This window comes from Anas acuta, chromosome 14, assembly GCF_963932015.1.
Source record: "Anas acuta chromosome 14, bAnaAcu1.1, whole genome shotgun sequence".
Classification (NCBI taxonomy): Eukaryota; Metazoa; Chordata; class Aves; order Anseriformes; family Anatidae; genus Anas; species Anas acuta.
In genome coordinates, this window is record NC_088992.1 from 38,007 (window position 1) to 315,016 (window position 277,010).

At 49.1% G+C, this 277,010-nt stretch overlaps 6 protein-coding genes and 2 long non-coding RNA genes across 17 annotated transcripts; 1 reads left to right on the forward strand and 7 right to left on the reverse strand.

Moving 5' to 3' along the window:
• Positions 1–11,432: 11,432 nt before the first annotated feature.
• On the reverse strand, positions 11,433–13,118 carry LOC137864392 (uncharacterized). Its single transcript, XR_011101480.1, has 3 exons — positions 12,836–13,118; positions 12,365–12,458; positions 11,433–11,787 (listed from the first exon to the last, which is right to left on the reverse strand). It is a non-coding gene; the product is annotated as an uncharacterized lncRNA (long non-coding RNA).
• A 78,375-nt stretch (positions 13,119–91,493) lies between these two features.
• LOC137864224 (uncharacterized) lies at positions 91,494–96,650 on the reverse strand. Its single transcript, XR_011101383.1, has 4 exons — positions 95,795–96,650; positions 95,289–95,349; positions 95,070–95,128; positions 91,494–94,947 (listed from the first exon to the last, which is right to left on the reverse strand). It is a non-coding gene; the product is annotated as an uncharacterized lncRNA (long non-coding RNA).
• A 3,711-nt stretch (positions 96,651–100,361) lies between these two features.
• Positions 100,362–112,712, reverse strand: LOC137864222 (integrator complex subunit 6-like). Its single transcript, XM_068698132.1, is given in 9 exon segments — positions 100,362–100,833; positions 101,241–101,334; positions 102,132–102,336; positions 102,339–102,529; positions 103,219–103,311; positions 103,314–103,476; positions 103,598–103,740; positions 104,166–106,826; positions 108,303–112,712. Coding segments are annotated over 7 exon segments (933 nt in total). The 5' UTR covers positions 103,685–103,740; positions 104,166–106,826; positions 108,303–112,712; the 3' UTR covers positions 100,362–100,733.
• An 8,425-nt stretch (positions 112,713–121,137) lies between these two features.
• On the reverse strand, positions 121,138–124,153 carry EGR1 (early growth response 1). Its single transcript, XM_068698131.1, has 2 exons — positions 123,751–124,153; positions 121,138–123,425 (listed from the first exon to the last, which is right to left on the reverse strand). Exons 1-2 carry the CDS (start codon positions 123,983–123,985, stop codon positions 122,128–122,130), a joined length of 1,533 nt encoding a protein of 510 aa, XP_068554232.1. The 5' UTR covers positions 123,986–124,153; the 3' UTR covers positions 121,138–122,127.
• A 3,467-nt stretch (positions 124,154–127,620) lies between these two features.
• On the reverse strand, positions 127,621–171,385 carry REEP2 (receptor accessory protein 2). Of its 7 annotated transcripts, none has more exons than XM_068698134.1 (9): positions 171,218–171,385; positions 170,834–170,906; positions 164,683–164,759; positions 163,261–163,329; positions 162,926–163,046; positions 162,260–162,373; positions 161,709–161,856; positions 161,259–161,416; positions 127,621–127,774 (listed from the first exon to the last, which is right to left on the reverse strand). In XM_068698134.1, the coding sequence occupies exons 1-9, from the start codon at positions 171,247–171,249 to the stop codon at positions 127,730–127,732; spliced, it is 837 nt and encodes a 278-aa protein (XP_068554235.1). In that variant the 5' UTR covers positions 171,250–171,385; the 3' UTR covers positions 127,621–127,729. The 7 variants fall into 7 exon arrangements, with proteins under 7 accessions (XP_068554235.1, XP_068554234.1, XP_068554237.1 ...); XM_068698133.1 differs by lacking the exon at positions 127,621–127,774 and adding an exon at positions 151,373–158,292; XM_068698136.1 differs by lacking the exons at positions 127,621–127,774; positions 163,261–163,329 and adding an exon at positions 151,373–158,292.
• A 5,237-nt stretch (positions 171,386–176,622) lies between these two features.
• Positions 176,623–229,923, reverse strand: KDM3B (lysine demethylase 3B). Of its 4 annotated transcripts, XM_068698451.1 has the most exons (25): positions 229,624–229,763; positions 222,979–223,113; positions 218,419–218,586; positions 216,928–217,041; positions 216,364–216,469; positions 214,704–214,828; positions 213,311–213,379; positions 211,789–212,367; positions 206,778–208,023; positions 205,916–206,117; positions 204,370–204,584; positions 203,168–203,320; positions 201,032–201,139; positions 200,816–200,943; positions 199,420–199,699; positions 198,203–198,459; positions 196,594–196,860; positions 187,994–188,165; positions 185,120–185,210; positions 184,904–185,034; positions 181,868–181,987; positions 181,248–181,387; positions 180,718–180,894; positions 180,071–180,205; positions 176,623–177,969 (listed from the first exon to the last, which is right to left on the reverse strand). In XM_068698451.1, the coding sequence occupies exons 3-25, from the start codon at positions 218,461–218,463 to the stop codon at positions 177,889–177,891; spliced, it is 4,941 nt and encodes a 1,646-aa protein (XP_068554552.1). In that variant the 5' UTR covers positions 218,464–218,586; positions 222,979–223,113; positions 229,624–229,763; the 3' UTR covers positions 176,623–177,888. The 4 variants fall into 4 exon arrangements, 3 of the variants coding, with proteins under 3 accessions (XP_068554552.1, XP_068554550.1, XP_068554551.1); XM_068698449.1 differs by lacking the exon at positions 222,979–223,113 and having other exon boundaries at positions 229,624–229,921; XM_068698450.1 differs by lacking the exons at positions 196,594–196,860; positions 222,979–223,113 and having other exon boundaries at positions 229,624–229,922.
• A 2,798-nt stretch (positions 229,924–232,721) lies between these two features.
• Positions 232,722–243,465, reverse strand: LOC137864376 (C-terminal-binding protein 2). Its single transcript, XM_068698452.1, has 9 exons — positions 243,274–243,465; positions 242,566–242,720; positions 242,330–242,474; positions 239,922–240,128; positions 239,077–239,291; positions 238,173–238,303; positions 237,915–238,042; positions 237,205–237,325; positions 232,722–236,218 (listed from the first exon to the last, which is right to left on the reverse strand). The coding sequence occupies exons 1-9, from the start codon at positions 243,320–243,322 to the stop codon at positions 236,047–236,049; spliced, it is 1,323 nt and encodes a 440-aa protein (XP_068554553.1). The 5' UTR covers positions 243,323–243,465; the 3' UTR covers positions 232,722–236,046.
• A 13,460-nt stretch (positions 243,466–256,925) lies between these two features.
• Positions 256,926–268,386, forward strand: LOC137864377 (GDNF family receptor alpha-4-like). Its single transcript, XM_068698453.1, has 8 exons — positions 256,926–257,082; positions 260,711–260,986; positions 261,685–261,777; positions 262,196–262,541; positions 262,620–262,729; positions 263,837–263,971; positions 264,767–264,897; positions 265,205–268,386. Exons 1-8 carry the CDS (start codon positions 257,040–257,042, stop codon positions 265,337–265,339), a joined length of 1,269 nt encoding a protein of 422 aa, XP_068554554.1. The 5' UTR covers positions 256,926–257,039; the 3' UTR covers positions 265,340–268,386.
• The last annotated feature ends 8,624 nt before the right edge of the window (positions 268,387–277,010 follow it).

A 277,010-nucleotide genomic window follows, 5' to 3' on the forward strand; every position in this document is an offset into this window, starting at 1 on the left:
ACACAGGCAAATGCTCCAGAAATGTAACAACCTGTCCCTAAACTTGAAACAGACTACCCCTTACATTCCCACTGCTGCCATTTTCAGATACACGCTCACACAGGGAGCTTCCATGATACACTTCTCCTAAACCCTGCTCCATCACTTTAACAGCAAGGTTGTAACTTTGATAATATTTGACATACAGGCAAAGACTCACAAAAAGCCGCGTAATTCTGCAAAAATCAGAAGGGACCCAGAACCACAAAGCAAACACACAAAGTAACATCACCATACCATCCGTAAAACTGCCATAACAACTACTCACCTGAGGAAAAGCTGCGTGCAATACAGGCACATACTACTACTAGATTGCTTTACAGTGACAGATCCTACTAGTTGCCACCTCAAGAATATACGCGTACCGGTTTCTACTGGAAAACGCATCAGTCCATAGACTCTGACCCACCTAAAGAACCCTGAAACTGACTGAGTGAAAAACAAAGCACTTACCCCAAGGAGCAGCCCAGGCAGAAGGAGCTCTCTGATAGCATGCCTGGGGCTCATATACCATTTGGCCCCGCCCAGCACCCAAACCCAATCACCTGGAAAAGGGGAGGGGCAAAGCACAAGGAAGTAGAAAGAAAGCAGGAGCAGCAGCAGCTGTTTTTTATTATTTTCTTTGGTTTTTTTTAAGATCTGCTTTACTAGAAAAACATGCAGAGAGCAGACAGGTGACCTGTGGTGTTTCTAGAAGCAACGATCCCCATGCTTTTGCTGCAGCTTTTAACATTGAAAGGACAACACGACCAGGCCAGTAACTGGAACTCTTTCAAATGGAATTACGTCCAACAGGTTCATCATCACTTGCAAAAACAGAGAACCAGCATTCACTAGCACGCCAGCCCTGACACCCACCTCCTCCGCAACGCTGACTACTACTGATGCAACATGCTACTGTGCAATACCTCTCTGTTCCCAGCTCCTTTCCCTCATCTGCTCACTACATTTACCTGAGAAGTGTGCCCAAGCAGCGCCGCAATGGGCCCGGGCGGACTTATTCTGCACAGAAGAAGGTGGTGAGCCTGCTCACTCTCTAGGCACTACTGCACTTAAGCGGTCAAGAGACATTACCCCACTGTTTCCCAAAAACAATGTACCTGGCAACCCCTCATAAACATACTTGTAATAAGTCACTTCAAGCACATCAAGACTAGAAGGCTGCAAGGTCTAAACACTCGACAGACAGAAAACCCACAGGCAAAAGCTCCAGAAATACAACAAACTGTCCCTAAACCTGAAACAGACTACCCCTTACGTGCCCACTGCTGCCATTTTCAGACACATGCTCACACAGGGAGCTTCCATCATACATTTCTCCTAAACCCTGCTCCATCACTTTGACAGAAAGGTTATGACTTTGATAATATTTGACATACAGGCAAAGACTCACAAAAAGCCCCGTAATTCTGCAAAAATCAGAAGGGAACCAGAACCACAGAGCAAACACACAAAGTAACATCACCATACTATCCGTAAAACTGCCATTATAACTACTCACCTGAGGAAGAGCTGTGTGCAATACAGGCACCTACTACTAGATTGCTTTACAGTGACAGATCCTACCAGTTACCAACTCAAAAAGATAGGAGTAGCAGTTTCTACTTCAAAATGCATCAGTCCATAGACTCTGACCCACCTAAAGAACCCTCCAAACAACTGAAGGAAAAACAAAGCACTTACCCAAAAGTGCAGCCCAGGCAGAAGGAGCTCTCTGATGGCACACCTGCAACTCAGTTACCACTAGGTCTCACCTGGACCCTGAAGCCAACCACCTGGGAAAGTGCTTGGGGAAAGCAGAAAAAAAAAAACAAAAAGAGGAGGAGCAGCAGCTGTGGTTTATTTACTTCTTTATAAGGCTTAGCTCAACAGCATACAGAGTGCAGACAGGAGAGCTAGGGTGTTTCTAGAAACAAAAATCCCCATGCTTTTGCTGGAGCTTTGAATATTAAAAGGACAATACAACTAAGTAAGCAATTGATTTCTTTTTCCATCTGGAATTACCTCGATCATTCATTTACATAGAAAGAACAATCTAGGAGCAGAACAGATTGCACACCAGAAAATAATTCTGTTCCATTCCACTCACAGGAAAAAATAACTTCAGTAGGCTACCTGAGAACCAAAAGGCTATGCTGATGGGTCAAAACACACTACAGGACACTGGGGCCAGGCCCTCTGCTGCACCCACTTAAAACCCATCCCTACACTCATCAAGGTGCAACCCCAACACAAAAAAAACCAGACACAGCATTTCAGCACCTGCTTTGTTCCGATTCTAAAGACTAACACCACAGCCCACATTGCCTGGGACACCTGATAAACAGAAGAGAAAGCAGCCATACCATTTTCAAGCCATCCCTGCACGTGTCGCTCCTTGATCATCTGCAACCTCTTCTCAAATCCTCAACCGCTTCTGTGGAGAGCCTGCCATGGCACCTGCAAAGCAAGATGGATCCCTTCGCACTCACCTCGTGCTACTTGGCTGTTCTGCTCCAATCCAGCTCACAACCAGCCCGCCCTTCTCGTGCTGCTCTTCAGAGTGCAGCTTGGCCCCACTCAGCCTGTATGAGACAAATGTGAAACAAAAAGAAAAGCACAGGCTGAAGCAACATCCAAAGACACAGCACAGCTGGGACAGTTACTCTCATCTGCTCCCTTACCTCGGCCCCCTCACCCGCCCTCGAAGCAGACGCTTCCACCTGCTCTCTTAGGCCAGTTACAACACCCCTGAAATATAAACAGGATTTTTACTGTATTTTGTGCAGTTAACTAACTGCAGTGACAACTGCACCCCTAAAGTACCTGCTACATCTGTTCATCGCTCACCTTGCCAAAAGCAGCTATGGTCAAGTCCCGTGTTGTACACTGTGTTTCAGCTTTAACAAATTAAACAGAAGTTGCCTACCAAGTGCTGGACAGTTCCAGAAGGAGCTCTTTCCTGTGACAGGTTCCTCCTAGGGTTTACACTCTAATGGGGACAGGAAAGAAATAAAACAAAAAAAAAAGCAAAATCCCATATCTGTAAGCTTTCAAGATTCAACAGACCTCCTCAAGCACACCATTCAAGAACTATACAAACAGCTGCTCGCAAGGAGATATACTCTCCCACCCCCACATCTGACAAACACCACAGAGATGACTGTGCCAGCTGCCCTTCAGTACATGCCCAGAGGCAGACCGGATGTCTTCACCAACACAGTCCCATCAATGTATTAGTACACCCATGCACTGCCACGTTAGCTGTCATCACTAACTGCCAGGCAGGACAGATCCAGACCAAACACGTACACACACAGGCACGCCACAAACACTACAAACAAAACACAACACATGGCGCAAGAAAAAGTGACCCCCAAAAAGAAAGCCCTACGGCAACAGCAAGTCAGATACAGGTGCTCTGCACCAGACCCTACCAGAGACTCAAATGTCACGACACGCGACTGGAAGCAACTGCCAGAACTGGGATGATGGAGGCCTAAAAAGCCTGCCTTCAAGACAAGAGACCAGAAGGATGGGGAGTGAAAACCCCCTAAGAACACACTTAGGAATTCGATTCCCAAGCAAGAGCTCCTGATGTGGCCCAGATGACTTCTGCAAGAGTGAGGATGGAAACAGACGCGATCTCAAACCGAATATGATGCACAAGACCTGAAACAGATCTGCAGTTCAAGCAGCGACTGCAAGACAAGAAGTGCTCGAATCAGAATCACGATGACAAAACAAGCATTGAGGCCCTTCAGCACCACTACCAAGTCGCCTGTCTGGTCAGTCTGGTGTAAAAAGCCATGAGGATATCAAGACCCGAGAAGCACAGAACAGACACTGCAGAAGCAACACTACAAGACAGATGAACAGAAGGAAACTGTCCTGCCTGGCGCACGCACTCAAGCTACAAAATAATCCCGCTGCTTCTATTAGCCTGGTGACCCAGCCACAAGCAGCCTGAACGTGACCCAGCCTCAACCACCCTCACAGTGGCACCAAGTCTATTCAGCCAGCAGGCACCACGCTGCTCTGGCTCCCAGCTCCCATTAGCCATCCCAGATATGCAAATACCAGGTGCCCCCCAACTTAGCTCTCAGGTTGCTGCATGGTAAAGTCCCTCTGCCTCAAGAAATACACAGGCACTGATTGTCATCTTAGTCAATTGCCAGGCTCATCATCAGCTGCAAAAACAGAGTAACAGCATTCACTAGGACACCAGCCCCATTGCTCACCTTCTCCACAATGCTGACTACTACTGATGCAACATACGATTGTGCTCACCTGTTCCTCTCCGAGTCCAAGCTCCAACAGTGCAGCCAGTATCATCCACACCACCTGGGAAAATAAAGGGATTAAATGATCGTTGCATTCAGAACAAGTCAGCCAATGGTGTTTTTTGTTGTTGGAGGTGGTTTTTGTGTGTTTCCTTTATTTCTTTTTTTTAAACTCTGCCTTAGCTCAACAGCATGCAGAGCACAAACAAGAGAACTGGGGTGTTTCTAGAAGCAACAATCCCCATGCTTTTGCTGCAGCTTATAACATTGAAAGGACAACATGACCCTGCAATTAACTGGAACTTTCTTAACTGGAATTAGCTCAAACCTCTATTTACATTGAAAGAAAAATCCAGGAGGAGAACAGATTATACACCAACAAAATTAATTCCATTCCAGCCCCGGGAAAAAAATCACATACTCTCATCCCCTCCTGTACCTCAGCCGCTTGCCTGCCCCTCGTGGCAGATGCTTCCATCTGTTCTCTTCACCCACTTACAGCACCTCTAAAAGGAAAACTGGAATTTTACTCTATTGGATGTAGGAAAATAACTGCAGTGACAACCACACCCCAAAAACAACAGTTACCTCTGCTCATCACGCACCAGAGTCACTGCAGAGGCAGCTCGGGTCGAGAGGTCCTGCACTGCGAACTGCACACTGCATTTCACCCTGAACAAAGGAAAGACACAGGCAGAAGATAAACGTTCAGCTGCCAGCAGTAGCACCCGTTCCTCAACAACGTAAGCAACCCCAGCTTTACTTTTATCCTTTCAAAACAGCAGGCCACTTGCCTCTGGACCTGCAAATTAGGTCCAAGCTTGAAAGGAGCGGCCAGCATCACCCACGCCACCTGGGAACATAAAAGGACAAAATGACCACTGTGCTTGCAAGCACCCACCTGCCACACTGCTCCTCTATCCCAAACAGTCTCACCCCGGACCCTCTGAGGGAAACACCTGAGCGTCTTCCCTTCGCTTCAGATAAGGGATGACCAGGCTGACACCACTCACCTTCCCTCAGAGCTTCGTGACATGAGGATTTCCCTTCCCTCTCCACAACTGCACAAAGCACCTGCAGAGGCAAGAGAAAAGCACACTCTGAAGCACCTCACAGCCACAGCGTACCTGCTGCAATGCCTCTCTCTTCCCAGCTCCGGTACTTCAGCTGCTCATCAGCTCTAACTGAGATTCTTCGCTCACAGCACCACTGCAAACTTTGCCCAGGCCACACAACACACACTACACAAGCTACATTGCCTAAGACACACAAGCTGGAACATTCCCACCCAACAACCAGTCGCATCGCACAGGAAGGCTGCCGCACACTCCTAGAAACCAAACCTACCAGTCCTGAGCAGCTCCCCACCTCCTCCTGCCAACCACGCTCAGCACACACACTATTTACTGCTCAGAAAAACAGAAAGTTAAAACATACAAAAAACAACTGAGCACCACAAATGCCAAAAAGACATGCACACACAGCAGCCCTGGCAGGGGTAGTCACAGACTTACCCTTTGCAGATAAAAAAGGTGACTCTGATACAACCCTGCTCAGTCTCTTGGCAATGCTGCATCTACACTGTCAAGCCACATGTAGCATGTAATCAAGCTGCTGAAACTCTCCAGGAGACTAAAACAAGTGTTTTTATACATGTAGAGATTAAAATACAGCTCAAAAACACGAGCATATGTGACCATCCCAAAAACAGTGAGACAGCAGCCTCTACTAAATATCCCTCTATTTCAAGCACTTAGAAATCTAGAATTCCAAGCACTTAGAAATCTAGAACTCCATGAACTCCAGCCTGCCTAGAGAACCTTGCAACTGACTGAAGGAAACACAAAGCACTGACCCCAAAGAGCAGCCCAGGCAGAAGGAGCTCTCTGATGCCGTGCCTGGGGCTCATATACCTTTTGTCCCCGCCCAGCACCCAAACCCAATCACCTGGGAAAGGGGAGGGGCAAAGCACAAGAGAGTAGGAAGAGAGCAAGAAAAGCAGATGTTTTTTTTTTTCTTTCTTTTTTAAAATCAGCTTTATCTCAAAAGCATACAGAGAGCAGACAAGGTATCTGCGGTGATTCTAGAAGCAAAAATTCCCTTTTGCTTTCTCTGCAGGTTTTAATATTGAATTGAAAATATCACCAAGCTAGTAACTGAAACTTTTTGAACTGGAATTAAACAGACTCACCCCCATCTGTAAACACAGAGAACCAGCATTCAACAGCATGCCAGGCCTAATACCCACCTCCTGCAGAACGTTCACTACTACTAAGGCAACATATCATTGTGCAATACCTCTCTGTTCCCACCTCCTTTACCTCACCTGCTCAGTAGCTCCACATGAGAAATGTGCCCAGGTGGCACCACGCTGAAGTGTGCCCAAACAGACTTACTTTCTAGAGATGAAGGAGGAGACCCTGCTCACTCTCTAGGCACTACTGCACTTATGTGGTCAAGGAACCCTACCCCACGATTTCCCAAAAACAACGTACCTTTTCTTTTTCTTCGTATCTTTTATTTACATAGAAAGAAAAGTCTAGGAGCAAAACTGATTACACACCAAAAAAAGAAAAAAATCAATTGCATTCCACTCACAGGAAAAATCACTTACTTCAGTAGGCTATATGAGAACCAAAAGGCTGTGCTGATGGGTCAAACACACTATAGGACACTGGGGCTAGGCCCTCCGCTTCACTGAATTAAAACCCATCCCGACACTCCCCAAGGTGCAACCCCAACACAAACACAGACACAGCATTTCAGCTTCAACACAGTTTTGGGAACTGCTGGAAAGCAAGCTTCATACTCAGCGAGGCGTGCTCAGGCTACACAGGACGGGGCTTCGGACACCTCTTTGCCTACCAAAGAAGACGTCCATCAGCACCTGCTTTGTTCCGATACTAAACACTAACATCACAGCCCACGTTGCCTGGGACACCTGATAAACAGAAGAGAAAGCAGCCATACCCTTTTCAAGCCATCCCTGCACGTGTCGCTCCTTGATCATCTGCAACCTCTTCTCAAATCCTCAACCGCTTCTGTGGAGAGCCTGCCATGGCACCTGCAAAGCAAGATGGATCCCTTCGCACTCACCTCGTGCTACTTGGCAGTTCTGCTCCAATCCAGCTCACAAACAGCCCGCCCTTCTCGTGCTGCTCTTCAGAGTGCAGCTTGGCCCCACTCAGCCTGTGCAACACACCTGCAAAAGAGAAACAAAAGCATAGGCTGAAACAGCATCCAAAGCCACAGCACAGCTGGGACAGTTACTCTCAGCTGCTCCCTTACCTCGGCCCCCTCACCTCCCCTCAAGGCAGATGCTTCCATCTGCTCTCTTTGGCCAGCTACAACACCCCTGAAATATAAACAGGATTTGTACTGTACTTTGTGTAGTTAAGTAACTGCAGTGACAACTGCACCCCTAAAGTACCTGCTGCATCTGTCCATCGCTCACCTTGCCAAAAGCAGCTATGGTCAAGTCCCGTGTTGTACACTGTGTTTCACCTTAAACAAATTAAACAAAAGTTGCCTACTGAGTGCTGAACAGTTCCAGAAGGAGCTCTTTCCCGTGACAGGTTCCTCCTAGGGTTTACACTCTAATGGGGACAGGAAAGAAATAAAAATAAACATTTCAAAACCCCATATCTGTAAGCTTTCAAGATTCAACAGACCTCCTCAAGCACACCGTTCAAGCACTATGCGAGCAGCTGCTCACAAGCAGATATACTCTCCCAAATCCCCATCTGCCAACCACCAGAGATGACTGTGCCAGCTGCCCTTCAGTACGTGCCCAGAGGCAGACCAGATGTCTTCGCCAACACAGTCTGGACAATGTATTAGCACACCCATGCAGTGCCACGTTAGCTGTCATCACTAACTGCCAGGCAGGACAAGTCCAGACCAAACACATACACACACAGGCACACCACAAACACTACAAACAAAACACACAACACATGGCGCAAGAAAAAGTGACCCCCAGAGGGAAGCCCTAGGGCAACAGCAAGTCAGAACAGGTGCTCTGCACCAGACCCTACCAGAGACTCAAATGTCACGACACGCGACTGGAAGCAACTGCCAGAACTGGGATGATGGAGGCCTAAAAAGCCTGCCTTCAAGACAAGAGACCAGAAGGATGGGGACTGAAAACCCCCTAGGACAACGCTCAGGAAATCAATTCCCAAGCAAGAGCTCCTGATGTGGCCCAGATGACTTCTGCAAGAGTGAGAATGGAAACAGATGTGATCTCAAACCAAATATGATGCACAAGACATGAAACAGATCTGCACTTTCGAGCACTTCTTGTCTTGCAGTCGCTGCTTGATCAGAGCCATGATGACAAAACAAGCATTGAGGCCCTTCAGCACCGCTACCAAGTCGCCTGTCTGGTCAGTCTGGTGTAAAAAGCCAGGAGGATATCAAGACCCGAGAAGCACAGAACAGACACTGCAGAAGCAACACTACAAGACAGATGAACAGAAGGAAACTGTCCTGCCTGGCGCACGCACTCAAGCTACAAAATAATCCCTCTGCTTCTATTAGCCTGGTGACCCAGCCACAAGCAGCCTGAACGTGACCCAGCCTCAACCACCCTCACAGTGGCACCAAGTCTATTCAGCCAGCTGGCTCCATCCTGCTCTGGCTCCCAGCTCCCATTAGCCACCCCAGATATGCAAATACCAGGTGCCCCCCAACTTAGCTCTCAGGTTGCTGGATGGTAAAGTCCCTCTGCCTCAAGAAATGCACAGGCACCGATTGTCATCTTAGTCAACTGAAGGCTCACCATCAGCTGCAAAAACAGAGTAACAGCATTCACTAACACGCCGGCCACGATGCCCACCTGCTCCACAATGCTGACTACTGCTGATGCAACATATGGTTCTGCTCACCTCTTCCTCTCCGAATCCAAGCTCTAACAGTGCAGCCAGTATCATCCACACCACCTAGGAAAACAAAGCGATTAAATGATCATTGCCTTCACAACACATCACCCAATGGTAGAATTTTATTGTTGTTTGTTTTTTGAAATCTGCTTTAGCTCAACAGAATGCAAACTGCAAACAAGAGAACTGGGGTGTTTCTAGAAGGAACAATCCCCATGCTTTTGCTGCAACTTTGAATATTAAATAGACAATACGACCCAGCAATTACCTGGAACTTTCTTAACTGCAAATAGCTCAACCATTTTTTTTTTTTTTTACTTCTTTTTTTTGTACATAGAAAGAAAGATCTAGGAACAAAAGATATCATATGCCAAAACAAGCACCAAACAACCTTTCCTTCGCTTCAGATAAGGGATGACCAGGCTGACACCACTCACCTTCCCTCAGTGCTTCATGACATGAGGATTTCCCTTCCCTCTCCACAACTGCACAAAGCACCTGCAGAGGCAAGAGAAACGCACACTCTGAGGCACCTCACAGCCACAGCGTACCTGCTGCAAGACCTCCCTCTTCCCAGCTCTGGCACTTCAGCTGCTCACCAGCTCTAACTCAGATTCTTCGTTCACAGCACCACAGCAAGCTCCAATGGGGCCACACAACACACACTACACAAGCTACATTACCCAACACACACCAGCTGGAACATTCCCGCCCAACAATCAGTCGCATCGCACAGGAAGGCTGCCGCACACTCCTAGAAACCAAACCTACCAGTCCTGAGCAGCTCCCCGCTTCCTCCTGCCAACCACGCTCAGCACACACACTATTCACCCCTCAAAAAAAAAAAACAAAAACCTTAGAACATACACACACACAAAAAAAACAACCGAGCTCCACAAATGCCAAAAAGACATGCACACACAGCAGCCTCGGCAGAGGTAATCACAGACGTACCCTGTGCAGATGAAAGAGGTGACTCTGATACAACCCTGCTCAGGCTCTTGGTAATGCTGCATCTACGCTACCAAGCCACAGGTACCATGCAATCAAGCTGGTTTTAGTCCTCTGGAGAATTACACAAGTGGGTTTATACATCTAGAGATTAAAATACAGCTCAAAACAGAAGAGTATCCCACCATCCCAAAAAAACAGTGAGCCAGAAACCTCTATTAAACATCCCTCTATTAAGTGAATTCCAAGCACTTAAAAATTATAGAAATCTATAAACTCCAGCCTGCCTAAAGAACCCTGCAACCGACTGAAGATAAAACAAAGCACTTACCCCAAGGAGCAGCCCAGGCAGAAGGAGCTCTCTGATAGCATGCCTGGGGCTCATATACCATTTGGCCCCGCCCAGCACCCAAACCCAATCACCTGGAAAAGGGGAGGGGCAAAGCACAAGGAAGTAGAAAGAAAGCAGGAGCAGCAGCAGCTGTTTTTTATTATTTTCTTTGGTTTTTTTTTTTTTTTTTTTTTTTTTAAGATCTGCTTTACTTGAAAAACATGCAGAGAGCAGACAGGAGACCTAGGGTGTTTCTAGAAGCAACGATCCCCATGCTTTTGCTGCAGCTTTTAACATTGAAAGGACAACACAACCCAGCAAGTAACAGGAACTTTTGCAAATGGAATTACGTCAAACATGTTCATCATCACTTGCAAAAACAGAGAACCAGCATTCACTAGCACGCCAGCACTGACACCCACCTCCTCCGCAACGCTGACTACTACTGATGCAACATGCTACTGTGCAATACCTCTCTGTTCCCAGCTCCTTTCCCTCATCTGCTCACTACATTTACCTGAGAAGTGTGCCCGAACAGACTTATTCTGCAGAGATGAAGAAGGTGGCCCTGCTCACTCTCTTGGCACTACTGCACTTATGCACTCAAGGAACCATACCCCACAGTTTCCCAAGAACAACGTACCTGGCAACCCCTCATAAACGTACTTCTACTATGTAAATTCAAGGACATAAAGCCTAGAAGGCTTTATGGTCTAAAGACTCGACAGACAGAAAACACACAGGCAAATGCTCCAGAAATGTAACAACCTGTCCCTAAACTTGAAACAGACTACCCCTTACATTCCCACTGCTGCCATTTTCAGATACACGCTCACACAGGGAGCTTCCATGATACACTTCTCCTAAACCCTGCTCCATCACTTTAACAGCAAGGTTGTAACTTTGATAATATTTGACATACAGGCAAAGACTCACAAAAAGCCGCGTAATTCTGCAAAAATCAGAAGGGACCCAGAACCACAAAGCAAACACACAAAGTAACATCACCATACCATCCGTAAAACTGCCATAACAACTACTCACCTGAGGAAAAGCTGCGTGCAATACAGGCACATACTACTACTAGATTGCTTTACAGTGACAGATCCTACCAGTTACCAACTCAAAAAGATACGCGTACCGGTTTCTACTGGAAAACGCATCAGTCCATAGACTCTGACCCACCTAAAGAACCCTGAAACTGACTGAGTGAAAAACAAAGCACTTACCACAAAAAGCAGCCCAGGCAGAAGGAGCTCTGTCATGGAATACCTGCAACTCAGTTACCACTAGGTCCCACATGGAACCTGAAGCCAATCACCTGGGAAAGTGCAAGGGGGAAAGCACAAAAAAAAAAAAACCAGAAAGGAGCAGTAGCTGTGGTTTATTTACTTATTTATATGGCTTAGCTCAACAGCATGCAGAGTGCAGACAGGAGAGCTAGGGTGTTTCTAGAAACAAAAATCCCCATGCTTTTGCTGCAGCTTCAAATATTAAAAGGACAAAATGATCAAGAAAGTAACTGATTTTTTTTTTCCATCTGGAATTAGCTCGATCTTTTATTTACATAAAAAGAAAAATCAAGGAGCAGAACAGATTTCACGGCAAAAAAAAAAAAAAAACAATTCCATACCACTCGCAGGAAAAATCACTTACTTTAGTAGGCTACCTGAGAACCAAAAGGCTATGCTGATGGGTCAAAACACACTACAGGACACTGGGGCCAGGCCCTCTGCTGCACCCACTTAAAACCCATCCCTACACTCACCAAGGTGCAACCCCAACACAAAAAAAACAGACACAGCATTTCAGCACCTGCTTTGTTCCGATTCTGAAGACTAACATCACAGCCCACGTTGCCTGGGACACCTGATAAACAGAAGAGAAAGCAGCCATACCCTTTTCAAGCCATCCCTGCACGTGTCGCTCCTTGATCATCTGCAACCTCTTCTCAAATCCTCAACCGCTTCTGTGGAGAGCCTGCCATGGCACCTGCAAAGCAAGATGGATACCCTTCGCACTCACCTCGTGCTACTTGGCTGTTCTGCTCCAATCCAGCTCACAAACAGCCCGCCCTTCTCGTGCTGCTCTTCAGAGTGCAGCTTGGCCCCACTCAGCCTGTGTGAGACACCTGCAAAAGAGAAACAAAAGCATAGGCTGAAGCAGCATCCAAAGACACAGCACAGCTGGGACAGTTACTCTCAGCTGCGCCCTCACCTCCCCTCAAGGCAGATGCTTCCATCTGCTCTCTTAAGCCAGCTAGAACACCCCTGAAATATAAACAGGATTTTTACTGTACTTGGTGTAGTTAAGTGACTGCAGTGAAAACTGCACCACTAAATTACCTTCTATAGCTGTTCATTACTCACCTTGCCAAAAGCAGCTCTGGTCGTCAAGTCCCGTGTCGTACACTGTGTTTCAGCTTTAACAAATGAAAACAGTCACAAGAGAATCAATCATTCAGCTGCTAGCATTAGCACCCATCGCTCAACAACACAAAGGGACCCCATTTACAATATTATCGTTTCAAAACAGCAGCCCCCTTGCCTCAGCACCTCAGAAGTAGATCAAGACAGGCACCGAGCTGCCTACCGAGTGCTGAACGGTTCCAGAAGGAGCTCTTTCCTGTGACAGGTTCCTCCAAAGGTTTACGCTCTACTGGGGACAGCATAGAAATAAAAATAAAAGTTTCAAAACCCCATATCTGTAAGCTTTCAAGATTCGACAGACCTCCTCAAGCACACCGTTCCAGTGCTATGCGAGCAGCTGCTCGCAAGCAGCTCAAATCTCCCACGCCCAACATCTGCCAAACACCACAGAGATGACTGTGCCAGCTGCCCTTCAGTACGTGCCCAGAGGCAGACCGGATGTCTTCGCCAAAACAGTCCAGACAATGTATTAGTACACCCATGCAATGCCATGTTAGCTGTCATCACTAACTGCCAGGCAGGACAGCTCCAGACCAAACACATACACACACAGGCACACCACAAACACTACAAACAAAACACACAACACATGGCGCAAGAAAAAGTGACCCCCAAAAGGAAAGCCCTATGGCAACAGCAAGTCAGATACAGGTGCTCTGCACCAGACCCTACCAGAGACTCAAATGTCACGACACGCGACTGGAAGCAGCTTCCAGAACTGGGATGATGGAGGCCTAAAAAGCCTGCCTTCAAGACAAGAGACCGGAAGGATGGGGAGTGAAAACCCCCTAAGAACACACTTAGGAATTCGATTCCCAAGCCAAGAGCTCCTGATGTGGCCCAGATGACTTCTGCAAGAGTGAGGATGGAAACAGACACGATCTCAAACCGAATATGATGCACAAGACCTGAAACAGATCTGCAGTTCAAGCAGCGACTGCAAGACAAGAAGTGCTCGAATCAGAATCACCATGACAAAACAAGCATTGAGGCCCTTCAGCACCGCTACCAAGTCCCCTGTCTAGTCAGTCCGGTGTAAAAAGTTAGGAGGATATCAAGACCTGAGAAGCACAGAACAGACGTTGTAGAAGCAACACTACAAGACAGACGAACAGAAGGAAACTGTCCTGCCTGGCGCACGCACTCACACTACAAAATAATCCTGCCTCTTCTATTAGCCTGGTGACCCAGCCACAAGCAGCCTGAACGTGACCCAGCCTCAACCACCCTCACAGTGGCACCAAGTCTATTCAGCCAGCTGGCTCCATCCTGCTCTGGCTCCCAGCTCCCATTAGCCACCCCAGATATGCAAATACCAGGCGCCCCCCAACTTAGCTCTCAGGCTGCTGCATGGTAAAGTTCCTCCGCCTCAAGAAATGCACAGGCACCGTTTGTCATCTTAGTCAACTGAAGGCTCATCATCAGCTGCAAAAACAGAGAAACAGCATTCACTAGCACGCCAGCCCCATTGCTCACCTTCTCCACAACGCTGACTACTGCTGATGCAACGTACGATTGTGCTCACGTGTTCCTCTCCGAGTCCAAGCTCCAACAGTGCAGCCAGTATCATCCACACCACCTGGGACAACAAAGGGATTAAATGATAGTTGCATTCAGAACAAATAACCCAATCGTGGTTTCTTGTTGTTGTTGTTTGTGTGTGTGTTTCTTGTATTTTTTTTTTTTTTTTTAAATCTGCTTTAGCTCAACAGCATGCAGAATGCAAACGAGAACTGGGGAGTACCTAGAAGAAACAATCCCCATGCTTTTGCGGCAGCTTTGAATATTAAAAGGACAATACGACCCAGCAAGTAACTGGAACTTTCTTAACTGGAATTAGCTCATACTTTTATTTGCATTGAAAGAAAAATCTAGGAGCAGAACAGATTATACACCAAAATTAATTCCATTCCATCCCCAGAAAAAAATCACATACTCTCATCCCCTCCTGTACCTCAGCCGCTTGCCTGCCCCACGTGGCACATGCTTCCATCTCTTCTCCTTACCCACTTATAGCACCTCTAAAAGGCAAACTGGAGTTTTACTCTATTGGATGTAGGAAAATAACTGCAGTGACAACCACACCCCAAAAACAACAGTTACCTCTGCTCATCACGCACCAGAGTCACTGCAGAGGCAGCTCGGGTCGAGACGTCCTGCACTGCGCACTGCATTTCACCCTGAACAAAGGAAAGACACAGGCAGAAGATAAACATTCAGCTGCCAGTAGTAGTAGCACCCATCCCTCAACAACATAAGCGACCCCAGCTTTACTTTTACCCTTTCAAAACAGCACTCCACTTGCCTCTGGACCTGCAAATTAGGTCCAAGCTTGAAAGGAGCGGCCACCATCATCCACAACACCTGGGAACACAAAAGGACAAAACGACACTGTGCTTGCAAGCACCCACCTGCCACGCTGCTCCTCTATCCCAAACAGTCTCACCTCAGACCCTCACAGGGAAACACCTGAGCGTCTTCACTTCGCTTCGGATAAGGCATGACCAGGCTGGCAACACTCACCTTCCCTCAGAGCTCCATCACACGAGGATATCCCTTCCCTGTCCACGACTGCACACAAAGCACCTGCAGAGACAAGGGAAACACACACTCTGAGGCACCTCACAGCCACAGCGTACCTGCTGCAAGACCTCTCTCTTCCCAGCTCCGGTACTTCAGCTGCTCACCACCTCTAACTCAGATTCTTCACTCACAGCACCACAGCAAAATCTGCCCAGGCCACACAACACACACTACACAGGCTACATTGCCTAAGACACACAAGCTGGAACGTTCCCACCCAACAATCAGTCGCATCACACAGGAAGGCTGCCGTACTCTCCGAGAAACCAAACCTACCAGTCCTGAGGAGCTCCCCACCTCCTCCTGCCAACCACACTCAGCAAACACACTATCTACTGCTCAGAAAAACAGAAAGTTAAAACATACACACACAAAAAACAACTGAGCTCCACAAATGCCAAAAAGACATGCACACACAGCAGCCTCGGCAGGGGTAATCAAACTTACCCTTTGCAGATGAAAGAGGTGACTCTGATACAACCCTGCTCAGTCTCTTGGCAATGCTGCATCTACCCTGCCAAGCCACATGTAGCATGAAATGCAGCTGGTTTTAGTCCTCTGGAAAATTACAGAAGTAGGTCTATGCATCTAGAGAATAAATTTAGCTCAAAAACAGAAGAGCAACCCACCACCCCAAAAAACAGTGAGCCAGAAACCTCTATTAAACATCCCTCTCCTAAGTGAATTCCAAGCACTTAAAAATTCTAGAAATCTATAAACTCCAGCCTGCCTAGAGAACCCTGCAACTGACTAAAGGAAAACCAAAGCACTTACCCCAAGGAGCAGCCCAGGCAGAAGGAGCTCTCTGATAGCATGCCTGGGGCTCATATACCATTCGGCCCCGCCCAGCACCCAAACCCAATCACCTGGAAAAGGGGAGGGGCAAAGCACAAGGAAGTAGAAAGAAAGGAGCAGCAGCAGCAGCTGTTTTTTTTTTTTTTCATTACTATTTTATTTTATTTTAAGATCTGCTTTACTTGAAAAACATGCAGAGAGCAGACAGGTGACCTGTGGTGTTTCTAGAAGCAACAATCCCCATGCTTTTGCTGCAGTTTTTAACATTGAAAGGACGACACGACCAGGCCAGTAACTGGAACTTTTTCTAATAGAATTAAGTCAAACAGGTTCATCATCACTTGCAAAAACAGAGAACCAGCATTCACTAGCACGCCAGCCCTGACACCCACCTCTTGGGCAACGCTCACTACTACTGATGCAACATGCTACTGTGCAATACCTCTCTGTTCAAAACTCCTTTACCTCAGCTGCCCAGTAGCTCCACAGGACAAATGGGCCCGGGCGGCGCCGCGCCGAAAGGGGCCCGGGCGGCGCCGCGCCGAAAGGGGCCCGGGCGGCGCCGCGCCGAAAGGGGCCCGGGCGGACTTATTCTGCAGAGAGGAAGAAGGTGAGCCTGCTCACTCTCCAGGCACTACTGCACTTAAGCGGTCAAGAGACATTACCCCACTGTTTCCCAAAAACAACTACCTGGAAACACCTAATAAACATACTTCTAATATGTCAATTCAAGGACATCAAGACTAAAAGGCTGCAAGGTCTAAACACTCGACAGACAGAAAACACACAGGCAAAAGCTCCAGAAATATAACAAACTGTCCCTAAACTTGAAACAGACTACCCCTTACGTGCCCACTGCTGCCATTTTCAGATACACGCTCACACAGGCAGCCTCCATCATACATTTCTCCTAAACCCTGCTGCATCACTTTGACAGAAAGGTTATGACTTTGATAAGATTTGACATAGATTTAAAGGCTCACAGAAAGCCCCGTAATTCTGCAAAAATCAGAAGGGACCCAGAACCACAGAGCAAACACACAAAGTAACATCACCATACTATCCGTAAAACTGCCATAACAACTACTCACCTGAGGAAGAGCTGCGTGCAATACAGGCGCCTACTACTAGATTCCTTTACTATGACAGATCCTACCAGTTTTCACCTCAAAAAGATAGGAGTACCGGTTTCGACTTCAAAATGCATCAGTCCATAGAATCTGACCCACCTAAAGAACCCTCCAAAAGACTGAAGGAAAAACAAAGCACTTATCCAAAAGTGCAGCCCAGGCAGAAGGAGCTCTCTGATGGCATACCTTCAACTCAGTTACCATTAGGTCCCACCTGGAACCTGAAGCCAATCACCTGGGAAAGTGCAGGGGGAAAGCATAAAAAAGCAGAAAGAGGAGCAGCAGCAGCTGTGGTTTTATTAACTTCCTTATAAGGCTTAGCTCAACAGCATGCAGAGTGCAGACAGGAGAACTGGGGTGTTTCTAGAAACAAAAATCCCCATGCTTTTGCTGCAGCTTTGAATACTGAAAGGACAATACTACCACGCAAGTAAATGAAGCTTTTTCAGCCGGATTTAGCGCAGACTTGTATTTACGCAGGAAGAAAACTCTAGGAGCAGAACAGATTATGCGCCAAAGAAGAATTCAATTCCATTCCACTCACAGGAAAAATCACTTACTTCAGTAGGCTATCTGAAAACCAAAAGGCTATGCTCACGGGTCAAAACACACTACAGGACACTGGGGCCAGGCCCTCCACTGCACCAAATTAAAACCCATCCCTACACTCGCCAAGGTACAAGCCCAACCCAAACACAGAAACAGCATTTCAGCCTCAACACAGTTTTCAGAACTGCTGGAAATCAAGCTTCATACTCAGCGAGGCGTGCTCAGGCTACACAAGACAGGGCTTTGGGCACCTCCTTGCCTACCAAAGAAGACAGCCATCAGCACCCGCTTTGTTCCGATTCTGAAGACTAACATCACAGCCCACGTTGCCTGGGACACCTGATAAACAGAAGAGAAAGCGGCCATGCCCTTTTCAAGCCATCCCTGCACGTGTCGCTCCTTGATCATCCGCAACCTCTTCTCAAATCCTCAACCGCTTCTGTGGAGAGCCTGCCATGGCACCTGCAAAGCAAGACCCTTCGCACTCACCTCATGCTACTTGGCAGTTCTGCTCCAATCCAGCTCACAACCAGCCCGCCCTTCTCGTGCTGCTCTTCAGAGTGCAGCTTGGCCCCACTCAGCCTGTGCGAGACACCTGCAAAAGAGAAAGAAAACCACAGGCTGAAGCAGCATCCAAAGCCACAGCACAGCTGGGACAGTTACTCTCATCTGCTCCCTTACCTCGGCCCCCTCACCTGCCCTCGAGGAAGATGCTTCCATCTGCTCTCTTAGGCCAGCTACAACACCCCTGAAATAAAAACAGGATTTTTACTGTATTTTGTTCAGTTAACTAACTGCAATAACAGCTGCACCCCTGAAGTACCTGCTGCATCTGTCCATCGCTCACCTTGCCAAAAGCAGCTCCGGTCAAGTCCCGTGTTGTACACTGTGTTTCACCTTAAACAAATGAAAACAGTCACAAGATAATCATTCAGCTGCCAGCATTAGCACCCATCGCTCAACAACACAAAGGGACCCCATTTACAATATTATCGTTTCAAAACAGAAGCCCCCATACCTCAGCACCTCAGAAGTAGATCAAGACAGGCACCGAGCTGCCTACCGAGTGCTGAACGGTTCCAGAAGGAGCTCTTTCCTGTGACAGGTTCCTCCAAAGGTTTACACTCTACTGGGGACAGCATAGAAATAAAAATAAAAGTTTCAAAACCCCATATCTGTAAGCTTTCAAGATTCGACAGACCTCCTCAAGCACACCGTTCCCAGTGCTATGCGAGCAGCTGCTCGCAAGCAGCTCAAATCTCCCACGCCCAACATCTGCCAAACACCACAGAGATGACTGTGCCAGCTGCCCTTCAGTACGTGCCCAGAGGCAGACCGGATGTCTTCGCCAAAACAGTCCAGACAATGTATTAGTACACCCATGCAATGCCATGTTAGCTGTCATCACTAACTGCCAGGCAGGACAGCTCCAGACCAAACACATACACACACAGGCACACCACAAACACTACAAACAAAACACACAACACATGGCGCAAGAAAAAGTGACCCCCAAAAGGAAAGCCCTATGGCAACAGCAAGTCAGATACAGGTGCTCTGCACCAGACCCTACCAGAGACTCAAATGTCACGACATGCGACTGGAAGCAGCTTCCAGAACTGGGATGATGGAGGCCTAAAAAGCCTGCCTTCAAGACAAGAGACCGGAAGGATGGGGAGTGAAAACCCCCTAAGAACACACTTAGGAATTCGATTCCCAAGCCAAGAGCTCCTGATGTGGCCCAGATGACTTCTGCAAGAGTGAGGATGGAAACAGACACGATCTCAAACCGAATATGATGCACAAGACCTGAAACAGATCTGCAGTTCAAGCAGCGACTGCAAGACAAGAAGTGCTCGAATCAGAATCACCATGACAAAACAAGCATTGAGGCCCTTCAGCACCGCTACCAAGTCCCCTGTCTAGTCAGTCCGGTGTAAAAAGTTAGGAGGATATCAAGACCTGAGAAGCACAGAACAGACGTTGTAGAAGCAACACTACAAGACAGACGAACAGAAGGAAACTGTCCTGCCTGGCGCACGCACTCACACTACAAAATAATCCTGCCTCTTCTATTAGCCTGGTGACCCAGCCACAAGCACCCTGAACGTGACCCAGCCTCAACCACCCTCACAGTGGCACCAAGTATATTCAGCCAGCAGGCACCACGCTGCTCTGGCTCCCAGCTCCCATTAGCCACCCCAGATATGCAAATACCAGGCGCCCCCCAACTTAGCTCTCAGGCTGCTGCATGGTAAAGTTCCTCCGCCTCAAGAAATGCACAGGCACCGATTGTCATCTTAGTCAACTGAAGGCTCATCATCAGCTGCAAAAACAGAGAAACAGCATTCACTAGCACGCCAGCCCCATTGCTCACCTTCTCCACAATGCTGACTACTGCTGATGCAACATACAGTTCTGCTCACCTCTTCCTCTCCGAGTCCAAGCTCCAACAGTGCAGCCAGTATCATCCACACCACCTGGGAAAACAAAGGGATTAAATGTTCGTTGCATTCAGAACAAGTCTACCAATGGTGGTTTATTTTGTTCTTCATTTGTGTGTGTGTGTTTGTTTTTTTTTTTTTGTTTACCTGTTTCTTTTTTTTGGGGGGGATCTGCTTTAGCTCAACAGAATGCAGAGTGCAGATGAGACCTGAGGTGTTTCTAAAAGCAACAATCCCCATGCTTTCGCTGAAGCTTTGAATATTAAAACGACAATACAACCCAGCAAGTAACTGAAACTTTCTTAACTGGAATTAGCTCAAATTTTATTATTTTTTTTAAACTTAGAAAGAAAAATCCAAGAGCAGAACAGATTATACACCAACAAAATCAATTCCATTCCATCCCCAGAAAAAAATCACATACTCTCATCCCCTCCTGTACCTCAGCCGCTTGCCTGCCCCACGTGGCACATGCTTCCATCTCTTCTCCTTACCCACTTATAGCACCTCTAAAAGGCAAACTGGAGTTTTACTCTATTGGATGTAGGAAAATAACTGCAGTGACAACCACACCCCAAAAACAACAGTTACCTCTGCTCATCACACACCAGAGTCACTGCAGAGGCAGCTTGGGTTGAGACGTCCTGCACTGCGCACTGCACGCTGCATTTCAGCCTGAACAAGGGAAAGACATAGGCAGAAGATAAACATTCAGCTGCCAGCAGTAGCACCCATCCCTCAACAACATAAGCAACCCCAGCTTTACTTTTATCCTTTCAAAACAGCAGGCCACTTGCCTCTGGACCTGCAAATTAGGTCCAAGCTTGAAAGGAGCGGCCAGCATCACCCACGCCACCTGGGAACACAAAAGGATACAATGACCGCGGTGCTTGCAAGCACCCACCTGCCACACTGCTCCTCTATCCCAATCAGCCTCACCTCGGACCCTCACAGGGAAACACCTGAGCGTCTTCCCTTCGCTTAGGATAAGGCATGACCAGGCTGACACCACTCACCTTCCCTCAGAGCTTCGTGACATGAGGATTTCCCTTCCCTCTCCACAACTGCACAAAGCACCTGCAGAGGCAAGAGAAACGCACACTCTGAAGCGCCTCACAGCCACAGCGTACCTGCTGCAAGACCTCTCTCTTCCCAGCTCCGGTACTTCAGCTGCTCACCAGCTCTGAGATTGTTCACTCACAACACCACAGCAAGCTGCACCCGGGCCACACAACACACACTACACAAGCTACATTGCTTAAGACATATGAGCTGGAACGTTCCAGCCCAACAATCAGTCGCATCACGCAGGAAGGATGCCGCACACTCCTAGAAACCAAACCTACCAGTCCTGAGCAGCTCCCCACCTCCTCCTGCCAACCACGCTCAGCACACACACTATTTAATGCTCAGAAAAACAGAAAGTTAAAACATACACACAAAAAAAAACAACCGAGCTCCACAAATGCCAAAAAGACATGCACACACAGCAGCCTCGGCAGGGGTAGTCGCAGATTTACCCTTTGCAGATGAAAGAGGTGACTCTGATACAACTCTGCTCAGTGTCTTGGTAACGCCGCATCTACGCTGCCAAGCCATATGTAGCATTCAATCAAGCTGGTTTTAGTCCTCTGGAGAGTTACACAAGTGGGTTTATACATCTAGAGATTAAAACATAGCTCAAAAACAGAAGAGTATCCCACCATCCCAAAAAAAACAGTGAGCCAGCAGCCCCTACTAAACATCCCGCTACTGAGTGAATTCCAAGCACTTAAAATCCAGAAATCCATAGGCTCCAGTCTGCCTAGAGAACCCTGCAACTGACTGAAGGAAAACCAAAGCACTTACCCCAAAGAGCAGCCCAAGCAGAAGGAGCTCTCTGATAGCATGCCTGGGGCTCATATAGCATTCAGCCCCGCCCAGCACCCAAACCCAATCACCTGGGAAAGGGGAGGGGCAAAGCACAAGAAAGTAGGAAGAGAGCAAAAGAAGCAGCTGTGTTTTTTTTTTTTTTCCTTTGTTTTTTAAAATCTGGTTTATCTCAAAAACATTCCAAGAGCAGACAAGAGACCTGTGGTGTTTCTAGAAGCAAAACTCCCCTTTTGCTTTTGCTGCAGCTTTTAATGTTGAACTGATAATGTCACCAAGCAAGTAACTGAAACTTCTTCAACTGGAATTAGTTTACACACGCTCACCGTCATCTGCAAACACAGAGAACCAGCATTCACTAGCCCTAACCCTAACCCCAACCCTCACCCTAAGCTCTAACCCTAGCCCCAGCCCTAGTCCCCGAGAACTGCATTTCCCGGTGTGCTCTGGGCACCCAACATGGCCTCCCGGAAGTCCGGAGTCCCAGAACTACATTTCCCGGTATGCTCTGGGCACCCAACATGGCCTCCCGGAAGTCCGGAGTCCCAGAACTACATTTCCCGGCACGCTCTGGGCACTCAACGCAGCCTACTGGAAGCCTTGTGCCAGAAAACTACACCTACCAGCATTCCCTGGGCAGCCGGCACGGCCAATCAGAGGCCGAGTTGTCGAGAACTCCATTTAACAGCACTCCCTGTAACCCTAGCCCTTACCGCCCTTACACAAAAAAGCCGCAAGCCCTAACCCTAAAAATCCTCGAAACCCCTACAGACCTAACCCAAACTATCCACCACACTAAACCCCTGAAGTCCTATGCCTAAAAGCCCTAACCCAAACACTTAAGACGCTCAAATCCCACACCCACAAAATTAAGATGCTCAAATCCCAAACCCCAAAAAATAGGACGCTCAAATCCCAAACCCCCTTCCGAAAAAGAAAATAAGAAAAATAAATCAAACAAAACAAAAACAACAAAAGGGGTAGACCTGGTGGCATCTGCCCTATAACCCTGCAAAAATCATGAAGGACATAGAACAACAAAGCAAACACACAAAATAACATTGACATCCTATCCATAAAAGTGCTATAACAATTAATCACCTCCAAAGAGCTTCATGCAATAAATGCACATACTACTAGATTGGTTTCCTCTAAAATATCGTACAAGACTCTGACCCACGAAAAGAACCCTGCATGTAGCTAACAGAAGAATAAACAAAGCACCGACCCCAAAGAGCAGCCCACGCAGAAGGAGCTCTCTGATAGAACGCCTAGGGCTCGTATAACATTTGGCCCCGCCCAGCACCCAAACCCAATCACCTGGGAAAGAGGAGGGGGCAAAGCACAAGAAAGAGAGCAGGAGCAGCAGCTGTGTTCTTTTATTTATTTTTTTATTTGTTTGTCACCTATCCCTAGTTTACAGCATGCGGAGTGCAGACAAAAGAACTGCGGTGTTTCTAGAAGCAAAATTTACCGTATTTTTGACTCAGCCTTGAACATAGAAAGGACAATACAACCAAGAAAATAAATGAAATATTTTCAACGGGAATTAGCACGAACCTTTCATTTACATATGAAGAAAAATCTAGGAGCGTAGGAAATTACACATCAAAAAAAAAAAAAGACGTAATAAGCAACGCGCGTGCACGGCCCCTGGCCGCCTGCAGTACTCGTTTTCCACCAGCAGGTGGCGGCAGAGGGGCGCCCTCGGGCGTCACCGGGCATGAGCTCCCCTCGGCCGCCTGCAGTACCCCTTTTCCACCAGCAGGTGGCGGCAGAGGGGCGCCTTCGGGCGTCACCGGGCATGAGCTCCCCTCGGCCGACTGCAGTACCCCTTTTCCACCAGCAGGTGGCGGCAGAGGGGCGCCCTCGGGCGTCACCGGGCATGAGCTCCCCTCGGCCGCCTGCAGTACCCCTTTTCCACCAGCAGGTGGCGGCAGAGGGGCGCCCTCGGGCGTCACCGGGCATGAGCTCCCCTCGGCCGCCTGCAGTACCCCTTTTCCACCAGCAGGTGGCGGCAGAGGGGCGCCCTCGGGCGGCACCGGGCATGAGCTCCCCTCGGCCGCCTGCAGTACCCCTTTTCCACCAGCAGGTGGCGGCAGAGGGGCGCCCTCGGGCATCACCGGGCATGAGCTCCCCTCGGCCGCCTGCAGTACTCGTTTTCCACCAGCAGGGGGCGGCAGAGGGGCGCCCTCGGGCGTCACCGGGCATGAGCTCCCCCCGGCCGCCTGCAGTACCCCTTTTCCACCAGCAGGGGGCGGCCTAACCCTAACCCTAACCTAACCCGAACCCCAACTCCAACCCCAACCCTAAACCTAATGGCGTCCCCCCGGCAACCGCACCCCGCACACTTGGTTCCCCCCTCATTTTAGTTCCCCCGGTGCGCCCCGCAAAAGAGTCCCCCCAGAACCCACACCCCGCACACTTGGTTCCCCCCTCCTTTTGGTTCCCCCTGGTGCGCCCCGCAAATTTGTCCCCCCGGAACCCGAACCCCGCACACTTGGTTCCCCCCTCATTTTGGTTCCCCCCCCGGTGCGCCCCGCAAATGTGTCCCCCCGGAACCCGAACCCCGCACACTTGGTTCCCCCCTCAATTTGGTTCCCCCCCCCCGGTGCGCCTGGCAAGTGTGTCCCCCCGGAACCCGCACCCCGCACACTTGGTTCCCCCCTCATTTTGGTTCACCCCCCCCTTGGGGTCCCCCCAAGCCCCATGGACCCCCCCCCCTTGGTGCCCCACCCCCCGTCCTACCCGTGCCCGCAGCAGCCGCTCGCGCTCCGCCAGCGCCTCCCGCACCCGACGCTGCATCTCGGCCAGGTGGAGGCAGGCGCTGGGGGGGGGGAATAAATTGGGGGGGGTCTGGGGGCGCATTTAGGGGGCGGAGGGGTCTGGTTCTCACCTGTAGAACTCGGCGTCGAGCCCCCCCGGGGGCAGCTGCAGGGCCAGGATGCCTGGGGGGGTGCGGGGTGGACATGTTAACACCGGGCATGAGCTCCCCCCGGCCGCCTGCAGTACCCCTTTTCCACCAGCAGGGGGCGGCCTAACCCTAACCCTAACCTAACCCGAACCCCAACTCCAACCCCAACCCTAACCCTAATGGCGTCCCCCCGGCAACCGCACCCCGCACACTTGGTTCCCCCCTCATTTTAGTTCCCCCGGTGCGCCCCGCAAAAGTGTCCCCCCAGAACCCACACCCCGCACACTTGGTTCCCCCCTCCTTTTGGTTCCCCCTGGTGCGCCCCGCAAATTTGTCCCCCCGGAACCCGAACCCCGCACACTTGGTTCCCCCCTCATTTTGGTCCCCCCCCCCGGTGCGCCCCGCAAATGTGTCCCCCCGGAACCCGAACCCCGCACACTTGGTTCCCCCCTCACTTTGGTTCCCCCCCCCCGGTGCGCCTGGCAAGTGTGTCCGCCCGGAACCCGCACCCCGCACACTTGGTTCCCCCCTCATTTTGGTTCCCCCCCCTCTTGGGGTCCCCCCAAGCCCCATGGACCCCCCCCCCTTGGTGCCCCACCCCCCGTCCTACCCGTGCCCGCAGCAGCCGCTCGCGCTCCGCCAGCGCCTCCCGCACCCGACGCTGCATCTCGGCCAGGTGGAGGCAGGCGCTGGGGGGGGGGAATAAATTGGGGGGGGTCTGGGGGCGCATTTAGGGGGCGGAGGGGACTGGTTCTCACCTGTAGAACTCGGCATCGAGCCCCCCCGGGGGCAGCTGCAGGGCCAGGATGCCTGGGGGGGTGCGGGGTGGACATGTTAACACCGGGCATGAGCTCCCCTCGGCCACCTGCAGTACCCCTTTTCCACCAGCAGGTGGCGGCAGAGGGGCGCCCTCGGGCGTCACCGGGCATGAGCTCCCCTCGGCCGCCTGCAGTACCCCTTTTCCACCAGCAGGTGGCGGCAGAGGGGCGCCCTCGGGCGTCACCGGGCATGAGCTCCCCTCGGCCGCCTGCAGTACCCCTTTTCCACCAGCAGGTGGCGGCAGAGGGGCGTCCTGGGGCGTCACCGGGCATGAGCTCCCCTCGGCCGTCTGCAGTACCCCTTTTCCACCAGCAGGTGGCGGCAGAGGGGCGCCCTGGGGCGTCACCGGGCATGAGCTCCCCTCGGCCGTCTGCAGTACCCCTTTTCCACCAGCAGGTGGCGGCAGAGGGGCGCCCTCGGGCGGCACCGGGCATGAGCTCCCCTCGGCCGCCTGCAGTACTCGTTTTCCACCAGCAGGGGGCGGCAGAGGGGCGCCCTCGGGCGTCACCGGGCATGAGCTCCCCCCGGCCGCCTGCAGTACCCCTTTTCCACCAGCAGGGGGCGGCCTAACCCTAACCCTAACCTAACCCGAACCCCAACTCCAACCCCAACCCTAACCCTAATGGCGTCCCCCCGGCAACCGCACCCCGCACACTTGGTTCCCCCCTCATTTTAGTTCCCCCGGTGCGCCCCGCAAAAGTGTCCCCCCAGAACCCACACCCCGCACACTTGGTTCCCCCCTCCTTTTGGTTCCCCCTGGTGCGCCCCGCAAATTTGTCCCCCCGGAACCCGAACCCCGCACACTTGGTTCCCCCCTCATTTTGGTTCCCCCCCCGGTGCGCCCCGCAAATGTGTCCCCCCGGAACCCGAACCCCGCACACTTGGTTCCCCCCTCACTTTGGTTCCCCCCCCCGGTGCGCCTGGCAAGTGTGTCCCCCCGGAACCCGCACCCCGCACACTTGGTTCCCCCCTCATTTTGGTTCCCCCCCCCCTTGGGGTCCCCCCAAGCCCCATGGACCCCCCCCCCTTGGTGCCCCACCCCCCGTCCTACCCGTGCCCGCAGCAGCCGCTCGCGCTCCGCCAGCGCCTCCCGCACCCGACGCTGCATCTCGGCCAGGTGGAGGCAGGCGCTGGGGGGGGGGAATAAATTGGGGGGGGTCTGGGGGCGCATTTAGGGGGCGGAGGGGACTGGTTCTCACCTGTAGAACTCGGCGTCGAGCCCCCCCGGGGGCAGCTGCAGGGCCAGGATGCCTGGGGGGGTGCGGGGTGGACATGTTAACACCAGGAATGAGCTCCCCTCGGCCGCCTGCAGTACCCCTTTTCCACCAGCAGGTGGCGGCAGAGGGGCGCCCTCGGGCGTCACCGGGCATGAGCTCCCCTCGGCCGCCTGCAGTACCCCTTTTCCACCAGCAGGTGGCGGCAGAGGGGCGCCCTCGGGCGTCACCGGGCATGAGCTCCCCTCGGCCGCCTGCAGTACCCCTTTTCCACCAGCAGGTGGCGGCAGAGGGGCGCCCTCGGGTGGCACCGGGCATGAGCTCCCCTCGGCCGCCTGCAGTACCCCTATTCCACCAGCAGGTGGCGGCAGAGGGGCGCCTTCGGGCGTCACCGGGCATGAGCTCCCCTCGGCCGCCTGCAGTACCCCTTTTCCACCAGCAGGTGGCCGCAGAGGGGCGCCTTCGGGCGTCACCGGGCATGAGCTCCCCTCGGCCGCCTGCAGTACCCCTTTTCCACCAGCAGGTGGCGGCAGGGGGGCGCCCTCGGGCGTCACCGGGCATGAGCTCCCCTCGGCCGCCTGCAGTACCCGTTTTCCACCAGCAGGTGGCGGCAGAGGGGCGCCCTCGGGCGTCACAGGGCATGAGCTCCCCTCGGCCGCCTGCAGTACCACTTTTCCACCAGCAGGTGGCGGCAGAGGGGCGCCTTCGGGCGTCACCGGGCATGAGCTCCCCTCGGCCGCCTGCAGTACCCCTTTTCCACCAGCAGGTGGCGGCAGGGGGGCGCCCTCGGGCGTCACCGGGCATGAGCTCCCCTCGGCCGCCTGCAGTACCCGTTTTCCACCAACAGGTGGCGGCAGAGGGGCGCCCTCGGGCGTCACAGGGCATGAGCTCCCCTCGGCCGCCTGCAGTACCACTTTTCCACCAGCAGGTGGCGGCAGAGGGGCGCCCTCGGGCGTCACCGGGCATGAGCTCCCCTCGGCCGTCTGCAGTACCCCTTTTCCACCAGCAGGTGGCGGCAGAGGGGCGCCTTCGGGAGTCACCGGGCATGAGCTCCCCTCGGCCGCCTGCAGTACTCGTTTTCCACCAGCAGGTGTTGGCAGAGGGGCGCCCTTGGGCGGCACCGGGCATGAGCTCCCCTCGGCCGTCTGCAGTACCCCTTTTCCACCAGCAGGTGGCGGCAGAGGGGCGCCCTCGGGCGTCACCGGGCATGAGCTCCCCTCGGCCGCCTGCAGTACCCCTTTTCCACCAGCAGGTGGCGGCAGAGGGGCGCCCTCGGGCGTCACCGGGCATGAGCTCCCCTCGGCCGCCTGCAGTACCTCTTTTCCACCAGCAGGTGGCGGCAGAGGGGCGCCCTCGGGCGTCACCGGGCATGAGCTCCCCCCGGCCGCCTGCAGTACCCCTTTTCCACCAGCAGGGGGCGGCCTAACCCTAACCCTAACCTAACCCGAACCCCAACTCCAACCCCAACCCTAACCCTAATGGCGTCCCCCCGGCAACCGCACCCCGCACACTTGGTTCCCCCCTCATTTTAGTTCCCCCGGTGCGCCCCGCAAAAGTGTCCCCCCAGAACCCACACCCCGCACACTTGGTTCCCCCCTCACTTTGGTTCCCCCCCCCCGGTGCGCCTGGCAAGTGTGTCCCCCCGGAACCCGCACCCCGCACACTTGGTTCCCCCCTCATTTTGGTTCCCCCCCCCCTTGGGGTCCCCCCAAGCCCCATGGACCCCCCCCCCTTGGTGCCCCACCCCCCGTCCTACCCGTGCCCGCAGCAGCCGCTCGCGCTCCGCCAGCGCCTCCCGCACCCGACGCTGCATCTCGGCCAGATGGAGGCAGGCGCTGGGGGGGGGGAATAAATTGGGGGGGGGTTTTGGGGGCGCTTTTAGGGGGCGGAGGGGACTGGTTCTCACCTGTAGAACTCGGCGTCGAGCCCCCCCGGGGGCAGCTGTAGGGCCAGGATGCCTGGGGGAGTGCGGGGGGGACATGTTAGCACCGGGCATGAGCTCCCCTCGGCCGCCTGCAGTACCCCTTTTCCACCAGCAGGTGGCGGCAGAGGGGCGCCCTCGGGCGTCACCGGGCATGAGCTCCCCTCGGCCGTCTGCAGTACCCCTTTTCCACCAGCAGGTGGCGGCAGAGGGGCGCCCTCGGGCGTCACGGGGCATGAGCTCCCCTCGGCCGCCTGCAGTACCCCTTTTCCACCAGCAGGTGGCGGCAGAAGGGCGCCCTCGGGCGTCACCGGGCATGAGCTCCCCTCGGCCGCCTGCAGTACCCCTTTTCCACCAGCAGGTGGCGGCAGAGGGGCGCCCTCTGGCGTCACCAGGCATCAGCTCACCTCGGCCGCCTGCAGTACTCGTTTTCCACCAGCAGGTGGCGGCAGAGGGGCGCCATCGGGCGTCACCGGGCATGAGCTCCCCTCGGCCGCCTGCAGTACCCCTTTTCCACCAGCAGGTGGCGGCAGAGGGGCGCCCTCGGGCGTCACCGGGCATGAGCTCCCCTCGGCCGCCTGCAATACCCCTTTTCCACCAGCAGGTGGCGGCAGAGGGGCGCCCTCGGGCGTCACCGGGCATGAGCTCCCCTCGGCCGCCTGCAGTACCCCTTTTCCACCAGCAGGTGGCGGCAGAGGGGCGCCCTCGGGCGTCACCGGGCATGACCCCCCCTCGGCCGCCTGCAGTACCCCTTTTCCACCAGCAGGTGGCGGCAGAGGGGCGCCCTCGGGCGTCACCGGGCATGAGCTCCCCTCGGCCGCCTGCAGTACCCCTTTTCCACCAGCAGGTGGCGGCAGAGAGGCGCCTTTGGGCGTCACCGGGCATGAGCTCCCCTCGGCCGCCTGCAGTACCCCTTTTCCACCAGCAGGTGGCGGCAGAGGGGCGCCCTCGGGCGTCACCGGGCATGGGCTCCCCTCGGCCACCTGCAGTACTCGTTTTCAACCAGCAGGTGGCGGCAGAGGGGCGCCTTTGGGCGTCACCGGGCATGAGCTCCCCTCGGCCGCCTGCAGTACCCCTTTTCCACCAGCAGGTGGCGGCAGAGGAGCGCCCTCGGGCGGCACCGGGCATGAGCTCCCCTCGGCCGCCTGCATTACTCGTTTTCCACCAGCAGGTGGCGGCAGAGGGGCGCCCTCGGGCGTCACCGGGCATGAGCTCCCCTCGGCCGCCTGCAGTACTCGTTTTCCACAAGCAGGTGGCGGCAGAGGGGCGCCCTCGGGCGTCACCGGGCATGGGCTCCCCTCGGCCACCTGCAGTACTCGTTTTCCACCAGCAGGTGGCGGCAGAGGGGCGCCTTCGGGCGTCACCGGGCATGAGCTCCCCTCGGCCGCCTGCAGTACCCCTTTTCCACCAGCAGGTGGCGGCAGAGGGGCGCCCTCGGGCGTCACCGGGCATGAGCTCCCCTCGGCCGCCTGCAGTACCCCTTTTCCACCAGAAGGTGGCGGCAGAGGGGCGCCCTCGGGCGTCACCGGGCATGAGCTCCCCTCGGCCGCCTGCAGTACCCCTTTTCCACCAGCAGGTGGCGGCAGAGGGGCGCCCTCGGGCGGCACCGGGCATGAGCTCCCCTCGGCCGCCTGCATTACTCGTTTTCCACCAGCAGGTGGCGGCAGAGGGGCGCCCTCGGGCGTCACCGGGCATGAGCTCCCCTCGGCCGCCTGCAGTACTCCTTTTCCACAAGCAGGTGGCGGCAGAGGGGCGCCCTCGGGCGTCACCGGGCATGGGCTCCCCTCGGCCGCCTGCATTACTCGTTTTCCACCAGCAGGTGGCGGCAGAGGGGCGCCCTCGGGCGTCACCGGGCATGAGCACCCCTCGGCCGCCTGCAGTACCCCTTTTCCACCAGCAGGTGGCGGCAGAGGGGCGCCCTGGGGCGGCACCGGGCGTGAGCTCCCCTCGGCCGCCTGCAGTACTAGTTTTCCACCAGCAGGGGGCGGCAGAGGGGCGCCCTCGGGCGTCACCGGGCATGAGCTCCCCCCGGCCGCCTGCAGTACCCCTTTTCCACCAGCAGGGGGCGGCCTAACCCTAACCCTAACCTAACCCGAACCCCAACTCCAACCCCAACCCTAACCCTAATGGCGTCCCCCCGGCAACCGCACCCCGCACACTTGGTTCCCCCCTCATTTTAGTTCCCCCGGTGCGCCCCGCAAAAGTGTCCCCCCAGAACCCACACCCCGCACACTTGGTTCCCCCCTCACTTTGGTTCCCCCCCCCCGGTGCGCCTGGCAAGTGTGTCCCCCCGGAACCCGCACCCCGCACACTTGGTTCCCCCCTCATTTTGGTTCACCCCCCCCTTGGGGTCCCCCCAAGCCCCATGGACCCCCCCCCCTTGGTGCCCCACCCCCCGTCCTACCCGTGCCCGCAGCAGCCGCTCGCGCTCCGCCAGCGCCTCCCGCACCCGACGCTGCATCTCGGCCAGATGGAGGCAGGCGCTGGGGGGGGGGAATAAATTGGGGGGGGGTTTTGGGGGCGCTTTTAGGGGGCGGAGGGGACTGGTTCTCACCTGTAGAACTCGGCGTCGAGCCCCCCCGGGGGCAGCTGTAGGGCCAGGATGCCTGGGGGAGTGCGGGGGGGACATGTTAGCACCGGGCATGAGCTCCCCTCGGCCGTCTGCAGTACCCCTTTTCCACCAGCAGGTGGCGGCAGAGGGGCGCCCTCGGGCGTCACCGGGCATGAGCTCCCCTCGGCCGTCTGCAGTACCCCTTTTCCACCAGCAGGTGGCGGCAGAGGGGCGCCCTCGGGCGTCACGGGGCATGAGCTCCCCTCGGCCGCCTGCAGTACCCCTTTTCCACCAGCAGGTGGCGGCAGAAGGGCGCCCTCGGGCGTCACCGGGCATGAGCTCCCCTCGGCCGCCTGCAGTACCCCTTTTCCACCAGCAGGTGGCGGCAGAGGGGCGCCCTCTGGCGTCACCAGGCATCAGCTCACCTCGGCCGCCTGCAGTACTCGTTTTCCACCAGCAGGTGGCGGCAGAGGGGCGCCATCGGGCGTCACCGGGCATGAGCTCCCCTCGGCCGCCTGCAGTACCCCTTTTCCACCAGCAGGTGGCGGCAGAGGGGCGCCCTCGGGCGTCACCGGGCATGAGCTCCCCTCGGCCGCCTGCAATACCCCTTTTCCACCAGCAGGTGGCGGCAGAGGGGCGCCCTCGGGCGTCACCGGGCATGAGCTCCCCCCGGCCGCCTGCAGTACCCCTTTTCCACCAGCAGGTGGCGGCAGAGGGGCGCCCTCGGGCGTCACCGGGCATGACCCCCCCTCGGCCGCCTGCAGTACCCCTTTTCCACCAGCAGGTGGCGGCAGAGGGGCGCCCTCGGGCGTCACCGGGCATGAGCTCCCCTCGGCCGCCTGCAGTACCCCTTTTCCACCAGCAGGTGGCGGCAGAGAGGCGCCTTTGGGCGTCACCGGGCATGAGCTCCCCTCGGCCGCCTGCAGTACCCCTTTTCCACCAGCAGGTGGCGGCAGAGGGGCGCCCTCGGGCGTCACCGGGCATGGGCTCCCCTCGGCCACCTGCAGTACTCGTTTTCAACCAGCAGGTGGCGGCAGAGGGGCGCCTTTGGGCGTCACCGGGCATGAGCTCCCCTCGGCCGCCTGCAGTACCCCTTTTCCACCAGCAGGTGGCGGCAGAGGAGCGCCCTCGGGCGGCACCGGGCATGAGCTCCCCTCGGCCGCCTGCATTACTCGTTTTCCACCAGCAGGTGGCGGCAGAGGGGCGCCCTCGGGCGTCACCGGGCATGAGCTCCCCTCGGCCGCCTGCAGTACTCGTTTTCCACAAGCAGGTGGCGGCAGAGGGGCGCCCTCGGGCGTCACCGGGCATGGGCTCCCCTCGGCCACCTGCAGTACTCGTTTTCCACCAGCAGGTGGCGGCAGAGGGGCGCCTTTGGGCGTCACCGGGCATGAGCTCCCCTCGGCCGCCTGCAGTACCCCTTTTCCACCAGCAGGTGGCGGCAGAGGGGCGCCCTCGGGCGTCACCGGGCATGAGCTCCCCTCGGCCGCCTGCAGTACCCCTTTTCCACCAGAAGGTGGCGGCAGAGGGGCGCCCTCGGGCGTCACCGGGCATGAGCTCCCCTCGGCCGCCTGCAGTACCCCTTTTCCACCAGCAGGTGGCGGCAGAGGGGCGCCCTCGGGCGGCACCGGGCATGAGCTCCCCTCGGCCGCCTGCATTACTCGTTTTCCACCAGCAGGTGGCGGCAGAGGGGCGCCCTCGGGCGTCACCGGGCATGAGCTCCCCTCGGCCGCCTGCAGTACTCCTTTTCCACAAGCAGGTGGCGGCAGAGGGGCGCCCTCGGGCGTCACCGGGCATGGGCTCCCCTCGGCCGCCTGCAGTACTCGTTTTCCACCAGCAGGTGGCGGCAGAGGGGCGCCTTTGGGCGTCACCGGGCATGAGCTCCCCTCGGCCGCCTACAGTACCCCTTTTCCACCAGCAGGTGGCGGCAGAGGGGCGCCCTCGGGCGTCACCGGGCATGAGCTCCCCTCGGCCGCCTGCAGTACCCCTTTTCCACCAGCAGGTGGCGGCAGAGGGGCGCCTTCGGGCGTCACCAGGCATGAGCTCCCCTCGGCCGCCTGCAGTACTCGTTTTCCACCAGCAGGTGGCGGCAGAGGGGGGCCCTCGGGCGTCACCGGGCATGAGCTCCCCCCGGCCGCCTGCAGTACCCCTTTTCCACCAGCAGGGGGCGGCCTAACCCTAACCCTAACCTAACCCGAACCCCAACTCCAACCCCAACCCTAACCCTAATGGCGTCCCCCCGGCAACCGCACCCCGCACACTTGGTTCCCCCCTCATTTTAGTTCTCCCCGGTGCGCCCCGCAAATGTGTCCCCCCGGAACCCGAACCCCGCACACTTGGTTCCCCCCTCACTTTGGTTCCCCCCCCCGGTGCGCCTGGCAAGTGTGTCCCCCCGGAACCCGCACCCCGCACACTTGGTTCCCCCCTCATTTTGGTTCCCCCCCCCTTGGGGTCCCCCCAAGCCCCATGGACCCCCCCCCCTTGGTGCCCCACCCCCCGTCCTACCCGTGCCCGCAGCAGCCGCTCGCGCTCCGCCAGCGCCTCCCGCACCCGACGCTGCATCTCGGCCAGGTGGAGGCAGGCGCTGGGGGGGGGGAATAAATTGGGGGGGGGTTTTGGGGGCGCTTTTAGGGGGCGGAGGGGACTGGTTCTCACCTGTAGAACTCGGCGTCGAGCCCCCCCGGGGGCAGCTGCAGGGCCAGGATGCCTGGGGGAGTGCGGGGGGGACATGTTAGCACCGGGCATGAGCTCCCCTCGGCCGCCTGCAGTACCCCTTTTCCACCAGCAGGTGGCGGCAGAGGGGCGCCCTCGGGCGTCCCCGGGCATGAGCTCCCCTCGGCCGTCTGCAGTACCCCTTTTCCACCAGCAGGTGGCGGCAGAGGGGCGCCCTCGGGCGTCACCGGGCATGAGCTCCCCTCGGCCGCCTGCAGTACCCCTTTTCCACCAGCAGGTGGCGGCAGAAGGGCGCCCTCGGGCGTCACCGGGCATGAGCTCCCCTCGGCCGCCTGCAGTACCCCTTTTCCACCAGCAGGTGGCGGCAGAGGGGCGCCCTCTGGCGTCACCAGGCATGAGCTCCCCTCGGCCGCCTGCAGTACTCGTTTTCCACCAGCAGGTGGCGGCAGAGGGGCGCCCTCGGGCGTCACCGGGCATGAGCTCCCCTCGGCCGCCTGCAGTACCCCTTTTCCACCAGCAGGTGGCGGCAGAGGGGCGCCCTCGGGCGTCACTGGGCATGAGCTCCCCTCGGCCGCCTGCAATACCCCTTTTCCACCAGCAGGTGGCGGCAGAGGGGCGCCCTCGGGCGTCACCGGGCATGACCCCCCCTCGGCTGCCTGCAGTACCCCTTTTCCACCAGCAGGTGGCGGCAGAGGGGCGCCCTCGGGCGTCACCGGGCATGAGCTCCCCTCGGCCGCCTGCAGTACCCCTTTTCCACCAGCAGGTGGCGGCAGAGAGGCGCCTTTGGGCGTCACCGGGCATGAGCTCCCCTCGGCCGCCTGCAGTACCCCTTTTCCACCAGCACGTGGCGGCGGAGGGGCGCCCTCGGGCGTCACCGGGCATGAGCTCCCCTCGGCCTCCTGCAGTACCTCTTTTCCACCAGCAGGTGGCGGCAGAGGGGCGCCCTCGGGCGTCACCGGGCATGAGCTCCCCTCGGCCGCCTGCAGTACCCCTTTTCCACCAGCAGGTGGCGGCAGAGGAGCGCCCTGGGGCGGCACCGGGCATGAGCTCCCCTCGGCCGCCTGCAGTACCCCTTTTCCACCAGCAGGTGGCGGCAGAGGGGCGCCCTCGGGCGGCACCGGGCATGAGCTCCCCTCGGCCGCCTGCAGTACTCGTTTTCCACCAGCAGGTGGCGGCAGAGGGGCGCCCTCGGGCGTCACCGGGCATGAGCTCCCCTCGGCCGCCTGCAGTACCCCTTTTCCACCAGCAGGTGGCAGCAGAGGGGCGCCCTCGGGCGTCACTGGGCATGAGCTCCCCTCGACCACCTGCAGTACCCCTTTTCCACCAGCAGGTGGCGGCAGAGGGGCGCCTTCGGGCGTCACTGGGCATGAGCTCCCCTCGGCCGCCTGCAGTACCCCTTTTCCACCAGCAGGTGGCGGCAGAGGGGCGCCCTCGGGCGTCACCGGGCATGAGCTCCCCTCGGCCGCCTGCAGTACCCCTTTTCCACCAGCAGGTGGCGGCAGAGGGGCGCCCTCGGGCGGCACCGGGCATGAGCTCCCCTCGGCCGCCTGCAGTACCCCTTTTCCACCAGCAGGTGGCGGCAGAGGGGCGCCTTCGGGCGTCACCGGGCATGAGCTCCCCTCGGCCGCCTGCAGTACCCCTTTTCCACCAGCAGGTGGCGGCAGAGGGGCGCCCTCGGGCGTCACCGGGCATGAGCTCCCCTCGGCCGTCTGCAGTACCCCTTTTCCACCAGCAGGTGGCGGCAGAGGGGCGCCCTCGGGCGTCACCGGGCATGAGCTCCCCTCGGCCGCCTGCAGTACCCCTTTTCCACCAGCAGGTGGCGGCAGAAGGGCGCCCTCGGGCGTCACCGGGCATGAGCTCCCCTCGGCCGCCTGCAGTACCCCTTTTCCACCAGCAGGTGGCGGCAGAGGGGCGCCCTCGGGCGTCACCGGGCATGAGCTCCCCTCGGCCGTCTGCAGTACCAATTTTCCACCAGCAGGTCGCGGTAGAGGGGCGCCTTCGGGCGTCACCGGGCATGAGCTCCCCTCGGCCGCCTGCAGTACCCCTTTTCCACCAGCAAGTGGCGGCAGAGGGGCGCCCTCAGGCGTCACCGGGCATGAGCTCCCCTCGGCCGCCTGCAGTACCCCTTTTCCACCAGCAGGTGGCGGCAGAGGGGCGCCCTCGGGCGTCACCGGGCATGAGCTCCCCTCGGCCGCCTGCAGTACCCCTTTTCCACCAGCAGGTGGCGGCAGAGGGGCGCCCTCGGGCGTCACCGGGCATGAGCTCCCCTCGGCCGCCTGCAGTACCCCTTTTCCACCAGCAGGTGGCGGCAGAGGGGCGACCTCGGGCGTCACCGGGCATGAGCTCCCCTCGGCCGCCTGCAGTACCCCTTTTCCACCAGCAGGTGGCGGCAGAGGGTAGCCCTTCGGCGTCACCGGGCATGAGCTCCCCTCGGCCGCCTGCAGTACCCCTTTTCCACCAGCAGGTGGCGGCAGAGGGGCGCCTTCGGGCGTCACCGGGCATGAGCTCCCCTCGGCCGCCTGTACTACCCCTTTTCCACCAGCAAGTGGCGGCAGAGGGGCGCCTTCGGGCGTCACCGGGCATGAGCTCCCCTCGGCCGCCTGCAGTACCCCTTTTCCACCAGCAGGGGGCGGCCTAACCCTAACCCTAACCTAACCCGAACCCCAACTCCAACCCCAACCCTAACCCTAATGGCGTCCCCCCGGCAACCGCACCCCGCACACTTGGTTCCCCCCTCATTTTAGTTCTCCCCGGTGCGCCCCGCAAATGTGTCCCCCCGGAACCCGAACCCCGCACACTTGGTTCCCCCCTCACTTTGGTTCCCCTCCCCCGGTGCGCCTGGCAAGTGTGTCCCCCCGGAACCCGCACCCCGCACACTTGGTTCCCCCCTCATTTTGGTTCCCCCCCCCTTGGGGTCCCCCCAAGCCCCATGGACCCCCCCCCCTTGGTGCCCCACCCCCCGTCCTACCCGTGCCCGCAGCAGACGCTCGCGCTCCGCCAGCGCCTCCCGCACCCGACGCTGCATCTCGGCCAGGTGGAGGCAGGCGCTGGGGGGGGGGAATAAATTGGGGGGGGGTTTTGGGGGCGCTTTTAGGGGGCGGAGGGGACTGGTTCTCACCTGTAGAACTCGGCGTCGAGCCCCCCCGGGGGCAGCTGTAGGGCCAGGATGCCTGGGGGAGTGCGGGGGGGACATGTTAGCACCGGGCATGAGCTCCCCTCGGCCGCCTGCAGTACCCCTTTTCCACCAGCAGGTGGCGGCAGAGGGGCGCCCTCGGGCGTCACCGGGCATGAGCTCCCCTCGGCCGTCTGCAGTACCCCTTTTCCACCAGCAGGTGGCGGCAGAGGGGCGCCCTCGGGCGTCACCGGGCATGAGCTCCCCTCGGCCGCCTGCAGTACCCCTTTTCCACCAGCAGGTGGCGGCAGAAGGGCGCCCTCGGGCGTCACCGGGCATGAGCTCCCCTCGGCCGCCTGCAGTACCCCTTTTCCACCAGCAGGTGGCGGCAGAGGGGCGCCCTCTGGCGTCACCAGGCATCAGCTCACCTCGGCCGCCTGCAGTACTCGTTTTCCACCAGCAGGTGGCGGCAGAGGGGCGCCCTCGGGCGTCACCGGGCATGAGCTCCCCTCGGCCGCCTGCAGTACCCCTTTTCCACCAGCAGGTGGCGGCAGAGGGGCGCCCTCGGGCGTCACCGGGCATGAGCTCCCCTCGGCCGCCTGCAATACCCCTTTTCCACCAGCAGGTGGCGGCAGAGGGGCGCCCTCGGGCGTCACCGGGCATGAGCTCCCCTCGGCCGCCTGCAGTACCCCTTTTCCACCAGCAGGTGGCGGCAGAGGGGCGCCCTCGGGCGTCACCGGGCATGACCCCCCCTCGGCCGCCTGCAGTACCCCTTTTCCACCAGCAGGTGGCGGCAGAGGGGCGCCCTCGGGCGTCACCGGGCATGAGCTCCCCTCGGCCGCCTGCAGTACCCCTTTTCCACCAGCAGGTGGCGGCAGAGAGGCGCCTTTGGGCGTCACCGGGCATGAGCTCCCCTCGGCCGCCTGCAGTACCCCTTTTCCACCAGCAGGTGGCGGCGGAGGGGCGCCCTCGGGCGTCACCGGGCATGAGCTCCCCTCGGCCTCCTGCAGTACCTCTTTTCCACCAGCAGGTGGCGGCAGAGGGGCGCCCTCGGGCGTCACCGGGCATGAGCTCCCCTCGGCCGCCTGCAGTACCCCTTTTCCACCAGCAGGTGGCGGCAGAGGAGCGCCCTGGGGCGGCACCGGGCATGAGCTCCCCTCGGCCGCCTGCAGTACCCCTTTTCCACCAGCAGGTGGCGGCAGAGGGGCGACCTCGGGCGTCACCGGGCATGAGCTCCCCTCGGCCGCCTGCAGTACTCGTTTTCCACCAGCAGGTGGCGGCAGAGGGGCGCCCTCGGGCGTCACCGGGCATGAGCTCCCCTCGGCCGCCTGCAGTACCCCTTTTCCACCAGCAGGTGGCAGCAGAGGGGCGCCCTCGGGCGTCACCGGGCATGAGCTCCCCTCGGCCGCCTGCAGTACCCCTTTTCCACCAGCAGGTGGCGGCAGAGGGGCGCCCTCGGGCGTCACCGGGCATGAGCTCCCCTCGGCCGCCTGCAGTACCCCTTTTCCACCAGCAGGTGGCGGCAGAGGGGCGCCCTCGGGCGGCACCGGGCATGAGCTCCCCTCGGCCGCCTGCAGTACCCCTTTTCCACCAGCAGGTGGCGGCAGCGGGGCGCCCTCGGGCGGCACCGGGCATGAGCTCCCCTCGGCCGCCTGCATTACTCGTTTTCCACCAGCAGGTGGCGGCAGAGGGGCGCCCTCGGGCGTCACCGGGCATGAGCTCCCCTCGGCCGCCTGCAGTACTCGTTTTCCACAAGCAGGTGGCGGCAGAGGGGCGCCCTCGGGCGTCACCGGGCATGGGCTCCCCTCGGCCACCTGCAGTACTCGTTTTCCACCAGCAGGTGGCGGCAGAGGGGCGCCTTTGGGCGTCACCGGGCATGAGCTCCCCTCGGCCGCCTGCAGTACCCCTTTTCCACCAGCAGGTGGCGGCAGCGGGGCGCCCTCGGGCGTCACCGGGCATGAGCTCCCCTCGGCCGCCTGCAGTACCCCTTTTCCACCAGCAGGTGGCGGCAGAGGGGCGCCTTCGGGCGTCACCAGGCATGAGCTCCCCTCGGCCGCCTGCAGTACTCGTTTTCCACCAGCAGGTGGCGGCAGAGGGGGGCCCTCGGGCGTCACCGGGCATGAGCTCCCCCCGGCCGCCTGCAGTACCCCTTTTCCACCAGCAGGGGGCGGCCTAACCCTAACCCTAACCTAACCCGAACCCCAACTCCAACCCCAACCCTAACCCTAATGGCGTCCCCCCGGCAACCGCACCCCGCACACTTGGTTCCCCCCTCATTTTAGTTCTCTTCGGTGCGCCCCGCAAATGTGTCCCCCCGGAACCCGAACCCCGCACACTTGGTTCCCCCCTCACTTTGGTTCCCCCCCCCGGTGCGCCTGGCAAGTGTGTCCCCCCGGAACCCGCACCCCGCACACTTGGTTCCCCCCTCATTTTGGTTCCCCCCCCCTTGGGGTCCCCCCAAGCCCCATGGACCCCCCCCCCTTGGTGCCCCACCCCCCGTCCTACCCGTGCCCGCAGCAGCCGCTCGCGCTCCGCCAGCGCCTCCCGCACCCGACGCTGCATCTCGGCCAGGTGGAGGCAGGCGCTGGGGGGGGGGAATAGATTGGGGGGGGGTTTTGGGGGCGCTTTTAGGGGGCGGAGGGGACTGGTTCTCACCTGTAGAACTCGGCGTCGAGCCCCCCCGGGGGCAGCTGCAGGGCCAGGATGCCTGGGGGAGTGCGGGGGGGACATGTTAGCACCGGGCATGAGCTCCCCTCGGCCGCCTGCAGTACCCCTTTTCCACCAGCAGGTGGCGGCAGAGGGGCGCCCTCGGGCGTCACCGGGCATGAGCTCCCCTCGGCCGCCTGCAGTACCCCTTTTCCACCAGCAGGTGGCGGCAGAGGGGCGCCCTCTGGCGTCACCAGGCATGAGCTCCCCTCGGCCGCCTGCAGTACTCGTTTTCCACCAGCAGGTGGCGGCAGAGGGGCGCCCTCGGGCGTCACCGGGCATGAGCTCCCCTCGGCCGCCTGCAGTACCCCTTTTCCACCAGCAGGTGGCGGCAGAGGGGCGCCCTCGGGCGTCACCGGGCATGAGCTCCCCTCGGCCGCCTGCAATACCCCTTTTCCACCAGCAGGTGGCGGCAGAGGGGCGTCCTCGGGCGTCACCGGGCATGAGCTCCCCTCGGCCGCCTGCAGAACCCCTTTTCCACCAGCAGGTGGCGGCAGAGGGGCGCCCTCGGGCGTCACCGGGCATGACCCCCCCTCGGCCGCCTGCAGTACCCCTTTTCCACCAGCAGGTGGCGGCAGAGGGGCGCCCTCGGGCGTCACCGGACATGCGCTCCCCTCGGCCGACTGCAGTACCACTTTTCCACCAGCAGGTGGCGGCAGAGAGGCGCCTTTGGGCGTCACCGGGCATGAGCTCCCCTCGGCCGCCTGCAGTACCCCTTTTCCACCAGCAGGTGGCGGCGGAGGGGCGCCCTCGGGCGTCACCGGGCATGAGCTCCCCTCGGCCTCCTGCAGTACCCCTTTTCCACCAGCAGGTGGCGGCAGAGGGGCGCCCTCGGGCGTCACCGGGCATGAGCTCCCCTCGTCCGCCTGCAGTACCCCTTTTCCACCAGCAGGTGGCGGCAGAGGAGCGCCCTGGGGCGGCACCGGGCATGAGCTCCCCTCGGCCGCCTGCAGTACCCCTTTTCCACCAGCAGGTGGGGGCAGAGGGGCGCCCTCGGGCGTCACCGGGCATGAGCTCCCCTCGGCCGCCTGCAGTACTCGTTTTCCACCAGCAGGTGGCGGCAGAGGGGCGCCCTCGGGCGTCACCGGGCATGAGCTCCCCTCGGCCGCCTGCAGTACCCCTTTTCCACCAGCAGGTGGCAGCAGAGGGGCGCCCTCGGGCGTCACTGGGCATGAGCTCCCCTCGACCACCTGCAGTACCCCTTTTCCACCAGCAGGTGGCGGCAGAGGGGTGCCTTCGGGCGTCACTGGGCATGAGCTCCCCTCGGCCGCCTGCAGTACCCCTTTTCCACCAGCAGGTGGCGGCAGCGGGGCGCCCTCGGGCGTCACCGGGCATGAGCTCCCCTCGGCCGCCTGCAGTACCCCTTTTCCACCAGCAGATGGCTGCAGAGGGGCGCCTTCGGGCGTCACCGGGCATGAGCTCCCCTCGGCCGGCTGCAGTACTCGTTTTCCACCAGCAGGTGGCGGCAGAGGGGCGCCCTCGGGCGTCACCGGGCATGAGGTCCCTTCGGCCGACTGCAGTACCCCTTTTCCACCAGCAGGTGGCGGCAGAGGGGCGCCCTCGGGCGTCACCGGGCATGAGCTCCCCTCGGCCGCTTGCAGTACCCCATTTCCACCAGCAGGTGGCGGCAGAGGGGCGCCCTCGGGCGTCACCGGGCATGAGCTCCCCTCGGCCGCCTGCAGTACCTCTTTTCCACCAGCAGGTGGCGGCAGAGGGGCGCCTTCGGGCGTCACCGGGCATGAGCTCCCCTCGGCCGCCTGCAGTACTCGTTTTCCACCAGCAGGTGGCGGCAGAGGGGCGCCCTCGGGCGTCACCGGGCATGAGCTCCCCTCGGCCGCCTGCAGTACCCCTTTTCCACCAGCAGGTGGCGGCAGAGGGGCGCCCTCGGGCGGCACCGGGCATGAGCTCCCCTCGGCCTCCTGCAGTACCTCTTTTCCACCAGAAGGTGGCGGCAGAGGGGCGCCCTCGGGCGTCACCGGGCATGAGCTCCCCTCGGCCGCCTGCAGTACCCCTTTTCCACCATCAGGTGGCGTCAGAGGGGCGCCCTCGGGCGGCACCGGGCATGAGCTCTCCTCGGCCGCCTGCAGTACTCGTTTTCCACCAGCAGGTGGCGGCAGAGGGGCGCCCTCGGGCGTCACCGGGCATGAGCTCCCCTCGGCCGCCTGCAGTACCCCTTTTCCACCAGCAGGTGGCGGCAGAGGGGCGCCCTCGGGCGTCACCAGGCATGAGCTCCCCTCGGCCGCCTGCAGTACCCGTTTTCCACCAACAGGTGGCGGCAGAGGGGCGCCCTCGGGCGTCACCGGGCATGAGCTCCCCTCGGCCGCCTGCAGTACCCCTTTTCCACCAGCAGGTGGCGGCAGAGGGGCGCCCTGGGGCGGCACCGGGCATGAGCTCCCCTCGGCCGCCTGCAGTACCCCTTTTCCACCAGCAGGTGGCGGCAGAGGGGCGCCCTCGGGCGTCACCGGGCATGAGCTCCCCTCGGCCGTCTGCAGTACCCCTTTTCCACCAGCAGGTGGCGGCAGAGGGGCGCCCTCGGGCGTCACCGGGCATGAGCTCCCCTCGGCCGCCTGCAGTACCCCTTTTCCACCAGCAGGTGGCGGCAGAGGGGCGCCCTCGGGCGTCACCGGGCATGAGCTCCCCTCGGCCGCCTGCAGTACCCCTTTTCCACCAGCAGGTGGCGGCAGAGGGGCGCCCTCTGGCGTCACCAGGCATCAGCTCACCTCGGCCGCCTGCAGTACTCGTTTTCCACCAGCAGGTGGCGGCAGAGGGGCGCCCTCGGGCGTCACCGGGCATGAGCTCCCCTCGGCCGCCTGCAGTACCCCTTTTCCACCAGCAGGTGGCGGCAGAGGGGCGCCCTCGGGCGTCACCGGGCATGAGCTCCCCTCGGCCGCCTGCAATACCCCTTTTCCACCAGCAGGTGGCGGCAGAGGGGCGCCCTCGGGCGTCACCGGGCATGAGCTCCCCTCGGCCGCCTGCAGTACCCCTTTTCCACCAGCAGGTGGCGGCAGAGGGGCGCCCTCGGGCGTCACCGGGCATGACCCCCCCTCGGCCGCCTGCAGTACCCCTTTTCCACCAGCAGGTGGCGGCAGAGGGGCGCCCTCGGGCGTCACCGGGCATGAGCTCCCCTCGGCCGCCTGCAGTACCCCTTTTCCACCAGCAGGTGGCGGCAGAGAGGCGCCTTTGGGCGTCACCGGGCATGAGCTCCCCTCGGCCGCCTGCAGTACCCCTTTTCCACCAGCAGGTGGCGGCGGAGGGGCGCCCTCGGGCGTCACCGGGCATGAGCTCCCCTCGGCCTCCTTCAGTACCTCTTTTCCACCAGCAGGTGGCGGCAGAGGGGCGCCCTCGGGCGTCACCGGGCATGAGCTCCCCTCGGCCGCCTGCAGTACCCCTTTTCCACCAGCAGGTGGCGGCAGAGGAGCGCCCTGGGGCGGCACCGGGCATGAGCTCCCCTCGGCCGCCTGCAGTACCCCTTTTCCACCAGCAGGTGGCGGCAGAGGGGCGACCTCGGGCGTCACCGGGCATGAGCTCCCCTCGGCCGCCTGCAGTACTCGTTTTCCACCAGCAGGTGGCGGCAGAGGGGCGCCCTCGGGCGTCACCGGGCATGAGCTCCCCTCGGCCGCCTGCAGTACCCCTTTTCCACCAGCAGGTGGCAGCAGAGGGGCGCCCTCGGGCGTCACCGGGCATGAGCTCCCCTCGGCCGCCTGCAGTACCCCTTTTCCACCAGCAGGTGGCGGCAGAGGGGCGCCCTCGGGCGTCACCGGGCATGAGCTCCCCTCGGCCGCCTGCAGTACCCCTTTTCCACCAGCAGGTGGCGGCAGAGGGGCGCCCTCGGGCGGCACCGGGCATGAGCTCCCCTCGGCCGCCTGCAGTACCCCTTTTCCACCAGCAGGTGGCGGCAGAGGGGCGCCCTCGGGCGGCACCGGGCATGAGCTCCCCTCGGCCGCCTGCATTACTCGTTTTCCACCAGCAGGTGGCGGCAGAGGGGCGCCCTCGGGCGTCACCGGGCATGAGCTCCCCTCGGCCGCCTGCAGTACTCGTTTTCCACCAGCAGGTGGCGGCAGAGGGGGGCCCTCGGGCGTCACCGGGCATGAGCTCCCCCCGGCCGCCTGCAGTACCCCTTTTCCACCAGCAGGGGGCGGCCTAACCCTAACCCTAACCTAACCCGAACCCCAACTCCAACCCCAACCCTAACCCTAATGGCGTCCCCCCGGCAACCGCACCCCGCACACTTGGTTCCCCCCTCATTTTAGTTCTCCCCGGTGCGCCCCGCAAATGTGTCCCCCCGGAACCCGAACCCCGCACACTTGGTTCCCCCCTCACTTTGGTTCCCCCCCCCGGTGCGCCTGGCAAGTGTGTCCCCCCGGAACCCGAACCCCGCACACTTGGTTCCCCCCTCATTTTGTTTCCCCCCCCCTTGGGGTCCCCCCAAGCCCCATGGACCCCCCCCCCCTTGGTGCCCCACCCCCCGTCCTACCCGTGCCCGCAGCAGCCGCTCGCGCTCCGCCAGCGCCTCCCGCACCCGACGCTGCATCTCGGCCAGGTGGAGGCAGGCGCTGGGGGGGGGGAATAGATTGGGGGGGGGTTTTGGGGGCGCTTTTAGGGGGCGGAGGGGACTGGTTCTCACCTGTAGAACTCGGCGTCGAGCCCCCCCGGGGGCAGCTGCAGGGCCAGGATGCCTGGGGGAGTGCGGGGGGGACATGTTAGCACCGGGCATGAGCTCCCCTCGGCCGCCTGCAGTACCCCTTTTCCACCAGCAGGTGGCGGCAGAGGGGCGCCCTCGGGCGTCACCGGGCATGAGCTCCCCTCGGCCGTCTGCAGTACCCCTTTTCCACCAGCAGGTGGCGGCAGAGGGGCGCCCTCGGGCGTCACCGGGCATGAGCTCCCCTCGGCCGCCTGCAGTACCCCTTTTCCACCAGCAGGTGGCGGCAGAAGGGCGCCCTCGGGCGTCACCGGGCATGAGCTCCCCTCGGCCGCCTGCAGTACCCCTTTTCCACCAGCAGGTGGCGGCAGAGGGGCGCCCTCTGGCGTCACCAGGCATGAGCTCCCCTCGGCCGCCTGCAGTACTCGTTTTCCACCAGCAGGTGGCGGCAGAGGGGCGCCCTCGGGCGTCACCGGGCATGAGCTCCCCTCGGCCGCCTGCAGTACCCCTTTTCCACCAGCAGGTGGCGGCAGAGGGGCGCCCTCGGGCGTCACCGGGCATGAGCTCCCGTCGGCCGCCTGCAATACCCCTTTTCCACCAGCAGGTGGCGGCAGAGGGGCGCCCTCGGGCGTCACCGGGCATGACCCCCCCTCGGCCGCCTGCAGTACCCCTTTTCCACCAGCAGGTGGCGGCAGAGGGGCGCCCTCGGGCGTCACCGGGCATGAGCTCCCCTCGGCCGCCTGCAGTACCCCTTTTCCACCAGCAGGTGGCGGCAGAGAGGCGCCTTTGGGCGTCACCGGGCATGAGCTCCCCTCGGCCGCCTGCAGTACCCCTTTTCCACCAGCACGTGGCGGCGGAGGGGCGCCCTCGGGCGTCACCGGGCATGAGCTCCCCTCGGCCTCCTGCAGTACCTCTTTTCCACCAGCAGGTGGCGGCAGAGGGGCGCCCTCGGGCGTCACCGGGCATGAGCTCCCCTCGGCCGCCTGCAGTACCCCTTTTCCACCAGCAGGTGGCGGCAGAGGAGCGCCCTGGGGCGGCACCGGGCATGAGCTCCCCTCGGCCGCCTGCAGTACCCCTTTTCCACCAGCAGGTGGCGGCAGAGGGGCGACCTCGGGCGTCACCGGGCATGAGCTCCCCTCGGCCGCCTGCAGTACTCGTTTTCCACCAGCAGGTGGCGGCAGAGGGGCGCCCTCGGGCGTCACCGGGCATGAGCTCCCCTCGGCCGCCTGCAGTACCCCTTTTCCACCAGCAGGTGGCAGCAGAGGGGCGCCCTCGGGCGTCACTGGGCATGAGCTCCCCTCGACCACCTGCAGTACCCCTTTTCCACCAGCAGGTGGCGGCAGAGGGGCGCCTTCGGGCGTCACTGGGCATGAGCTCCCCTCGGCCGCCTGCAGTACCCCTTTTCCACCAGCAGGTGGCGGCAGAGGGGCGCCCTCGGGCGTCACCGGGCATGAGCTCCCCTCGGCCGCCTGCAGTACCCCTTTTCCACCAGCAGATGGCTGCAGAGGGGCGCCTTCGGGCGTCACCGGGCATGAGCTCCCCTCGGCCGGCTGCAGTACTCGTTTTCCACCAGCAGGTGGCGGCAGAGGGGCGCCCTCGGGCGTCACCGGGCATGAGGTCCCCTCGGCCGACTGCAGTACCCCTTTTCCACCAGCAGGTGGCGGCAGAGGGGCGCCCTCGGGCGTCACCGGGCATGAGCTCCCCTCGGCCGCTTGCAGTACCCCATTTCCACCAGCTGGTGGCGGCAGAGGGGCGCCCTCGGGCGTCACCGGGCATGAGCTCCCCTCGGCCGCCTGCAGTACCTCTTTTCCACCAGCAGGTGGCGGCAGAGGGGCGCCTTCGGGCGTCACCGGGCATGAGCTCCCCTCGGCCGCCTGCAGTACCCCTTTTCCACCAGCAGGTGGCGGCAGCGGGGCGCCCTCGGGCGGCACCGGGCATGAGCTCCCCTCGGCCGCCTGCATTACTCGTTTTCCACCAGCAGGTGGCGGCAGAGGGGCGCCCTCGGGCGTCACCGGGCATGAGCTCCCCTCGGCCGCCTGCAGTACTCGTTTTCCACAAGCAGGTGGCCGCAGAGGGGCGCCTTCGGGCGTCACCGGGCATGGGCTCCCCTCGGCCACCTGCAGTACTCGTTTTCCACCAGCAGGTGGCGGCAGAGGGGCGCCTTTGGGCGTCACCGGGCATGAGCTCCCCTCGGCCGCCTGCAGTACCCCTTTTCCACCAGCAGGTGGCGGCAGAGGGGCGCCCTCGGGCGTCACCGGGCATGAGCTCCCCTCGGCCGCCTGCAGTACCCCTTTTCCACCAGCAGATGGCTGCAGAGGGGCGCCTTCGGGCGTCACCGGGCATGAGCTCCCCTCGGCCGGCTGCAGTACTCGTTTTCCACCAGCAGGTGGCGGCAGAGGGGCGCCCTCGGGCGTCACCGGGCATGAGGTCCCCTCGGCCGACTGCAGTACCCCTTTTCCACCAGCAGGTGGCGGCAGAGGGGCGCCCTCGGGCGTCACCGGGCATGAGCTCCCCTCGGCCGCTTGCAGTACCCCATTTCCACCAGCAGGTGGCGGCAGCGGGGCGCCCTCGGGCGGCACCGGGCATGAGCTCCCCTCGGCCGCCTGCATTACTCGTTTTCCACAAGCAGGTGGCGGCAGAGGGGCGCCCTCGGGCGTCACCGGGCATGAGCTCCCCTCGGCCGCCTGCAGTACTCGTTTTCCACAAGCAGGTGGCGGCAGAGGGGCGCCCTCGGGCGTCACCGGGCATGGGCTCCCCTCGGCCACCTGCAGTACTCGTTTTCCACCAGCAGGTGGCGGCAGAGGGGCGCCTTTGGGCGTCACCGGGCATGAGCTCCCCTCGGCCGCCTGCAGTACCCCTTTTCCACCAGCAGGTGGCGGCAGCGGGGCGCCCTCGGGCGTCACCGGGCATGAGCTCCCCTCGGCCGCCTGCAGTACCCCTTTTCCACCAGCAGGTGGCGGCAGAGGGGCGCCTTCGGGCGTCACCAGGCATGAGCTCCCCTCGGCCGCCTGCAGTACTCGTTTTCCACCAGCAGGTGGCGGCAGAGGGGGGCCCTCGGGCGTCACCGGGTATGAGCTCCCCCCGGCCGCCTGCAGTACCCCTTTTCCACCAGCAGGGGGCGGCCTAACCCTAACCCTAACCTAACCCGAACCCCAACTCCAACCCCAACCCTAACCCTAATGGCGTCCCCCCGGCAACCGCACCCCGCACACTTGGTTCCCCCCTCATTTTAGTTCTCCCCGGTGCGCCCCGCAAATGTGTCCCCCCGGAACCCGAACCCCGCACACTTGGTTCCCCCCTCACTTTGGTTCCCCCCCCCGGTGCGCCTGGCAAGTGTGTCCCCCCGGAACCCGCACCCCGCACACTTGGTTCCCCCCTCATTTTGGTTCCCCCCCCCTTGGGGTCCCCCCAAGCCCCATGGACCCCCCCCCCTTGGTGCCCCACCCCCCGTCCTACCCGTGCCCGCAGCAGCCGCTCGCGCTCCGCCAGCGCCTCCCGCACCCGACGCTGCATCTCGGCCAGGTGGAGGCAGGCGCTGGGGGGGGGGAATAGATTGGGGGGGGGTTTTGGGGGCGCTTTTAGGGGGCGGAGGGGACTGGTTCTCACCTGTAGAACTCGGCGTCGAGCCCCCCCGGGGGCAGCTGCAGGGCCAGGATGCCTGGGGGAGTGCGGGGGGGACATGTTAGCACCGGGCATGAGCTCCCCTCGGCCGCCTGCAGTACCCCTTTTCCACCAGCAGGTGGCGGCAGAGGGGCGCCCTCGGGCGTCACCGGGCATGAGCTCCCCTCGGCCGTCTGCAGTACCCCTTTTCCACCAGCAGGTGGCGGCAGAGGGGCGCCCTCGGGCGTCACCGGGCATGAGCTCCCCTCGGCCGCCTGCAGTACCCCTTTTCCACCAGCAGGTGGCGGCAGAAGGGCGCCCTCGGGCGTCACCGGGCATGAGCTCCCCTCGGCCGCCTGCAGTACCCCTTTTCCACCAGCAGGTGGCGGCAGAGGGGCGCCCTCTGGCGTCACCAGGCATGAGCTCCCCTCGGCCGCCTGCAGTACTCGTTTTCCACCAGCAGGTGGCGGCAGAGGGGAGCCCTCGGGCGTCACCGGGCATGAGCTCCCCTCGGCCGCCTGCAGTACCCCTTTTCCACCAGCAGGTGGCGGCAGAGGGGCGCCCTCGGGCGTCACCGGGCATGAGCTCCCCTCGGCCGCCTGCAGTACCCCTTTTCCACCAGCAGGTGGCGGCAGAGGGGCGCCCTCGGGCGTCACCGGGCATGACCCCCCCTCGGCCGCCTGCAGTACCCCTTTTCCACCAGCAGGTGGCGGCAGAGGGGCGCCCTCGGGCGTCACCGGGCATGAGCTCCCCTCGGCCGCCTGCAGTACCCCTTTTCCACCAGCAGGTGGCGGCAGAGAGGCGCCTTTGGGCGTCACCGGGCATGAGCTCCCCTCGGCCGCCTGCAGTACCCCTTTTCCACCAGCACGTGGCGGCGGAGGGGCGCCCTCGGGCGTCACCGAGCATGAGCTCCCCTCGTCCTCCTGCAGTACCTCTTTTCCACCAGCAGGTGGCGGCAGAGGGGCGCCCTCGGGCGTCACCGGGCATGAGCTCCCCTCGGCCGCCTGCAGTACCCCTTTTCCACCAGCAGGTGGCGGCAGAGGAGCGCCCTGGGGCGGCACCGGGCATGAGCTCCCCTCGGCCGCCTGCAGTACCCCTTTTCCACCAGCAGGTGGCGGCAGAGGGGCGACCTCGGGCGTCACCGGGCATGAGCTCCCCTCGGCCGCCTGCAGTACTCGTTTTCCACCAGCAGGTGGCGGCAGAGGGGCGCCCTCGGGCGTCACCGGGAATGAGCTCCCCTCGGCCGCCTGCAGTACCCCTTTTCCACCAGCAGGTGGCGGCAGAGGGGCGCCCTCGGGCGTCACCGGGCATGAGCTCCCCTCGGCCGGCTGCAGTACTCGTTTTCCACCAGCAGGTGGCGGCAGAGGGGCGCCCTCGGGCGTCACCGGGCATGAGCTCCCCTCGGCCGACTGCAGTACCCCTTTTCCACCAGCAGGTGGCGGCAGAGGGGCGCCCTCGGGCGTCACCGGGCATGAGCTCCCCTCGGCCGCTTGCAGTACCCCATTTCCACCAGCTGGTGGCGGCAGAGGGGCGCCCTCGGGCGTCACCGGGCATGAGCTCCCCTCGGCCGCCTGCAGTACCTCTTTTCCACCAGCAGGTGGCGGCAGAGGGGCGCCTTCGGGCGTCACCGGGCATGAGCTCCCCTCGGCCGCCTGCAGTACTCGTTTTCCACCAGCAGGTGGCGGCAGAGGGGCGCCCTCGGGCGTCACCGGGCATGAGCTCCCCTCGGCCGCCTGCAGTACCCCTTTTCCACCAGCAGGTGGTGGCAGAGGGGCGCCCTCGGGCGGCACCGGGCATGAGCTCCCCTCGGCCTCCTGCAGTACCTCTTTTCCACCAGAAGGTGGCGGCAGAGGGGCGCCCTCGGGCGTCACCGGGCATGAGCTCCCCTCGGCCGGCTGCAGTACTCGTTTTCCACCAGCAGGTGGCGGCAGAGGGGCGCCCTCGGGCGGCACCGGGCATGAGCTCCCCTCGGCCTCCTGCAGTACCTCTTTTCCACCAGAAGGTGGCGGCAGAGGGGCGCCCTCGGGCGTCACCGGGCATGAGCTCCCCTCGGCCGGCTCCAGTACTCGTTTTCCACCAGCAGGTGGCGGCAGAGGGGCGCCCTCGGGCGTCACCGGGCATGAGCTCCCCTCGGCCGCCTGCAGTACTCGTTTTCCACCAGCAGGTGGCGGCAGAGGGGCGCCCTGGGGCGGCACCGGGCATGAGCTCCCCTCGGCCGCCTGCAGTACTCGTTTTCCACCAGCAGGTGGCGGCAGAGGGGCGCCCTCGGGCGTCACCGGGCATGAACTCCCCCCGGCCGCCTGCAGTACCCCTTTTCCACCAGCAGGGGGCGGCCTAACCCTAACCCTAACCTAACCCGAACCCCAACTCCAACCCCAACCCTAACCCTAATGGCGTCCCCCCGGCAACCGCACCCCGCACACTTGGTTCCCCCCTCATTTTAGTTCTCCCCGGTGCGCCCCGCAAATGTGTCCCCCCGGAACCCGAACCCCGCACACTTGGTTCCCCCCTCACTTTGGTTCCCCCCCCCGGTGCGCCTGGCAAGTGTGTCCCCCCGGAACCCGCACCCCGCACACTTGGTTCCCCCCTCATTTTGGTTCCCCCCCCCTTGGGGTCCCCCCAAGCCCCATGGACCCCCCCCCCTTGGTGCACCACCCCCCGTCCTACCCGTGCCCGCAGCAGCCGCTCGCGCTCCGCCAGCGCCTCCCGCACCCGACGCTGCATCTCGGCCAGGTGGAGGCAGGCGCTGGGGGGGGGGAATAGATTGGGGGGGGGTTTTGGGGGCGCTTTTAGGGGGCGGAGGGGACTGGTTCTCACCTGTAGAACTCGGCGTCGAGCCCCCCCGGGGGCAGCTGCAGGGCCAGGATGCCTGGGGGAGTGCGGGGGGGACATGTTAGCACCGGGCATGAGCTCCCCTCGGCCGCCTGCAGTACCCCTTTTCCACCAGCAGGTGGCGGCAGAGGGGCGCCCTCGGGCGTCACCGGGCATGAGCTCCCCTCGGCCGTCTGCAGTACCCCTTTTCCACCAGCAGGTGGCGGCAGAGGGGCGCCCTCGGGCGTCACCGGGCATGAGCTCCCCTCGGCCGCCTGCAGTACCCCTTTTCCACCAGCAGGTGGCGGCAGAAGGGCGCCCTCGGGCGTCACCGGGCATGAGCTCCCCTCGGCCGCCTGCAGTACCCCTTTTCCACCAGCAGGTGGCGGCAGAGGGGCGCCCTCTGGCGTCACCAGGCATGAGCTCCCCTCGGCCGCCTGCAGTACTCGTTTTCCACCAGCAGGTGGCGGCAGAGGGGCGCCCTCGGGCGTCACCGGGCATGAGCTCCCCTCGGCCGCCTGCAGTACCCCTTTTCCACCAGCAGGTGGCGGCAGAGGGGCGCCCTCGGGCGTCACCGGGCATGAGCTCCCGTCGGCCGCCTGCAATACCCCTTTTCCACCAGCAGGTGGCGGCAGAGGGGCGCCCTCGGGCGTCACCGGGCATGACCCCCCCTCGGCCGCCTGCAGTACCCCTTTTCCACCAGCAGGTGGCGGCAGAGGGGCGCCCTCGGGCGTCACCGGGCATGAGCTCCCCTCGGCCGCCTGCAGTACCCCTTTTCCACCAGCAGGTGGCGGCAGAGAGGCGCCTTTGGGCGTCACCGGGCATGAGCTCCCCTCGGCCGCCTGCAGTACCCCTTTTCCACCAGCACGTGGCGGCGGAGGGGCGCCCTCGGGCGTCACCGGGCATGAGCTCCCCTCGGCCTCCTGCAGTACCTCTTTTCCACCAGCAGGTGGCGGCAGAGGGGCGCCCTCGGGCGTCACCGGGCATGAGCTCCCCTCGGCCGCCTGCAGTACCCCTTTTCCACCAGCAGGTGGCGGCAGAGGAGCGCCCTGGGGCGGCACCGGGCATGAGCTCCCCTCGGCCGCCTGCAGTACCCCTTTTCCACCAGCAGGTGGCGGCAGAGGGGCGACCTCGGGCGTCACCGGGCATGAGCTCCCCTCGGCCGCCTGCAGTACTCGTTTTCCACCAGCAGGTGGCGGCAGAGGGGCGCCCTCGGGCGTCACCGGGCATGAGCTCCCCTCGGCCGCCTGCAGTACCCCTTTTCCACCAGCAGGTGGCAGCAGAGGGGCGCCCTCGGGCGTCACTGGGCATGAGCTCCCCTCGACCACCTGCAGTACCCCTTTTCCACCAGCAGGTGGCGGCAGAGGGGCGCCTTCGGGCGTCACTGGGCATGAGCTCCCCTCGGCCGCCTGCAGTACCCCTTTTCCACCAGCAGGTGGCGGCAGAGGGGCGCCCTCGGGCGTCACCGGGCATGAGCTCCCCTCGGCCGCCTGCAGTACCCCTTTTCCACCAGCAGATGGCTGCAGAGGGGCGCCTTCGGGCGTCACCGGGCATGAGCTCCCCTCGGCCGGCTGCAGTACTCGTTTTCCACCAGCAGGTGGCGGCAGAGGGGCGCCCTCGGGCGTCACCGGGCATGAGGTCCCCTCGGCCGACTGCAGTACCCCTTTTCCACCAGCAGGTGGCGGCAGAGGGGCGCCCTCGGGCGTCACCGGGCATGAGCTCCCCTCGGCCGCTTGCAGTACCCCATTTCCACCAGCTGGTGGCGGCAGAGGGGCGCCCTCGGGCGTCACCGGGCATGAGCTCCCCTCGGCCGCCTGCAGTACCTCTTTTCCACCAGCAGGTGGCGGCAGAGGGGCGCCTTCGGGCGTCACCGGGCATGAGCTCCCCTCGGCCGCCTGCAGTACCCCTTTTCCACCAGCAGGTGGCGGCAGCGGGGCGCCCTCGGGCGGCACCGGGCATGAGCTCCCCTCGGCCGCCTGCATTACTCGTTTTCCACCAGCAGGTGGCGGCAGAGGGGCGCCCTCGGGCGTCACCGGGCATGAGCTCCCCTCGGCCGCCTGCAGTACTCGTTTTCCACAAGCAGGTGGCCGCAGAGGGGCGCCTTCGGGCGTCACCGGGCACGGGCTCCCCTCGGCCACCTGCAGTACTCGTTTTCCACCAGCAGGTGGCGGCAGAGGGGCGCCTTTGGGCGTCACCGGGCATGAGCTCCCCTCGGCCGCCTGCAGTACCCCTTTTCCACCAGCAGGTGGCGGCAGAGGGGCGCCCTCGGGCGTCACCGGGCATGAGCTCCCCTCGGCCGCCTGCAGTACCCCTTTTCCACCAGCAGATGGCTGCAGAGGGGCGCCTTCGGGCGTCACCGGGCATGAGCTCCCCTCGGCCGGCTGCAGTACTCGTTTTCCACCAGCAGGTGGCGGCAGAGGGGCGCCCTCGGGCGTCACCGGGCATGAGGTCCCCTCGGCCGACTGCAGTACCCCTTTTCCACCAGCAGGTGGCGGCAGAGGGGCGCCCTCGGGCGTCACCGGGCATGAGCTCCCCTCGGCCGCTTGCAGTACCCCATTTCCACCAGCAGGTGGCGGCAGCGGGGCGCCCTCGGGCGGCACCGGGCATGAGCTCCCCTCGGCCGCCTGCATTACTCGTTTTCCACAAGCAGGTGGCGGCAGAGGGGCGCCCTCGGGCGTCACCGGGCATGAGCTCCCCTCGGCCGCCTGCAGTACTCGTTTTCCACAAGCAGGTGGCGGCAGAGGGGCGCCCTCGGGCGTCACCGGGCATGGGCTCCCCTCGGCCACCTGCAGTACTCGTTTTCCACCAGCAGGTGGCGGCAGAGGGGCGCCTTTGGGCGTCACCGGGCATGAGCTCCCCTCGGCCGCCTGCAGTACCCCTTTTCCACCAGCAGGTGGCGGCAGCGGGGCGCCCTCGGGCGTCACCGGGCATGAGCTCCCCTCGGCCGCCTGCAGTACTCGTTTTCCACCAGCAGGTGGCGGCAGAGGGGCGCCCTGGGGCGGCACCGGGCATGAGCTCCCCTCGGCCGCCTGCAGTACTCGTTTTCCACCAGCAGGTGGCGGCAGAGGGGCGCCCTCGGGCGTCACCGGGCATGAACTCCCCCCGGCCGCCTGCAGTACCCCTTTTCCACCAGCAGGGGGCGGCCTAACCCTAACCCTAACCTAACCCGAACCCCAACTCCAACCCCAACCCTAACCCTAATGGCGTCCCCCCGGCAACCGCACCCCGCACACTTGGTTCCCCCCTCATTTTAGTTCTCCCCGGTGCGCCCCGCAAATGTGTCCCCCCGGAACCCGAACCCCGCACACTTGGTTCCCCCCTCACTTTGGTTCCCCCCCCCGGTGCGCCTGGCAAGTGTGTCCCCCCGGAACCCGCACCCCGCACACTTGGTTCCCCCCTCATTTTGGTTCCCCCCCCCTTGGGGTCCCCCCAAGCCCCATGGACCCCCCCCCCTTGGTGCCCCACCCCCCGTCCTACCCGTGCCCGCAGCAGCCGCTCGCGCTCCGCCAGCGCCTCCCGCACCCGACGCTGCATCTCGGCCAGGTGGAGGCAGGCGCTGGGGGGGGGGAATAGATTGGGGGGGGGTTTTGGGGGCGCTTTTAGGGGGCGGAGGGGACTGGTTCTCACCTGTAGAACTCGGCGTCGAGCCCCCCCGGGGGCAGCTGCAGGGCCAGGATGCCTGGGGGAGTGCGGGGGGGACATGTTAGCACCGGGCATGAGCTCCCCTCGGCCGCCTGCAGTACCCCTTTTCCACCAGCAGGTGGCGGCAGAGGGGCGCCCTCGGGCGTCACCGGGCATGAGCTCCCCTCGGCCGTCTGCAGTACCCCTTTTCCACCAGCAGGTGGCGGCAGAGGGGCGCCCTCGGGCGTCACCGGGCATGAGCTCCCCTCGGCCGCCTGCAGTACCCCTTTTCCACCAGCAGGTGGCGGCAGAAGGGCGCCCTCGGGCGTCACCGGGCATGAGCTCCCCTCGGCCGCCTGCAGTACCCCTTTTCCACCAGCAGGTGGCGGCAGAGGGGCGCCCTCTGGCGTCACCAGGCATGAGCTCCCCTCGGCCGCCTGCAGTACTCGTTTTCCACCAGCAGGTGGCGGCAGAGGGGAGCCCTCGGGCGTCACCGGGCATGAGCTCCCCTCGGCCGCCTGCAGTACCCCTTTTCCACCAGCAGGTGGCGGCAGAGGGGCGCCCTCGGGCGTCACCGGGCATGAGCTCCCCTCGGCCGCCTGCAGTACCCCTTTTCCACCAGCAGGTGGCGGCAGAGGGGCGCCCTCGGGCGTCACCGGGCATGACCCCCCCTCGGCCGCCTGCAGTACCCCTTTTCCACCAGCAGGTGGCGGCAGAGGGGCGCCCTCGGGCGTCACCGGGCATGAGCTCCCCTCGGCCGCCTGCAGTACCCCTTTTCCACCAGCAGGTGGCGGCAGAGAGGCGCCTTTGGGCGTCACCGGGCATGAGCTCCCCTCGGCCGCCTGCAGTACCCCTTTTCCACCAGCACGTGGCGGCGGAGGGGCGCCCTCGGGCGTCACCGAGCATGAGCTCCCCTCGTCCTCCTGCAGTACCTCTTTTCCACCAGCAGGTGGCGGCAGAGGGGCGCCCTCGGGCGTCACCGGGCATGAGCTCCCCTCGGCCGCCTGCAGTACCCCTTTTCCACCAGCAGGTGGCGGCAGAGGAGCGCCCTGGGGCGGCACCGGGCATGAGCTCCCCTCGGCCGCCTGCAGTACCCCTTTTCCACCAGCAGGTGGCGGCAGAGGGGCGACCTCGGGCGTCACCGGGCATGAGCTCCCCTCGGCCGCCTGCAGTACTCGTTTTCCACCAGCAGGTGGCGGCAGAGGGGCGCCCTCGGGCGTCACCGGGAATGAGCTCCCCTCGGCCGCCTGCAGTACCCCTTTTCCACCAGCAGGTGGCGGCAGAGGGGCGCCCTCGGGCGTCACCGGGCATGAGCTCCCCTCGGCCGGCTGCAGTACTCGTTTTCCACCAGCAGGTGGCGGCAGAGGGGCGCCCTCGGGCGTCACCGGGCATGAGCTCCCCTCGGCCGACTGCAGTACCCCTTTTCCACCAGCAGGTGGCGGCAGAGGGGCGCCCTCGGGCGTCACCGGGCATGAGCTCCCCTCGGCCGCTTGCAGTACCCCATTTCCACCAGCTGGTGGCGGCAGAGGGGCGCCCTCGGGCGTCACCGGGCATGAGCTCCCCTCGGCCGCCTGCAGTACCTCTTTTCCACCAGCAGGTGGCGGCAGAGGGGCGCCTTCGGGCGTCACCGGGCATGAGCTCCCCTCGGCCGCCTGCAGTACTCGTTTTCCACCAGCAGGTGGCGGCAGAGGGGCGCCCTCGGGCGTCACCGGGCATGAGCTCCCCTCGGCCGCCTGCAGTACCCCTTTTCCACCAGCAGGTGGCGGCAGAGGGGCGCCCTCGGGCGGCACCGGGCATGAGCTCCCCTCGGCCTCCTGCAGTACCTCTTTTCCACCAGAAGGTGGCGGCAGAGGGGCGCCCTCGGGCGTCACCGGGCATGAGCTCCCCTCGGCCGGCTGCAGTACTCGTTTTCCACCAGCAGGTGGCGGCAGAGGGGCGCCCTCGGGCGGCACCGGGCATGAGCTCCCCTCGGCCTCCTGCAGTACCTCTTTTCCACCAGAAGGTGGCGTCAGAGGGGCGCCCTCGGGCGTCACCGGGCATGAGCTCCCCTCGGCCGGCTCCAGTACTCGTTTTCCACCAGCAGGTGGCGGCAGAGGGGCGCCCTCGGGCGTCACCGGGCATGAGCTCCCCTCGGCCGCCTGCAGTACTCGTTTTCCACCAGCAGGTGGCGGCAGAGGGGCGCCCTGGGGCGGCACCGGGCATGAGCTCCCCTCGGCCGCCTGCAGTACTCGTTTTCCACCAGCAGGTGGCGGCAGAGGGGCGCCCTCGGGCGTCACCGGGCATGAACTCCCCCCGGCCGCCTGCAGTACCCCTTTTCCACCAGCAGGGGGCGGCCTAACCCTAACCCTAACCTAACCCGAACCCCAACTCCAACCCCAACCCTAACCCTAATGGCGTCCCCCCGGCAACCGCACCCCGCACACTTGGTTCCCCCCTCATTTTAGTTCTCCCCGGTGCGCCCCGCAAATGTGTCCCCCCGGAACCCGAACCCCGCACACTTGGTTCCCCCCTCACTTTGGTTCCCCCCCCCGGTGCGCCTGGCAAGTGTGTCCCCCCGGAACCCGCACCCCGCACACTTGGTTCCCCCCTCATTTTGGTTCCCCCCCCCTTGGGGTCCCCCCAAGCCCCATGGACCCCCCCCCCTTGGTGCCCCACCCCCCGTCCTACCCGTGCCCGCAGCAGCCGCTCGCGCTCCGCCAGCGCCTCCCGCACCCGACGCTGCATCTCGGCCAGGTGGAGGCAGGCGCTGGGGGGGGGGAATAAATTGGGGGGGGGTTTTGGGGGCGCTTTTAGGGGGCGGAGGGGACTGGTTCTCACCTGTAGAACTCGGCGTCGAGCCCCCCCGGGGGCAGCTGCAGGGCCAGGATGCCTGGGGGAGTGCGGGGGGGACATGTTAGCACCGGGCATGAGCTCCCCTCGGCCGCCTGCAGTACCCCTTTTCCACCAGCAGGTGGCGGCAGAGGGGCGCCCTCGGGTGGCACCGGGCATGAGCTCCCCTCGGCCGTCTGCAGTACCACTTTTCCACCAGCAGGTGGCGGCAGAGGGGCGCCCTCGGGCGTCACCGGGCATGAGCTCCACTCGGCCGCCTGCAGTACCCCTTTTCCACCAGCAGGTGGCGGCAGAAGGGCGCCCTCGGGCGTCACCGGGCATGAGCTCCCCTCGGCCGCCTGCAGTACCCCTTTTCCACCAGCAGGTGGCGGCAGAGGGGCGCCCTCTGGCGTCACCAGGCATGAGCTCCCCTCGGCCGCCTGCAGTACTCGTTTTCCACCATCAGGTGGCGGCAGAGGGGCGCCCTCGGGCGTCACCGGGCATGAGCTCCCCTCGGCCGCCTGCAGTACCCCTTTTCCACCAGCAGGTGGCGGCAGAGGGGCGCCCTCGGGCGTCACCGGGCATGAGCTCCCCTCGGCCGCCTGCAATACCCCTTTTCCACCAGCAGGTGGCGGCAGAGGGGCGCCCTCGGGCGTCACCGGGCATGAGCTCCCCTCGGCCGCCTGCAGAACCCCTTTTCCACCAGCAGGTGGCGGCAGAGGGGCGCCCTCGGGCGTCACCGGGCATGACCCCCCCTCGGCCGCCTGCAGTACCCCTTTTCCACCAGCAGGTGGCGGCAGAGGGGCGCCCTCGGGCGTCACCGGGCATGAGCTCCCCTCGGCCGCCTGCAGTACCACTTTTCCACCAGCAGATGGCGGCAGAGAGGCGCCTTTGGGCGTCACCGGGCATGAGCTCCCCTCGGCCGCCTGCAGTACCCCTTTTCCACCAGCAGGTGGCGGCGGAGGGGCGCCCTCGGGCGTCACCGGGCATGAGCTCCCCTCGGCCTCCTGCAGTACCCCTTTTCCACCAGCGGGTGGCGGCAGAGGGGCGCCCTCGGGCGTCACCGGGCATGAGCTCCCCTCGTCCGCCTGCAGTACCCCTTTTCCACCAGCAGGTGGCGGCAGAGGAGCGCCCTGGGGCGGCACCGGGAATGAGCTCCCCTCGGCCGCCTGCAGTACCCCTTTTCCACCAGCAGGTGGCGGCAGAGGGGCGCCCTCGGGCGTCACCGGGCATGAGCTCCCCTCGGCCGGCTGCAGTACTCGTTTTCCACCAGCAGGTGGCGGCAGAGGGGCGCCCTCGGGCGTCACCGGGCATGAGCTCCCCTCGGCCGACTGCAGTACCCCTTTTCCACCAGCAGGTGGCGGCAGAGGGGCGCCCTCGGGCGTCACCGGGCATGAGCTCCCCTCGGCCGCTTGCAGTACCCCATTTCCACCAGCTGGTGGCGGCAGAGGGGCGCCCTCGGGCGTCACCGGGCATGAGCTCCCCTCGGCCGCCTGCAGTACCTCTTTTCCACCAGCAGGTGGCGGCAGAGGGGCGCCTTCGGGCGTCACCGGGCATGAGCTCCCCTCGGCCGCCTGCAGTACTCGTTTTCCACCAGCAGGTGGCGGCAGAGGGGCGCCCTCGGGCGTCACCGGGCATGAGCTCCCCTCGGCCGCCTGCAGTACCCCTTTTCCACCAGCAGGTGGCGGCAGAGGGGCGCCCTCGGGCGGCACCGGGCATGAGCTCCCCTCGGCCTCCTGCAGTACCTCTTTTCCACCAGAAGGTGGCGGCAGAGGGGCGCCCTCGGGCGTCACCGGGCATGAGCTCCCCTCGGCCGGCTGCAGTACTCGTTTTCCACCAGCAGGTGGCGGCAGAGGGGCGCCCTCGGGCGGCACCGGGCATGAGCTCCCCTCGGCCTCCTGCAGTACCTCTTTTCCACCAGAAGGTGGCGGCAGAGGGGCGCCCTCGGGCGTCACCGGGCATGAGCTCCCCTCGGCCGGCTCCAGTACTCGTTTTCCACCAGCAGGTGGCGGCAGAGGGGCGCCCTCGGGCGTCACCGGGCATGAGCTCCCCTCGGCCGCCTGCAGTACTCGTTTTCCACCAGCAGGTGGCGGCAGAGGGGCGCCCTGGGGCGGCACCGGGCATGAGCTCCCCTCGGCCGCCTGCAGTACTCGTTTTCCACCAGCAGGTGGCGGCAGAGGGGCGCCCTCGGGCGTCACCGGGCATGAACTCCCCCCGGCCGCCTGCAGTACCCCTTTTCCACCAGCAGGGGGCGGCCTAACCCTAACCCTAACCTAACCCGAACCCCAACTCCAACCCCAACCCTAACCCTAATGGCGTCCCCCCGGCAACCGCACCCCGCACACTTGGTTCCCCCCTCATTTTAGTTCTCCCCGGTGCGCCCCGCAAATGTGTCCCCCCGGAACCCGAACCCCGCACACTTGGTTCCCCCCTCACTTTGGTTCCCCCCCCCGGTGCGCCTGGCAAGTGTGTCCCCCCGGAACCCGCACCCCGCACACTTGGTTCCCCCCTCATTTTGGTTCCCCCCCCCTTGGGGTCCCCCCAAGCCCCATGGACCCCCCCCCCTTGGTGCCCCACCCCCCGTCCTACCCGTGCCCGCAGCAGCCGCTCGCGCTCCGCCAGCGCCTCCCGCACCCGACGCTGCATCTCGGCCAGGTGGAGGCAGGCGCTGGGGGGGGGGAATAAATTGGGGGGGGGTTTTGGGGGCGCTTTTAGGGGGCGGAGGGGACTGGTTCTCACCTGTAGAACTCGGCGTCGAGCCCCCCCGGGGGCAGCTGCAGGGCCAGGATGCCTGGGGGAGTGCGGGGGGGACATGTTAGCACCGGGCATGAGCTCCCCTCGGCCGCCTGCAGTACCCCTTTTCCACCAGCAGGTGGCGGCAGAGGGGCGCCCTCGGGTGGCACCGGGCATGAGCTCCCCTCGGCCGTCTGCAGTACCACTTTTCCACCAGCAGGTGGCGGCAGAGGGGCGCCCTCGGGCGTCACCGGGCATGAGCTCCACTCGGCCGCCTGCAGTACCCCTTTTCCACCAGCAGGTGGCGGCAGAAGGGCGCCCTCGGGCGTCACCGGGCATGAGCTCCCCTCGGCCGCCTGCAGTACCCCTTTTCCACCAGCAGGTGGCGGCAGAGGGGCGCCCTCTGGCGTCACCAGGCATGAGCTCCCCTCGGCCGCCTGCAGTACTCGTTTTCCACCATCAGGTGGCGGCAGAGGGGCGCCCTCGGGCGTCACCGGGCATGAGCTCCCCTCGGCCGCCTGCAGTACCCCTTTTCCACCAGCAGGTGGCGGCAGAGGGGCGCCCTCGGGCGTCACCGGGCATGAGCTCCCCTCGGCCGCCTGCAATACCCCTTTTCCACCAGCAGGTGGCGGCAGAGGGGCGCCCTCGGGCGTCACCGGGCATGAGCTCCCCTCGGCCGCCTGCAGAACCCCTTTTCCACCAGCAGGTGGCGGCAGAGGGGCGCCCTCGGGCGTCACCGGGCATGACCCCCCCTCGGCCGCCTGCAGTACCCCTTTTCCACCAGCAGGTGGCGGCAGAGGGGCGCCCTCGGGCGTCACCGGGCATGAGCTCCCCTCGGCCGCCTGCAGTACCACTTTTCCACCAGCAGATGGCGGCAGAGAGGCGCCTTTGGGCGTCACCGGGCATGAGCTCCCCTCGGCCGCCTGCAGTACCCCTTTTCCACCAGCAGGTGGCGGCGGAGGGGCGCCCTCGGGCGTCACCGGGCATGAGCTCCCCTCGGCCTCCTGCAGTACCCCTTTTCCACCAGCGGGTGGCGGCAGAGGGGCGCCCTCGGGCGTCACCGGGCATGAGCTCCCCTCGTCCGCCTGCAGTACCCCTTTTCCACCAGCAGGTGGCGGCAGAGGAGCGCCCTGGGGCGGCACCGGGCATGAGCTCCCCTCGGCCGCCTGCAGTACCCCTTTTCCACCAGCAGGTGGCGGCAGAGGGGCGCCCTCGGGCGTCACCGGGCATGAGCTCCCCTCGGCCGCCTGCAGTACTCGTTTTCCACCAGCAGGTGGCGGCAGAGGGGCGCCCTCGGGCGTCACCGGGCATGAGCTCCCCTCGGCCGCCTGCAGTACCCCTTTTCCACCAGCAGGTGGCAGCAGAGGGGCGCCCTCGGGCGTCACTGGGCATGAGCTCCCCTCGACCACCTGCAGTACCACTTTTCCACCAGCAGGTGGCGGCAGAGGGGCGCCTTCGGGCGTCACTGGGCATGAGCTCCCCTCGGCCGCCTGCAGTACCCCTTTTCCACCAGCAGGTGGCGGCAGAGGGGCGCCCTCGGGCGTCACCGGGCATGAGCTCCCCTCGGCCGCCTGCAGTACCCCTTTTCCACCAGCAGATGGCGGCAGAGGGGCGCCTTCGGGCGTCACCGGGCATGAGCTCCCCTCGGCCGGCTGCAGTACTCGTTTTCCACCAGCAGGTGGCGGCAGAGGGGCGCCCTCGGGCGTCACAGGGCATGAGGTCCCTTCGGCCGCCTGCAGTACCCCTTTTCCACCAGCAGGTGGCGGCAGAGGGGCGCCCTCGGGCGTCACCGGGCATGAGCTCCCCTCGGCCGCTTGCAGTACCCCATTTCCACCAGCTGGTGGCGGCAGAGGGGCGCCCTCGGGCGTCACCGGGCATGAGCTCCCCTCGGCCGCCTGCAGTACCTCTTTTCCACCAGCAGGTGGCGGCAGAGGGGCGCCTTCGGGCGTCACCGGGCATGAGCTCCCCTCGGCCGCCTGCAGTACTCGTTTTCCACCAGCAGGTGGCGGCAGAGGGGCGCCCTCGGGCGTCACCGGGCATGAGCTCCCCTCGGCCGCCTGCAGTACCCCTTTTCCACCAGCAGGTGGCGGCAGAGGGGCGCCCTCGGGCGGCACCGGGCATGAGCTCCCCTCGGCCTCCTACAGTACCTCTTTTCCACCAGAAGGTGGCGGCAGAGGGGCGCCCTCGGGCGTCACCGGGCATGAGCTCCCCTCGGCCGCCTGCAGTACCCCTTTTCCACCAGCAGGTGGCGTCAGAGGGGCGCCCTCGGGCGGCACCGGGCATGAGCTCTCCTCGGCCGCCTGCAGTACTCGTTTTCCACCAGCAGGTGGCGGCACAGGGGCGCCCTCGGGCGTCACCGGGCATGAGCTCCCCTCGGCCGCCTGCAGTACCCCTTTTCCACCAGCAGGTGGCGGCAGAGGGGCGCCCTCGGGCGTCACCAGGCATGAGCTCCCCTCGGCCGCCTGCAGTACCCCTTTTCCACCAGCAGGTGGCGGCAGAGGGGCGCCCTCGGGTGTCACCGGGCATGAGCTCCCCTCGGCCGCCTGCAGTACCCCTTTTCCACCAGCAGGTGGCGGCAGAGGGGCGCCCTGGGGCGGCACCGGGCATGAGCTCCCCTCGGCCGCCTGCAGTACCCCTTTTCCACCAGCAGGTGGCGGCAGAGGGGCGCCCTCGGGCGTCACCGGGCATGAGCTCCCCTCGGCCGTCTGCAGTACCCCTTTTCCACCAGCAGGTGGCGGCAGAGGGGCGCCCTCGGGCGTCACCGGGCATGAGCTCCCCTCGGCCGCCTGCAGTACCCCTTTTCCACCAGCAGGTGGCGGCAGAAGGGCGCCCTCGGGCGTCACCGGGCATGAGCTCCCCTCGGCCGCCTGCAGTACCCCTTTTCCACCAGCAGGTGGCGGCAGAGGGGCGCCCTCGGGCGTCACCGGGCATGACCCCCCCTCGGCCGCCTGCAGTACCCCTTTTCCACCAGCAGGTGGCGGCAGAGGGGCGCCCTCGGGCGTCACCGGGCATGAGCTCCCCTCGGCCGCCTGCAGTACCCCTTTTCCACCAGCAGGTGGCGGCAGAGAGGCGCCTTTGGGCGTCACCGGGCATGAGCTCCCCTCGGCCGCCTGCAGTACCCCTTTTCCACCAGCAGGTGGCGGCGGAGGGGCGCCCTCGGGCGTCACCGGGCATGAGCTCCCCTCGGCCTCCTTCAGTACCTCTTTTCCACCAGCAGGTGGCGGCAGAGGGGCGCCCTCGGGCGTCACCGGGCATGAGCTCCCCTCGGCCGCCTGCAGTACCCCTTTTCCACCAGCAGGTGGCGGCAGAGGAGCGCCCTGGGGCGGCAACGGGCATGAGCTCCCCTCGGCCGCCTGCAGTACCCCTTTTCCACCAGCAGGTGGCGGCAGAGGGGCGACCTCGGGCGTCACCGGGCATGAGCTCCCCTCGGCCGCCTGCAGTACTCGTTTTCCACCAGCAGGTGGCGGCAGAGGGGCGCCCTCGGGCGTCACCGGGCATGAGCTCCCCTCGGCCGCCTGCAGTACCCCTTTTCCACCAGCAGGTGGCAGCAGAGGGGCGCCCTCGGGCGTCACCGGGCATGAGCTCCCCTCGGCCGCCTGCAGTACCCCTTTTCCACCAGCAGGTGGCGGCAGAGGGGCGCCCTCGGGCGTCACCGGGCATGAGCTCCCCTCGGCCGCCTGCAGTACCCCTTTTCCACCAGCAGGTGGCGGCAGAGGGGCGCCCTCGGGCGGCACCGGGCATGAGCTCCCCTCGGCCGCCTGCAGTACCCCTTTTCCACCAGCAGGTGGCGGCAGAGGGGCGCCCTCGGGCGTCACCGGGCATGAGCTCCCCTCGGCCGCCTGCAGTACTCGTTTTCCACAAGCAGGTGGCGGCAGAGGGGCGCCCTCGGGCGTCACCGGGCATGGGCTCCCCTCGGCCACCTGCAGTACTCGTTTTCCACCAGCAGGTGGCGGCAGAGGGGCGCCTTTGGGCGTCACCGGGCATGAGCTCCCCTCGGCCGCCTGCAGTACCCCTTTTCCACCAGCAGGTGGCGGCAGAGGGGGGCCCTCGGGCGTCACCGGGCATGAGCTCCCCCCGGCCGCCTGCAGTACCCCTTTTCCACCAGCAGGGGGCGGCCTAACCCTAACCCTAACCTAACCCGAACCCCAACTCCAACCCCAACCCTAACCCTAATGGCGTCCCCCCGGCAACCGCACCCCGCACACTTGGTTCCCCCCTCATTTTAGTTCTCCCCGGTGCGCCCCGCAAATGTGTCCCCCCGGAACCCGAACCCCGCACACTTGGTTCCCCCCTCACTTTGGTTCCCCCCCCCGGTGCGCCTGGCAAGTGTGTCCCCCCGGAACCCGCACCCCGCACACTTGGTTCCCCCCTCATTTTGGTTCCCCCCCCCTTGGGGTCCCCCCAAGCCCCATGGACCCCCCCCCCTTGGTGCACCACCCCCCGTCCTACCCGTGCCCGCAGCAGCCGCTCGCGCTCCGCCAGCGCCTCCCGCACCCGACGCTGCATCTCGGCCAGGTGGAGGCAGGCGCTGCGGGGGGGGAATAGATTGGGGGGGGGTTTTGGGGGCGCTTTTAGGGGGCGGAGGGGACTGGTTCTCACCTGTAGAACTCGGCGTCGAGCCCCCCCGGGGGCAGCTGCAGGGCCAGGATGCGTGGGGGAGTGCGGGGGGGACATGTTAGCACCGGGCATGAGCTCCCCTCGGCCGCCTGCAGTACCCCTTTTCCACCAGCAGGTGGCGGCAGAGGGGCGCCCTCGGGCGGCACCGGGCATGAGCTCCCCTCGGCCGTCTGCAGTACCCCTTTTCCACCAGCAGGTGGCGGCAGAGGGGCGCCCTCGGGCGTCACCGGGCATGAGCTCCCCTCGGCCGCCTGCAGTACCCCTTTTCCACCAGCAGATGGCTGCAGAGGGGCGCCTTCGGGCGTCACCGGGCATGAGCTCCCCTCGGCCGGCTGCAGTACTCGTTTTCCACCAGCAGGTGGCGGCAGAGGGGCGCCCTCGGGCGTCACCGGGCATGAGGTCCCCTCGGCCGACTGCAGTACCCCATTTCCACCAGCTGGTGGCGGCAGAGGGGCGCCCTCGGGCGTCACCGGGCATGAGCTCCCCTCGGCCGCCTGCAGTACCTCTTTTCCACCAGCAGGTGGCGGCAGAGGGGCGCCTTCGGGCGTCACCGGGCATGAGCTCCCCTCGGCCGCCTGCAGTACTCGTTTTCCACCAGCAGGTGGCGGCAGAGGGGCGCCCTCGGGCGTCACCGGGCATGAGCTCCCCTCGGCCGCCTGCAGTACCTCTTTTCCACCAGCAGGTGGCGGCAGAGGGGCGCCCTCGGGCGGCACCGGGCATGAGCTCCCCTCGGCCTCCTGCAGTACCTCTTTTCCACCAGAAGGTGGCGGCAGAGGGGCGCCCTCGGGCGTCACCGGGCATGAGCTCCCCTCGGCCGGCTGCAGTACTCGTTTTCCACCAGCAGGTGGCGGCAGAGGGGCGCCCTCGGGCGGCACCGGGCATGAGCTCCCCTCGGCCTCCTGCAGTACCTCTTTTCCACCAGAAGGTGGCGGCAGAGGGGCGCCCTCGGGCGTCACCGGGCATGAGCTCCCCTCGGCCGCCTGCAGTACCACTTTTCCACCAGCAGGTGGCCGCAGAGGGGCGCCCTCGGGCGTCACCGGGCATGAGCTCCCCTCGGCCGCCTGCAGTACTCGTTTTCAACCAGCAGGTGGCGGCAGAGGGGCGCCCTGGGGCGGCACCGGGCATGAGCTCCCCTCGGCCGCCTGCAGTACTCGTTTTCCACCAGCAGGTGGCGGCAGAGGGGCGCCCTCGGGCGTCACCGGGCATGAGCTCCCCTCGGCCGCCTGCAGTACTCGTTTTCCACCAGCAGGTGGCGGCAGAGGGGCGCCCTGGGGCGGCACCGGGCATGAGCTCCCCTCGGCCGCCTGCAGTACTCGTTTTACACCAGCAGGTGGCGGCAGAGGGGCGCCCTCGGGCGTCACCGGGCATGAACTCCCCCCGGCCGCCTGCAGTACCCCTTTTCCACCAGCAGGGGGCGGCCTAACCCTAACCCTAACCTAACCCGAACCCCAACTCCAACCCCAACCCTAACCCTAATGGCGTCCCCCCGGCAACCGCACCCCGCACACTTGGTTCCCCCCTCATTTTAGTTCTCCCCGGTGCGCCCCGCAAATGTGTCCCCCCGGAACCCGAACCCCGCACACTTGGTTCCCCCCTCACTTTGGTTCCCCCCCCCGGTGCGCCTGGCAAGTGTGTCCCCCCGGAACCCGCACCCCGCACACTTGGTTCCCCCCTCATTTTGGTTCCCCCCCCCTTGGGGTCCCCCCAAGCCCCATGGACCCCCCCCCCTTGGTGCCCCACCCCCCGTCCTACCCGTGCCCGCAGCAGCCGCTCGCGCTCCGCCAGCGCCTCCCGCACCCGACGCTGCATCTCGGCCAGGTGGAGGCAGGCGCTGGGGGGGGGGAATAAATTGGGGGGGGGTTTTGGGGGCGCTTTTAGGGGGCGGAGGGGACTGGTTCTCACCTGTAGAACTCGGCGTCGAGCCCCCCCGGGGGCACCTGCAGGGCCAGGATGCCTGGGGGAGTGCGGGGGGGACATGTTAGCACCGGGCATGAGCTCCCCTCGGCCGCCTGCAGTACCCCTTTTCCACCAGCAGGTGGCGGCAGAGGGGCGCCCTCGGGCGTCACCGGGCATGAGCTCCCCTCGGCCGTCTGCAGTACCCCTTTTCCACCAGCAGGTGGCGGCAGAGGGGCGCCCTCGGGCGTCACCGGGCATGAGCTCCCCTCGGCCGCCTGCAGTACCCCTTTTCCACCAGCAGGTGGCGGCAGAAGGGCGCCCTCGGGCGTCACCGGGCATGAGCTCCCCTCGGCCGCCTGCAGTACCCCTTTTCCACCAGCAGGTGGCGGCAGAGGGGCGCCCTCGGGCGTCACCGGGCATGACCCCCCCTCGGCCGCCTGCAGTACCCCTTTTCCACCAGCAGGTGGCGGCAGAGGGGCGCCCTCGGGCGTCACCGGGCATGAGCTCCCCTCGGCCGCCTGCAGTACCCCTTTTCCACCAGCAGGTGGCGGCAGAGAGGCGCCTTTGGGCGTCACCGGGCATGAGCTCCCCTCGGCCGCCTGCAGTACCCCTTTTCCACCAGCAGGTGGCGGCGGAGGGGCGCCCTCGGGCGTCACCGGGCATGAGCTCCCCTCGGCCTCCTTCAGTACCTCTTTTCCACCAGCAGGTGGCGGCAGAGGGGCGCCCTCGGGCGTCACCGGGCATGAGCTCCCCTCGGCCGCCTGCAGTACCCCTTTTCCACCAGCAGGTGGCGGCAGAGGAGCGCCCTGGGGCGGCACCGGGCATGAGCTCCCCTCGGCCGCCTGCAGTACCCCTTTTCCACCAGCAGGTGGCGGCAGAGGGGCGACCTCGGGCGTCACCGGGCATGAGCTCCCCTCGGCCGCCTGCAGTACTCGTTTTCCACCAGCAGGTGGCGGCAGAGGGGCGCCCTCGGGCGTCACCGGGCATGAGCTCCCCTCGGCCGCCTGCAGTACCCCTTTTCCACCAGCAGGTGGCGGCAGAGGGGCGCCCTCGGGCGTCACCGGGCATGAGCTCCCCTCGGCCGCCTGCAGTACCCCTTTTCCACCAGCAGGTGGCGGCAGAGGGGCGCCCTCGGGCGTCACCGGGCATGAGCTCCCCTCGGCCGCCTGCAGTACCCCTTTTCCACCAGCAGGTGGCGGCAGAGGGGCGCCCTCGGGCGGCACCGGGCATGAGCTCCCCTCGGCCGCCTGCAGTACCCCTTTTCCACCAGCAGGTGGCGGCAGAGGGGCGCCCTCGGGCGGCACCGGGCATGAGCTCCCCTCGGCCGCCTGCATTACTCGTTTTCCACCAGCAGGTGGCGGCAGAGGGGCGCCCTCGGGCGTCACCGGGCATGAGCTCCCCTCGGCCGCCTGCAGTACTCGTTTTCCACAAGCAGGTGGCGGCAGAGGGGCGCCCTCGGGCGTCACCGGGCATGGGCTCCCCTCGGCCACCTGCAGTACTCGTTTTCCACCAGCAGGTGGCGGCAGAGGGGCGCCTTTGGGCGTCACCGGGCATGAGCTCCCCTCGGCCGCCTGCAGTACCCCTTTTCCACCAGCAGGTGGCGGCAGAGGGGCGCCCTCGGGCGGCACCGGGCATGAGCTCCCCTCGGCCGCCTGCAGTACCCCTTTTCCACCAGCAGGTGGCGGCAGAGGGGCGCCTTCGGGCGTCACCAGGCATGAGCTCCCCTCGGCCGCCTGCAGTACTCGTTTTCCACCAGCAGGTGGCGGCAGAGGGGGGCCCTCGGGCGTCACCGGGCATGAGCTCCCCCCGGCCGCCTGCAGTACCCCTTTTCCACCAGCAGGGGGCGGCCTAACCCTAACCCTAACCTAACCCGAACCCCAACTCCAACCCCAACCCTAACCCTAATGGCGTCCCCCCGGCAACCGCACCCCGCACACTTGGTTCCCCCCTCATTTTAGTTCTCCCCGGTGCGCCCCGCAAATGTGTCCCCCCGGAACCCGAACCCCGCACACTTGGTTCCCCCCTCACTTTGGTTCCCCCCCCCGGTGCGCCTGGCAAGTGTGTCCCCCCGGAACCCGCACCCCGCACACTTGGTTCCCCCCTCATTTTGGTTCCCCCCCCCTTGGGGTCCCCCCAAGCCCCATGGACCCCCCCCCCTTGGTGCCCCACCCCCCGTCCTACCCGTGCCCGCAGCAGCCGCTCGCGCTCCGCCAGCGCCTCCCGCACCCGACGCTGCATCTCGGCCAGGTGGAGGCAGGCGCTGGGGGGGGGGAATAGATTGGGGGGGGGTTTTGGGGGCGCTTTTAGGGGGCGGAGGGGACTGGTTCTCACCTGTAGAACTCGGCGTCGAGCCCCCCCGGGGGCAGCTGCAGGGCCAGGATGCGTGGGGGAGTGCGGGGGGGACATGTTAGCACCGGGCATGAGCTCCCCTCGGCCGCCTGCAGTACCCCTTTTCCACCAGCAGGTGGCGGCAGAGGGGCGCCCTCGGGCGGCACCGGGCATGAGCTCCCCTCGGCCGCCTGCAGTACCCCTTTTCCACCAGCAGGGGGCGGCCTAACCCTAACCCTAACCTAACCCGAACCCCAACTCCAACCCCAACCCTAACCCTAATGGCGTCCCCCCGGCAACCGCACCCCGCACACTTGGTTCCCCCCTCATTTTAGTTCTCCCCGGTGCGCCCCGCAAATGTGTCCCCCCGGAACCCGAACCCCGCACACTTGGTTCCCCCCTCACTTTGGTTCCCCCCCCCGGTGCGCCTGGCAAGTGTGTCCCCCCGGAACCCGCACCCCGCACACTTGGTTCCCCCCTCATTTTGGTTCCCCCCCCCTTGGGGTCCCCCCAAGCCCCATGGACCCCCCCCCCTTGGTGCCCCACCCCCCGTCCTACCCGTGCCCGCAGCAGCCGCTCGCGCTCCGCCAGCGCCTCCCGCACCCGACGCTGCATCTCGGCCAGGTGGAGGCAGGCGCTGGGGGGGGGGAATAGATTGGGGGGGGGTTTTGGGGGCGCTTTTAGGGGGCGGAGGGGACTGGTTCTCACCTGTAGAACTCGGCGTCGAGCCCCCCCGGGGGCAGCTGCAGGGCCAGGATGCGTGGGGGAGTGCGGGGGGGACATGTTAGCACCGGGCATGAGCTCCCCTCGGCCGCCTGCAGTACCCCTTTTCCACCAGCAGGTGGCGGCAGAGGGGCGCCCTCGGGCGTCACCGGGCATGAGCTCCACTCGGCCGTCTGCAGTACCCCTTTTCCACCAGCAGGTGGCGGCAGAGGGGCGCCCTCGGGCGTCACCGGGCATGAGCTCCCCTCGGCCGCCTGCAGTACCCCTTTTCCACCAGCAGATGGCTGCAGAGGGGCGCCTTCGGGCGTCACCGGGCATGAGCTCCCCTCGGCCGGCTGCAGTACTCGTTTTCCACCAGCAGGTGGCGGCAGAGGGGCGCCCTCGGGCGTCACCGGGCATGAGGTCCCCTCGGCCGACTGCAGTACCCCTTTTCCACCAGCAGGTGGCGGCAGAGGGGCGCCCTCGGCCGTCACCGGGCATGAGCTCCACTCGGCCGCTTGCAGTACCCCATTTCCACCAGCTGGTGGCGGCAGAGGGGCGCCCTCGGGCGTCACCGGGCATGAGCTCCCCTCGGCCGCCTGCAGTACCTCTTTTCCACCAGCAGGTGGCGGCAGAGGGGCGCCTTCGGGCGTCACCGGGCATGAGCTCCCCTCGGCCGCCTGCAGTACTCGTTTTCCACCAGCAGGTGGCGGCAGAGGGGCGCCCTCGGGCGTCACCGGGCATGAGCTCCCCTCGGCCGCCTGCAGTACCCCTTTTCCACCAGCAGGTGGCGGCAGAGGGGCGCCCTCGGGCGGCACCGGGCATGAGCTCCCCTCGGCCTCCTGCAGTACCTCTTTTCCACCAGAAGGTGGCGGCAGAGGGGCGCCCTCGGGCGTCACCGGGCATGAGCTCCCCTCGGCCGGCTGCAGTACTCGTTTTCCACCAGCAGGTGGCGGCAGAGGGGCGCCCTCGGGCGGCACCGGGCATGAGCTCCCCTCGGCCTCCTGCAGTACCTCTTTTCCACCAGAAGGTGGCGGCAGAGGGGCGCCCTCGGGCGTCACCGGGCATGAGCTCCCCTCGGCCGCCTGCAGTACCACTTTTCCACCAGCAGGTGGCCGCAGAGGGGCGCCCTCGGGCGTCACCGGGCATGAGCTCCCCTCGGCCGCCTGCAGTACTCGTTTTCAACCAGCAGGTGGCGGCAGAGGGGCGCCCTGGGGCGGCACCGGGCATGAGCTCCCCTCGGCCGCCTGCAGTACTCGTTTTCCACCAGCAGGTGGCGGCAGAGGGGCGCCCTCGGGCGTCACCGGGCATGAGCTCCCCTCGGCCGCCTGCAGTACTCGTTTTCCACCAGCAGGTGGCGGCAGAGGGGCGCCCTGGGGCGGCACCGGGCATGAGCTCCCCTCGGCCGCCTGCAGTACTCGTTTTACACCAGCAGGTGGCGGCAGAGGGGCGCCCTCGGGCGTCACCGGGCATGAACTCCCCCCGGCCGCCTGCAGTACCCCTTTTCCACCAGCAGGGGGCGGCCTAACCCTAACCCTAACCTAACCCGAACCCCAACTCCAACCCCAACCCTAACCCTAATGGCGTCCCCCCGGCAACCGCACCCCGCACACTTGGTTCCCCCCTCATTTTAGTTCTCCCCGGTGCGCCCCGCAAATGTGTCCCCCCGGAACCCGAACCCCGCACACTTGGTTCCCCCCTCACTTTGGTTCCCCCCCCCGGTGCGCCTGGCAAGTGTGTCCCCCCGGAACCCGCACCCCGCACACTTGGTTCCCCCCTCATTTTGGTTCCCCCCCCCTTGGGGTCCCCCCAAGCCCCATGGACCCCCCCCCCTTGGTGCCCCACCCCCCGTCCTACCCGTGCCCGCAGCAGCCGCTCGCGCTCCGCCAGCGCCTCCCGCACCCGACGCTGCATCTCGGCCAGGTGGAGGCAGGCGCTGGGGGGGGGGAATAAATTGGGGGGGGGTTTTGGGGGCGCTTTTAGGGGGCGGAGGGGACTGGTTCTCACCTGTAGAACTCGGCGTCGAGCCCCCCCGGGGGCAGCTGCAGGGCCAGGATGCCTGGGGGAGTGCGGGGGGGACATGTTAGCACCGGGCATGAGCTCCCCTCGGCCGCCTGCAGTACCCCTTTTCCACCAGCAGGTGGCGGCAGAGGGGCGCCCTCGGGCGTCACCGGGCATGAGCTCCCCTCGGCCGTCTGCAGTACCCCTTTTCCACCAGCAGGTGGCGGCAGAGGGGCGCCCTCGGGCGTCACCGGGCATGAGCTCCCCTCGGCCGCCTGCAGTACCCCTTTTCCACCAGCAGGTGGCGGCAGAAGGGCGCCCTCGGGCGTCACCGGGCATGAGCTCCCCTCGGCCGCCTGCAGTACCCCTTTTCCACCAGCAGGTGGCGGCAGAGGGGCGCCCTCTGGCGTCACCAGGCATGAGCTCCCCTCGGCCGCCTGCAGTACCCCTTTTCCACCAGCAGGTGGCGGCAGAGGGGCGCCCTCGGGCGTCACCGGGCATGAGCTCCCCTTGGCCGCCTGCAGTACCACTTTTCCACCAGCAGGTGGCGGCAGAGAGGCGCCTTTGGGCGTCACCGGGCATGAGCTCCCCTCGGCCGCCTGCAGTACCCCTTTTCCACCAGCAGGTGGCGGCGGAGGGGCGCCCTCGGGCGTCACCGGGCATGAGCTCCCCTCGGCCTCCTGCAGTACCTCTTTTCCACCAGAAGGTGGCGGCAGAGGGGCGCCCTCGGGCGTCACCGGGCATGAGCTCCCCTCGGCCGGCTGCAGTACTCGTTTTCCACCAGCAGGTGGCGGCAGAGGGGCGCCCTCGGGCGGCACCGGGCATGAGCTCCCCTCGGCCTCCTGCAGTACCTCTTTTCCACCAGCAGGTGGCGGCAGAGGGGCGCCCTCGGGCGTCACCGGGCATGAGCTCCCCTCGGCCGGCTGCAGTACTCGTTTTCCACCAGCAGGTGGCGGCAGAGGGGCGCCCTCGGGCGTCACCGGGCATGAGCTCCCCTCGGCCGCCTGCAGTACCACTTTTCCACCAGCAGGTGGCCGCAGAGGGGCGCCCTCGGGCGTCACCGGGCATGAGCTCCCCTCGGCCGCCTGCAGTACTCGTTTTCAACCAGCAGGTGGCGGCAGAGGGGCGCCCTGGGGCGGCACCGGGCATGAGCTCCCCTCGGCCGCATGCAGTACTCGTTTTCCACCAGCAGGTGGCGGCAGAGGGGCGCCCTCGGGCGTCACCGGGCATGAGCTCCCCTCGGCCGCCTGCAGTACTCGTTTTCCACCAGCAGGTGGCGGCAGAGGGGCGCCCTGGGGCGGCACCGGGCATGAGCTCCCCTCGGCCGCCTGCAGTACTCGTTTTACACCAGCAGGTGGCGGCAGAGGGGCGCCCTCGGGCGTCACCGGGCATGAACTCCCCCCGGCCGCCTGCAGTACCCCTTTTCCACCAGCAGGGGGCGGCCTAACCCTAACCCTAACCTAACCCGAACCCCAACTCCAACCCCAACCCTAACCCTAATGGCGTCCCCCCGGCAACCGCACCCCGCACACTTGGTTCCCCCCTCATTTTAGTTCTCCCCGGTGCGCCCCGCAAATGTGTCCCCCCGGAACCCGAACCCCGCACACTTGGTTCCCCCCTCACTTTGGTTCCCCCCCCCGGTGCGCCTGGCAAGTGTGTCCCCCCGGAACCCGCACCCCGCACACTTGGTTCCCCCCTCATTTTGGTTCCCCCCCCCTTGGGGTCCCCCCAAGCCCCATGGACCCCCCCCCCTTGGTGCCCCACCCCCCGTCCTACCCGTGCCCGCAGCAGCCGCTCGCGCTCCGCCAGCGCCTCCCGCACCCGACGCTGCATCTCGGCCAGGTGGAGGCAGGCGCTGGGGGGGGGGAATAAATTGGGGGGGGGTTTTGGGGGCGCTTTTAGGGGGCGGAGGGGACTGGTTCTCACCTGTAGAACTCGGCGTCGAGCCCCCCCGGGGGCAGCTGCAGGGCCAGGATGCCTGGGGGAGTGCGGGGGGGACATGTTAGCACCGGGCATGAGCTCCCCTCGGCCGCCTGCAGTACCCCTTTTCCACCAGCAGGTGGCGGCAGAGGGGCGCCCTCGGGCGTCACCGGGCATGAGCTCCCCTCGGCCGTCTGCAGTACCCCTTTTCCACCAGCAGGTGGCGGCAGAGGGGCGCCCTCGGGCGTCACCGGGCATGAGCTCCCCTCGGCCGCCTGCAGTACCCCTTTTCCACCAGCAGGTGGCGGCAGAAGGGCGCCCTCGGGCGTCACCGGGCATGAGCTCCCCTCGGCCGCCTGCAGTACCCCTTTTCCACCAGCAGGTGGCGGCAGAGGGGCGCCCTCTGGCGTCACCAGGCATGAGCTCCCCTCGGCCGCCTGCAGTACTCGTTTTCCACCAGCAGGTGGCGGCAGAGGGGCGCCCTCGGGCGTCACCGGGCATGAGCTCCCCTCGGCCGCCTGCAGTACCCCTTTTCCACCAGCAGGTGGCGGCAGAGGGGCGCCCTCGGGCGTCACCGGGCATGAGCTCCCCTCGGCCGCCTGCAATACCCCTTTTCCACCAGCAGGTGGCGGCAGAGGAGCGCCCTCGGGCGTCACCGGGCATGAGCTCCCCTCGGCCGCCTGCAGAACCCCTTTTCCACCAGCAGGTGGTGGCAGAGGGGCGCCCTCGGGCGTCACCGGGCATGACCCCCCCTCGGCCGCCTGCAGTACCCCTTTTCCACCAGCAGGTGGCGGCAGAGGGGCGCCCTCGGGCGTCACCGGGCATGAGCTCCCCTCGGCCGCCTGCAGTACCACTTTTCCACCAGCAGGTGGCGGCAGAGAGGCGCCTTTGGGCGTCACCGGGCATGAGCTCCCCTCGGCCGCCTGCAGTACCCCTTTTCCACCAGCAGGTGGCGGCGGAGGGGCGCCCTCGGGCGTCACCGGGCATGAGCTCCCCTCGGCCGCCTGCAGTACCCCTTTTCCACCAGCAGGTGGCGGCAGAGGGGCGCCCTCGGGCGTCACCGGGCATGAGCTCCCCTCGTCCGCCTGCAGTACCCCTTTTCCACCAGCAGGTGGCGGCAGAGGAGCGCCCTGGGGCGGCACCGGGCATGAGCTCCCCTCGGCCGCCTGCAGTACCCCTTTTCCACCAGCAGGTGGCGGCAGAGGGGCGACCTCGGGCGTCACCGGTCATGAGCTCCCCTCGGCCGCCTGCAGTACTCGTTTTCCACCAGCAGGTGGCGGCAGAGGGGCGCCCTCGGGCGTCACCGGGCATGAGCTCCCCTCGGCCGCCTGCAGTACCCCTTTTCCACCAGCAGGTGGCAGCAGAGGGGCGCCCTCGGGCGTCACTGGGCATGAGCTCCCCTCGACCACCTGCAGTACCCCTTTTCCACCAGCAGGTGGCGGCAGAGGGGCGCCTTCGGGCGTCACTGGGCATGAGCTCCCCTCGGCCGCCTGCAGTACCCCTTTTCCACCAGCAGGTGGCGGCAGAGGGGCGCCCTCGGGCGTCACCGGGCATGAGCTCCCCTCGGCCGCCTGCAGTACCCCTTTTCCACCAGCAGATGGCTGCAGAGGGGCGCCTTCGGGCGTCACCGGGCATGAGCTCCCCTCGGCCGGCTGCAGTACTCGTTTTCCACCAGCAGGTAACGGCAGAGGGGCGCCCTCGGGCGTCACCGGGCATGAGGTCCCCTCGGCCGCCTGCAGTACCCCTTTTCCACCAGCAGGTGGCGGCAGAGGGGCGCCCTCGGGCGTCACCGGGCATGAGCTCCCCTCGGCCGCTTGCAGTACCCCATTTCCACCAGCTGGTGGCGGCAGAGGGGCGCCCTCGGGCGTCACCGGGCATGAGCTCCCCTCGGCCGCCTGCAGTACCTCTTTTCCACCAGCAGGTGGCGGCAGAGGGGCGCCTTCGGGCGTCACCGGGCATGAGCTCCCCTCGGCCGCCTGCAGTACCCCTTTTCCACCAGCAGGTGGCGGCAGAGGGGCGCCCTCGGGCGTCACCGGGCATGAGCTCCCCTCGGCCGCCTGCAGTACCCCTTTTCCACCAGCAGGTGGCGGCAGAGGGGCGCCCTCGGGCGGCACCGGGCATGAGCTCCCCTCGGCCTCCTGCAGTACCTCTTTTCCACCAGAAGGTGGCGGCAGAGGGGCGCCCTCGGGCGTCACCGGGCATGAGCTCCCCTCGGCCGCCTGCAGTACCCCTTTTCCACCAGCAGGTGGCGTCAGAGGGGCGCCCTCAGGGCGGCACCGGGCATGAGCTCTCCTCGGCCGCCTGCAGTACTCGTTTTCCACCAGCAGGTGGCGGCAGAGGGGCGCCCTCGGGCGTCACCGGGCATGAGCTCCCCTCGGCCGCCTGCAGTACCCCTTTTCCACCAGCAGGTGGCGGCAGAGGGGCGCCCTCGGGCGTCACCAGGCATGAGCTCCCCTCGGCCGCCTGCAGTACCCCTTTTCCACCAGCAGGTGGCGGCAGAGGGGCGCCCTCGGGCGTCACCGGGCATGAGCTCCCCTCGGCCGCCTGCAGTACCCCTTTTCCACCAGCAGGTGGCGGCAGAGGGGCGCCCTGGGGCGGCACCGGGCATGAGCTCCCCTCGGCCGCCTGCAGTACCCGTTTTCCACCAGCAGGTGGCGGCAGAGGGGCGCCCTCGGGCGGCACCGGGCATGAGCTCCCCTCGGCCGCCTGCAGTACCCCTTTTCCACCAGCAGGTGGCGGCAGAGGGGTGCCCTCGGGCGTCACCGGGCATGAGCTCCCCTCGGCCGCCTGCAGTACCCCTTTTCCACCAGCAGGTGGCGGCAGAGGGGAGCCCTCGGGCGGCACCGGGCATGAGCTCCCCTCGGCCGCCTGCAGTACCCCTTTTCCACCAGCAGGTGGCGGCAGAGGGGCGCCTTCGGGCGTCACTGGGCATGAGCTCCCCTCGGCAGCCTGCAGTACTCGTTTTCCACCAGCAGGTGGCGGCAGAGGGGAGCCCTCGGGCGTCACCGGGCATGAGCTCCCCTCGGCCACCTGCAGTACCCCTTTTCCACCAGCAGGAGGCGGCAGAGGGGCGCCCTCGGGCGTCACCGGGCATGAGCTCCCCTCGGCCGCCTGCAGTACCCCTTTTCCACCAGCAGGTGGCGGCAGAGGGTAGCCCTCGGGCGTCACCGGGCAGGAGCTCCCCTCGGCCGCCTGCAGTACCCCTTTTCCACCAGCAGGTGGCGGCAGAGGGGCGCCCTCGGGCGTCACCGGGCATGAGCTCCCCTCGGCCGCCTGCAGTACCCATTTTCCACCAGCAGGTGGCGGCAGAGGGGCGCCTTCGGGCGTCACCGGGCATGAGCTCCCCTCGGCCGCCTGCAGTACCAATTTTCCACCAGCAGGTGGCGGCAGAGGGGCGCCCTCGGGCGTCACCGGGCATTAGCTCCCCTCGGCCGCCTGCAGTACTCGTTTTCAACCAGCAGGTGGCGGCAGAGGGGCGCCCTCGGGCGTCACCGGGCATGAGCTCCCCTCGGCCGCCTGCAGTACCCCTTTTCCACCAGCAGGTGGCGGCAGAGGGGCGCCCTGGGGCGGCACCGGGCATGAGCTCCCCTCGGCCGCCTGCAGTACTCGTTTTACACCAGCAGGTGGCGGCAGAGGGGCGCCCTCGGGCGTCACCGGGCATGAGCTCCCCTCGACCGCCTGCAGTACTCGTTTTCCACCAGCAGGTGGCGGCAGAGGGGCGCCCTCGGGCGTCACCGGGCATGAACTCCCCCCGGCCGCCTGCAGTACCCCCTTTTCCACCAGCAGGGGGCGGCCTAACCCTAACCCTAACCTAACCCGAACCCCAACTCCAATCCCAACCCTAACCCTAATGGCTATCCCCCGGCAACCGCATCCCGCACACTTGGTTCCCCCCTCATTTTAGTTCCCCCCCGTGCGCCCCGCAAAAGTGTCCCCCCAGAACCCGCACCCCGCACACTTGGTTCACCCCTCGTTTTGGTTCCCCCTGGTGCGCCCCGCAAATTTGTCCCCCGGAACCCGAACCCCGCACACTTGGTTCCCCCCTCACTTTGGTTCCCCCCCCCCGGTGCGCCTGGCAAGTGTGTCCCCCCGGAACCCGCACCCCGCACACTTGGTTCCCCCCTCATTTTGGTTCCCCCCCCCTTGGGGTCCCCCCAAACCCCATGGACCCCCCCCCCTTGGTGCCCCACCCCCCGTCCTACCCGTGCCCGCAGCAGCCGCTCGCGCTCCGCCAGCGCCTCTCGCACCCGACGCTGCATCTCGGCCAGGTGGAGGCAGGCGCTGGGGGGGGGGAATAAATTGGGGGGGGGATCTGGGGGCGCATTTAGGGGGCGGAGGGGACTGGTTCTCACCTGTAGAACTCGGCGTCGAGCCCCCCCGGGGGCAGCTGCAGGGCCAGGATGCCTGGGGGAGTGCGGGGGGAACATGTTAGCACCGGGCATGAGCTCCCCTCGGCCGCCTGCAGTACCCCTTTTCCACCAGCAGGTGGCGGCAGAGGGGCGCCCTCGGGCGTCACCGGGCATGAGCTCCCCTCGGCCGCCTGCAGTACCCCTTTTCCACCAGCAGGTGGCGGCAGAAGGGCGCCCTCGGGCGTCACCGGGCATGAGCTCCCCTCGGCCGCCTGCAGTACCCCCTTTTCCACCAGCAGGTGGCGGCAGAGGGGCGCCCTCTGGCGTCACCAGGCATGAGCTCCCCTCGGCCGCCTGCAGTACTCGTTTTCCACCAGCAGGTGGCGGCAGAGGGGCGCCCTCGGCGTCACCGGGCATGAGCTCCCCTCGGCCGCCTGCAGTACCCCTTTTCCACCAGCAGGTGGCGCAGAGGGGCGCCCTCGGGCGTCACCGGGCATGAGCTCCCCTCGGCCGCCTGCAATACCCCTTTTCCACCAGCAGGTGGCGGCAGAGGGCGCCCTCGGGCGTCACCGGGCATGAGCTCCCCTCGGCCGCCTGCAGAACCCCTTTTCCACCAGCAGGTGGCGGCAGAGGGGCGCCCTCGGGCGTCACCGGGCATGACCCCCCCTCGGCCGCCTGCAGTACCCCTTTTCCACCAGCAGGTGGCGGCAGAGGGGCGCCCTCGGGCGTCACCGGGCATGAGCTCCCCTCGGCCGCCTGCAGTACCACTTTTCACCAGCAGGTGGCGGCAGAGAGGCGCCTTTGGGCGTCACCGGCATGAGCTCCCCTCGGCCGCCTGCAGTACCCCTTTTCCACCAGCAGATGGCTGCAGAGGGGCGCCTTCGGGCGTCACCGGGCATGAGCTCCCCTCGGCCGGCTGCAGTACCCCTTTTCCACCAGCAGGTGGCGGCAGAGGGGCGCCCTCGGGCGTCACCGGGCATGAGCCGTTCCCCCTCGGCCGCCTGCAGTACCCCTTTTCCACCAGCAGGTGGCGGGCAGAGGGGCGCCCTCGGGCGTCACCGGGCATGAGCTCCCCTCGGCCGCTTGCAGTACCTCCATTTCCACCAGCTGGTGGCGGCAGAGGGGCGCCCTCGGGCGTCACCGGGCATGAGCTCCCCTCGGCCGCCTGCAGTACCTCTTTTCCACCAGCAGGTGGCGGCAGAGGGGCGCCTTCGGGCGTCACCGGGCATGAGCTCCCCTCGGCCGCCTGCAGTACTCGTTTTCCACCAGCAGGTGGCGGCAGAGGGGCGCCCTCGGGCGTCACCGGGCATGAGCTCCCCTCGGCCGCCTGCAGTACCCCTTTTCCACAGCAGGTGGCGGCAGAGGGGCGCCCTCGGGCGTCACCGGGCATGAGCTCCCCTCGGCCGCCTGCAGTACCCCTTTTCCACCAGCAGGTGGCGGCAGAGGGCGCCCTCGGGCGGCACCGGGCATGAGCTCCCCTCGGCCGCCTGCAGTACCCCTTTTCCACCAGCAGGTGGCGGCAGAGGGGCGCCCTCGGGCGGCACCGGGCATGAGCTCCCCTGGCCGCCTGCAGTACCCCTTTTCCACCAGCAGGTGGCGGCAGAGGGGCGCCCCTCGGGCGGCACCGGGCATGAGCTCCCCTCGGCCGCCTGCAGTACCCCTTTTCCACCAGCAGGTGGCCGCAGAGGGCGCCCTCGGCGTCACCGGGCATGAGCTCCCCTCGGCCGCCTGCAGTACTCGTTTTCCACCAGCAGGTGGCGGCAGAGGGGCGCCCTGGGGCGGCACCGGGCATGAGCTCCCCTCGGCCGCCTGCAGTACTCGTTTTCCACCAGCAGGTGGCGGCAGAGGGGCGCCCTCGGGCGTCACAGGGCATGAACTCCCCCCGGCCGCCTGCAGTACCCCTTTTCCACCAGCAGGTGGCGGCCTAACCCTAACCCTAACCTAACCCGAACCCCAACTCCAACCCCAACCCTAACCCTAATGGCGTCCCCCCGGCAACCGCACCCGCACACTTGGTTCCCCCCTCATTTTAGTTCTCCCCGGTGCGCCCCGCAAATGTGTCCCCCCGGAACCCGAACCCCGCACACTTGGTTCCCCCCTCACTTTGTTCCCCCCCCCGGTGCGCCTGGCAAGTGTGTCCCCCCGGAACCCGCACCCCGCACACTTGGTTCCCCCCTCATTTGGTTCCCCCCCCCTTGGGGTCCCCCAAGCCCCATGGACCCCCCCCCTTGGTGCCCCACCCCCCGTCCTACCCGTGCCCGCAGCAGCCGCTCGCTCCCCGCCAGCGCCTCCCGCACCCGACGCTGCATCTCGGCCAGGTGGAGGCAGGCGCTGGGGGGGGGAATAAATTGGGGGGGGGTTTTGGGGGCGCTTTTAGGGGGCGGAGGGGACTGGTTCTCACCTGTAGAACTCGGCGTCGAGCCCCCCGGGGGCAGCTGCAGGGCCAGGATGCCTGGGGGAGTGCGGGGGGAACATGTTAGCACCGGGCATGAGCTCCCCTCGGCCGCCTGCAGTACCCCTTTTCCACCAGCAGGTGGCGGCAGAGGGGCCGCCCTCGGGCGTCACCGGGCATGAGCTCCCCTCGGCCGCCTGCAGTACCCTTTTCCACCAGCAGGTGGCGGCAGAAGGGCGCCCTCGGGCGTCACCGGGCATGAGCTCCCCTCGGCCGCCTGCAGTACCCCTTTTCCACCAGCAGGTGGCGGCAGAGGGGCGCCCTCTGGCGTCACCAGGCATGAGTTCCCCTCGGCCGCCTGCAGTACTCGTTTTCCACCAGCAGGTGGCGGCAGAGGGGCGCCCTCGGGCGTCACCGGGCATGAGCTCCCTCGGCCGCCTGCAGTACCCCTTTTCCACCAGCAGGTGGCGGCAGAGGGGCGCCCTCGGGCGTCACCGGGCATGAGCTCCCCTCGGCCGCCTGCAATACCCCTTTTCCACCAGCAGGTGGCGGCAGAGGGGCGCCCTCGGGCGTCACCGGGCATGAGCTCCCCTCGGCCGCCTGCAGAACCCCTTTTCCACCAGCAGGTGGCGGCAGAGGGGCGCCCTCGGCGTCACCGGGCATGACCCCCCCTCGGCCGCCTGCAGTACCCCCTTTTCCACCAGCAGGTGGCGGCAGAGGGGCGCCCTCGGGCGTCACCGGGCATGAGCTCCCCTCGGCCGCCTGCAGTACCACTTTTCCACCAGCAGGTGGCGGCAGAGAGGCGCCTTTGGGCGTCACCGGGCATGAGCTCCCCTCGGCCGCCTGCAGTACCCTTTTCCACCAGCAGGTGGCGGCGAGGGGCGCCCTCGGCGTCACCGGGCATGAGCTCCCCTCGGCCTCCTGCAGTACCCCTTTTCCACCAGCAGGTGGCGCAGAGGGGCGCCCTCGGGCGTCACCGGGCATGAGCTCCCCTCGTCCGCCTGCAGTACCCCGTTCCACCAGCAGGTGGCGGCAGTGGAGCGCCCTGGGGCGGCACAGGCATGAGCTCCCTCGGCCGCCTGCAGTACCCCTTTTCCACCAGCAGGTGGCGGCAGAGGGCGACCCTCGGGCGTCACCGGGCATGAGCTCCCCTCGGCCGCCTGCAGTACTCGTTTTCCACCAGCAGGTGGCGGCAGAGGGGCGCCCTCGGGCGTCACCGGGCATGAGCTCCCCTCGGCCGCCTGCAGTACCCCTTTTCCACCAGCAGGTGGCAGCAGAGGGGCGCCCTCGGGCGTCACTGGGCATGAGCTCCCCTCGACCACCTGCAGTACCCCTTTTCCACCAGCAGGTGGCGGCAGAGGGGCGCCTTCGGTCGTCACTGGGCATGAGCTCCCCTCGGCCGCCTGCAGTACCCCTTTTCCACCAGCAGGTGGCGGCAGAGGGGCGCCCTCGGGCGTCACCGGGCATGAGCTCCCCTCGGCCGCCTGCAGTACCCCCTTTTCCACCAGCAGATGGCTGCAGAGGGGCGCCTTCGGGCGTCACCGGGCATGAGCTCCCCTCGGCCGGCTGCAGTACCCCCTTTTCCACCAGCAGGTGGCGGCAGAGGGGCGCCCTCGGGCGTCACCGGGCATGAGGTCCCCTCGGCCGCCTGCAGTACCCCTTTTCCACCAGCAGGTGGCGGCAGAGGGGCGCCCTCGGGCGTCACCGGGCATGAGCTCCCCTCGGCCGCTTGCAGTACCCCATTTCCACCAGCTGGTGGCGGCAGAGGGGCGCCCTCGGGCGTCACCGGGCATGAGCTCCCCTCGGCCGCCTGCAGTACCTCTTTTCCACCAGCAGGTGGCGGCAGAGGGGCGCCTTCGGGCGTCACCGGGCATGAGCTCCCCTCGGCCGCCTGCAGTACTCGTTTTCCACCAGCAGGTGGCGGCAGAGGGGGCGCCCTCGGGCGTCACCGGGCATGAGCTCCCCTCGGCCGCCTGCAGTACCCCTTTTCCACCAGCAGGTGGCGGCAGAGGGGCGCCCTCGGGCGGCACCGGGCATGAGCTCCCCTCGGCCTCCTGCAGTACCTCTTTTCCACCAGAAGGTGGCGGCAGAGGGGCGCCCTCGGGCGTCACCGGGCATGAGCTCCCCTCGGCCGCCTGCAGTACCCCTTTTCACCAGCAGGTGGCGTCAGAGGGGCGCCCTCGGGCGGCACCGGGCATGAGCTCTCCTCGGCCGCCTGCAGTACTCGTTTTCCACCAGCAGGTGGCGGCAGAGGGGCGCCTCGGGCGTCACCGGGCATGAGCTCCCCTCGGCCGCCTGCAGTACCCCTTTTCCACCAGCAGGTGGCGGCAGAGGGGCGCCCTCGGGCGTCACCAGGCATGAGCTCCCCTCGGCCGCCTGCAGTACCCCTTTTCCACCAGCAGGTGGCGGCAGAAGGGCGCCCTCGGGCGTCACCGGGCATGAGCAACCCTCGGCCGCCTGCAGTACCCCTTTTCCACCAGCAGGTGGCGGCAGAGGGGCGCCCTGGGGCGGCACCGGGCATGAGCTCCCCTCGGCCGCCTGCAGTACCCCCTTTTCCACCAGCAGGTGGCGGCAGAGGGGCGCCCTCGGGCGGCACCGGGCATGAGCTCCCCTCGGCCGCCTGCAGTACCCCTTTTCCACCAGCAGGTGGCGGCAGAGGGGCGCCCTCGGGCGTCACCGGGCATGAGCTCCCCTCGGCCGACTGCAGTACCCCTTTTCCACCAGCAGGTGGCGGCAGAGGGGAGCCCTCGGGCGTCACCGGGCATGAGCTCCCCTCGGCCGCCTGCAGTACCCCTTTTCCACCAGCAGGAGGCGGCAGAGGGGCGCCCTCGGGCGTCACCGGGCATGAGCTCCCCTCGGCCGCCTGCAGTACCCCTTTTCCACCAGCAGGTGGCGGCAGAGGGTAGCCCTCGGGCGTCACCGGGCAGGAGCTCCCCTCGGCCGCCTGCAGTACCCCTTTTCCACCAGCAGGTGGCGGCAGAGGGGCGCCCTCGGGCGTCACCGGGCATGAGCTCCCCTCGGCCGCCTGCAGTACCCATTTTCCACCAGCAGGTGGCGGCAGAGGGGCGCCTTCGGGCGTCACCGGGCATGAGCTCCCCTCGGCCGCCTGCAGTACCAATTTTCCACCAGCAGGTGGCGGCAGAGGGGCGCCCTCGGGCGTCACCGGGCATGAGCTCCCCTCGGCCGCCTGCAGTACCCCTTTTCCACCAGCAGGTGGCGGCAGAGGGGCGCCCTGGGGCGGCACCGGGCATGAGCTCCCCTCGGCCGCCTGCAGTACCCCTTTTCCACCAGCAGGTGGCGGCAGAGGGGCGCCCTGGGGCGGCACCGGGCATGAGCTCCCCTCGGCCGCCTGCAGTACTCGTTTTTACACCAGCAGGTGGCGGCAGAGGGGCGCCCTCGGGCGTCACCGGGCATGAGCTCCCCTCGGCCGCCTGCAGTACTCGTTTTCCACCAGCAGGTGGCGGCAGAGGGGCGCCCTCGGGCGTCACCGGGCATGAGCTCCCCCCGGCCGCCTGCAGTACCCCTTTTCCACCAGCAGGGGCGCCCTAACCCTAACCCTAACCTAACCCGAACCCCAACTCCAATCCCAACCCTAACCCTAATGGCGATCCCCCGGCAACCGCATCCCGCACACTTGGTTCCCCCCTCATTTTAGTTCCCCCCCGTGCGCCCCGCAAAAGTGTCCCCCCAGAACCCGCACCCCGCACACTTGGTTCACCCCTCGTTTTGGATCCCCCTGGTGCGCCCCGCAAATTTGTCCCCCCGGAACCCGAACCCCGCACACTTGGTTCCCCCCTCACTTTGGTTCCCCCCCCCGGTGCGCCTGGCAAGTGTGTCCCCCCGGAACCCGCACCCCGCACACTTGGTTCCCCCCTCATTTTGGTTCCCCCCCCCTTGGGGTCCCCCCAAGCCCCATGGACCCCCCCCCCTTGGTGCCCCACCCCCCGTCCTACCCGTGCCCGCAGCAGCCGCTCGCGCTCCGCCAGCGCCTCCCGCACCCGACGCTGCATCTCGGCCAGGTGGAGGCAGGCGCTGGGGGGGGGGAATAAATTGGGGGGGTTTTGGGGGCGCTTTTAGGGGGCGGAGGGGTCTGGTTCTCACCTGTAGAACTCGGCGTCGAGCCCCCCCGGGGGCAGCTGCAGGGCCAGGATGCCTGGGGGAGTGCGGGGGGGACATGTTAGCACCGGGCATGAGCTCCCCTCGGCCGCATGCAGTACCCCTTTTCCACCAGCAGGTGGCGGCAGAGGGGCGCCCTCGGGCGTCACCGGGCATGAGCTCCCCTCGGCCGCCTGCAGTACCCCTTTTCCACCAGCAGGTGGCGGCAGAGGGGCGCCCTCGGGCGTCAAAGGGCATGAGCTCCCCTCGGCCGCCTGCAGTACTCGTTTTCCACCAGCAGGTGGCGGCAGAGGGGCGCCCTCGGGCGTCACCGGGCATGAGCTCCCCTCGGCCGCCTGCAGTACCCCTTTTCCACCAGCAGGTGGCGGCAGAGGGGCGCCCTCGGGCGTCACCGGGCATGAGCTCCCCTCGGCCGCCTGCAGTACCCCTTTTCCACCAGCAGGTGGCGGCAGAGGGGCGCCCTCGGGCGGCACCGGGCATGAGCTCCCCTCGGCCGCCTGCAGTACCCCTTTTCCACCAGCAGGTGGCGGCAGAGGGGCGCCCTCGGGCGTCACCGGGCATGAGCTCCCCTCGGCCGCCTGCAGTACCCCTTTTCCACCAGCAGGTGGCGGCAGAGGGGCGCCCTCGGGCGTCACCGGGCATGAGCTCCCCTCGGCCGCCTGCAGTACCCCTTTTCCACCAGCAGGTGGCGGCAGATGGGCGCCCTCGGGCGTCACCGGGCATGAGCTCCCCTCGGCCGCCTGCAGTACCCCTTTTCCACCAGCAGGTGGCGGCAGAGGGGCGCACTCAGGCGTCACCGGGCATGAGCTCCCCTCGGCCGCCTGCAGTACCCCTTTTCCACCAGCAGGTGGCGGCAGAGGGTAGCCCTCGGGCGTCACCGGGCATGAGCTCCCCTCGGCCGCCTGCAGTACTCGTTTTCCACCAGCAGGTGGCGGCAGAGGGGCGCCTTCGGGTGTCACCGGTCATGAGCTCCCCTTGGCCGCCTGCAGTACCCCTTTTCCACCAGCAGGTGGCGGCAGAGGGGCGCCCTCGGGCGTCACCGGGCATGAGCTCCCCTCGGCCGCCTGCAGTACCCCTTTTCCACCAGCAGGTGGCGGCAGAGGGGCGCCCTCGGGCGTCACCGGGCATGAGCTCCCCTCGGCCGCCTGCAGTACTCGTTTTCCACCAGCAGGTGGCGGCAGAGGGGCGCCCTCGGGCGTCACCGGGCATGAGCTCCCCCCGGCCGCCTGCAGTACCCGTTTTCCACCAGCAGGGGGCGGCCTAACCCTAACCCTAACCTAACCCGAACCCCAACTCCAACCCCAACCCTAACCCTAATGGCGTCCCCCCGGCAACCGCACCCCGCACACTTGGTTCCCCCCTCATTTTAGTTCTCCCCGGTGCGCCCCGCAAATGTGTCCCCCCGGAACCCGAACCCCGCACACTTGGTTCCCCCCTCACTTTGGTTCCCCCCCCCCGGTGCGCCTGGCAAGTGTGTCCCCCCGGAACCCGCACCCCGCACACTTGGTTCCCCCCTCATTTTGGTTCCCCCCCCCTTGGGGTCCCCCCAAGCCCCATGGACCCCCCCCCCTTGGTGCCCCACCCCCCGTCCTACCCGTGCCCGCAGCAGCCGCTCGCGCTCCGCCAGCGCCTCCCGCACCCGACGCTGCATCTCGGCCAGGTGGAGGCAGGCGCTGGGGGGGGGGAATAAATTGGGGGGGTTTTGGGGGCGCTTTTAGGGGGCGGAGGGGTCTGGTTCTCACCTGTAGAACTCGGCGTCGAGCCCCCCCGGGGGCAGCTGCAGGGCCAGGATGCCTGGGGGAGTGCGGGGGGGACATGTTAGCACCGGGCATGAGCTCCCCTCGGCCGCCTGCAGTACCCCTTTTCCACCAGCAGGTGGCGGCAGAGGGGCGCCCTCGGGCGTCACCGGGCATGAGCTCCCCTCGGCCGCCTGCAGTACCCCTTTTCCACCAGCAGGTGGCGGCAGAGGGGCGCCCTCGGGCGGCACCGGGCATGAGCTCCCCTCGGCCGCCTGCAGTACTCGTTTTCCACCAGCAGGTGGCGGCAGAGGGGCGCCCTCGGGCGTCACCGGGCATGAGCTCCCCTCGGCCGCCTGCAGTACCCCTTTTCCACCAGCAGGTGGCGGCAGAGGGGCGCCCTCGGGCGTCACCGGGCATGAGCTCCCCTCGGCCGCCTGCAGTACCCCTTTTCCACCAGCAGGTGGCGGCAGAGGGGCGCCCTCGGGCGTCACCGGGCATGAGCTCCCCTCGGCCGCCTGCAGTACTCGTTTTCCACCAGCAGGTGGCGGCAGAGGGGCGCCCTCGGGCGTCACCTGGCATGAGCTCCCCCCGGCCGCCTGCAGTACCCCTTTTCCACCAGCAGGGGGCGGCCTATCTCTAACCCTAACCTTACCCGAACCCCAACTTTAACCCCAACCCTAATGGCGTCCCCCCGACAAGCTCACACTGCACATATGATTCCCCCCTCATTTTGGTTACCCCCCGGTGCGCCCCGCAAATTTGTCCCCCCCGATCCCGAACCCCGCACACTTGGTTCCCCCCTCATTTTGGTCCCCCCCCCTTGGGGTCCCCACAAGCCCCATGGATCCCCCCCCCTTGGTGCCCCCCCCCCCGTCCTACCCGTGCCCGCAGCAGCCGCTCGCGCTCCGCCAGCGCCTCCCGCACCCGACGCTGCATCTCGGCCAGGTGGAGGCAGGCGCTGGGGGGGGGGGAATAAATTGGGGGGGGTCTGGGGGCGCATTTAGGGGGCGGAGGGGACTGGTTCTCACCTGTAGAACTCGGCGTCGAGCCCCCCCGGGGGAAGCTGCAGGGCCAGGATGCCTGGGGGGGTGCGGGGGGGACATGTCAGCACCCCCCAGACCGAAACCCCAAAACCGCTGCCGTTGACACATCAAAAAAAAAAAAAGACGTAATAAGCAACGCGCGTGCACGGCCCCTGGCCGCCTACAGTACTCGTTTTCCACCAGCAGGTGGCGGCAGAGGGGCGCCCTCGGGCGTCACCTGGCATGAGCTCCCCTCGGCCGCCTGCAGTACCCCTTTTCCACCAGCAGGTGGCGGCAGAGGGGCGCCCTCGGGCGTCACCGGGCATGAGCTCCCCTCGGCCGCCTGCAGTACCCCTTTTCCACCAGCAGGTGGCGGCAGAGGGGCGCCCTCGGGCGTCACCGGGCATGAGCTCCCCTCGGCCGCCTGCAGTACCCCTTTTCCACCAGCAGGTGGCGGCAGAGGGGCGCCCCCGGGCGTCACCGGGCATGAGCTCCCCTCGGCCGCCTGCGGTACCCCTTTTCCACCAGCAGGTGGCGGCAGAGGGGCGCCCTCGGGCGTCACCGGGCATGAGCTCCCCTCGGCCGCCTACGGTAACCCTTTTCCACCAGCAGGTGGCGGCAGAGGGGCGCCCTCGGGCGTCACCGGGCATGAGCTCCCCTCGGCCGCCTGCGGTACCCCTTTTCCACCAGCAGGTGGCGGCAGAGGGGCGCCCTCGGGCGTCACCGGGCATGAGCTCCCCTCGGCCGCCTACGGTAACCCTTTTCCACCAGCAGGTGGCGGCAGAGGGGCGCCCTCGGGCGTCACCGGGCATGAGCTCCCCTCGGCCTCCTGCGGTACCCCTTTTCCACCAGCAGGTGGCGGCAGAGGGGCGCCCTCGGGCGTCACCGGGCATGAGCTCCCCTCGGCCTCCTGCGGTACCCCTTTTCCACCAGCAGGTGGCGGCAGAGGGGCGCCCTCGGGCGTCACCGGGCATGAGCTCCCCTCGGCCTCCTGCGGTACCCCTTTTCCACCAGCAGGTGGCGGCAGAGGGGCGCCCTCGGGCGTCACCGGGCATGAGCTCCCCTCGGCCGCCTGCAGTACCCCTTTTCCACCAGCAGGGGGCGGCAGAGGGGCGCCCTCGGGCGTCACCGGGCATGAGCTCCCCTCGGCCGCCTGCAGTACCCCTTTTCCACCAGCAGGTGGCGGCAGAGGGGCGCCCTCGGGCGTCACCGGGCATGAGCTCCCCTCGGCCTCCTGCGGTACCCCTTTTCCACCAGCAGGTGGCGGCAGAGGGGCGCCCTCGGGCGTCACCGGGCATGAGCTCCCCTCGGCCGCCTGCAGTACCCCTTTTCCACCAGCAGGTGGCGGCAGAGGGGCGCCCTCGGGCGTCACCGGGCATGAGCTCCCCTCGGCCGCCTACGGTAACCCTTTTCCACCAGCAGGTGGCGGCAGAGGGGCGCCCTCGGGCGTCACCGGGCATGAGCTCCCCTCGGCCTCCTGCGGTACCCCTTTTCCACCAGCAGGTGGCGGCAGAGGGGCGCCCTCGGGCGTCACCGGGCATGAGCTCTCCTCGGCCGCCTGCAGTAACCCTTTTCCACCAGCAGGTGGCGGCAGAGGGGCGCCCTCGGGCGTCACCGGGCATGAGCTCCCCTCGGCCGCCTGCAGTACTCCTTTTCCACCAGCAGGTGGCGGCAGAGGGGCGCCCTCAGGCGTCACCGGGCATGAGCTCCCCTCGGCCGCCTGCAGTACCCCTTTTCCACCAGCAGGGGGCGGCCTATCTCTAACCCTAACCTTACCCGAACCCCAACTCCAACCCCAACCCTAATGGCGTCCCCCCGACAACCTCACCCTGCACATATGCTTCCCCCCTCATTTTGGTTACCCCCCGGTGCGCCCCGCAAATGCGTCTCCCCAGAACCTGCACCCCACACATTTGGTTCCCCCCTTCTTTTGGTTCCCCCCGGTGCGCACCGCAAATTTGTCCCCCCCGAACCCGCACCCCGCACATTTGGTTCCCCCCTTCTTTTGGTTCCCCCCGGTGCGCCCCGCAAATTTGTCCCCCCTGAACCCGAACCCCCCACACTTGGTTCCCCCCTCATTTTGGTTCCCACCCCCCCAGTGCGCCCCGCAAGTGTGTCCCCCCGGAACCCGCACCCCGCACATATGGTTCCCCCCTCATTTTGGTTCCCCCACCCGGTGCACCCCGCATATGCGTCCCCCCGGCAAACGCACCCCGCACACTTGGTTCCCCCCTCATTTTGGTCCCCCCCCCTTGGGGTCCCCCCAAGCCCAATGGACCCCCCCCCCCCTCTTGGCGCCCCCTCCCCCGTCTTACCCGTGCCCGCAGCAGCCGTCCGCCAGCGCCTCCTGCACCCGACGCTGCATCTCGGCCAGGTGGAGGCAGGCGCTGGGGGGGGGGGGAATAAATTGGGGGGGGGGTCAATTTGGGGGGGGTCTGGGGGCGCATTTAGGGGGCAAAGGGAACTGGTTCTCACCTGTAGAACTCGGCGTCGAGCCCCCCCGGGGGCAGCTGAAGGGCCAGGATGCCTGGGGGGGGTGCGGGGGGGGACATGTCAGCACCCCCCAGACCAAAACCCCAAAACCGCCGCCGTTGACCCCAAGGTGGCCGCTGGTGACACCGGTAGGGCCACCGGGCGCCCCGCGGGCCACTGGGAGCGGAAGACGGGCATGAAGCTGCTGGTGGACGGCGGCCACGCTAAAATGCTAGGTCAGCCGCGGGTTGGGGCTCTGGGGGGGGCACCCCATAGGGTCACAACCCCCCAAAACCCCCCGGCCCCACAGAGACCCCCCCCCAGCCACACAGATCCCACCCCAAACCCTGTAGGTGCTCCCCCAAACCCTACAGGCACCTTCTCCAGATGTTCCCCACAACCTCCCAGCCCCACAAGTACCCCCCCCTTGGCCCCATACAGCCCCCCCCAGCCCCATATGGCCCCCCCACCTTGCAGGCCGCCCGCCCGTGGTCGTAGTACACCTCCTCTATGGCCTGGAAGTAGAGGACGCCCTTCAGCTTCGTCTCCTCCTTGTCTGGGGGGGGGCAGAGATAGGGGGGTCACCCCATGGAACCACCTAACCCCCGACCACCCAACCCTGACCCCCCAACCCTAACAGATATAACCCCCACCTTAACCCCCGACCCCCTTACCCCCCAACCCCCACCCGGCATGCTCTGGGCACCAAACATGGCCTCCCAGAAGCCCAGTGCCAGAAAACTACGCCTACCAGCATTCCCCAGGCAGCTGGCTTGACCAATCACAGGCCCAGCGTTCGAGAAATACATTTACCAGCACTCACTGGAACCCAAGCACTTACTGCCCTTTCAAAATAGACTCAAGCCCTAACACTAAAAAACTTCGAAACCCCTACAGGCCTAATCCAAACTGTTTACCACACTAAACCCCTGAAGTCCTATGCCTAAAAGCCCTTAGGACACTTAGGACGCTCAAAACCCAAACCCAAAACAATAGGATTCTCAAAGCCCTAAACAACAAGATTAGGACGCTTAAAGCCGTAACCCCAAAATTAAGATGCTCAAAACACAAAGCCAACCCAAAACACTAGGATGCTCAAAACCCTTACTCAAAACATCAGGATGCGCAAAACTCTAACCCAAAAATTCAGATGCTTAACACCCAAAGCCCTAACACAAAACATTAGGACGCTCAACACCGTAACCCAAAAAATTAGGACGCTCGAAACTCTAACCCTGGAGAACCTAACCTGAAAAAAAAAAAAAAAAAAAAAAAAGGATCTTAACACACTAACCCTAAATAACTGACCAAAAATAAAACCCTAGGACCCTAACCCTAAAAAACATAGCGACACTCCATCCCAAAAAGAACTCTAAAACCCTAACACGCTAACCCTGAAACCCTTAAAACCCTGTTAAAACTCCAACCCAGTTATACACCAGTTACCTCCCTTAAAGGATATAGAGGAGCTCTCTCAGATACGGCAGTCCTACTTCTCATGAATGCATCCTTTAGGTGAGGAGGGGGAGAAGTAAAGCAAAGAACAACTCACGGGTTGAGATCAGGATAATTTAATTAAATGGAAATAATTATAATAATTAAATAAAGACTACCATGAACTAAACAATTTAACTAAGGGGAAATAAAAAGGGAAAGGGGAAAAGGGAAAATAAAAAGAAGGGACGAAAACAAACAAACAAAATAAATGACAGCTATATGGAAGTGCAGAGGAAAGAAATTGCTCTCTACTTCCCACAAATGAGCGATGATTGACCACGTCCTTGATGCAAGGCCTCAACGCACGCAGCCGGTGTTCGAGAGGAGGACCGACGTCTTCTCAACGAGAGCCCACCCCTCCCCTCTTCTTCCTGTTTCCACCTTTTATTGCTGAGTGTGACATCCCATGGTATGGAATATCCCTTTGATTGGTTTAGGTCAGCTGCCCTAGTGATGTTTCTCTCCTCGCTTTTTGCCCATCCCCTAGGAGGGTTAGAGAAAGGCCCAATGCTGTGCCACTGCTGCTCAGCAGTAGACACAACACAGGTGTGATAACACTGCTGCTCCAGCTACAACTGCAGAGTACGGCACTGTATGGGCTGCTGCTGGGAAAGTTAACATTCCAGCCAGACCCAGCACACCACCAGAGGTGGATTGTTACGATATGGAGATGGTAGGTTATCCAACGGCTCCCGTTTATTATCTTTTTATTTTTCCTGTTCTTCTTCTTCTTCAAAATTTCTTACCTGCTTTTAGTGTAAATATTAAGGCTGTAAAAGGACATGAAGTCCTCCTGATCCATAATCCTGCATCATCACTTTCTTCCCGGCAGAAAGGTTCCTTCGAATTAACATGTGTATTTAAGGCCTGACAAATACAGTCTTCAAAGGATCCAAAAACGGGCCGAAAGACATGCGGTCTTAAAGGCTCCTTTGGCCATTCTATCACACAAGACTGAACCATTTTTTATTTACTTTTTACGTTACTGGGGCCTCTCTCGTTCCAGTTTCTAATCGTTATTCCTAATGGACTTTCTGGTGGTATGTCTGGTAATTTGCTCCCTTTCTTCTGGTCCCTGGTCTTCGGTTTTGTCTCACCCATCTAGGAATGTTACTCTGGCAATTCCCACAGCCCTTGGTTACCTTAATAAGAGTGTCTTAAAGAGGATTTAAGATCTATCACCCACCCACAAATCCTTTGGGAATCCCTTCGGTCCTTCATCGGCCAAGTCCCTCGCGGGAGATTGGAACTGTGGTACAGAAGACCTCCACAATCGCTTCGGAACTAAATTCCGTCTCAGTCACACTCTTACACACACAGGCAACCAAAACCCATCCAACAGAACAGTATACGCTTTAAACACTTACGACTCCGTTGACTTCATTCAGATCTTCACACGCAGAATTACGGGCAAAATATACTGCTGCAGCCAGCAAGGGAGCTGAAAAAAAATCAAAACCTTAGCTTACCTGTATTCAGGTTCGAGATGCCATTAGTCCCGACCAGACTCGAACAGCAACCACCAAATGCTGGGGCACCTCTCCTACATCAAATAAGATTCCAAGAACCAAAGCCCTCCTGGACAAGCCCCCTGGTGTCATACATGACTGGGTCCCAAACTGGATTGCAATTAAATTTTACAATTTTTTAAATAAATAGAGGTAAACGAGAAGTTGCTCGCAAACAGATATACTGTGCCAGATGTCCTTCAGCAAGTGCCCAGAGGCAGACCGGATGTCTTTGCCAACACAGTCCCATCAATGTATTAGTACACCCATGCACTGCCACGTTAACTGCCATCACTAACTGCCAGGCAGGACAGCTCCAGACCAAACACATACACACACAGGCACGCCACAAACACTACAAACAAAACACACAACACAAGGCACAAGAAAAAGTGACCCCCAAAAAGAAAGCCCTACAGCAACAGCAAGTCAGAACAGGTGCTCTGCACCAGACCCTACAAGAGACTAAAATGTCACGACACGTGACTGGAAGCAACTGCCAGAACTGGGATGATGGAGGCCTAAAAAGCCTGCCTTCAAGACAAGAGACCGGAAGGATGGGGACTGAAAACCCCCTAAGACAACTCTCAGGAAATCAATTCCCAAGCAAGAACTCCTGATGCGGCCCAGATGACTTCTGCAAGAGTGAGGATGGAAACAGACGCGATCTCAAACCGAGTATGATACACAAGACCTGAAACAGATCTGTATTTCAAGCAGCGACTGCAAGACAAGAAGTGCTCGGATCAGAGTCATGATGACAAAACAAGCATTGAGGCCCTTCAGCACAGCTACCGAGTCGCCTGCCTGGTCAGTCCAGTGTCAAAAGCCAGGAGGATATCAAGACCCGAGAAGCACAGAACAGACACTGCAGAAGCAACACTACAGGACAGACAAACTGAAGGAAACCGTCCTGCCTGGCACACGCACTCACGCTACAAAATAATCCCGCTGCTCCTATTAGCCTGGTGACCCAGCCACAAGCAGCCTGAACGTGACTCAGCCTCAACCACCCTCACAGTGGCACCAAGTCTATTCAGCCAGCAGGCACCACGCTGCTCTGGCTCACAGCTCCCATTAGCCACCCCAGATATGCAAATACCAGGTGCCCCACAACTTAGCTCTCAGGTTGCTGCATGGTAAAGTCCCTCCGCCTCAAGAAATGCACAGGCACCGATTGTCATCTTAGTCAACTGAAGGCTCATCATCAGCTGCAAAAACAGAGTACCAGCATTCACTAGCACGCCGGCCACGATGCCCACCTTCTCCACGATGCTGACTACTGCTGATGCAACATACAGTTCTGCTCACCTCTTCCTCTCCAAATCCAAGCTCCAACAGTGCAGCCAGTATCATCCACACCACCTGGGAAAACAAAGGGATTAAATGTTCGTTGCATTCACAACAAGTCTACCAATGGTGTTTTATTTTGTTCTTCATTTGTGTGTGTGTGTGTTTGGTTTTTTTTTTTGTTTACCTGTTTGTTTTTTTGGGGGGGATCTGCTTTAGCTCAACAGAATGCAGAGTGCAGATGAGACCTGAGGTGTTTCTAAAAGCAACAATCCCCATGCTTTCGCTGAAGCTTTGAATATTAAAAGGACAATACAACCCAGCAAGTAACTGAAACTTTCTTAACTGGAATTAGCTCAAATTTTATTATTTTTTTTAAACTTAGAAAGAAAAATCCAAGAGCAGAACAGATTATACACCAACAAAATCAATTCCATTCCATCCCCAGAAAAAAATCACATACTCTCATCCCCTCCTGTACCTCAGCCGCTTGCCTGTCCCACGTGGCACATGCTTCCATCTCTTCTCCTTACCCACTTATAGCACCTCTAAAAGGCAAACTGGAGTTTTACTCTATTGGATGTAGGAAAATAACTGCAGTGACAACCACACCCCAAAAACAACAGTTACCTCTGCTCATCACACACCAGAGTCACTGCAGAGGCAGCTTGGGTCGAGACGTCCTGCACTGCGAACTGCACGCTGCATTTCAGCCTGAACAAGGGAAAGACACAGGCAGAAGATAAACATTCAGCTGCCAGCAGTAGCACCCATCCCTCAACAACATAAGCAACCCCATCTTTACTTTTATCCTTTCAAAACAGCACTCCACTTGCCTCTGGACCTGCAAATTAGGTCCAAGCTTGAAAGGAGCGGCCAGCATCACCCACGCCACCTGGGAACATAAAAGGATACAATGACCGCGGTGCTTGCAAGAACCCACCTGCCACACTGCTCCTCTATCCCAATCAGCCTCACCTCAGACCCTCACAGGGAAACACCTGAGCGTCTTCCCTTTGCTTCGGATAAGGCATGACCAGGCTGACACCACTCACCTTCCCTCAGAGCTTCCTGACATGAAGATTTCCCTTCCCTCTCCACAACTGCACAAAGCACCTGCAGAGACAAGAGAAATGCACACTCTGAGGCGCCTCACAGCCACAGCGTACCTGCTGCAAGACCTCTCTCTTCCCAGCTCCGGTACTTCAGCTGCTCACCAGCTCTGAGATTGTTCACTCACAACACCACAGCAAGCTGCACCCGGGCCACACAACACACACTACACAAGCTACATTGCTTAAGACATATGAGCTGGAACGTTCCCACCCAACAATCAGTCGCATCACACAGGAAGGATGCCGCACACTCCTAGAAACCAAACCTACCAGTCCTGAGCAGCTCCCCACCTCCTCCTGCCAACCACGCTCAGCACACACACTATTTACTGCTCAGAAAAACAGAAAGTTAAAACATACACACACAAAAAAAAACAACCGAGCTCCACAAATGCCAAAAAGACATGCACACACAGCAGCCTCGGCAGGGGTAGTCGCAGACTTACCCTTTGCAGATGAAAGAGGTGACTCTGATACAACTCTGCTCAGTGTCTTGGTAATGCTGCATCTACGCTGCCAAGCCATACGTAGCATTCAATCAAGCTGGTTTTAGTCCTCTGGAGAGTTACACAAGTGGGTTTATACATCTAGAGATTAAAACATAGCTCAAAAACAGAAGAGTATCCCACCATCCCAAAAAAAACAGTGAGCCAGCAGCCCCTACTAAACATCCCGCTACTGAGTGAATTCCAAGCACTTAAAATCCAGAAATCCATAGGCTCCAGTCTGCCTAGAGAACCCTGCAACTGACTGAAGGAAAACCAAAGCACTTACCCCAAAGAGCAGCCCAAGCAGAAGGAGCTCTCTGATAGCATGCCTGGGGCTCATATAGCATTCAGCCCCGCCCAGCACCCAAACCCAATCACCTGGGAAAGGGGAGGGACAAAGCACAAGAAAGTAGGAAGAGAGCAAAAGAAGCAGCTGTGTTTTTTTTTTTTTCCTTTGTTTTTTAAAATCTGGTTTATCTCAAAAACATTCCGAGAGCAGACAAGAGACCTGTGGTGTTTCTAGAAGCAAAACTCCCCTTTTGCTTTTGCTGCAGCTTTTAATGTTGAACTGATAATGTCACCAAGCAAGTAACTGAAACTTCTTCAACTGGAATTAGTTTACACACGCTCACCGTCATCTGCAAACACAGAGAACCAGCATTCACTAGCCCTAACCCTAACCCCAACCCTCACCCTAAGCTCTAACCCTAGCCCCAGCCCTAGTCCCCGAGAACTGCATTTCCCGGTGTGCTCTGGGCACCCAACATGGCCTCCCGGAAGTCCGGAGTCCCAGAACTACATTTCCCGGTGTGCTCTGGGCACCCAACATGGCCTCCCGGAAGTCCGGAGTCCCAGAACTACATTTCCCGGCACGCTCTGGGCACTCAACGCAGCCTACCGGAAGCCTTGTGCCGGAAAACTACACCTACCAGCATTCCCTGGGCAGCCGGCACGGCCAATCAGAGGCCGAGTTGTCGAGAACTCCATTTAACAGCACTCCCTGTAACCCTAGCCCTTACACAAAAAAGCCGCAAGCCCTAACCCTAAAAATCCTCGAAACCCCTACAGACCTAAGCCAAACTATCCATCACACTAAACGCCTGAAGTCCTATGCCTAAAAGCCCTAACCCAAACACTTAAGACGCTCAAATCCCACACCCACAAAATTAAGATGCTCAAATCCCAAACCCCAAAAAATAGGACGCTCAAATCCCAAACCCCCTTCCGAAAAAGAAAATAAGAAAAATAAATCAAACAAAACAAAAACAACAAAAGGGGTAGACCTGGTGGCATCTGCCCTATAACCCTGCAAAAATCATGAGGGACATAGAACAACAAAGCAAACACACAAAATAATATTGACATCCTATCCATAAAAGTGCTATAACAATTAATCACCTCCAAAGAGCTTCATGCAATAAATGCACGTACTACTAGATTGGTTTCCTCTAAAATATCGTACAAGACTCTGACCCACGAAAAGAACCCTGCATGTAGCTAACAGAAGAATAAACAAAGCACCGACCCCAAAGAGCAGCCCACGCAGAAGGAGCTCTCTGATAGAACGCCTAGGGCTCGTATAACATTTGGCCCCGCCCAGCACCCAAACCCAATCACCTGGGAAAGAGGAGGGGGCAAAGCACAAGAAAGAGAGCAGGAGCAGCAGCTGTGTTCATTTATTTATTTTTTTATTTATTTGTCACCTATCCCTAGTTTACAGCATGCGGAGTGCAGACAAAAGAACTGCGGTGTTTCTAGAAGCAAAATTTACCCTATTTTTGCCTCAGCTTTGAACATAGAAAGGACAATACAACCAAGAAAGTAAATGAAATATTTTCAACGGGAATTAGCACGAACCTTTCATTTACATATGAAGAAAAATCTAGGAGCGTAGGAAATTACACATCAAAAAAAAAAAAAGACGTAATAAGCAACGCGCGTGCACGGCCCCTGGCCGCCTACAGTACTCGTTTTCCACCAGCAGGTGGCGGCAGAGGGGCGCCCTCGGGCGTCACCGCGCATGCGCGCCCCCCGGCCGCCTGCAGTACCCCTTTTCCAGCAGCAGGGGGCATTAGAGAGCGCCCGCGGGCGCCACCGCGCATGCGCGCCCCCCGGCCGCCTGCAGTACCCCTTTTCCACCAGCAGGTAGCGCAAAGGGCGCCCGCGGGCTCCACTGCGCATGCGCGGATCCCAGCTGCCTGCAGTACTCGTTCTCCACCAGCAGGTGGCGGCAGAGGGCACCCTCGGGCGCCACCGCGCATGCGCGGAGCCCGGCTGCCTGCAGTACCCGATTTACATCCAGAATGTGGCGGCAGAGTGCACCCGCGGGCGCCACCGCGCATGCGCGGCCCCCGGGCGCCTGCAGTACCCGATTGCTTCCAGCAGGTGGCGGCAGAGGGCGCCCGGGGGCGCCACCGTGTATGCGCTGCGCCCTGCAGCCTGCAGTACTCGTTTATCACCAGCAGATGGCGGAAGAGGGCGCCCGCGGGTGCCACCGCGCATGCGCGGCCCCCGGGCGCCTGCAGTACTCAATCTCCACCAGAAGGTGGCGGCAGAGGGCGCCCGCGGGCGCAACCGCGCATGCGCATAGCTCGGCAGCCTGCAGTATTCTTTCTCCACCAGCAGGTGGCGGCAGAGGGTGCCCGCTGGCGCCTTCGCGCATGCGCGGAGCTCGGCTGCCTGCAGTACCCGATTGCCTCCAGAAGGTGGCGGCAGAGGGTGCCAGCGGTCGCCAGCGCGCATGCGCGCCGCCTGGCCGCCTGCAGAAGCCCTTTCCCACCAGCAGGTGGCGACAGAGGGCGCCAGCGGGAGGGCTTGTCAGGCGGATTACAGCTCGCCTACTGTGCCATTCAGAGCTTATGGCTGTATTTTTTCCAACATATTTGCTACCCACACCACGCACGGCAGCTTGTCTTACAAATAATTCTCTCTGTCAATATTCTCTTTAACACGGGCATGAAGCATCCACTGCTCTTCTATGCAAGCAACCTTCCTTCTGTGCTCCATTTGGGATGCAGGACTACATGCACTGAGATTTATTCCACTAATTTTTCATCTTTTCATTGTCACAGTCTGCAAGGACGTCTTGCTTTCTTCTCTCAGACTGATGTGATGGATAGGGATGAATCGCCCTATGTATTCCAAGGTATTACTGTGGTTTTTTTTTAAGTATGTTCAGCTGTACAGATGAGTACATTACCGCTAAGAAAAGAGTTCAGAAATGTTTATAACAAGTTCTTTCCATGTGTAACTTTTTCACTTCACATGGTAATAAAGATATGCTGCTTTCGGATTTTATTTCCTTCTTGAATCTCACTGGTGTAATTCCAATGGTAAAACCACCTCTTCCAGAAAGACAAGGCCACTGCTTCACAAGAGACGGAAAAGATGTCTCACAGGCTGGCTAGTACTACAAATATTAATAGGAACAGAAGTTCAGGCCATCAACTTAAATCTGTTTCCCTGTCTCTTCTGCTAGCTGGTCAAGTGGAATCCTCAAGATATTCACAGTACTTTGTAAAGAGCTTCTTAACATGAGAACAACTTCAACCTGTCTTTTAAAAGAATGCTGTTAAAGGAGCAGGAGAACGTTTTTAAATGAGAACAACTGAAAATAAAATTATCTGAAGAGCCACTTACTACGGGCATATTACTGTTTAAAATGAAAAAATTAATTACGTGCAGGTGCTTCAGCCTTCGTTGCATTTTCTGTGATTCACAACATTACCTTCGAACAAAAGAGTAAGAGGAACGGAGGAGAGGATATTAACTTGGGTAACCATGGATTTGGTAAGCTGGAACTTGGTGCCTTTAATACTTTCACCTTGGAGCAAAAATGTACACCCTGCACAGGCTGAGCTGACTGATGAGTACATGCTACTGGGAGGTAAGTACAAACACATTCTGCAGCTATTACCAGAAGTGGAATTTCAGAGTATGCAGACTGGTTTCACAAAAAATTAGCGGTCTGCTGGTAACAGGAAATTCAATGCTGCCCGCTACAGACTCCTCAGGTTAGCACTTATTAAAAATTAATTAAAGGGTTTATTTTATATATATACACCTATGTTCCAAAAAATTTATACAGTTAAAGTATCAAATTAGTGATCCAGTAACAATACTGTTCAAAAATAATCTCTTTTATATGAACATTAAAATGCACGTTTTTAAAAGCGTTTCCTTTTAGTGCTTCCAAAGCACAGCGTGTGCCAAGGCCACCTGAAGAATCTCCAACCTCCTCACAGGATGAAAGAGAACTGAAGTCATGGACCTGGGAAGCCTCAGGTGCACTTTCATAATGTCTGCAGACAAAACAGAAGAGAGTCTGAGACAGATTGTTTAGTGACCACCAGGTGGTAACAGTCACAGGGCTGTCTTTAGCTTTCATTAACACAATAGCAGTTTCTTTACTCTCAATCTACACTGAATCTCAAGTTTAAAGGCATGGCTAGCAGTTCTCGGGAAGAAGACCCTTGTATCTGTGCTGGCAACATGTAATATTACCAATGCAGCTGTTTCTGGGAGGTTTTCTTTTTTTTTTTTTTTTTTTGGGGGGGGGGGGGGGGGGGGAACACATGGGATCCCTCCACAATGCAGTGTGTGCATTTGACAGTGCCCCATTTTAGTAAATTCTCATCACCTGCAGGAGGGGCAACAATGGTTATTTTCTTCAGCCTGTTGAGCAAATAGCACCCTCCACAGGAAAATAGCCACACTTTTCATAGCACATCCTTAAGGTTACAGCCCAGCTTCTGCCGACAGAGGTTCGTAAAGTTAAAGCTCTGCTGTTTCTTCTCAGACTCCGCCAGGATGGTGAGGGCAACAGCTACATCCTCTTCCACTCTTCTGTGGCACAGCAAACTCATTCCTGGTCCGTGTTCCTCTGGCTGGTACACTATTATCTACTGTTGACATGACTAACTCTGTTGGGTAGGCTGTTGAACTCTAGTTCCTCTAGTATTCTCTCTAAGTGTTGTATTAAGAGACGTTTTTTAAACCTAGGGAAGAGAAGGGAAGTAATTCCATTTTTTCTTCCAAAAATAGCAGTTAAATAACTCTGTATTATTTTGCCACAACAAACAGTATTACCAGAGGCTTTCTGTTTCCAGCATGGAAGAGCTTCCCTCATTTCTGACATCAGAATGGCAAATTTAATTTGATACAGCCATCTCTCCCCAGTCCAGGCAAATTCTGGGTCTTTCTTCCATAACCACCCGTATCTTTCTATTTCACATTTCAGCTCTAGGTAACGACCATTTACTTCAGAAATACAATGGCAGTTTGACAACTAAAACTGTAATAATTTAAGTATGTCAAAACAAAGTACTTGTTTTGGAAAAGATTGAGATTTACTATCATGAACAACGTTAGCATTTAACTCTGAATCGTTTATATCTATACAAACCTTGCTGCTTCCTTTATAGCAAATTCAATGAAATACTTCTGAATATCCATTGGTCCTTGTACCTCCTCAAGAAGAGAGAAGATTTTTTCATAATCTTAAAGAAAAGATCCAAACAGATATTAGAAACAGATCTTGCAAATGCATTTTCAATAAATCTTAACAGCCAAAGGAAAAATAACAAAGCCTAGAGTTTCCCATTTCTGCATACAATAATGCACGTAAGACAAGGAAAAAGCCAGCACACCAGTAATTTGAAGTGATACTGATTTGCTGGTATTCAAATGCAGCGCTGAAAAATTTTGTCCTCTTAAAAGAGCAATATCTACAAACACCTGCCCTTGGAAAATGCAGTCTAGGTTTAATCAGCAGAGAAGCCTTGTATCTCCATGAACACACTGCCATGATTAGCAGTTAATAGAAACAAAGGGATCCCAAGCCATGTTTCAACCTAGAGCTGTCATTTTTGAAAGCAGAGGTATAAGATAACTACTCTTTACAAGATGACTAATCTATGTGGAGCATGAGCACAATTAATATGATTGTCTTGTATAAAGTTTGAAAAATAAAAAAGTAGTGCAAAAGAACAAGCTGAACACATTAGATGTGAAACAATGGTATTTTTTCCTTGGTTTCTGTATTTTCTTCTCTGAACCAACTACGAAAACATGAATGGTGCTTCGACTAAGCCTGCTTAAGAGTGCTGCAGTAAGTATGGTGAGGATATAAAGTTGGACTGTGAATACATGTACTTACTTTCTTGTTCTTCCACTACTCATGCACAAGTAATCAAAAATGATTCAAAATCAGAGGTTTTATTTTAAAAATAGATCCTCATTTCAAGAAGTCTTCTGTATCCCTAGCCTATTTTTAATACACTAATAAAGAACTTACTTCTTCCAGGTTTGCGAACCTCTTTCATCACTCTAATTTTAATATCAGCATCGCTTCCCTCCAACATCGTAGGTGTTATTTTAAATGAATTTGGCACAGATGCAGAAGTAGACTCCATCACCAGTTTTTGGTCATCTCCAACCACACTGAAATTTAGAGGCCCTCGAACAAGTGCAGTGGTACCAGGTTTACGATCCAAGCCATCTTTGCATCATTTAAGCAACTGAACTCATCATGTAGAGAGTCTAAGTCACCACGTAACATTTCATCCTCTCCCATAACAGCTGGAACCGAAGAAGCTATTTGCACAGACAAGCCATCAATTTGCTTTTCCAGCAACTGAAAATTTTCTGCTTTCTTCTCTCCATTACCATCTTGGACAGTATTGTTACCAATGTCTGAAAATTAAGAAGATGTATCTTAGTAGTGCGTAACTGCAGTAACAAAAACATAGAAGGAAATTATTCTGCATCCCTTCTTGTTTAAAGTACTGTGTAGAGAGTTACTCAGCACTGTCAGATCACTTCAGTAATTTTATTCACCCTTTGACGCAACCACAGGAATACCTCCTTTTGGACTGCTAGCATCTCATATGACTGTCGTGAAGTTATTTTCTGTATTCCCATTTCAGTGTTTTGACTTCCAAGTAAACTAAAGTTTCCCCTCCTTCCCCCAGTTCCAGCAAATTTTTCTTTTGACTCTGCTGCAACAGGTGGGCAAATTTGTGAGAAATTTAAACTTTTTTTTTTTTTTTTTTTTTACACTTTTCTTCCCCACTTCTCCCTTCCCCACGATAGAATACACAAATGAGAACTAAAAGCTGAAATGAAACCCTTGCTACCTCCAAACCATCATGGTGAAAGGTTTCAGCACTTTTTAAAAACAGTTCAAAATTATTGCTCATTCAGGACTTCGTTAGCTATAGCAACAGCCTGTTTGTCTAAGCCGACCTAAGAAATTCTGTCCCAGTTAACTCTAAAACTTACGTGTCCTTTTGAATTAACATAGAAAGCACAGAGACTTTTTTTTTTGCACACATTTTTCCACTTATGACCACACAAGCTCCTGTACTACAACTCCAACATACCTTTATTTGTTGGCATGCCTTTGAGGTTCAGATATGATGGAGATCCAGCAGCACAGGGTGGCCCTTTCCCACCAACGTGGTTTGTCACAACAGTGACTGTGGCCGTCTCAATAGCAGTGACATGCTATGCCTTCTCTTTAGTGATGCTGCAGTATTGGGCTCTCCAGGACGCTTGATCTTATTCTGAGGCCCAGCAACAAATTTATCTGCTTCATCAACAAATTTATCTGCTTCATCTCTCATCATACCCTGAAAAGACTTTTTTTTTTTTAAGTAAAAAATAATTGCTTCGTCAATTCACTACCAGAGTAATTGCCTCTGTGTTACAATTCAGTTACTTTTCAAATAATGATACAGCAGATAGCAAGACTTCTCCTACCTTCTCATCCTGTTTGAACAGATTGCCAAATGTATGAAGCCTTTTTGGTTGATCTGGATCAATCTCCCGAAGGGGTGAAGGCATCATTTTCAACTACTCCTGATAATTTCCCATTTGAACAACAAGAACGCTGTGAAGGCAGTCTGCAGCAGAACAAGGTATCTAAATTTAGTCTACCTTAAAACCAAGGAAATACAAGCCTCACATGCTTCCATTTCAAGTGTTAGCATTTAAGAACTAGAAATCACTATTTCCTCCCTCTACAAAGGAAAAGCAAAAGGCAAATAAAGCCCCTCTTTCCTTTCACCATCACTATAAAAACATCTACTGTATCCTGTTGCATAGGAAAGCTCACCCATGAAATATAGTTTTCAAATTCCAAGCATGCACAACATGTTTTGTGACAGAAGGCAGAAGTTTCATTCTTTTCCTTCAGAATCTAGTGAAGGACGACTAACCCAAAAAACGGTGCAAAGTCTACTTCCTCTCCCACACTGAGGACAGAAACACTACTTAGGTGAATTAAATAGCTGTACCAGAATGTTAATAAATAATTATTGCGATTTACCTTCATCCTGCTCCATGATATCCCTGTGTGTTTTCAGAAGATTGGTTCTCATTCTGGTTAGCTGATCTAGAAGACTGCGACAAGGCATATCATATGCATTTCTGAATGCCCGTGGTTTCAAATCCTAATTTTATAATAAAACAAGTAACTCTCAGTTAACCCACAAGTTCTCATGCACAAAGAAATTGCTCTATGGGCTGTAATATCGTTAACTACTAAAAAAAATATTCCGAAACACCTTCAGACATTCTGAACATATTCTGAAACAACTTTCTTTCCATCTCTCTGGAAAGAGCTTTCCTCCTATCTGTGACAAAGGAAAAAAAAAAAAAAAGTTGGGATCGTGGGAGTCATTACACAAAGCCACACTCTGTGAATTCACTACTACAGTTAAGATTATTTTTAGTCAAAAATACCTCGGCAGCAATGCTATCACTGCAAACATAGCATTGCCAAAAAAAAAAAATTCAACTCAAGATATAGGAGAGGGCGAGCTAAAAGCACAAATAACATGACCGATGGAGGCTGCAACAACCACCTGGTAGATGGTTGTCCACAGCCCTCGGATTTTATGGTCGTCTTTCCTGACAAATGAATACTGGAAGAACAGAAAAGATACACCATGTGTCCACAAAAGCCTTCAGGGAGACTACTGAAAGGAAAACCAAACCAAAAAACTAGAAAGAAGCAAGTGGTGTATACGTCAGTTTTGTTAACAGAGCACCACTAATGTACTAGGAATTTCCACATTCTTCGCCCTCCTCTACCTTGAAAATGTCACCCAATTCTGTCAGTGTGTTCACCATTTGCATTTATTTATTTTCATTTTCACGTGGACATCCAAGGAAAACATTTTGAGTCCCTGTCATCAAGGGAGAAGAAGAGAGAAAACAAAAAAGAAAAAAAAAGAGAGAGATGAGGGGGGAAGCAGCACAGCCATTCCTTTCCTCGGTAACGTGAGCAGAAAGCTCAGGCGCTCAGCATCAACGTGCTTTGAAAGATAAAACACAGAAGAAACTGCACATTATTTAGTCTCAGCTAAAGAGTCACATGTATTTGTACCTGCTCATTTATTCATCTGCCAGTGTATTTTGCTACAAACGCTACAGAACATTGAAACCGCAAGGTTACTACTACCTTTTGTGACCGACACGATCTTCCTGGGCTGCAGGAAGTTTATGAGCACACCTCGATTTCACCCGGAGGTTGCTGCGACTTACCTAGGCAGTCGGGACAGACGGGCTGCTCTTTCTCCTGGGAAACCTGTGACCGCAGCATGCCAGCTGCATCTTCCCTCAGTTTACCCTGTGTGCCACCTTCACTCAGCAACCAGCACCACAGGGGTCCTAGCGGCGGGGAGCTGCTTCTGCCCTGGTGAACCGCAGCACGAGGACATAGCCGGCTGTCAGAACGCAGGGAGAGGAAAACCTCCCAGGTGCAGTCCAACAATCAAGCGGGGTTTAAAATGGGCAGAAGGTTTTTGAATAGCTACTGCAAGGAGGCTTTTTCAGACAGCAAGGAAATGCCGCTGAGCCACAAGGTGCCTGTTCTCAGCATCTCCACTCCTTTCCATTGGATTTCTATGTAGCCCCAAGGTGGTGATGGGTACATCCACTGGGGTGGCACAATGTAAGAGATAGTTAATAGACAAGGTACACCTGAGCTGCACAGATTGCATATTCTAGGCAACAAAAAAGGCATAGCTTGGCACCCAGTTTGGATCAACTTGCGTATGAGTCTGCTGACATGTGAGTATATGCAACAAGCAGAAAAGTCATTTACTCCACAGACTCAGTTTCATTTATGTATATGCATACATATACATATGTGTATGTATCTTTCTCTCTCTCTACATATGTATATATAAACAAACGTTTGGAACTTTATAACCACTTGAGTAACAATCATTAGCTATGCCTGTGCTTAAAGCCAGGAGTACGCTTCAGTGATTAAGTGAACACAGAGCCTTACCTGTGAAATGCTGAAAATGCCCCAAAACCACTGGGGGACTTATGCACGGCATACATCATTTTTGCGCAAACGTGCATCTTAATACACAAAGAGGAGGGGCGAGGCAGACAAAGATTTTAGAGATATGTCAAGACCAGAACAGACACTGGGTAATCGCTCAGATGGGCAAAGCTCAGCTGAAACTCGTACAATCCACCAAGGTAAGGAGGCTACCTGCTTGTTTGCTTAAAATAACCTCTACAAAGAACGCATTACAAAATCAAAAACAAAACCATCATCCAGCAAGGCAAACGTCTGGAGTACAAAGGGCTAAAACTGACAGCTGAGGTTTGATTCTTTAGCAATGTCAAAGGTCTTCAGATCCTACCTGACTTCTCATGGATGGTGGTGTTGCAGCACAGAAAGGAGGGGATCAGGAAGATTGAAACAGGACAAACGCAGTGCTGAGCTCCTAACGGAGCTGGTGGGATAGCACTGATGAGAGTGAGACAGGCTGTCAGCCTTCTGCACGAGCTGAAGAAGAGGAGCACAAATGTCGCAAGAAGCTGTTTCTTCTCATACTCCATTTAATACACACAATCCAGGGCATCTTCTCACGGAACAGATAAAGAGGTAGAGCTAGTGGCTCCAGGGACACTTCAGGATCTTATTTCTTCCTATAGTTAGCTGCTATCCATAAACCCGAACCAGCTAAAATAGAGTTATATTAAAAATTCAGGATAATAGCATAAGTATGGGATTTAAAAAACAAAACAAAAACATACATGGAAAAGAGATTAAATTATCTCATTCATTTCCCAATTTCCCTGCAAACCCTATGCTCAGCTCCTCTTAACTCACTGACCTAACCAAACACAGGGCAGACGCATCAGTTCTTATTATTGTTGGTAAAAATACGACATTTTCACGCTTGCTGCCAAATATCACCTTTCCAGCACACTTTCCTGCAAGCTATGCTAAGTCCTCCAAATTTTTTAATATATGCTAGAAACTTCGCTGTTTTATCTTAATGACTATCTCGGAGGGAGTCACCACCAAGCTGTTATCTTTGATTCTGCTGTCTTCACAAAAACAAATAAAACAGTACTTCAGCAACACCCTATGACAAACTAGGTGACACACGCATCAACTTCTTACACAAGGAAGGAAAGAATTCGCAGACAACATCCAGAAAGTATTACTTTGTTAGATGTCAAGAGCGGTGGGGCAGAATGACAATGCTATGCAAGACCATGCCTACACTCCCGGGATCATACACAGTTTGCTAGAATACAAAAATAAAAAAATAAATTCAGGTTACTGTGTGGAACAAGTTCACTCATTCCATTATTAGTGTGAATGACAACAATATTTTAGTAAGTGTTCTTTTAAACCCATAGAAATTTTCTTATTTATCTTGATTTGGCTTCATGAAAACTGAAACTTGCAGTGCAAAGATCATTTATAAAAGCTTTAGCAGCTGAGTTTTTTAGGCATGGGTTTGGCCACCTTTCTGGATAATATTCGGCTCTCTCTGCCTTCCCCCAACAAGAAAAACAACCTTAAGACCACAAACTGGGACTTCTGGGAGGTGTGAGTCCACTTGTCACCTTACCAGAAACACACTGTTTCTTCACTATGCCACACTTTCTCCATGACTGCATAATAGAGTCTCACTGCTATTACTTATGTCTGTGAGTGTGACAGGCTTCCCCAGACTGGATGAAACAAGCATTTCTCGTTGTGACGGACAACAAATCCAAGGATACCTCTCGTCGACTGTGGAGTCCTGCTAGCACCATCACCAGCTTTCACACAACCCCACCTAGCTTTTGGGGTCCGCCCCATCTGTCCTTGACGGTGGGAAGTTCTTCCAGAAGCAGACAGACTGAAGCAGGAGCTGAGGCCCTGTAAGGCTTTGATTTTTTTCTTCCCTCACTCCCCCTCTATTTCCAAGCCTAATCTTACAGCCAGCAGCAACCTGCGCCTCCCGGCCCCGGCCCGGGGAAAGCCCGGCCGCGCAGCTCGGAGCCCACGTGGCCGCCCGGCACCGCAGAACTACAGCTCCCAGCATGCCTCGGGACGGAGCAGTCCAGCCAACCCAGAGGGGCGTCGGCCAACCGCACACAACCGCCGCCGCCTCCCGACGCTCCGCCCCCCTCTGCCGCAGCCCCGCTCAGTGCAGACCCCGCCGCACGGCCGTCCGGTCCGGTCCGGTCCGGTCCAGCGCCGCCCCCGCCCAGCACAAAGGCCATTTCCGCAGAAGCAGCCGACCGCGTGGCGCCTCGACCGCCCGCCGCCTCGCCCCGTCCCGTCCCGGGGTGGCACCGACCACCAACCTCGCTGCGGCACCGCACCTCGGCGTCCCAAGCCGAGCCCGGCCTGGCCCGACCACTTCCGCCCTCAATGAGGGCAAGCCCTGACGCCACTTCCGCCCTCGGTTCCCAGCCCGGTACAGAGCCGGCCCGGCGCGGCTCCCGCTGCGGAGAAGGGCGCCGCCATTTCGCCACGGGCAGGGGTCCTGCGGCGCCGCCCGGCCCCACCTTCCGCGCATGCGCGGAAGCAGAGCCGCCTAAAAAAAAGGTAGTAAAAAATAATGCCGGCTAAAAAAAAAGTAATAATAAAAAAACGCCACTCAACAAGGGCCCATGATTTTTGTCTTTACTGATTTTGCACTGCTCGTCCCATTTTCTTAGCTATCCTCCTTATTTTGGGACAGCGGAGCCTTCCCTTTATCTTCTTAACATACACCCTGCTGCTATGCTACTGCGAAAAAACACCTTCTGTTGCAAAAACACAACTCTGTTTCTCACAACTACTCTCCCCTCTTCTTTTCTTACTCCTATTGTTTTTTCACCTTTTCGCATCTCCCATCCTTAAGTTTTTCCAACATTAGGGCACGCTATTTTTCTTTGGACATCTTGGGGGATGACAAATACACACTGCCATTATTATTATAACAACAAATACGTACTACACAATTCCTGCATAGCGTACTTGTTTAGCTAAAGTATATATATTCCTACACATACACATTTCTGTAGCACAGTGTCACACATTCCTTGAATTCCCCGATGGCTATCTGGATGTAAAACATTAATATAAAACTAATATTTGCCTTTTCCGATCCACATTTCTTCCACCGGACTTCCTTCAGGTGCTGCAAAGACCTGTATAAGACCAAGTGTTCTAAGAGGTACAAAACAATTTTTTTTTTCTCAGATGCACCCAGATGGTACACACAAACACGCAGATGGAGAATAAAAGCACTATTTGTCTTATCTAGCTTAATTGGAGAGGGATGTGCATCCCAGGCTCCAAGGTACAGTTAAGGTTATTTAGTATTGCTTTGTGCCTTTCTCAAATATCAGAAGCTAGCTTGACTCCTAAAGAACTTCTTGAAGATAGAAGTGACATTTGCTTTCCTCCAGTGTCTGGGCACTTCTAGTCTCCTTGTCAAGAATGGCCTCACAATGCCATCTCTCTCAGCACCTGTGGGTACATTCCATCAGGGCCCAAGTGACCAGTTTGCTTAAGTATTCCTTGTTTGGATCTTCTTTCAAGAAAAAAAAGTCCTTGCTCTACATTGCCTCCTGGTCTCTGTCTGGAACCTGGGATTCCTCTCTTGTTGCCACTCTTGTTGGTAAAGATTAAGGCAACGAAGGTGTTCAGTATTTCAGCCTTCTCCATTTTCTGTGTCACTTGGTCCCCCATCTCATTCAGCAGTGGGACCCACCTCCCCCCCCCCTTTTTTTTTTTTGTCTTCCTTTTGTAACCGATGAACTTACAGAAGCCCTTCTTGTCTTTAACCTGGCCAAGCACATCCACCTTAGCTAGGAAATAAAACAGCTTACTACCCATTGAAAATTTAGACAGGAATTTTGAAGAAGGAAAAAACTCAAAATTAAAAATAGTAAATATACATACATATTAATCCAAGAGCCTTAGTCTCAGTTTCCTAAAGTAAAGCAGTAAAGTGAAGGAACCCTAACTGCGTAACTAGATATGACAGTATTCATGCTCAAGACTAGGGATACAGTTACAAGGTCACCTAAGAATTGTTAACATAGATATTTCCTAATAAGAACATCCAAGTTGCTTTTGTTTCTAAACATAAGGTGGCAGCATAGGGACACTAGTATCTGAAGCCTATTAGCATCACCACAAAGAAAGCTGAACACCTGTTAGACAACTGCTCTCTCTAAAGCTGAGAAATTATATCAAGAAATCTCTAAAGCTTGTACAAAAGAACTTTGAGCATAATTCTTTCATCTAATACCACTTGACTAAGCCTATTTTCAAGAGCAACCATAAGCTACCATCTTCCTAGAGGAAAAACACAAAATCCCTGCCACTTCCTCTCCTGCCACAGCAAAATGGGAAAGAGATGTGGCGTTTACTTTCCAGTCATTGCAGATACCCAGACTTTCAAGTCCATGAACTGATGGCACACATTAGTATAACTTTCCTTCTTCTCTGCTTAGAATCACAATACTCCCTGCTACAGGAGGCATAAAAAATATGACTTCTTCTGTCTAGCATTCCTTCTTCAGAAAATGAAGCATTTTCCCTGCTTCTGAGCATGTCTCCTTCAGACAGAAGGAGTTTCTAAAACCCACCTTGCAATAACACTGTGTATTTCTAATGGAACCTATATACACTTACACTATGCCGAATTCTGCTTAAGCAAAAGAACATTATCAGGTAGATCCAGATGCATAATAGCAAAATAGTAAGATCTGTAGCTAGCTAAAAGAAGGAGACATTCAGTATTAAATACTTTTTCTTATTTACTTTACTCATTCTGGGTAGAACTAGTTTTGTGATCAGCCCTCTTCTCTGTAGCATATTCTTTCTTAAGCACTATTTTATAAACCACCCACTTTCTCTAAGACTTATGGGAAAAACCTTAGCTATGTTGACAAACTTCCATTATCATAGCTTAATAATCTAAATGACTATGATGCAAGACAGACAGATGCATGTGCAACAGCAAAATGATTTATTACGACTCTCAATATTATCCCCATCACCATTAGCTGGCAGAGGGATCCCCAATCTATTGTACCAAGGGCTGTTGGATTACAAACCCCAGGGGCACTAAACACAGACAGTGCAGGTTTCCCAGGAAAAAGTCTGTGTCTTGAGGCCAAGGAACTCAGGAAGACTCTTCAGTGACACCTTCAGTGTCAACTTGAGCTGGCAACACCTGTGCTGTGAAAAAGGGAAAAGTCCGCAGACAAAAAAATACAAGGCTCATGACAGGGAACAGTTCTGGGGCAGATCCTCCTCAGAAGGTAAAGGCTTTGTCACTGACGATTACACCTGAGGATGAATGCTATCCTAAGGGAGATTTAGGCTCTAGTGATTTGCAACGTGTTTATCAGCAATGTGACTCCCTAGGATTATGACTTGCCAACCAAGTGCAGGAAATAGGAACCAAGGAAGAGTTGGGCAGACTTTCTAGAAGTGCAAGGAAAGATGCACAGGGTACATCTGTGGTGATATGAAGGACACAGAGAAGAAAAAAAAAAAGTCTTTAGAAAGGAAGCTTGCACTTAAAAAAAATGTCAGGGGTGACTTAGTCTTCAATTTTTTATTTAGACCAAAGCTTCCATGACAGTTTTATTTTTTTAATGTTCCCACTGCCACAAAAAGGAACACTGAGGCAGAGTGACCATGCATAGCTAGAAAAAATGGTACAAGGTAGAAGGATTGAAAATCACTAGAAACTACAGGCATCTTTAAAAATAGAAGGATCCTATACCATAGGGATACGCTTTATAATAGACCACATGCAATGAAACTGCTGATGTTTAATTTTTTATTTTTTTTAAAAAGACAAATTTAACCTAAAAATTGCAGAAAAAACAACAACCCCATGGTCTGGGGTAATGTGTACCACAAGGATAAAGATGTAAAGCCTTTACATTTTCCTAAGTAAAGCACAGAACTGCATTCAGAGCACAAGAACAGTTTAACAGACCCCTCCAAACAAACAAACAAACAACGTATCTACTACAGTGGGTCATAGCTCAAAAAAGAGAGTTAAACTTCCTTACCTTTACATAAAGACAAAGTAATGGTGCAGCTAAAAAAGTAAAAATATTTTCTATTGACAGGAATACATTTAAAGATGTCACATCAGATATCGTGTTTTATTACCTGTTAGGAAGGGCTGAGAACAGATCAAAAATAAATATTTGGATTATGGTTTGAAGGAATGATATCTTTTCGGAAGCGGAAGTTATGCTGAAAAGCATGAAATGGAAGCAGATGCAGTCACAAACTGTCATAATAAAACACAATAAAGCAGTCCAGAAATACAGCCTGGGGAAAACAACTTGCAGACAGCAAAAGAACTGAAACTCCTTTTTCTCAGTGTTGTGGTTTAACCCGGCCGGCAGCTAAGCACCACACATCAGTTCACTCACCCTCCCCCCGCCATGTCTGGGATGGGGGAGAGAAACAGGAAAATGAAGCCTGTTGGTTGAGGTAACGACAGTTTATTAAGAAAGGAAAATAATAATAATAATTAATAATAATAATAGTACTACTAATAGTAATGTGTACGAAACAAGAGATGCACAATGCAATTGCTCACCACCTGCTGAGTTAGCCCAGCCTATCCCCGAGCAGCTGCCCCCCCGTCCCGGCTAGCCACCCCTGTATATTGTTCAGCATGACCCCAGATGGGATGGAATACCCCTTTGGCCAGTTTGGGTCAGCTGTCCTGGGTCTGTTCCCTCCCAGCTCCTGCTGCACCCCCAGCCTGCCTGCTGGCAGGACAGAGCGAGAAGCTGAGACGCCCTTGGCTTGGTGTAAGCGCTGCTCTGCAACAATTAAAACATCGGGGTGTTATCAGCACTCTTCTCGTCCTAAGCCAAAACATAGCACCCTACCAGCTGCTAGGAGGAAAATTAACTCTATACTAGCTGAAACCAGGACACTCAGCCATATCAGGAACTGTGAGACTGTCAGAGAATTTGTAAGAGCAGCTGATGTTTAAAACAAAAGAAGGGCACCAAAAAAGTTATTTTTGTACTCATTTTATTTGAGACAAACTTGGAAAAGTTCCTGTGCCAAAAAATTACCTTTAAAATATTCTGTAATACAACTCCCATATACCAAAGTTTCTGTAGGATAATTACAGAAGGGATTAAGTCAACAGAATAAATAACAATAAATCACTAGACCATATGATAACCCCTCAAATGTGCAATTGAAAAAGCATAATAGCTGCGATGTTTTACCTCAGTACTACGGGACTAAAAGTTAACATACATGACAAATTTTTATACATGTTTCAGAAAGCATCAGTCCGACTTCTATTTCCAGGTATGCTAGTAGAAGCAATTCTGAAAGTCAAAATTAGCGTGTATGTGTGTGACAAATTTACGTCTGACAAATGCTTTAGAATTATTTGGAAGAATCAATGGGCATGTGGACATGTGAAATTCACCTGATGTACTGTATCTAGATTTCCATAAACTGTTCTGTACAGACCTTGCCAAAGGCATGAGATGACAGGAACAGCTCTCCTCCAGAGAAGCAACTTACTAAAAAGCTGAAAGAACAGTAATAAATGTTCAGTTTCAGTTAGGCAAAAATCACCAACAGAGATCTCTGTCCAGCCCTGAGAAACAATATTTAATGAGTATTTGAAAAAGCCAGATGAATACTGAGATGGCAGATTTCTGTCAATGCTTTTGTTCTGGGCAGTTTAATAATAATAATAATAATAATAATAATAATAATAATAATAATAATAATAATGCTCCTATAGAGTACCTGCAAGAGATAACAATGTTGTGGGAACAGACAAGGAAGCTGCAGATGATTTTCAGTGTACGTAATACAACAAACAAACAAGTCAGGGGTTGCGGGTGCAAATTTTTAATATTATACATCATATGATGGTCTCCAAGAGAACTGTTATCACTCAAAAAGATCTTAACAATAAGTAAGTCTAAAAGGTCAGCTCACTGCTCAAAAGCCAGACACGACGTTTAGAAATATTCAGCAAATAATGAAGAAAAATAGGAGAAAAAAAATATATACCACAATAAATCTACGTTCATCCTGCATCGCAGAATCACATAATCAGAGTGGTTGAAGTTAGAAGGCATTTCTGGAGGTCATCTGGTACAAACCCCTGCTCAGGCAGGAAACATTTTGAATACGATGGACAGTGCAGGCCTCTACTCCTCAGAAACAATGGTACAGAAAACAATGGATGATATTAGGTACAAACCACCTGCTGTACAAAACAGATTCTGCTTCTTCAACCACAGAGAGTGCAAAGAAGAGGAGACAGTTCTGTAGCTGTCGTGGAAATGGTATTATTCACCATCTTCTACAATAAAAGCCTTAATAGCCATCAAATTCAGTTACAAAATAGCAAGTTTAAACACACACACACACACACACCTCTCTTCATGCAGCACATGGATACACTAAAATTCACTTTCCCACCAAATATTGTGAACGTTATAATTTTGTCTAGCTTCACAAATCACATGGACAGAGGTAGATGTGCAAAGACATGGGTTCATGAAAGGTGTTACCCACAGGTCTCAACTGCTGGAAGAGTACTCCAAGACTACATCTTACAATGGACCAGAGACTGGATTCTTTTGATCAAGTACAACAGTCTTCTTAATAAATGGTACCAACATTTGCTTACTTCTTAACTACTGTATTTTAATTCAGATGCATTTTTTAACATAATAAATAAATAATAAAAATACAAAATAAAAATCAGCATGTGTTCATTTTATGTCGTGATCTCTGGCATGTTAAAACTACAGTTGCAACTTCTCAGGTGGCCTGATTTTGTCCACAAAATGCCCTTCTCCTTAGGGCAAAATGCCAGATGTGCAGACAGTTTTTGCCTTTAAATTCAATACCTCATTGCTGCTTTCTAGCCTTTTGAATACACATGGAGTCCCTTATAATCCTCAGGCTTATTTACACAAAAAGAATTTAAGAATCATGGCAATGACCTTTAATCACTAGAACCTTCAGATCAAAATGCTGGTGCTGTGCATTTTCTTAAGATTTGTCAGATTTCCACATATATATAAATATACTTTCATGTCCAGTTCTCCAGCTAATTAGGTAAGAAATCTCTCTCAATCTATTATGAGAACTACTGCTGACATTTTATTCTAGGAATTTTTTAGCAAGTTTTACTCATTGAGCCTGTCTCTTTACTTCCTTATGCTCCAACATTCTTGAGGTATTCCAAGGACAAATGCAATCAGAACTGTTAGAAGTGCTAGAATTACACTAATTCACTGCAGAGCATTTGTCTTCCAGAATTTACTCGCATTTCTTTCACTGATGCCTAGGTTTTAGTAAGGTACATTAACAGTATCTCGAGGGTTCCCTGAGGCTGCCATAACTGCAATTACTATATACACCAAAGTGCCTATATACATATACAGGCACCAAACCTGAAAGCATAGTTCCACTTCATAAACTCAGCTCATAGAATGCCACACATTTGAACACACCAGAGAGCTCAGTGACTTAGTACAAAGCTGGGCACATAAGCTACCTGAGAGCTACCAATATCTGTTTTATCAAAGGAGTACAGCAATTGGGATAGACACATTTTTGATGTTAATTATGTAACATGTTTTGAAGAATCTCTATAACCATCCCTAACGGAATTTGTTGGATTGAAGAATTGCCCTTGTCAGATAACAAGTAATGTTCAGTCTGCTTAAGAGTTGTAATTGAGCCTACTTAAGAGTTGTAATTGCATCTTTACAGGAGTCTAAAGGCTTTCAACCTTTTCAAGATCAAATTAAACCTTTGTCTCCCTGCCCTGACTCTGATGTCTGAAAGCCTATTTGTGATGAGTCGTTTTCTTGCTACAGAGGAATCACAGTAGCCAGGCTACATGGCTAAATCAGGTCATAGAACTCAGGTCAAACTTACAGAGGACATTGGATAGCAGAACTTATAGCCACTGCCATTTTTACTCATAGTGTCATTGTGTATCATCATTTGTGTTCAGAGAGACAAAAAGTAGTAAGAAAAGATTACAAAAAAAAAAAAAAAAGCACAAATATAAGCCTATTTATTAATTAAAAAAAAAAAAGTTCCAGAAGCATGCTTTATTAATTCTTTTTATAGTTAAGGAAATGAAATGTGAATGTTAAGAATAATACTGCCTAACCATCTGTCATTTTCATTACAGCAGTGTCAAAGGACAAAATCAAAGCCCAAAGAACACTAGATACTAGGCATATACATTGTCTTCTGTTCTTTAACAGGAGTAAGTTTCTTTAGTCAAGATCATAAATCATTAGCCTGTAAGTCAAGCCTGTGCTTTTAAAAACGAAGACATTTTGATTATAGCAGAACAACTTAACTATTGAAAAAGTTCTTGTTCATTTGCTACAGCTCGTATATTATCATCCTAGAGCCTCAGAGTACTTTAAAACATGCAGCCTTCCCTCTAGGTGTAACCAGCACTATGGCTACATGCAGATAACATACACATGTAAAAACATGCAACGTATAGCTCAAGAATCACATATCTAAACCCTCTTCATAAGTATTTTTTACCTACACACATATAACTTTTGAGAATTCTGGTCTACTGGGCCACAAATAGAAAACTTTTGAAACAGATACTTATATCAAAAGTCAACCAACATAGCCTTACAGCCCTCAGTTACAGTTCTTCATGAGCCAGCCTTGGACCACTTCACCTGTCTTTAGTCAAACTCAACAGTGGTGAAGGTGTGTTTGTGGGCAGCTCTCCCAAGGGTGCCTTCTGCAGCTCAGATCACTTCAGTCCATGGATATCAGGTTAGGGTCTAAAAAGTTATTTGTCTTGGGGGTTACTTAAGATCTTTCTCAGATCCTCGGTGTTCCAGACATGGACCAGTGAAAGCTGCTGAGGAAAGAACGGCCCATGATCACATAGCTTTTCACTCCAAAATCTCTTCTTCGAGCTCTCTATTCTTCCTGCTAAGTCTCATCTGTTCTGTCAGCCAAGGCCCACGGTTAAGAGCAACTCACAGCTGCAACAGAAACAGCTTTAACAATCGTATTTCACCAACAGGGATTCTCTAGTAGCATTCCCAAGACACAACAGGGCACGCAGCATATCACAGGAGGGAGTTGGGTTCTTTAAAATTGCCATAGCTGATTTTCTTCCCTTTATTTCTAAAAGGAAATGAATGGATCAGTTTTTCTTCTATAAACATTCCAGGGTCGAGTAGTGTAACTAAAGAGCAAACCAACCATGCGGGCAAGGATTGCCTGCATTTCCCCAAGCAAAGAGCGGCTTATGGAAAAGCTCTACAGACGAAAATCTTGGGCAAGCACGGGCACAGGACTCTTCCGTATTCCCCGGGTTAAACTGCATCCTACCTATTTCTGAGGCGGGCAGGCAGAGCGACTCACTCCCTATTAAAGAAACCGTAGCAGCAGCCGGCAGCGAGGAAAGGCAGAGGCCTGCCCTCCAAAGGTCGCAGGGAGCACAGCCGCAGCTCCTCCGGGCCGCGCCGCGAGCGGGCGTCCGCAGTGCGACCTGAGGGCCCCGGACCCGCCACAGGAGCCCGCGTGGAGCAGACGCTGCCCGGGCCCGCAGCCGCCAGGCGAGCAGCCCGCGGCAAGGGCCGGGCGGGGCGGGGCACGGCCCGAGCGAGAGACCCGCCGCGGCGCCCCAGGGGCGGGGCGGGGCGGGGCGGGGCCGTTCCGAGGCGGCCCGGCGGCCCCCGGAAGCTCCGCGGAGCGGCCCCAAGAGGGCGTGAGCAGGAAAAGCCTTTTTTGGGCCTCGGAAGCGCCTTAAAAGGCCCGGAGGAAACGCCAAATATGGTGGCCCGGTTCCGGCCGCCGCGAGAGTAGTGTTTCCGCTCGGCCTTGGCAGCCTCGCGGCCGCGTGACTCGGCCCAACCCGCCGCCGGCGCGCTCCCGGCGCTGCGGCTCCGCCCCCCGGCCCGGCCCGGCCCGGCCCGGCCCCGGCGGCGGGGCAGCACGGCCGCGGATCCGCGAGCAGCCGCGGAGGGGCCGCGCGGTGCCGTGCGGTGCCGTCCGAGGGCAGCTGGGCTGCTGCCAGCAGTGACGCACGTCTTTTCCTGTCGGTGGTGGTCAGATCCGAAGCCATGCTTTAAATCACAAACAGCTGAGGTTTAAATCAGCCGAATGGATTTTCTGCCATCAACTGGAAAAGCAAGAGGGCGTTTGTTGTCCCCAGGGTGCTTCATGCACAGCTCTGGGCCTTACCAGCGTCGGAGGGGGTGGGTTCCCCAGCCGCTGGCAACACCTGCCGTTTCCTGGTGTCCAACCTCCTTGAGACGCCCATCGAGCAGTGCTGTGGCCTCCTCGAAGGAAGCTTCTCCTGCTCCTAATTAGCAGACGCGGCACACTTCTTAAGAATCAGAAATACTGCCTTTTTCAGAACACCATAAATCAGTAAGACCTCACAGAAAACATACCGAAACTCTGAAATCTGCTTTCATTTTGGCGGATAAAGGCCTCAAAAAGAGCAGGAGCAAAAGACCATGCATATTCTTCCCTTTATGTTATACATACAGATGGACAATGTAAAGCAAAAGATGCAGCAATTTAGACCAAATGCCAGAGCTTAAATTATGAGCACTTTCTAAGCAGTTACACCGAAGGGTATCAGCATGAAAGAGATCCTGGCTGGCGTATGTCAATTTTTTTTTTTTTTAACAAAATACAGTGTTTTGTTGTTGTTGTTTTCTAAAACAGCGACGACATTGTACCAGGGAGCTTCCTGCAATTAGATGCAATTCAGACAAGTGACACCCCAATTAGACGGGAAGTGTCATCTGCCAGTTCACAGGCAGGATACAGTGCATGTTTACTGTTCCCGCAGGACACTGCTGGCTTGCACCACTTGACTGTACTGCTTTCCGAGTTAGGGTTAGCATGAGGCCAGTAGTAACCTTACATACCCTCTTCAGTGCCTCTGAGCATCCCGTCCCTGTGACTGGACACTGCTAGATGGGGTTAGTGGCTGTGGTTAGTGTCCACATCTGTGGGAGGCCAGAATTCTTTCAGCTAAGGGATGCCTGCAGCACTCTCAAGAGAATGCCTAAGGCTGAGGGGGAAGGAGGGGACAACACAGCAGATTGGGGCAGATTTCTGGAGGTGTCGTTAAGTTGAAAGGATCTACCATCACAAAGTGGAGAAAGCATGGGTCAAGGGGGACTAAGATTTCTTTCAACTAGAGAGGAGACTTGCAGACCCCTCCTTCTCCCTTGCACCATGCCTTGGCACCTGCAAGCTATTCCTGCTTGTAGTGGTGTCCACCAGGATATCATGGTCATGGTCTGCTGCTAGAGGGGTTCTTTTGGCTTTCATAACCTTGCAACACTGCCTGACTCAAGGCACTTTGCATAAAACACAGCAAAGAGCAAAAGAGCAGCTATCTTCTTTGCTGCCTTTTTAGGCTTGTTGATTACCATCAGTGCCCATTTCTGAATGAAGTGCTCTGGAGAACCTGAGTCACACTCAAGCTCATCGGACACTGCTTGAGAGCCTGCCTGGTCATTTTTTTAGCACAATCTTAATTCCAGCAGGCTAGATCAGGAGTTAACAAAACAGCAACACCAGAGCCAAGCTGTGCCCATGGATCAAAAGGGCTGACTTCAACTGTTCAGGAATTGGAGTTGGGAGAAAGTTTTGTATTGAAATTTATATAATGTTTTCTTCCTTCTTAGAAGCATCACATTCAAAAGCACTTCTTCACTGTCTCATCTCATATAAACGAGTTTCTCTAGCCTCTGACATTGTTTACATGCTCAGACAGTGTGAAGCCCCACATTCTCCCCAGCCAGTCAGCCTAGGCAGCAGACTCTTGAAATGAAAAGAGCTAATGCTTTTCTCTGAAAAGGCACAGAAAACCACACAAACTGGAGGGCCAACTGCAAGGTCACTGCCAACTGCAGCTCCCAGCACTGCAGGCACAAACCAACACAGAGACAGAGCGGCACAGGCCCTTCCTCACAGCTTGTTCCAACCCGCTGAGGAGAGTCATACCTGAGAGAAGACGGACTGGGATATACCAACTATTCTGCTTTCAGGTACCTTCAAGAGCTGCTTCTATTTGCCAGGGGTGGTCTGTATCCCCCAAAAAGAAGAACTAGGTGAAGGTGCTTCAGAAGGTTGCCCTTCCTAATCAGTAGGCTGAATTTTGGCAAACAGTAGGGCATGAAATCTCCTACAGAGACTGCTTACCAGTTCACATTATGTTAGGTATGTTCATTAAGGCCTGTATTTGCATCGCAGCCAGCTCCTCATGACTATAAATATTAGTAGTTTGTAGAGAAACCACCAGGAAAGACTGGCACTGGAACCCTCTTTTGTACCTGAACTGCCACTCCTCACAACAGCAAACTCCTTTGAATTCACTACATAGAGAGTTCACACACACTCTAAAATGTATTTTAAACCACTAAGTAAGGAGGCCTGTAAATGCTAAAACATTTGTTCTAAAGGATATCCAGCAAGTGTATTTTACATCCTATGTTGTTTAACTTATGTGAGGAACTTATAACAGTCCTCAGCTGTTCAGAGCTACCTCACATAGACATTTGGACTGATCTTATTTTCAATAGAGAAACTACTTTATTACCTTGCCTTTCCTCTCTTGGCACCCAGAAGGCTTTCTGACTACCTACGAGCACGTAGTTGAGATCTAAATTTTGAACCTCAGCTTCAGCACTGAGAAAATTGTTTTTCATTCTAGGATTAGCTCACATGCTTCTGGAGAAGCCTGGAGACAGAAAAATATAGGAATCGTGATGACTTCAAAACAGCAGGTGATGCATCTAATACAGGGACATGTGCTACATCCATGCCATTGACAACTACTGGACTCAGAAATGATTGATCTCCCCTCTTTTCTTCAAACAGATAATTCTCTAAGAGAAGAGAAGCAGCTGTCACTTCCCATCAACTCAAGCAGCTGGTTGCTGCAGCACACTCTTCCTGCGTAGCAGCTTAAAGGAAAATATGAAAGCTTCCATGATTTGATATTTATTTATTTATTTTTTCTGAAGGGTATTGTACACCAAATATCCCATTGGCAGGAAAGCGCATTCAATGTGTTTAGAAGCCAAACAGTCACTTTCATTTTAACAAACACAATTACAAAGTAAAAATAAAACACAAAATAATGAACCACATGTTCATAACATACAAAAATTGCTGCCTACTCAGTAGGTAACTACAACATTCCAACTCCTGAATATATATATATTTATAAATTTACATTCTTGTAACAAAAATAGACTTTGAGAGATGTTGTTTCCCCCCCCCCCCTTACATTCTGTCTCCCAGGGCATTTTCGTCCTCCCCTCCCCACCTATTCCCTGCTCTCCCTTACATTCTTTGCGTAGCATCCCTTTCACTTTAAGGCAAGATGCAAAGCATCCATTCACACAAATGCATGACGTCAGCAAGGCTTCACAAAAAGGCACCAAGACTCGTAACTCTAAAAACAAAACTTCTGCCACATGTGAGTGTCTCATCAGGTGATTTTTACATAGCATCACTCTTACATGCTCAAATACAGTAAGTGCTGTTCCCAAAGAAGTTTTAAATTCATTACAGCATTGTCACTAAAATAGAGTCAACATTTACAAAATATGGCCCTGCAAACTCCAAATAATACAATATGGATATGCAAAGATTTTTCACATCAATAGTACCTAAAGGAAAGCAAAACCATGGCACATGTACAAGTTACATCAGCTATGTACTTAATCAAAGGTCCCTTCTTCATAATAAAATACTATTGTTTACGGGGAAAATTATACTGAACTTATATCCACAGTCCATGCAAATTAAGTCATTCAACAGAGGTGGAAAACTTAAACAGCAGTTGTTTCAGGCAGCTGAAGTTTGAAGAAATGGTAGATAGCCTTGCAACATATAGGGTTGGAGGAGTAATTGGAGACTCCATGTCTCATAGTACCAATGGAAGAGGTAAATGCTCCTGCTCCAGAAGGTGATCTCAGCAAATCTCAATTGTCCTTGGAGAAAAGGTTGATGTCATGTCTGAAAGAGCTGATGTCACCTGAGAGCTGAAATTATTGGTGATCCCTGGAGATGGGAAGGAAGTGGCCACTTGGGTCTGAAAAGTGACAGTGCCAGAGGGGTAAGTGGTTGCTATAGATGGAGATGGGAATGTTGTGTGTGCAGGGGAGGGATAGGAAGATGGGGCAGGGGAAGAATACACTGTGCGCACTGGTGAGGGGTAAGTGGTGGCAATGGAGGAAGGGTAGGATGTAGCCACAGAGGATGAGTAGGCAGCAACTGGAGAAGTAGTTGAGACTGGAGCTGCCTTTTCCACTTTCTTGTCCTTCTGCCTAAGGTGGATTTTAGTGTGTCTCTTCCTCTCGTCACTTCTGGCAAACTTTCTGCCACAAATGTCACAGGCAAATGGCTTCTCTCCTGTGTGCGTGCGGATGTGAGTGGTCAAGTGATCGCTCCTGCTGAAGTTCCGCATGCAAATGCGGCACTGGAAAGGTTTCTGTCCTGTATGGATGCGAATATGACGAGTTAGCTCATCAGACCGTGAAAACCTTCGGTCACAGGACTCCACTGGGCAGGCATAGGGCCGTTCATGAGGAGGTGTCTTGCTGGGGCGGTTGGGGTATTTCCTCATTCTGCTGGGCTTGATCAGCTGGGACTGATAGTTAGTGTTAAGGGTCTTCAACTCTTGGGAGCCAGTCTGTGTGGCAAATGCCTTGATAGTGGACAGCGGCGTGAGGGAAGGCTGCTGTGCTCTGTTCTCAAGGGCTGGAAAGGGCTTCTGATCAGCTGGGATAAGGCTGAGCTCACCCTGTTGCTGAGGGAACAGGTAATCCGGAATCATTGGCACCTGAAAGTTGGTTTTAGCAGTTGGATAAGCTGGAGGTGGATACTGCATGGGAGCTCCAGAGGGGTTGGGAAAGGACTGGGTCTGCGGTTCAGGAAAAATGTCAGAGCTAGAATTGGGAAAAGTTGGTGCAGCTGAATAAATTGGACTGTTCTCGCTGGCTTGGACAGAACAGCTCAGAGGGGGGCTCTGCGAGGAGGAGGAGGGTGATGATGAAGAAGGTGTTGAGGTGGGAGGTGCATTGGCCATGCCCACCAGCCCACTGACAAGGCTGAAGAGAGGTTCTGGCCATAAGGTGTTGCTACTGTTGGGGGCTGGCTCTAGGGAGAAGCGCCCCGTGTAGGTTATTGGTGGCAGCCGCGTTGTTTGGTTGGGGTAACTCGTTTCTGGCAGGGTTTTCTCATTGTTCAGGGAGATCTCAGGAAAAGTGTCTGAAAAGAGAAGGGTGGCGATTACTTCCAACAGCCACTGCAGCTCCGGAGCTGTTGCGAGCGCTTTGCGAGCTATCCCCACGCAGTGCAGCCCCAGATCCTTGCTTCTGGTTAATTAATAATTGAGTGCAACATATTGCAGCGCCGCTGGCAGGTCTCCAGCAGCAGCGAGCCCAGAGCCGCTGACGCACACAGGAGAATCCCCCCGCGCAGCCGCCGGGACCGGGGCGCCGCTGCATCGCGGAGCCCCCGCGGGAGCTGCTGTCCCCGCGGCTGACCGGGACCGCCCCCCCGCCCCCCTCCAAGGCGAGGCCAGCGCTCTTACCTGCCGCGAGATGCTCGAAGTGTTGCTCTCCGGGCTCCCCGGCCGCGCCGAAGCCCGCGCTCTCGGGCGCCCCGGGGGGCGCGAGGAATTGCGGGCCCCCGCCGCTGAGCAGCATCATCTCCTCCAGCTTGGGATAGTGACTGTCCATGGCGGGGGGCGAGTGCGGGAAGGCGCCGAAGGGCTCGGAAATCTGCAGCGGGGGCAGGAGCTGCATCTCCGCCTTGGCCGCAGCCATGAGGGCGCCGGGCTCGGGCTCTGACGGGTGGCGCCGCCGCCGCGGGCCCGGCGGACGGGCCGGCTGCGGCGAGGCGGCCGTTGCCTGCTGCCTGCCCTGCGCCGCGGTCGCCCCGGCGCTGCCCGCTGGAAGCGCTCGACTCCCCGCCCGCCCGCCCGGGGCTCCCCCCGGCTCTGCCCGCTGGAAGCGCCCGGCTCCCCGCCCGCCCCGGAGCCTCCCCTATATATCGGGTCCCACCGGCCGCGGCCCGCCCCGGCCCTGACGTACATGGCCATATATGGGAAGCAGGAAGCCCTAATATGGACGCGGGCCGGAGGACCCCGCCTAGCGTCAGCGCCTGGCACCGGGGAAAGCCGGGCAGCGGGGGCCCCGCCCGCCCCGGCCTGGGAGCCCCGCGCCCGCCCCGACCCTGTCCCCCGCCGCGGGCAGCGCCGCCGCAGCGCCGCCGCAGCGTCTCCGGCCCAGGGGCGAGCGGTGCCCGGCCCCCGCCCGCCCCGGCCAGCCCGCCGGAAGCCCCCGCTGCACCTTCCATATTAGGAAACAGCCTTATAAGTCTCGGTTCCGGCGGAGGCATCCCGCTCCTTATTTGGCGATTCCGGCCCCGGCTGCGGGAATCGGGGGGGCGGGCTCGGGGAGCCCGGACGCGGAGCCCAGGTTGCCGCCAGGACGCGCGCGCGCCCGCCCGCCCCCGTGCCGCGAGAGCGCGCGGCTTCGTCGCCGGGCGGGCGGGCGGCACCGAGACCGCGGGGAACACCCGGGTGGCTCCAGCCCCGCCGGCGGCGGCGGCGGCATCGCGGGCAGAACGCCCCCCCCCCCGCTCGCCCTACCCGCCTCCCCCCCGTGCCCGCGGAGGGGCCGCGTGCCGGCAGCTCCGCAGCCGCGGATGCGGAGGAGTTTCCCGGGCGCTGGCAGCGCGCCCCGGGTGGGGGCTGCCCGCTCCCGGAAAAGGGAATCTCTGGGACTCCGGAGCTCTGCCGGGAGAGTCTTGCTCCGCCCGCTCCCGCCGAGAGCGGCGGAGCTCTCCCCGCCGCACCAGACCGGGGCAGACCCAGGCGCTCCGCGCCGCCCGCACGCGACGGAGAGCGGGGCGCTGCTAAAACCAGAGCCCTGGGCACCGCACGGCCGCAGCCCCCGCTGGCTCGGCTGCGATGGGAAGTGACACTGCTCGGGACGCTGCTCTCGCACCCTGAGGGTTGCCCCTTAGCGCGGCCGCAGCTCCTGCTTGCCCCGCGGGCTACTCTCACACCGGCTCCGCGCGGGACCGCCGGCCACCTCCGGAGGGGCCGAGAGCTCCGTCTCCCCGCCCGAGGCGGCACATACAGCGCGGAAACACCGCAGACGACGTCCCCGGGCGGCGGGGAGCCTCCCGCCCTATAAATAGGCGCTCCACACGGCCGCCACTCCGCCCCGCCCCGCCGCCAGCGCGCCGCGGCGCGGGGCTCCCCTGGCGCTGGGCCAGGCGGCAGCGACGACGCAGTGCGGCCGCAGTGCGCGTGCGCGGCCGCCGCGCCGGGGGTTTCCCCGCAGTGCGCGGCCCCGTGCCGGCCGGCAGCGAGGCGTCCCCGCACGGCCCCTGCAGCCCCGCGCTCCGCCTGTGCCGGGTCCGGGATGCCGCCCGCGTGGCCGCCCCTGCCCGGCTGCGGCGGGGAGCTCTCCGGAGCGCCGCCTCGCTGCCGTCCGTGGCCCCGGTCTCTTGCCGCGGACGGCGCTCGCTTTGCCGCAGAGGCGGAGGGGAGCAGCAGGTGCCGCGGTGCCCGTTCGCGGCGCGGACTCCCGGCCGGTCCCACTCGCGAGCGCTCGCTCGGGGCACGGCCCGCGTCCGGCGGGAGCGCGCAGCGCTGCCCGCAGCCTCCACCGGCGCTGCCTTGGGGCAGCTGCCCGCCCGGCGCGAAGGTCAGCCACGCGCTTCGGGAGCCGGGCAGTCCGCCGTTGCCACGGGAAGGCGCTCGTATAACTCAGTGCTAGGCGCTGCTGTCTTCCTGATTTCTATTCAAGCTGCGAGCAACAGCAGGGCTCTGTCTGCCCATTTTCGTAGAAACTTCACACCTTCCTCATGTACTGTTTTAACCGAGTTGCTGTATTTTGGGTCGTGTCTTGTCAGTAACAGCGTGCAGTGCTTCCCGCACGGGTGCATTTCCACCCTCGAATCAGCTGCGGGTTGCAGTCACACAGTGCCTCCAGGAAAGATGTGGAAAGCTCCTTCTCGTCTGCAGCCTCTGTTACTCAATGGTAGCTACTATGCGTTTGTTACTGACCCTCTAGGGAGAGAAATCACATTGTTTTTCAAATGTCAGTACACTAGGCCAAAAACATCTGATTCATTGATTCTCTTTTTTTTGAATACATTCAAATATCTGCTGCAGGTTTTGATTACTCCTATACATAACGATTACAGCTGATCTCTGTTTTCTGCCAGCCTATTGCATTTTGAAGCCCTGTTAGGAAGGATCATTCTAATGCTATAGGCCTGCTATAGAATCAAAAAATCACTGAGGTTGGAAGGGACAGCTGTAGATCATCTAGTTCAACTAGTCCCCTCAAAACAGTATCACTTTGAGCAGGCTGCCTCAGGATGTTGTCCAATTGGATTTTAAATATCTCCAAAGATGTAATCTCCATAACTTCTGGGCAACCTGCTCAACTGTTCAGTCATCCTTATAGAGGAAAGAAAAGAAATTAAGAAATTAGACAGGGAGGAAGGGAGGAAGGAAACATTTATCTTATGTTTAAAATGAATTTCTTTTGGTTTGCGCCCACTTCCTATTGTCACTAGATACTACTGAGAAGAGTCTGGATCCATCTTCTGTACACCTTCTTGTAGGATATTTATGCACACTGATGACAGTCTCCCCTGAGCCTTCTCTCTTCCAGACTAAAATGCCCTAAGTCTCTCAGTTTCTCCTATATGACAGTCCTATAATTGCTCCAGTTATATAACTATTAAAGGCCCTTTGATGAACTTGCTCCACTATGTCCATATCTGTCTTGTTCTGGGGAAGAGACCTGCTTCAGAGCTGCAGAGTGGTGTAACTAGCTTGAGCTGCACATAAATTATAGTAATAAAGACCATTTTGCAAAGTCCCCTACCATTCTGGTGAGGCTTCTTGGCTTCACTGAAGTACCGGAAAAGCAGCCACATTTTGGCCAATTACTGGGATATAGATGTATGACCTCAAGTGTGCATACTGAGCTAGGAAATCACTTGTTGACTTTCACACACTGGGACAGACAATATTTGCTTCTCCAAACACGTGTTCTGTGTTCCATTTTCTTTTTCTCAGTAATAATAATAATAATTAAAAAAAAGCAGGTCTGTAGAAACTGTATTAAGAAAATTGGATATTTATAACTGAACAAGATTTAGTTCAGCCCAGTCAGCTACTCAATAGAGTGAGGAATGTTGTGGTGAGACCGATTAGAAGCTATGAATGAAAGCTGTTGTAGTAAGCAGAACCATTATCTATTATAAGATAATATCTGCACTTCTTTTTCCAGGTACCATAACTTGAATAATTATAGTACTTCCAAATAATTTGTTACTACAAATCAGTATTTTAAACTTTTTTTTTTTTAAAAGCACTATTTTAATAAATTCTTAACAACTCGCTTAACAATAGTAGAAGCACAAAGCTGTATGATTTTATCACAGTCACAATGTTATTTGAGAATTTAATAATTTTGGTTGCAATTTTCTAATGAATAAACACATGCAATACTCTGAGTATCCTTGAAAGTCAACCATCATTAAATGTGCTTGCTGTCTCTTGATGTATTTCCACAACAGACATGCTATTCCAGAGTGAGGAAGGAATGCAATGGGGTGAGGAAAAGAGAAGAGGGAATGGGATATCAAGTGTCATGAATAAGCCATCCATCTCAACTCAACAGAATAGGCAGTCTCTGCTTCAAGTTTATAGAACATCATAGAACAAGTTTACGGAACCTACACTAACATTTCTCTCTCTCTCTCTCTCTCTCTCCTTTTTTTTTAATCTGATATTGTAATTCTAGTGTTACTTTCTGTTTTCTGAATCATAGTTGTTTTTTTTTTTTTTTTCAGATTAATTTCTTTTCTGCAATTGGACAGAAATTGTTGGTAATATACATATACAAATACTCCTGTGGTAGTAGCATCAGTCAGTTTGACAGGTTACAAATCTCCACTTAATAACAAAATTTACTGAAAGGTTCAAGTTATTTCTACATACTTGTTCAATCACTTGTCTTCTGTTCTGTTAATTTCAAACACAATGAGTAGTAGAACTTAAGCTTTTCTTCAAATACCATGGTTTGGTTTGACTCCTCAATGACTTGCTAATATTGCAGAATACTCTTTCCTTCTTTCCCTCTTTTCTTTTTTTCCCTTGTCTTTCAAGGCCAGAAGAAACTGTATTTCAACTACTGTCTGGTTCCTGGTTACAGAATTTCACTCAAAAAACTGGCATATGTTAGGCTCAATATTCCATTTTAGCTGAAGTACATCACTCAGAAAATCACCTTTTTATCCAAAATCTGAAATCTTGAAGAGATGGGAAATCTAGTGCTTTCTTTTTTTTACCTTATTTCAACAGCAATTTTTATCAATGCAATTCTAATTTAAGAATTCTAATAAGAATCAAAACAAAGTAACAAAAAAGAAATTGATTCTCTAATTTACATAGTCCATCTTTAGATATAATATTTAATTTTTTTCTGATCTTTCATTTTATGTCAGAAAGAACCTGTCAGAACTACTCTCTCTCTCTCTCTCTTTTTTTTTTTTTCCCCCAACTAAAAGGTCTTGCATATTGTACTCTAGTTACAATAATCCACCCAAAGCAGGTTGTCCAGGACCATGTCCAGACAGATTCTGAGTACCTTCACAGAGGGAGCTGCCACAACCATGCTGGGCAATGTGTGCCAGTTCTCTGTCACCTGCACTGTAAAGAAGTGCTTCCTGATGATGTTCAGGCAGACCTTTGTGTGTTTCCTTTTTGCGCCCACAGCATCTTGTCCTGTTACCGGGCACTACTGAAAAGAGCCTGGCTCCATCCTTACTGCAACCTCCAATCATGTGTTTACATACATTTATGAGATCCCCTGAGCCTTCTCTTGTCCAGGCTTAACAGTTCCGGCTCTCTCAGCCTGTATCATGATCGAGCAAAGATTATCAAGAGTGGCTTCACAATGACATCTACCAGCTCCAGCAGATAAATTACATATTTCCCCTTGGCACAACAAGGCCCTTCATCTGCGCAACAGGACTCTTCACCTATAGGGTACATTATCTTATGCCTTTAAAATAAAAACATATAACAAATTAAACCTTTGTTAATTTGATACTTTTAATACTGGCAATATGAACCATGAGCCAGTGGTTTTGATAGTGCTGTGGTTCAGTGTTAGTACCTGATGTTGATTTAAGAGAAAGACCAAACAAACAGTGTCCTTCCTGTCTACAAGCACTACATCAAACAAAATGTCCATTGCAATATGATGCACAGCACCTGCACGACTGCACAGCAGTTCATATGATTACACAATTTATATCACAGCAGTACCTGTCCTTGAACACAGTTTTCCATTTTTTTAAGTACTGGTAATATAAGACCTCCTAACTGTGACAGCATCTGATATTTCTGCATATTTTTAATTTTTAATGCATAGATATATAATCTTTTTGGTGGATATAAATTAGTTGATATGAATCTTGAGTTTCAGTTTGCTTACTTGCTTAGTAGAAGCTCATACAGACTTATTTTCAGCTGTTGTGTAACTTTCAGTATTTTATTTATTTATTTACATCAAAACATCTTGTTATATTGTTGTGCTAGTAAAAACATCACAGTCCTTTTAAAATGTTTCTATATAACTAGTTACTTCCAGGTCTTGCCTACTTGTGCTATGACTAAATGTAAAGTGGCAGCTGTTTCTGTTTGCACTGTCTATAACTGAGTTTGACTTCCAATGCCAAAAAATGTTAATAAACTTTCCTACATTTGAAATTTGCCTAGTGTTCTAACATACATTTTGTTTTAATTAGATGCACTTTTCACTTTACCCACAAACATAGTTTTTTGTGTGGAATGCACATGCACTTTCGGCAAAATTCATTCATTTTCTTTCTTTAACAGATCTTATTTTTCCTGAATATGACAACAGTGACCGTAATTTCTCAGGATCTTTCACTAGTTGTTCAAATACACATACCTTGATTTTCTTCATCCCAACCCTCTAAATACATCATCCTGTTCCCTCTTCTGTTTCTCCCTGCACTGTTTTTAATAGTCCAGACTGTAAAACAAGTTTATATAGATATTCCCTTTAAAAAGTTTTATTATTCTCTATTTTTTATTATTCTCTATTTATCATGTTGTATTATACTATATGCTTGAAGAGTTACAAACAGGAGGGAGAATTCCAGCTTTGTAAACAAATGCTGTAGAGTTGTTTCTCCCCTCCTATTCTCCAGAAGCAAGCGATCTGATTTAAAAATCTGCTATATTTTTATGTATTGCGCTGTAGGATCTTTTACAAATACTTTAATTTTATTTAACATTCTTTTTCTTTCTGTGCAGTTAATTTCACTACAAAGTCTATTGCTTTGAGATGGAGGCCCAGAGGGAAGGAATATAAATGTAATTTAAGATCTAAAAATACTTACATTTAAGCATCCTTTCTAGTCCTATGAATAGGGAGATACAGATTTTATCAGCACTTTTTGAATGCATGCCTTTGCTCTAAGGATTGGGGTGGACGTCCTTGTATTTGCTGCAAAATTCCTACCCTGTTCCGGCACGTGACTCTCCTTCGTTTTGTAAACAGGCCTGAAATTCATTACACACATTCTTTGTAGTGGTATTATCTAACCGCAAGAGGGAACTCTACCCTGTGATTGTTTCAGGACCTGGGCGTGGTCTACCAGATTAGCTAAAGAAAGGGTTTTGTAAGAATTAGTTTACTTGCTTGTTTTATTTATTTATTTATCCATCCCTTGATCTCAGATATTATATATGAGCAAAAAGGTGACAGCACTTTTTTTTTTTCTCAGAAATCTAAGAAGTCTGAGCGTTTTTCCTCCAAGCTTTGATGCTTTAATTTAAACAAATCCCTAAAAGTAGTTAATTTGGGATGCATGACTTAATGGACTTCAAAAGCCTATAAAACCTGAATCGTCGCAAAAAAAGAGTTGCTACACACTACTTGAAGTAACCTCCCCCTCCCATCCCCAAGGATGTCTCTGCTCTGATAAATTCTCATCTCCAATTTCAATAATTTGACTGAGGTTGCTAAGAGATGATGCTTATCTTTGTTCACTGTTAACACTGATACAAATGGTATTAGGTCTACCTATGGTATCAGGATGAGTAAGAGTATTACCCATATATAAATCTCTCCTCTATGATCTCTGCAGAATTATTACATGAAAAATATTACCAAAAGTAGAGTTAAGTAGATGAAGAAAGCCAAACCAGATAACAGTTGTGAACATAGTAAGATTCAACACAAATGAAGAAGACAGATGCCTCTAGAAGTTTACATAAGAAACATAAAATTTATATGTGATTTTGAGCGGCAATATAAAAATTAACTGAATTGCAGATGGTCTATCTAGTGGGGCAGGAGGCATGAGCCATATGCAAATGCTCGTTAAAGTGCTGAGTCCTAGAAACCGTGTTCAGGATACTACTGAATTGTAATTTTGTTCCTAATTTATCCTTCCTATATCTTAAGAATGCTAAATTCACATCTACCACTCAGAAAGGGCAATGTAGATAAATGAGCTAGATCCCAAAGTGTTCAGCCTATCAAAGGAAGTAGTACTACTTATTGCTGAACTTGAATGACTGTGGATTAGTGTAGTTGACAGTAAAGACTATGTAACAACAAGGTAGCAAGAGTATGCAACATCTGATAAAAAACTATTCTGTCAAGCAAACAAACAATCAAAGGAACAAAATGTTTTCTAATCTCATATCTGCAGAGTGGAAAGCTATGTTCATGGACAGGTACTGCTGTGATATGAACATGGGGCTGTGCAGTCATGCAGGTGCTGTGCATCATATTGCAATGGACATTTTGTTTGATGTAGTGCTTGTAGACAGGAAGGACACTTTGTTTGGTCTTTCTCTTAAATCAACATCAGGTACTAACACTGAACCACAGCACTATCAAAACCACTGGTTCATGGCCAGTATTAAAACTATCAAATGATTATTTATTTATTTATTTATTTATTTTAAAGGCATAAGATAACGTACCCTGTAGGTGAAGGGTCCTGTTGTGCAGATGAAGGGCCTTGTTGTGCCAAGGGGAAACAAGTAATTTATCTGCTGGAGCTGGACTTCCATGTCCACCTTGGGATTATGACTGATTTTAGTTGGTATGAGCAAGCAGAAATCAGAAATATTCAGAAACATAACTGGAGTTTCAAAAAGCAGTAATAATTTCCTGGTAATAAAGAAAATAGCTTGTAAAATTTATGAGGAGGCAAAGTTTAAACACACACACACAAAAGAATGAAAATGAAAAGTTATTTCAAAAATGTTTACCAGATAGAACAAAGAAATTAAGAATACAAAAGGACTACTGTAGCTAAAAGCTCATACCACTTAAGAAATGATATGAAATCACTGTTAAGAATAATAATAAAAAGAGAAAAGAAATAGATTTTTGTTAACACATAGTGACATATTTGTCAGAAGAAAAAATACAGCTAAGTAAATAAATTCTGAGCCTGTAGGAGCAGATTATCAAGACAATTTTAAATGTACCAGTGTAAAAGATAGCCCGATCCTGGTATAGCTCTAACAGTATCACAGAATCACAGAATTTCTAGGTTGGAAGAGACCTCAAGATCATCGAGTCCAACCTCTGACCTAACACTAACCAGTTCTCCACTAAACCATATCGCTAAGTTCAACATCTAAACATGTTTTAAAGACCTCCAGGGATGGTGACTCCACCACTTCCCTAGGCAGCCTATTCCAATGCCTCACAACCCTTTCGGTAAGAAGTTCTTCCTAAGATCCAACCTAAAACTCCCCTGGCGCAACATTAGCCCATTCCCCCTCGTCCTGTCACCAGGCACATGGGAGAACAGGCCAACCCCCACCTCTCTACAGCCTCCTTTAAGGTATCTGTAGAGAGCAATAAGGCCGCCCCTGAGCCTCCTCTTCTCCAGGCTGAACAAGCCCAGATCCCTCAGCCGCTCCTCATAGGACTTGTTCTCCAGGCCCCTCACCAGCTTCGTCGCCCTTCTCTGGACCCGCTCAAGCACCTCGATGTCCTTCTTGTAGCGAGGGGCCCAAAACAAAAAACAGTAGCTGAAGTTAATAAGTTATTAATACAATGAATATGTTTGCTGTAAATTTATAAAGAAGCATGTTGAAGTACTTGTTTCTCAGAGCACGATGCAGAACTTTCTAGGCTACTAGAAAGAAGGAAAGTTGATAGGAAACAGGTATTATGAATACTTTTTTTGCTTAAAAAAAAAAAAAAAAAGTCACAGGCACCTTGCAAGCAAGACTCTTATAACAAATGGCTAATGCATCTGCTGCTATGACACATTTTAGAATATAAGAGAAATCCCAGCCAGGATATACAACAATGTCATTCAGTATTAGCAAAGGACGAGCAAGATGACCCAGATAGTACATCATAAAACCTCAGCAAGGTAATGCAAAAGACCATTTCATCTAGTAAAAAATGAAATGCTGGAAATACAATGAATACCAGTCAGTAGGATTTAGTTGAAATTGAGTTTTGACAAACAATTTATTTTTTTTTTATAATGAGACTTCAAAGTACAGTTAACAATAATACAATATTAATGCAAGCAATGTGTACATACATAAGTCCATAGGCCCTGATGGGAGAGCTGAGGGAACTGGTAGATGTCATTGTGAAGCCACTCTTGATAATCTTTGCTCGATCATGATACAGGCTGAGAGAGCCGGAACTGTTAAGCCTGGACAAGAGAAGGCTCAGGGGATCTCATAAATGTATGTAAACACATGATTGGAGGTTGCAGTAAGGATGGAGCCAGGCTCTTTTCAGTAGTGCCCGGTAACAGGACAAGATGCTGTGGGCGCAAAAAGGAAACACACAAAGGTCTGCCTGAACATCATCAGGAAGCACTTCTTTACAGTGCAGGTGACAGAGAACTGGCACACATTGCCCAGCATGGTTGTGGCAGCTCCCTCCATGGAGCATGGGAGACTTAGAATCTGTCTGGACATGGTCCTGGTTTGGTTGGCCCTGCTTTAGCAAGAACAGAATTGGACCAGAAGACTTCCAGAGGCCCTTCCAACCTCCGCCATTCTGTGATTCTGTCACAATAATGATCTAGATCTTTCTAGAGAGGTTCTCTAACAATCAGTAGTAGACCTGATGCTATTTAATGATGGTGCCATTTAACATCTTCATTAATGATGTAGATTATTTGGCATCATGTACCCTTAGTTAATTTGCAAATGACACAAAACTGTGGGGAGTAGTTGATTATCTAGACACATCTTGACAGGCTAGAGAGGTGGGCTGTCCCAAATATCCCAGTATAGAAAATATCTTTCTCTCTCATATATCTTAAATGTTTTTAATGAGAGTTTACCACCTGTCCCTATGTTAACTTTTAAGGAAGAAATAGAATTTGGCTTTTTGGTATTATATCTTTAATTGGCAGATATATTTCCACTGCTGCCACCCAGTTTGCTAAGTGCTAATGTATTCATTGCTGCAGTCACCTGGGTGACTAATAGCTATACTGAAACCACCTATAGACCTGCACTAGAATAGATACATCCTTAAGTACAAATCCGTACTTCTAGTGGTCCTGTTGTCATTGTAAGTAACTGTCAGAAACTCAGTAAGCTACAGACTCTTCTCTCCCCTAGTTTCGATATAGTTTGTTTTACTCCTAATTGTAACTTAGAAACGTGCAAGTCTCGCATTTATTTTACTCAGTTTTCTAGATAAGGGGGTCATACTTTTTTATTTGTAACCCATTCCTCAAATGTCTGTTTGCACCTTTAAAAAAACACAGAATAGAACACTCTGAAGACAAAAACAAACAAACAAAAACACCACCAAACAAACTCTAACAAAATAACAACAAAACCCTCCTTAGGAAGCAAGCTGTAGCAAAACTAAGCTTACATTTCCTATGAGTGTCAAAGTTGCTTCTGGTTTAGTATCCATGGAAACCTGCTCTCCCATCCTGCTGCAGGAATTAATTGAAGATCCCAACCACTTGTTCAGGGAATCACCATGATATTAATTCACATCACAATCCCTTTATTATCTCAAATAATCTTTTCATTGCTTTATATCAGAACAAAAGGTTTAATTTGCTTTCACCAACTTAAACAACAAAGGGCCATCTAAGTCTTTTACCTTCTCAAAATGGGGTACACTGCATAGAGGCTATGTGTTTTCATCTTGGAAAATGGTGATTTTGAAAGGAGCTTGGCCACAGTGTTGATATCAGGAGATGTCACAGTTGGGAGCGCTCTATGCAAAATTCCTTCCCATTTTGTGCATTAAGCACTGTTTTTCACCTATGCCACCAGCTGGTACTAACTCAGGGAAAAAGTTGCCACCCTTCAGTATCAGGACATACCTTCCTCTACAACAGTTGATTCTGTCCTATAATGATAATGTGCAAAGCTACCAAGAGAATAGACAAAGGTGAACTTATGTTAAGGAGTATTGTTTCTAGACTTTTCTTTGAAGGTTTTTCATTAATTACAAACATAAGTGTGTCATGTTCCCAATTGCTTTGTTCCAGGATCATCCATCTCTAGGCATCTACCTTTGAACTTTAATTTCTTTTGCTTTTATTTCCTGCTTATTTCCCTGATTGTTTTCCCTACTCCCTGTATTTCTCCCTAGCCTCCAAATAATCTTTTCTACCCTACTTTTCTTCTCAGACATCGATTTTCCCCCATTTTCATCTGATACTTTGTATTTAGCAGCTGCTCTTTTTGTAACCATGACAACCCTATCATGATGTCAGCAAAGGATCTCACTGCTACCTGAGGAAATGAATCTCATTAAATGCAAGTTAAGCTGCTTGAGCTGACGTTTACTGTTCTGTACCCAGGGGAAGAGTTTTGTTTGGAGGCTCTTGGCTCACAGTTAAAACTTAGAAAGGGCCAATTTGTTACACTGGCCAGTATACAGAGCCTTTCTCCACCTCTAGTTCATGCTACTGAGATACAGTCCCTCATACAGACATGCACTGTCCAAATAACATTATTGCAAGAAAGATGGCAGGGATATTATAGACTGACCATACAGTCCTTGGTTAGATCCAAGAATAGATCCATGCTGTGTTGACCTCTTACACAAAGATGTATATCCAATACACAGGATGCATGTTACAGAGCTGGAAAAGGACAGCAAAAGACAATGCTCATGTGATCCAATAAAAAAGAAAAAGAGACCTGGTAAAAGGAAGAAGTTTTAACGGAATAATTTTTTTTTTGTGCATTTGATCTAGACTCTCTGCTTGTAGTGACTGTGGGTACATTGCACTTAGGGAATAAATTTAGTATAAAGTGCTGTTTATTTGTATAGAACCGATTCACCATAATGATGTCTTCAATAGCGCTGACTTCACCACCCATATCATCTGCCACAAAAATTAAAAAGGACTGTAATTCCCTTTACTCTTCTGATAAGAATAAATTTTAATACTAATTGCAAGCACATGACTTTCAGAGACTTTTAGAATATATTATGCTCAACTACATATCATATTGGAGCTGAAAGCAGTATACATTCTGTACAATTCCCCTCACTAACAATATTCATAATTTTGCATTTCTTAATTTAATGACTTTTTTTTTTTTTAAATAGCTGAAATAAATACTGGTTGCAATCAATTCATTTGACTTTTTCCCCACCATGGGTAGAAACTTCAAAGTTCCTCAAAGACATTGAGAAAAGAATTTTCTGAGCCTAGAAACCTCATCCTCATGGCTCCTCTCTGAAGAAAATTGTACAGGCACATTTTGGACCCGAAGGATATCAGTCTTGCACCTGTGGAGCTCCTTTAGTTGGTAGCCCTGTAGAGCAAGGTCACTATCAGCAAAGTGGAACCATGGTTAGTTTGGGGGGATAGAAAAAGGAAAAAGCCTGAATAATTCATTATGTGGTTATGGAATACAGAATTCCATAACCACATTGAGAATCAAATTGAGAATCAAGAGGATTTTTTATTTTTATTTTTCCCCCAAAATCCTTTAGATCAAAGAAAACTTGTAAACAAATTTACAGTTTATGGAAGCCTCTCCAGCAATTTGAGGTAAACCTAGAATTTTCATGGCAGAATGGCAGGCTCAGAAAGAAATACTAAATAGCTTAAAGTACATTTTGCTTGTACGGTTTCCTATTTCCTCATTTCCTCTGATAGAAAAGGCATAACTAAGAGGTGAACACATGTTAAGTGTACAGGCAGGCATGCATGAACAACCTGAACATCTTTCTCTCAAACATGGTGGTTTGAACGTGACAAACCTGGACAAAAATGCAGATGCTTCCACTAAGAACTTCTGAACTATCATGACCAATGAACATTGCTGGGTTCTCTTTGATGTGAAAGTCCACAGACCTACTGTAGTCAGACAATCACAGAATCAATTGTTTAGGTTGGAAGAGACCTCAAGATCATCAAGTCCAACCTCTGACCTAACACTAACCAGTTCTCCACTAAACCATATCGCTAAGTTCAACATCTAAACATGTTTTAAAGACCTCCAGGGATGGTGACTCCACCACTTCCCTGGGCAGCCTATTCCAATGCCTCACAACCCTTTCGGTAAGAAGTTCTTCCTAAGATCCAACCTAAAACTCCCCTGGCGCAACATTAGCCTGTTCCCCCTCGTCCTGTCACCAGGCACATGGGAGAATAGACCAACTCCCACCTTGCTACAGCCTCCTTTAACGTATTTATAAAGAGCAATAAGGTCATCCCTGAGCCTCCTCTTCTCCAGGCTGAACAAGCCCAGTTCCCTCAGCCGCTCCTCGTAGGACTTGTTCTCCAGGCCCCTCACCAGCTTCATCGCCCTTCTCTGGACTCGCTTGAGCACCTCGATGTCCCTCTTGTAGTGTGGGGCCCAAAACTGAACACAGTACTCAAGGTGCGGCCTCACCAGAGCCGAGTACAGGGGGACGATCACCTCCCTAGCCCTGCTGGTCACACTGTTTCTGATACAAGCCAGGATGCTGTTGGCCTTCTTGGCCACCTGAGCACACTGCTGGCTCATATTCAGCCGACTGTCCACCATCACTCCCAGGTCCTTCTCTGCCTGGCAGCTTTCCAACCACTCATCTCCCAGCCTGTAGCTCTGCTTTTTCCTGTTCCTCTCAGTGAATGAAAGGCAAGAAATACTGCTTGCATTAGAGAAGCAGCTTTGTTCCACAGGCATTGTGATTATAATCGTTATCTTAGACCACAAGGACCAGTATTTTAAGGGAAAATAATTTTCCCTTCAATATAGAGTTAAAAATTAGACATTGTGTTGTATTGTTAATTACCACCAAGACTGAGGATCCCATCTGTGATTAACCACTCTTCCATGTCATGGATGCTCAGGGTACAATCTCCCAGCCCCATTTTTTACATGGGGGCTTTAAGAAGAAGCAAAAAGACAATCCTTCTCCATTATAACAGAAACTTCAAACCAGTATCGTCAAATCTGAAATCCCAATAAGAAACTTCTGCTGCTACTGCATACTGCACATAGCATTCTGGCTCATTTCCTATGAGAAATTACACTTCTTGAATGTAGATCAGATATTGCCATAACCCCTTCTTGTTTCTATGTTCATTTGCATTTCTTTGTTGCTCTTAAGAGCAACAAATAGATTGTTTCTCTAAAAACTATAGGCTAGTTCCAGTTCAGGTGCTCTATTTACCTGTATTTATCAGGTAGGTCAGATAACATTATCATTGAAGTTCCTTCTGGCTCTCAGATGTTTTATAAACAGACTTCACACTTCATCCTGCCTCCTCCTTTTTGCCTCTATAGGCTTCCATTTTTTAGCACTGCGAAAGGGCTAGCTAGACACCTCAGTAAATAATTTGCTTTTGCTTGGAAATATTTTGGTGTAGCAAAGCGTAATACCACAGGTCTTCCAAAGCTATGTAAGATTTTTTTCTATATCACCATGGAGAGTTTCCCTCCCCTCCCCATGAGCTTATTTCTCTATATATTTACAGTGCTGTAAAGCAAAAGAGCAGTTGTAATGTCAAAGGGAACAGCATCTGAATAGGGACAGGACCAGCAATGATTCCTTGGGCACTGATCTAACCTAAATCTGAGTGTTACCATGTCTCTATTTCCCTTCCCCTCCCCTCTTGTGTTGCCAAATGAAGTGTTATTTTGCTGGGCATTTCTTAGTCTCATATTCATCCTCCTTTTCTGAAGAAACAAACATCTAGTATTTTCAGTATTTTGCATGGGTTTTAAAAAAAAAATCTTTGGGACCTTCAATGTAGAAAGGGCTCAAGCCGATTCCAAATTCCTCTAAAGCACAAAGGAATGCTGCCAATCTTCTTCTGCTTGTAAACATGTTTTCCACACTACACAACTCCAGCAAAAGCCACTGAAGTGACAAAAATCACATTTTCCAGTCTATGAAGCACAAAATCTTTGTTTCTGCTTTTACTTTTTTTTTTTTTTTTTAAAAGGCAACTTCAAGAGCTTAATGCATTGGAGGGGAAGGTGAGGAGGACTTTTGTAGTCCTTAAAAAAGGAAATACAGAATAGGTCTGGATTCAAAAACACTTTTATTAGGGATATATTAGTAATCCAATGAAAGTTGTCAAATTTGGGATAAATCCTCAGATTTCATTACTAATGAAGGTTAGGATACAGTAAGCGTTTCAGAATATATGTGCTAGTACCTGCTTTCATTCATCAGACTGAAAAGTTTATCCCCAAAACCATTATCTCACAAAATGACAAAATGAACTGTGATCATAAAACAATCAGCTGAAAATTACTAGTTTCCATTTCAGTTTTCTTGCTGAGAAAAGTATTTAAATGAAAGGGTTTACAGAAAATAGAAGTGTGTCAATAGTTGGCATCTTAAACTCTGGAAACGTAGCACATTTCTCCTCCCCTATTACAGGGAAGGAAGCAGGTCCCTGCCTGCCATTTCTGTTTTTTTTTTTTTTTTTTTTTTTTTCCTATGCTGCTGTTTTTAAATTTGTCAAAGTTTTGTCTTGTGAAGATTCAGGAAAAAAAAAAAAAGGAAAAAAATATGAGAGAGAATAATATAGTACAGGCAGGAACACAATTAATATAAACTGTGCTACATATTAATGGAAAATATAAATATTTTCCTATCTTTCAGAAAGATTTAAAAATATCTCTAGCAAAGGTTTTTATATTTTACTCATATGGGATCATACATTTAATTATATGTAACATTTAACTGACATTTATTTTCAAGCTCATTTTCTTGCAAATCTTTAAAATATACCTGTCTTTGCATATTTGCACTTGGCAATGTAAACACTTCATCAGTTAACTCTAGATCTATTCTCAAAACCAAAAAAGCAGGTAATTACTTTCAAGCACAGCTACTTTGAGTTAAATTTGAACCTGTAGCAGTCCTAAATGCTATTCTTAGTTAACAGAGGCGATCATTACCTCTTGATTTTAACATATTCTAAATTCTCCAGATATTTTACTTTATAAAAAATGATTTGCTAAATATTCCCCAAAGCTGTTTCTGCTAATAAAATATGCTTTCCTTTACATTCAGTATGATTTCATGTAGGTTTTTGTCTCTTCAGATAGCAACATAGTACTCTTTGATAGCACAAGACTTTCAAATTCATCTGTGAACTGCTTTGGGGAACCTTCAGAGAATACTGGATGCAACATCCGTCTCCAATACATAACGATATGGTTAGTGTTGCCTAGTGCTAAATTTAAGCTGTACTGAAATAGTATGTCTATATTCTTCAGTAGCATAGGGAATTTATTATAATTGTGCAAGAGTGTTTCAGATTAATATTAGTCTTGCAGTTAAAAAATAAATCCTTATTTCATATTGCATATGCAGAGCACAGTATGGACAAAAGGACTGATTGACCCACCTGACTCCCCCCCCCATTTTTTTTTTGAAAAAAAAAAAAAAAAGATAAAGAGATCTGGGGAACTACAGGCCAGTCATTCTCATCACTGTGCCTGGCAAAATCATGGAACGGATCTTCCCGGAAACTGAGCTAAAGTACACTGAGAACAGAGAGATGATTGGTGACATGAAGCCAACATAGCTTCACTAAAGACAAAGCAACGCTATGGAGAAGGATTTAAGGGTTCTGGTGGATGAAAAACTGAGTATGAGCCAGCAGTGTGCACCTGCAGACCAGAAAGCCAACCACCTGAACTGCATCAAAAGCATGACCAGCGGGTTGAGGGAGGTGATTATCCCTCTCTACTCTGCTCTTGTGAGTCATTAATGACCCATGAAAAGGGTCGTTATCTTTTCTTACTTGTCATTGTTGCCTTGGTCTCTTTCCAAAGGTTTAAGTCAAGGAAAAATGTTATTTTGGTTATTTTATCATATGTAGATTTGCCCTATACCTTTAAAGTTTCCACTTGTCTTTTTACAACTGCAATAGAAGTAGCATTGTTTACCACTATATCAGGACCAAGTTGAAGTCAGACAATCCAGAGCTCCACCCACTGAAGTGATAGCGAAGTTGTATCTGTGCAATTTGGAAAGCAAGCAATAAAGCGTTTAATTTTTGAAAACCAGATAATTGTAATTGTCCACTGTAATTATAAAGCTGGTGAAAGGAAGATTCAAGGCACTTTGCCATTATGGAAAAAACTGCTAGAGATGTCTTTCTGATGCTTTTGATTTACAAGTAGTTATGGTCTGAGGCAAGAAAGATTCATAGCATAGGACACTGTAGCTACACTGTATCAAAACTATATTGAATATTTGTCCTCAAATTTCCCATTCACCTCAGTTAACACTCTGCCATTTCTGGTTCCTGGTGGGTTGTGGGACAGAAAACAGTATTCTGCTCTCTGACATAATCTTTAGGAAACGGCCAGACTGCTGTCACTTGTGGTGACCTCACTGTTCCCTTGTACTTGCTCTTGCTTGAATCTTTAAGTGCTTTGGGCAAATACTACATTATGTACTTGTGGAGCATGAAGGTTATGCAGGTACGTGTATGTTGGTTATGCCTCTGTGGATTCCTAAATGCTCACTGGGCCTGCTTTTTCTGGGACTGCAGCAACTACATGTAGGTAATAGTGCTTCTTGAACTCCTGTAATTTGCTGGTGAGTAGGGAAGGGAGTGAAGAGGAGTGATTGCTTTACCTGGGATTTTTTTACTTTATTATTTGCCATAATTTTTCACCTATGAATAATCATGTATGCCATAAAACTAATCAAATATTTAAATTGAAATCTGAAAACCTCTTCAATTTTAGATGTTTTTCAGTAATTAATTCCATAGGTTAGCAAGTACAACGTTTTAAAACTCCAGTGTTTTAGGAACAACTTTTGGTTGTTGCAACAAAAGGAGCTAAATTCACTTTTTCTTATTTCCAGGTAAAGAGGAATTCATTTGCATATTATATAAGAATTTAACAGCATCTCCCTTTGTATTTTTAATAGCACAGGATGAAATGCAATGTGGCTCTACAGCATTCACTCTGTTAATTTTCATATTTGTATTTCCCAAAACTTTTTTTATAGCTATTCAACTTTTTTTTTTAATAGCATATAAACAGCATTTTTATTATTGTTATTTTCCTTTCAATAACATTTAAATTGCTTTGAAAATTTAATGTTATAGACAATTTAGCTACCTGATCTCCATCTCTTCCTTTTAGCAGGTTATTGCTCATGAATGTGTATTATTTACCTTTTATTTATTACTCAAGATTGATCTATGCTGAAAATTTCAAAATAAAATTTGAAATTTTATGCCTAAATCTATAGTAAGTTAAAAAACAGCGTATGTATAGAACAGGTCTTACAGATGTGAGAATAGTGGTAGACTTACATGTACATGTTTTACTGAGTCCAACTTGTAAAAGCTGAGGAAAGAACTGTGATTGTAATACAACTAAAACACACTAGAAACAAATCACCAGAGGCAAGGCTTCTCTCGTCCCAATGGCTGAGATAACTTAAATCTAGATTGTATTCTTATCTTAATCCTGGGTTTGCTTGAACAGTCCCATCACTGGATGCTAACAGTTTTGATCCCAAGCTGAGCAAAAAGAACTCTAGAATCAACCTGTCTGGAAGTAGGAGCTTATTGCTGCTTCCTGATTAATATGCCAGAAGGCCTGTGTGACATTTCTACGGAATGCCTCTGTGCTCTTGGGACTTGATGATTCAGTGCAGAGCTGTTGGGAAATTCTACAAAACTTCAGCCCGCCTCACTTCTCAAATGGTCTCCTTTCACCAGTCTGTCAAGCTAAACTAAAAATAATTACTTTGTGTGCAATAATAAGGGGAAGGATGAAAATTTTGCAGCACAGCATGTGCTGTGCAGCTCACTAGAAAGTGGAAACTGCATTTTCAAAGGGCAGCACAAAATGTATCATCCATGGTTAATATTTTTTTTTCCTACAGTTATAAAAAAATAATTTTAAAGTAGTTGCAACCCTTACAAATTTTGATGAGCAACACCCAAGCTAAAGGAGCATGCAATTAAGATCTCTGCCAGGTCAGTTTGATGAAATTTGTTCCTTCTGATAGTCCTGTGAAAGAACAGAGATCAAGGAAATACTGTATTTAAAACAGTAACAGGTAAAACACATATGAAAGAATTGGAAGTCTCATTAGGACTATAAGAACACAGATTAATTTTGTTCTTCAAAATACTGCACAATTTGGGAAACTAGCCTGAGTCAATCACCACAAAGTAAGTGGTATTCAGTTGAAAAGACCAACATGAAACGTCTCATCGTACCTCCCCACTAACCTGTTCTGTGCATATGTGATTCTGCTACAATCCACCTACATGTCACCTACATGCTACAGTCACCTTCCAATTAACAGTAAAACAGAATAGGGACAAAGACAAAAGACATAATGGGATCTCCGGGTAAGCAGCAAAGACCATACAAACATTCTTCCCAAATGAGATTTATTATTATTATTATTTTTAAACAACAGATATAAACATATTTATTAAAGTAACTAGAGTGGAGGGGAGCCAAAGTCATTTGCCTGTGTTGAATGCAGAGAAGAAACTGACAGCATCTACTGCAGGGAAAAGGCCAGCAGTATCCTCAAAGAGACTGTGGAAGACATGGTACTTTTGTTTAAATTTTAGTCACAGAGCAAGCACCTACCACATTAAAGTAAAATTTCTGTAAATACTGGGATAAATGCATTTTATGCATACTTGACATGATATGGAATTATATACTTTAAGATCCCTCACAGTCAATTTCAAAAGGAAAGTAACAGAGCAATACTTATTTTTATGGAGAACTTTTATCACATTTAATTGTGTCTCAGAAAATTAAAAATCTAGATATAGCACTTATGTTGAGAAAGACCTACAAATATAAGAGAAGTGTGGTCGAAAAATTATTGAGTAGAATATCTTAAAAACCTAATACATTTCAGAGTCATTAGTGAATCATATATCAAATCCACAAATAATGCGGGCTGAGATGCAGTGTAAAAGCTGTTGAACATAGGTACAAAAAACAAGGAAATCTACTATATCTAACAGCTAAATTCATTTTGATTTCAGGCATGCAGGATCACATCAGAGAGCTAAAGGAAAATCAAGGCAAGAATTTAATTGTAACAAGCAAAAAGAAAAAAAAAAGAAACAAGTTGAAAGTACTGTTCTCACTAGAAGAAATAATGTTTTTAATGACATGGAAAGAACAGCAAAAAACTGTTAAATCCACATTTGACATGCGTCACAGCAGCAACAAAAGATCACTGTATGTGGTTTTCCTTCGCATAATCTCACACACAAGGAAATGGGCATTCTACTTTTAAGGAGACTGTTACTGAACAGTTCTGCACAAAAAAGGATTCAGTCAGAATGCTCAAAATTCAAATGAGATTTTATGAGAAGACTTTTAAAAGACTAGTCATATAAAGCTTAGTAAAATACCATCTTCTATATCTACAAATTCATCTGAGATGCATGGCTCCCCAGTACTACAAGAATAAGAGTGTCAATCTAGGATTAAATGAATTATTTAATCTAACCTATATATTCAGTTATTTCCTTCTTCTTCTACTTTGAGTAGTTCTAAACAGGCCAGCTGCTGTTTGTTTGTTATTCATAGTTTCTGTTTGTGCTTAACAACTTCCTTTGAGTTGCTTATTCAGGGTGGGTGTTTTCTTCTACCACAGACGTGAATATGTGTGCAATGACTTTCCTCAACTAATGTATGTCCCTCTTAAATCATTTACTTGATTTCACCTACATGCTGATTGGTAACACCTTTCCCTGCTTCTGGCTTTTGCTCTTTTGCTGCATGGAAGTTTACCATAAATCCTGGCATACAGGTTAGCTCATTTTCTGAAAATGAACTGAATTACCTTGATGGGACAGTTTCTCCTACTTCACTGCTAGAACATATTTTTTAATGAATTCTGTAGAAATAAATTAAAGTTATGATTTTTTTTTTCTCTCTCCTGCAAGCTGAGTACTGGCAGCTTTTGCAGTGTTGTTAACTATGATGATGGCAGAAGCTCCATAGCAACAACATGTCTGCATTCCTACAGGAATCATATTGCTCCTCTACCGTCTATCAGAAAAAGCATTTTAATATGTCTAATCACAGTTATTTAGTTTATGTACTGAAGGATTTATTCTCATTAAGATATTAAAGTTTTAACTAAAAAGCTGTGTTTGTTTCAGATTTCACTGTTCCAGCTTTATTGGAGCTTAGAACAGTATTTCTCCGATGCTAAGTAATTGGAAGTTTTGACCTCCTTCACCTTCATTTCACTAACACACGAACATGCACAAGAACTGCTTTGATGGCTTAAACAGGTATTCCCTGAAACAATTCTTCATCTCTTCTGCAGAATCTCTGATTCTTTTCTTTATATGTACCCATTTCAAAAGGGCCTTTACTCATTTAATGCAATCCAAGAAAACCTTCTCATGAAGCACACACAACCAAACCAAACGAGAAAAAGCAGCCAAATGGCCAGACACAATTATATGAAACATAACAATTAATAAATTGAATATATACATTTAAGGCTGAAAAGAGAACATGTATATATATATTCTTATACCCCTGATAATACCACTTATAACCAGTGGATTAAGAACTTCTAAAATGAAACTTAGCATTTCATTTGTCATCACCTGTAGCATGGTCCAGTACAAAGGTCTGGTTTTACACGTCAAAGCAAATGGCAGAAGCGCAAGTACATCATACTCAATTTCCTTCATTTATTTGTGTCCTTGCTTTCACATTGATCTCTTGCATAGCCAAGTGACATTAGTGATTCAGAAAATTCTAATAGTTTCTTGATACTTGTAAGCAGACAGATTATCCCCTCTCCATCAAGTAGAAAAGAGCATGCCTACTCAGGACAGGTATTTGTACTCTCACCAGGATGAACATTCCTGACCAGATGATAATCTCTGGGATCCATAAAGATTACTTCCATTTCTGCGCTAGCAGAATAAGATGCCTTCCAATCATCTCTAAACTGTTACCTACAACTCTGAAGTTCAGTAGTGCTTTACATTTGAGCCCGCAAGCGCAGAAGAGAACACAGAAATTCAAGAGCTACCAGTGTTCTAACAAATACAGTAGACGGAATGCAATTCAGAATCCAAACCAGTGCAGCTCATTAACTGCATCTGTAATCATTGTGTATAGGTCATGGTGTTATACCATATTTAAGTGTACAACGAATACATGAATAATACACTTGTTCTCTGGGAAAAGTGTGGATATGAAATGTCACAGACACAAAGAGCAAAATAAACAAGTTTTGCATATGCCCAGAAATAGAGGCAAACACCACCTATTTATTGCATACACATTTCAGCTTCTAGATGATAGGGTTGGGAATGTCAACTTTGAGCTGACTAAAAGAGAAGCAGCAGCAAATTTGCCTCCTTCATAAAGATATCCATGCAGGCAGAAGGCTAGTAGGTCTGACATTAATAATACAGTCAAGGAAAAAACAACAGCAAGAAGGGAAAGGATCCACTTACACACAGTCCCAAAGAAAACGTGTGTGTATGTGTGTGTGTGTATGTGTTGGAGGTATGGGGGAGCAGGCTGGCTGAATTTCAGCTGAAAATGAGACTTGGTTACTGCTGTTATTAAGTTCCAGCTGCAGACCACAGTCCCTCAGCTCAAAACCTCAGTACTACCCAAAGCATCAAGTAGAAAGATGCCAGTAGAACCCTGCTAACTGAATTCCTCTCTTATCCCAGTCACTGTAACTGCTAGCCCTGTCTGCCCACTTTATACACTACCACAGCTGGTAGAGGACAAACTATTCATTTCACATGCCTTCTGTGCCTGTTTTTGTTTGTTTGTTTGTTTGTTTTTAGCACCACAGGCATTTCAGTAAGTTGGTTGAGTTCTTGCCACCTGTACTGTAGGACTGCAACTTCCTCACCAGTCTAATATTTCATACGTAGGTGTTCAAACTATGTAGTGTTTGACTAATAATTCATGCTTCTGCACAGGCTCTGCACATAATATTCACCACTCTCTAACTTTGTACGTAATAACGCCCCCCAAGTCCCTCCTGAAGTTATTTGCAGTTGCAATGTAGGTGGGTCTCTTAGCCCAAGTAATCAAGCAATAGTACTTGATTCTACTGTGGGCAAAAAGGCCACTCAACATATATAGTTATGTTTTGAACCCAAGTCCTCAGTTAACAGATGGAAAGTGGACACAATTATTGACAGGCAACTTATAAATGAGGAAACAAAGCCAGGACAAACTGGATTGTTAAGAATTGCCTTGATTTTTAGATGGCAGAAATAGTAGGGCTTTATATCAATTTTCATATCTTCATTCAACAATGGAGAAGGCATAAAACTAAACACAAATGAAGGGCACGGAGATAAATTAAAACAATTTAGGGCAACAGTTTGAGAACATAACAAAACATAAGCCTTTTAAAGAAAATATCCACAAGCATAAGAAGAAGAAATCAGGGGTAGAGAAAAAAGATACTACGTAAGCTTAGTAGCAAAGAACAAAAAGTCATACCTGCAATTCATAAATCTTTAACCTATTCTAATAACAGGCAGAGATTTCAATTAATATTTCCCCAAACATTTATTAAAACATTTGTCTAACAATGACACCATACACTTGTACTCAGTTATGCTTGGAACACCAATATCAAGAAGCAAGATCCAAAGTTTAGCCTTTGATGATGCCTTTTTGTCTTGTCAGCTACAACAGTCTCCAGAAAATTGATAAAGCCAGAACAAACACAATATAACGAGCTGTTGTGAAGGCTCAACAGAAGGGGTTCAGCTGTTCTGAACCCCAATAGAAGTGCTGAGTTGACAGATTCATGACCCTTATGCCAGAGAGGGGGACTTGGCTGGGAAAGCTGCTTCTATTGGAATAACCAAATGGTCACCTAGTTGCCACCCTGTGGAATGAAAGCCCAACCACAATTAAAAAACTTGTACCATGCTCTGTGAGGAGAAGGAAGGAAAACAACAGGTCCTGTGAAATAGGAAAAGTGAAAGCAAAAGAGAAAGATATCGAGAATATAATAGATGATTTTCTTTAATATATATATATATATATATATATATATTTAACAAGAGAGAATTTATTTAAAAAGCAAACAAACAAAAAAAACGTGAAAGAGTCCAGGTAACAGAGCAAGCACAACACAAGACTCTGATGCCTTACAGTTTCTACATTTAAGTCATTGTACTGCAACATGTAAGCAAACTTTTCACAACTTTACAAAAAATTAATGATGGAATTCAAACATCAGTGCCTCCCCCCAAAACCAAGAAACCAGGCATTAAACACCACGATGCCTTAAAACACAGGTAAAAAGATAACAATGTCAGGAACAGGTTTTTCCAACACGTATCATTTCCACACTGCCTGCTGGCCATCACATGGAGTGAGCAGTACCAGAGGCATAAGACTGAACTAGAAGAACCAATTCAGTTTGGCTGGACATCCCCCCCTCTCCCCTCCCCTCTTCCGGAGTAATGGCCTTAGATCACCATAGTGACTCCGCTGATTAGCTACAGTATTCCTGGGGCAAATACAGAAGTAAGAACAGCTGACTTTTACAAAAGTTGGCTTTTAAATTAAACTTGGATTCTATTTATTTCAGGCTCTTCACAATTAGTGAGTGATAACTGCAATGCTGTAATTTCCATTCAGTTTCCAGATTCCCCAACAATACCTAGGAAAAAGAGAAAGCTTGAAAAACTCTGATTTGGCTTTGACTAAACTCATATCCAGTACATTTTCCTATAAAAGTTACACTGAGTGTTGCTAGTATAGAGTATTTAAATTATCTCTATGCTGGCATAGAAAGCCACTTGCTACATACAAGATTTAGTCATGAGAGCCCATTCTCACTTCCTTCAATAATATATTTATATTGATTGTAAACAGTCTTTAAATTGTTACAGCTTCCTCCAATGCTATACAGGCTCTTGGGGTCTGCACTGCTTCAAGGCAATTCATAATACATAGCTGAAACTTAGCACTGGCCTGAAGGCGCTACATCATTTAACTCTGATCTTATGATGGAAAAATCAAACAGAAACATACCAAATCTATGTTACATGTTTGACAACAAAAAGTCTTTAACCATGATGTTCTAACCTTTTCCTCTTTCCTACAGTAACTTCCTGATGTCTTTGACCTTTCTTCAGCAGACGAGACCTCTTTCTTAATATCACAAGGAATTGCGGGCAGTCTTGCTATGCACCTAGGATTTCTATATATTTCGAGATGGAATATCAAACATTCTATGTACCTCCTGCTTCTTCCTGTACAACCCACTGGTGTATAAGCCATTGGGAGCAGTTATGTGGCATCTGCAAACTTGCTGAGGGTACACTCTGCCCCATCACCCAGATCATTAATGAGGAAATTATTAGAACTGGACTCAGTATTGTCCCTATTGGATACTCCACTTGTTACTTGCCTCCAACTAGATTTTGTACCAATTGCCATCCTCTGGGCTTGGTCACTCAGCCAGTTTTCAATCCACCTCACCATCTGCTGATCCAGGTCATTGTACATCAGCTTTTCTATGAGGATCTTAAGGGAGACACTGCCAAAATCCCTTGCATTCATAAGATCCTATGTGGTTAATAAATAAAAAAGTCAGTATTTTCCCTGAAATACTTGCACTATCAGTTAGTTCGTTGTCTTAAAAGAAAAAAGCCTATCAATTCTTCAGAGTACTACCTCTCTCTGTTGCCATGGTCCCAAGTTACCATAGTAACCATTAGATTCATCTGTATTTTTAGATTAAAGTTGGTTCTATTTTCACAGAACATAGATCCAATTGATAGAAACAACACATTCTTACCAGGAAATTCTACAGGAAATACTACAGAATTCGAAGTACAATTTAAGGCAACACTACTGAAATACGCACACACAAAAATTGTTTAATTGCAAAAGCAGCAAAATTAGCCACAAACACTACCATTTACAGGGCTGCTTCATGCAGCTAGAAAATTGTTTGGACAGACATTGAAAAGATTTTAAGGCAATTATTCTCTAAAGGTGTTGGCTCAGTAAGCCACACTAGAAAATATTTAAATTGAAAAGCCCAGTAAGCTTAAATGGCCTTTTTGAATAGGGGCTAACTGCAGTAACACTTTACATTTCTCCACTAGAGCCCCGTTTGTTGGTTTGTGTTTGTTTTTGAAGTTTTCCTCCTCTCTCTCTAAGTGGGATGTTCACTCTCAAACAGAGGAAATACAAACATTCAACCAGTCACAATTCACCTATTATCAGACAAGTCTCTGCTCTCTCACTTTCAGTCATTTTTATGTTGTATTATACCCTCTGGTGGACAAAAAGCAATTCACAACTGTGAATTAAGTATCTTTAGATCAGCACTATGCTAACTGGAACTTCATCATGAAAATGTTGAATCAGAAACAAGCATTATTATGTAGTCTTTAGTTTGTTCACTTCAAGGAAGGTCTTTCAGCGACCTTTGCCTGGCTAGATCTGACTCAGCTTTTCCATGTTCTCTCATTCAACCAATGTTAGCTCATATATAGCTTGGCATGCCATTTAGATGTGAATTCAAAATAGAAGTTTAATGTATCTCTATGTGACAATCACTACATTTCAGAAGTAATATAAACAGAGGAATCACAAGTGAGGAGTCCATCAGCTCAGTTCCCCAAAAGACAGCAGCATGAATACAAAATTAGATTTGAGGATCTGTACAGTTTATTTCTAATTTTAGAAAGTCATCAAAAAATTTCAACTTGCTTTCTTTTTGGTAAGTCACTAAGCATCACTTAAGATAAAAACTTAGTTTCCTTAACTATAAAACTTACATAACCTGTAAAATCTGGAACTATGTGAAGCAATTGTAGTACAGGTTATCAAAGAAAGACAATACATACATTGCTGATAATTTTTCCATTTATTAACTGAATCCTGCTATTTTTTGTTGTTTTTCTGATTGTAAACTGACTAGTTTAATTCCCTATTGAAAATCCTTGCAGACTTTTGTTATCATTCTTCAGGGTAAGCTGCTACAGTTCTCTTAGTTTTATCTTTACGCAATCACTTTTCTGACTTTGTAATATTCCAATAGAATCCTCTATTTCTATGCTTTCCTACTGAGATGTAGCATTAACTCAAGATTCCTGCTACGGCTTGGCAGCATAGCATCGTGGGTGCAGACGTGCACTGTGAACAGAAGTTTGCTTTACAGCGCTCTGCAGCGTTGCCTACACCCCTGCTCCTGAAAGCTCTAAGAATCACTTGACATCAACTAGTGTGAGCAAGAAATTAAAAGTATTCTCTCAACTAAGTCCTCTCTGATCTCCTTTTGGCTAGACTCCTCTTGTGTTCCACAAAATTTGATCTATTTTTGACATTTTTGCTCTGCTTGCACTGGGAATTTTGGAAAATTTAGAGTTGAGAGCACTTGCACTCTAATGAAAACTGATCTACGATATTCACACACTTAGAAATCAAGTGCACGTACAGGCAAGACACTATTCAAAAAGGTGATATTCGGTAAAATAGTAACTTCATCTGGCAAGATATTGTTAAATAACTAAACATCTATTTGAAAGAGGTGGTTGTACTAGCTTTCATTCACGCATGAAAGCCAGTAATTTGATAGGGAGTAATCATTCTGTTCTTACAGTCCTGGCAGCTTTCTCTAGAAAGTTTTAACACAGAATTAAGTTGTGCATCCTTTAGTCTAACTTGCCTCCTCTGAAGCGTGTCACCTAGGTAGCAAAAAATCTTTAGTGCTCATTTATGTATTTCTGATACCCACTAACAGGAATACAGATACTACAAACCAGTTACACTTGTCAATTCTTCTACATGGTGAGACAAAAACCCTCATTACGTTGTACAAGTTACAAACAAATAAGATTAAAAAAAAACTACATAAGCAAAAGTTCTTTTTACTGTATATTTCACTCCATTTTTCAATGCATTTTGAACACACACACACACACACACAATTTGCGTGCCAAAGGGGCGTTTCCAGCAAAGCTCCAAGAAAAATACTCACCTCCCACCCCTGGCAGTATAGGCATGCTTTAGACCCATCTCCTGTGTGGCAATACAATATTTTGTCCAAACTCTGGATAGTAAGCAGAAAGCTCATCTTCCCCTACTGTTCCCAAAGCAATAAAAATATGTAGAAAGACTGTTGTTGTTTTTTTGTTTGGTTGGTTGAATATGTGGAGGGGAGTGTTTCTTTAGAGATAATGAAATTGTCCATCTTGTTTGAACCCATATAGTGTAGATACCTATACATGGCTTATTTACATGGAAGTGTCAGGCTAACCTTCTTGGACAAGAAACAAGGTAAATCAGCAGGTTGAATTCTGCTGCAAGTTGACTACTTCATGCTGGTACTAACTTATGTGAACCCAAGCAATTATTCCTACAATACTGCAACGAATCATACTCTGACAGTACTGCCGCCTATGGTTATATGCTTGTCATTCAGCTCAGCTGGCCTCCTGCAAAGACAATGACTAAATTTCCCATCTTTGATGAGTCAGTATAGCAATGCATTTTGATTGTTTCTGCAGATATTTTTGATACAGTCTCAGTTGCATATTATAGAAGCCTCGGGCTCAGTCATTAGGAGTACAGTCATTTTTGTAGCCCTCCACTAACGTTACCTCTAACGTTATTTGGTTAAATGCAGAATGCTCCTGTCCAAAGGGTGTGTGGTGCACTAAGCCTATTTAAAGTGAGAATGTGCTGCAAGAGAAGGCAAATGCATCACACTATGCTACTGGTAACAGTTGCTCTTAAAAGTTTTTTTTTGTTTGTTTGTTTTTTAAATGTCTCCATAGTAGGCAAAATGGAGGTAGTCCTCTGCTTAATAAAAGAAAACATAAGAAATATAGCCAGGTAATGAAAAGATAGGAGCTGAGAAACAGAGCAAGGAGGTAATGGTTTACTTGCAAAGGGGTTAGAGAAATTTTTTTAGGAGAAGCAGCACCTTGAAATGTAAATTTACCTGCAAAACTGCAGGAAAAAGTGTTTGCCACTGTTTCTCTTCATTTCATATTATTTTGATTCCTTGCATTAGCAGTTCTGGCATTGAGCGTTGGGATTCTACAGATAACTGGCATATGAGTGTAACAAAGTCCAGCATTTAGTTCATCCAAAAATGCAGACTTTGTGCGTGCATCCAATTTCACAGATTTATCTGTCCCCTGGAGCTCCCTGCTGGTGCTTCCTCAGCATAACACATCTATTAGAAAATGCTGTGAGATGCCTAGTTCATCAGATCCTCCCCACAGATCAGCTGACCACTGAGGAAAAATTCAAACTTTATTGTTCTGAAGTGATGAAAGGTCCAAGAATAAGTGCATGTAGGTCAAGCCCAGTTTAGAAAGGTAAGACAGAGACAGAAGTTCCGTAAAAGAACAACCAAGCTCTAATCTGTAGGGTGCAGAGTTCAAGTATAGCTTGAGGCTCAGAAAAAGTCAAGAGTATTTCCTGGACAACTTTGTACTGTACATAGCCCGTTTTCCACCCTACCCTGTCTCACAGGACAAGTTCTTAGCTCCTGTGGAAATTTACTGTCTTCATTTACCATTAAAAGCAATTGTTCTCAAAAGTTACTCTGCACACCTCTTTAGATCTCTTCTGAAGCCTACAGGCTTCAAAACAAAACCTAGAAATAACATAAAACTGAGTTATGTTTACAGCATCTTCTAATAGTGCCAAAATCAAGATGAAAGGTAACCAGGAATCCTTTTTCCTCAGTTAACACTAAAGCACAGCCCCATACAGTACAGCGTATGTATTTATACATATACCAGGTCTTAAACATTACATTCAATAGGCTCCAGACCACATATAACAGGAACTCCTGGGCAACCAGCTCTAGGTAGCCCTGCTTGAGTAGAACAATGGGACCAGATGAGCTGCAGAGATCCTCTTCCAATCTCAAACATTCTATGAAATCACATAGCTTCAGAATATCTCTCCACACATTTGGCTTTACACGGCAACTCAGAGAGCAGCACAAGATGATTCAGCCTGGTGCCAAGTTACAAATTCATAATGGGTCAAGCAAGAAAGTCTATAATACTGAACAGTTACAAAGAGCAATGTGATTCAGCATCTCCCCAGGAAGTTGCAGAGTCATGTGGCAATACAATGTCCCCATCAGAAAGAAGGCCATTTTTTTCCCCCTTTTTCCAGATTTGTGTCTTAGGCAATAACCCATGCTTTCCAGCATTGCATGCAGGTTTGGAAGACAGATAGGAAAACAGCTCAATTCAACAGCTGTTCTCAAGCATACCTTGCCACTTCACAGTTAACAAACAAGTCTCCTCAACACAATGCTCTTGTGCAGCCAGAGAACCAGCAGTGTGTTCTATAATCATCCCACTTTCCTCCTAAGGCACATATCTCCTGCTGATTAAGATGGCAAAGGAGAAGTAAAACTCAAAAGTATTGATTTCAATACTTTTGAAATTCAGTACTTTTGAAATTCAGGGTTCTGTAGAAATCTTTTTGTGTTTCTATTTGTGCCTGGGCATATTAGGAAAGGGGTATAAATGCTTACTGAACACAGTGGGTTCTACTGCTAGGTATGGATTTAGCCATTTGCTTCACTGCACAATCAAGCTCATAGAAAATACTAGATGGAAACTACATTCCAGCATTTCCTGCTGAAAACACGGAACAGCTGATAGAAGCATTTTACCAAAACAGCACATTCAGCATTCTCATTATCAAGAGAATTTCTATGCAAGACCATGCCATCCAAAGCAAAACTACATCTAGGAACTCACTGAGAGATCACATGGGTGGTGGCAGATTTGCAGAGGCTTTGATCAAGCAGAGCAAAATATAACGGTCACATTTGTACTAGAAGAAAATCATGTCCATACTAAGACATTTTCTTGCTCTAGGTAAGTTCTGCTCCCTGACATCATCAGCTTCATATCACCCTCAATGGAGTCCATGACTACTCCACACTCTCTTATAACAAAAGTCATTTAATTTCCCTGTACAAGAAGTCAGGGCAAGACTGATCCATTCTTACCCACAGGCTACTGACATCAAGCATCAATGCTGAGTAAAAGATACTTAGTACAGGGTCTAGTTCAGGAGAACAAAAGCAAATCAAAATCCCAAAATTGAGTCTTCAAAAATTCTTCTTATGCTTCAAAGCAGGAGTTCCTGCAAATGAACTGATTCTAGAAAGCATTCTGGAAAGTCACTGTATGAAAATTGAGTAATCCAAGACTATCACAGTACATGCACAAGAAAAAGGCAGGAATATCAGTATAAGGACAGACTAACCCATCCTTGGCCTCCAAATCAAGCCCCTCACAATGAATTAGATAATTAATTTGCTACAGAGATTTTTAGTTTAAAAAGCAAAAAAAAAAAAAAAAAAAGTCCAGAAATGTGGTCACGGAAGTACTTAGTGTATAAAGAAATAAAGAATAATGGTTTTGTCTTGTTCAATACAGTAAAGTCTAGTAAGCAGTTTCTCACAACTGAATCTTTCACATATTCAGCAAAGATTTTTGTTCCTCATGGAGAGAGGAATTTCCATTGGAAACAGGAAGAATTCTTGCTTTGGTACATGCCTTTGCATGTACTAGCAAGACATGTATACAATGATTGTTAATGAACTAAAAAAAAATACAAAACTTCTTTTTTGTTTGTTTTAAACACAAATCTCAAGGTCAGATCAAAGGTTTTCTACTGGATCCTGGGTAAGGACTTGTGGATACTTTAGGACAAGTATTTCTGATACGGTTGGTCAAGATTTAAAATTTTAAAAGCTACAAATAAAAGTAAAAACTACTTAATTTGTTTCCACCCAAAAATGAAATAATTCATAAATTTGCCACCAAGACAATGGGAAACAATAAAAATTTCAGTCCCAGTCTTAAACATTATAAACTTCTGAAGTATGACTTTTTAGGACAGAAATATTTGTGAAATCTTACTTGCAGTTGGGCTTCTATACATTGTGAACAAAATACTCAGCTTTGTGAAAAACCCACTGCAATGCTGTCAGAACTGTAATAGCTAGAGACATGAGAAAACATGAGTGTCTGCACCTAGAGCTGTAGTTTCAGTAAAGATTAAAACCACCAAGTATTCATTCCGACAGTCATGTCCATAAGGGTACTCCCGCACTAAAAGTTTCCACAACAAGAACTCTACTTGTTTCCCATGGGTGTGCGTACAAGGGATCTCCCCTTACCAATACTCAATGTATTAGAATCTATGGCACACATGAAAATTTCCTCTGCAGTTTCACTCCCACAATACATATTCCACATACAATGCGCTTCTGTCCCAAATGTTGCATATTGCTCAGGTCTCAGGGCATTGATAAACAAGGCTAATGGTCACAGAGAGAAAACATGTGCAACGGCTGGAGTAGGACAAAGCAAGAAGACTGATAAAGTACAATAGGGTTCACTGGTCCCTGCAATTTATAATCCATAAATGGAATCCTAGAACTAGTGAAGTTCATACATCAGGCTCAGTTCCTGTGCCCTGAGGAATGGATCTCCTAAAGCTAAGAGACAAGGGCTTCTGAAATTCTCAAGTACACTTGCAGACTAATGAGCCAGATTTTCCCCAGAAATCTTCTAGAATGAAAGAATTTGTCTGTATTAAAAAGCACCATGATGACATGGAGTTACACAATTAAATGGCAAAGTAACGTTCTCCCTGCCTTTACCCACTACACAGGACTCCTCTCACTGTTGTGCTCTTACAGGAATCAAAGTAAACAACAGAACCTGAAATAAAAAGCAGCTTCAAAAGCAACCAAAATCTTATGGATGAGCAACTTTCCTTCTCAATAGTTACTTCCTCTGGATATCTCTATCTACTCTTTCACATGTGCATATAACAGCACATTTTCTTCATAACTCAGCTTTTCAATTTCCTCAATTAACCTTCCAGAAAAAAATAAAATAAAACCCAATCTCTTCATTTTCCAGTACTAGGAACTAGAATCTGGCACACTCCTCCCATGAGCCAGTCCTTTATGTTCAAAAGCACTCAACAGTCACCTTCTGAAAGGGGAAGGACATAACAGCTATGGTCCATTTTTAAAAAGGGTGAATTGTTGTGGGCACTTCTAACAACACACAGCTGCAGAAGGATACTCAGAGCAAGATAAGATATTCTAGGGAACCACCCACCTCTGTGGAACTCCAGTGTCTAATTATTTTTCCAGCTTCTGTTCAACAGGTGTCTCTAACCCTAGCCTGTTCTCCCAGTAAAGATTCTTCCCAACTAGGATTATACAGAGGGAATTCCAAAGCAACAGGTTATGTACAGACAGTGTTCCCTCCAAGAGAGGAATGAAAAGGAGTAAATTCCTGAGGATATGTATCCTCTGATCCATGTTCTGAATCCCAGCCTCCCCCTTGCCTTGGAATGAGCTCTACTAAGCAGCATCTGTTATGTACATCAATCTCAGCTCCCTTCCTTTGGAAGAGTTTCCACTCAAAAGTGACAGGCAAATCCTAGGACAGAGATAGGTGCTGGGGAGGGAAGGTCTCCTTAGGATGACTCGCCAGAAGCAAGAGATCCTGCAGCTTTCTTCCTAGGGCGGGCTTTCACACTTTTTACTGGAAGCTGAGGAGAAAGAAATAGAGGCATTTTATGTTAGTTTACTGTAGCACCTAAATGTCAAACAGAAAGAGATAAGGATGCAAAGTGAAAATAGGACAAAACAACTACAACACAATGACCCTATTTCTGTCACTCATCATTTCAAAGAGGCTATTTAAATACTCCATTTGTTTTTAGTTAACAAACAAATCACACTAAGCATATCCTTCAAATAGCAACCTGTAGTGGGTTTACGTGGCAAGGTTTTGGTAGTGGGAGGACCATAGGGGTGGATTCTGTGAGAAGAATCCAGAAGCTGCCCCATGTTAGATAAGGGCCCCGCCACTGGCCAGAGCTGAGCCAATAAGCAATCCTGTTTGTGCCTCTTTGAGAGCATATTTAAGAAAGGGAAAAAAAAAATGCTGCTCAACAGCAGCTGGGAGAGAGAGGAATTAGAAACTGCCTTGCAGACACCAAGGCCAGTGAAGAAAGAGGGCAGGAGGTGCTCCAGGTGCTGGAGCAGAAGTTCCCCTGAGGCCTGGGGAGAGGACCATAGTGGAGCAGGCTGTCCCCCTGCAGCCCATGGTGTACCATGGTGGTGCAGATTTCCATGCTGTAGGCTGTGGAGGAAAACACAGTGGAGCAGGTGGATCTGCTCTGAAGGAGGCTGTGGCCTGTGGAGGACCCCTGCCAGAGCAGTTTCTAGGCTGGACCTGTAGCCTGTGGAGAGGAGCCCACACAGGAGTAGGTGACCTGGCAGGAGCTGCCACCCACTGGGGACCCATGTTGGAGCAGTTTGCTCCTGACGGATGGACCCTGTGGTACAGACCCCTATTTGGAGCAGTTTTTGAAGAGCTGCTGCCCATGGGAAGCCCATGCAGAATCAGTTCAGGAAAGACTGCATTCCGTAGGAGACCCCACATTGGAGCAGGGAAGAGAGTGAACGTGAAGGACTGTCGAAGACAAAGTGCTGTAGACTGACCACAACCCTCCTTCCCCATTCCCCTGTGCCACTCAGGGAGAGGAGGTGGAAAGAGGGTGGATGGAGGGGAGGTGTTTTTGGTTTCTTTCCTTTGTTTCTCACTTCTCTAGCTTGCTAGTAAAATTTATTGCCTATTACTATCTCCCTCCTATGAGTCTCTCAACCCTTAAGACCTTTGCATCATATATTTCTATATTCACAATAATCAGCATAGAGTCTTTACTGCCTTTTCAGAATTGAGTCACTTAAATTCCTCACTAGGAAGCTTGGAATAAAGTTTTATTCCTCTTGCCTCCCTGCCCCTGTCTACTATGCTAGAAAAGGAAGAAGGGTCAACACAAAAGTAACTTCAGGGGATTTAAAAGAGATCTAGGCTGATTTTGAACTAATCTTTAGACATACATGTTACAAAGAGTACCTATTCATATACAGAAGTGTCCTGGACACTGTAAAATCAGATTAACAGTATGAATTAACATGATGCTCTGAGCAAGCACTCTCCTCCAAATTATTTAATGTTTAGCCTGAAAAGCTCTACAATGTGATTTGTTAATACACCACTATATTAAATAAAAATTACATGTAAATAAAATCAGGAGTCCAAGTTGAACCAAGAAAAGAGAATCCCTACTTCTCAAAATGGAGAAGCATTTTATCATTTATAAATCAAACCAGACGAAATGTTGAAGTAAGAGTCAAAAACTAGAAGGCACTGTCTCAAAAAGCATATTCTACAAAACACACCAACAGCTGAAAAATTTCATTAATCTACAATATGTAATTTATTTTCATGTATAGTTTGTTTTAATATTGAGAATACAGACAATTCATGACAATCTGAATTGCTGTAAATATCTTGGATCAGCACATGGCCATGTGGTGTGGATAAACTCAACAATGACTAGTTATCTCTGGAGCCCCCAGCACAAGAATGATGTTGATCTATTAGAGTGGGTCCAGAGGAGGGCCACAAAGCTGATCAGACGTCTGAAGCACCTCTCCTACCAAGAAAGGCTGAGAGAGCTAGGACTGTTCAGCCTACAGAAGAGAAGGTTCCAGGGTAACCTCATTGCAACCTTTCAGTACTTAAAGTGGATTTATAAAAGTCCACAAATGGAGAGCAACTCTTTGCTCAATCAGATAATGACAGGACGAGGGCGAATGGTTTTAAACTAAAAGAGGGAAGATTTAGATTAGAGGGTAGCAGGAAATTCTTCACTCAGAAGGTGGTGAGGCACTGGAACAGGTTGCCCAGAGAAGCTGTGGATGCCCCATCCCTGGAGGTGTTCAAGACCAGGTTGGATGGGACCCTGAGCAATCTGATCTACTGGGTGGCATCCCTGCCTATGGCAGGGCGGTTGGAACTAGGTGATCTTTGAGGTCCCTTCCAATCCAAGCCATTCTGTGATTCTATGATCTAAACCTCAAGATGATGAAAACATACAGAGGAGAAGAAAGGAGAATGTGCAGATAAATTTCTTCAAATCTAACATGCAGAAGAGTAGAAAGGTTTAAGAGGGAACAGAACAGCTGAATTTTAGATGAGGAGAAAGTTGCTGTTACAGGGATAAAGGTCACATAAATATTATATACTGTATATATAATATATACATATATATAGTATTATATACTGTAACAGACAAGAGGGAGAATCATAGAATCATTAAGGTTAGACCTCCAAGATCATCTGGTCCAACCATCCAAAGGATTGGAGGGCAGAGCCAACAGCAGACATTAAAAATACGTAATGCCCCCACCCTTAAACACAAACCTAAATGAAAGCAAAGCTAGGACATGGCTTATGACAGAGGCTTACAGACAAAAACACAAAAGCAAGAGACCAGTATAGCATATAGACAGCAAGTCCTTTGATGTAGAACTCTAGCAGTAAACAGTCCAACAACATTTACATAAACAGCTTTTAAACACACAAAATACGAAGCCAGAGCCTTCTGACAAAATTCACAAATCAGTACCTGTGCTGGAAATAATTTACACACCAGCTTACCTCAGCTTTTGTCATCTTCTTGGTAGCTTTGAGGCTCTGAGTACGTTTTGGCAGTTTGTCTCCTGCATCTTCATCTGATGGGTCTGTTCTGGTTTCTGTCAAGGTTCCATTAGACCTCTGTGCCAAACTGCTCTCCTCTCCTGAGGAGTAACAGGAAGCTAAGGAATGAGAAAGTTTTTTCAAATACTTTTGAAAAGACACATCTAGATCTAAAATGTCCCATCCTTAAGGGCCACGTAGAAGGGAGACATCAACAGTATTTACGCATAATCCAAGAAATCCATATGTTAGTATATGGGAAAGGACTGGGAAAACAATACAACTTCTCCCTGATAATTTGCAATCTTGTAGTCCTTCTGAGACCCCTGCATGAAGCCCAGGGAGCCCTTCCTCGCCTGCTGGGTAACCATGCAAGGCCTCAAACAGTGGCCCAGCAGGGGTGTTCTGTACCTGAATCCTCAATGGTTTCAAGGAGACTCGCTCCAGGGGATTGCAGCTGTGGTTCATGGCTTCGCAAATGGACAGTATCTTCATCCCGGATAAGAGTGAGATCCTGCATGCTGAAACTGCGTAGCTTCTCAGACAAAACTCCTTGGCCCTAAGAGGACATAAAAATTATGGTGAAGGACACTTCATGCTCACCAAGATCATCCCACATGGGATCATTCAGAAGACAGAAGGTGCCCCATTCCTCACAAGGTTACTCTATGAAAAATAAAAATAAAAAAGCAACACCCACCACAGAGAGAAGGGAAAAAAGAAAAGTATGCTCCCAAGACCAACACAAAAGAGCAAAATCCATTCTCCCTTCACTTTCCATAAATCAAAGGATTAACTACAAACAAACTGAAGGAAAGGTAAAGTATATCATTCTGAACAGGCACCAGCATCCCTAACAGACCCATATCACTAATTGCTGGTACACAAAACTAAACTATTGGGGAATTCCTGAATGTTACAGAAGGTTAGATTGTGTTTGTAGTGCACAGGTGTTGCATTACCTTTGCAGCTGCAGTAACTGCTGCATTGGCAGCCAGGTTTAACCCTCTCTTGCCAACTCGCATCATGGTTTCATAGCTCTTGTCACGAGCCTGAGTAATGTATTCATCAATTTCCTAGAAAGGCAGTGTGGAACACAGCATTTAGCTTCTAGTTACAAACATGCTCAAAATCTCCCCCACTATCACCTTTAAAACCCATAGCTCATAAGGACACCTTTTTTTCCAGGCTGTCAGCACAAGCTGTGCTGCATTTTCTCTGCTACTTAGAGAATGCTTGCAAATGCAACCTTAAATTAAAGAATGTTTTCTCAAAATTGCAACAATTGAAATGAAGCAGTTGCTTATACCGAGAATGTGAAAAACACAGCCTGACTACAGAACATGCTGCTACTATCATGATTCAAAGAACTTAATTACTGATAGTGACTATAAAGGCTAAAGATACTGAGTTAAGCAAACATACTAAGCATTAGGCAAGATAGTGGCTACGTTACGGTCTGTGGTCGGCTGTGTACACAGCCCTTGTTGTCAGAGACATAAACATTCTATACCCACTAATGTCAGCACAATCATGATTCATGCATTTTAATTTTCACTGTAGCATAACTGAATCAGAATTCAGTCAACTTCCAGACAGATCAGTCTCTTCCAACAATAAGTGAGTACCTTCTCCTTATTGGAGAGCGTTGGGTGCACAAACTTCCTGTAGAGGACACTGGAGCCCTTGGTGTAAGGGGAGAGCAGCCAAATCACAAATGCGATTTTCAACTCAAAATAAAAAGGAAACCTGAGAGAAAGAGAGAAGGAGAGAGAGAGAGAGAGAAAGAGAGAGAGAGAGAAAGAACACGAGAACTAGAATCAAGATCAGCACAGAGACAGAGATAACCGTTAGAGAGCAGCACAGGCAAAAAGAGTAAAGAGAAGGTAAGGACTCAGAAACATAAATGAATCAATATATCAGGTCAGAATAGCACAATCCTCTCTGGAATCCTAGAACATACCTTCTTTGAGTCTCATTTAGTCTTTCATCCATAGCCATGAAAACTCCATAAACAGGGCATCTCTCAGCCCTGCAAACACACCAAATTAAAATCTGACAGCTACTCTCACCATTCTTAAGTTTGTTCAAAGACTATCCACTGGATAATAACATTACAGCCATTTCCCTCTCTTTTTCCAAAGTTTTTAATTAAATATCTCAAGAGAGCTCTCAAGTTGCTGCTAAGGCTGATAGCTAAGAGCAGGCAGCATGCAAGTCTTTCATTGCTATCCCTTACACAGTGAAGTCTCTGGGAAGGGAGAGTAGTAGAGACTCCAATAAGCAAATGTAAACTTTCTGATGCCTGTTAGTACTAAGAGACTTCTGTTTTCAGTGGTTCACTTTTAAGTAGGTGAATGAGCCAAAGCTCTTGTACTTTTTAGATCCTGACTCTTCAATTATTATTTTTTTCAGGAATAGGCAAAATAGCTGAGCACTTATGTAAGGTACACGCAACAATTTCATGTTTCTTTAAAAGATGCAACTCTGACTAGACTGTATTCTTTCAGAGATGTGTGCAAATCACAAACATTAAAGCAATGAAGAAACTGACCAAAAATTAAAGCATAGAAGAAACCCTGTTCTAATGGAACAGCTGAAGACACGTAATGACAATTTGTCATTGCTGATGGCCTCCATTTGATTATTGCTAAGTGTGACACAGCTCTGAGAGAATTAAAATCTGTTTTACCCCAACCCAACCCACATCCAGTAGTTGAAGACATTTTCATCATGCAAAACACCACTCAGAGCAGAGATGTATTTGATCTGCTCCTCTGTACAACGGGCTTGCAAAGCAAAACAGGTCATAGAATTATAGAATATTCAAGTTGGAAGAGACTCACAAGAATCATAAAGTCCAACTCCTGGGTCCCCAAAGGACCACACAATAAATAAAGAAATAGATAATGCGTCTGAGAGTGTTGTCCAAACACTTCCTGATCTCTGACAGGCTTGGTGCCATGACCACTTCCCTAGGAGGATGAGGGAGCCTCATTCCAGTGCCTAACCACCCTCTCAGTGAAGAACATTTTCCTGATATCCAGCCTGAACCTCCCCTGGTCCTTTACCATCTTTTTAAAATGTCTTTTACATAATCATTTCTCAAACCTCTTTACCTAATAGCTTGTCAAAAATATATGCTATGAATGGATGAAGACCCTCTGACAGAGCCTGTGTATCTACATGTATCTTAACTGTCTGAAAGCACAGAATATGAACCAGTTTAGACAGCAGCTTAGACCTACAATGTCTATAAACCCGTAGACTCTCCATGGGCATAAAAACTCCTAAATGAGAGAGCTTATCCTTAGGAACCTACATTACCTTAAAAACATTAAAAAAACAAACAAACAAAAAACCCATGCACCAGCATGGTACTCACCAAGAAAGAACAATGTCTGTGAGTGTTTCTGCAGTGGTGAAAAAGGCAAACACAATCCAGTACATCATCCACTTCACCTGCAAAAGAGCAGTCACTCAGTAGACATCCATCAGAAACAAGAAAAATAGCAAAACAGCTTCTCAATAAAAATGACTCATCATTTTCACACACAGAGATGAAGTCAGCAGAAAGAAGGCATAGATAATCAGCATTGGAGAGGGTCACATATGAAACGTTACATTATAGTTTAGGGAAATACGTAAGATTAATATACTCTAAATATATAAATATAGCAATCATCAGCTCAATGTCCGGGTGGAGACCAGTGATGAGTGGTGTCCCTCAGGGGTGTGTACCAGGACTAGTATTATTTAACACCTTTGTCAGCAAACATGAACAGTGCGATTGAGTGCACCCTCTGTGAGTTTGCATATGACACCATGGTGAGTGGCGCTGTCGACATGCTGGAAGGAAGGGCCACCATCCAGAGGAACCTGTGCAGGCTTGAGAGGTGGGCCTGTGCAAACAAGACAAAGTTCAAGAAGGCCAAGTGCAAGGTTCTGCACTTGGGTCAGGGCTACCCCAAACATGAATACAGGCCAGACAATGAGTGGATTGAGAGCAGTGTTGTGGAGAAGGATTTAAGGGTACTAGTGGATGAAAAACTGAGTATGAGCCGGCAGTGTGCACCTGCAGCCCAGAAAGCCAACCACCTGAGCTGCATCAAAAGAAGCATGACCAGTGGGTTGAGGGAGGTGATTATCCCTCGCTTGTGAGACCCCACCGCATTCAGCTCTGGGGTGATCAGCACAAGGACATAGACCTGTCAGAGTGGGTCCAGAGGAGGGCCACAAAAATGATCAAGGGGCTGGAGCACCTCTCCTACAAAGACACGCTGAGGGAGGTGGGGTTGTTGTCTGGAGAAGAAAAGGCTCTGGGAAGACCTTATAAGCAGCCTTCCAGTACCTAAAAGGGGCCCACAGGAAAGATTCTTTATCAGGGAGTGCTGTGATGGGAAGGACAAGGGGTAATGACTTTAAGCTAAAAGAGGGTAGGTTTAGATTAGGTGTTAGGAGGAAAGTCTTCACTCAGAGGGTGGTGAGGCATTGGAACAGGCTGCCCAGAGAAGCTGTGGATGCCCCATCCCTGGAGGTATTCAAGGCCAGGTTGGATGGGGCCCTGGGCAGCCTGATCTAGTGGGTGCCACCCCTGCCTATGGAAGGCGGTTGGAACTAGGTGAACTTTGAGGTCCCTTTCAAAATCATAGAACGATTTGGGTTGGATGGATTGGTTGTATGTCTGTCCTGTAACAAAATCATGACACAACAATAGCGTTATAGTCCCAAATAAACTAACTGTCTAAAACCAGTAAGTAGTTCACTTTGAGTATAGTTATATTCTTTAATATATAACGAGTATGTTAATAAATACACGTGCACTTAATTAGTTTCAACTGTAGCCCTACTTTTTCTTAATTTTAAATGTTATCTCAGGGGCAAGAGAAGAACTACAGATGTAGTATTTTGCTCTAATGTATTAAGGTGAATTCGAATCATAGAATCACTTAGGTTGGAAAAGACCTCTAGGATCATCTAGCCCTACCTTCAACCTAGCACAGCCAAGTCCACCATTAAACCATGTCACTAAACTCTGTATCTACACATTTTTTGAAGACCTCCTTCAACTCAACTACTTCCCTGGCTATTCTTAGTCTTAATCATTGCTCTCAGAAATTCCTTCAGCATTTCTCTTTTCTTCTTAAAGAAAGACCCAGTAAGAGAGGCAAGAAAGCAAAGAACATAACATATAAACACATCTTCTTGTTTAGGCTCTTGAATGTAGTTTACAAACTGTACTTTGTGCTATTATGGCACACCTATATACCTAAACCCTATCTCCCAACTTCCATCTTTTCTGTGGAGCAGTAGACGTCTTGTTTCCTTTGAAAAAGAGTAATTACACCTTTCCCTCTCTCTCCCCATCTCTGTCATTTTTGTAGCAAGTCTGCCAGCTACAGGCCAACCAACATTATTATGTAAGAGGAATCAGTCAAATTATGAAAACCACTACCCCAACATTTCCAATAATAATAGGGCCAACATAAATGAAATTGACTGTTTTCTGTGCCATCAAGAAGTAAAAATAAATTTAAGTAGGAAATAAATGGAAACAAGAGGTCACCTTTGCTAAAAGCAACTTAACACTCTCAGTGTCATCAAGAATGAGAAAAGGAATAATTTGAACCACGGAAATCTCACATATTAAAACCACACATTAACATACATATTAAAGTTACGTGAACAGGTAAGCGAGGGTCTTACTATAGCAAATAGTGTTGTAAAAGCAGATATTTCCCCAACTTGTATGTGATGGAAAATAATATGATCTGCTCTTGAAAGACCCTCCAGAACTTTCCAAAAAGGCTTAAAAGGAAAAGAAATGCTGCCTCAAACCCTGAAACAATAGCCAGCTTTTAAAAAGGTGATTAGTGTTTCAAATATTTTCCATTTTATTGTGCAACTTTTCACAACAGAAAGTAGCAAAACATTAATTTTATGGTTCCCCTCTCCTCCTGCCTATAATCATCAATTCAGACAGGACAGGTGTTATTGACTTGAGTTCTAAAGCAACTCTATGAAATTAATGATTAACTCTTTGATGCAGCAACATAAATCAGCTCTTGTACAAAAACAATTGTGAATAATGACAAATCAAAGGTGGCAAATGGGGATCTGAGTGGGTGAGAGATTTCAGAGACTCTCTGTACCAATAAATCTTACTTCAGTATTATGCAAAATGAAGGCAATCATCACAAAAGTAAGCATTAAATACATAGATATATACAACATAATACAGAATTATTTTTTTATGAGGAAAAAATAACTGTAGCAGAAGTCTTTGTTTCCATTAGCTCTCACTACAGTGGTTGGCTAATGGTCATGGAGTTTTTACTAAGTTTCCAACACGCCTACATAAACATTCAAAAAAACTGAATTGCTGAAGATAAAAGGTAAAGGCACTTGAGGACTAACAACTAGTCCAAAGAGAGGAAATGAAGTGTAAAAATAAATGGTCACTTCTCAGAATGAAAAGAATGTCAGAATGTGACAAATATTCTCGTTACATAAATTAGCTCACAATGCTTGAGTGGTCACAGTAGACAGCCTGATTAAACTAAGTTCCGCCCCATCAGAGTTTTTCAGTAGTAACACAATGTTCAGGAGTATTAGAAAAGGAAGAGAGAAGAACAGAAAACATTGCTATGTTACTATTTAAGTGTACTATATGTTCACATCTTCAACACTGGGCATGGGTCTGGCTTGCCCTGTCTCCTTCTGCCGTCATCCTACCCCCTACAGCCAAAGAAAAAAGTAATATAGTTAAGTAAGTGAGAGGGACTCAACTTTTAGCTCTAGAAGTCCCTGAAGTGCAGATTACCAGATGCTAAAAGAGCAGAACACAAGGGGGATGGTGAAGAGGGAAGCATCACTTTTTTCCCCCCCGTTTATAATTTTTGTTATCCACAGATTACTAGTATCTTCTAAAACTAATCCTGTGCTGTATTTGTTTTTCAATCCATTAAAAAAGAGTCAAGTCTCTGTTGCTCAGCAGTTGATCACCAATTTCAGCTAACTTGCACCAAGAACCTAAATAAACTCAGTAAATGTAAACATATTATTGGAATGTAGATTTGACCAAAGCTGCAGACCACATGTGAAAGGAAAACAGTTACTTTTAAAACAGCCTAAGGTGCTAGAAGCAATTTGTCATGGCTGCTCAAAGACATAAATCTATATCACAGCATGGCAAAAAAGTGTTTGCACTGTACTCTGATGCCATTGCTGGACTGCTTGTAATATCTTGATCCGTATCAACGCAGTCTGCAATACATCACACTCTCTAGCATATATATACACCTGCAAGACCTTTCTCCCCAACTCGCATTTGCTCTTAGTAGTACACAGCTGGCTTGAAACTATGGACCACAGCTTTCAAATTTTCCACTGCCTTGTCATATGAGAAGCAGTTTGAATAGATGTTGGCCCCCTTTCCTGAGTTTAACAAAACCATTTTTCCCGTCTTTCTGCTTCTGTCGAGAAATACAAAGCTGTCTAAAGATTACTGATTTGGGCAGTTGGAATCCAGCATCTACATGTTTAATTCTGATGTAGTCCTCTTAAAGAAAAATAATTCACATATAAGATCAGTTTTAGCAGTACGAATATATCTTCTTGAACTAACTCCAGTATTTTAATTTTTTAATTGAAGACAAAAAAAAAAAAAAAGGAAATTTTCTATTGCAGCTGTCCAGAACTATCTACTTCAAGAAAACTGTAACAATGAAGTATTAAACAAAAGCCAAAAACAGATGTCATTCTTTTCCATATCGGCCCCAGCAGGACTTAAAACCAGGTGATTAGTTGACATTCATGTCATGACAACTTTATGATACTCAAGTACCAGACCTCATTTCTTTTTAATCATCAGATTAATAAAGTCCTGCTGCAATTAAGGTGACGTCTACCAACACAAATTCAGATTAGTATGTTTGTATTATGCAAGACACGTTGCATTTCTGTACCTCAACAGCCAACTTACCCTAAGAAAATAAGCAGGCTTTTACAGTAAAGCATCTACAAAGTCAAAGGCTCTGTATTTACTGGGTCTTTGAACTCCAGAACAAGCCATGTGTGCTGGCTGTTTTAAAAAAGGAGAGTTTTTGTTTTTAAATCCCTCAAATTCTCAACAACACATTTCAACACATTTTCAAACTGTGAAAAATGGGCCTGCCTTACAGCTAACACAACTTCTGTAACCGGAAAACAATAGTTCCATGACAGGCACTTAAGAGCCAAATAAAAATTCCAAGTAAAAACGTGCCTTTGATGCAACAAAGATCATAGACAACTGGTCTAAAAGAAAATGAGGAGAGAAAACAGCAGCAGTAAGACTACCAGATAATTATGAAGTCACGGGATCATTCAACTACTCAGTTTCTTTTATGCTTTCCTTTTGGTTTTTAATGTTATCATAGTATATAGTATTCCTGACTATACCTCTAATACTCACTTAAAACACTGCATTGATTATCAGTGCCTACTGAACATTCAGATTTTGACTTCTCTGCTGAAGGCATAAAAAAAAAAAAAAAAAAAAAAAAAAAAAAAAAAAAAAAAAACAGCCAAGCTAGATGATGCAGTTTTAAAAGCTGTCCACTATGAATAGACTCTACCTCAGCTGCTCTCTCCTTCAAAAACCAACGTGCTGAATTTTAAGCCGATGCATAGGAAACACCTAGGCAATTCTAGAGGACTGAAGCAGAATGAGACATATCCTGCAACATTTACTATTGACATGTCATTTTGTAAGCAGCAAACAGAGCCAACTGGATGAAGAGTTGCAGACTGCACCACAAAGAAATACTGGCAAATTATATTCTATTCGGCCATGTTACCTCTCTTCTCTATCTGATTATTCACTGCTCTAAATACACAGAAATTCTTCCCATCCATAAAACAAATAGCTCATCTCCTCTAATCGTCTTAGAACAGCGCTTCTGTAAGAAACCAACACACCGCATCACTGAAAACTATTTGGTGTTTTAAATATGGCAATTGCAACAATGACGTAGGCAGAGAGAGAGAGAGAAGGAAATGTTTCCAGGATGGAATGAGAATGAAGTCTTGACCAACAGGAATTGCTGATCACAAGCAAGGTTGATAGGATAATACAAACCATGCATGATTATTTAGGTTTTTAGAAGAAAACAAAAGCAGTACTGAAAAAGCAGTAAAAGGACACAAAGTAAGAACAAAGTTGGAGAAAAGAACTTGTCCCTGGACTTCCATATGCTTCCAGACCACACTGTTCCTCCCATTTTCCCATCCTCAGCCAATATTTCCTGGAGGGGGAAGAAAAAAACAAAACACAGAAAACCCACGTTTATGGCTCGAAACCTCCCATTTCAGTAAGTGTCCTTCCTCGAAACATCTCCGAAGTCTGTCAGGGCTGCTCTTCAGGCGGCCCGTCCGACCTGACGCCGCTGCGGGCCGAGCAGCCCCTGACACTGGGCCAGGGCCAGGCCGTGGGCTCGCAGGGAGCCGCGAAGGACGGGGCGACCACCGCGCCCACACGGCGAACCCGTACTCACATATTCCTTCACGTTTTTCGTCTTCACGGCCTTGTAGGAGGAATACGCAGGGTAGAGGGTGCCGAAGATCAGCCTGCAAAAAGCGCAGAACCCTCAGCGCCTCACGGCCCCGCAGCGCCCCGCACGCCGACTGCCTCCGCCCTGGGCGGCTCCCGCTCCCCCGCCCCCTGCCAAGGCGCTGCTCTCGGGCCGCGACGGCCAGCGCGGACCCGCCGGGACGCGGCCGCGGGCGACCGCGAGGCAGCGCCCGCCCCGCGGCCCCTCTCCTCGCCCCGCGGCCGAAACCTGCGGCCCCACCGGGGGCGGCGGCCGCGCCCCGCAGGGGCTCCCCGGAGCGCCCCAGCCCCGAGAGGGCCCTGCGCATCCCCCCGCCCCGGCACTCACACCACGAGGCGGGAGATGATCCAGGAGACCATGGCGGCGGCGCCGGGTTCCGCGGCGGCGGGAGCCGACTCTTAACGGGCAGGCTCCTGCAGCAGGCGCAGCCCCGCCCCGGCACTGACAGGGGCGGAGCCGAGGGGCCGCATCGCTCCCCGTGCCGCCGCGGAGACCCCGCCGCCCCGCCCCGCCCCGCCCGGCCCGGCCCCGGCCCGCCGGAAGCAGCCGCAGAGGCTCCCGTGCCTGCCCGCTCCGCTGGCGGGGGTAGCGGCGCTCCCCGGGGGACAGGGCCGAGGGCAGCGCCGCAGGAAAGGGGACCTGCTGGAGAGACGGCAGCAGAGTAACACGCACAGCGTAAGAAGATGACAGAAGCGTGATGACTGAAGGCACTTCAGGAGGCAGTAACAGAGACGGCGGAAGAAGCCATCTTCCAAAATTAGAAGTTACCTGCTCTAGGAGGCCCTACACAACAGCCGTCAAAATGATGCAAATAAATGGGCTACTTAAAGTCTTTTCAAAACTCTCAGCTTCACTGAAAACTGTCTGTAAAACAATTAACTCACAGATACAGCAGAGGTCGTTATCAAACCTAAGTGATGAAAGCTGTTCTTTGTAGTTTCGTGGATAACTCACTGTTGCCTAGTGCTCTCGCTCCTAGGAATCACAGATGAGAGGCAAAGGATTGCTTACCTGTACAAACACGTCTGAATGGGGAGACAAGTAAATATTATTCATGTGTATTTTTAAACATACTAGTGTGCCAGAAAACTGAGCAGCAAAAGTTGTTATAGTGACTCAGCAGAGAGTACTGTTAAGAGGATCAACCTTTTCGGTCGTTGCAGGAGTTAGTTGAATGTTTTGCCACCCCTAAGGAAACTAGAGACAAAGACTGATCAGGCTCAATACACAGACCTTTGAATCACACTAAGATGACCATTACACAAGCTGAATTTCAATTTTAAAATATATTAATTTGCTAGAAAGCCTTGTGCAGTTCTTTAACTAACAAAAAAGACAACCCCCTCCCCATCCCCCAACAACATAAACATCAAAACACTAAGGAATGTACTATGGCAAAATCTTGCCAAATAGCCTTTCTGAAAAATGAAAGAAAAAGAAAGGGAGCAAGAACTGTGATTTGCTAGGGAACAATTTTCTTACAGATGCATGAGCCTCAGTGGTAATGAGCAATGATGAAAAACACACATCAGCAACTTTCCATTACATGCAAGAGCTGAAAACAAAACTGTCACTACAGACAGTGACAAAGAACATTTTGTCACAGTCTGCTTTTGGATATGAATGGCCACAATATGATTGCATAAGGGACTGCACAATTTACACCACTGATTGCACAATTGACCTACAAATAGGATAAAGGTAATCTGCTCTCACACATCCAAGTAACACAAACCTGCACTTCCCTCATCAGAACAATTGCATTTCTATCCCCATGAGTTTTGTGCCAGGGACCAGGTAGAGAACAGCTCTGTTACGTGAATAATGTGCTCATGTTCAGGTGAGTGAAAGATGCAAACAGAGAAAATTCAGAGACTTGTTGAGTACAACGTATGAAAAGACTGTGAGTGCTGAGTAACTGCAGCATGGGTATGTGACACACAAAGAAAACGTGCCTTAGTGTTCTAAACTGTTTAATGTGCCAAGGAATAGCAGGAACATTTGCAATGAGAGGTATAAATAGTGATAAGAACAACAAAATATGAACATCAACACTAGTAAAGCAGGTGGTCTTGTGAATATCTTAAGCAAGAGTCCATTATAAAGTGGCAAATTAAGCTTTAGAACAACTCCAGGAAAAGTATTTTAAGCTAGCAATTTACATGTATAGTTAGCAACAAGGAACTCTATTTCTTTCCATATCATGAAGAAGAATGAGAAATTAATTACCTTCTCACAAGGAGAAGCTGCTGGTACTGAAAAGCTATTTTTGTAACAAAAGACTGCTGTAGGTCAAACTGAAATAGAATGATTTATTAAGTTATTAGTAATGTTGCATAGTGTTGTGTAACTAAGATTGTAAGACTTATCGAGGAAAGCAATTCATTGATTGCTTTCAAATTAAGGCTGTGTATTTTCTACAACCAGATACACTACTGCTGAAGTAACTGATGACAAATGTGTGTTCTACAAATGTTTAAAACGGTTGAATAACAATCCATTTTATGGCCTAAACAATGAGGCAAGGGAAAATTATCTTCCTTGACTAGAGAAACTTGAGCAAAGCTACATTTACACCAATGCCAGGTCAGATGTGGAGATCCTACCAAAACTGAGGTTCAGGCAGAAGCTGCTCTAATGAATAGAAATGACAATTACTCAGTGCTGAAGAACACAGTAGCTCTGGAAAAAAAACAGCAGAATAAATAATGGTCTTAGGAAGAAAGGTGAAGTGGAAGATCTCAATAGCAGCCCTACCTCTGAAATTTAAAGGTGCACTTTGTAATGTAAGAGTATCAAACCTTAAAAGGACTAAGGAAAACAGAGACAAAGTGTAAATTGACAATGTAAACTGACATCGTAGAAGTAAGGCCCTAGAACTGGATAAGATTATTCTGAGAGCATTTCCTTTTCTCACCTGTTTTGCTTTGTGATTGGAAGCCATTTAGTTTAGAAGAGACCTTCATACGGAAAGCAGCTTTATTTTATTAATTCTACATCTTGAAACTCACTTTACCATTTTTTGTATGAGTCTGTATATGAGCACAAAGATAAAATAAAAAGTTCTTCCAAGGGGGGTGGGGGGGAAGATGGATATAAACAAAAGTAAGATGAGTTGTACCTGGTTATTTTTCAAATGCCTAGTGGGAGTATGCACCTGTTTTTCAGTGGTTGAGATTACGGATCTTACAGAGACTGCCACTTAAGAGGAAAGGAAGCTATGGGCTGATTTCAGACTCTGGGGTGCAATGGGAGATAGTGACCACAAGCAGGTCTATGCAACCCAAACAGATGTGGCTTAAGTTAGGGGAAACACTGAAGGTGACAGTCAGATGGGTTTACTTACCAGTAAGATGTATTGTCCACAGGTGCTTTTATGCTATGCTTCACTTCCATGCTGTGTAGTTCCATGCTCATTTTCTACTTAAACAATACTTGTAAGATATGCTAGATGCATGAGTAATTCACTAGCACATAATACATTTCAACCAACACCTCACAACGTAAGAAGTGAGGAAAGAGAGGGAAAGTCCTATATGCAATACATTTTAAAGAATATCTGTGCCTGAAAACTTTTCATCTTTGTATTGCAGGTAAATCCAACTTGCTGTTTAACACCTAACTTCCCTTCAATACTATCCTGATTCCACATCCCCAGGTTCTACAAGAGGTGACGTCAGAATCTATCAGAATTTTAAATGAATTATACATCCTTCAATGTATTACTTTTTTTCTTTCTCATTTATGTTGCCTCGTTCAGTTTCCTCAGAGTACTGTTTATAAACAGAGAAATTATTAAATGTTGTAAAATTAACCTTTGTGGACTGCGGTATTTTTAATCAATGTCAAATAAGGGATGAAGTTGTTAGGTTGAAAAGGCATTTCTTTCCCTTCATCTGAGACTGAGAAAAAGAGATGAGTGCGTCCTGTGTAATGCTTTGAAGTATCTGTGAAACTGTTTAATGACAGTGCTGCATATGCCCTTTTGCATGGTTGAACACACATTAACCTTCTGTATTGTGAATGGAATCTAAATTCACTTGGGCAGGTAAACAGCTCTAACAGCCTGAATCCCTTCTCTCATTTGCTTGTAGTTCCACAGGATACCAAGACACAGCAAGGTTTTAGCTAATATTAAAAAATGCTGCCTGCCCACTGTCTTATGAAGTTCCATTTAGTAATAGCAAGACCACATTCAGTAGAATAAATGCCATGTAAAAGCTAAGGATGTTTGAAAGAAAACACAACCAAAACAACCAACCCCTCAGTTGTCTGGGATTTTATATATAAACAGACACATATATAACTATGCATATACACTTATAAAAATATATACGTCTCTCTCTCTACATGGTTATATATATTTATATATGATTATATATATTTATATATGATCTACATATTTTAAATTAATATACAAAAATGTATGTTTGCTGATACATGGTATATGAAAATTCTATTTCAAACATTCTGAAATTGTTGTACAGTGGCAGTTATATTTTATTTAGTTGGACAGAGTTCTAGGAGCTGACAATTCATTTTTAATCAACTGAAAATCTTACGTTGGTAGAAAACAAACAACAACTGGTAAGTGGATTCTGAATCTAGCTAAATGCTAATCTGTACCTCTTATAAAAAAAAAAAATACCTACTTGGAAAAACTTGCCAAAGGAAGTGGTAGCCTCTACCTCTTGATTTATACAATCCAGATAAAGGATAAAAATGGTCAAATATTAAGTTAGAGCTGATTTGACCAATCAATTTACATTTTTTTCCTGTCTTATATGATCTAAAATTTGGATTGCTATGTATTTCTTAATTCTAATCTGTAATTTTTGTGCAAATCATTCCTCTGTTTTTGTTTGAATATTGCCTTAGATTAATTGTACTCTACGATTGTTAAAGAGGAAATTCAAGAGTCAAAAACAATGTTTGATAGACTCAAACCAAACAAAGGCTCATTATGAGATGCAGAACTCTTGCTGTAGATCACCGCACTGCAGATGACCCAGTTATTGTATTACACACAGCTAAGTCTTTGTCCTTATGATCTTCATCTAACTGCCATAATTGCTGATACATATGCAAAAACGGGGAAACATCTCAACCAGAACTAGACATTGAGAATGGTTTGTATGCACAGAGTCCATTAGGAGAGCACAAGAAACTCTGTGTAACAGGTGTAATACTGATGCTGAATGTTTAATGACTCTGGGATAATCCTTTTAATCTGCAGAAGACTGGCATAGCCCATACTTGAAGGACAGCTGCAAGGGTATGAATCCAAGGATTAAACTACTCGAATCAAGCAATCAACCTGAAATGCTGCCAGCCAACAGGTCAGTGAAAAGAACTGCAACTGACATCACAATCTCCAAGGCCAGAAACCAAGAAATCTTTACAAGCCCATCTATTTCTTCAGTAGAGAGGGCACCTCTGAATCCCAGCCTGGTAGAAAGATTGCAAGAGGCAAGGAGCACAGCACAAGAGATATGGTTTATGACAAGACACATACTCTGCCAAAATTAACTCATGTGTTAGTTTTAATCAAGAGCCTGGAGACAGCTTGGTATGCTGCCTGCATATACATATTTGGGACCCCATGCCTAAAATACCCAAGCCAGACCCAGGGCAAGAAATTATCAGCTAACCTACACTACCACTAGCAGAAACTGAGATAACTTCAAAGCAGGCATATCAGTGGCCAAAACTGAAAGAAATTGCCCAGACTGTTACAGTAAATGACTTTTATTTTTAAAAAAATGAAATAACCGTGAACATATTAACAGGCCTGCAGGTGGCACTACAGTACAGCTGGATATAAGGTAGATATATTTCCCCATGTACCCAGACAATGAAATCCATTGCATCAATGCTGACATTAGCAAATTCTGAATACAGTTCTATCAAGCAGAAACGTTTTACTTAAAATAGTTCTGGACAAAATTGATTCTGAAAGTTAACATTTCCTTCACTTTTGGAAAGGATAGATGTTTTCAGCAAGCACTGGTTTGGGGTGAACTATTGCCTGCAGTTACCAGTGCAGGGAGAGATGTACAACATCTCTACGTGAGAACAGAGTTCATAGTTCTTTTCACTTCTCTTTCTGAGGAAGCAGCGGAGACATGGGGATAGAGAAAGTGGGTGAGGAATATGGGCAAGGGAGGTGGGGTGTCAATTTCTATTCACTCTCCTTTGGCTGTTTTTGTGCTATTTTGGACTGCTTTCTAAAAATCATTTCTTTATTTTATTGAAAGGAAGACTAAATGTAATGCGCCTTTCCTTGAAAATCCAAGAACAGTTGTGGTACTTCAAAAATACTAAAAATATCTACTTTCATGAAATATTAACTGTTTCACTACAAACCTAGTTTTTCACTAAATACACAATTCTCCTATTTCTGGAGTCTTCTGGGGGAAAAAAAAAAAAGTGGGTTCTCCCTTTATTTCTGCAACTCTACAGTGTATAGAGAAATGGCTACAAGAAGGGGAGTGCAGAGAATAGCTTTATCTTTTTCCTTGGCCTGTATTTCACATGGGAAGTTTACTTAAATTTCTGCAGTTGGGCTACTGTTGGTCACACTCCTTTAGCAGCTATCAACTAAATCTGCAGTAGGACAACCCACCTCCAGCAAATTCCTTCTAACTTTGTGGAGACTAACTAGGCATGAGGAAAAACATCCACACTCTTTACACCATTTCTATTTATAATATGCAGGAACACCAAGTGGTTTCCGTGTTCTTCCAATCTGCAAAAGGCCACAAGAAAGGGACATGGCACCTTTCATTAGAATCTGGAATTCTGCATGTAACAGTGCAACCTTCCATTAGACCTTCAGCATTGAGGCAGCGTAGAAAACAGTGGCTGAAGAGTGTGTGTAATACTGACCACACCAGCTCTTAGTGAGAAGCCTCTGCTCCTGCAGAGGCAGTCGTGCAGTCCCTGTATATAGTGTGAGCAAAAGGCTTACTTCACAGGGCATTTGGAATTAGCAGTTCCTATGATCTAGCTAGTTTGGATTCATGAGCCTTCAGTGTGCCAACAGCATCTTTCACTGCGTGGTAGATAATGTTCTTCACCTGTAAAAGGAAAAAAAAAAAAATCAACTTCTCCAGACTAACAAGGAGTCTAACGTACCTATGCAATCAATTCTGGCAGCTGAATTTGTGATAGTTAGTAAGTATACACAAAGTATATAATATTACTGCTTTAGTATATCAGCACACATTTCAACTGTCACAGCTAGACTACACAAATATTTCTGAGACCTACATGCAGCAATTTGGTCCCACAGCAACTGACTTACTCATGTTGTTTTAAGATAAAGTCTCTACTTTATGAGAGCTATGAGAAAGTACACTTTTAAGTCATTCAAAGGCTTTACTTTGAAGAAGTCCTTTTGATCCAAGTCACTTATAGATACATATGAATCAAGCCCAAAAGGAACTTGTGCATCTTACAGAAAGGCAAGCAAGATTAGAGGTGAAAAATCCACTAGTAACCACAGTATTCTGTTCTATGTTGAGCTATCTAACAGTCAAAGCTGTATCTTGTTTCAGATTTATTTGAATTCAGTTTCAAGTAGTTTAACTGTGCCAGTTCAATTAACTGTGAAGCACCAATATTTTTCCCCAATATACGCATGATCTCAGTCTTTTGTATCATTTGTGTGACGGTTAAAGGACTTGAGTCATTCTACCCCGTATACATACGTCTATCACAAAAACATACATACATATAAAAATATTATAATACATTAATACTATATTACAGGAAAACGAGGAAAAATAAGAAAGTAAACATTGCAAAGATCACTTATGAGGCACAAATCATAGAATCACAGAATCCTTTAGGTTGGGAAAGTCCTCCAAGATCATCAAGTCCAACCATTAACCTAGCACTGCCAAGTCTACCACTAAATCACATCCCTGAGAACCACATCTGCACATCTTTTAAATGCCTTCAGGGATAATGACTCAACCACTTCCCTGGGCAGCCTGGTCCAATGCCTCACAACCCTCCCAGAGTAGAAGTGTTTCCTAATATCCAACCTAAATGTAACCACTATTCATTTTCACCGGGCTACTTTGTCAGTAAGTAACCAGCTTTTATATTATAATTTTTACCAGGCTAATGAGCATTCTTCATTTTTTGCAACCTATTCATTTATAGGCACACTACCTCATCTTTATAACTACAGCTGAAGAGCTGCAGTGTTTTAAGATGAATCCTGACAACGTGTGTTTAGAGTACTGTTTTACTTTAAAATCCTGTGCAGTGAGAGTTGAGAGTTCTGCTTTACTTTAAAATCTCATGTAAAAACATATAGAAGCTCACAGCAAATTTCACCAAATTTGTTGAGAGAATCAACATGGGAAGTCCTGATGTTCTTGGGTGACATACTGGAGCGTGGTTACATATTGAGTAGTCATCTTTTCAAGAAGAGCCATTTAGCAGATTTCTGCTCCACCTTCATTTTACATGCATGAGATTGCTAATACAAAAACAATGCTGACAACAAAATTTGTAAACTACACAAATATTAACTCTTTAGAGGCACGTATCAGCAAAATCAAGAAAGGCCTCCTTACAATCTTCCTTATGTATGACTTACTGCCTTAAACACAATGTTCTATTTCTTTTTAGTGAACATAATATTCTGTGTTTAGTTACTGGTTTAAGCAGTTGCATTTTTTCAAAGCCAAAACACACTTCATTTTCCTTTTCAGGATTAGTTTAAATAAGCAAGCCTTTCAGTCCACAGCAACTCTCTTTCAGATAATACAGAAACAAATACAGGTGTTGTTAGTGAAATAAACATCTCTTCAAAACAAAACATTGCTTTTTGCCTTTTTTGTAAGGATTTTTTCCTGCTATACATCACTGCTATTCAGGATTCAGCCATTTATAAACTAATTAAAACTGAAACATGCACTAGTCCAAGCGTGGGATAGTTCTTTGGAAAGTTAGAAGTTTATTACTAATTTTTGTTTATATGATACTGTAGACATAGATACACAATTATTATTTGAAATACTTATCAAATGAGAACCTCCGAAGTTGTGTAAAGTTGTTTTGTTGTTGTTGTTTGTTTTAAATCTTTAGTTGCATGTTTCTAATACTGAACAAATGTGGCCAAACACAGGATGTATTTAGTGACTACCATCATAAAACGGTTACCTGCAGTTTATCCTCATGGTTTGTATGTGTATTAGACAGATGCCTGAACTCCTGGGTCAGACGGAAGCAGTGCTTCACATGTTCTGGAGATACAAAATCTTCTGCCACTTTAATGCAGCTGTACAAATTATGGACCTAGAACAAACCATACAGAATTAATACAAAAAATAAAAACAGGATGTTTGGTTCTTCTGCATTTGCTTACCAGAAACAGGCATTGAAGCCTATTCCGGTTTCAAATAAAATTGTGTCTCTCATGTTAAAACGAAATACATGACATCTCAGATGTTCCCTTGTTCTCCCTCACATGCTACTCTTGCAAAACGTAACTTCCCATCTCTTTTCCACACTTTATCAGAATTCTCTTCCCTAGTCTGAAGTTTTACCATGCAGAAATGCTTTCCAACTATTTGTTCTAAATATTTTCTTAATTCTATCACACTACTGTACACATCAATCAGGTATTTGTATCATTTTTACTAACATAATGATGAAGATTAAATTCAAATAAATCCTGTAAGAACTGCATGCACAGAAGAAGGAACTTAAATCAGCAACAATAACTAACAGTTATTTTGAAGTCACAGTTCTACTGTGCTTCTAATTCAATTCCATTTGTCAATATGGCATAGAGTTGGCCTACTTACCTGATGGGGAGCACCAGCAGGAATGAACACAGCATCTCCTAGGAACTGCACTATTGCCCAACCTTGTACACCATACTCATCATAGAGTCGCTTTCGTAAGGTCTGGTCCAAGTACCAGCTTTGGTCATGAATAGGGTCATGATCTGGGGGATTTTCTTGGCCTTGCTCTTCTCCAACCTAGGGCCAAGATGCAAGATTAATAATTAAAAAAAAAAGCCATGACACAGTACCTCAATACTGCTGTCTCACAAAAAGCTCTGTACCAAAACGCATACCAAACATATCCTAAACTATTTCAAAGTGGGATGCTACTTCATCAAGTTCATCTAGGTCTTAACTACCATGATATACATTAGTAATTAGCATGAAGATCCTAGACCAGGCTAAAAACCTGTGGAAAAAAATAATGTCCTCAAAGACAGTTTAAAAATATGTATGCACTTGATGTCAATAGCAATTTGTATCATTCAGCTGCTATAATTAAGCTTGTCGAGATACCATGTAGGCTCAAGACTTTGTCAAAAACATACCTTCCGGAGAAGTTCCCTTATCTTTTCAGCATCCTTGGCAGCATAGATATGCCACAATGCTCCAGGTTTTTCTCTTCCTTCATGGATTCGCTGCTTTGTTACATCATCAGCATCTCCCTCATCAATTGTTTTCAAAACTTCTGAAAGGGGAATCCACATGAAACCAATATGATTGTGAAGCTTACAGGAAGTAGACTTTTAAGACACTAAGTCCAGCCACACTGAACTGCTGCATTAGAGCGCCCTTTCCAAGTGCCTCAAGCTTCACCTTAAAATTCAGGAAGTGTGACAATTGACAGCTAATCAGAAAACTCAGTCATGAATTCAAACTGAACTAGCTATAATTATTCAAATATAAGGAGATGAAAAAGTAACCTTTCTCCTACTTTCTTGAGGCACATGTGTCTAATTTCTATGAAAGCTCTGCTTCTTTGACAGTCGGGAACCAATGAAATATTACTGTACTTCTAAATACATGTTGCAGATGTAGCAAACTAAATATATAACAAAAATATTTGGGTTACGTCTCTCAGTTACGATCAGCTTAAGCAATAAAAAGCATAGTTTCACATGCACAACTGATTTTTAACGGACTGAAAACATCTTTCCTCAAACATTACCATCATCATGGGTTCCTTCCCCAATGGGAATGCCAACGTACACCATGACATTAACAGCATCAGACACATCCAAATGCAGGTTTGTAGTACCCACTCGTCTATCTTCTGCAGTGATTAAGCCTATAAAATAGTGTAAAATAAAATAAGATCCTATTTACAATTCTAAAAAATTAACCTTATTGAAAAATCTCTCTAATCTGCTGTCTTTATGCAGCAATGAAAGCAGAAACCAATGTCAATGAGCAGCTGTAGTAATTTTCATGTCATATATGGCATAAGTAAAAAGTTTACTGAAAATTAGTATTTTTATTTTTAAATAGAAGCAGCAAGTATAGTTCAACCCATCATGAGAAAACAAGCATTTTAAAAACATACTGAATTTGTACTCAGCAATTTTGTCTCCCTGAGGGTCATTTATAAAATCTACAGTAGGGAACTTTGCTTTTGTAATACAGGTAGGTAGTATGCATTCTCTGGCATACTACCTACCTATGTGTTCTCTGGCACTGACTTCCTTTGCTTGGTGATACAAGAGAAACCTCAGCTGCCATAACTAGCATTAGCAACATCCTGTGCGTATCACATCATTGGACTGTCACAAGTATACACCTCCAGCAGTTAAGTATTTTTTCTGAGCTGTAAAATCCATGTGGTCCACTGAATTCACAGTAGTTATTGTCCAAATCATTGTTAACAATTCAGATTACAATTGAGTAAAGGAAAACACCTGTAGACTCTCAAGTGCTTATACCTTTATACTCATTCCTCTAAAGGAATGAGACTTCAAATGTTTGCTGCTCAATTCTTTCACTTTCTCACATAAGACTCTCTCTTCCTCTGATCCTTCAACAGCACTCTCTCTACTTTTGGTTTTACCATCTCCTCTGGCAGTATCAAGTATCAAGTGAAAGAAATTTAACAGATTACAAAAACATCATATCAGCAAACACTAACAGAATTATGACCACGAGACTACCCATTGTGTTTCAGGATCACCATCTCAATTACCTCTTTTCTACTTAAAAAGTAAGTTTTTGGGAACAGGAGCTCAACTCACCGTGCAGTACCCATCATAATCAACCACAAACAACTAATTTAGACAGTTTTAACATAGATTTAGGAAAGCACAACTAAAAACCAAATAGGGATAAACATAATATGTAAGTTCAAAAAACAGACTGGATGTATTCATAAAAGACAGATTAATTGCTGACTTCAGGTAAGGGTTCTTACAACCTCCAGACCCAAAACTGTGCTTAGCCAAAAGTAGTAGTTTATAATGACAGAAGGGTCATTCTTTCCATAGTTATTTGCTACTGATCTAAAGTCACATAGAGTATGCTGGGAAAAGCATCATCAACGCCAATTTTTACATTAAACTGTTTAGGTATTTATATATAAAAATTGGTCAATATTTAAGGGCTCTATACACACAAAACCTGTTGAATAGAATAGGACTTCTCCATGGTCAACTTCTATAAGTGTGTCTTTTTTTCACGTAACCGAGTATCACTAAGAACTATGCTTCAAATACAATTTTCCTATCTTAATGGGAAAAAATGGGAATAGTCCTTGAAAATGCGACACACAGGAAAAAATTTACCTCATCATTAAGAACTTCCCTACACCACACATTCAGAAAACAAAGTCATATTTACAACTGAAATACATTTAACACGCAAGTAAAGTTCACCACGGACATTCTCATTCACCATAGGCAAAACTACTGTTCTTACTCCTAGTTCCACCCTTTATTTTATAATGCAGCTATAAAGGTAAAAAGGTACAAAAACCTTTTTGAAGGCAGACCTATATACATATTTTTTTTCTGCTTTAAAGTAAATAAAGCATAATACTTTCTCTCTTTGGACTAAGATCTATGTATCTAAAGAGGATCAAGTACTAGAGGATTATATTCCATGCTAAGAAATACTATCAGCATTCCCTCCTTAAACTCTTATACAGTGGAAAAGAAAATTTAATATTCAAGATTAAATTTAACAAAATGAATCCACTCCTGCTGTTGTTAGCAACTAGCAGTATACAAAGAAAAATTAACCTTTACTTACTACTTTGCTTCTTGCTGCACTCTCAGTTTTATATTGCTTAACTAGGTGTAGGCTCTTTGGTGTAGAGCCTTCATCACTCAACTTATGGGTCAAATAATACATAAACCAAAACGTTGGACACCTTTAAATATTGAAAAAAAAACACTCAATTTACCTAAGGTCGTAATCCCCCCCCTTCACTTCTTAAATCCTTTATTTGTAGTCATACAGTTGTGGAAAAAAAAAAAAAAAAGCAAAGTAATCCCACAAACACATTCTCAGAAATACAAAACATTGGCTTGCAGCTTAAGTCTAATCTACATCTGATTACTGAGTTAAAACATTTTATTCCAAAAATATGAAATGATAAACCTTTCATGTCCTCAGAGGACTTGTTACTCGAGCCATATATATACACTTGGAATTCAAAATCTTAAAAAACACTGCATCCCTGTATCTTAAATACTGAAAGAGCACTAAAAAAAATTACTGAGTTTACATTGCAAGGTTTTGGTAGCAACGTAATGGTTGCTTTTGGTGATGCAGGGTTGGCCTCTACGAGATGAGACCAAGGGCTGCTCTGTACTACTGGCGGTTCTAGCCAGCTCCAAGACAGGCCTCCCTCAAGCCAAAGCTAAGCCCATTTAACCACTGGCTAACCCATTTTCCTTTCAACTGTAGCACTTGGTCTCAAAAATATACTAACTTTTCATTGAATCCTGTCTCAGTATTATGCTTATTATATGTACTGAATAATAATTGTTTGCAAACTTATATCACATTGCTTGGTAACTACAACACAAAAAAAAGACACACATAAGAATCAGAGGACTAGCATAAGAATAGATCACAGAAAGAATGCAAAAAAAACCAGAAGTGTGCTATAGGATAAGTTCTCAAAGTTTTGATTAATGCAACAGTCTTGCATATGCCCCAAAAATAACAGAAAGTCACAAAAATCAACATCTTCAGAAATACTCTCACATACCATAAGCATTGTACATTTTGGGACCCAAGTCGGGACGGACAAAGTAGCTTGGCAGCCTAGAGGCCAAATTCAATCTTCCATCCCTCTTGGTATATTCAGGAAGAGGAAGATTTTCCATCAAGTCCTCAAACCTAGAGAGCAAAGAGAAAAAAAACATGCTTTCCTATGCTCTATTGTCAATGTATCTCTAGTGCACTGCTGCTAAGGTTTACTTACCTTGTAGGCATCATATCTCTAAAGTCCTCCCCTGGAGGCCAATCCTTTAACTTTAGTACCATTGGCTGACCATCATCTGACCTGAGCCTCTCTGTAAGAAACATATTAAAATTTATTCATGTCGTATCTTTTTTTTTCACCACAACACATGACCTTGTTTAAGCTACTTGTTTTTTGTAGCAAGACCTTTTACATTGCACAGCAAAATGAGTCCTGATTTTTTTTTTTTTTTTTGGGGGGGGGGGGGGGGAGGGGGGGGCACTCACAAATATTATTATAATACAACCAAATAACAGCGTAACAATTAGACAGCGGTCGTATCATTATCTACAGCAGAAGTCTAACAAATCTTGAACAGCTACTAAATTTTAAGAAAGTTTTTATTCAGCTCTGAAAACAAGATTTTCAGAGCATTTTATCTTACTGCCTTTAACAAAGTCTAATGCTCCGAAATCAATCCTAACCTCAGTATAAAACAAGAAACCACGATACACCATGCTTAAAGGCTAAATACCAGGCAGTTACTGAGGAAGACAGACTTTAGTTTCAGCATCAAATGCTGTTTGCCTCAGATGCTAGAATGGCTATGAAAGCATTCTAAGTGCATACATGTTGCAGCTTAGAAGACTAAGCATAAAACATACAGAGGAATCAGAGTTCACTCTTTACCAGATTCTTCACAACTCTACAAGAAATCATCAGATGGAAAACAGGACTGATTGCTACCTCCACATCTCTTTTCCCCAGGAAGTAACATTCTTTATCATTTTCTACCATAGCAAGGTAGATTGTCAGACAAACAAAAATCAGACTGTGTAAGCTAGCAGAGCTGCTGACAGCACTGGAAGAGAAAGTATGTAAAAAGAAACTAGGACTTGGAGACCTGTGAATCACTTCTGCATAATAAATTAACAGGCTACAGAAAACAGCACTAGTTTGCAATATTAAAAAAATGATCTGTTTTAAACGAAGAACTGCAGATATGTAAAACAAAATGACAGATGTAAACAAAACAAAATTTTGATGAGCTAGGCATTTTAGAGAGGCAAGCGAACTGAAAAGCTCAAGGACTTAAAGTTGTTTCAGAACTTCCCGTATTCGAGATTTTGAATTCATCAAGGATCTTTGTTCCAAGCAAGGATAAGAAACTTGTAGGAAGGCTACCCGGAAAGGACAGAATGAACAGCTACCTGGAGAACATAATGATCTGATAAATTATATGAAACAGAACAAAATCCAGAAATCTAATCAGCAAAGAAAGCCGAGTCTAAGAATGGTCCAAACAAAGTTAGAACTGCCAGAAGTCCACTTAGAACTCACAGATATTAGAAGTAAGTAGCAAAAGATTAAAATTAACTAAAATAAACTATCATATAGCATAATTAAGGGATCATCTCAAAACCAGCTCCAAATTAATAGGCTGTTCTGCATCTCTTCAATAGCTAAATGACAGTACGAGAAAATAATCCACATATTTGAGAAAACTGTAATTCATGTAATGCAGAGAAGTCAAAATCATTATATAATTCCTAATTTTTCTGTAAGTCAGCATCTTCTAAATTGGAGATTGCATTTGGCTGAAAAAAAAAATAAATAAATAAAATGCATTTAAAATAAACTTGCTAAAATAATAAGGTTTTCCAACCTGGATCCCTAACTTGTCTTATACAAAGTGTGGCAAAGGCATTGTCTGAAAGGAATTCAACAGTTGATTTTGCTAAAAGGGACCTATCTAGAGACAAACTAGAAATAACATTACTTGAAGATAATTAGACTTTCACAAATTACCCTGGCAAAAAAAAAAAAAAGTGACAAGTTTGTAAAGTTTGCCAATTACAGTTAATACAGAGAAAGACTATACCGTTATATCCCTCTAGGCCATTCACTTCTGAGTAATAATGGGAATAGCATGTAATTTACTGATAACAAAATACAAGACTGTATACTTGGAACCATATTTTAAAAAGCCCAGAATTGCCAATTCTTTGACTAGACATGAATAGGGAAGGGAATATTGGTGGTCTAAAAATCTATAACCTTGTTTGCTGTTGAATAAGTATTCCATTAAACTGTCCAACAGTTCAACATATTTCCTATGTACACATAGCAGTAAAATGGAAACCACTTTATAAATAATGGTTCTACAATCAACAGCATTGCAACAAACCGTCACAACAAATGTGCAAATATAAGACCACGCTAATACAGGTGTGTACAATCTAAAACAGTGTTCCCTGCTTTTCAGAAGCTGTTTAATCTGACCAGCAGAAGATGGACCAGTTTTATCCCCAGGAATTTTAACTGGTTAGCTTCCACATGCACACTTGACAGAAGGATTTCTCAAAGCAGAACTCAAGCATTAATAATGTGTTATCACATGAAACACTCATACAGCATTGCTATTCATAATTTATATAAACTTAACATTACAAAGTATTTTATTTAGTTGGTGCGTTCCATCAAGTCTAAGTTTTAGTTTCAAAACCTTCAGTCTGTTTTAGCTTTGCAGATTCCCTTTAGTTTTAAAATAAATCTTGAAGTTGGAAGTGGAGCAAGTGTTGTCAAGTCACTTACTGTCTTCATAATGGTAAGTGATGATTACTTTCACTGAGGAAAGTTCAAAAAAATAGTTTCCCATTAAATGGATCACCTTTTAACATATCAAAATAACATGTCAGAGTTTTCTTTAGCAACCCAGACTTCATCTTCACTAAAATAATTTCTAGGGTGTGCAACATCTAAGGAGTAATGGCTTCTTTGGATGAGATTTATAACTTTTTTTTTTTTTTTTTAAGAAAACATGTGGAAAAGGGGCAGTTGAAGGTAGCAAGACAGACTGCTCAGTTCAACTTGTCAGCCATAGATATTACTTACTAGATATTATTTCAAAGCCATCCCAGAAGTCACGCACTTTCACGTCTGAAATTATGGCACAGTTCCTGCAGTTCACCAAATCTACATCTTGATCTCCAAATTCCAGGCTGAAAGCTTCTGGTTTCCAAAGTTCTGACTTCAACTTCTTATGGACACCAGATACCAGCACGGGCTGAGAATACAAAGATGCATGCTTACTCCACTGTAACCAAATTTCTTACACATGCAGCCAAACGTTCTTTAGAGCTGAGACTCCTGACTACTATTTTATTAAGGACACCACAAATCTGTTTTCACCCATGTCTGTTTTTTGTTCATCAAACATACAGCCAGAATCAGAGCAAGCTTCAGTTCCAGGCAATGTGCAGTTACCTTAGAAGCAATGCTCAGTTAGACTTACTAAGGGAAGTGTCTTGGGTTTACAAGCCAAGACTGTGGTAGTTGGGGGACTGCAGGGGCGGTCTCTGTGAGATGAGACCAGGGGGTGCCCTGTGCCAGACATGGGCAGTTCTGACCAGGCCCAGGATAGGAACACTACACAGCCCATCAGCAATGCAGGTGGCACCTCTGTGATGTATTTAAGAAAGGGAAAAAAAAAAACACACAAAATACGCAGAGGTGAGAAAGGAGCGAGAAAAAGAAATGTGAGGGAAACAACCCTGAAGACACCAAGGTCAGTGAAGAAAGATGAGAGAGAGGTGCTCCAGGCACCGGAGCAGAAATTCCCACACAGCCCTTCAAGGGGACCATGGTGGAAGCAGGCTGCCCCCCTGCAGCCTGTAGCGTACCATAGCAGAGCAGATCTCCACAATGCAGCTTGTGGAGGAGCCCACAGTGATACAAGTAGATCTGGCCTGAAAGAAGCTGTGGCCTATGGAGGGCCCAGGCTGGGGAAAGCTCCTGGCAGGAAATGCAACCCGATGGAGAGGAGCTCATGCAGGAACAGGCTTCCTGCAAGGAACTACGGCTATAAGGAACCACCACACTGGAGCAGTCTGTTCCTTAAGGATTGCATCCTGTGGAAAAGATCCATGCTGGAGAATTTCTTGAAGAACTGCAGCCCATGGGAAGGACTCATGTTGGAGGAGTTCATGAAGGACTGCATCCCATGGGAGGGACCCCACACTGGAGCACAGGAAAAGGGTGAGGAGAAAGGAGAATCAGAGATCAAGTGTTATGAACTGTCTGCAATCTCCATTCACTGTCACCCTGCACCACTCAGCGTGGGGGGAAGAGGTAGAAGAGGCAGGAATGAAGGAGTGAAGTTGAGCCTAGGAAGAAGGAGGGGTGGGCGCAGATAAGGTGCTTTAGTTTTGTCTTTGTTTCTCATCACCTCACTCTGTTATTAATTGGCAATAAATTATTTTTTCCCAAGTTGCATCTGTTTTGCCTGTGACTGTAATTGGTAATTGATCTCCCTTGTCTTTATCCTTGACCCACAAGCTGCTACGTCTTACTTTCTCCTCTTGTCCTGTTGTAGAAGAGAGAGAGCAGCTGGGTGGAGGTCTGGCTATCCTAGGTCAATCTACCTGTGGAATTGTCTTGAGTCCCACCACCCTGGCTGTTTAAGCACAAATGCCACTACCACTAAAAATTGCATTTGTATTAAAACAAAATGATAAGAAACTTCCATATTCTGATATGATTTTGTTTCCTTTTTTTTTTTTTAAACTAGTTCCCTCATTCCTTATGTACAATGATGGTTCATCATTAACTCTCTAGTACAAAATCAAGGGGCAGAAAAGCACCTGTTTACTTGCAAAATGAGTTTTAAGATATTTAGACTAACCACATACACACAATCCAAACCAAAATTTGAGTGGCCTCTCCCCATAAACTAACAATACTAGGAAAAAAGGTATATCAGACAATCCTCCGAACAGTGGCCAAAGACTTTTAAGTTTAAGACAACTTGGGTCTCAGTCTCTTTACTGCAATCACTAGAGTTGCAAGACTTAAGAGGGGAAAAAAAGAAACTGTACATGGACTATGCCACCTGAAAAACTTTAGGTTTACTGCTGCCTATGTTCAAATGACAGTTCACATGTCTGTGAAAGGCTGAATTAACTTCAAGCTGGGCCTTACACATTAGCAATGATTCAAAGGTGGACCTTGGTTTTATTTACATGAAGAAAGAGCTAAGTACAATCCTGAGGAGCACATATGACACTAGACATTCTAGTAGCATCAAAGTTCTAGGCAAAGATATCCAAAAAGCTAGAGGCAAGCACCTGTAAAGATACGCTGTTTAAGAACACCCCAGTAACTAAACACTGCTTCAGCTGGATTGTTCTGTGAAGGCCTCTAACAGGACGGTATCCCATTTTATTCCCTAAATGACAATGCCTATTCATTCAAAATTCTCCATGAAGAAAAAAAAAAAAAAAGAAAAACCCTTTGGGAATAACACAAGTGGCTTTGTTTTTCAAATATATTATCATGTAGCCTTTAAGATCTAGAAGGCGGCAATGAAACCTCAACTCCAGAAGACTGAAGGGGTTAAGAAAACAAAAAGGGCATGTTACTTCAGTCCTGCCAACTTCTGAAAAAAAAAATGAAAAAAAAAAAACAAAACAACAAAACCACAGAGTCTGGAAAAGACCTCTTGAAAACATCTAGTCCAACTCCGCTGCCCTGCTCAATCAGGGTCAGCCACAGCAGGTTGCCCAGGACCATCTCCAGTTGGGCTTTGAGTATCTCCAAGAATGAAGACTCCACAAATTCTCTGTGCCACCTGTTCCAGTATTTGAGCACACTCACTGAAGAACTGTTTATTGTGTTCAGGTTGAGCTTCTCTTTTTTTTTTTTTTTTAATTTTTGCCCACTGAATCTTGTCCTGTCAGCGTGCACTACTGAAAAGAGTCTAGTTCCCTCTTCTTCATTACTTCCCATCAGGTATTTATACACATTGATATGATTTTCCACACAATCCAGCAAAACTTCTCTTGTCCAGCCAGAATATTCCCAGCTTTGTCAGCCTCTCCTTACCTGAAAGATGCTTCAGTCCTTTAAATCATCTTTGTGACCGTTCACTGGACTTGCTCCAGTAAATCCATGTCTCTTTCATACTTAGAAACACAGAAGTGGACACACTGCTCCAGGTGCGGCCTTACCTGTGTTGAGTAGAGGGGAAGGACCACCTCTCTTGACACTGACAAAGCTCTTCCTAATGCGGCCCAAAATTGCTATTGGCCTTCTCTGTTGTGAGGATGCATTGCTTGTCATCCACCAGGATCCCAAAGTCTCTCTAAATAAAGCTACTTTCCAGTTGGTCAGCCCACAGCACGTACTGCTACATGGGGTTACTCCTCCTGAGGTGCAGGACTTTGTATTTCCCCTTGTTGAAAGTCAGGAGATTTCTCTTGGTCCAGTTCTCTGGCCTTCAGGTCTGTCTGAATAGCAGCACAACCATCTCATGTATCAGCCATTGTTCCCAAATTTTTACTGTCTGTAAACTTGCTGAAGTCTGTCCATGCATCTAGGTCATTAATAAGGATGTGAAACTCATAGGAGTGGCTGATATCCCAAAGGGCTGTGCTGCCATTCAGAGGGAACTCAACAGGCTGGAGGGCTGGGCTGAGAGGAACCTCATGAAGTTCAACAAGGGCAAGTGCAGGGTCCTGCACCTAGGGAGGAATAACCCCAAGCACCAGTCCAGGCTGGGAATGACCTGCTGGAGAGCAGCTCTGCAGAGAGAGACATGGGAGTGCTGGTAGCCAGCATGCTGAGCATGAGCCAGCAATGTGCCCTTGTGGCCAAGAACGCCAACGGTATCCTGGGCTGCATTCAGAAGTGTTGCCAGCAGGTCGAGGGAGGTGATTCTCCCCCTCTGCTCAACCCTGGTGAGGACACAACTGGAGTATTCTATCCAGTTCTGGGCTCCCCAGTACAAAAGGGACATAGAACTACAGAAGTGAGTTCAGAGGAGGGCTACTAAGATGATTAGAGGACTGAAGCACCTGTCATATAAGGACAGGCTAAAAGAACTGGGGCTGTTTAGCCTGGAAAAGAGAAGACTGAAGGGAGACCTCACTAATGTACATAGATTTCTGAAGGGAAGGTGTTGAGAAAATGGAGCCGAACTCTTTTCAGTCGTGCCCAGTGACAGGATAAGAGGCAATGGGCACAAACTGAAGCACAGAAAGTTCCGACTGAATATGAGGGGGCATTTCTTTACTGTGGGGTGACAGAGCACTGGAACAGGTTGCCTGTTCTCTTCTGTATCTCTTCTCTGGAAATATTCAAATCCCACCTGGATGCCATCCTGCACAAGGTGCTCTAGATGATCCTGCTCAGTAGGGGGGTTGGACTAGACAACCTTCAGAGTTCCCTTCCAACCTCGTCCATTCTGTGACTCCATAAAACAGTACTCAACCCAATACTGACCTTTTAGTGTATACCACTAGCAACTGGCCTCCAGATGGACTTTGTGCTAGTGATCTCGAATCTCTGAGCATGGCACTTTGGTCAGTTTTAAACCCACCTCCCTGCCCACCTACCTAGTTTGTACTTCATCAGTTTGTTTGATGATGGTATGAATGTCTGAAGAAGGCCTCATCACTTCCTTTTGATCAGGTGGTCTACAGCAGATACTAATAACCATGTTACTCATGTTAGTCCAGTCTACCTGCTAACCCTGACCCATAAGCTCTCAACTGGCTCATCATCCATTCTCATGCAATTTCACACATTCCAGCTGGTCTCTCAAACAGCAATATTCCTTCCTTGCTTTTCTTGCCTGTCCTTCCTGAACAGTCTGTACCTATCCCTTGCTGTACTCTTGTGTGAGTTATTCCACCACTTCTGTTATACCAATGAGACCGTGGCCCTGCAACCCCATGCTAATTCTTCCTCGCGATGCATGCATTTAGTGTGCAGGCACTTCAGAAAGGTCTTGTTGATTTCCAAGAAATGGTATGAGAGCTTTCCTCAAAATGCTGTGATATAGACATTTCCTTATTTGGAACAGGTTCGAGGTGGACCCCCTTTCATTTCTGTTTTGTTGAGTATGAAAGCCTTCCTGTTCACATCTCCCCACATAGCTTGTTTGACAACCCAGCCAACTAAATCCTTTCTGTATCTCAAAGCTATCCTCTCCGTCACTTGTCATTCCTAGTTTGTAGCTCTCCTAATCACAGTGGTCAGCCTGTTAGCAAAGATGCTTTTATCCTGCTAGTCTTCCAAGAAGTCCTTGATGCTCAAAAAGGTTCCTGTAACAATAAAACCCCAAAGCCCTGTTGTCAAAACCAGACACACAAACAATGGCTTGCAGGATCAGTCCATCCTTCTTCAAGTACTTCTCCCTAACTGGCAAGACTGAGAGAACCACCTGGCCCACATGCCTTTCACCAGTAATCCCAGAGCCATATATTCACTCTTGATACTGTCCAGGTCTCCCCAGTACTGTTTGTGCCAATGTGGAAAAGCAGCAGGGGGGTAAATGTCTGAGGGCCAGATAAGATTTGGCAGTTGTTCTACCATGTCCAATATGTAAGTCCCTGACAAGTAGCAAACTTCCCTAAAATGACAGAGCAGATTATGTTAATCCCAAATTTAAATATATTCCCTGATCCCAGTAAGGGCTGTAACATTAAAGCAATGGATAGACTTCAATTGTATTCTACAGAAAAATAAGGATCATGGACGAGGAAGAAATCACAGTACCTTTCACAGGATGGGTGGAAACTCCTGCCAGGTAGACTTTAAGCTGATGGATAAGCTAGTTTTCTTCAGCCCAGGCAAATAATGACATATTTTGTTCCCTGCTGTATTCACTTAAGCACTTGAACATAATAACAAGAAGAACAGAAATCTACTTAACCTAGTAGAACCCTTCCAACTATTAAGCAGAGAATTTCCCATGAAAGAAAGAAAATGCTCTCCCTCAAGTGAGGAACACTGGTAGGGTTGCAAGATAAAAAGACAGTAGACTTGTTTGGAAGACATTTTGTGCCATAACTGCTCTCAAAAAACAGGCAGAAAAGAAAAACCTCCAACACCACCTTAAAGGGAGAGAGGGGGCAAGCAGGAGAGAGAGAGGACCTAGTACAAGAACTCAGAAAAGAGCATGTTTCTATAAGGATAAGAATCATGTGACAGTATACCCAGTTGAGCAAGAACTGCGTTCAGGACAGCAAAACACTCTGGAAAAACAGCTCCAAAAAGAAATAATCCTATGGTCTTCTGGTAAAGCCTAGGATAAGACATAGTTTAACTTACCTCTGACGATTTCTAAGACAGTATTTGAAAAATGTTGCTCATCTTGAATGACACTAGGAGTGCCATTTGTTATCCAAACATTAATGAAAAATAATTTTCTGTTACCAGTTTGGGATGTTACCATGGCTAAGATTTTCATATGACTCAGATCTAGTGCCTAGGGAACATTTATGGGGCAAGGGGATATTTAAGACTTTCCAATTAGCCTTTTTCAACCCACAGAACAGGAAAAGGGAAGGTGATTTTTTTGGGGTGGAATTCATGTTCTTTGACTTCACTTTCAAAGGGGCACCTGGGCTGTGGATTCAGCTGAAAGAGAACTGTGATAAAACATAGTTTGTTGAGAGAATCTCTGCTCTCAGAAATTCTGTTTAAAATGAACTTGCTAAAACAGCAACACCTGGGTCACCTGCTCTGTCTGGTGCAGGAGTAAGAGAGTTCCAAGTAGCTTGCTTTCTGCCTTTGAGCAGTAAACTCATGTGAATGCAACATCACTGGAGAATCCTTGAATAAGGATGGGACTGCTGCTACGAAAGGGGCCTCGGAATGATAAAATCATGCAAAAATCATCCCTAGCACATTTGGGGAAAAAGCCTAAAACAGAGGTTCACAAACAGTATATAAACGTGACCGTTGTGGCCAAAGCCTCAGTCTGCACCAGCTTAGAAGGTGATGCACACTGGAAGTTACACATTCATCTGACAGAAAATCAGTAATCCCATCTCTAGACTCCATCAGGAGAATCTCAAGATTCATTAACAATTAAGAACCTCATGGACACATGCAGCATCTTGAATCTGGTGATAAAGCCAGTCTAATCTGCACAGATACTGATGAGCAAGTGTTTTGTCAGTAGCTGCCAAATTATTTAGGATCCTCTTCAGAAAGAGAATATTATTTGCTGACAGATAGAGAAAATTGCCAGAGCATACTGACCAGAAATTTAACAGCTCTTAGCCAAGACAGGCAGATGACTGACAACACAGGAGAGCAAAAAACTGATCAGAAATCATAATTCAGAATGATGCAACAGGTTCAAAAAAGATGAGGTCCCTGTGCACTCTGGGAAGAATCTGGGAGGACAAGAAGACAACTGCAATTAGAGGGAGAGCTGGCAATACCACCAGCAGGCTGCATTTCTAGTCAGACAAGGGAGGTACAGTAGCCCTTAACACTTATTAGTAGCTGACTAGTGAAGTCAACAAAAGGAACTGGTTGACCTGTGGTTGGTGGTGGCACAAGCCTCTTTGCAGTTCTCATGGGTACATGCTAGTTATACATGTGCCTAGTGGATGCAAAGAATGTCCCCATGGGACATGCTAAAGTTAACTGGGAAGTACTCTTCCACTGGCAGGAATGGACTCTGAGTTCCCAAAGAGGAATGTGAAGCCTGATCTGCTCCTCTGTCACAGCTCAGCAGCATGTATGTCTTGTGAGCAACCCAAAATAAGTAAAGAATGTTAGTTCCAAGAATATTAGAACAATAAAAACAGAACAGCTGTCAACAAGAACCTCCCCAGAAGAGAAGATAAGGGACATACCAATCTAGCACCAAGGGTCTCAATTCCGAGTAGTAAGTGAAGGTAACAGTGTCAGAGGTAGCTTTGGAACCAAATGCTAAGAACAGTTTGAACACTGATGGACACCAGAATCTGTCAGAGCTATGGGTACGCTTCCTGAGTAGCAGCAGTTACATTTCTTAAGCTTCAGCTTGCCTGACCAGGCCAATATTAATGACTCTCTGGAGAAGTCTAAGAACTGCAGCACTATGGACTAAAATCTGAAATAGTGGCTATATGCTGGCAGCAGGTCTAAGTCTTCTCTCTTGACTGAAGACCTCATCAGTCAATGACCACTCAGACAATCCAGTAGAGTGCTCAACACATAAGATGCTGAATCCAAAGCAATACTTGGGTTCATACAGGCTGCAGGCTAAGGATGAGTCACTGCTATCACTATACCCCAAAATTCTGGCAGAACTTGGTTCATGCAGCACCTGTATTCTTGTACATGCTGCGGCTGGAAAGAATGGACCTTTTCCTGAGGCTATAAAGCATCAAGTATGGGGCAGATCCATGCAGGATGCATGCAGGAATCGAAATGGATTCACTAACGTGCTGTGGCAGAGCAGGTTCAGCACAAATCACGCTACAACTTAAAAGGCTGTCAAGCTGAGAACAACACATGTACTTGAGTCAGTTCAGCATGGAGTGGACAGGGCTGCTGTGTCCCCTGTTTACAGTGCTACGGTTGAAATCCTTGTTCATCATATGCACCCAGGAGCAACTGGCCAAAGTTTGAATGGATACATTAAAAAAGGTAGAGATTAAACTGTCAGGATACTTTTAAGGCATAAGGGTTGGCAATTTGTCATCACCCACCTGGCCTTGTTTCCAACACTCCCTGAAGATCTTCCAGTTGTTTTTGTTGCTAGGATCATGAAGACAAAGGAGCCTACCATCACAAAGCCAAGAGTGGGAAGTGTGTGGATCCAGAACATTTAAACCCATTACCATTTCTTTCACATCTCTTTGCGTGTCAGCTAAATTACTAGCTCGTTTTGCAGCATCAGATGTCTTCTTATTTTCCACCACAGAAGCAATGATATGGTCTAAAAAGTTAGGCAGGCTGGCTTTACCTTTGGCCCCCTAGAAGATGTAAACCCAGAGGTAAGTTTCATCTTGCAACAGCAGACATTATCTGCTCTCATTCAGCTTTCAGTCATGAACATTTTGCTATCAGAAAAATATTCAGCAGTAAACAAATCAGCAGACACAGGCATATATCCAGTAAGAACAGAAACAGATATGCTCCTGTTTTACTATGGTAAAGTTTAAAATAACCTGCTACAAGCAGATTGTAGGATTCCTGAACAGGAATGTGAGTAATAAGAAAGTGATGGGGGTTGTAACAGAAACAACTTAAATGCCTTTTGTTGATAGAGGCAACAACTTAACTACATCTCTTATACTGGAAGACCAGAGGTCAAGAAAGTGAAAAAAATAAAGCACACAACAAATCTGACTAAAGGTGATGAGAGAATGCATACAGTTGCGAGGACAGAGATACAAACCAAGACAGGCCCTCTCGTGCCTTGCAGGAATAACTTGCTTTAAAATGTGATCACAACATTGGAGCTTGTACTCAGGGATGAGAGGAGAAAATAGTATTTTTGGAATCACTTTCCTGTAGCAGTGACATATTTTCCCCTAGAGCTGCAGTTCCCTCTACTAATAGCAAACAACATGAACAATTTTTAAGGTTCCATTCCCCAAATTTGACATGTAGGAAAAAAAATCTGCTATGAGACAAGCCATTTCATCATCTTCCCTCATTCTATCTGCCTGGGCTTTTGGAGTAAGTCTTCTAGGAAGACCTAAGTCTTAATAAATCTCAGGGGACGTTCCCTTCTCTTGAACTAAATGTTTTTAAGCATTTCAAGCACCATTGATTTGTTTTTTTTTTTTTGTTTTGTTTTTTTTTTTAAGGTTATTTCCTCCAAATCAAATTAAAGAGAAACAAAGTATCTTTATTCCAAAACAAGCCTCCAGAAATACTAAACACATCTTACATTCATTTACAATCTTATATATACTTGAAAGGCATTTAAGCTTTTTAAGGAACTGATTTGCTCACAAGTTTTTGTCTTTTTGGAGAGTATGCTCTTGCAATGCTTTTAAAGATCCAGACTTCAAATTGAGCTTTTACAGGGATGCTGATCATCAGTTAATTTAAAGGCTATACGTAACTCACTTTCTTGGTCTCTGGGAAGGAATAGCTTCTCCACCACATCAGCAAACCAAATTACAAACTAACAATGAACATCAAAATTCTCTACAACTTTGTGGGGTGGTGGACCTGGCTAGATATTACATTTGTTTCAACATTTGAGAATAAGATGATATAAAAAAAAATTAGATTAAAACTGTTAGATCATCACAAAATTCTTTCCTATAACAGACATTGTTGAAGGAATACAAAATCACTTACCGTAGAAGCTGCAGAAAAGACTGGAGGAAAGGGAATTCCTGTGTCTAATGGGACCTGAGGAAGCTTTCCTGGCCCTGTGTGTAGCAGATCTCTGAGGCTGGAGCCTTCTGCTTTGTTGCTAGATGTCACTGGGCCCAACAACAGGCTATTGAACAGCTTTGGGGTTAGTGGGGAAACCTTTGTAGTGGAGTTGAAGGAATCCAATCCAAAGGGTGAGTGGGATTCTTTACTAAGCACTGACCTCAGTGATCCTGATTCTGCAAGAAAAATATCAAAATGAAGGGAAAAAAAATGCAAATTTCAAATGACCATAAAGTCCTCTGAAATGAGTTCTTGCATTAAATATGGTATTGACATAATTTTTTGGTACATTATCACCACAACAGTGAATGTACACCTTGAAGAGAATGACAAAGACATCAGATCAGACAGATTTTACTCTTAGCAGGCTGTTAGTTAAGGTTTCGAGTAGCACAGTAGTTTATCTGATCTGACAGTGTTTGATGTACAAGAAGCCATAACTTTGTAACAGGCTTAATTAAAAATATTTCCTTGACATTCCAAATTAATGTTTCGATATAAAATATTTCAAATTTTAACTACAGTCAAAATATTACAGTTGCTAGGCACTGCAAAAATTCAAGAGCATTTAAGACTGACATATAAAGCAGTTCCTACTAGACATGTGGACAGGAATAATTCTGTTTTAGTCATGCTACCTTTGACAACTCTGAGGTGTATATTATAAAGAATTACTTTCATACTGGGAATCACACTCTCAGTCTATCGAGTATTTAAAGTTCTAAGCTTTCATTTGACTCAGGTAGGCTCTAATCTCTATATTCTTAGGAAATATACTCTTCAGACTGCACATTGAACAGCTTTGTTTACTTCAATAGTTCATAAACTGACAGATCTACATCTGAAATTAATTACTGTCACTTTACATCAGGATACCAGCTGCTTATTACTTAGAAAATAAACTCAAGAACCAGCACTGAGATAAACTGGGAGTGACAAGACAGTATTTTTTATTTTCAGCAATATCATCTTCCTAGTTTTCCATATTCTTAATCCTGTAAAAAATAAATCTGCTTCCAGAGGCAAAGAAAAAACATTCTATTTAAGAATGTACACTCTCACAAAGAATAGCAAGTAAGCAGCACATTAATGTTTATTTTTTATTTCCAACCCCATAATGCACGTGTTCTGCTCACCTTTTGTTTCTTCTTTCGCTTTTTGTGTTGCTAAGTCTGCAAGCCAGTGTAAGGCTGATGATGGGGCTGTTTCTGGACAAAGTGGTCTGTTAGTCTTTGTTTCAGCAGTGTTATTGGTTGATAATGTCTCTGTTTTTGCAGGTTCTTCTGTCCTACTATCATTTGCTTCAGATTTTGGTACACTGTCCACTTCTAGCTGCCCTGCTCCCGCTGTCCCTGCTCCAGTGGAAAAGGTGCTCTCATTTCCAGGGACTGATGCACTGGCATTTACAGTCGGAAGCTAAAACAAAGGTATAAACATCTGCTAAATGCTGAACAAAGGGAAGAGTTCAGCTTGAGAACATTTTATTTATCTAAAGCACTGTTTTTTTGTGTTTTTGTTTGCTTCAAGCTAACAGAAGAATTCCTTTGTGCTTATGTAGCAGCAGAGTACAGAAGCTTGTCATCTCTGTATATTAGACCTTGCACTGTGACATGACCTTTACCATGTACTACTAAGCAAATTTTTTAATGCAAGCCCAGACTTTTACATTTTCTTTTTACAGGAGGATTTTTGTGTGAGCAGTAACAAAACTCCTCCAGATTCAGCATAACATTCACGAAACATAACAAAGTATACTTTGCATACTGCAAACTGCTCACACTGGATTGTTACAAGATAGAGCATCAATATGAATGGCTTCCTGCTCACTTATACATAAGAAGGATTAGATCAAACCCTTGCTACAATAAGGACATCGAGGTGCTCGAGCGAGTCCAGAAAAGGGCAATGAAGCTGCTAAGGGGTCTGGAGAACAAGTCTTACGAGAAGCAGCTGAGGGATCTGGGCTTGTTCAGCCTGGAGAAGAGGAGGCTCAGGGGAGACCTTATTGCACTCTACAGGTACCTTAAAGGAGGCTGTAGCGAGGTGGGAATTGGTCTATTCTCCCACATGCCTGGTGACAGGACGAGGGGGAACGGGCTAAAGTTGCGCCAGGGGAGGTTTAGGTTGGATATTAGGAAGAACTTCTTCACCGAAAGGGTTGTGAAGCATTGGAATAGGCTGTCCAGGGAAGTGGTGGAGTCACCATCCCTGGAGGTCTTTAAAAGACGTTTAGATTTACAGCTTAGTTATATGGTTTAGTGGAGGACTTGTTAGTGTTAGGTCAGAGGTTGGACTAGATGATCTTGGAGGCCTCTTCCAATGTAGATGATTCTGTGATATCCATTTGGTAAATAACAATTACAGCATACACCCCTGAAAAGCATCCTGGATTAATTTTGCTTTGGCAAGACACTTCTAACACACACCAAGAAAAAGTGTGTTTCACAGTAGATTAGCCTAAAAATTCTAACATTTTAATAGATCTTTAAAATGTAGTGTCAAACAAAGTGATTACAGCCCAAGATTACATACCTGTGATATTCCATTAGTGACGGCTGGTCTCAACACTGACTTGTTCTGCCGATTAATACACGGACAATTGGCTTTAATACCCCATTTGCCTCGTGCTGCATGAACCATGTCTCCAATATTATAAAGGGCTGGAATAAAGTTTAGATTTTTAATATCACATGTAAAGAAATCTAAAAACAAGACCTTAACTATAAATTTTCAAGTTTCAAGCATTACCTGTACCAGGAATGATCTGTGTTGGCATGAGATTCTCTGGTTCATGAGACTGACCCTTTGCACACTTCAGCCATGAGAACACTTCCTCATCACCAATCTCCTCTGTCTCTGGAATAAAGACATACAAAAAAGTAAATTTATTAAAAAAGTCACTAGAACTTTACAATACAATGCATCAATATTGTTTCTTCAGATTCTTTACAGTGCAGGAGATTAACCTGGGTATCTCAGAAATAAACTATAAAAACATTAGCACATGATACACATCAACTTCTTTGCATCCAGATAATGAAGCTACCCTTTAATTAATTTTCTCTTCATCACAATCAAAGGAGTTCACTACTTTCTATCACCTAGAAGTGTTTGCTTCGTGCCTCAGTTTTTGAGATCACTATTATTCTCATATTACTCTCCTAAATTGTACAGTAATTCTAACTTTTCACGTCATCATCTCCCAAATTTTTCCACAAGTATTTGCATATCAGTTTAAGGAAGAAGAAACTAAGCCTTCTTGTGACTATATCTGCTTAATAAATCTAAAAAGTAACAAATAAATAGATTGAAAAGCAGCCTGACAGACATATATTACTTCAGATTCTAAACCAAGTTGCGCCTACATAGACATTGCTGCATAAACTGCACACCATTCTCTTCCTTTAAAAATGCAGTAAAAGGGGAGTAGAAGACGAAAAGGATCACATTAGTGGTGGACTTGTCAGTACTAGGTTAAATGTTGGACTGGATGATCTTACAGGCCTTTTCCAACCTGAAATATTCTATGATATACAACTTCATTTCAGGGTCCCTTTAGACCTTTTATCTGCACAGGTTGTTTCTACATCACAGTGTTCTGAAGCCTCTTGAGGCAAGTAATTGTATTTAAGGTAATGCCTTTGTTGTCCATTTTGGCCCATCCCAAAATTTCAGACTTACTAATAAATGAGAATTAGGATACTGTTTTCAGGAAGCTGTTCATAAGCAATACACACACCACAATTATATGTCACTGTGAAATATCAATCTTTGCTGTACTGACCCTCCTCTGTACACCAACAAATACAAACTTCCCATGTGCCCAAGACATCTTTATTTTAACCTAGCATGGATAAGCATAATGTGTTTATTATTTTATAATGTGAGAGAAGGTGTTAAAGGACCACTGCCCTTGAATCATGAAAATCTTTATACCACATTCTGTCAGTGGCATATTCAGTCCCAAATGCTTTTTCCAAACATGTACAGTGCCAAAATGCAAAAAAAAAAAAAAATAAAAAAAAAAATAAAACACAAACTATTCTACTTTCTTTCAATTATTTCCATTATACCATGGTTAACTACATCTTAAAGACTGGTACGCTCTTTTCTGGTGTGTTCTAGCAGTAATTTCTTCCTTATACAAAAATAGGGGTGAAGTTTTATCTAATTTTAAAACCCATTGCTTTGATAATTCAGTGCTCTCAGGAATCTTTATTATAACAGGCAGATAGCAGTACTCACTATCTTTAGTATTTTGTACATCTGCTTCATAGAGTCACGTAACTGTCAGTAGTAGATTTACATCTATTAAGATTGGCCATTGTCAGCATCCATACTACCAAAGCTGTCTCAATACAAATATACACAAAAACATCTGATACTCACTTCTGCAAAAACATTATCTCCCTATTTGTTAGAAATCAAAGTTACTGAAGTTTTCCTGAATTAAAAAAGCATTAAGGAATCAAAAAGAGAAAACATTCCAAAAACTCCTTTGTACAGGAAGTGGTTCTCTATAGTGTCTGCTTACTAGTCCATCTTGTGATGGTTCAGACCAGGCATACATAGTATTATTTAATTCTTCTTTAGCTGAGGAAAAGATGGAACTAGACAGCAGTCTTTCTCAGTACACAACATATGCCTACTGATGTCACAACTTTAACATAAAACTCTAACCAAATAGATAAAATACAGTTATTTAAAGAAATAGAGAATGGAACAGCAACATATAAGGCAGCTGTGCTAAAGTTCCAAACTTAGAGACTCCCACGTTGATACTTACCAACTTTCCTACAAAAGCTTAAGCAACTTCCCAGAAACTATCCCCACAGAAAGCCAGCTGTTTTGTAAATGACAGTAAGGAAAAAATCCAGTACTCACCACTACGTGGACGATTCTTCCTCAGCCGGTAACAGTCCAGACAGACCCCAAACCCACACTTGCGACAAACCCAATGAATATTGAAGAGTGTTGTCTCACATACATCACACATTTCCCTCACACCACGTACTGCTCGCTTCCATGCCACTTTCTCTAAAAATAGAAGAAACATTAGGAATCATTGCTTTGACATTTTTCATTTCTCTCATCTAATTTGAGAATATCACAGTAACATTGACAAGCAATTCACAGAAACATGACTTGGGGGCAGAGTATAGAAACACATACTTCTTACATCCGGAGACACTCTTTGAGTTGCTAGTCCTTTGATACTACCAAAATCCCCATTTCTAAGAGGTTGTAAGGTTAAATTCCAAAACACACAATACAGACAAATGGGGCACCTCACAAAGCTCTGTAGAGTCTGAACTTCATGGAAGTTACAGGAAAATTGTAAAACTGCTAGCTTTATGAACAAATAGCGTGAACATATAAAACTATAAGGAATGAGTCTTAAATTTCATTAATTGGATGACTATCAGTTCTTTGGATTCTGAACTAAAAAATCCGATGAAGTAGTAGTCCTCTCCAAACAGACGCCCTCATAAGTTCCAGGAACTAAAGTGAAAAATCAGACAGAGCAATCAATACGACAGGCTGAACTGGATACCTTGAGGAAATTTGTTCCAAACACACTACCCCTCTTTTAGTGGCAATGCTGTCAACTAGTTCCTTAGCTGAGTACTTGCACACTGAATGCGTGTGCTATTCTCTACACACAAAACCCTGTGCTTTTATGTGATGTCCCTGGAGTATAATAAGACTGAAGTATTAAAAAAAGATGCTCATTAAAGTGGAGCTTGTCAACATGAAAAGTGTTCACTTCTATTTTCTTAGGAGCATGGGTCAGCTAATTTCTGCACTTGCTTACTGAACAATCAACGAATGATGTCTCAGAAAGTTACCGTTAGCTTTCCTTGTAGAAAGACTGCACTGATCCAAACGAAAAATCCCAAATTCTGGTGGGATTACATAGCATTTACACAATTACACACACCCAAAAGAAGTGAATATAGCCTTCTTGTTTGAAGAAGAGGAGAAGCATTTTGACAAAAAGTTATATTACTCATTTAACTCTTCCATTGCATGGTATAAGTCACACCGAGAAGATGGATAAAAAACACGCCAAAAACCCAGCTTACGATGTGGCTCCACCATCATCATTGCCTCTTTTTCTGACATAACAAGCTGGCAGAACTGGTCTCCAACATTGGCCAGGATGTATTTTGAAGTCTCCAAATCAATCCCCTCTGCAGGGGAGGAGGAAGGAATCCATAGACTCATGGCATCAGGGTCACTCTGCTGTGGGTTCAAGAAACCCTCTACTCGTAGAATACCTTTCCGGGTAAATATCAGCCTGCAGAAAAGAGGACAAAGTAAGCTTGTTAACCACCTTTAATTAATTTATAATGCAATCTATGTCAAAATATAGATCTGGAAAGGGGAAAAAGGCTTGAGTTACAGTACAATAATTTACAGCCAGTAAAATTATTATGCAAATCCAAATAAAGAAGAGAATAAGGTACATGAAGGCAATGGCTGCAAAACCCACCAGAAGGGATGCCCAGGTCCCAGTATGTGTTGGTGTGAAATTCCACATGAGAGATTGTTACAGATTGGTATAATTATATACTGTTAATAGAATGAGATGATAAAATTAAAATTATTTGGGCTGCTGCATGATACTGCTTGTAAAATTGTGCATGGTTCGTTCTCTATTTTAACTCAGTAGAAAGTTATTTCTCAACTCTTGGGAAACCAGTATTTCAATTCTGGCTAGTACTGCTAGCACTTAACTGCTCTAACAGTTCACATTAGAAGAGACAAAAATCCTTACAGTACCTACTCCTCTTGACACTGTTCTCCCCAGAGATGAGACAACCGTTGTATCAGTAGCAGTTGATGCTCCTAGTCTTCATGTGGTAAAAGGTATAACAATGTAACTTAGAGAAGCCTGAATGTCTCCTGACATTATTAAAAATAACTTTATTTTTCAGAAAAAAATATTTTTGATTTATTCTGAAAGCTAGTTTAATTTTTAACAAGTTCAGGAAGAGCAGCAGCTATAATCCTTCCTTATGGGTGGCACATACTAAAAATTTTCTTAATCCTTTAAATGTCCAAAAGCGAGTAAACATCTTTTTTCAAATGATGCCTTGTGCTTGCTACAATAGGCAGATAAGGAAGATGAAGAGAAACACGAACTGCAAAGGAACGTATGTAGTACACAGAGAAAATACAGGCAGCAGCCTGCTCCTAGAAATCAGTTTTGTACTCAACTTATAAAACCTAGTCAAACATCAGCCTCATTCATGCTGGCAATATCACATCACTTAACTAAATTAAAATTTTCTCTCTGTTCTGAACTCCTTATGACAGAGCAAGAGAACAGTTACTGCATACAAAAACTATTACCCAATAAAGCAAATTCAATCTCCTAAGGCTGGATTTAACACCTCTCCTACTGTCACACAGCTGTAAGCTGTACATTCCAGCAACAGCTCTTCCCTCACCTCTCCACCTGAGCAAGGAAATACCAGTCAGGTGATGCAGGGAAACGCAAGATACTCAAAATCTTCACTATTGTACCCGAGCAAGTTAGTTAAATAAAACACAAATACTTTGTGCTTGGACATGGTCCAAGCTCTGCATATAAACTACATATGAAGGAAGGAAGGATTTGAGCACCTCCGGAAATGGAAGAAGCGACATGCCACAGTTGAGTCATCCTGCTCTTGCTCCTTAAATTTGCGGTACCGCTCCAGACGGCACTCCCGGCACTTGTGCAGATGTGGGGCTACATTGATGCAAGAGCCATCCTGGAGAAAAGGCTCACCTGACTGCTTCAGCTTCCTCACCTTACTCATGTCTTTCAGTACCGACTGGCCAACTGGGTGAGGCAAAGTAGAAGTAAAAATTCATTAGTTAACTGAAACAGCAAAATGATACTGGCCCCAATACACATATTTTCAGAAATCTGTATGTTCATACCCATGACAAACCAATAAGACTGATCATTTCAGCAGACAAGCTTCTATTAGTCTTCCATGCACCAGAACCACAGTTATTTTAAAAGTAAAAAGCCTTTGTAAAAGGAAGGGTCATCTGGTTAAACTGGGCTACACAAAGCACCAAACAGCATTTATTTACAGACATTCCAGCTTTCGCTCTCAATCCCAACACAACAATCAGCTGCTTTAGACAACACCTACAGCCCATTATCATCAATCAAAGACTAACGGTTGGTACTTTTAATTAGAATGTAAGTTAGCAGTAAAATTAACAAATCCATACAAAAAGAATCTAATGTTTTCAAGTCTGCAGCATAACAGTTTTGTCCAGACATATATATGTTTAAACAATTCTCAAAGTGAACACATTAATTTGCATACAAGAAGTATTAAGCTTTAACCTTGTAAATATCTTGTATGTTGGCTACCCAGCATAAATGAGGTTTATACCTGTGGCTATTTCACATAGTTCATCATACAGGAGAAATACAAGTATCCCACCCCTTTATATCCAAGACAACCTACATTCAAGCTATCACCTTTTAAGGGAGCTGTGCGAGGTCGGCCCTTTGGGGCTTGTTTCCCTTTTCCTTTCCCCAGCAGCAATTCAGCATTACGTTCTGCATTGGGACCTAGCTTTGCCATCAAGTGGTCTGGGATTCCCTTCATACAAGCCTTGGCTTGCAACTGTTCTTCAGAGTCACTCAAATCTGATAGGTCACTATTGGTACTGGAGTCTGAGTCCTGTTTGGATGTCAAGCTCCGCTCATCCAGAGAGAATCTTTTCACAGCTTCAAAGGGGGCTTTGTTCTCCTGTGGAAATTCAGACTGTGAAGAGAAAAAGCCAGGTGGATGCCTGCTAAACACATTAGAAAATGTTTTCAGAAGAGGATTGTCCTGCTGGCCAGGCCCAACAGCTGGTTTTTCTTCTGTTGGGCTGGAGGAAAGTGTGGGCATCTCAATGGGCTGCGTCAGGTTACTGCTTGGTGAGCTGGAACGGCCATTCCCTATGGTGGAAGGACTCTGAACACCAACAGCAACTGCTGAACAAGGAGTACTGGAGATCATCTTTGAGGAATCAGTTGTTATAAACAAGGTTTTCTTCTTAGCTAGACAAGAGTCTGTAGATGTGAGTGATTCTGGCCAGCCAGAAGTAGCCTTATGACCCACAGCTGTAGATGGAGTAGAAACCCCTGTCTGAGATGAAGATGCAAAGCCACTGAAAGGACTAAGTTCTGTTTTCTCAGCAAATGCCAGGAAAGGGTTTGAGGGTTCCTCTCTTGATAGCTTTGGGGGCTGTAAAAATAAGTTTTCATGACTATCTGGGGGGCGAGTATTCAACAGGCCTCGTGAAAAGGCTGGAGTAAGGGTGGGCATGGATTCCACAGGCAGCTTCCGCTCCACAGAACTGCCAGACTGGGCTCCTGGTTTAGTGTCCGCTGAAAGAATTTTACCTTTGCAGGTCCCAGCACCCACATTCTCTGTACACTGCTTGAATGAGTCCCGACTGGAGGCATCTTCAGTCAAGCTCTCTGAAATGACTGTGAAGTAGTTACTGGAAGGTAGATTTTGGGACATGCATTGAAAAAACAAGTTATTGGAAAGATCAGAATCTTTCTGAGCCTCTTGTCCAGTACTACAACCAAAAGTAAACCCAGAAGACTTGCTTTCTGGAGTCACTACTCCATTTGATTGGCCTCTTCCACCCCCAAATACCAAGGTCTGGGAAGCACTTGGGAGAGAGACTCCAAATCCAGAAGAAGCCAAAAGCGAATTTCGAGAATTCTGAAACAAAATTAAAAAGCATTAGCCTAATAAAGGATTCTTATTTGATTCAACAGTACCTTGGTTGGTCTAATTACAAAACTAGTATTCTTCTTACCCACCTGCAGTAAAAAAAAATTAAAAAAAAATCTAGTAGAAGTACTGCTTACAATGAACAGACTTCTTTAATGATTGTTAGTATTATTTTTTCCTACTTACAAGCTATTGAAAATGAGGTAAGTGTCTGTTACGTACTGAAGACACATGGAAAAAATGAACACATAATGACTTGTGCTTTAGAACAAAAGTGAGACACAAGATGCATTTGCCTAATTCACAGAAAAACAAGCAATTTAAAATGCTGTTTTGTTTCAAATCACTGGAGAGTTTTAATTGAAAGTACCTTTCAGTCATTCCCCTACAGCAAATTTGTCCTTTCAACCATCCACTGTTTCAGTACTCACCCTCCCCCACCCAGGATCATCCTGATAAGCTTCTACTTAACCAGCACCCTTAAAATACTTAACTTAGTTTGTGAAGTTAATTAAATAAACACCTCTAGCAGTTACTGAATAGCTTGTTCCTGATGACAGGCACACATCTGCTGACTGGCACACAGATGCTTAAGTGGTGCTCTCTAGGGGATTTGCTCAGTAGAGGTTAAGCACAACAGGCTTAATTTTTTATCATCTTTAAAAATTGAAAAAAAATCTTACTTGCAAGTTTCCATCACTGTGAAACAGAATATTCTATTGTTCTCAATTTATTCAGATTTTTCAATTCTCACAGTCAATCCTACTGTGATTATATTCTGTGACTAACTCGTTCGTTCTCTTCCTTTTCTCCGAATTTCAACTTAGAAATCTCATCAGTCATAGAGAATATTCACTGTAAGAGTATGTGGAAGGAGAATGTCTCCTCTTTTAAGAGTAAAGGCCCTTTTCCAATGCAACGAGGGATAATAAGACAGGGAGGATGCCATAAACAACAATGCAAGGGGACACAAGGCTGACCAACAATTGATACGTGATGCAGTGATGACAAAACCTGGGAAGTCACAGTAATTGATGAGGGCATGTGAGCGACAGTGTGAAGATGCTTATTCCAGTGAGGTTATCTGATGAAGGGCCTCCTCAATTTGGAAATTAAGGAAAAAGGGAAAAGCCAGAAAACAAAATACACCAAGACACAGATCTAACAAAAGAAACATAGACGATTAAAAGAAACAAACCTCCCACTCACAGTAACTGACAGACTATTTAGAAACTGCAGGAACATCAAGCAGCACTTTGCACCTGATAAGACTGTTAACCAGGGGGGTCCCCAACTGGGAAGGGTGTGAGAGTTGGTAGCGCTCTACAAACCCACAAAGGGGTGTGCAGGCAAAGGGGGGGCAAGGAGGCACAAAGAGAAGGGGTAGGAGGAAAAAGGGCATAAGAGCTTTTAAGTGCATTTGTCTGGCTGAGCCCTGTGCCTGATCACTGCAGTCTGTCCTATCTTATGTTTTCTTATTAAATCTTAAATATTTCTCTCTCTGCATGCTGTAAGGACTAAGTGACAGCTACTGGTGAGACCTGCATACATGCACGCATGCAAGTGAAAACTGGTGCCAGCTACCAGAGCCAGATCGGAGGGCTGGACAACCCTGTCCTGTGGCAGCAGCTCCTGGAGGGAGTGTGTGTCTTTTATTCCCAAACACTGGTTCAGGCATGTATCTTCCCCAAGCGTAAGCAAACTTCAAGCTGGACCAGCCCATTAGAAAGGGGAGCTCAGGTTGGTGCCAGGGCATCTTTCAGACACCAGCTCTGTTCTGGTGCAACCAGTGGAATTTGAGAATATGGAGAGCTTGTGGCATGTGTGTGAGCGCCAACCAGAAAGCAGCAATTGCATCCCTCGGCCTGGGCAGAAAACCTGGGCCTGGCCCTGGGGCACCATGCTGTGCTCCAGGAGCCAGGCAGCAGGAGGAGGTGGTGTATGCTCTTTACATCGTGTAACACTCATGGTTAACACTATTTTATTCCAAGGCCGTGCTAAATAAAAACTACAGCCTCTGTGTAATATATATTACTGGTCATTAGTGTCACTGCACACCTATTATGCTGCAAACTCATGTTTAGATTGTTCTTCCTTATCAACCTCTTTTTAGTAACTTTAACAAGATATTAGTGTCCTCCCTTCCAATTCTTCCAGATACTAAAATTGCATTTTTTTTCTTTTTTGAAGTCGAAGTTGTTTCAATAAACAGGAATCTTCCTTCTCCTCCCAGCCTTCTCCCCACCTCCCACAAAGCAGAAGCAAGCAGGGGTGGAAGCTGTCTCAGCACAAATAGTTTTCACTAATGTTTAGAATTATCACATTAAACATAACAATTTTTAAATAGTATATGAATATGAATGCAAGCCAAGCTTATTAAGCTCAAGGTTCCAGATGACACTGTGATAAAGTGGATAGTCCAAAGGAGTAACACACAAAATATCGACAATCATTTTTTTAAAAAAAAAAAAAGTAGTTGTGGGTGGTTTTGTGTGTGGTTCCCTCCCCAACTGTTTGATATGGTGCTTAGTTTCTGGTCTAGTAGTCTACCTGCAGATTATAAAGCCATAGTATCAATAATGATTTAAAAGTGATTTGGTGTTGGGGAGAGGAAGGAAAGGAGAAGTGGTACCAAAATTTCTCAGCACAATGAAAGTATTTCCTTAATACCAATGACTACAGATACGATTTTGACAGTTCACTTATGCACCGTGTAGTTGATCACAACTCTTTGTTTTTTTTCCTCTGGGCAGGGAATGAGAGATGAAAATGAATAACAAAGGTCATATTGTTATCTAACAATGTTATTAAGCAACTCTCCTGTCTTCTGCAACTTAATTTCTGCTTTATCCATTGCCATCTATGAATCCTTGTCTTGAGGTAAACATTTTGCTTTCCCCCCCAATTCCATTAGCCAATACAAAAGATAGAAGAAAGCAGCCCATTTAAACTCCTGGAAATCTCATTGGAATCTCTAGTACATCTTCTATTATATTCACTTATTTATACAGTAGAAAAAGCTTTTTTTTTTTCCCTGTACTCCTTACTGAGTTGGGGTTTAGTTTTTGTTTTTATGAGCTTTCCTTTGATTACTTAGAAATTAGAAGTTTCCTTTCTACTTTTCCCATTGAAAACAAGGATATGCAACTGAAAAATCCTTGAGCCACTTCCCTGCTGAGCTCTTAATACCTAAAGATACCCATCTCAGATGTTTCAATTACTTCTTTGCTTTTAGCATCAGATAGTATATAATGCTATTGGCTCATTTTTCTACTATGTACACATCTTTGTTCTAAGAGACAAACTGGGAATCTATGAAGGGTTCTCAAAATGTAGCCTCATATAACTTAAATGTTCATGTTCTCATGCACATTTGTTGATATAAAGGCAAGATATTTTAAGTAGGTTATCTTCCATGTGACATGACAAAATGAGTTACATAAAGTACAGTGTTCAAAGTCATTTTAGGGTTGCATTGTGTAATTTCTCAGATTAAGGCTGAATAAAACCAGAGTGCTCAAAAGTTCACTAAAAAGTTGTCTCTTACAAGTTCTTTATCAAGCATCACTTTCTTTTGGATCCTTTCTTAGATCAGATGACAGAAAGGTTATTTTCTTTGAAAAGGAGGGATTAATCAGAGAAAAAGTAGTCCAGTACAGTTCCATGTACACACTTTGTACCAGGAACATGTTGCAAAAGATCTGCTGGCAAATACACATTTTTCTTGAACATGCTGGATCATGAGCTACTCACCTCTCCCTGGGCTTGTGATCGGTTTGTTTTCAATTTGTCCTGTCCAGTAACAGCTGGCAAACTGGTATCAGAGATTCTCACAGTTGTTGGTGTCAAAGCAGTTGTAGTAACTGTGGTTGAAGAAGTCACTGTGCCTTGGCCAACCTGTTCCAGTGATTTTCCTGCCTCTTTACATCCAGATCCAACTAGTAACGCTTGTCCAGCCACAGCAGAAAATGGAGTGAAGGGTAATGCTGTGTCACCACCAACTGGTTCATCTTGGACTACTAGTGTTCGACCATTCTCTTTGGTGTAAGTGGCAAAACGAATATTGCGATTAATTTGAGGAATGAATGAAGGCAACTGTTTGGCCCTTGGATCCAGTCCTGTTTCACTGTTGGAGCCTCCTTTCCAAGGACTTCTGCTTGCCTCACCTCCATCACTGCCATTGCTATCCACCTCACCCTTCTCCTTTAGCTTCTTTGTTGCAGGATCACACCCAGAATCTGAAGCATTTTTTCTCCTCCGTCCATCTTTTCCTTCCAAACTTTCTTTCTTCTTTTTCCCTTTAGACGATTTAGCTGCTTTAAGGCCCCCTCCCTACAACAGACAAAACCATACAACCACTAAACAGAATAGACTCGTCTACATGTTCAAAGATCATTTTCTCTATTAGAATGAGGAATAATTATGCTACCCTAAACTTAGAAATGTTTATTTTAAACAGATCTAAAAGATACAACACAAACACAGAACACAAGCATGAACAGTCTTTTTTTGTTTGTTTTGTTTTTGCTTTTGTTTGCTATTGTTTTTTTAACTAGCATAGGATCTACATAGCAAGTCTTTTAGATGAGCTGTTTTGCTGCAGCACATGCTGTATCATAGCAGATTTTGGGGAACACAAAACATGGCCAACGTAATTCTTGCTAATGTATGAAAGATATTTACACACTAACTCATGCAACAAGTCTAATAATCCTGATGGTTCTTTTCAGGGGCAAACATCTTGTTCACTACCCAAAGCGTGTAATTTTTAACTGCAGGATATAACATGCACTTTTAGACTAGGGTAAAAACAGGTCCAGAAGTTATCATGTAATCTCTCAACTGAAGCAATGAAATGCCACAAGCATACAAGTCTGCTTCAGAAAGGCCAGATAATATATATATTTTTTTAAATGCCTAACATGATCTGTGGAAAAGCAAAGGGTGATCCTGTTAAATGAAGGCACTGAGCACACAGACATTCTTTATTAGAGAACTAACCCTTAAAATGGAACACAACCACCCTGATTACTGAACTCCTTCAATACCCATGCTGAACTTAGTATAACAGGCCTAAGCTGAAAGAAAATAGATTGTTTAAAGGAAAGTATGACCATTTCTCAGAGGGGTAAAGAAAGTTTTCCTCCTTCAGTTGCATTACCAAAAGCCTGCAGTGAACACATCAGTATTCAGTTGTTCCCATGTTTAAATGTTTTATATCTAGATCATTACCAAGTTTCATATTGTATATACAAGATCTGAACTGCTGCAGTACCTCACTTGGAGAAGTGTTATCCATCACCACATGAATCAGTCGAGGATCCACTGACTTTATTTCACCACTCTAATTTTTATGCAGATTGATATTGAGGAGGTAGGAGGAACAAGAGAAGAGGTTAGTTTTTAGTTCAGAGCATACAATATCAACGTAAGAGACCTTAAACTCTCTGCAGCCCATCTCTCATCTGCCCTTTCTTTTTGTCCATTCTCTCACCAACAGTACAACCTTTCAGTTTACCTTCTATTCTTTTGCTCCTTCTCAGTCAATAAAACTTTCAGATTTGATTCCTACTGTTATTTTCTTATATATTTGTTCTACTGAGCAACTCTATTTGCAACTCTTGTCGCACTAAGCACATCTCTCTAAATTCATTTTAGTATTGTTCCAGTATTCAATGGGCCAGATGTAGAAAAGTCTACTGGAAGGAAACACCTCAGTTTATGCTGACAATTCCCATTGGTATCTCCCCAAAATGAGCAATGACTACCCAATCTTTGTAGCTGTGCATGAAGGTTACCTTTTTATCTGACAGTAGATACACAATAAATTGGCATCTTTCCTGGCATGCATCTGTTGAAAGCATATACTCCACAATTTCAATGTCTCTCCAAAGTACCAGAATTATTAACCATACACGGTATATTTTTTTCCTGTGCATTGGCAATAGATCTAGTACTCAGAGTGCAAGATTACTGCACATGCATACGGATTCAGTGCATTTGTTCTGCATGTATTTATTGCATATGGAAAAGGCTACAGAGGAAAAAAAAAAAAACGTTCCTATAGTAATTTCCACACAGACCCACAGACCTGTTCCTAGTTGCTCCTGACAAAGGAAGCCACTAGGAGCAGGCTGCTGGTAAGGCTGAGCAACTTGTCAGACTCCAGAATCACATAAAGCAAACCAAATACCGATTGTAACAGGGCAAACAGCCAAAACTAAACTACACCAATCAAATCTGTTTAGACTAAGGCTTCATCTTCTGTGATGCACTTGCTTCAAACTACTTCTGCAACCTGTCAGATACAAGTTGAGACATGGAATAGAAAAAACACAGCATTACAGAACCAGAAAGGAGCTTTCTCTACAACATCAAGCTCTCAAATTTTTTCAATAGTCAGTATTTTCTCACATAGAGATCATTTTCAAAGGAGTTCTTACAGATTCTTTTATATAAGTGGGCTGTGTACCATCATTTATTGGGAGAAGTCATCACAACAGAAAAAAAATAATCCATAAAGCCCACAAAATAAAACGCACACACACGCAGTAAAAACAACCAAGTAGCCAAGAACCAAAAGTTCAAGTTTTGGTGAAGCTGTCATTCTCCAGGAAACACTCAGAAATAGTATTTAGAACGCTCAAAGCAGTGCTGAATATTTTTACCTCAGTCACAGACACTTCCATAAGACGAGTTATTGGGTCTTGATGGCTCACAACACCACAGAGCCAGCTGTTCTCATCCTCTGGTTGGTAAACCTTAACTCTTTGGCCTTGGATGCTGTAAGGAACTGGAAAAGAAGCACTTTGAGCACATCTTCCAAACAAGCTTAGCGTCATACAAGGATCATACGTGCACAGAAGTGCCAGCTTTCAAGTTGAAGAAAATTAAAATGCTAGGGCTTCTGCTATACATTTTGCATAAGCAACTCATTCTACTGTAAGATGCCAATAAGCCCTCATAGCTATAAGTCCAAATTATTGTAAGGGCAAAATTTATTCAGTTTACATATTTTATTAAACCAACAGACACCAAATCCCCATTATGTTCACCTTCAAAAATAATACAGTGGTCTACCTCTAAGGTGGACACCTAACCTATGAACCCAAATTCTGGATGGAAAAATTATTTTAGTACTCGAATTAGAAGATCCCAATAGATAACCAAAAGCTACAATCAGGCTTAAATCCTAATACGCAATCCAGATAATAACTAGGATATTAACACTGTGCTCAACAGCTTTGGTAACACAGTATTTGCAACTTAAATGATTCATACATTAATTATAAAAATGAAGGAATTCAATGTAACAAAGGGAAAATTTCTCTGGTCCAAAAAAATCAACAAGTACAGAGCAACTTCATTTCTAAATTTCCAGAATTATAGAACAGAATCATAGAACAGCACCAACACTTTTGTCCTGGTTTCTGTTAGAATAGAGTTAATTTTCTTCCTAGTAGCTGGTGGAATGCTATGTTTTGGCTTAGGATGAGAAGAGTGCTGATAACACCCCGATGTTTTAATTGTTGCAGAGCAATGCTTATGCTAAGCCAAGGACATCTCAGCTTCTTGCTCTGTCCTGCCAATGGGCAGGCTGGGGGTGCAGCAAGAGCTGGGAGGGGACAGACCCAGGACAGGTGACCCAAACTAGTCAAAGGGGTATTCCATCCCATCTGACGTCATGCTAAACAATATACGGGGGGTGGCTAGCCGGGACAGTGGGGGCCGGACTGCTTGGGGTTAGGCTGGGCATCGGTCAGTGGGTGGTGAGCAATTGCATTGTGCATCACTAGTTTGAACGCATTATTAGTAGTAGTAATATTATCATCATTGTATTATTATTATTATTATTATTATTATTATTATTTTCCTGTCTTATTAAACTGTCTTTATCTCAACTCACAGGCTTCACTTTCAATTTCTCTCCCCCGTCCCAGAGAGGGAGAGAGGGTGAGCGAATGGCTGCGTGGTGTTTAGCTGCCAGCCAGGTTAAACCACGACAACTTTAAAAACTCAAAGCAAGGAAGATTAAAATCAAGAAAGTTGTAAATACATGCACATTATCAATAGTATGATGTCCTACTTTAACCAGATCTTCAGTGATAATACACAGTAGGTATTTCCAGTTGTATCTCAGCAGCATACTTACTGGCATTCATCTCAAAATAATGCTTCTTTGTAAAGAGCTTGCGAAAGAACACAGAAAACCAATCTTCCAAACCAACAGTAACAGATACTATTACTATTTCCCTTCACAAATCCCAGAATAACATAATCGTTCCCCAACAGTCAAAGTAGTTCTGAGAAAGAAAAACACAGTATTACCTCTACTAAATATCTCCTGAAGTTTCTGGTCACTGAACAATGCATTAACAGATTCTCTTAGTGAAGGCTGTTCCTGGAGAATCTGATTCTGACTCTCTGTTCCCATCTGCCAACAACAAACAGTTTTAATATAAAAGTAAAGTGCTTTAAGGTAAAAGAGGCATGAGTTTGAGAGAGAGCTCTTCTTGGACTGCTTTTAGACATTAAATAAAACAAAAACAAGAGTACAATTCAGAAGAAACATTGCTGAATATGACAGGAAAAAAAAAAGGGACTAGCTATGGAAAAGCTGTTGTTAAACTTCCATTGCAATTATCATCTACACAATGCTTAACAGACAGCTCTCCAACTGACCGAGATAGGCAGGAGCCAGGACTTTTAGAATGCAGATGAACTTAGTATAAGTACCTGGAAAAGCAGAAAAGGAAATCCAAGGACATGATAGGGCAGTGAGTGGAGGAAGACAAGAATATGGAAGTGGAACAGTACAGAAGTTTTAAGAAAAAAAAAAGATTGTCACACAGAGCATGAAGTTAAATTTGCACTAATCTGAACACCAAATACCTGAAACAAACGTAATCCACTGGCATCAGACAGGAAACGTAAGTGTCTGTCCAGAAGAAACTCCACTGGGACCACAGAGCCTAAACCTAGCTTATCCACTAGAGGAGTGAAGGTCTGTGGTAAACAACAGAAAATGAAGATTATACAAATGACCAAGCACACATATAGACCAAGAGCAGTTGTTTTCATATGCTATTTAAGTATCAAAAAATAAAGTTTCATTTTTCAACCTGCATTTCCTAGTACCTGAGTTTTAATGCAAATTATTACTCATTATGTTTAAGCAAATAATTCTTGCAAGTGTGTCATATAACAAGACAATATATTGCAGAAAATTGGCTCCACATCTTCATTACAACTTAAAGCAGAACTGAAAACTTGTTTTGTGATATTTGATTTTTCATAGGTAAGCACCTTCTGATGCTCAGGTAAAAAAAAAAATACCTGAGTTAACGGTTCAAGCTATGCTATGTATTTCAGGTATAGCCTTCTGAAAGGAGCGTTTTCATTTCTGCACAGAAGTGCAAGTACTTCGTAGGCATGTTAATGAATGGGAGCATTTCTTGCTACTGTTCTGTGCAAAGATGAAGTTCATACCAGGTGTGCTATTGATAGTACAAACTGTAGAACAAATTACTAATGGAAGAATAATATCTAGCAGAATCAGAATGATAACATTACAATATAACTTGCTGATGCAAGATGAAGATGCCAACCACTGGAGTCTTTGAAATGTGTAATCTGTGTCATGCTCACACTTAATCACGTGTTAAAATCACGTTTGACATTTTTGCCTTAACAGATCATCAAATTTGTTCACACTCTACTCTCCTGTACATGACAGTATGAATATCAAATGCAGTGCACATTTAGTCTCCCATTGAAAGGAAAAACCTATAGGAAAAACACTGCCTACAGAACCTCTGCTATAAAGGTCTGGCTTTCTTCTGACTTAAGCCAACTGCAGTAAAGAAACCCTCAGAGCGAGATGCAGTGCTGAACTTGTTGCTTTGAGCTCAAGTGTCCATTTAAAACAAGTTCAGATTCTACCAAGGCACAAGGCCCTTGATTGGCAAATGCATTTCAATGGGCTCACACCCTATTAAAAAGCATAGAGTAGGATCTCAAGCAGAGATCCTACTTATTCTCACAATTTAAAAAATCCTGTCACAGTCAAAGTTCTAAAATAGGGAAAAATAATCTTTGATGTATTTATCACATTTCTTTGGACATACTGGTAAGAGATACTTCATTTCTGTGAGGCAACAGCATTCAATTTCTGGGGCATGAACTAGAAGCAAGTGCCTCTCAGATGTTTTTCCAAGGGCACTAGAACTCCCAGTTACTTTCTCTCTTATTTACCATTTAAAAAAACCTGTCTCCAGGCAATTCTTGGTACCTGCAGAGTGGTGTAATATTCAAGCCTTGTGTTTCATTGTACTGCCCATGCAAATTTCTGAGGATACAACAACTTTTTGGTCAAATACTCACCAGTGCAGGCCACTGCGTAGGTGAGACTCGAGTCCCCTGAAGCATAACTGGATCATTTCGAGGTGCCCAAACCAACGATCCTTCCAGCAACAACACTATAACTTCTTCAGCATGGACTTTCACCCAGGCATGTTGCTTCCAGTTACAGCCATCAAATTCCACGAAGATCTGATTAAAAAAAGTAATTTAGTCCTTTTCAGACAGAGTAGAAAAAAATCAATTTTTACAATTCCTATTGATGAGAATACAGCAGTTTTAATCAGAAAAAATAGGGTTAGTATTTTAACGATAACACTGAGAACCATCACATCTGCATAACTATCATATTTCAAAAGAAACTGGACTAGAATTCACAGCAACTACTAAACTATGAAAATGTATTTATTCCCCAAACACACACTACTAGTTCCAAATGCTGCATTTCTCTGCACAAAACTAAAGATCTGAAACTTATTTATCCCAAAATACAACTGATGAGCCAAACAAAGCAAGCCTCTTGTACATTGGGATTGCTAGAGAATTTACAGACTCCTACTTGGCATTTCAACAGATGGCCTGTATCAGTACAGATAGCTTTATAACTGACATTTACCAAATCGAATCCTTCAGACAGGAAAGCCTGTGTTTATGAAAACCACTCTCTATCAGAAGTTTTGTGTCACCTTGAACATTAAACTTCCTGAACCAAATGCAAGTATTTTTGATGGCATCTCAAAATACTTACTAGATTTTTAATGACGTTTTAAGTACAACACAAATTGTACTACAATTCTAAATCACTGTTCTCAGATACCATCCTCATTTCTCCCTGTCACAAAGGCCAAATACTAAATCCATATGCAAGAATGCTAAGAACAGGAACAAGTTACAAGTCTCATTCCATGCCCTAACAATTACTGCTATTAAATGTTAAAATGAAGTTGCATTCCAATCTTTCAGATACAGAACTTACACACTACACACATGTAACCAAAAATAAGTCAGGTGAACAGAAAGAAATTCCTAATCAGTTAAGAAAGACCTTAATCTGAATAGTCAAAACAGAGTTTTGTAATAATTGCAAGATCATTGAGGGTAACAGACCCCTCTCTGCTTTACCAGTAATCCTCATTAATAGAGGTACTGGAGACCACTCATTCTCTTCTTCCCCACCCCTTCCTCCAGACTCAAAATCTGTCCAGCAAGAGAGGGAAAAAACATGAAGCAGCTTTCCTGATGAATTCTTTATCTCCATTACTTCCTAAGCTGCCCTGCAGAGAAAGACAACTGTGTTTTACCACATATCTTTCCTCAAATTCAACAAGTTTCATCAATAAAGAAAGTTTGACTGAACACCTTTTCTGTTTCTGGGCCTGTACCTTTCTTAATAATATACCTGTGCTACTATGTTACCTATGTGCTACTATATGGTTTATGGCAGTAAAATATGACATTAAGAAAGGACTATCATGTTAAGAGTAGAAAGAAGAATTGCTTGTTTGTATGTATGACATTAGTCAGGTAATCATCTTATAATTCTCTTATGTTACATGAAAAAGTTGGCCAAAATGAACTTCTGGAATGATGCTAGCTAGATGCTAGAAATATACATCTTCTCTTAAGATACTCAAGAATTTGATGAAAAGGAATAGAGATTTTATAAACAACTACACAGAAAAAACACTTCTTGCTAGCTGTCCTGGTTTCAGTTAGGACAGAGTTAATTTTCCTCCTAGCAGCTGGTAGGGTGCTATGTTTTGGCTTAGGACAAGAAGAGTGCTGATAACACCCTGATGTTTTAATTGTTGCAGAGCAGCGCTTACACCAAGCCAAGGGCGTCTCAGCTTCTCGCTCTGTCCTGCCAGCAGGCAGGCTGGGGGTGCAGCAGGAGCTGGGAGGGAACAGACCCAGGACAGCTGACCCAAACTGGCCAGAGGGGTATTCCATCCCATCTGGGGTCATGCTGAACAATATACAGGGGTGGCTAGCCGGGATGGGGGGGCAGCTGCTCGGGGATAGGCTGGGCTAACTCAGCAGGTGGTGAGCAATCGCATTGTGCATCACTTGTTTGTAGACATTATTAGTAGTACTATTAGCATAATTAAAGATATTATTATTATTAATTACTATTATTTTTCTGTCTTAATAAACCGTCTTTATCTCGACTCACAGGCTTCACTTTCCCATTTCTCTCCCCCATCCCAGAGAGGGAGTGGTGAGCTGTGTGGTATGTAGCTGCCGGCTGGGTTAAACCATGACACTAGCAAAAACCCTTAAAGTAGTTGGCAAGGTTTAACAAAGGCAGACAAATTCAAACAAGCAGTAAAGCAAAGCTTAATGCCCTGACCCAAAGAAATAAGGATAAGCTATTTATTTCTTTATACAAGACTTGAGTTAACTTATCTTGTGAGACGCATGAAATCAGACTATACGTAAATTTCTTCCAGTCTTAACCTATGAGGCACCTCACATTTCTATGAATCATCATAAATTGATAAATTGGAAAAGCTCCACTTTTAGCTCCAAATTTAACAAGTTACTCCTTGGTTTAAAACACAAAACAACGCAGAACAAAAACAAATTCACCACAGTGCTAGAAAAAATAGTATTTGATGAACTTCTAGATGGGTGTTCCACATTTCTTTAAGATGCTTACTAAAAATTGTGAGAAATACTGCGACTGTCAGCAATAGCAATGCTGCTGTTACTTAACTCAGAAAACAGACTTTGACTTTGCATTTTTTGTTGTCGTCGTTTTGTTTTTTGAAACCTCAGATCCAGAATCTGGGTCAAAAAGAGAGTAAAGTAGAACAACATTATCATATTAAGCTCATCTCTCTTCCTTGCAAAACAGAGAAGTCATGGCAAGTTTGTTTTACACACTTTATGTCCAATACTCAGTTTTCTTCCACTTTGGTATACAAGAAGCAACAAATATCACATCCATGTATATAATATATATAATATTCTTTTATACAAGAAGGAATACATGTTATATGCATATTATATATACACACACACACACAGCCTGACAAACTTTGATTTACAACCAGCAAAGGAAGGCACTATTAATTCTAAACCAATACCAAGTAGAGTATTTTCCTCAACACAGATACAGAGAGCAGATGTTCCAATCCAATGCAACACCACACATTGTATTAGGAAAAATTACGCCAGTAGTTTCCAAAAGATCACACCAAAGGACTGCAAGCCTCAAGACAAACAGCTACATTTTCACTTCCTGTTTCCAGAATCTACAATAGAAACTGCTTTCTGTGTACTGGGTATGCAAGAAGCAGAAGCTGACTTGCAGAGCACACTACACATACATTACTTTTTACGACTACTAAATATAACTACAGCATATTCTTCAACTAACTGATGCCTCATACATTTAGTGGGTATGAGAAAACCACTAAGGGAATCCTGAAAGATAAGCCTAAAGCAAGGACAGATTAGACACTCCAGAGCGAATAACAAATATTTGCTTTTGATATTTAAAGTGGTATACAGCAATACTCTACCTTTGTTGTAAAACTCAGAAGCTTTAAGCAAAGATGTTGCATTATAGATGGGAAAAAAAAAAAAAAAAAAAAAAGGAGGTTCTCAGTTTAATTTGAAAACACTCTAGTTTTGTGTCAAAAGGGAAATGTCTGCATGCTAAAGCCCTGGAAACCCTGGAATAAATTATCTCTCCAATATATCAACGGCCCTGCAATTTGTGGGGTCACATACACTACCACCAGCTGACCCTTCCACATTTGCTCACAACCAGTTCAGACAACCCACTGATAACAACAGCAACTGCACTTTTCTAATACCAAAACTTTTGAACAGTGATATTGATGATATCAACAGGATATGCAATTAGTGCCAGTATGTCTGTATTGCATAAAAAAAAAAAATGCTGCTGCTTAGACAAAATGCGACTGCACGATTTCCCAAGTTCTCCTATACCAAAAAATGCCTTCCTTAATCAATATCTAATTACAAAGAATAACAATTTTAGTATTTTTTTTTAATCTACAAGAAGTGTTGTTGCAACTCAAAAAAACAGAGGGTACACGAACACCTGTAATTCTCCTAGCTTCCCCTCCTTTTATTTAGTTGCCTGTCCGTCCCAAGAAAAGTGACGCCAGAAAGCAGAGCTGTTGCTCTGCTTTATTTGATATACAACAACAGCCTGAAATGTTTGTCTAGAAGGCACAGGTTTGTGTAGCTGCTACACTAACACTCAGGTCTTAATAAACTCTAGAGAACTATAGCCTGGTTCAAATAGAATTACTCCCCAAATTTTCTAACACCAATTCCACTACAAAAGTAGTAACAAAGCAAAAGACGTAGTATAGATAGGACGCAGATATTGGTCTTTTTCATCACATTACACAGGCTACAAACATGGTATATGATAGAACTACTGGAGTTTATTGCATTACAATTTGCACAAAGGACTAATGTAGATGCTATCTACGATAAACATAAGAAAAACTTTACATTTTAGGGTTTTATATAATTAGGAAAAAAAAGGAAGCAAAAAAATCCAAGTTCAAAAATATCCCTTAAAATGGTCTTAAATTTTACCTAGTTTTGAAAGGAAGGGTGGTCCATCAGTTGCTAGAGAGTAGCCAGAGACCCAGGTTCAATTCCCTGCTCCATCAGAGGCTTCCTGCATGGCCTTGGTCAAGCCATTTATTCTCACTGGCTGAGTTTCCCCATCTGTAAATTGGAATAATAGTACTTATGCCCAGAAAGGAGGCACTGGTAGGAATCTATTGCAGGCTACCAAGTGAAACTGGGTAACAGGTCTGTCCATGACCTCTTACTCATTAAGATGTTGAAAGAAAAGAACTCCATTGTCAACAAGTAGGAGGGGAAATAAGAAGGTAGATATAGATACTGAGATTTCAACTTGTGAGACATCTGAGATCTCATGCAGCTAGTACCACCATTAATTAGATCTAAAAAATTAAACTCTAGCAGTATTCTAATAGCTAATCCATCCAAAGAGTTATTTTGGAATCCATTATGGCAGACAACAATGAAGTTTACACCTATGCACAAAAAAAACTTTGAAGCATGATTACTGAATTTTTCTTACAAGAAAAATATCTACCTGAAATATATATTTGCTATGTGTGTTTATAACGGCTGATTCCCAAAACGAGGAAAACTAAGGAAAAAAATCAGGTAGAAAAATCTACCTTTGAAATAATTTATATTGAGCCAGATAACAAATGGATTTGAACATATGGCCCAAAATCTCACAATTACTACAGGGAAAAACTATGCTTAAAGTTGATACTGATTAATAATTATCACAAAATAGTTGAGGTTGTAAAGGACCTCTGGAGGTCATCTGGTCCAGCCCCCCTGCTCAGGCAGAGATATCCAGAGCCAATTTCCCAGGTCCATGTCCACAAAACTTCTGAGCATCTGCAAAGTGGGAGACTCAACTACCTCTCTAGGCAATCTCTGCAAAAGTCTGATCACCCTCACAGTGGAAATCTGCTTCCTGATGTGCAGACAGACCCAGTGTTCCAGTTCGTGCTCACGGTCTCCTGTCCTGGCACTGTGCACCACTGAAAAGAGCCTGACTCGGTCCTTACTGTATCCTCCCTTCAGGTATTTATGTACATTCATGAGATTCCCCCATGCCCTCTCCTCTCCAGGCTGATAAGTATTATCCCATGGTACTGTACCAAGCAGACCACTGAAGAGGCCAAAGTCTGCTCTCCCAAAGTCCAGGGCTGTGAGCTAGCTATTCACCCTTTTCACTGGCCTACAGATCTTGAACTCCAGCATTTCATGGTCACTGCAGCCAAGGCTGCCACTGACCTGCATATTCCCAACATGCCCTGCATTATTGGCGAGAACAAGGCTCAGCAGAGCACCTCTCCTCATTGGCTTCTCTACTGCTTGGAGAAGGAAGTTGGCATCAACACCTTCCAGGAACCTTCTGAATTGCTTATGTCCTGCTGTGTTGTCCCTCCAACAGGTCTCAGGGTGGTTTAAGTTCCCCATAAGAACCAGGGCCTGCAAACAGGAAGCTGCTTCTATCTGAAAAGGGCCTCATCTGCTTGTTCTACCTGGTCAGGTGGCCTGGAGCAGACCCCCAATGTATTGTCATCACCTAACCCTGTCCTCCCTTTAATCCTAATCCACATACATTCAAAACCTGAAGGAAAAGAAAACTGTACAAGGAAACTTCCCCATCTTTCTGTTCCTTTTGCGAAACCTCTTAATCTAGTATAGACAAGACACAAAAAAGAGACTCCTGGCAGCAAGTATTGACAACACATAGCAGTCGCTACCAAGCAGCACTACCTCGCAAAAGCATCGTCAGTTAGTTAATCAATGACAACAAGAGGTAAGTAGTAACACTTTTTCCAACTACAAGTACAACAAAAACGGTTTCAAAAGAAAACATACTTGCAAACTACAGAAGAAAGTAATCCTGCCACTGACAGGAAAGTCCGATGCCTTAATTAGACAGGGCATCTAATCAAAAGGAAGTAGCACAAGCTATTAGGTGTAGACAATGATGGTTTGAAAGCAAAAGCATGAAGCATCGTGCAACTGAAGTCATAAGCACAACGACCTTGAAACAATAACCATGCGGAGGAAAAACAGAATTTTGTTTGGATTCTTTAATCAACAGTTGAAAGTGGAAGCAGTAAGCATCAAGTGTAGTGAGTACTCTGGCACTATCAAGAGAAGTTACTGTATAACCAAGCACAGCTTATGACCGTTTTAAAAGACTATACAAGGGCCAAACAGAAAAGGATACACAAACTTATACTGCACTTACTAAATCTTATTGGAAAAACATTTATCCAAACGTTTCCATAAGAACATGACATGGCTGCACATACATGCTGGGCTGGGGTAGTTAACTTTCTTCATGGTAGCTGGTATGGTGCTGCATTTTGGATTTTGAATACCATTGACAAGAACACCAATGTGTTAGTTGTTGCAGAGCAGTGCTTAGACAGAGCCAAGGACTTTTCAGCTTCTCGTGCTGCCCTGACAGTGAGGAGGCTGGGGGTGTACAAGAGGCTGGGAAGAGACAGCCAGGACAGCTGAGACCGAGACTGACCAAAGGGATATCCCATACCACATGGCACTGTGCAAAGCAGTAAAAGCTGGGTGGAAAACATAGGAGAAGGGAGGATATTTATTGTTACGGCATTCATCTTCTCAAGCAACCAGTACGCATGATGAAGTCATGCCTTCCTGGAAGTAGTGGCTAAACACTGGCCTGCCACTGGGAAGCAGTGAATTAATTCCTTATTTTGCTTTACTTGTACATGCAGCTTTGCTCTACCAGTTACACCATCTTTATTTCAACCCACAAGTTCTTCCAATTTTACCTTTCCTATTCTCTTCCCTATCCAACTGGTGGGGAATAAGTGACTTGCACAAGTTACAACTGCAGAGGCATTCCACCCCCCTTGTTATATCTCTGCTCCTTGCATTTCACTGTAAATGAGTAGTTACAGAATCCCTCGTGACACTTGATTCTTGAGAAAAGCAGTCAGTGGAGACAAAAAAGACGCTGTTCATCAGATGAATGCAGATTTTCCTGTGCTGATGTCTATCTTTCACATCTTGGAAGACAGAAAGGCCATCAGAAGAAAATGTGGCATAAAAAGCATTCATAATACTTTGTACTTAGGCCACCAAGAAAGTATCAGTGAGTGAGTGGAAAAAATGTACATCTGCTGCTTTGCGGTCAGCTCTCCTTCAAAGAAACGTATTTCACTTGCAAAGCAAGTAAAAATTTATTAAAAAAATAAAAATCAACATCCTGTTGGTCTATCTACAACTCTCTTCCATCGAGAAGCATTACAGATATGCCCTGCCTACTGGCCTGAACAACGTCCATCCAGCCCAGTATTCTGCTTTCAACTGCAGCAATATGAGACAGTGAATGAGACAAAGACAGGAACACCTTCCACGGTCTTTTGCCCCTATATACCCTTCTGACATGCAAACTCACACAAGTAACTTGCTGACAGAACGATCACTGCAGGACAGAAAGTGACACTGACTAGAGTGCATAGAAAGCAATCGATACCATAGAATCCCAGCTTGTTGTGAACCTTCCTGCCACTTGCATGGTGTCCCAGCTTCAACTCCCCATATGCAAACTCTTCTCTCCAGATCTATTGCAACCTGAATGCCTTTACAAGCTCCCTACTCAGTCCCAATCAGGTAACATGAAAATTCTGCAGCAGCCGTGTACCCGCAGACACCCTACCCCATACGGGCAGTATATGTACTTTTTAGCCACATTCTTCCCTACTGCCAAGATGACTTTCAAGTAGCATCCCAAAACTGCTTGAGGGCACACAGATCTAAATCCAGTCCTGTAGTGTTGCAGCATTTTTCATCTACAATCTGGAGGATACATAAAGTGACCTAGAGAAATTAGTTGAAATACCCTGATATCTACGGTTAACTCAAATATTTCTGATACTTGCAAAGTAAATTGAGCTTATTCTGCAATTCAGGTAATTCCTAAAGGTCAGCTTTATTCCATGAAATTGCTTATGAAGAAGACACCACAAAAAACATGTAGTAATCTAAAGTAATACTGCTTTTCCAATATTAAAAGACTATTTTAGCAGCTTTCTGAAACACTTTAAATGTTATACTTTTTGCCTGTTCTCCGGTTTCCTGCCTTGGAAATGCATAGATATAAAACTGTTTTATATTTCTTAAAAGCCAACAAGAGACTATGGGGTACTAAGTGAAACTACCTTTACAGGACACCACAAGAAAACACAGACTTAAATAACTCAGAGCAGAATACATTTTATTCTTGCTTTCTTCAGACCTCATCCACATTATTACTTAATCTTAGAACAGTAATTCCTGAAGCATGGTCGACTGCCCAGTACCAAATCCTCACTTCTGGCTGAGTGAATTATAAAAAAAGACAACTTTTCTGACAGTATATCTTAATAGAATAGTTCAGTTGGAAGGGACCTTCACAGATGATCTAATCCAACTGCTCGACCACTTCAGAGCCAACCAAAAGTTAAAGTATGTTACTGAGGGCATTATCCAAACACCTCCCGAATGCTGACAGGCAAGAGGCCCTCAGGTACCTCTCTAGGAAGCCTGTTCCAGTGTTTGACCACCCTTATAGTAAAGAAATTCTTTCTACTGTCCAGTCTGAACCTCCTCTGGTGCAGCTCTGTGCCATTCCAATGCATGTGCTGTCACTGGTGACAAGGGAGAAGAGACTGGCACCTCCCTCTGCACTTTCCCTCCCCAGGAAGTTGTAGAGAACAGGGAGGTTGCTTCTTGGCTTCTTGTTCCAGACTGGACAACCCAGGTATCCTCAGCCTCTCCTCACAGGACATGCCCCCCAGCTCTTGTACCAATTATTGTCAAAGTGGTGTTCATTTTGTATGGAAGGTTCCATGACAACACTAAATATTCCACATTACAGAACTATGAAAGATCCACCTGAAGTATTTTACTCAGTTCACGTTTAAGAGTTCTTTCACAGCTTTGGAGAATACAGTGTTTAGAGACAGCTGCATCACTGAAACGGTGCTAACTGAAAAATTACTGATGAGAGGAACTAGGTTAGGAACAGCAGTACTAAAAGTTATGAGTTTACACAAACACACACAAGAAGAAAGCAAACTACTTCCTACGCGATCAAGCACAGTTGTTGATCTTTTCCTTTGTCAAAACAGTCTAACAAATGTCACATGGTTGAACAGCAATGACTAACCAGGAAACAAGTGAATACCTTTTGTTGGGCAGAGATCCATCAAAAAAAAAAAAAAAAACCACAACCAAACCAACCAGCCAAACAAACAAAAAAAACCCACACACTCCACTAGTCCTTCCACCAAAACAGTAGTAAGATCAGGAATAGCAAAAATTTATTACATCATAGTCATATTTGAGTCAGATGGGACCATAATGCAAAGGTACCGATACATGCCAAATGCAGCCTTCTACAAGAGTAGCTCTTCAGATCAGGTCATAGCCCCAGTACGTTTCCACACTTCAGATGGAGTCTCCCACACCTCTCCTAATTTACTTTTGAAGATCCCCTCTTCTAGACTTTTTTTTTCCTCCTTTCTCCTCCTCAGACAAATAAGGCATCTGCTAGAGTGCATCACCATAATTCTCAACCACAGCTGGGGAGTGCCAGGCCAGACCACCAGGAATTTCAAGGCTAAAACCAGCATGCTACTTCTTACTCAACGCTTCAGTTGTCTGTTCTAACCTGATCTCTGCTAAAAAGGTACGGTCTTCCCCAGTTTCATTCTTATATGAACTAAGGCACCTTTAGATAAAAGGGGGAAAAAGATCCTTGTCCAAAAACCAGAGCTAAGAAAGCAACGTCATTTTAAGAAGGCAAGAAAGCTTCTCAGTGTCGGAATTCTGCAAAGAAATCCAAAGAACTTGTTGCGACGACAACAAAATTAAACTAATCACAAAGACAGCTGACAAGACTCTTCACAAAAACAACTGCATTCCCGTACTATGGGTCATTTTAAAAGCCAAAGTTCTCAGACACCTCCAGAGCACATCTTCAGTCCCAATGAATACTTGGTAAACTGGCACACACAAAGAGAAACAGCATAGACGTCTTTTGAGAACTCTTTTGCAAGTCTTCACCTGAGTTTCACAGCGCCTACTAGAAATAAGCCAAATGAAAGCACGAAAAGCGTTGAAACGCTACACGCAGCACAAATCGCTTCTGTTGGAAACAGAAACGAAGACAACCGAGCCGCTGAGCCCAGCTCGGAGCCGCGTCTCTAGACACGGGGCACCACCGCCGCTGCCCGGGAACCCCCGGCGGCCTCCCAGAGCACCGGGCCAGAAGCCGGGCGCACACGCACCGCCGGCAGCACGCCGCAGCAGCGCGCACCCCCCGGCTGCGGCCGCCCCCCGCCCCGCAGCCCCGGCGGCACGCTCGCCGCAGGCCGGCCCCGCCGCTGCCCGGCCCGCGCGGCCCTGCGGGGAGCGGCGGGCGGCGGCCTCCGGGACGGCGCCCTCCGGGGCGGCGCGCGCGGGGAGGCCAGCGCGGCGCCGCCGCGACCCCCCGGGGAGGCCGCGCCCCGGCGCCTCGCCCGCCCCGCAGCGCTGCCCGGCGGCGGCCCGCACCCGCGGCCCGCGCGCGGCCGGCCCGGCCCGCCAGCGCCCCCCGCCCGCGGCCCCTCGCCACCCCCGCGCCCGCCGCCGGGGCCTCACCGCCAGGTCCTGGGGCACGGCCCCGCTCATGGCTCGCACCGTGCCGCTCCGCCAGGCCCGGGAGGGCAGCGCAGGCCCGGGCTCCGGCCCCGCCGCCTCGCCCTCGCCCGGCCCCGCCGCCAGCAGCAGCAGGAGCCGCTTCCCCACGGGGGAGGCCGCCACGTCCGCCATCCCCGCCGGGCAGGAGCCGCCGCCGCGAGCCCACCGGTCGCCGCCGCCCCGAGACACCGAGCGAGCGCCTGCCCCGCGCTGGGCCTCCGAGCGCCGCCCGCCCCGCTCCCGGCATGCACCCGGCGCAGGCCGCCCTCCCCCCTCCTTCCTCTGCCCCACAGTGCCCCGCGCCGCCCCGCCTGGCTCCGGCGCCGCTGCCGGGAGGCCCGGGGCGGGTCGGGGCCCGCGGTCGGGAGCGGCGGCGGCTCAGGAGTCGTTACCTGAAGCCGGGGGTGAACGCACGCCTAAAAGGCAGCGCGGCGACAGCCGTGGCTGCGGGGGCCGAGCGGCGGTTTCGAACGCGCCAGGAGTGATGGCGGCGGCGGCGCTTTGGGTCCCTCGCCGCGGGGTGCGGCGGGCCTCGAACGGCGCTCGGCAGGCGGCGAGGGACGCTGCGGGCCGAGGCGGTGCGGGGGTGCTGCTGGCGGGATTGGCCGACACGTTCGAGCAGTCCTCGCGTAGAACGGTGCGGAGCCCCAGCCACGGCATCCGTAGTCCTACACCGGCAGAGGGGGGCAGCTTTTCGGTGTTCTGCTCGCGCACCCAGCAGCGCTTACAGACTGCAACGAGGAGTAGGCGCTTTGCTCAGTATGAGAACAATGATATTGAAGAAATACATGTATTTTTTGTCTTTACTGTTTCCTCACTCTGGGAGAGTGACAGTTAACTTGGCTCTGCATCGTCAGGAAAGGCAAGTTGTTTGCTTTTACCTCCGTGTATTCCAAATAACTGTGTCAGGCTGTTTTCAGAAGACAACTGTTTTATCTTTGTTAGTTTCTGGTTACAGAGATACAGTTTACTGGGACATGGGTAAGATGCTGAGTTCAAGTTTGGAAATTAGGAGTTAGGTTGGAAATTAGGAGACATTTCTTCTCAGAGAGAAGTCATTGGAACGGGCTGCCCAGAGAGGTGGTGGCATCACCATCCCTGGGGGTGTTTAAGGAAAGGTTAGATGTGGTGCTTCGGGACATGGTTTAGTGTGTGACATTGCTAGTGGGGCAATGGACCAGATGATCTTGAAGGTCTTTTCCAACCTTAATGACTCTATGATTCTGTTCAACCTAATAACTTGCCCCCCATCAAAAAACAAAAAAACACAAGCTTCCATTAAAGAATACCTGTGCCTGTAGTAAAAGAATTTCAAGTTAATCTTACTGTGTTCTTCATAATTCTGTAACAGTACACATTACTAGATTGCTAATACACCAGAAGGCAGCAAGAAGTTGGACAAGCCATTATATTTTTTCCTTTAAAAGTATTTCTTGAACTCTAAGGCAGTTGTTTTAAAAATAGATTCAAAGGAATCCTGTGGCAGATGGAATCCAAGGTGAAGTTTTCATGAGGTCTGTTTAAATAGCCTGCTTTTACTTCATTTCAGAATTCCTTCCTTCAGTAATGAAGGAAAAAAAAACCCTAAACCTTAATGTGTGTATGTACATGTTATTTTTTTAACCTTTTATTTTCTTTCATAATAGCCTAAAGTAATACTGCTTGATAGAAGGAATCAAATAGAGAAGAGGAACACCATTCGGAACACTAGACAAGTTATAAAAAGCAGTTAGGTAACTGTGAGTCTGGATTACATAATTCAGATTAGGAATTTCAAAACAGTCTCACCTAACCAAAGTAAAAATTTAAGCATGACTACATAAATGCTTACCCAAGGAAGAATACTCAGTGTAAGTACGTGTTAAATCCAGTTGAAAAAGGCATCTCTGTTGGCTTAATATGCCACGCTGGAAAAATTCAAGCTAACCTTCAACAAGTGTACGTTTTTTGAGGGTGAAAAATGACTACATGCATTCTCAACAGCTTTACAACTACCTTGTTAATTATGTTTCCACCCTCAGATATCTAGTAACATTATTTTTGCTTCAGTAAGTACACATTTTTTCTTGAGTTGTCTTTGAAGTATTAAACTCTACGAAATAACTCAAAAATGCACAAGCAACATATTGGGTCTACTTTGTTGACATCAGCCAGATTAAGAAGTTCATTCTTAGTAACCAACTAAAATTTGCACTCATTTGCATAGGATGTTTGTAGTTAACAATTGCAAAACAGATTCTCCACCCTATGCTGCTTATGTGTTTTACTTGAATACTCTTCATGAGAATGCTTGATACTGAATGACAGGACAGGTCATCTAGTCTGAGGGATAGACCCCTGGACTCAGTGTTGAAGTGTAACAGTTAACATCAACTCTTAAGAGTCCCAGCATTTCAGTGCTTTGTCTTTTGTTAACGTTCTAAGGCCAGTAATCATGCAAACACAAACATTACAGGCATCAGGACTCCACGCTATGCTCCAAGCAAAGCAGTGGTTTTCCAGACTTTCATTGATAATTGATACAGGGAGTATAGGCCATCAAATTTCAGTTAAATTTAAATTCTCAGCTATAGAAATACCTAGTCATTTTTCTGTTGCTAATTCTGTGGCACTGACTTTATAGTAGAAAATTGTTTCACGGGTTGTATCATGTACTAACTACAGAGGTAAGAGGGTAAAACCAGCTACTGCTGTTAACATGTACATACAAGCTACAGACTTGGAAGCCAACAAAAACAGTTACCACAATTTCAACTTGAGAGAATTCACTTAAGTATTAACACTGGGCTACATCCAAAGTTATCCCTTAACCACCAAGTATCTGCTTCTTCAGTCTGTTACCTCCAGTCTTTGTTGGTGATCCACTGTCCAGAATCCAAAGGAAATTAGTCGCTAGTGTGGCTGATGTAGGAAGTGACTGTGTGCAAGATCCAGCCCATTTATTGTGAGAAAAGTGTGACTGATGCAGACACACCTGTAGTTTCATTCGTTTTTTTTTCACCCCCCTTCCCTTCAATATACTCTGCATTTCAGGCCACCCCTTCCACAGACAGCAGCCATGTTCTTTGGAGAACTTTATTAAAATATATCCAAGAAGTAATCGAACATTTTCTAACGAGTCAGGAGAGAACTGAAGTTAAGAATAACATCTGTACAGAGGACAGTGCTATCAGTTTTTGTTTACATGCTTTATTTCAACATTTCACAGTTTAGTTATTGTCTACAAAAATATATTTCTGAAACTCTGAGTCCTCTATAAAAAAGCTGGTCAGCAGCAGTGACCCTGACAAACAGAATGTACCTTGGGACAGTATGAGCACCTCCTGTAAGCAGGTTAGTGCAGCTAGGGCACTCCTGCCTCACCCTGGGAAACTTCTATTCTTTGGGATTAAAGCTCTGCACTAGTCCTGAAGGAAGGTATTTTAAGAGGGGAAAAAATAAGAAAATCAAATCCTTCCACTTCTATATACTGTGCTAAGATTGGGAGGAGGAGCTGCGAGTCAGTGTATCACATAGGAGAGGGTGCTATCGAAAGGGATTGGCACTCACAGGATGGAGAAGACCACAGTGTACTTCAGTATTAGTAATTTTTTCTCTGAGCCATCTGTTCAGAACAGCCTTGGTCTGGTGATGATAGGTTCAGTCTATAAAGCAGGGGTACAAATGGCATATATGCATAGTAATTCTACAGGCACTGAGAACCTTCTGTGAGATCATAGTCAAGGTTCTGTTCAGTTTTATCTCATCATTTTCTGCTGAGGCTTTCATCAAGGGGAAAGTTGCCTTATATCCCATCACAAGTCTACATGGTGTTGAATAGACTGTCACTATCATCAGTGCTGTATGGGTACAGTCCTCAGTACCCATAATGAAGTATTTCTTATGCATCAGTTTTTTTACTCCTACTCTTACTAGTCACCAAATATAAGAATTGAGAAACTCTCATGTCTTTCCACTCTTTCTCTGCTCAGAGCTGCTTGACTGATCGTCAGAGACCACTGCAGTTACAAAAAAAAAAAACAACAACAAACTGCTACCTTTCAAAAATGTACCTTGCATTGTGCTTTAGAAGAGATAAGATGAACATACTCTGATCCCCTGCATTCACGAAGCTCGTAACTAGAAGCCCCTTACCACAAAGTAATCTGCAGACCTGAACCTCTAAGCAGGACAGGACTTTTCAGCAGAAAATAAGGAAACGGTAGTTATGGACAAACTGCTTCCCTAATGCAGTAACAGACAGAAGGATCAACTCTCAGTCCTGATTGAAACTTCTCTCCACCTGCCCGTCAGAATAACAGTTTTCTGAGCTAGTAGCTTGTAAAATTTAGGCTTTCTAGAAATTAAGAAAACAGAAAAGGGCTGGTTATTTTAGGTACAGCTCCAACTGAAATGCTTCTGAACTCTAAGCTCTTCCTCAAAAAAACTCCTGTAACTTGTGCCTACCACCAGTCCCAGTCTGACCTGAGCAGCCAAGGAGGTATATGAATTTTAAGTAGAGTATCATCCATGAAGAATGGAAGTCAAGAATCTTCATTAACATAAATATCTTATCAAAAAAGACATTCAGCAGTAGAGAACTAGAATTTCACTAATGCTAAAGTGTAAAATCTATAAGAAAACACCTGAAGTTTACTTCTTGCCTCATTTTCTTTCTTGAATTGCCAAGAGGTTTTTTCTGTTGTTTGTGTGTTTTTGGAGGTTGGGGTCAGAGTGCAGGCACACATGTGGAGAGGAATATATCACTTCACCGTATCACTAGTTAGCAATTACACAAATGCAGTACTGGAGAGTAACTTAAAACCTGGAAAAAGCCTGAAACCTTTGCGACTCTGAAAGCTTTGTTCAGCTTCTCAAATTGTAAACAGCCTAAGCAAATAATTTCATCCACTCCTCAAGGTGTTTTTGCAGTCTGTTCCCACTATTCAGCTCCCAGTCACAGACACACAAAAGAGGGAGGAATCAAGGGAGACAGACAAAACCACACCATATATGCCTCCTGTATAGCACCTACTTTAATGTACCCACACAACAGAAATAAGTCATCACGGATTGTTACATCTTGTGCATGGAAAGGCTATAACTGAAGTGTAACAAGATGAAATTTAAAGGAAAATCTCCTGTGGAACCCATTTTGCTGCAGACTCCTCTCCCCTCAAAGAATTGATTCATTCTCAATCATTTGGGACAGAGAAATTGGAAAAGACTTCAGAGTAACAATCCTGCCTTGGCTTCAGGTGATAAGCTAATTGTATTCTCTTTCTCCTTTAGTATCACAAGGCTAAAAAGCTCCATTTTACTCTACCCACTATTGAAGATGCAGTATACGCTAGCAGAGCTACAGCAACTAGAGTAATTTGGTCAAGCCTTAAAAGCTGTGTTCTCCATGAGCAGAGACAAGGGTCACCAGCACTGGTATGTTACTTCTAGTTGATGCAGTTATGCCTACAAAATTCTGTAGCACAAAGTTTAGAATTCTAACATAACATACCCTGTGAATAAACAGCGCCATTAGACTGAGGTACGTGTGTGCGAGGAACCAGCAACTGCAGCTGCAAATTATTGCTACTTGCTGTCTCCCAGTGCAAGTTTTTCCTATTTCTGCATTCTCTTGCCTTCTCTGAGGTATGCAAACTCCACAGTGAATTATTCTGAAGCCTCACAAACAGTGGCCACCAGAACACAGTTTGTGACTTTTTAATCCATTCCAAATGTTTTACAAGACTGACTTTGAGTCTGTCACTTTTACTTTTACACCTACTACTGCATAGAGAAAACTTATGGTCAAGAACAAGCAGTGCCTGCACTGTTCTCACAGAAAACCTTGATTAAAACAAGCAAGGTAATGCACAGAGCTGAGGCTGCATTCTACCAACAGCGTAATACAGACAAGAGTCACTTCTCCAATTTCCATATCCATATTCTGATATTTCCCATGCCTATTCTTTGAGAGGATCAGCCAAATGGAACGTAAGCTGCTACAAGTCACAACTGAAAAATGTGCGCTGGTCTGGTATTAGGAGCACTGAGGGCCTTTCCTGATCAGGCAGCTCTACCTCTCCCATTTTCAAGTGCACTACAGACAGTTCCCTGTCACAGACGATCAAGGCAGACATATAGGAAAAATCACTGGTTAAACCAAGTATTTCCAAGGGGAGGCAAGGTCACTGCTGCCCTGCCCCAGAGAAGGAGAAAGATTCACTGAGAGATAATAACTAAAAGGGTTATAAAATAAAGGCAAGAGCTAAAGTTTGCCAGTAATGAAATGCATCCTCCTGTCCTATATGAACAGGAAACAGTCTCTGTATGGTGTTAAAGAAGGTCCTAGGAGGAGATATCCTCCTATTTTTTTCAGCTGACAGAGGAAAGAAGAGAGAGATGCTGCTACTGGTCAGCAGGAATCTCTCTGTCTGCATCCAGTTTACTCGTCTCTCCTGGGGAAGGGGTACGTGGTGCAGAGAGGGAAACAGAAGGGATCCCATGAGCTACAATCCCTTCCACTACTGGTGGTTCTGGTAGCCCGGGGGTGGCTACTCCCACTACTCCTGGAGGAAACCTGAAACCAACAGAAACATGAATTACATGCTTGGTCCAACAGTTTTGCAAGGGAAAAGGAGCTGTGCCCTTAGGCACCTACTGAATACAAATCCCTTTTTCTAGCAGAATTGCTCCAAGATATAGAATATAGGAAAAGTCTCCAGAGCTGAAGAGTTACAGTTACATCCTATTACCAAATGACACCTGTTCTCAGACAGACAGAGACAGTTTCAGGTCACGTGCTAAGCATTTGGAAGGCAAGTGCAAACTTTGTTTGTGTATCCTGTGGGAAACAGCATGAGGCACAGTATGAATATATCCTGAAGAGCTGGAAATTCCCTCCCCATCAGCAGGAAGAGTACAAGCTACCAGCTATGCTTCACTGGGATTCAAGATAGAAAAGTAAGACTGTTTCCTTAGTTTAGCTAGGAAATGAGATAAAAAAAAAATAGTAGAGACATACTTACGAATTGCTAATAAACCATTTACTTCCGTACTGCCTTCCCATGCCTTCTCAATAAATATATCTGAACCTATCCACAATCATTCTGCAAGCCTGTAACAGCCTGAAATACACCCTTATTTAGGCCACTGCCCAAATCTACCAATGTCTTTTTGAGAGTCCTCATCTGAGCTACTGATAAGAACTGTGCTTTGTTTATACAGACATAGTGATATGTGCACCTTCTAAATGTTAAGATCTAGTTGTCTTTTCAGGCACCCAGCAGGCTTTCTTATATCAAAAGATTTCTTGGGCAGGTCTTGCAAGGATTTGGAAAAAATAACCAGTATTCAGTTTGAACAAAAACATAACCAGGCAAATGCTAAATCCTAGTATGGTTTCCGTAGTGCTGCAGTTAACTTTCTGGAAATTGCTCATTTACAGAGTATATAGGAACAGAAACACATCTGCTTGCAGGTACAAGTAGTTCTCAAACCCAAAGAGGAACGTTGGCCTATTTCAGCAGGAAAATCTGCTTGGAAGCAATAACCTACATATCTCACCTGTATGCTGCAGCTCCATTGAGTTCTGGGTGGACACTTGCAGGATCAATACTGGACCACTGTGCTGCTAACAGCAAATACTCCTTATTAACACAGTTCCTCAAAGCATCAGGTATGTGACCTGCAGGAGCACCAAGAATGACAGAAAACAGAACAGAACAGAAAAACGAGACAAATAGAAGGTGCTCATCCCTAGCAGTATTTACAAATGAAAGTAAAAAGGAAACATTCGGTATTCTAATTCCACAGGATAACACTGGACAGGGGTGACTCCTCTGAACAACTGGTCTCTGAAGAACACACGAAACTGATCCTTCCTTCCCACTTTTGTGATCTTGGGGAAATCACTGGCCATGTAAACTGCAATCACCAGGGCTCACCTTTCCCAGGAGACAACATGTGCTACTCCAGAAAGAGGTGTACAGAGTAACTGTCAAAAGCAATTACTGCAAAGGATTTAGAAGATGTAGTTTCAGTGAAACTCAGCAAGAATTTCAATGCCTTCCCAAGGAGGGAAAGTGCCATTCCAGCATTAGCTACTACATTCTCAAAAGGCACAGGGACAATTACCAACTTACACTGCAGTTCCAGAAACCAGTTACTGAGTCTAAGAACAATCAGCAGTTCCAAATCCGTAATCCTTGCAGTGAACTAACAAAAGAATCCTAATCCAGCAGCAGCAGCAGATCAAACACAGTCTTCCTCGTTACCTGTAATAGCTCTGCGGATCTCTTTAGCTGCATCTTCTCTGGACTCAATGGAAGCTTGCTCGCTGTACCAGGCAGTGTGTGGGGTGCAGATCACATTGGGTGCATCTTTTAAGGGCCCCTGAGCAAAGCTGTGGGGGGAAAAAAAGTTATCTCCAGAAATGATAACTCCATTTGTCCTCTCAGGTATCAACATAACATAAACACGAAATAATCATCTAGTGCTTGAGTAACATAACAGGCATGCAGGTGCAGTGATACCTGAAAGGCTCAGATTCATGTACATCCAATGCTGTTCCTCTGATTCTCCCCTCTTTCAAGGCTTGAGCTAAGGCTTTCTCATCAACCAGCCCTCCCCGGGCTGTGTTCACTAAGAAGCAGCCCTGGCGCATCTGAAAGAAGAAAAATATTAAGTGGGTTGATAAAGACTTCCCAGGGGAACAAAGTGAATCTTGGGAACTCTACTGAAAATGAACAGGAGCCTGCAGTGATTAGACGAGGCCCGGACGAACTAGGAGTGCTCTCACTGCAAAGCTAACCACAGGGGAAATGCCTGCAAGCAATGCTTGAGAAATTTGCTTTAAAAATGAACAAAGAAAACCACAATACAACAAGGGCAAAAGTGGAACTCTCAAATTTTGCACTCCATATTCATCCTACTAATTTAAAGAAGAGGACATGAATCAAGTATGCAGCTATACAAAACTGGACTATGATGTCCAGATGTCTCTCATGAAAGCACTGAAAAGCATTCAGACTAGTGGAGTAGAGCCCGAGACTGGCTTTGCAGTGGGCTTAGGCAGAAAGACTTTGACAGAGCTGTGTGAAGAAGCTTACATAGTTCCATCCACACCAGATCTGACTCTAACCAGCACAACCAGTTATGCATTTTAAAGGTAATTTTAAATTATTTAATAACATAAAACATTCTTAATAAGTGAAATTACTTGGTAAAAAGAGCCAATCATATTTTTCTCTTAACAAGAAATTCTATAAGCACAAAGCACAGGCACCCAGATCCACATGCTCCCAGCCTCCGAAGGCAGCAGGAGGCACACAGCAGAGGCAGCAGGATTCACACGCTCTCAGCCTCTGTGAAAGCAGCAGTTTCTGTTTGCATTCATTTCCACAGTGCTCTGTGGGGGAAATCAAGCTCCTGCTGCACCTGTTTAATAGTGAAGTCATTGATGAGGTGATGGTTATGTTCATTCAGGCTGCAGTGCAATGTGATGCAATCGCTGTGCATTAGTAGATCCTGCAGGGTTCCTACTCGTTGTAAACCCAAGGATCGCTCCACTCCATCCGGCAGATAGGGATCATAGAAAATCACGTTGAAGCCAAAGGACTTGGCTCGCAGAGCCACTGCCTGTCCAACTCGGCCTTCACAAAAGAAAACCCACAATCATCAAGGAAAGGTAAAACAAACTTTTAAAACAAGATACTGGGGTAGACTGGGAGCCTACACTGGAGTTTACTGCCAGGCCCAAGGTACTGCAGCCCTGGACGTTCCTAGGATTGCCACAGCAATCCAAAGGAGGCTGGCTATTTATTCAGTGCTGATCTCATTTGACTATTTCTAGTCATTCCCCGTGCAATAGACGGAGCTTACCCTAAAATAAGCTGTTTTTCAAATCAAATCTGTACCCTGTTTCAGAGGCAGTAATAGTCTGATCACAAGAACTTGGAGAAGGAATTGGTAGCTTTCAGGCAGTTTTGTTACTGATACAGAGGCTAGCACGCAGGAAAGCAGTCACTGAGAACAGCTGTCTGAATGTTCCAATTCATCCAACCATCTGAGTAAGAAAAAAATCCCCAATCCCATGGTATATACTCAACTCTTGAAGATGTTCAGCTGCACTGAATAGGGCACTAGCATTTCTTAACAGTCAGTGTGTTTCATAATGAACAGCTGTAAAATTCTTTTTTTTTTTTTTCTCTCCAGTCTGTGACTCTTAGGTTCCCAAAAACATTCACAGTTTGCTTTTCAGTCTAACGATTCCCATCACTTACCTAGTCCAATGATGCCCAAAGTCTCCCCACGGATACGCACAGCGCCTCCAGCCACCTCTCGAATCTGCTCCACACTTGAAGCTCGGTTCCCCTCCCGCATAGCCTGATGTAGCCAAGTAACACGGCGATAGAGGTTCAAGATGTGGCAGAGGGTAGAATCAGCAGTCTCCTCTACAGAGGAGGAAGGGATGTTGCAAACTGCAATACCTACAAAACCACAGAGTTCATATGAGATTTTTAGCATCACAACACCAAACCAAAATTATGCTCTTTAGGCATAAATGCTGAAACATAATTCAGTGCTCCAGAACTACTGCTAAGAAACACAGGATTAATTTCAGAAGCTGATTCTACTATCAGTCAGGTTTTTAACCCCAAGGAAATTTCATTCCTTCCTTATAAATATCCATTTGATTGACATCCTCACCAGAAAAAAAAAAAATAGCTGAAATGCAAAAACTGGATCACACAAGTGACAAAAGAAACCTACTGTTTTAGGCCTGCACTGAAGAAGATGCACTCATTCCAGATACTCCTGACAGATTAACTGACAGATTGTAGAAGAATTAAGAAGACAGATGGTTGTGCTCTTTCATGCTTCACAGTCCAGATGCTCACTCAACTAACAGCTTCCCCAGGAGCAACACTAAGTAACTACCTCATTAAATGCAGAGAGAAACCACAAGAGTTTGAAGTTACATTTAAAAATAACAACATATAACACTCCCACTCTAGAATAATACACAGCCACAAGAGACCATAAGACCAAAGCTAGAACCATCAGGTACATTACTAATGCCAGCAGAGTCAAGGTGTTGGAAGCACAAATTACTGCCAGAAAAAAGAAAAGATGCCAGAGCACTGCAGCAATATGTGGTCATTCCTGAGCTGTCTATCCAAAATAAAAACAAAACTACAAAACAAAACAAACAACAACAACAAAAAGGGGAAGAGGAGAGGCAGGCAGCATATCACTTCCCTGCTGCTATCCTCCATTCAACAATTTACTGCTCCTAAACAGGGGTAAGCACCACTTCAGAAGAGGAAAACCAGGTTGTCAAACCAAGCAAAATTTTCCTCCTCAAATTCCATCATCTATCTAAAAACTAGAAATAAAATATAGGTAATGATTGAGGACACAAGATTCAGCAGTACATCACTCTTTGTAAGCCTATTACATAGGAGACATTGAACTAAATTCAGATCACACTTTCCTCCTAAGTGAACTACGTGAACAGCCCCGCACAATCCCAGATATCCAATACCTTTTCTCTATCGAATCATTTACAACTGTGTCATAATGCCACACAGATGACTTGGAGAAGATGAAAAGGGAATATGGGAAAACCTAACTTCTTATCATCTCACTAGTTAACATCTCATTCAACTTCAGACAAACCAGATACATTCAACTCTTTCGTAAGTAGGCACAAATTTGTGTTTATGTGCAATATGATGCTTAAGTGTAAGAAAACACAATGACACAAGAGCCCTTTGCACCAATTTGGGGATTCAGAACATACAAGGAACAGTACTGTACTTTGGAATGAATTAAAGGGTCTGACTAAAAGCACAGAAATAATCGTTAATTGTCCAGCCAGAAAGCGTAACAGCTGAATAAGAGCCAAATACCTTGCCAGGAATTCTTGGGAATCTAGACAAACATGCATTTTTCTTTTGTTTGCAGTTCATCTGTTCTTACGGGTCTTGAAATTGTATTGCCTATTACAATTTTATATATAAATACTTGCACTTGGTTTAAGCTTACTCTGATTTGTATTAAATCAGGTTTCAACTAACTGACACAACCTTTAAAAAGATGGCATGGGGTTCTTAGCTGATCCACCTCCTTAAGGAGACTAGAGTCTAAAAGCCTCACTACCATATGTTTAATAATGAATAGCAGCTTTGTGTCACCTGATCCAGAGACCCTTCACATGCCTAAACTTCTGCTGGGATCTACAGGGATCCATAACATATTGAAGCAGTACCCATACATAAAAAACAAACAAACAGAAAAAAAATCACTAATCAAGCATTTGCAGTGAGTTTACCCCTTGCAGGCTGCTTTCAGATGTCAGTTTGCTCAGTTGTTTCCCCACGAACAACCCAATACTGCCTCACCAAAGAGAGGTTATCTAGACATCATATATAGCTTTCTGAACCTTAGACAACTGCAAAGGGTCTGGTATCTATAGCAGAGTAATTTGAGAATTGAGATTCTTCCTTTCAGGCCACCTACCAGCTCAGACATTTCTCTGCTTCCTGAAGATGCCTCCTACTAAGCAATTCACAATCTTTTTACATAAAGATTTTTAAAGCACTTAGTTATAGACAGAAAAACACGTGCAGTGCTCTACTTCTCATTCAGTTCTGATCACATCAGAACCCTAATGGTATCACCATACCTAATTCTGCAGCAGATTTGATGTCAACATTGTCATAGCCACTGCCAATACGCACAATGACCCTGAGGGCTTTGAATTTCTCCAGATCCTGACGAGACAGCGTAATGGTGTGATACATCAGAGCTCCTACTGCCTCATTCAGTACCTACAACAAAAAGCAGTCCAAATCAATCTCTACCTTGTTACACAAAGAGACAGAGCTCAATGTCCAAATGCTCGTATATTTTCTTCCCCACCTTTTCATGGATTTCCTGAGTTGACTGAGCGTCACAAAATGCCACTGTAGCAACATCCTTCAGGATGGGCATCTCCACAGTGCAATCTCTTCCATCCAGGAGCGCAACCAGTGGCCGTGCTGGCATCGGGCCATTCACAAGAGGAGGCCGTATGCCTATTAAGAAAGTCAGCAGAAGCGATTGTATGAAATACAGCGTGTATGAAATGGAGCCCTCATCTGCTAGTCCAATAAATCACTAGTTCTTCTGGAATTCTACAGTTTTAACGAAGGGATTACTTAAAGCAAAAGAAATAAACAGGAAACCAACGAGGAAGTGAACCTGGGGGGGTGGGGGGGAAGCTCTGTCATTACTATACATTAAAGAAAAAGAAAAAAAAGCCTGATAGAGAATAAGGTAACAGAGGAGACCTCACAAGCATGTATGTTTACTCTAGACTCCCAAAACCAAGCATGCAGTCCGTTCGGGCCTACTGCCTCCTCGCGCCTCCCGTTCCCAGGCTCCTGCTCCGCTTCCTTTCGAGGCGTGCAGAGGAACCCGCGCACTGGCGGCGCCCCCGCGGTCCGCCCCCGCGAGGCGCTGCCTCCGCCTCAGCGGCGCGGAGCGTGCGGTTCCCGGCAGGGAGCGCCGCAGCCGGGCCCGGGGCCCCGCCGCACGAGGCCGCGCTGCCGCCGGGGGCCGGGGCCGGGGCCGCCCGCCCCGCCTCACCTTCGCAGATCCGGTCCAGCCGCTGCCGCTTCACTTTGTGCCGGTCCATGAGCCGGGCCGGGTCGCGCCGCTCAGCGCCGCGGAGGAACGGCGGAGGAACGCGGCGCTGCTCGCCGCCGGCTCCCGCGGCAAAGCGGAAGGGCCGGGCCGCGGCCCCGCGGCCCCGCAGCCGTGGAGGCCTCGCAGCCGCAGCGCCGCTCGCTTCCGCTTCCGGCTGCCGCCGCCGCGGCCCCGCGCCCCGCCGCGGCCGCCCCACAACCCCCCGCGGCGCAGCAGCGAGCGAGGGCCCCAGGCCAGCGGCCCGGCAGCGCGCAGCAGGGCCCAGCGCGCCGCCCGCCCCGCCCCGCCCCGCCCCGCCCCGCCCCGCCCCGCCGGGCTCTCGGCCCGCGCTCCCCGGGGCCGCCTCGCTCGCTGGGGAGTCGGTGTCACAGAACCGGCGCGTGGGGTCCTTCGGGCAGGCAGCTCCTCGGTACTGGACCGAGGGGCTCGTGCAGTACCCGCGAGGAAACGGCCGAAAGGAGGGCGGTGCGCGTGAAGGGCTTGTAGACGTAGCGAGCTGTCCGCAGGTAGCTGTCAGCAGAAGGGGTGATGAGCACGGCGAGAGGGATTTCAATCAATCGCAAGCTACCTGCTTGACTACAGCTTTACAGGTCTTTTGGGAGGGGGGTGGGAAAAACTGCTCTGGGCACGAATGCTGAGCCGCGCAAAACTCTAAGGAGGAAGGAGTCTCACAATAAGTGCTGTCCTAAGCTGGTACGACGCTTTCCTCAGGTATATGCGCTGCCAATAGTGACAAAAACACCAAGATCTCCACTTCATCACACCAGAGACATGAGTGGTGGTCTTTCTTCCTGTCTATCATCTGTGAGATAGGGTGTTTTTCTTGCTGTATGCAAACATGCTGCCCTATTACTTCTCTGCCTTCCTCACTAATATGCTTCACTGTTTTATTGAAGAGTTTAGTAAGGCCTGGTGCTCTGTGTCATGCCTTCTCTCTCTGCTGTTGTAAGACCTTGGCTAAAGTCATGGGTGCACTTGTGTTAAATCTAGTGAGGTGGCCCCTTCACAGCTGGTTTCTGCTGTGCAACCGGAACTTTCCATCTTGGCCATGTCCCACCTACTCTTCTGAGTGTTAAAACTCCATGAAACTGTCCATTGTGTATTTTACAGGTGCCTGCTCTGCTCTCTGGGCAATTTCAAAGCTTGATTTACAAGTTCTACATCCTTGACTGCCACTATCCCTGTGAGTATAAGGGGATACAGCAAGATGAGGGAGCTGGGTAAGTTGTGGTGGTTGAGGGGCTGGCTGAGGAGGCAAAAGGGGTGTAGATGAAGACACTTAAAGATGAAGCAAAATTATGGGAGGTAGAGCGACTGGGGTATTAGATGATTTTGTAAGGGCAGGCTGTTGAATAAGGCAGTGCTTCTGTCTGTCCTCCCCAGAGAAATACCATCAGAATACTCTGGCATAGTATAGCTTTCTAGCCAGTTTCTCTGTGTTACGGAATGGTATAAAAAGGTGGCAAACATGGACTGCAAATTTCACAGAGAATTCTACAGTGTCTAGCAGTTTGTGGCATCTGTGTATATAATAGTCCTTGGTAGGACTTTCTCCCATAAATGTTTCCGTCTTATTTTTTTTCAAATTTATGTGATTTTCTAGCTTTCATACTTCCCCATAACAGAGTTCTGAAGCTTTTCCTTATCCTGTGTGATGTGAACCTCACACTGTTTTTTTCTTTTGGTTTCTACAGTGTCTATACAGAGACGGTCGTTTTCCATTTCAAGGCACTCAGGGGTCTATAGACCTATGTCAGATCCTCCTTAGTCATTTCTTCATGACTGAAGAACCTCTGTGTATTCACCTCTTCCATGCTGGGAAACCATTTTGTACTTTGATCACCCCTGCCTTGTACCTCTTCCATCTCTGTAACATTCTTTTTAGTTAGAGGATCCAGAAGGTCTTAATACAGTTCCATTATCAACTTCTCTGTTTTGTTGTTCATTCTTAATATTTGATTAGGTTTTAGTTTGGGTTTTGCCATTACTGAGTTCATGAGAACAGATATAATAGGCAGTTCTGTGAAACTCTGATTACCTTCCTCCCAAATAGTCTGTGTGATCACTGTTTATGTAAAGTTAGCATTGCTTTCTCCCCATCTCCCTGTGTAAGCTAACATAGATAAAGATACTCATGGAGTGCTGGACTCCTAGTTGTTTCAGCCACTAGACTATGATCCCTGTCTCCCCTGTAAGTGCTGGCATGGAATCAACAATGATTCTGGCCACACTGAGAACATACTAGCTTCCATGATACACTGTCTAGTTTTGTCTGCCCAGCATCCCACAGTAATAACCACTTGACATAATGCATTTTCCTTCCATTCACCAGGAACTTTGTGAACCCCAGAGCTATTGTCCAATGCAACATCAGGACTTCAAAGCAGAGTTGCTGAAATTCTACACCACAAGCAAGTCATAGACTTTGTAGTGAAGGAAGCAGGACCAGATCACTCACCTCATGAAACTGTGAGCACCAAAGCAATAGCTGGAGTGAAAGCTGCCTAAGAGAGTTCTGCCTTCCAGAGCAAAGTTTTCTTCCCTGAAGACAACTAGACTGTGATGGTGAAAGAAAGAGAACCTTCCTTGTTCTACTGACAGGGCTAGGACAAATTAGGAAGTCTGTTTAAAAAATCTCAGTGCTGCCTCTGTGGGACACTGGCTGAGCATAAAGTCTCAAATAAAATGGTACCATAGCTGCTTAGGGAAAAGAACAGGCTTTCTTCAATAAAGACTAAGCCAGCTTTCAGGTTGTCTTGTCTAAAGCCTGCAAGGTAGTGTATGTCATCAGCTGAGCTCAGCTCTCCTGCTTCAGACAGCACTCCCCATGTTTCTTTTTAATACTAAACGCTGCTGTGGATTTTTTTGTTAGTTGTCACTTCTCACTGGTAAAATAAGGAACTGGAGCAGACTGAAGTGCATGATAACTGGACCTTCTTTCCTGTGGCAATTAAAAAAGCTAGGCATGCAGGTGCTAATGGATATCTAAAATGATTTCTCAGCCCATCAGTAGCCAGGATCAGGTATGCCCAGCAACTGCTTCTATAAGGATCAACAGTGAGAACTGGAAAAATATTAATTTCTCTATCATGTCTGTTAAGCCCTTATTGACATGGTTTTCCCAACCTGTGGCTATTAAACCACAGAGACATTTTTTTTGGAGTACTGGCTCAGTGTAATTGGATTGTTGGCATCTCAGTTTAGATTCTTTGTGGTGGGGATGACAAGTCTGAAACTGTTATCTTTATGTATATTTAAATAGCACTAGCCAGCAGATCAGGTTAGTGAAAGCAGCTTTCTGTAAGGGAAGTCTGTTCAAATTCTGGTTTTGGGATGTTTTTCCAGCCTCCTGTGCTGCAGCTGAGAGTGGCTGTTTTCAGAGACAAACAAGGACTAGGTGGAATTCTATCCAGTGTCTTTCTGCCACTCCAAAAGTTTGGCATGGTCCCCAAGACTGTATCTAATACAAAAGATCAGACTAAGCTTTCTTACCCCTCAAATTAGAAAATTACCAAGCTGAAGAAATACTAATGTTAATTGTATCATACACAATGAGCCTGTATATTCTGGTTTACAGCTGACAGTGTTGCCACAAAGCTCTTGACAAATAAAAAAAGAAATTAAATATGGGTGGTGATAGTAGACAGGGTGGGGGAGGGCATATTGCTTTTTCAAATTCTGTTAGAATTTGAAATTGATCACAGAATTGTCTAGGTTGGAAGAGACCTCCAAGATCACCTAGTCCAACCTCTGACCTAACAATAACAAGTCCTCCACTAAACCAAAGTTAGGAGCCAGAATAAAACAAATTATAATCTACTAGCCATGTATGTTTCAACTTTCTCCTGCCCTAAGGAGTAATACTTCTGAGGGCTATAGTTCCCAGAAGATGGGTCCATATTAATTTATCAGCTCTTATCAGACTTATTTATGTGCTCATATCTAGCAAAACCTATCTGAGAGCAACAGAGTCTGAAGATCGTGTACACTAGGAAGAGAGAAACAATGATTAACACAGTACTGCCCCTAGCAGTATTTTCTACACAGCACTGGGCACACTTGTTCATAAGGGCTGAGGTGACTGACAGAGCTGGCTTTCCACTGCTGTTGTCCAGGGCTTCTGGACACCCTGTGAGGAAAAGACCCACCAGGTGGCACTCCTGCAGCACTACTTGAGGACCACAGTCAAAATTCAGTGCAGCCAACTACTTTTCCAGCACCTCACTCCTAGAAGGGAATTAAGACAGGTCTTTCCTGAGGGATGTCACAAACAGGAACTGCAGAGTACTGTAGAATATCTAGTGTTCCTGAGCCTTTTTAGGGCTGCATGATGGGATTTTTTCCCCAGGGTGTTAGGTGGGATATAGACTCCAGTACAGGAACTCATGTATGTGTATGTTCATCAAGCAGAGATGGTTCTGTACTCCTTTGTGTTACTCCCCAACCATGTGACCTGCCAGTGAACAGGGCCCTGGGGATCTAGCTAGAACATCTTCCTTATTTTTTTTTCATCTTCTATTTTTCATTTACAGTTATTATTTACAAATCATCTAGATCATTGTGGTAAAAGAGGTGCATGAGCACGCCTGTGATGGTGCCTCAACTATTGGCACAGCTTCCCTTCAGAATGGATTAGTTAAAAAAAAAAAGTCTATAATGCTACTAAACATTAAAAAAAATAAGTAATAAAAATGGACAGCTTTACCCATTTGGCTTGCATGCAAAATCTCACTTCTCACCTGCAGTCTCCTTTTACATTTATGCTGACTGATCATCTTCTCTATATAAAAACCTTGCTTAAGACCTCTCTGGTGCACAAAGATAGCCTGCTAGGTTGTCAACGTTATCTCACTGATAGCTTTTAAGGCAAGTAATTAGTTGGATGCTTAAAAAGAACAGGAGAGAAAGGAGGGAAGATGTAAAGAGGACATTTCTGAGGGCAAAGAAGGAGACTGGAAATCGTGGAGGCCCTGTTGCCAGGGGCAGAACTAGCAGAGAAATCCTTGTCCATCTGGGCACAGCAGCTCAGTGTTGTGGTCCAAAGTCCTGCCATGTGGGAGTGGCTTGTCTTTCCTGGTAGTTTCTAAAGCACCTAATGCTGTTGATAAGATGTAAAGTAAACATCAGCCCCTGCACTGCTGCTCTGCCATGTGCCCATCTCTTTTACAAGCAAAAAGAGGAAAATACACAGGAGCAATTAAAATAAAGCCCTGCTGCAAGCAGACAAGCCTGCTGCCTCCAGCGCTGTTTTAAACAGGACTGAAAGGTGGTGAAGGTGGCAGCAGGGTGCGATCACTGATCTTTCCTAAAGTGCCCGGGGGGGTCATCTGTCTCATAATTTAAGGAGAATGGAAACCCAGTCCATTTTCCCCTACTGAATCAAGGGAAAATAATCTAATGCATGTCCTGTCACTTAATTGCTCTCGTATCTATTTAAGTACCTTGCCAACCTACAGGAACAGTAAAATCTTGTTTTCAGTTCCATTATTTTTCTGTTACCATAGTCAATATAATATGTGCCTCTGAACAGCTGCTACCCCTAAGGCATTACAGTATCTGCCTGGGTCTGTCTTGCCATTGCCACATCCACTGTCCTGCATGCTAATTTAGATTCGCTTGAGACAAGGAGAAAGCAAGTATCTGCTCTGACAATATGCAGCATGGATATACTAGGATCTGGAAAAATGGGCCAGCATATGTAGGGCTGTAGATTAGTAGGTGTATCATTTAAATGCTTTTGAATCAAAATATAGTGGAATGTATTACTAAAGCTACTTGTTCCATGTTCTTGTCTCTGAAAAAAAAAATAGTAGTTTAATAGTACTGTTAGAAGGAGCTCCTCTTTCCCTCTCTTGAAGAAAGATTTTGGCTTTCCTCTTACAGATTTTTTCTTTTGAACTGCTCCTGACTTGGAGTGCTTGGATCACCCAAGCATATGCACTCTAACCACTGCCCTGACCAGTTGGTGGGAAGGGTTTTTACAGGGTCTCTCATCCAATGTCTGTTCCAGGCAGTACTACCACCAGCACCAAAACAAGTCAGCTATAGCTTTTTCTACAACTTTTGAAAACGTTTGAGGATATAGACTCCAACACATCTCTGGATAACCTATTACAGCACTGCACCAACTTCTTGGTGAAAATGTTTTTCACAATATATAGTCTGAACCACCCAAGTTACAAATTATGGCCATGATCACTTCTTATGTCACCTGCCATTACCAACATGGGTTTGGCTTTGTCACCTTTGCAATTTGCCTTCACGTAGCTGTAGGCTGCTAAAAGATTGTCACTGAGACTCCTCTTTGCCAAGCAAAAAATCCCAGCTCTGTTCACTTCTTTGTGGGTCTTATGCTACTGTCTTGGTAGCCCTCCACTGGACTCTGTCAAGTTCCCTCTTGAACTTTGGGGTTAGGGAACTTCATATAAAATTCCAGGTGTGGCCTCAGCAATGCTAAATAGATAGGAATAACTTCCCTCAGTTCTCTGACCATGTTCTTCCTAATACAGCATGGTGCATGGATTGTCTTACACAGGATCAGGACACACTGGTGTCCAGGTCCTTCCAGAGGGGCTGCTCCTCAGCCAGTCCCTAACCAGAACAGATGCATGGGGCCAGCTCTGCCCTGTTAGAGAGCTCCACTTTTTCTAAACCTCACAAGGTCTCTCTTGACCCAGTCCTCAGGTTTCTCAAAGTTCCTCTGGACTGAAGCTCTGTAGCTCAGTATGTCAATCACTCCCCCTAAAATAACATTATCATAAACTTGCTAGTTCCTTTTTCCTGTAGGATGACTCTTTTTAAGGAGCTAATATCACCATAGATACAGTCTATACATTGAGCTACATGTCTTTGTACCTATCCGTAACTAAATGTCTCCAGTATTCCTGCTGTGAACCACACTGAAATAAAGTACAAGAGCAGCTTTGAGTGCTTTATTCATAGGAACAAAAGAATAAAACTATATGAGCCATAAGTTGCCAAATGCCACAGGTACTGAAGCAGAAAACTATGGGTAGCTGCTTTAGATGTCAAGACCCTGAACCTTCATCAGCAATGAGCAGCCAGAGCTGTTTAGGGACCCAATACTCATGCTACGAAATGAAAGAGGTTTTTGTTTGCTTTTCTGTGAATACAGACATTAACTTCTGCTGGGCTGTTTGCATTAGGTTAATATTTCTGTAGTGTACAGGTGTTAATATGAGATGTGAGTGTCTGCTGTCTGTCTCTGGCCCCGTAAAGAGCAGAGTGTGGTGCTGTAAATATTAGCCCAGGCAGAGAAGTGTTTGCACAGCCTTCTTCTGTGCTGCCTCCTGCAGTAGAACTCTGATAGTACTCCTTACAAATAATGCAGGCTCAGCTGTCAGAGGCTCAGCATCTTCTGCATTGTGCAGTAACATCCTCTGGTTTTGACTAAAAAAAGCATTGCAGCAATCAAATCCTGAAAAATGCAGCAAAAGCACTGGAGTGCTATAATCTTCTGAAGATCTACGCTAGACAAAGTAAGGTACAGTAACTCAGCACATACAGCAATCAAAGTACTTGTTTGGTCTAGTCCAATGTTCCTTGGCTGTGGCAGTCCCAGATGCAGAGTCTGGCACATCACTGAAACTGCTACATGCATTAGTACAGTGACATAGTCATTTCAGAGGGAAACTGCAGACTTTTGTTCTCAGTTTGTTTAAAAGAGCTCCCTAATAATAGAAGGGAATGCCCATTGCTGTTGATTCGAACAAAAGAGGAAAGTGAAACAACATCCTCTTGCAGATACCATAGGGATCTTCCTGCCACCAAAGAGAGGAACAAATGAGACAATGGCACGAGCATAGTATATGGATTCCTCGTTCCACTGAGAGTCCTGCCTCACACATAAACTCTCACATAGTCTATGATGACAAATAACTCAGATGTAGCCTGCCATGTGTCCAAACATGCTGAATGAGTTGTTACTTGATAGAGCAAAAATTTTCATGCACTTTACCAAGTCCTTCATAACCTGAAAGCAAAATGAAGAAGATGAACTGTGATAGCTTCAATGAATTTCAAGAAACATCACAAAGGCCTGGCTGGACTTTCCTCAGTTGAAGCACAGAAACTGAGTTGTACAGTTATTGCAACAGACACTGTCTGGGCTACTCTGCTCAACCTTTGCCATCAGGACCCTCATAAAAGTTCTTGTTGCCACAGCAAGTCCAAGTGGAACACCTTAATACATGCTCTAGTCCTGACTTCCTGGAAAGTATGGACATTTTTGATGAGCTATTCGACACAGCAAAGCAAAAAGTAGGCAAGCTGTATGTCAGAGTTGCAAATTAATAGTCATAATGATTAGCAACGTTGGCATTATCAGCCACCTTCATAGCTTTGCATATGAAGACATTTGTCTGCCTTAGGCTGAAAGTGGATCAACACCATCCATTCCCTTATGGGCCGCAAAATAGAGAATACAAAGGCCCTTTTCCCCAAGGTGAAGTAGACCAGGCTTTATTTATTCTCCCGCACCAATCCAATATGAAGCATTATAAGCAATGGGACTCTGAAAGGCAGGGATTGGGTGGATTGGAAAGCTGAAAGGCTCCAATTTTCCACATTTTCAGAGGTGCTGTTTGTAGAAAGAGGAAAACAAATGCAGTATTAGACAAAGGCAACAATGTATGTGCTATAAAAAGTCTCTGGGTTGAGCGCTTGTGGTACACACAGCCTCACAGAAAGCACGTAGCCAAGCACTCAGAGTGGACATTCAGTCTAAGATCAACTGCTACTCAAAGCATGCATGAGCTTGAAGATGTAACGACATTAACTGTATGCCAATATCTACAATACTGAAGTGAAAAGCAGCTAGACGCTTCAGAGAACTAAAATCCAGAATTCATGGCTTTTGCAGTCAGTTCTTATCACTGAATGACCTTGGAGCAGACATTGCTCTATGTCCAAGCTAAGTTATCTGTAAAGCTAAAAGCATATTGATCTCTCAGTAGTAATGTAACAGTAAACTAGCTTTATTAATGACTTTTTCTATGGAGCTGTGGACACATAGATATTTTTACAGAGTTAGTTTTATGCTAATTAATTTATTCTAATAGCTACTACCAAAATATTAGGAAAGTCATTACAACTTCTTATCAGTACGTCAGCTGAGTCATAGAGAAAAGCAACCGAGATGCTGTGTGTTCATGTCCATACTGAGAATAAAACTATTTGTATTGCAGTGGATTGGGATGCTTTCTGCATGAGGTTAGGTGCTAATGTTTTCCATTAGACGCTGTTGGATTGTAAGCTACATTGTAAAGACCAGAGGCTCCTCCAGACTTATGAATCGTGAAATAAAAATGAGAAGCAAAGTAAGGCTCTATATCAGGGGGAAGGTGAGCGGGGGAAGGGAGGAGAATAAATGTACAACACTCTACTGGTTTTGGTGCCTGTAGTGTACCAGTGTGGAGAGAGAGTTATGACTGTTGTTAAAGCAGTTGCTTTCTTTGGCTGATTATTTTCAATCTAACAGTCAAAACCACACAACCTCCCTGAGGATGAAATAGTAATGAAATAGGCAATGCAAACCTTATGCCTGATCAGCTTGCATACAGGTGCCCTCTTCAGTCTCAATGCACATCAGGAAGGGCAGAATTTACCTCAGAGAATAAAAGCAGAGGAAAATGGTTCACTGCAGGAGTCAGACTGCAAGTGCTATCTTCAAAGGATTGGGATTCAGAAGGGAAACGCAGCTCTGTAATAACATTGGCTCTGGTTCTGCAAAGTAACTCATTGCCTATTTGATCATGACAGATCACTTATGAAACATTTCCCTCAGCTCTTTTGAAATGACATCCCATCACAAGTATATGCACAGGGATGACACCCTCCAACTAGCTGATGAGAAGCAAATGCTCTTTGGACTCCATGAAAAGTCACTCCATGTGTGATTACATGAATGGGACTATATAGCTCTGAACTCAAAGAATTCAAATGCAAATTGAATTCCTTGATGAGTTTCAGCAAGTCTGTTCCTCAAGATCCTATGTGCAAATGGTAACATTTTATAGGAGCTTGTGTTCGAGGGTGGGCAAGTACTTGAGTGATGGTATACTGCCCAGATGCTGCTGAGCCCTATGAATAAAATGGTACTTACTGCAATAGGTGATGAAAAGATCATAAAATGGCTTGGGTTGGAAGAGACATTACAGATCACCCAGTTCCAAAGTTCCAACCCCTCTGCCATAGGTGGGGATGCCACCCACTAAATCAGGTTGCCCAGGGCCTCATCCAACCTGGTCTCAAACACCTCCAGGGATGGGGCATCCACAACCTCTCCGGGCAACCTCTTCCAGTGCCTCACCACCCTCTGAGTGAAGACTTTCCTCCTAACACCTAATCTAAATCCTCCCTCTTTTAGTTTAAAACACCCCCCCTTGTGCTGTCACTATCCGATAGAGCAAAAATTTGCTCTCCATGTTTTTTTACTAGCCCCTTTAAGCATTGAAAAGCTGCAATAAGCTCACCCCAGAGCCTTCTCTTCTCCAGGCTGAACATCCACAGCTCTCTCAGCCTTTCCTCATAGGAGAGGTGCTCCAACAGGTCCACATCTTTCTTGTGCCAGATGCAGCATTCCAAGCAGGGCCTCACGAGGGCAGAGCAGAGGGGCACAATCACCTCCCTCAACCTGCTGGCCACTCTTTTGATGCAGCCCAGGACATAGTTGGCCTTCTAAGCTGCAGGTGCGCACTGCTGGCTCATGTCAAAATGATAAGGACAAATCCATGATGACAAGAAGTAAAGAACAAGATGTCTAATTTCTGCAAGTGTTTAATTCCCATGCAACCCTGAGACTATGCACAGGATTAACACTTCTATTTGGGGTAAGATAAGATAAGATATTGGCAAAGATCTGATGAGAATTTACTTACTATGCTCCAGTCGCATGTCTGTTTCATTGCAGGACCCTGTTGACATCACTAATCCAATTCAGCCAGGACTTATATGAAGATACAAAGAGCAACACAGATAACATAAATGATGGAACTGATGCTAAAAGCTGAGGAAATCAGATCAGTGTTGATCACAGTTTCTACAGCTGCTTGAGTAGGTCAAAGGCCTGGACCTTGCAGGGAATTAGTGAAACTAATTCATAAGATATTACACATTACACTGTAGATGGTCCTCATAGGTCAGAGTTGCCTATACAATTTCAAATAGAAAGAGTGATGAAAGCATTGGTCGTGAGAGACTGGTAATTATCCAACTCTCTGAGACCTGTAATGAGGTTAAAGTGCTTCTCTGTATGTGTGCATGTGAGAATAAACAACTAACCTTGTATGTCATGGGTCGAAGGCAAAGACACGTATAAGTATTAAAAAGTTGAGAAAGGGATATTTCCATTGCAACAGGTGGGCTGTTCTGGCTAGTGAAGCGACTAGCACTTCACCAGATATTAAGACAGAATTCCTCTGCTTGGCCGCTTGCCAAGGCAACCTGAAAGCACAGCTGCAACATTCGCCTTTAGTATGCAAAAAAAGATTTTTCCCTTTCCATTTTTTTTTGCTTCAGATCATAATTCAAAACTGACTTAATTAAGTTAACTAAGTTAATGCAGTGGTGTTTGGGTGAAGATTCATAATCACTGAATCAGAAAAATAGTCTGGAAAGGATCTTGGGAGATCCTCTAATTTATTATGTTTTACCAAACTGCACTGATTTACCAAGAACTGTTCTTACAGATCCCAAGTACAGATGATCTCTTCTTTTTCACCCCTCCCTACAAAAAACGTTATTCTGTTAGAAGAGAAGAAATAGTACTGGTCCTTGACAAACCCACGTTGGAGACAAATAGCATGCCTGTTATTTTACACATGCTAGCAAATTGTTTATACATGCCATAGTTTTTCTAGAGCTTGACGTTAAGATTAATAGTTTATATCCTTTTCTTTCTCAACATACACAGACTTCTCCCTCACCAGGCTTTTCTCCTGTGAGTTGCTTGCTACCAGTTCACTGAATTTACTGAAATCTTTCTTTGCTTAGAAGGAGAAACATAAAACCAGCAAAATAGAAACAAGAGACCAGGATCACAGGCTGACAACCACTACCATCCAAACTGCCCTTTACATTCATATCCTCAAAAAGCTGTACCTGCCACTACAGTCAGGTCTAGCAGATCTTCCTCTCCTGTGGCTGTCATTAATTATCATCTTCTGTTCTGAAAAAAAAAAAAAAAAAAAACAGTAATGCTTGTCACAAACTTACTGAACCAGCTGTACTCCTGTACTGAGGGGTGCCAGGGCAGCTATAACTTCCCACTGCTCTGCACTGGATGATTCTACTTGGTCTTACTTCTAGGCAGCCTGTGACATAAATGGTAATGCCCAGTCTTCCCTTTTAGCAGTCTCTCAAATTGCATAGAAAAGATCCTCCTACTGTCTCAAAGCAAGTATAAAAATCCATGGCTGCTCTGTTTCCTCTCTGAAGTGATAACAGAAAACACCTCTTTACGAACTTAAAAAGTTATGTCCCATCCATCGTTTGCCTTAAGTTCCCTGACCAGTAGACCGTGATAAGAATTGAAGGAACGGTGAGAAAGATCTTCTCTCCTCCTTAAACAAGAAGCAAAGGACAACTTGTGGACAACCTGTTCACATCCAGAATTCTCTCATGGCAGCTCCCGCTGGAAAGCTGGACTCATCTTCTTCAAAACCCAAGAACAGGACGGCAGCACTGAATTGGATTGAGAATACTTAATGTGTTTGCATAATTATTATCCTTTCTGTTGGGCTTTTTGGAGTATGTCTCTCTACTTGTACAAACAATTGATCTACCGAAAGTTCACCTTACTTTCATGTATTACTGTTTGATGTGTACATGTTGTTCTGTTACTTTTTCACATTGGTTAACTGGATCTTGGGATGGAAACTAAGAAGAAGGACCTGTTCAAAAAGAAGCACACCTGCCTTAATTTCACCTAGGCTCTTGGAAATGCCCTACATAGTGGGGATGTAGAAAAATAGCTCAATAAAGGCCAAGCCTGCAACAGGTAAGTTTCTGAAAAGATCCTTCACAGCAAAGCTAATGCAAAGGAGCCAAAAGCTCATGCCACCCTTTCTGCAGACTAAAGAAGCATCAAGGGAATTTATTCAAGAGACAGCTAGCATCTGTCCCGTCCGAGGCCACTCTCTCTGTTTAATGTTCACTCACTTTTTTTTTTTTTTTTTTTTTTTTTTTTAGCAAAGCACACCCCTGTAGGTGCTCCTCACAGTTATCACCGACTACAGCTTCGCCCTCAGTGCTAGGACTCAATGTTCAACCCAGCAAACGGGAGTTTTACACGGCATCCTTCCAAAGCGCCGCTTCTCAAACATCCTCGCCGGGCTCGCCTGGGCGCACGCCCCTGCGCGGCCCGCGCCGCGGGGCCCGGCGGCTCGCCGGGTGCTCCCGGGACAGCCGCGACGGGCCGCCCCCGGCTGCAGCGCCCGGCCCCGGCCCTCGCCCCGGCCCGCCGCGGCTCGGAGCGCCGCCGCTACCCCCGCGGAGCACGGGGCCGGGGCCGGGCCGGGCCGCGGGGCGGCGCTCGCCGCCAGCACCTCGACGGGGCCGGGCCGGGCCGGGCCGGGCCGTGGTGTGGCGGGGCGGGGCTGGGGCCGCTCCCAGGCTGGCGGGCTGCGCGCAGCCCGTGAACTGCGGACCCGGCACCCACAGAGAGCGACCGCTGGCCGGGCTGCAGCATGCGGCTCGCCCTGCTCCTGGGGCTGCTCCTGTCCCGAGCCGGTAACAGCGCGGGGTGGCGGGCGCGGCGCGGGCAGGGCTGGGCTGGGCTGGGCAGGGCTGGGCAGGGCAGGGCAGGGCAGGGCTGGGCAGGGCAGGGCAGGGCAGGGCTGGGCTGGGCAGGGCAGGGCAGGGCAGGGCAGGGCGGCCCTGGCCCCGGCCCCGGCCCCGGCCCGCTGCCGGCAGAAGCTGTGCCCGGGGCTGGCGCCCCTCGCTGCCCCCGGCCGGCCGGTCCGTTTGCGCTCTCCTGGCGCCGGGCGAGCCCGGGGCGCGTCCCGGGCTCGGGGCTCCCGGCCCCGGCAGCTGTGAAGAAGCCGTGTTTCAAACCGGGAAAGGCGTGCTGCTCCTTTGACCCGAAACGTGAATCGCAAGCCCTGATGTGACCAAGGAGGGATGCTCTGGGGCGGGGGAGCGGAGTTCATTGAGGCGAAGCTCGCGGAGGCGAAGGAGGACGACTTCGCTCCTCCGACGCGCAGCGGGGAGCGACGGATGTCAGGAGCTGATCCCTCAACGCAGCAGAAAGGGCACAAAGACAGTGTCCGTTCTAGCGCTTGGAGGAGACGCTGAACCTGTCTGAGCTAACTTTGCTGAGAGCTTGTTTTGATAGCAACCTTCCAGGCAGTACCCCTCTGAAATGCTTCAGGCTGATGGTTTTCTGAGATGAGGCTCAGTTTGCGAAGACCAATCTAGGGCGCTCCTGTGGAGATGCAGCTGTTTGTCTTACTCTGCCCTATACTACTGACAAGTCACAATGGCTGAGGATGGAAATGGTTCCTCTTTCCAGTTCATCTCTTTCTTGGGCAGTCGTCATGGTTGAAGTGGCTAGAAATAGAGAAACTACAGAACTTACCTGAAGCACTCCTAGACCCTACCTATGGGATGTCAGTGCTTTACATTCAGAAAAAGGTGCAACTGGTGAATATCATGGCTGCTACAAAGAAGAGCTATTGTGCTGAGATCTCAGTAGCATTTACAGCCACATGATTACAGTAGATTTCCCACAGTTTTCCGTTGTCCAAATACTAATGCTTATTTTATATTTGTTCTTAATAAAGCGAAGGCTTCCTTTCTGCAATTGTCCTCTCTTTCAAGAGCTAGGAGCACTAGGGATATTTAAATAATGATACTATTAATTGTAACTCAATAAATATATATAACAGAACACGGAATCATAAGGGAGAATAATTGGCTGTTGTATTAGCTCTTAATTTCTCTAAGATATAAATAATCATGTTTTGTGAAGTTAATATTATTTATTTATTTATTTTGTAACTGCAGAAGGGACTCCTGTACAGCCCCTTTAATGCTTTCTGCAAGTTAAACTACAGAGCTTTCTAATTCTTCCACCTGACTGCCTGGAATTATAAGTTTTTGTTGTTGGTGTTGTTTGTTTGTGTTTATGTTTGTTTGTTTGTTTTTTACGAAGAAGCATGTCATGTATTAGGGCTTAACACCATGCATAGCTATTATATGATGTCTGTTAAGGAGGATTGTTTTAAATTTTTCTGCTTTGAGGTTTCCAGCAGCTGTTTAGGCCTGTGGCAAAAACACAGTCCATCCATTTATATTCAGTTTTGCTCTACCCTGTCAATAACTATAACACTTTAAAGTTTTGAAAATGTCACTTAAACCTCAGGTGCTTGTTGAGCAGAATTCTTAAGGCTAGGAAAGTATGTCCTGTCCTTTAATGAGCTTACTACAACAGCTACTACAGGCCACTGTTGGAGATGGTACTTTGTTCTGGCCTTGTGAGGTAAATCAGTTTGCACCTCTTAGAATTCCAAAGCTACTGGAGATAACAGAATCATAGAATCATTTAAGCTGGAAATTTTGCTATTGGAAATTTGCCCTGCTTGCAACCTTACGGGATGTAATCAAACTCAGAATGTTCTTTAAGGTTTTGCTGAGGTGGAATGCCTAACCAAAACCTATTGTGCCAGATGCAAAGCATTTCTGGTGAGAGATTGTTTTTCAGAAAATTTACAAAGTTGTATAGTCTTTATATAACAGCCAGATGAACAACAAAGTACAGGAAGTACTAGAAAAGCCAAGAAATATATATGATTGGGACAGAGACACCTAGATGGCATTACTGGGTTGCAGGAAAACTAGGAAGTTTGAGAAGCGGACTAGTATGGAATTAAACGACCTACTGCTTACAGCAAATAAACTCATGAAGCCAGCAAAAGTGAAGGAAGTGAGAAAACAAATTAGATAGCGAAGACAGTATACCACATAATATAAGCTGAACCTATATATATATATATTTAGCTTATAGTGAAGACAGACAGAAATAGTAATACAGCACCTTCTGATCAGGAGAATGACAGGTGAGATCACATACCCAAAGAACATCAAAGATAGGTGTTAGGCTAGGCATAAGTTATTTCCCCAAAACAGCCAAGCAATATTGTCCTGAAGGGAAGAAACATACTACTAGCCTACATAACAATTCTGTTAGCAAATAGTCTTGTTCCAAGTCTTCACAAGTCTAGGTTGGATGGGGTTTGGGAAACCTGTTCTAGTGAAAAGTGTCCCTGGCCATTCAGGGAGGTTGGAACTAGGTGGTTTTAAGGTCCTTTCGAACCCAAAACATTCTGTGATTCTATAGTTGTACCTGTACTGTAAACATAGATTCATATACTATAGAAATGAAGAAAGATTACAGACTGAATTCACCTCCCTGTGAAAATGTCAGCTCTCCCTCTGTATTATCCTTAGGACAAAACAGTCTATATATTTAAAAAAAAAAAATCACCAGGTTTTAAAGATTGTATTGTTAAATTAAGATTATTTAGTACTTCCATAAGGTGGTGGGATGTATATAAATTCATATTTTATATATATATAAATTAATACATGTGTTATACAAATACACACAAATAGTTACACTCAGACTTCACAAATGACCAAAAGATGAAAGCTGACAGGTCGTGCCTGCATCCCAGCATTTTTGGCAGAAATTTCAGGGATTCGGTTCTATATACTGTAAATTGATTGCATGTCAGCACTTCTATATGAAACTACTTGCATCTAGTGATAAGGGTTTCTTCTGTTATACAAAGGATACGTATATTTATTCTTACGTTTGCAAGCTCAGTACAGCAGTTGCTTTTACACCCTGGAAATGGCTTTCTCAGTGCATCTCTTAATGACCAGTATATACATAGCAATGGCACTAGCACTGACTTACATCACACAGTGTCGTGTTAGTACTTGTTTATTTCACTGAGCTTTTCATCACCCAGATAGGAGAGTTTCTTCAAAGCAGGCCTCAGGAAAGCCAAGGTTTCCATAGGGATTTACTGCTTCAGGAAAATACAGAGCCATCCCTGATCCTGGCCAAATTGAAAGAGTGAATGGTGATGGGGGGGGGGGAGGGGGGAGAAGGCTTTATTAAACAAAATATTTTTTGAGATTTTTCATTAATCTTTTGTTCCCCCTTTAATACACTAATACTCATCCTTTTGTTTCTAAATGGAGAAAGCTTTTGCTCCTTGCTATGTATATGAAGGACCCCAACCAATTCTGCCTTGAGTCCTTACTAGGAATGTCAACAGAACAATGATAATGAGGTTGTGTGGCATTCATCTTGACTGAAATCCTAACAATCTTTTCCCTGCTTGACCAGGAGACCTCCTGTCTCTGCCAAGGAGTGATTGCATAGCAGCGGAACAGCTGTGCCTCTCAGACTCCATCTGCAATGCCACCTACAGGATTCTGGAAGACTGTGCCCTTGCTAAGACTCGCTTCCTTCCACTGGATCATGATAGCAGGGTCAGATGTCTAAATGCAGAGCTAGACCTTGGAAACAGCTCTTTACTGCACTGCAAGTGTCACCGACGCATGAAGAGACAGGAGCATTGCCTACGCATTTTCTGGACTGTTCACGCCAGCATGACAGATGGTGAGATGAAATAATATGAATTTAGAAGGTTCTAGTAAAGCTCAACCCTGCCCCACCACCTGAAAAAAACACGTGAAGGGCCACTTCCCAACACTGCAGATACCACCTTGGAGTCACATCTCCTAGTAAAGAGGAGTCATTACTTCTCTGTTTGATAAGCATAGAAAACTGATCTGGTCTGAGACTGGCCCTTCAAATACACCAGGAACCTTAAGAAACAAAGATAGCTAGTTTGAGATATTTACTTATATTTAGTGCTGTGAAAATCACCTCAAAATGGTCACATCTGTCCGTCACAGAAAATGGATGTGAGAGTATCACACACACTGTAATGGCATCCATGAGCACGCTACTTCTCTCCAGCTTTAATGGGATGCTTATACTTGGCCTCCCACCAGGGACTGCCAATGCTGCATATCTCCTCACTAGCACTGAGGCTGAAAAAAAGCAAATTTCAACATAGACTAAATTCCAGCCAGAAGAAAGCTAATGACAAAATGTAATGCTGTTACTATACAGTAACACCTTTGCATCTCCAGCAGAACCATTCTTGGCATTTGGCTTTGAGCATGATAGAACATCTCTGAACCCCAGCCTGAAGAATCACAAATAAGAGGAAAAAAACAAAACAAAACAAAAAACTGGTCACAACACATTTCTCCCACTGCATAAAATAAAGTACCTTGTGTCTTGCCTAGGCTATTTCAATTTGGAGACCTCTCCTTACGAGAATCCAGCAAATGAAGAACACTGGAAGACAGACTATAATGAACTGGCAGCTCTGCTATCAGGTAGGGATTGTAATGGCTATATGATATGCTACTGCGTGTTTTTAACGTTTCAGGGCTGAAAATTATTAAGAAGAATGATTTGAGGTAATTGCCCTCAGAGGAATGTCTGCTCTGGGTACTATATTTGCACCCCTACCAAATATAAATATAGCTACAGATCCAGGCCTATGAAACAGGCAGTAACCCACAATGATGCATTCTTTGGAACATCAACCAATAAAATAGGTGATTTTGTAACTGACATCACTGCAGTGTCATATCACAGGCACATAGCAGGACTAAGTTGCTTTTTTCATTTTGATGTTAGCAATTAGACCATCAAGTAAGGGCTATTCCTATTTCCATGTAAAATCTTTTCTGAAGACTTGCTTCCTTGTTTACGGTGTGGGTTTTTTTTGTTTTTTTTTTGGCTTTATAGGGTCACAGTTAGCAGGAGATGCAACAAATCCATGCCTGAAAGCAACTCATGTCTGTAATCTGAGCAAGAAGTGTGTTCGGCTGCGCACAGACTATGCCTCAATCTGCACGAAGGGAGCAGGAAGTGAGGACATGTGTGACCGTCGCAAATGCCACAGAGGGCTAAGAAATTTCTTTGAGAAAGTGCCTGAGGATTTTACTAGAAGGATCCTGTTCTGTCCATGTCAGGATGAACTTTGTGGAGAACGACGCCGGAAAACTATTGTTCCCGATTGTTCCTTTCAGTATAACACTAAACCCAATTGCCTCTGGCTTCTGGACTCCTGCTTGGAAGACCACATCTGCAAGTAGGTCTGGCAGCAGTAGACCCTAGCCACAAGACGAGAACAACATAGATGCTGATAGTCTCATTTTCCTTCCTACAGATCCCGACTGGCTGACTTCCAACAAAACTGCCAACCTGCAGATATGTCCCCAGATGGTTGCTCTCAGCACAATCATGCTGCATGCCTGCAGGCTTACATGGGGATGATTGGTAAGTGATACCCAGGGGAACACACAGGGTGAATGCCTTTAGGCAACGAATTAGCAGTCACACTGCTATGCTGTGAGGGACTGTCTTGCTTTGATGCAGGTAATAGTGCTCAGTATGCTCATAAACGTGCCTTAGCCTAATTGATGATAGTGTTCTCACTTGCTTCTGAGGTAAATGCAGCCCAAAGAGAGCTCCTTCATGGCATTTATCACTCTGTTTTGTCCTATCGACTGCTGTCAAAGCAGCAGCACTTTCCTGGGATCCTTGCACTCCTGTTTGCATCATCAGCTGATGCAAAATGCTCGAAATGCCTGACCACTGGGACTCTCTTGGTTGTATGAACTAAGACATCCCTGCTGTAGGAGCTACATCATGATCACAGCAGAATCCAATTGTAGGATTGTTATTATACATGCCCTCATTTCTTAATGTTTACATTCCTGGTGGTTTAACACTGTGTACATGCTGTCTCTGAGCCAGTCAGAACAACAGGTACACAAAGCACCATCAGCTGTTGGAAGGAAAGTTGTCTTTGCTTACAGACATTTGCTGTCAGCCTGCTAATGCTTTTTCAGAATGGTTCAAAGGAGAAGCTGCAAAGTGCAACAGTATCTCAGAAGCTGTAATTCTAGACTACAACTTCTGTTTTTCCAGATGGTTTTGCTATTGTCATCCCAAATAAACTCTGTGCTCTGAATGGCACGCTACAGTGCCAGCACTTATTTGGCCATGCAGTATCGCCTGCTATGTGAGAACTGAGAGAGCCTTTTGCTGTTATATGCCAGTATTGCAGATGAATCTTTGTAAATGCTTCTCATCCTTCAGTCTAATATTTTCACCATGTTCAGTTATCAGTATACCTCACCATCAGATTGTCTGAGTCAGGATTAGCAATCTCCCCACTTTCTCACAGTGTAGCAGACTACACATGAATTCATCAGACCTAGGTCACCTTGCAGGGGCTTCTGATCTCTTTGAGTAACAAGCACATCACAATGGAAGGCTTCTGCCTCCAGGGTAGCATTGCCTTTAACATAAGAGGACTGATCATGCTTCTTTCATTTAGTGAAGTAAATCTTGATTCCCATTTCTGGGGGTTTGGGACAGGCACACCTATGACACCCAACTACATCAGTAACTCCAGTGTGGAGGTCTCCTTGTGGTGTACATGTGAGAGCAGCGGCAACCAGAAGGAGAAGTGTGACCAGATACTCAGCATGTTTGAGAGCAACAAATGCCTTGGTAAGCATCACATCATGGAACTGGGGAAACAGCTCCGCACAGGGAAGTTCAAATCCTGTTCCTTTCAAAATCCTACATTGCATTGCTCTTGCATATAGTTCTGTCTTCTGAAGTGTTTCCATGATCTCCTAGCCAACCTGTGGGACCAGCCTGGATCTGCTCACACAGGTGATTTTGTATCTTACCAACACAGACACCAGTGAAGCTATCTACAAACAGCATTCAAATGAGGGATTACAAAGAAATCGGGGAGTGTCAGACATGTTGTATCCATAGGTTGCTGAGTAGCCCCATCACTGCAGAAGGATTATGGGGTTTTGGTTTCCCCTCCTCTTATTAGCAACATTTAATAAGATTTAAATACTTTGTTTGTAAAAGCTTCCAGAAGATATCAAACAAAGAAATCAGCATAATTAGATAAATGATTATTTAAATCCACCTACTGCTATACTGAAAAGACCTGTGCCCAGCACTGTAGATGCACCTACAACCTAAACATCCCACCTGAGACACTACATACCTGCCCCTTACAAACAGACAGCTGGCAAAGTCCCATAGAAATCCAAAGGTCTTCAGATAGAGTGAAAATTGGCTTTGTAGTCTGTTCTAAAAGTCACAAGTAAACCCACAAAGTAACATGCAATTTATTAAACACAAAATATGTATTTTCTAAATCAAATCCATACAGACTGTGAGTGTCTTTCTTAAAATAGCTACCCTAGACTTCTGTTCACTAAACTCCAAGGTATGCACAAGAAAAGTATAATAAGACTCTTGCTTTACTTCTGTTTACAGAAAATACTATTTGGTCTCAAATGCACCAGAAGCAGACAGGTCTGGAAAGACAGGAAGACTTATTTTATTCATCTTCCCTAAGCTTCCAAGGAGACAGTGCCAGCACATCTCTTGCTTCAGAAATGTCCCAGGTACGTATTGCTTTGTTGCCTCCAGCAAGTGGTGAACCAAGCAGCATAGATACAGTTGTCCAATAAGCCTGGATCTGGAAACATATGATTTTGGACATCAAAGTGAGGGATGCCATATGCATGCAGAACCCTAAGCTGCTTTAGCTGAACCTATTCCTTCCACAGACAAGCAGAAATAGGAGGTCTTGCTGCTTGGCTGCAGAAGTTTCCCATAGTCTCACAGCTGTGCCCAGAATTGGAGGCTCTACAGAGGTGTTTGAGCACAAATAGGTCTAACTGGGATTCATTCCTCCTTTTCATTTCCTAGGTGGCTGAAGTGAAGACGCATCAAGAGACCTCTGAACACAGCAGTTTGCCTATGGTCTCCTCTGTATATTCTGGAGCTGCTGTTTCTTGGTCATCTCTGTCTCTGTTCCTGGCCCTGTTGCTGAGTGCACTTTAACTTGGCATAAATTGCATCTTTCCTTCCCATATTATTAATCTTATTCCATGTCCAGGCACCTCCCACTACTGATTTACCCTGGAGAAACAAAAGGCTTCTGGAAAAGAGGAAGGGAATACCCTTAATCCATAAATGCAGTCACTAGAAACCTCTCCCCAGCTTGCACCCCACTTTCCCCCAGTCAGTTTGCACTAAGAACTGCAGATCTGGAGCACACCATTGCTTCTGCCATGTTAGTATTTTGAGTAAAAGTCCAGCTGATATTCAAGCACTGTATTTTAAAACAGAAGTCTGAATTCTGTCAGAACTTGTGCAGGGTTAGGTTTCTGAATAGAGAGAGGCACCTTTAGTCAGAAACAGCATGAAGCTACTTCAGCATGGAGCTGTAACAGAGGAGGCTCAGGCTGGATTTTAGGAAAAGGTTCTTCACTGAGAGGGTGTTCAGGCACTGGAACAGGCTCCCCAAGGCAGTAGTCACCACACTGAGCCTGCCAGTATTCAAGAAACATTTGGACAATGCACTCAGCCATATAGTTTGATTTTTGGGTGGTCCTGTGCAGAGCCAGGAGTTGGACTTGATTATCCTTGTGCGTCCCTTCCAACTCAAGATATTCTAAGATTCTATACCTGACACTGTATCCTATCACCCCACCCCCTCAAGCTATTCCTCAGGCACAGAGTACAGCATACCATTTTTTAAGGTTTAGTGGCCTCACTCCAGGGAGAGTTGCAAACAAAGCTAAGTAAGTGTAAACATAAAGTCCCTGTCAAATACCAGTTCTGTATTACTTTCAGTTCCTTTTATTTTTATTTTTTTTTCCAAATGCATTCTTTTAAATATATGAAAAACACTGTCCCTGGTCAAGGATGCTATACCCCAGATTATGTTCTTGTTTCTTTCAGTGTTGCCCCTTGTAACTATACATAACATCCATTAGCATGGCTAGCAACAGACTTGTATTTTGTGGGTTAGTAGAAATTTCTCTACTCAACCCTAGTAAATTTATCTAGCCAAGGATGACCTTGCCAGGCCTCAGGCCAAACCTTTTTAGGAATGCTTACAGAAAGCGTATAGCTCATTGAAGCTGTATTCACTACATTGAAGTGGTATTCTCCTGGCACATTCAGTTGCAGAAGCCTCTGAAAGATGGAACTAGTTTGTAGCTTTCCACATATTGAAGTTATCATTTTCCCCTTTCACTCCCTGCCAGCCTCCCCCTTTGCCAAGCTCTATTTCATAATCTGTTTATTCTGAGTGTAAACATGTGCACTGTATAACTGCTGTTATTTTATGCTGCATTGGCCTGTTAAAATGTGGTGTTAAGTAAATATTGATTTCTGAGCATAGGTTAATAGTCCACAATCAATTGTGTGCAAGAGTTGCCTCATCAGCCATCTTATGCTTTCAGGATAGCTAGAAACTGAGTTCAGTACAGTTTCTCTACACACTCATATAATGCCTCTTGTTCATCCTATGAGGCACAACAGATCTGAACAATGTTATGCACAGCTACTACTGTGTGAGCAATATTAGAGTCCTGAATAGATGCAGAACAGGTTAGCATTTCCTTTTACCTTGTGCTTTATGTGCTCCCAGAAAGGTACCAGCTAGGTAATGTGCTGTGGTTCCCAGTCACTGTCAGACACCTTCTTACTAGAGAATCTTCCATTGCTAAATGTATCAGAGTAGCTGTCTTTCTGCAGTGCTAATATTTCTATTTAGAATTCCAGCCTTCTCTTACCTTCTTAGGCAGATAGGGAAGGAAAATGATTGCAGGGAGCAGGACTTTGTCTGTTGCACAGAGAAGCAACACCTTATTTCCATGCAGTAGGAACAAATATGTTATCTTATTTAAGAGGAATATGAAAGCTGTTATTTACCATTGCCTACTGAAATGTGACTATGTGAATCAAAATACAGTATTGTTTCCACATGTTTGTTACCCCTCTTTAATGAAAACAGAGCCCACATTACCACAGAACTCTGAGATCTACATTTGACCATCCTCCATAAGCTGAGGCTGGAAATGTGTGTCAAGGCTCCTTATTGTAGCATTGTAGGTTCTGTTATCTCCAGCGATTGCTGAAGAGTGACAGGGAAGATGAAAACACTGTGCTTTACAATATTCCACAAATCAGTGAGAGCGTTTATCAGAAAGATAGCTTTCCCTGAGCCATCTCTACCACATATACCGTCTACAGCATCCATCTTCTACTCATCTATGCTGTGAGCTTTCCTCTTTCTCCACTTCAGTGCTCTGAGACAGGTGGATATGGGGAAAGGCATTAGCATTTTGTTGTTCATATTCATGGCACTGTGGACTTTTAGCCCCTAATGAGAAGGTTACTGATTGCAACTGCAGCCTCCTGTTGTGCTCTGGATTACATAGGAAAATGCTTTACAGTCAGACAAAATCCTGCTCTAGACAGAAATTAAATAGAACACATCAGTTGGGATTTTTGTCCAAATGTCTTTTTCCAAATGTCCTTTTTCCATGTACATATGCACCTTTATATATACAGCTGCCTCCTAAAACTCATTCATCAATAACTGGAAACAAAATTTTCCTATAAATACACCTGCACTCACAGGTATGCACACTGATACGTGTACAAATCCATTTTTACTTAAACTTTCTTAATACCTAATCTCCAAATATCACAGTTGTTGAATGACACAGCATACATGCATGCAGCAGTATAACTACTACTAAGAAACATCATGCCAGTATCAGTCCAGTTCTGCTAGCATCACAACACACATTTAGAACAGTTCCTACTATCTGTACTACACGGTAATTTACAAAAAACAACAACAAACCCTCAGCATCTATTCACTAGTAACTGCAATACAACATCTACCTAGCACCTTTGCTCTAAATACAAAAATAATCTAATAGAAATTCTCTGTCTTGTCAGTCTTAATATTGAACTCTCCGCAAGCATATAAAAGGAAGGAACCTTCTAATTGTTGTAATGTAAATTATTTTTAAGAGTATAAAATAATACCAAAACTCAGTAATAAAATTTATCTTGCAACTCTAGAAGTCTCCTGCCTTTCTGTGCCTTTAAGAGAAGCTACACTCCTTTGTGTCTACTGCTGGACACACTATGGGAAAGAAATTTAAAGAACAGAGACAGGATCTCTTACCAAGCAATCTCAACAGTAACTTTTTCACTGTCAGGGACTTCAGATATGGCTTCTAGAAATCTGATGTAGCTTTAGATTTCTTAACATGGTTTAATGTATTTACAAAGGGCATTCACATAGTTCTTTTTGAGTAGCGAGCTCAGTCACTGTGTTGGATGAGTTATTTCTTGTCTGACAAGTGAGAGAACTGATAGGCATTTCTTGCCCAAGGTCACAAGCAAGGTTATGCCTGAGATAAGCCTTGGATTTGGAATCCCTGAAGCATCATGCCCTAGCCTCATTAAAATCAAGTAGGAACTTCCTCCAGCAAGCGCACAAGCTTAAGGAACAATCAAAGGAACATGTTTTTCTTTTTAAAGAGGAACACCATTTGTATCACAGATATGGAAAAATTAAGCTTTACTTCAAACACTAATTCTTGGTTACTACCCTGGAATGCCTTTTAAAACCTGCTGATGGTACAAGGTAACTTGGAAGTTTACAAGACAACACTACAGGTTCAGCACCCATAAAGAACAAAGGTATCATTTTCAATATATCAGAAACGTCACAAGTTGCTGTATTTGCTAAAATGGAAGGCAGCTTTACACAAGAACATGAGGAAAAACCCTCCAAGTAATCTTAGAGGTGTCCACGCACCAGACAAAGCTTTTGGGGACAACAGTGAAGAAGCAGGAAGCCAACCAACACTGCTATGGAATCTGAACCAGCTGCTGCTCTACAGCTGCTTCCCCCATTGAAATATGGTAAATATGATCCACGGCTAATCACTTCTACCTAAGGGATTTTGTGGCTGAACCTTTTTTTCAGATGAGGGAGGGTCAGTTGAGGCTGAACTTGGTTTTGCCTCTAATGGAAGCTTTTCTTATAGGTGATTAGCTCTTCTCCAGGAAGTGATTTGGTGTTTGGGTTTCTTGCAAACCCTAGGGTTAGCAGAGGTCAAAGAATACAGCAATTTCTCCAAGTGCCTTCATGAAAATAGCCCCACATACTTTCCATTTACAGCTGATCACCTCCATTATCTGCAGGCTAGGAGGAGATGATCAGCAATTGTTAAGTGCTTGAATCAGACTAATAGCTCACTGCTAATTCCCCCAGCAATGTGAATCTAAATTCCTGGTAAACAAACTGACTGCTTTTCACGCACAGGGATGCATGCCAAAAGCCTAATATTAGAGCTCTGGAGCTAAAGCTTTTAGAGCAACTCAAAGATGTTTGATGACATTATATTATGTACTAAATAATTAGAAAATGAAGGCCCACTTGGAATCAATGAGTTACTGTCTAATTAAGATGAAAAAGGGGCTCTACCCTTTTTTAAACAAGTTTATACTAAAATGGTGTACCTGATAAATGGCGTTGATAGCTAGGTCTTTACCTTTGGGCAGAACACGGCAGCCATTAAGCTAGTAGAAAATAACTGTGATTTTTGGCTCATCTCTTACTCTTATTGGTCCCACCTGTTTTCCTGTAAGGCACAAGCTTCAGCAGTTCTTTCTCTCTCCCCATTAGATGACAAATTTTATTAAGCACCGTTCAAATAGCTTATCCTGACACAGCGAATCATCTTTACCTTTGTTTTACTGTTGTTATATATGGAGTGGTAATTCGTGTCGAGAAAATGGTTGATATTAATAAAGAAGGGGGAGATTTGGGAGTGTGGCCATGGGGTCGGAAAGCTCCGTGGTTGAGATAACATTAGACTCTTAATGATGAGGCCATCAGGAATGTAAAAGAGTTTAGAGGGAACAAAGAAGGGTGATTCAGGAGACTCCATGCAGTCTTGGGTTTCTTGTTCTCCAGCCGTTAAGGCATGGAAGTTTCTGGGTGTTTGCCGTTGCTGTTATTTGCAAAGTTGTTTGACCAATGAAAAGTTGTTTTTGAAAAGGACTGCTGTGGGGAAAAGGGTATAAGAGGGGAGCCTGCTCTCAAGATTAAAAAAAAAATTAAATAGCAATATGATGCGATGAAGTTATGTCATCAATAAAGAAGTAGAAAGAAGAAATGAAAAGGAAGAGGCTAGCAGAACGGAGACCAGGACGGGAACGGGTACATTGATTGCCTCATGAAGACAGGTTCTGCCAGACTCAGCAAACTGCTCAGAGAAGCTCGTACTGAAAGTCGCTGGAAATAGGTGCACCGGAGCTGGGAAGAAGCTCAAGCTGAGAGAAGCGGACCCACGCACACAACTGCCCCTCGCTGGTAAGCAGTTGTGCATTATGGGGAATCATACGTCCTTAGGAACAAAGACTGTCCTGGTAACCTTACAGCTTATTCTCCTTATTAACAATCGGACAGTTTATGATCCTGAAACATGGGACCAAATTGATGTCAAGGTGTGGGACTCTGCAACTAAAAACGACAAGGTTGCAGTGGAATTGCTCGGCACCTGGCGAGCAATCTCTGAGGCCTTAAAGAGCCATGTGGGGCCACAGTCAGAAACGTGTGGTTTGCCAGACAGTGAGGGAGCTGCGGGCTCCTTTACTGATCCGACTGCTACGCCATGGGCACCTCTGCTGCTACAGCCATCGAAGGCTTTTGCTGTTATGCCCCCTGCTGACCTGGACGTGCCTTTTGACCCAGGCCCTATTGGCTTTGAAAAGGAGATGGATATGCTTTTCTTCTATCCTGGAAGAACAGGATACATAAGGCCTGAAGACCGAGTTGCTTGACAACTTAAAGCAAGACATATTGTTGAAAAGGAATGGAAAATGGAGACTGTTAAGTCATGGAACTTAAAGGATTGTTTGTTACCTTTCCTGATTGTACGTATGTATAGGCATACTTGGGTTTAAAATGTAAAAGCGATGTTCTATATGTTCTATAAGTTTGAATGTTTGATGTTCGTGTGTGCGTGTTGGTGGAGCATAGACTCCCTGCACACCCAGTGCTGTTTACTTGCCTTTTTTACCTTTTATAGCTTTTATACCTTTTATAAATATAAATATTACTAAATTCAGATTGAGTTGAGACTTTATAACACTGTGTGGCCAGAATCTCTGACCTCACACCACTAGATGTTTGAAGAGCTAAGAGATGCAGACTGGAGCCCCTAGAAGCAATTTGCAATAGGAATTGCTACTGAGCTTGAGAACACAGGAGAAGATTACAGTTATCTCTCTGTTTAGTTAGAAGATTGAGAAATGTTCTATTGATTATCTGATTAAATTATAATTAATTAGAAAATTAGTCTTCAACTAAATTATATTTCAGCAACCTCTAAACAAAATAAAGAGCAAAATTTTAGAAAAGCAGTAAACAGAGTAGATGAAACTGTTTATCTATTTTTTTGAAAAAATTCTACTTTCATTATACAACATACACACACAGACACTTCTGTATTTATCATCCCTTGAAGAACGTGCAAGTCTTAACACTTCAATATCAGTGACACTGACAGGGGGATTGAGTGCACCCTCAGCAAGTTTGCAAAGAACACCAAGGTGAGTGGTGCAGTAGGTACCAAAAAAGGAAGAGATGCCATTCAAAGGAACCTGGACAAGCTTGAGGAGTGGGCCCATGTGAACTGCATGAGGTTCAACAAGTCCAAGTGCAAGGTGCTGCACCTGGGTCAGGGTAATCCCTGACAGGAATACAGACTGGGAGAAGAACTAATAAAGAGCAGCCCTGCAGAGAGACTTGGGGGTTCTGGTGAACAGAAAGCTTGGCATGAGCCACCAGGGTGCACTTGCAGCCCAGAAGGCCAACTGTGTTGGAGTGGCCAGCAGGTTGAAGGAGGTGATTGCTCCCCTCTACTCTGCCCTTGTGAGGTCCCACTTGAAGCACTACTGTGTCCAGGTCTAGGGCCCCCAGCACAAGAAGGATGTGGACTTGTTAAGAGACAGGCCAGAAGAGGGCCATGAAGTTGATCAGAGGGCTTCTGAGAGCCATTCTATGCTTATATGAACTTGGGATATTCTATGATTCCAAATGTCAAAGCCCTAGATTGCACGTATCTGAGTAATGCTGACATGTTTCTTCTTTTAATATTGTCATCTTATAGATCTACTTGTTTTTTTATCCTTAGTTAAGTAAAACTTTTCAGAGGAAACACTTGGCTTCAACTCCTGGCACCCAATCCACTGAGCAGAAAATTTGTAATATAACAGCTATGTGCTACCTGTAAAACAAAGGTAAATTTCAATACAGTAAAAATAATTTCCTGGTTTGCTGATAAGACAGTATTGCAATTTTTCTTAGGAAATATGCACAATGGAAAGTGTTTTAAGTTTTTGCCATGAAAAGCATGTGCTGCTATGTATGTATATATTGCTGTGTGACATTTCATACCAGTTATGAGAGTCATCAATTGATTTTTTTTTTTTTTTTACACTCGCTGATTTCAATATTGATATGTGTTCTTTGCAGAGATTATAAATTCAGGGTAAAATCTGTCAGTCTAGTGTAACTGACAGGCTCTTGATTAATAAAGCCTAGGACTGAAATTTCAAAAAGGGGTGCATCTGCTGTTGGCAGGATGGAGATAGCAGAGTTTCACAGGGTGAAGCATCTGTATGTAAGGATGCTTTTCAGTCACCCTTGCTTAAGATAACTGTGAAAATAGTACTATTAATACATAGTGGAATTGCAGTAAGATTTTAATAGAAGTAAATGTAGTTTCTCCAGACTGTGGGCTGCCAGTCCCATTTGGGAAGGCTTCTACCTTTATCTGACATCTTGTTTAGCACTGATAACACTAGAGTCCAATTAAAGTATTTCAAGAAGACATCCCCATAGAAGACTACATTGATTGTTCGCTAATGTGTATTGAATTTTAGCTAAATACAGCCCCGGGGTGCTGTGCTGGAAAGCAGAGGAGCTTGCTGTCCGAGCTCTTAATTCCTTTTATATCGATTTGGCTACTAATGATATAGCCTTCTACTCTAATTAACTGACATCTGCATTAGGCTGAACAAGAGCCCCCTGCTTGAGGCTGTCCACTTGTTTGTGTTATGAAATGTGTCCTTTTGTGTTCAATTTTGTCCAGATTAGCTCATTCTGTGCAGCTTATCTAAAGGATGACTTTACTTTTAAATATCTTGTGAAGCAAGTTCGTCTTTCTGCTGTCTGCATTCCTACCTATGTGCCCAGGGCTAAAGTTGCTGGTGAGTCTAGCCAGAGTTGTTTCACTGACTGAATGCTTTTCTAATACTTCACAACAGATTATTCGCCCCTTACAACAATTTGAGGCTGCCAAGAAAGGTGTAAATTCAAATAATGATGAAGGCAGGGTATGAAGACCTGAAGATGAGTATTTTGTATGCCTCAGAACATGAAACAAACATCTGATTTAAATGAGATTTAGCTAAAATTGTACAAATTTGTTGGAAAATATTTGAAGCTACACATGATTTTGATTTAGGAAAGTGCTACAGCAGTGTACTGAAATAATTACACAAGCACAATATAGCAATATATGCTTAGATCAGAGTACAGATGTGATTCCCTTTATGGGTCTCTACATACTCACCTTCACAGTGCTGGACATCCCCAGTGGCCATGAAAGCCAGGTTGGTTGAAGACAGCTCAAGCCTGTTGCTCCCTTCAATTTTTTTTTTTCAGCTGTTTTTTTCTTACACTTTATGTTGGGCTGAGTTATATATTTGCTCCCTCTATGTTGGTCTGCCTAGCTCAGGGAAACATTCATGCTCTTTAATGACCTCAGGGGGAAACATTTGCACCATCGGTTGATCCATTTAACTGTTGATAGCTGTTTAGCTAAACCAAAGGCCACCTTCCATCCTCATTGTTTTGGGTCAGCTTCTTCCAGTGGCTGTGGTCAGCCAATCCCTTCACTATTCCCTGAACTTCATGGGTACATCAGCCTTGCTTGCCTATCTCTACTGAGCCTTCTTCCATTGTAGGGCTTTAATCAGTGAATCACATTCCAACCCAGGATTTTAATCAGTCTTGGCTTCATACTCAGTGATATATACTGCAGGAAGATTCAGAAGTTGGTTTCTCTTGCTCTGTCTGTAATGTCATGTGTGTTTTTTTATTTTATTTTTTATTTTTTTTTTTTTCTGTGAATACTATGAGAGCCACTTGTTTTTCTATGTTGGTTGTGGGGCTAGACAATCTCCTGAGAAATAGACCTATATATGATTGCATTTCCAGTGTTTGTTTGATTGCTATTCAGCCAAACTTGACACATAATAACTGTTTGAAGGTTTCTGTTTTGCTGCACTTCTGAAGCTAGCAACTATGAAAAGGACAAAAAGTAGCACTCAGAGAAGAAATGGACAGAACTCAGCTGGTGAGACTATAGGCTTCTTCAGTCAGTGTTTGTGTATGTTACTTAATGGTCAGTATGTACATAATCCTGGACTGGTTCACAGTATCTTCTGTTTCTTGCTTGATGGGGATATTGTTAGGAATGCAGGCTTTTTATGGCTTATATACATTCAAAGACAATAAGTCTGTGAAAACAGGCTTCATTAGTTCCTTTGCTTAGGGAGCAAATAGTTTTCCATGCCATTCTAGTCCTGTAATGGTAAATTTTATTTTATACTTTATTCTCTGTGTTATAAAATAATTCTAGTTATGGTTTATTTCCACTAAAATGATGTTCTCACTCTGGTTTTGCTAAGAAAACTTACAGCTTTGAGTTGTAATTGAAGTTTTTATTAACAGCACTAAAATTACTTTCTCTCTTCTTTTTTTTTTTTTTTTTTTTTTTTTTTTTTTTTTTTTTTTTTCATCCTATTGAATCCTACTTATGTTCTGGGGGACATAGAGAGTAAATAATTCTATTTAAAGCAATGCAACCAGTCCTGGTTTAATTATTGATCCATCACTTTTGATTTGTCAAAGTCTTGTGCTTGTAATTAGTGCTGTCACCTTCTGTTATAAGAAACAGTCTGCGTGCATGCCATAGTAGCAATGACGATATATTCCACTAAGTAGTGGCAGTGCTTTTCCTCAATCTGGTTTCTTTCCAGCCACTGGCTGTGAGCAGCAGAGGAAGGAAACAACAGAGGAAAGGTGGAAACAACAGAATCCAGAAAATAGAGGAATAGCAAATATCATTTTTTCCATGTGGCTAAAGGTTAACATAAGTGAATCTCAAAAGGTGGCAGGTGTGTTAAACAGCAATTTTAGGAGAAGTGTAATTGTCAAGGAAATGAGCAGTAGCCATAATCAGACAAGGTGCCTGAGATCCATGGTCATCAAAAGGATCTAATGAAGCTGAAGGAGTAGGCAACACGATTACAAACGGAATTTGGTGTTGGCAGATGTTAGAGAATACATACAAGAAGGAATGATTGAAACACTCGTGATTATGGTGCTTTCTGTTGCTTATGACCACTTAAAAAGATCCAGGTGTCACTATGGCCATGATGATAAAGACTTCTCTTCAGTGAACAATAGTAGGGGTTAGAAGGTGGCCCAGCTCTGGGGCCTCTCGAATGTTAGTCCTTGTTAAGTCTTCTTTGCTTCTGTCATATTAACTGTCATATTTTAGGGTGAAGACAAAATGCAAATTGGACATTGGTATTAAATTGCAAAAGGCACAGGCCAGAGGAAAGCGTTTGAGTCTGGGTTTCCATCTTTGTGTTCCGCACTGATACTGGACAGACCAGTGTACTGAATCCTGAAGCCAGCTTGCAGAAGCACCCAGTACAAGGGCACTGAGCTCTTGAGAGGAAAACACAGTCTTGTGGAGAGTTCATGCAGTCTCTAGCAAGATGGAAAGCCCAGCCTCTGCTAGGGATGACAACACCTGGGTAGAAATAACACTGACAGCCTAAAATGAGTCATCATAGAGCCATTGATTCAAATCCACACTTCAGTTTGCCTTTTCTCACAGAATGTTTACTGTGTAATTCATGGAGGGATCTTTTCATTCCTCTCTCCTCCCTCAAGCATCTGGGTTTATTCCAAAGCTGAGGACAGAAGAATACAAGAAAGGTGTTTTATTGGCAATGGGATTTTCTGTTCCTTAAAGAACCTTTGCCTCTTTCACTAGAAAAGTGACCTCACATGTAAGAAAGTCTTGACACATTAAAGGCTCTTCAGTTGATGATATTTTTACTTAAGTGGAGTTCTTGAGGAATACTGAAGATCAGTTATACCCTGATGCAGAAGGTTTTGTAACTTTTGACAGAATGTGTTTCTTAGTTAGCTAAGAGCTGTGATGTCAGAATGTGATATGACTGAGCTTTGTTTGAGAACTTCTGTTTGTATTTCCTTACAACATATGAGAATATCTAAGATTTACTCATCTCAAAAGCAGAACTGAATTATTATATTACCAAGTGTGTAGACCATTTTTACTCTTGTCTGTGTCACTGCTGATTGAGGACTTAATCACAATTGAATTGTACAAGACATTAAAACATGTCATTAGGCTAAGTCTTGGAAATGCTAAGTTTTTAAGGCTAAGTCTTTAACACAAGCAATAGACTCGGAATTGAAAAGTTCATGCTTAAAATCTGAATTAAACAGGCTCAGGTGGATACCTGAGTAATACTGTGCTGTCTAGAATGATTGTAGGATTTCTGCTGAGATCTGCTAACT

Coding starts and splice junctions, on each gene's coding strand:
- EGR1 (XM_068698131.1), bottom strand. CDS start 123,985: ATGGCTGCGGCCAAGGCGGAGATGCAGCTCCTGCCCCCGCTGCAGATT. Junction 123,426..123,750: donor CTTCGAGCATCTCGCGGCAG/GTAAGAGCGCTG, acceptor TTCTCTTTTCAG/ACACTTTTCCTGAGATCTCC.
- REEP2 (XM_068698133.1), bottom strand. CDS start 171,249: ATGGTCTCCTGGATCATCTCCCGCCTCGTGGT. Junction 162,374..162,925: donor CGCTCTCCAATAAGGAGAAG/GTACTCACTTAT, acceptor CTGCCTTTCTAG/GAAATTGATGAATACATTAC. Junction 161,417..161,708: donor TGAAACCATTGAGGATTCAG/GTACAGAACACC, acceptor CTCATTCCTTAG/CTTCCTGTTACTCCTCAGGA.
- KDM3B (XM_068698449.1), bottom strand. CDS start 229,794: ATGGCGGACGTGGCGGCCTCCCCCGTGGGGAAGCGGCTCCTGCTGCTG. Junction 214,829..216,363: donor TCAGGAGATATTTAGTAGAG/GTAATACTGTGT, acceptor CTTCTTTTCCAG/TTCCTTACAGCATCCAAGGC. Junction 180,206..180,717: donor CTGCTGGTGCTCCCCATCAG/GTAAGTAGGCCA, acceptor GGTTTGTTCTAG/GTCCATAATTTGTACAGCTG.
- LOC137864376 (XM_068698452.1), bottom strand. CDS start 243,322: ATGGACCGGCACAAAGTGAAGCGGCAGCGGCTGGACCGGATCTGCGAA. Junction 238,043..238,172: donor CATGAATCTGAGCCTTTCAG/GTATCACTGCAC, acceptor TTCCCCCCACAG/CTTTGCTCAGGGGCCCTTAA. Junction 237,326..237,914: donor GATCCGCAGAGCTATTACAG/GTAACGAGGAAG, acceptor GTGCTCCTGCAG/GTCACATACCTGATGCTTTG.
- LOC137864377 (XM_068698453.1), top strand. CDS start 257,040: ATGCGGCTCGCCCTGCTCCTGGGGCTGCTCCTGTCCCGAGCCG. Junction 257,083..260,710: donor GCTGCTCCTGTCCCGAGCCG/GTAACAGCGCGG, acceptor CTGCTTGACCAG/GAGACCTCCTGTCTCTGCCA. Junction 261,778..262,195: donor ACTGGCAGCTCTGCTATCAG/GTAGGGATTGTA, acceptor TTGGCTTTATAG/GGTCACAGTTAGCAGGAGAT.